The sequence below is a fragment of the Astyanax mexicanus genome, chromosome 10, assembly GCF_023375975.1.
Source record: "Astyanax mexicanus isolate ESR-SI-001 chromosome 10, AstMex3_surface, whole genome shotgun sequence".
NCBI classification, from domain to species: Eukaryota; Metazoa; Chordata; class Actinopteri; order Characiformes; family Acestrorhamphidae; genus Astyanax; species Astyanax mexicanus.
This window is the reverse complement of record NC_064417.1, coordinates 12,123,488-12,411,845: the sequence shown is the minus strand read 5'-3', so window position 1 is coordinate 12,411,845 and position 288,358 is coordinate 12,123,488. Positions and strand designations below refer to the sequence as shown.

The following is a 288,358-nucleotide window of genomic DNA, read 5'->3' as shown; positions in this document are numbered from 1 at the left end:
GAGTTTCAGCAGTAGTAGCTAAAAATGTAGTCCTAACTACAAAAATCAATAGTTTTGTTTATGGTGAAAGAGAACAGGAGTGGGTTTCCTGAAAACGATCAATCTTAGTGAATAAGGAACAAACTAACGTACAACGTGAGTAAAGAACGAGTCAGTTCTGCTAGTGTTTCCCAAAGTGCTTTGCAAAGGGAAAATTAACGAAACAGCGAACCACAATCATCGATTCAATTCTGCCAAATATGCAGTATTTATTTACTATTATGCCAAACAAAACGTAGAAATGTGTTGTATTCAACAACATTATACATATTCTGAAATTTAAATAAAAAAAGGATGTACTTTGGCATGGATAAAATACTACTAAAAATGCATATGACTAAATAAATAAACAAAAATCTAATCCATGTTAAAATATAATATATATATATATATTTTTAAAGAGTGTTTAAAGTTTTAAAATAGATTGTAGCATGAATATAGTTATTTTTGTTTATTAATTTAGTCATATGTGTCTTTAGGCCTAAGTACATCTGTTTGTTATTACTAATATTCCCTCAGACCTGCTCACCCTTGGTATTTTCTCAGCGTCTTGAAGGAGTTTCTGGAGGTGCTAAACAATAGCTGCTGCTTTTCGCTGTGAGGCTCCAGCTCATCCTAAATCACCATCTCAGTTGGGTTTAGGTCAGGGGATTGTAATGTCCATGCATTTTTGGTTTACCAGATAAATACATATGTGCAAATTAATAGTTTTCATGGTTTTAATATTAATCTACATTGTAGAAATAAATTAAACAAAGAAAAATAAAGTAAGACATTAAATGAGACGTGTCCAAATGTTTGACTTTTGACTGGTACAGATGAACGGCAACAATGTTGATTAGAAGCACCTGATTAAATATTACCTGCACATTCACTGTAGAGTACCCTTTACAATACATGTAGGTGTGAATAAAACAACACAAGCGCCCTGTGCACCGGATCTACAGTACCAGGTATTTTCCCAATAGCATGGAAATATATTGTGTTGTGCTTTGATTACCGGTCTGGTGGGAATTGTGTATAGGTGTGTGCATGCCACAGTAACAGGCTAATTACAGAATGCACAGACTTGAAGACAGCAGCTTTTCTTAGACCGTGAGCATCAGGAATTCATTGATTGCATTAATTGCAGCATTAATGTCAAAAGCTCTACCATTGATAATCTGGATTTTAATGATTTAATCATGGGTTTGATTGGTCAATTGCAATATGCCCTGTTGGACTACAAGCTACAGACAAAGTTGGCATTATAATATAATATAATATAATATAACAATTAAACAACATTGAACAATTGAACAAACTAACGAATAACGTGAGTAAAGAACGAGCCAGTTCTATGAGTTCTATGTGATTGCGAAGGCCATGCACCTTTTTGTTTAATAGGTAATTCCATATGCGTCAATTAATAGTTTTGATGGTTTTAATATTAATCTACAATGTAGAAAATAAATTAAATAAAAAATTAAGAAAAAACATTGAATGAGACGTGTCCAAACTTTTGACCAGTACTTATATATTTGCAAGTTGACACAGTTTGCCCAGATGAACGGCAACAATGTTGGTTAGAAAAACCTGATTATTACATTTTATTAAATATTACCTGCACATTCACCAAAGAGTACCCGTTACAATACGTGTAGGTGTGATTAAAGACACCACAGGCGTCCCGTGCACTGGACCTACAATACCAGGAATTTTCCCAATAGCATGCAAAAATATATTGTGTTGTGCTGTGATTACACAGCCACAGTAATGTGATGCCACAGTAACAGCCTGGTTACAGAATGCACAGACTTGGAGACTTTGCAGCTTTGCTAAGAATGAAAGAATCATCTGCAGGAATTCATTGATTGCATACATTGTAGCAGTAATGCCAAGAACTCTTACATTGCTAATCTGGATTTTAATGATTTATTTGTGGGTTTAATTGGTCAATTCCTATAGACGACAAGCCTCAGACAAAGTTGGCATTATAATATAATATAATATAATATAATATAATATAATATAACATAACATAATATAATATAATGTTATATAATATAAGTATATATAATATTGTAATCGATTCAACCATAGATATTTTCCTTCCTCAAAATTGGCGGTCCCTGGTGTTTAAGGTGGTGAACTGCAAGCTGAATGCCCTTCAACTAGTTCTTTAGAATAACAACGGGGTCAGGTTACTTGTTAATCTGCCAGAGAGTTTACGTAGTACTTTTACCTAGTTTCACACGGGTTTGGGAAACACTCTTTAATTAACGATCAATCTTAAGTACAAGTTAACGAAATTCTTAGCATTACGAAGCTTTCGGGAAACCCAACCCTATTTTTTATAGGAAATGCAATAGAAATATATATTATGCATAAGTAGTATAATACTGTCTTTAGAACGTATTTTTGTTTGTGGAAATGCTGTGTGTTTGTAATGTATATATATATATATTTGTTTTTAATCCTGTTTATCCTATACAGAATGTAAAATATGATTTCCTGTATACCTTTTCAATTCGGTGTGGTAGATTGCTCACACTCAAAGGTAATTAGGTTTGAACATGGTTCATTACTATGTTTATATTAACATTAAAATGTTTGTTGTGTTTAACAGTCTCATAGATGCTGAAAGTAAAGAGAGCTTTGTGCAGAGATCTGTGTTCATTGAGGACAGCGTCAGCACTTAAAGCACTGAGTATGTATTATTTGTTTCTCAACAAAAATTAAGTTATGCAACATCCCACAAATGTTCTTGTTTTTCATACTTAGAATTACCAGATAATTTGAAAAATCTGAAGGAGGTTGTTTCAGCAATGAAGGTTCCTTCTGTCTTATCGGCACCCTCATGCTCTACATCATCATCTTCAGCCTGCTGCGTCAGCACCTGTTGAAATACTTAGGGGAGCATGCATTGAAAATATGTTATACTTAAAAAAACATATTTGCAGGATGATATGTGTCAAAGTAACAATTATATGAATTGCTGGACCCAAGTTTTACCAGCAGAGCACAGGCCAATGCATCACACATTTCCATTTATTACTTTTAATGATTTGTGAGAAAGGGTTTAGTGGGCAAAAATAAATACTGATAAATTCAAATAAACAGGTAAATATTAAAGATTTATTTATCTAAATATAAAATCTCATATTAACTTAATTTTAACAAAAAGTGCAGTGCGTAACTATAGTGACTGAAGCACAGCACACAGGCTGACTACATACATGGTGCTGTTAAAAAAGATTATAAAGATGAATATCCAGGCAGGAGTATTAAGAACTGACAAAACACATTCCCTGTTGTTTTGACACTGTTGGCTGTAATGGTGTATTTGCCTGACTAGATTTGCTGTGCTTTATCAGGGTGTGGTTGTGCCCTGATGATGTGATTTTTCCTTTTTCTTCAATACAATAACCCTGGCTGCCATTAGGAACCAGGTTGAGAAACTCAGACCCATGCTGGTGCAGTGAACCATTGATTCATTTATTTGTGTGTTGAATGCAGCAAAGGCAGAAATGCCTGATCCCTGCATGTTCCTACAGTAACTTATCGAAACTTTGTGGTAAATTGAGTGCTGGTGCTGTTGTTTGCCCACTGCTTGCAGTCCGTCAGGTTTGTGGACGGTGGAGTTTGTGGATGCGAGTGCCTCTGTGTTTATGTTACTTTCTGGCTCTCTGCCTTTAGTTAGGCTCTTTTACTCAGATCTGCCGAAGTCATTAGCCACACTCTGATAATGTTTAATATTCTCTGTTTTACATGAATCCATTCAAAACTAATTCAATCTCTCTGCCTTCCTCAGAGTGGATGACCGATGGATATTCGACCAGACTGATGGAAGTTTCTGGAAGTCAGCCTTTCCATCACCCACCACAGTTCCAGTTTATTCACCTGCCTTGGACTAGCTGTTCACGCTTCACTACTGATAGCATCGAAGCTACATGAACTCTAACTGCTTTCATTACTCATAGTTTTCGACGGCAAAGCTTTTTTTCAAGATGAAAACGAGACGATAACTAAATAAAAACCGCATAGAAAAATAAAAACTGACATTTTATCAACAAATTAAAACGAGACAAAAATGTTTTGGCAGGGACAACAACCAATCAGAACTGATTTAGTTTTGTGATAGGTAGGGACCAGTTAGAAAGAGATCCAATCACTACTATTTAGTGTAGATGGAGAGGCAGGACAAGCAGGGTAGTCATCCAATCAGTACCCGTCTCTTCTGCAGCAGTGCGATCAGATACAAAACCCAGTAGGACAGACTCACCTGTGGACTGTCTTTACGCGACTGGAAGTTAATTTGACAGTGTCAGCAGGGAGAAAGAGGAGAGAACATATATTTCTACTTTGACATTGCAAAAACATATAAACCATATGGAGCGAGCGGAAAAACACCACAAATCTTTCAGGCTTCTGCAGACAAGTCACACAGATGCAACTTTGCACTCCATGCAAATTTTTAAATGCTAATGTTATTTCATGAGCTGTTGGTGTGTTTAACTCGGCTGTGTACTAAAAAGACTTCACTGCTGTTCTGTATATTTAATGTTACTGATACAAAACTTTCTCATTAAGATAAGATCATCTGTTTAGTCCCACAGTGGGAAAACATAGCTAGTGTTGACAGCAGGAACAGGTCAGAAAGGAAAAAGATGTAGCGAAACTATAACAATAAAATAAGTGAATCTTTTAACCCAAAAGTAAATTTTCTCATAAGTTTTTCGCTTTAACTCATAAAGTCTCTAAGGTACATCCTGAGAGCATGCTCTACAGGGCATTGGGTGAATGTGTGTTTTTGACCTTATTTATAGAATGTAGCTACAGTAGGTGGGCTGAGTTTGTGCTGGAGATAAAACTAGATTCTTTAAAAGATGTGTTTTTCCGTCTACAGCTCTGTTTAAACTATAATTTAAATTCAAATGTTTTATGACCTGATTTCTAAAACAATATTTTAAATGTAAAATATTTATAGTCACATACCTAGTAAAATGTATTTTACTTTTAAACATTAAAAATATTACACAACTGTTTAATAAATGTTTAGTTAATAATTCAAGAGAACTGATGAAAAAGCAAGACTGTAGTTTTAGTTGACTATGTTCTTATGATATTTAGTCGACTAAAAACTAAAAACATTTCAGATGATTCATTTATGGCTAAAACTAAATGAAAATTTGTTGTCAAAAATGTACACTAGACTAAATATTTATTGAAAAGCTGTTTGACCAGTGGGAGGATGGTCACTCCTAAGGTTTCTTACTCCTCCTAACCCTCCAGGTCTATAGGAGTTTTTCCTTGCCTCTGTGCTCACTGGGGAGTTTTGAGCTCCTTTCTTACTAAAGACTGAGATAAACTTCAAGTGTTGTTTTGAACTGGAAACTTCTGTTTCGGTCAGAAATGAGTTTTTGAGACCAAAAACATATTGTAACTGTGTGAATTGCACTCACATCTTGTTTTCAACATTTCAGAGGTTGTGTTCAGAGGTTGTGTTGAAATGATTTTTTTAAGAAGTATAACATATTATTACTGTGTTAAATGCATTAAAATCTTGTTTTAAACATTTCCTAAGTGTTTTGGTTCTTTTGTCTGTTGAATGTAGTAAAGGCTGTCTTTGGAGGTTTCAGGCGGAGAAAAGCGTTACAGAGAGAAACTGCATTACGTGTTTTTTGAACGGAAAACATCTCTTTTGTTCCGAAATGAGTTTTTAAGAAGTAAAACATATTAACACTGTGTTAAATGCATTAAAATCTTGTTTTCAACATTTTCTAAGTGTTTGGGTTAGATTATGTGTAAAATGTAGTAAAGGCTGTCTTTGGAGGTTTCAGGCGGAGAAAAGTCTTTTGCGTATAGTTTTGAGCTCCTCTCTGACTCCTAACAGCGATAAACTGCTTCAAGTGTTGTTTTGAACTGAAAACATCTTTTTCGATCAGAAATGAGTTTTTACGAAGGAAAACACATTTTAGCTGTGTAAAATGCACTAACATCGTGTAATATACTTTTCTTAGTTGTTTTGGTTCACCTGTGTGTAGAATGTAGTAAAGTGTGTTTTCAGACGGTTTAAGATGAGAAAAGTCTTTTGCGTATAGTTTTGAGCTATTCTCTCACTCCTAACAGCGTTAAACTGCTTCAAGTGTTGTTTTGAACTGAAAACATCTTTTTCGATCAGAAATGAGTTTTTACGAAGGAAAACACATTTTAGCTGTGTAAAATTCACTAACATCGTGTAATAAACTTTTCTTAGTTGTTTCGGTTCACCTGTGTGTAGAATGTAGTAAAGTGTGTTTTCAGACGGTTTAAGATGAGAAAAGTGTTTTGCGTATAGTTTTGAGCTCCTCTCTCAATCCTAAAAGCGATAAACGGCTTCAACTGTTGCTTTGAACTGAAAACATCTTTTTCGATCAGAAATGAGTTTTTACGCAGGAAAACACATTTTAGCTGTGTAAAATTCACTAACATCGTGTAATAAACTTTTCTTAGTTGTTTTGGTTCACCTGTGTGTAGAATGTAGTAAAGTGTGTTTTCAGACGGTTTAAGATGAGAAAAGTCTTTGCGTATAGTTTTGAGCTCCTCTCTCAATCCTAACAGCGATAAACGGCTTCAAGTGTTGTTTTGAACTGAAAACATCTTTTCGATCAGAAATGAGTTTTTACGAAGGAAAACACATTTTAGCTGTGTAAAATGCACTAACATCGTGTAATAAACTTTTCTTAGTTGTTTTGGTTCACCTGTGTGTAGAATGTAGTAAAGTGTGTTTTCAGACGGTTTAAGATAAGAAAAGTCTTTTGCGTATAGTTTTGAGCTCCTCTCTCACTCCTAACAGCGTTAAACTGCTTCAAGTGTTGTTTTGAACTGAAAACCTCTTTTTCGATCAGAAATGAGTTTTTACGAAGGAAAACACATTTTAGCTGTGTAAAATGCACTAACATCGTGTAATAAACTTTTCTTAGTTGTTTTGGTTCACCTGTGTGTAGAATGTAGTAAAGTGTGTTTTCAGACGGTTTAAGATGAGAAAAGTCTTTGCGTATAGTTTTGAGCTCCTCTCTCAATCCTAACAGCGATAAACGGCTTCAAGTGTTGCTTTGAACTGAAAACATCTTTTCGATCAGAAATGAGTTTTTACGAAGGAAAACACATTTTAGCTGTGTAAAATGCACTAACATCGTGTAATAAACTTTTCTTAGTTGTTTTGGTTCACCTGTGTGTAGAATGTAGTAAAGTGTGTTTTCAGACGGTTTAAGATAAGAAAAGTCTTTTGCGTATAGTTTTGAGCTCCTCTCTCACTCCTAACAGCGTTAAACTGCTTCAAGTGTTGTTTTGAACTGAAAACCTCTTTTTCGATCAGAAATGAGTTTTTACGAAGGAAAACACATTTTAGCTGTGTAAAATGCACTAACATCGTGTAATAAACTTTTCTTAGTTGTTTCGGTTCACCTGTGTGTAGAATGTAGTAAAGTGTGTTTTCAGACGGTTTAAGATAAGAAAAGTCTTTTGCGTATAGTTTTGAGCTCCTCTCTCACTCCTAACAGCGTTAAACTGCTTCAAGTGTTGTTTTGAACTGAAAACCTCTTTTTCGATCAGAAATGAGTTTTTACGCAGGAAAACACATTTTAGCTGTGTAAAATTCACTAACATCGTGTAATAAACTTTTCTTAGTTGTTTCGGTTCACCTGTGTGTAGAATGTAGTAAAGTGTGTTTTCAGACGGTTTAAGATGAGAAAAGTCTTTGCGTATAGTTTTGAGCTCCTCTCTCAAACCTAACAGCGATAAACTGCTTCAAGTGTTGTTAGGAACTGAAAGCATCTTTTTTTCTTCTGAGACATTCTTAGGGGGAAAAGTCAATCTAAAAGGGGAGAAAAGTGCATAAACAATGCAAACAATGATATCAAAGAGCTCTTCTCTCAGCTTTAGAACAGCAATTGAAACATTTTGACCCAAAAGAATTTTGAAAAATTTTAGGCCCAAAAATATTTTTACCCAAAAAAACATTGAAAAATTTCGGGACCCAAAAATATCTTCGAAAAATTTTGGGACCCACAAAACTTTGAAATATTTTGAGACCCGAAAAATTTTGACACAAAAAAACATCTAAATATTTCGGAACCCAAAAAAACTTCGAAAAAAAAATTTTGGCCCAAAAAATTTTTTTAAAAATTTTTAGACCCAAAAAATTTTGACACAAAAAAACTCAGAATAGACAACAGAGGTTTTTGCACTAATACCAATAATACCCGAACACTGAACAATTCAATGGGCTGTATGGGTGTTATTTTTGCTATCTCACAGGTGATGAACCCTATCCTTTCAGAAGACCAGAACTTGTTCTCAGGCAAAATCTGAGGCATCTGAGACAAAACAGTATGACCACCAGCTACTCCAGAACAGCCAGTCATGGGTGTAAAAGGTCAATCTGTATTGATGAGATTAAAAACGTTTTAGATGATTGATGGCTTTTTTCCAGAGTACCAATATAGTGTTTGTCTTGATGTGACTCGACAGTTTTTTAGACCCGAAAAAACTTCGAAAAATATTGGGAAAAAAAAACTTTGAAAAATTTTGTGACCCAAAAAAACTTTGAAAAATTTTGTGACCCAAAATTAGTTCGAAAAATTTTTAGATCTGAAAAAATTTTGACACAAAAAAACATCGAAAAATTTCGGATCCCAAAAAAATCGTCGAAACACTTTGGGACCCAAAATAACTTTGAAAAATTTTGGGCCCAAAAAAAGTTTGACCCAAAAATACTTCTAAAAATGTTGACACAAATTTGCTTCGAAAAATTTTTAGACCCGAAAAAATTTTGACACAAAAAAACATTGAAAAATTTCTGATTCCAAATAAATCTTCAAAAAATTTTGGGACCCAAAAAATTTTTGACCTAAAATAATTTTGACCTCATAATATCTTCGAAAAATGTTTGGGACCCAAAATAACTTTGAAAAATTTGGGCCCAAAAAAAGTTTGACCCAAAAAAAATTCAAAAAATTTTGGAGCCAAAAAAACTTTGAAAAATTTTAAGACCAAAAAAATGTTGAGACCTGAAAAATTTAGAAAAATTTTGGGACCCAAAATAACTTCGAAAAATTTTGGGACCCAAAAAAAACTCAGAATAGACAACAGAGGTTTTTGCACTAATATCAATAATACCCGAACAATGAACAATTCAATGGGCTGTATGGGTGTGATTTTTGCTATCACACAGGTGAAGGACCCAATCCTTTCAGAAGACCAGAACTTGTTCTCAGGCAAAATCTGAGGCATCTGAGACAAAACAGTATGACCACCAGCTACTCCAGAACAGCCAGTCATGGGTGTAAAAGGCCAATCTGTATTGATGAGATTAAAAACGTTTTAGATGATTGATGGCTTTTTTCCAGAGTACCAACATAGTGTTTGTCTTGATGTGACTCGAAAGTCGGTGATTATATGGCTGGATTCACCAAATCACAGCAAAAAGTGGTATATAGACAGAATTTTTTTTTTAAGAAAATGTGAAACTATGTAATGTTAATGCAGCGGAAATGGCTTTTAGGAAATTTGTCATCCAGTTTGAGGTGCTGTACGACACTGAAAAAGTGTCTTTTAATGTACACCTGCTGACACACATTGCAGTTAGCCTTAGGTAATGGGGTCCTTTGTGGGCAACTTCCACCTTTTCTTCTGAGTTATTAAATGGCACTCTTGTGAAGTACTTCAATGGAACTACACATGTGACTGTCCAGATTGTAAAGACATTCTTAGGTGGAAAAGTGGAGAAAAGTGCATAAAGGGGAGAAAAGTGCATAAAGAATGCAAACAATGATATCAAAGATCTCTTCTCTCAGCTTAAAAAAAAATTTGACCCAAAAAAACTTGAAAAACTTTGGTACCCAAAAAATGTTGACCCAGAAAAAAAAAGAAATATTTTGGGACCGAAAAAAAATCTTCGAAAAATTTTGGGACCCAAAAAAATATTCGAAAAAGTTTAAGACCAAAAAAATGTTGAGGCCAAAAAAAAATTTGACCCAAAAAAACTTGGAAAATTTTTAGACCCAAAAAATTTTGACACAAAATTGGTTCAAAAAATTTTTAGACCCGAAAAAATTTTGACACAAAAAACATTGAAAAATTTCGGATCCCCAAAAAATCTTCGAAAAATTTTGGGACCCATAAAAATTTTGATCTAAAATAATTTTGACCTCAAAATATCTTCGAAAAATTTTGGGACCCAAAATAACTTTGAAAATTTTTGGGCCCAAAAAAAGTTTGACCCAAAAAAACTTCAAAAAATTTTGGGACCCAAAAAAACTTTGAAAAATTTTGAGACCCAAAAAAACTTAAAAAAAATGTTAAGACCAAAAAAATGTTAAGAACCGAAAAAATGTTGAAAAATTTGGGACCCAAAAAAACTTTGAAAAATTTTGGGACCCAAAATAATTTTGACCTCAAAATATCTTCGAAAAATTTGGGCCCAAAAAATGTTTGACCCAAAAAAACTTCAAAAAATTTTGGGACCCAAGAAAACTTTAAAAATATTAAGAACAAAAAAATGTTGAGACCTGAAAAAATGTAGAAAAATTTTGGGACCCAAAAAAACTTTGAAAAATTTAGGGCCCAAAAAAATTTAGAAAAATTTTTAGACCAAAAAAATTTTGACACAAAAAAATTCAGAATAGACAACAGAGGTTTTTGCACTAATACCAATAAAACGCGAACACTGAACAATTCAATGGGCTGTATGGGTGTGATTTTTGCTATCACACAGGTGAAGGACCCAATCCTTTCAGAAGACCAGAACTTGTTCTCAGGCAAAATCTGAGGTATCTGAGACAAAACAGTATGACAGCCAGTCATGAGTGTAAAAGGCCAATCTGTATTGATTAGATTAAAACGTTTTGGATGATTGATGGCTTTTTTTCCAGAGTACCAACATAGTGTTTGTCTTGATGTGTCTCGACAGTCGGTGATTATATGGCTGGATTCACCAAATCACAGCAAAAAGTGGTATATAGACAGAAAAACAAACATTGTTGGCCAAAAATTGCTCACAGTCCAGCCTCCTGTAGAGTTCACCAGAACACCACGATCATTACATGATCGTAATTTTAGAGTGGAGTTCTTTTCTATTCATTGCGACTTCTAAATGGTTTTCTAATGAAGAAGTTCTGTAATTATCTCTTTCTTTCAGTTTTTGCTATGCACATGCTTCTTAAAGAAAATGTGAAACTATTAACATTACATAGTTTCATATTTTCTTGAAGAAGCATGTGCATAGCAAAAACTAAAAGAAAGAGATGATTCCAGTCCTTCTTAATTGGAACACCATTTAGAAGTGGCAATGAATAGAAAAGAAGAACTGACCTCTACTCTGACGCTTTCCAAAATGTACAATCGTAATAATCGTGGTGTTCTGGTTAACTCTACAGCAGGCTGGATTGCAAGCAATTTTTGGCCAAAAATGTCTTTTTTTCTACCTATATATCACTTTTTGCTGTGATTTGGTGAATCCAGCCATATAATCACTGACTGTCGAGTCACATCAAGACTCGTTCTCTGGAAAAAAGGCACCAATCATCTGAAACGTTTTTAATTTCATCAACACAGATTGGCCTTTTACACTCATGACTGGCTGTTCTGGAGTAGCTGGTGGTCATACTGTTTTGTCTCAGATGCCTCAGATTTTGCCTGAGAACAAGTTCTGGTCGAAGATTTTTTGAGGTCAAATTTTTTTGGGTCCCAAAATTTTCCGAAGATTTTTTAAGGTCCAAATTTTTTATATATTTTTATATTATATTCAGATTTGATAGGGATTCACAGGTTTTTTGGGTCCCAGAATTTTTCAAAGTTTTTTTGGGTCAAAATAATTTTGGGTCCCAACGTTTTTTCGAAGATTGTTTTGGGTCCCAAAATTTTTCAAAGTTTTTTTAGGTCTCAAAATTTTTCGAAGTGTTTTTGGGTCAAAATTTTTTCTTCAAGTTTTTTTGGGTCCCAAAATTTTTCAAAGATTTTATCGGGTCTCAAAATTTTTTGGGTCCAAAAATTTTTCAAAGATTTTTTTGGGTCAAAATTTTTTAGGGTGTCAAAATTTTTCTAAATTTTTTCGGGTCTCAACATTTTTTTGGGCCCAAAATTTTTCAAAGTTTTTTTGGGTCCCAAATTTTTTTGGGTCTCAAAATTTTTCAAAGTTTTTTTGGGTCCCAAAATTTTTGAAGTTTTTTTTGAGTGAAGCTGAGAGAAGAGATCTTTGATATTATTGTTTGCATTGTTTATGCACTTTTCTCCCCTTTTAGATAGACTTTTCCACCTAAGAATGTCTTTACAATCTGAACAGGCACATGTGTAGTTCCATTGAAGTACTTCACAAGAGTGCCATTAAATGACTCAGAAGAAATTGTGGAAGTTGCCCACAAAGGATCCCATTTCCTAAGACTAACTGCAATGTGTGTCAGCAGATGTACATTGAAAGACACTTTAGCAGTGTCATACAGCACCTCAAACTGGATGACAAATTTCCTAAAAACCATTTTCGCTGCATTAACATTACATAGTTTCACATTTTCTTTAAGAAGCATGTGCATAGCAAAAACTGAAAGAAAGAGATGATTACAGAACTTCTTAATTAGAAAACCATTTAGAAGTCGCAATGAATAAAAAAGAAGAAATGACCTCCACTCTAAATTTACGATCATGTGTTTACGATTGTGAATTTAAATTTAAATTTACGATTGTGGTGTTCTGGTGAACTCTACAGGAGGCTGGACTGTGAGCAATTTTTGCCCAACAATGTTTGTGTTTCTGTCTATATACCACTTTTTGCTGTGATTTGGTGAATCCAGCCTTATAATCACCGACTGTCGAGACACATCAAGACAAACACTATGTTGGTACTCTGAAAAATAGCCACCAATCATCTAAAAAGTTTTTAATTTCATCAATACAGATTGGCCTTTTACACCCATGACTGGCTGTTCTGGAGTACTGTTTTGTCTCAGATGCCTCAGATTTGGCCTGAGAACAAGTTCTGGTCTTCTGAAAGGATTGGGTCCTTCATCTGTGTGATAGCAAAAATCACACCCATACAGCCCATTGAATTGTTCTCTGTTCTGGTATTATTGGTATTAGTGCAAAAGCCTCTGTTGTCTATTCTGAGTTTTTTTGTGTCAAAATTTTTAGGGTCTAAAAATTTATCTAAATTTTTTTGGGCCCAAAATTTTTCTACATTTTTCTACATTTTTTCGGGTCTCAACATTTTTTTGGTCTTAAAATTTTTCAAAGTTTTTTTGGGTCCCAAAAATTTTCAAAGTTTTTTTAGGTCCCAAAATTTTTTGAAGTTTTTTTGGGTCAAACTTTTTTTGGCCACAAAATTTTTCGAAGATATTTTGTGTCAAGATTTTTTTGGGTCCTAAAATTTTTTGGGGTCAAAATTTTTGGGGTCTCAAAATTTTTCGAAGATTTTTTGAGGTCAAATTATTTTGGGTCCCAAAATTTTCCGAAGATTTTTTAAGGTAAAAATTTTTTTGGCTCCCAAAATATTTTAAAGATTTTTTTGGGTTCCGAAAATGTTCGATGATTTTTGGGTTAAAATTTTTTCGGGTCTCAAAATTTTTCGAAGTTTTTTTTGGGTCAAAATGTTTTAATTGCTGTTCTAAAGCTGAGAGAAGAGAACTTTGATATCATTGTTTGCATTCTTTATGCACTTTTCTCCACGTTTAGATAGACTTTTCCACCTAAGAATGTCTTAACAATCTGGACAGGCACATATATCTTATATATCTACAATAGACTTTTTTCTCTTTTGCAACCTGTTGTTGCATCCGAGTGGTAATATACAGGAAACAACTGTAATGCTCGCACTTTGTTACTGGACCATCATTAAAGGCTTTCAGTGGCTAGGTTGTACGATACAGGCACTCTGTTTAGAAGCAGTGCCAAAGACCCTTACCCACTCAGATATTCAGATTTGGTAGTGATTCACAGATTTTTTGGGTCCCAAATTTTTTCGAAGATTGTTTTGGGTCCCAAAGTTTTTCGAAGTGTTTTTGGGTCAAAATTTTTTTGGGTCCCAAATTTTTTCGAAGATTGTTTTGGGTCCCAAAATTTATCGAAGTTTTTTTGTATCAAAATTTTTTTGGGCTCAAAATTTTTCAAAGTTTTTTTGGGTTTCAAAATTTTTCTAAATTTTTTCGGGTATCAAAATTTTTTTGGGCCCAAAATTTTTAAAAGTTTTTTTGGGTCCCAAAATTTTTTTGCGCCCAAAATTTTTCAAAGTTTTTTTGGGTCCCAAAATTTTTCGAAGATTGTTTTGGGTCCCAAATTTTTTTGAAGTTTTTTTGGGTCAAAATATTTTCGAGTATCAAATTTTTTTTGCACCCAAAATTTTGTAAAGTTTTTTTGGGTCCCCAAATTTTTTTGGGCCCAAGTTTTTCAAAGTTTTTTTGGGTCCCAAAATTTTTCAAAGTTTTTTTGTGTCAAAATTATTTTGGGTCCCAAATTTTTTCGAAGATTGTTTTGGGTCCCAAAATTTTTCAACGTTTTTTTGGGTCCCAAAATTTTTCAAAGTTTTTTTGTGTCAAAATAATTTTGGGTCCCAAATTTTTTCGAAGATTGTTTTGGGTCCCAAAATTTTTCGAAGTTTTTTTGGGTCCCAAAATGTTTTGGGTCTCAAAATTTTTCGAAGATTTTTTGGGTCTCAAAATTTTTCGTAGATTTTTTGAGGTCACATTTTTTTGGGTCCCAAAATTTTTCGAAGATTGTTTTGGGTCCCAAATTTTTTTGAAGTTTTTTTGGGTCAAAATATTTTCGAGTATCAAATTTTTTTTGCACCCAAAATTTTGTAAAGTTTTTTTGGGTCCCCAAATTTTTTTGGGCCCAAGTTTTTCAAAGTTTTTTTGGGTCCCAAAATTTTTCAAAGTTTTTTTGTGTCAAAATTATTTTGGGTCCCAAATTTTTTCGAAGATTGTTTTGGGTCCCAAAATTTTTCAACGTTTTTTTGGGTCCCAAAATTTTTCAAAGTTTTTTTGGGTCAAAATAATTTTGGGTCCCAAATTTTTTCGAAGATTGTTTTGGGTCCCAAAATTTTTCGAAGTTTTTTTAGGTCCCAAAATGTTTTGGGTCTCAAAATTTTTCGAAGATTTTTTGGGTCTCAAAATTTTTCGTAGATTTTTTGAGGTCACATTTTTTTGGGTCCCAAAATTTTTCGAAGATTTTTTAAAGTCAATTTTTTTTTTTTTTTTTTTTATATTTTAGATTAAAATCAAAAGCAGTTACAATTACTTGACAGTGAAAAACAACACTTTCTATGCTCAACATTTTTTTTTTCCCCATCCCCCATCCACCCCAAACATTTTTGTCCACCCTAGCTATACAAACTCACAATAAAGCAAATTTGAATGAGATAATGAATAAAAATAAAAATACAAGCACAACAAAAATACACACTCACAAAAAAAATAAATAAATAAATAAATAAATAAATAAATAAATAAATAAATAAATAAATAATAATAATAATAATAATAATAATAATAATAATAATAATAATAATAATAATAATAATAATAATAATAAATCAATCCAAATTATTATAGTACTCCAAAGTTCAGGTTCAGTCAGCCGGCAATGTCGAAAGCGAATCAACGTAGGAAAGAAAAGAGTTCCATTTGGTGTAAAATGAGGCGGAGTTGCCTTTCAAGGTACATGACGTCTTTTCCACTTTGAGAAACTGAATTACATCTTGAAGCCACAGAGCAACAGAAGGAGGTTTTGAGGACTTCCATAAAAAAAGGATGCAGCGCCTTGCTAGTAAGGATGTAAAGGCCAAGACCTGTGCCTGCCCTCGGGTAAGTGAGGATAATTGAAGGGAAAGGCCAAATATTGCCACAAGTGGACACATATCTATTTCAACCTCCAAAACCTTGGACATGATATCAAAGTAAAAGGTCCAGAACCTCTGTAAAACTGGGCAAAAGAAAAACATGTGGCTTAGATTACAAGGAGAAAATGAACACCTATCACACCGATCACTGACTAGGTTGGGATAAAATTTTGATAACTGCAATTTAGAACGGTGCATTCTATGCAAAACCTTAAATTGAATCAATTGAATCAATTGAAGCCTGCACAGGGTGAACAAGACTGCACCACCTTAATTACTGTGACCCACCATTGGTCCAAAAGAGAAATGCCCAACTCCCCCTCCCAGGCACATTTAATTTTACACACACCAGCTACATCAAAATTTAGAAGTTGCAAATACAATCTAGATATAAGTGACTTTTTGTGAGGATCTAAAGATAATAAATCATCCCAAGGCTGCACTATAGGGCAGCTAGGGAAGAGAGATAAGGCACAATGTCTGATCTGGAAATATCGAAACAGATGCGAAGAGGGCAGGTTAAACTCAGAGGCCAGTTGTGCAAAGGTGCAAAAATTGCCATCTTTAAAAAAGTCACCAAAAGATTTTATACCCCTCTTTTGCCAAATAAGAAAGGCAGTGTCAGAAAGAGATGGGGAAATAAATGATTATTCAAGATAGGCATTAGAAGGAAGGAGCTAAGAATTTAAAATGGCGTCTAAACTGGCACCAGATGCGAAGAGTGGAGATCAACACTGGGTTTTTGGAATTTTTTTTAATCTTAAAAGGTAAGGGAGAGGTAAGAAGAGCAACTGGAGAGGAAGAGACACAGGTTTGAGTCTCCAGTCTGCACCACAGCGACTCTGGAGAGTGAAGCCAATAAAGTATTTTGTGAACATGTGCTGACCAATAATAGAATGAAAAGTTGGGGAGGGAGAGGCCTCCATCAGATCTGAATCTTTGCTAAACTAATTTACTTACTCGAGGAGGCTTCCCATTCCAAATAAAAGAGATGATAAGCTGATCTAAATCTTTAAAAAACTTTTTAGGTAAATATAAGGGAATGGACTGAAACAAAAAAAGAAATCTAGGCAAAACATTCATCTTTATGGCATTAATTCTGCCTAACAAGGACAAAGGAAGGGATTTCCACCTCTGCAAGTCCAATTTGAGTTTATTTAATAAAGGAGTGAAATTATTGCAAAAAAGAGATGGTAGGGTGCGAGAGACATGTATCCCCAGATATTTAAAACCTGTTGGAGCCAATTTAAATGTTATAGTAGAATGATTAAATGTCAGGGCCAATGTGTTAATTGGATAACACTCACTCTTCTGCAAGTTTACTCTATATCCCGAAATTAAGCCAAATGTATTCAACAGAGATAGAATTGACGGAATGGAAGAGGCGGGATCAGTCACGTATAATAACAGATCATCAGCGTATAAAGATAGTTTTAGCTCGACACCAGCACGTACAATACCCTGAAAAAGTGGAAGGGACTTTAAAGCAATAGACAAGGGCTCGATAGCCAAAGCAAATAACAATGGTGACAACGCTCACCCCTGTCTTGTCCCACGCATCAATGGAAAATATTGAGAGCGAATACCATTTGTATGTACACTAGCTTGAGGAGCAGTGTATAAAAGTCTAATCCAGGAAATAAATATCTCTCCAAATCCAAATTTATGCAGCACTAAAAATAAAAAATTCCATTCAACTCTATCGAACGCTTTTTCCGCATCCAGAGAAATAACTAATTCCGGAAAAGAAGTGGAATGTTCCATAAATATAGCATTCAAAAGTGTACGAACATTGAAAAAAAGCTGACGACCACTGATAAATCCATTTTGATCATGTGAAACAACCCCGGGCAGAACACTCTCCAGTCTCAGCGCTAGGGCCTTGGCCAAAATCTTTACATCCACATTTAAGAGAGAGAGAGGTCTATATGATGCACACTGCTCAGGGTCCTTGTCCTTTTTAAGAAGAAGTGAAATAGAAGCTTGTGTCATCGTGTGTGGCAAAGTTCCTGAAGCTAAAGATTCCTCAAAGACTGCCAGAAGAATAGGAGCCAATTTATCAATAAATTTTTTTAAAAATTCAACAGGGAACCCATCTGGACCAGGAGCCTTATTAGTCTGCATAGCTTTAATAGAAATCTTAATCTCCTCTATGGTCAGAGGTGAATCAAGAGATTCTGCATCTGGCAGATCTACAGTGGGAAACTCTAAGCGGTCTAAGAAGGCAGACACCTCATTGTCAGACGCGGCTTCTGATCGATAAAGTTCAGAATAAAATGATTTAAAAACTGCATTAATGGACAGTGGATCTAAAACCAGCTCACCCTCCGGGTCATTTATTTGGGGAATCAATCGAGAAGCTGCACGTCTTTTTAACTGATGGGCTAGTAATCTAGAGGCTTTGTCACCATATTCATAATAATTGCTGCGTGCATGTAAAAGGAGGCGCTCTGCATCGGAAGTAGTAAGAAGATCGAATTTAGTTTGAAGATCCAATCGACGCTTTTGCAAAGAGGGAGTTGAATTGATTGCATTGATCTAAATCTGCAATTGCAGTTGTGAGATCCTGCACCTCCTGTTTCCGCATCTTGTTGGAATAAGCAGTATAAGAAATAATCTGCCCTCGTAAGTAAGCTTTGAGGGATTCCCACAAAAGAGAAGCTGAAGTAGAATGATTTTTATTGTTAATAATAAAATTGTCTATAGAAAAATTGATAAATACATTAAAGGCAGGATCCGACAACAGCAACAAATTAAATCTCCAAAGTGGTGAGACAAAAGAACGGTTAGATAACTTCACACTAACAGTGAGGGGGGCATGGTCAGACAAGACAATAGGATGATAAGTAGATGAAATTACCCTTGAAGAAAGGAAACTATCCAAAAAAAAATAATCAATGCGAGAATAAGTTTTATGTGGATGAGAATAGAAAGAGAATATTTTAGCACTGGGATTGTGAGCTCTCCAAGGATCGAAAATAGCATTGTCTGTTAAGAAATCGAAAAGTACTTGAGACGTAGCAGAGCGGGTTTTTACGGAAGGGGCTGAATGATCTAAATCTGGATCAATAATGCAATTAAAATCTCCACCAAGAATCAAGAAATGAGTATTTAGAGATGGTATCGAGCTAAGTAATCCTGTCATAAAATTTGGATTATCTAAATTAGGAGCATAAACATTCACAAGCAACACCGGGGTATTAAATAAATGACCTTGCACAATCAAATACCTGCCATTCACATCTGCAACAACACTTCCAGGAACAAACTGAATTCCCTTTTTAATCAAGATTGCAACTCCTCTGGTTTTAGAATTAAATTTGGAGTGAAAAATATCACCAACCCAAGAGAATTGCAATTTAAGATGATCCTCGTTCCTAAGGTGTGTCTCCTGCAGAAATACCACATCAGCAGTCAAATGCTGCAAATGATTAGATATCTTTAACCGTTTAAGTGGATTATTTAAACCTCTAACATTCCAAGTCAGGAAACTTAAAGGGAACTCGCCTGACACTGTCTTAGAATTAGAGTCAGTCATTTAAGTCATCGTACAATAAATGTGAAACATCGTACAGGCCAACTGGATATATATATATATATATATATATATATATATATATATATATATATATATATAAAAAAAAAAAAAAAAAAGGAACTCCCCGCCCCCCCACCCAACTTCCAAACAGACTCCAACGGGAGTCAATCCCAAATGAACAGCACCTCCGAAAGAACAGCTCAGTGCGAGTACAGACCATTAGTAAACTCCACAGAACAAGCAAAACTACAACATACTACAAGTATCTGACGGTGCACCACATCCAAGCAGTTATCATCATCTCAAACATTTCCATTTATTTTCACCCTTTAGCGACCTATTTCCATTGTAATTACCGTTGTAATTATATTAATCACCATTTATGTACCTATTTATGTTTACCCCCCCTCACCCTTCAACTCTCCATGCACATATACATATACATACACACACATACATACATACACACATACATATATATATATATATATACATACATACATGCACATACATACACATACATACACTCACATATTCACTGTCGAACAGCAAAAGAATGAGGAGGACACACGCAATAGGCAAAATGAGAGAAACAGTCACCCAGGCAGTGTAGAAATGAAACGCTCAGCTTCAGTAGCACAGGTAAACTCCCGTGATTCGCCCTTGTGTGTAATACGAAGTCGAGCTGGATAAAACATGCCATATTTTACCCCGTCCATTGAACGAAGTTTCCTTCTGACTGTGTTGAAAGCCGCTCTTGACTTAGCCACTTTGGAGGTGAGATCATTGTAGATGGAGAGATTCATATCAGAGAATGGGATGCGCGGACGATTTCTTGCTTCTCTGAGAATCCGAACACAGTCCTCAAAATAGTGTAACTTCACTATTATTGGGCGAGGGGGTTCATCAGGTTTTGGGCGAGGCGCCAAAGAACGGTGAGCTCTGTCCACAAGTGGGCTTTTTTCCAAAGAAAGGGCTTCCCACAAAAGCTCAGAAACAGTGGAGTTGGATAAAGTGAATCGTGAATCACCCTCAGGTACGCCGATAATCCTGATGTTCTGACGACGCGATCGAGCCTCCAAGTCCTCGCATTTAGCGTCGACTCTAGCAAGCTCACTGGTGAGGGATTCAACTTTCGCCCTGAGTCCCACAACCTCATCCGAGAGTCCCGACAGGGAGGTTTCAACTTCAGAAACGGTGCGCACGACTGACCCGAGCTCCGCTCTCAGCGACGCGTTGTCTCGAAGTAGCTCGGATTTCATCTCCTGGAGCTCCGTCTGAAGTTTGGAATGATAATCCCTGGAGATAGCGTGGAACTCAGCTGTAAGTGCACGCGTGATCTCTGAGGTTACCGCTTGTATAATGTCCGATTTTAGAGCTGTAAGCTCTTTGGCGAGAACGGGGGAAGCAGGCTTCTCTCTTGGAGGACACGCATCACTCGAGGCCGGGGAGGCAGCAGCGAGCGCTGGGCCGATGAGGGGCTGAGAGGAAGCCGAACTTTTACTAGTTTTAGGTGGCATGTCGGCAAAAACAGGAACGGCGAAACGGGTAAGTAGACCAAAACCAAGCCTCAGTCGAGAAAAAAAGGAAATTAACAGTGCACCATAAGTAAGAAACAACCTCGCTCTGCGGAGCTCGCGTTTTACGTGACCTACGCCATACTGCCCTGGACCGGAAGTCCCTATATTTTTTTATATTATATTCAGATTTGATAGTGATTAACAGGTTTTTTGGGTCCCAAAATTTTTCAAAGTTTTTTTGGGTCCCAAAATTTTTCGAAGTTTTTTGGGTCAAAATTATTTTGGGTCCCAAATTTTTTCGAAGATTGTTTTGGGTCCCAAAATTTTTCGAAGTTTTTTTGGGTCCCAAAATTTTTCGAAGTTTTTTTAGGTCCCAAAATTTTTCGAAGTGTTTTTGGGTCGAAATATTTTCGGGTCTCAAACTTTTTTTGGGCCCAAAATTTTGTAAAGTTGTTTTGGGTCCCCAATTTTTTTTGCGCCCAAAATTTTTCAAAGTTTTTTTGGGTCCCAAAATTTTTCAAAGTTTTTTTGGGTCTTAAAATTTTTCTAAATTTTTTCGGGTCTCAAATTTTTTTGGGCCCAAAATTTTGTAAAGTTGTTTTGGGTCCCAAAATTTTTTTGCGCCCAAAATTTTTAAAAGTTTTTTTGGGTCCCAAAATTTTTCGAAGTGTTTTTGGGTCGAAATATTTTCGGGTCTCAAACTTTTTTTGGGCCCAAAATTTTTCGAAGATTGTTTTGGGTCCCAAAATTTTTCGAAGTTTTTTTGGGTCCCAAAATTTTTCGAAGTTTTTTTAGGTCCCAAAATTTTTCGAAGTGTTTTTGGGTCGAAATATTTTCGGGTCTCAAACTTTTTTTGGGCCCAAAATTTTTCAAAGTTTTTTTGGGTCTTAAAATTTTTCTAAATTTTTTCGGGTCTCAAATTTTTTTGGGCCCAAAATTTTGTAAAGTTGTTTTGGGTCCCAAAATTTTTTTGCGCCCAAAATTTTTAAAAGTTTTTTTGGGTCAAAGTAATTTTGGGTCCCAAAGTTTTTTCAAAGATTGTTTTGGGTCCCAAAATTTTTCGAAGTTTTTTTAGGTCTCAAAATTTTTCGAAGTGTTTTTGGGTCAAAATTTTTTCTTCAAGTTTTTTTGGGTCCCAAAATTTTTCAAAGATTTTATCGGGTCTCAAAATTTTTTGGGTCCAAGAATTTTTCAAAGATTTTTTTGGGTCAAAATTTTTTAGGGTCTCAAAATTTTTCTACATTTTTTCGGGTCTCAACATTTTTTTGGGCCCAAAATTTTTCAAAGTTTTTTTGGGTGCCAAAATTTTTCAAAGTTTTTTTGAGTGAAGCTGAGAGAAGAGATCTTTGATATTATTGTTTGCATTGTTTATGCACTTTTCTCCCCTTTTAGATAGATTTTTCCACCTAAGAATGTCTTTACAATCTGAACAGGCACATGTGTAGTTCCATTGAAGTACTTCACAAGAGTGCCATTAAATGACTCAGAAGAAATTGTGGAAGTTGCCCACAAAGGATTCCATTTCCTAAGGCTAACTGCAGTGTGTGTCAGCAGGTGTACATTGAAAGACACTTTAGCAGTCTCATACAGCACCTCAAACTGGATGACAAATTTCCTAAAAACCATTTTCGCTGCATTAACATTACATAGTTTCACATTTTCTTTAAGAAGCATGTGCATAGCAAAAACAGAAAGAAAGAGATGATTTCAGAACTTCTTAATTAGAAAACCATTTAGAAGTCGCAATGAATAAAAAAGAAGAAATGACCTCCACTCTAAATTTACGATCATGTGTTTACGATTGTGAATTTAAATTTAAATTTAAATTTAAATTTACGATTGTGGTGTTCTGGTGAACTCTACAGGAGGCTGGACTGTGAGCAACTTTTGCCCAACAATGTTTGTTTTTCTGTCTATATACCACTTTTTGTTGTGATTTGGTGAATCAAGCCTTATAATCACCGACTGTCGAGTCACATCAAGACAAACACTATGTTGGTACCAATCATCTAAAACGTTTTTAATTTCATCAATACAGATTGGCCTTTTACACCCATGACTGGCTGTTCTGGAGTAGCTGGTGGTCATACTGTTTTGTCTCAGATGCCTCAGATTTGGCCTGAGAACAAGTTCTGGTCTTCTGAAAGGATAGGGTCCTTCATCTGTGTGATAGCAAAAATCACACCCATACAGCCCATTGAATTGTTCACTGTTCTGGTATTATTGGTATTAGTGCAAAAGCCTTTGTTGTCTATTCTGAGTTTTTTTGTGTCAACATTTTTTGGGTCTAAAAATTTTTCTAAATTTTTTTGGGCCCAAAATGTTTCAAAGTTTTTTTGGGTCCCAAAATTTTTCTAAATTTTTTCGGGTCTCAACATTTTTTTAGTCTTAAAAATTTTCAAAGTTTTTTTGGGTCCCAAAATTTTTCAAAGTTTTTTTAGGTCCCAAAATTTTTTGAAGTGTTTTTGGGTCAAACTTTTTTTGGGCACAAAATTTTTCGAAATTTTTTGGGGTCAAAATTTTTTGGGTCTCAATATTTTTCGAAGATTTTTTGAGGTCAAATTATTTTGGGTCCCAAAATTTTCCGAAGATTTTTTTGGGTCAAAATTTTTTAATTGCTGTTCTAAAGCTGAGAGAAGAGAACTTTGATATCATTGTTTGCATTCTTTATGCACTTTTCTCCACGTTTAGATAGACTTTTCCACCTAAGAATGTCTTAACAATCTGGACAGGCACATATATCTTATATATCTACAATAGACTTTTTTCTCTTTTGCAACCTGTTGTTGCATCCGAGTGGTAATATACAGGAAACAACTGTAATGCTCGCACTTTGTTACTGGACCATCATTAAAGGCTTTCAGTGGCTAGGTTGTGCATATCGCACTCTGTTTAGAAGCAGTGCCAAAGACCCTTACCCACTCAGATATTCAGATTTGGTAGTGATTCACAGTTTTTTTTTGGGTCAGAAAGTTTTTCGAAGTGTTTTTGGGTCAAATTTTTTTTGGGTGCGTGTGTGTGCTGGTGGAAGAGGGAAGATGGTTTCCGAATAGGGTGGTACTGGAGTTGGATGCGAGTCTGAGTGAGGAGCCAAGGTCCTGAATTTCTGGAAATGAAAACGAGAAAGAGAGTCAGCTATGGGGTTAGATGTACCGGGAATGAAAACAGCTTTAAGAATGAACTGATGAGTAATTGAGTGCCAGGTAAGACGCCGGAGAAAAGGCATTAGAGGCAGGGAATTAGAGCGTCCCTTATTAACTGCGTGAACTACGGCCAAGTTATCAGAGTGCGTGAATATGACGCGTCGCGTCCATTCGTGGCCCCATAACAGGGCAGCGACTACTATGGGGTAGAGCTCACGGAGAGCGGATGAATCGCTCTGATCCGGAGGAGAAAGAGTAAATTCAGCAGGCCATGGAGAAGCAAACCATCTGCCATCACAGTAACCGCCAAAGCCTGTAGAAGGCGCAGCGTCTGTAAAGAGGTGGACATTCTCAGGTTCGGATTCTGCTTCGTTGAAGAAAAAAGAAATACCGTTCCAGTGCTTTAGGAGTAATAGCCAGAAACGCAATTCTGATAAGCAAGCCTCGTCGAGAGTAACGTACTGGAAATTGGAAGCCACAGATGATGCGAGATGGAGGAGATGCGAGATGAAAGCGCGACCCTGCGGAATAATGCGCATTGCGAAATTTAGATGTCCGAGAATTGACAGGAGCTGCTGCTTGGTTCGACGAGGCTGATCCAGAAATTCGGAAAGGAGTTGAGAAATGCGTGTCTGTTTCTCTTGAGGAAGAGAAGCCTGGAAGGAGGAGGAGTCCAGCATGATCCCCAAAAAAACCAAGGATGTAGTCGGACCCACCGTTTTTTCGGCGGACAGCGGAATACCCAGACGGCGAAAAACTGATTCCAGGGAGGTGATGCAGCGAGCAGGAGGAGAGGAAGGGGTGTCCAGGACCAGAAAATCGTCTAGTAGGTGCACTACGTAAGGAACGCCGCACTCATTGAGTAAAATCCAGGAAAGAGCCTCGGCGAGGCAGTCAAAAATTTTGGGGCTGCTTTTGCAGCCGAAAACGAGCCTGGTGGCGAAATAGAAACGCCCCCTCCAACGAACACAAAACAGGTGCCAAAAGTCAGGGTGTAGGGGTAAAACCTTGAAAGCTGGTCACTCCATCGGCAGAAGCAAGAAGCCTCGGTGTAGTAATGGATGACCAGTTATCGTTCTCGAGCCATATTGCAAATCTGACTCGGTCATGCAGATTTCTCCTGTACAACATCCGAAGAATTCGACCGTTTCTGTCTCAGGATGCCACTCAGGTGCTTGTGCAGTCTCTTGTCATCTCAAGACTTGACTACTGCAACTCTCTACTGGCTGGTCTTCCACTGCGAGCCACCAAACCACTACAGTTAATTCAGAATGCGGCAGCACGACTCGTCTTCAATCTTCCGAAGTTCAGTCATGTGACTCCTTTGCTGCGTTCCCTCCATTGGCTTCCTGTTGCCGCCCGCATCCGATTCAAAACCCTGACGCTGGCCTACAAGGCAAAAAACGGACCAGCACCTTCATACCTGATGGCGATGGTCAATGCCAGATCTGCACCAAGAGCTCTTAGAGCTTCCAGCACGGCTCGGCTCGAACCTCCATCACTCAAAATACACAGAAAACAGACATCCAGACTCTTCTCTGTGCTGGCACCAAGGTGGTGGAATGAACTTCCACTGGATGTCAGAACAGCAGAGTCACTCACGGTCTTCAAACGTCGACTGAAGACACATCTTTTCAAAGAGTTCCTAAACTAATAATAAAAAAAAATAATAAAAAAAGGTTCCTAGGGTTCTTAACATGATTAAGCTCTATGTATCTCTTGATCCTAGTCTACAAACTAGCTTTGGATATCTTAAGTAACTTTGAAGCACTGTTGTAAGTCGCTCTGGATAAGGGCGTCTGCTAAATACCGAAAATGTAAATGTAAATGTAAATCAGGCGTTTCTTCCCTGAATATTTACGAGTAGCAACGCCGATGGGATTGATGCGGAAGTTTGAAAAAGGGGGCGAAGAAAAGGGACCGACCATAAAGCCGTCCGCGACCTCCTTGGCCAGGAGAGAGGTAACCACATCGGGTTCCGATTGGGCAGACAGGAGGTTCGAAGCTGAAAAGGTCGTATCCGGCAAAACAACGAGCCCGGGAGAAAATCCGAACACCAGACCATCCAGGAGGTAGCAGACGAAGGTAGAATCAGGGTGAGAAGACAGACTCTTAGCTAACTCGGGCACGTTAACTGGAGTGGACAGATATCGTAATAGTCAGCTCTGTCCGAACTTGGGTGGACGGATGGGGCAGGAAGGACGAGCGTGAGCCTGAGCGCAGTAAAAGCAAACGTGCAAAAAACGGCATGAAGACAAAAAGCAACCTCTTGAGTTGAAATTATTACATATGGCCCGGGAGCCGAGAAAAAAAAGGCACCTCCCACGAGTATCTAGGGAATTAGAGGCCGATACGCAAGACATGGCGGGGGGCGTGCTGGCGGGGGGCGCGCTGGCGGGGGGGGCTGGAGAGGGGGCCACAAGCGAGCAGGCAGAGACGGGGTGAGAAGGCTGTCCGCACAACTCGCAAGCGAGGGAAGGGCGACCAGCGAAAATCCGGCAGTATAACTCGAGATCAAGGGCGCCCCAGTAGGTGGACATATTCCACTGCTGCAAGCGCGATGCAGCCTGCGCAGAGAACAGACAATGGTAATCGTAGAATCCAGAACCCCCATAGCGCACGGCCAGGTCGAGGATAATGGAAAGGTAGTCGTCGAGTTCCTGACGGCGGGCTGGAAAAGCCGCGCAGAGCACGTCTCGAAAGGTGGAGAAAGCAAGGGCGAATTCGGGGGCAGAGAGAACTCTTGAGCCATGCGAATCTGAAGATCCGATAGTTAGCAGTGAACCCCCGACTTCAAAGAGGCGGGGCGCCGGAGCGGCGGCCGAAGGACGCAGTAGAGAAGAGAGATCTATGTCTGCACCTTGCAAGATGCGCTGACGCAGTGATGGCTGAACCAGAGGCGGGCAGAGAGAGCGAGCACCCGCAGGAGGAGGGGCTGGAGCGGCGGTGGAGAGGGAGAAGGAGCCGTCATGAACCCGTGGAGCTTGGACGGAAGGCTGGGGAGCCTGAGCACCTGAGGAGAGAGCACAAGGAATAGGGAGCAAGGCCGGCTGCTGAACGGCCTGGAGGGGGTTGGAGGGCTTCTACCGGGAGGTAGAAGCCACAGGAGAGTTGTCCTGTCGAAATCCACGCCGGGAGCGCTGAGCAGTAGTAGACGAAGGCTGAGATGAAAGGCGGCTGTGCCCAGAGCCCGAGAGGGCAGTGCGGGTGCGGCTACGCCGAGCCGGGGAGCGATGTTCCTGGGCCGGGGAGATGGAGCGCCGGGCTGCTGGGCGGCCACGCCGGGCCGAGGTGCGATGTTCCTGGGCCGGGGAGATGGAGCGCCGGGCTGCTTGGCGGCCGCGCCGGGCCGGGGGGCGATCTTGCTGGGCCGGGGAGATGGAGCGCTGAGCAGCGGGGCGGCCACGCCGGGCCGAGGGGCGATCTTGCTGGGCCGGGGAGAAGGAGCGCTGAGCAGCGGGGCGGCCGCGCCGGGCCGAGGGGCGATCTTGCTGGGCCGGAGAGTTAGAGCGCCGGGCAGGGGGGTGGCCGCGCCGGGCCGAGGAGCGATCGGGCTGAGCCGGGGAGTTGGAGCGCCGAGCAGCGGAGCGGCCACGCCGGGCCGAGGAGCGATCAGGCTGGTTGCGGGAGCGGCCACGCCTGGCCGGGGAGCTGGAAACCACCGAACCGGCCTGGGCATCGGGCACCGAGATGATGGGTAGAGGCCCAGGGATCGGATGAGACACACCGGCAGATGAGGAGCCCGAGAACAACTCGGGATCCGAGGCATCCAGATCAATATCCATTGTAGCAGTGACTGAGAACTCGACGTCACGTGAGTTTGTTCGTCACGGAGGTGAGTTGTGACTTGGAGGTATATATATATAGGGCGAAGGGGTGGAGCTTGTAATTGAGGCGCACTCCATATCCCAAAATTTGGTTAATCCTTAACAACACTAATACCCGAAAACTGAACAATTCAATGGGCTGTATGGGTGTGATTTTTGCTATCACACAGGTGATGAACCCTATCCTTTCAGAAGACCAGAACTTGTTCTCAGGCAAAATCTGAGGCATCTAAGACAAAACAGTATGACCACCAGCTACTCCAGAACAGCCAGTCATGGGTGTAAAAGGCCAATCTGTATTGATGAGATTAAAAACGTTTTAGATGATTGATGGCTTTTTTCCAGAGTACCAACATAGTGTTTGTCTTGATGTGACTCGAAAGTCGGTGATTATATGTCTGGGTTCACCAAATCACAGCAAAAAGTGGTATATAGACAGAAAAAAAAATTTAAGATAATGTGAATCTATGTAATGTTAATGCAGTGGAAATGGCTTTTAGGAAATTTGTCATCCAGTTTGAGGTGCTGTATGACACTGCAAAAGTGTCTTTTAATGTACACCTGCTGACACACATTGCAGTTAGCCTTAGGAAATGGGGTCCTTTGTGGGCAACTTCCACCTTTTCTTCTGAGTTATTAAATGGCACTCTTGTGAAGTACTTCAATGGAACTACACATGTGCCTGTCCAGATTGTAAAGACATTGAAAAGTCTATATAAAAGGGGAGAAAAGTGCATAAAGAATGCAAACAATGATATCAAAGATCTCTTCTCTCAGCTTCTCTCAGCTTAAAAAAAATTTGACCCAAAAAAAATTAAAAAAAATTTGTACCCAAAACATTTTGACCCAAAAAGACATCGAAATATTTTGGGACCGAAAAAAATCATCGAAAAAATTTTGGGACCCAAAAAAATCTTCGAAAAATTTTAAGACCAATAAAATGTTGCGGCCCAAAAAAAATTTGACCCAAAAAAACTTGGAAAATTTTTAGACCCAAAGAAATTTGACACAAAATTAGTTCGAAAAATTTTTAGACCCGAAAATATTTTGACACAAAAAAATACCTAAAAATTTCGGATCCCAGAAAAATCTTCGAAAAATTTTGGGACCCAAAAAAACTTTGAAAAATGTTGGGACCCAAAAATCTTTGAAAAATTTTTAGACCAAAAAAATGTTAAGACCCGAAAAAATGTAGAAAAATTTTGGGACCCAAAAAACTTTGAAAAATTTTGGGCCCAAAATAATCTTCGAAAAATTTTGAGACCAAAAAAATGTTGAGGCCTAAAACAAATTTGACCCAAAAAAACTTGGAAAATTTTTGGACCAAAAAAAATTTTGACACAAAATTATTTCGAAAAATTTTTAGACCCGAAAAAATTTTAACACAAAAAAACATCTAAAAATTTCGGATCCCAAAAAAATCTTCGAAAAATTTTGGGACCCAAAAAAATTTTGACCTAAAATAATTTTGACCTCAAAATATCTTCGAAAAATGTTGGGACCCAAAATAACTTTGAAAAATTTTGGGCCCAAAAAAAGTTTGACCCAAAAAAACTTCAAAAAATTTTCCATTATTCAGTAAATGAATGAATAAGTTGAGGGTTGCTCAGAAACACTGGATTTAAGGGCCAGTGTCTACCAGAGGGGTCTCTGTAGGTTGAGCAGATAGTAGTACTAATAGGTGAGTGATCCGACAATGATCTACTGCCTATGCGGCAATATTTACTTGTACGCAAAATATTAAGTGATTCAAAAAAAAATAATAATACATGAGGATGTCATATGCCATTGTGAGAAAAAGGTATAATCCCTTTGTCTGACATTTAATGTTCTCCAAACATGAAATAATTCCAAATCTTTGCAAAATTTTAAATCAGTTTAAAGTGTTAATGTAGTTTTATGTGAAATGTTACATCTAGGGAGAAGTTGGTCAATACTTTTTTAATTAAACAAATAAAATGATCACCTAATAATGTAAGAGGGCATGAGATTGTAGAAACATCTGCTAGCAGCTTTGCGAAAAAATACTGTGGAGGCATAAATACAGACAATCAGTATCTCTTCCCCCATATAAACATCCTGAGACCATGACATACCATCCCTCATCATCCTTGATCACTTTGTCTAGAGTAAAAGGAAAATTTCTGTGTAGAAGAATAATATAATTATAATTTTATAAAGAGAAAACGCAGCCTACCCAGCTTCTTCGCAAAGTGGGTTTCTTGTTTCTTGATCATTTTTTAGGAAGCCGTTTAATGGAATGATTAATGCCCTTTGCAATAAGACTGACTACCTTAATGTCACTCACTCATACACTCACTCATCGTCAACCGCTTTATCCGTTAAGGTTCGCGGGGGGCTGGAGCCTATCCCAGCTGGCATCGGGCGGAAGGCAGTATACACCCTGGACAGGCCGCCAATTGATCGCAGACACAGAGAGACACACAGACATATTCACTCACACACTCACACCTAAAAGGGCAATTTTTATCTGACATCCAATTAGCCAGAACTTTGGTCTTTAGACTGTGGGAGGAAACCGGAGTACCCGGAGGAAACCCACGCAGACATGGGGAGAGCGTGCAAACTCCACACAGAAAGGTCGTCCCAGCCGGGAATCGAATCCAGTACCAAAAGTACCACTCACGTAGACATCATTACGTGACCCCGTCTTGTTGCAAATGAAATATTTATTAAACAGTTACAACAGCAAATCCTGGTTAGCCTGGGGAGAGAGTTCAGATTTGATGTCCCACACCTTCTGTCTCTGATTGCCTGCACATTGCCTGTCTTATTTATACAGGGCCAGGCCAGGGGCCACTGCGTGGAAGATACCTTAGGGTAACAGGGTAACAGTTCTCCTAACAGTACTTTCTACTGTATAGTGATATTAATATATGCAAATTTCCTGTCATATTTATACAGGTCCAGGCCAGGGGCCACTGCGTGGAAGATCAACTTTTCTTACCAAATATGAATGTATACTTTGTACCAATACATTATCTAAGAGCACCATAGTGGCCCTGTCACAGCATCCCTTAAGTGGAGACCATCCTCAGCTCAGTTAAGCTGGCAAAGTTGCATTCCTTCATGGAGCAACAAGCTATTTTTACAAACCAGTGTGAAAACATATTTACACGTACACATGGAACCAAGATCAATAACAAACTGACATGAAACTGACATGACTGTCACACACTGCAGCATAGTTTTGAGCTCCTCAGATCTGCTGAAGTCATTGGCCACAATCTGATAATGTTTTATATTTTTTGTTTTACAAAAATCCAGTCAAAACTAATTCCATCTCTCTGCCTTCCTCTGAGTTACTGATTACTATATTAATATAGCAATTTTAATGGAATGTTTGAGAGCAAAAGTCCTCCTACCAGCTATGTTTCTTAAAATATCTTTCAAAACAATTAAGGCAGTAAAAATTGTCTCATGGTCACTCAGCCAACGCAGTACCTTTATACAAAGGAGAAAATGTAAAGCCAAAGCAAACACATATGAAAACTCCTGAAGTTTTCAGGAATACTGCATTAAGATATATCAGAATTTAATTTTTCATCAACATTGTTTCTTATGTAGTGCAGACAGTGTGTGGAGTCTTGGCATATTGTTGCATTGTCCTTGTTTGGATTTCGAGTCTTGGTATATTGTTGCTTTGAAGACTTCTGAGTAAGAAAGTCCTTAAGTTCATTCTTTAATGTCCATGGTTGCATGTCCACAACAGCACTACAACAGATCCTCCTTATAGTGGTATGCTAGGATGAAAGTAAAACAGAGAACCAACCACTGTTGTGTACAAAACCCCTAACATTAGTATTGATTATCTGTTTATCTAATTACTATTATAGATTCCTTTTTCCATGCCCCTTTAGGTCGTCTACTTTATGCTGAAAACTCACAAAAGAACAAAAGCAATAAAGGAGTTGAATACTTATGCTGTCTTGCCAGATTTCTAACATATGCTCGCATTTCATCTTGGACCCTTTCCTCTTGTATGCAAACAAGGCGCTGGCATTTGTCTAAAATAAAAAACCTCAGAAGATGTAGATGAGGCAACTCACTTAAGTGACACACCAAGTGCTGTTATACAACTTAGGCCTTTGTGCTGGCAAATCCATATTTCACTGTGTTTTACACAAACTCTTTTCCATTAATTAAGGATATATGATCTGAAAGTCATCACCTGCTTATGACCTTTTTACAAAAGTTTGCCAAAAGAATGTGCATCCTTTCGCTTGATTGGACAGGCCTCTGGCCACCAGAAAAGTACATCAATTACAACTAATGTAACCTTTTTTCAATGATTTCTGCATCTACTAATGATATGGGGCCTAAAAAACATACTCCTGTGTTTTTTGTCTCCTAACTTTCACCCTTGCAACATAATCTAACTCATGTGCTTCATGAATCAGTAAACCCCAAAAGGTCAAAAGGTGCAACTATCCCCTCATGTTTTTTCTAAAGACCTGTAGCATCTTGGGTGGCCCCTTGATCTAATCATAAGTGTGTATTTATTTTACAGAACATAATAACAGCAACATTGAAATGGACCGTGCCTCTTTGTTTCTGACCTACCCCTGTCAAAATATTTTTTAACACTTTGTTGAAAAAATGCGAATTATGTATCTTTGTGGCATTTATTGCTCATAAATCATGTACCAAGCAGGTGAGGATTCTGTGTTATTTTCAGGACATTTGCTTTTAGAAGACTTTCAATTTGTGGTTTTATTGCTTGAACTGATTCTTTTTTCAGTGGATACTGATTCCTTTATGGAGGCTTCATTCCTGGTTAAAGTTCTACTTTTACTATGTCTGGCAGTCTTTGCAGCATGTCTTATTTTATTAAGGCTGCGTCACTGGGTAGTTGTTCTTGTCCTTGAGCATTGACCAATATTTTGATAAACTGTTGATTGACACTGCTTCAGATGGCATTGTTTTTTCCATTTTGAAAGCAGTGAAAGCAGTTCCACTCTCCACCAAAACCTCCAATGTTCGCGTATTTAATTTTGCCTCTATTGTTGGCCTCTCTTCCGGTCTTGATGCTAACGGTTCTGGGCCCCAATAAGGGTTTACCGATTGTGCTTTAGTTCCGTGTTCTGTATCTGCAACTCTTTTAATTGTTTTTCCAATGCTTTTTTCCTTCCTGGAAAGGAAGCTAGATGCTTCCTCCAGGTATGAAAGGCACTGGTCAATGTTTTTTTCCACTTCTCTTAATGTCTTCAGTCTGTCCTCTTCTATTCTAGTGCGCCTCTCTAGAAGGAAGCCTCTCAAAGATAGACCATTGTTGTTCCAATCTTCGTCTTCACTCTCAGGTGACCGCTTATTTTTTGAATCCGATTTTATCCTTGTTTTATCTCCATTCTTTCAGCTTTGGCTGGGATATAGCTCTGTCTTCAACACTTTAATTTTAAACTCCTAGTTACTCTTTACTGTTTTTTGTTTTAATATCCTAATTATTTGCTTAGTTTTTCTTACTTTTACTATCATTCATGCACTTCTTTCATAGCATGCTTTCCTGTTTTTCCTTAGCATGCTTATGCTCTTTCCTTAGCATGTTTATTTTCTTTGTTCCTTAGCATGCCTAAATTCTCTTTTTCTTAGCATGCTTATATTTTCTTTTCCTTAGCATGCCTAAATTCTCTTTTTCTTAGCATGCTAATGCTTTTGCGTAGGGAAGTAACCGGTGTGTGACTTACGGTCTCATAGACCAGCAGCAACACTGATCAGTTATACAGCTACTCTGTATTAACACTACCTTTTCTTTTTTATACCTAAATTTATTACTCCAATTTAACGTGCAGTGTTTCTTCAACTCAACCCCACAGCACCATAAATACCCCCAATTAATTCTTTAAACATTACAACCAACTAAGCAGACCTTACCAGCTCCAAAAAATAAACCGATGCTCAAGTGTGTGAAACTGCTCACCTTTTCAGCCGGCTTAAACTGGGGTATACTGCTTGGAGCAGGTAAAGAGTGCCCTCAGTCACATCAGATTCCCACCTTTGTTGCCAAACTCTGTCGTGTATGGGGTACAGATGGAGTGAGGGTGCAGAAGAAGGGAGGCTCTGCAGATATGTCTTGTTGCAAATTAAACATTTATTAAACAATTACAACAGCAAGACAATATCAGAAACCCAGGGTTCACAGTTAGCCTGGGGAGAGATTTGACGTCCCAAGCCCTCTCTTTCTCATGGCCTGCACATTGCTTATCATTTTAATACAGGTCCAGGCCAGGGGCCACTGCATGGAAGATCAACTTTTCTTACCAAATATGAATGATATAATGATCACAGTGAAAGCTTTGGTGATCAGATTTCTTAAATTTATGCCCAGTGGACGTGCAAGCCTAGCGAAAAGTACCACTCACGTAGACATCATTACGTGACCCTGTCTTGTTGCAAATGAAACATTTATTAAACAATTACAACAGAAAGTCCCGGTTAGCCTGGGAAGAGAGTTCAGATTTGATGACCCACACCTTCTGTCTCTCATTGCCTGCACATTGCCTGTCATATTTATACAGGCCCAGGCCAGGGGCCACTGCATGGAAGATACCTTAGGGTAACAGGGTAACAGTTCTCCTAACAGTACTTTCTACTGTATAGTGATATTAATATATGCAAATTTCCTGTCATATTTATACAGGTCCAGGCCAGGGGCCACTGCGTGGAAGATCAACTTTTCTTACCAAATATGAATGTATACTTTGTACCAATACATTATCTAAGAGCACCATAGTGGCCCTGTCACAGCATCCCTTAAGTGGAGACCATCCTCAGCTCAGTTAAGCTGGCAAAGTTGCATTCCTTCATGGAGCAACAAGCTATTTTTACAAACCAGTGTGAAAACATATTTACACGTACACATGGAACCAAGATCAATAACAAACTGACATGAAACTGACATGACTGTCACACACTGCAGCACAGTTTTGAGCTCCTCAGATCTGCTGAAGTCATTGGCCACAATCTGATAATGTTTTATATTTTTTGTTTTACAAAAATCCAGTCAAAACTAATTCCATCTCTCTGCCTTCCTCTGAGTTACTATGACAACATTAACTGTAAAAGGCGCTATATAAATACATTTTATTGGATTTGATTTGAAATGACTTTTGACCTAAAACATATTGTAACTGTGGAAAATGCATCTTGTTTTCAACATTTCAACAAGTGTTTGGGCTGATTTGTGTGTTAAATGCAGTAATGGCTGTTTTTTGATGTTTCAGGCTGAGAGAAGCATTTTGCGCATAGTGCTGATCTCCTATCTCACTCCTTAGAAAGATAAACGGCTTCAATTGTTGTTTTTAACTGAAAACTTCTCTTTCACGCAGAAAATATTTTTCAAGACCTAAAACAAAATATAACTGTGGAAGTGTTTGGGTTTGTTTGTGTGTTGAATGCAGTAAACAATGTTCTTGGACATGTTAGGATGAGATCCCTTGTGAAAACAAATTATATTTAAGAGCACTAAAAGTATATTTAAAATAGGTCAAGAATATTAAATGTATATTTTCCATTTCCTATACTTTAAAAAAGTACACATAAAATATTTTTTTTTCTGTATTTGTATAAAATGTATTTTAAAGTAATACATTTTTAATTATACTTTAATGTATTGATAGTGATTACATTTAAATTCAATCATTCTGAAGCATATTTAATCAAAAGTGTACTAAATTGTTATGTCAACTAAAATGTATCAATTAAAAAGTAACGTACTGTACTGTGTACTGTAAAGAAATGTATTTTAACGTGCACTTCAGTGCAACTTAGGAAGTATACGTAAAATAAGGTATTTCGTCATGTTATTAAACCTTCGATAAGAAGAGTATAATTAATTGTTATGTCAACTGAAATGTATTATTTGAAAAACATATTTTGTAGACATGCATTTTGAAGTGTGATTTAGTACAACTGAGAAAGTACACTTTAATTAATGTATTTCTTCATGTACTGAAGCACATTTAACCAAAGGTGTATTTACATATCACACCATTTTAAGTATATTATTTAAAAAGTATATTTTACAACAAAAAAAAACCTTTCACAGTATGCTATGGTAAAATTTGGAAAATACACTTCCTGTGTTGTTTTTCTTCACATATTAAGTATACTTAACTAATGTATATTTAAATGTGAAAGCATTTTTAGATTATTACTTTAAATATAATAATAATTGAAAGATTTGCTTTTTTTATTATGCGTTAATTTAACTTAAACAATAGAATGGACTTCACTCACATTCTGAAGCAAACATGCCTCAAGTTAATTAACTCATAAAATTACATGAGTTAATTACCTGAATCACATGTACATAAAATGTACATTATTGTCATGTAATATGTATGTTGTATATATGTATGTATGTATGTATCTGTGTATTATTAAAAACATTCTTACATTTGTCTTCACATAAAATCTATCTTTAAATTAAGTATTCTTGTATATAAGTTTTAATAGTATAATAAGTTTTGTAGTATTGTATATCGTAGTTTTACAATACATTTGTTTTATAGAACATATGAAAAAAACATATGCACACAAGCAATTAATCATTGTATTAATGCTTTTTCAATGTAACACATAACATGGAAAATGGACAGCTGCTCATTTTTTTGTTTCTACGGAAAAAGTGTGTTAAAATAAGTCTAGCATCCTCTCCATAGAAAGCTTTGATTGCATTCAGCATGAAGAGTATTTGTAAAGTTAAAGTGTTGAATGATCACCACCCCATCTCATCCACAAAGCACCATCTCATCCCAAAGTACTGGATGGAGCTCCATCATTCCAGAGACCACAGGTCCACAGTTTCACAGTTCATTGCTGGGCTTTATACCCCTCCCTAGGCCTCACCTGGCATTAGGCATGGTGCTCATAGGTTTACATTTATTTACTCCAGAGAGTACTATGTATTGACAGCTTTTAACACCATTTAGAAGTGGCAATCATTAGAAAAGAAGAAACAATCTCCACTCTGAAGTTTTCCAAAATTTGCAATCATGTAATGATCTTGGTTTTCTACAGGAGGCAGGATTGCAAGCAATTCTTGGACAAAAATGTCTGTTTTTCTGCCTATATATCATGTTTTGCTTTGATTTGGTTCTGGTCTTCTGAAAGGATAGGGTCCTCCACTTGTGTGATAGCAAAAATCATACCCATATAGGCGTATGAATTGTTCAGTGGTCTGAATTAATGGGCGGGCAACAGAGACTGAGCTACATATAAGTGTAAACACCTTGGACCTCTATTCTCTGTTCTGTAGATCTCTCCATGTGATACCATCCTTTTCTAGAGATAAGAGTTATTTTCTCCAAATGCAACATTTGTTCTTTTCTTTTCACACAAATGTTGCTTTTCCTGTCTTTAGGCTGTAGTTTAATAACCTGACACTGAACTGGCCAAATCTCGTACTTAGAGCTTTAAAAAATTGAAATTCTATCAAAGTTCCACAGTAAACTAATATCATGTTCACATAGTTGGCCAGTTTCTCTTAATTTTCTGTATACTCTGCTACACACTGTATGTCATTCAAAACCCATTCATTTTCTGCTGTCTCGCTAGATAAATGTAAATTGGGATTTTCAAGTATGTCTTTAATCTGGCATGACAAACTCATCATAAAAAAACATAGCAGTTTTTAAGATTTGTATATGCATTAAATACAAACTGGCGTGCTTTACATTGTGTTGGATAGTCTACCTTGTCCCCAAGTACATAGAACATGAGGAGCATTAAAAATAAGGTTAATAATGACTATACTCTCCATAAGCTTTGTTAAACAGGTACACACTTTCTGGCACCAACCCAGGGACATGTTCGTTACAAATCTTGAGGAGATGTTTCAGAGCTATTCCAGTCAGGTTATGCTGCAGGACATAGGACATCAACAGCATGAGACTCTGCCCTTTTGCCCTTTTAGAGGTGCAACAGGATACAGAAGTTCATCATTAGCATGTGGCATGTAAAATGTATAAACATAATTAATTGGCTTGCTTGTAGGGGAAGAAACACTTGGTGTGAGCTAATTTATATTTTGCAAAGATATATTATAACCTTCCATCTTGGAATTAGACATAAATAATCTTAAAATGAATGTTCATGTGTTGTGATATACCTAAAGAACTTAAATAATACACCTTCTATTTATTTTCACAATATTTTAAACACATTTACTTTAAAGTTATTACAGAAATGCAAATGTAATTTTATTACCATTTTAATTTGTTAATAATTACACATAGGTTCTTGGTCTTCAAAAGTGCAAGGTCCAACTGTACCTACAGTTCAGCTTCTAAACTATGGTTTCCCATTTACCTAATTAACTGTTACCTCTCATTTATGCATTCTAAATTTGTAATATAATTAATGTTGCATTAGGCTTATATTTAGACATAGTTTTTATTTTTGGAATCTTTATTATACAGGATTGATAGTTTTGTAGAGCACAATGCAGAGCTTGACATAAATGTCATAAATATTCACATTCAGTAACTACATGTTGTGAGTTTCTGTTGGCTGTTTCCTTTGCATGAATCCTTACAAGCCTATCTGCCCTCACCTGTTTATTTTTTTAATTCATATTAAACAAAGAATCAGCACTATGAGTTAATTTGAGTTTTTGAAGAAATATGTCTCAGATTTCTCCGAACATAATACATGTCATTCATAGTCCCTGTAAACATGCTTTTATTTGTATCTTTTTTACCGATTCACAAAGATGCTGATCATCAATGGCAGTTCCTCTGTTGTGTTATCGCAATCCTCACTATTTGGAAATTGAGCAGCAAATTTGTATTTAAATATGCAGCATTCCATGTAGAGGACGTGTAAAGATTAGCTAAACTGTTTTTCACGTTTAACATGTTTATTAATTATTGCAAAATTACTCATTTCATATATTTGAAATGGCTGGATGCATGGATGGATGGATGGATGGATGAATCATTCATTTAGCATCTCCTCAAACAACTTGTTCGTGGAGTGTCTTGAGTTCTTCTGTGAATTTTTTATACTTCACTTTTTTATTTACTGTCTAAAAAATAAAACAATATTAATATGTTTATTATATGGTCAAATAATGACCATTATTTATATTTACTGTACTGTACTGTACATAGTGGGCTGGAATTGTACATGACCTTTTTTTTGTGTTCGCATATGTGATGATGTCAGGGTCTCCACACTATCACGGCATAATTTTACCAGACCTTGGGACAGAGTTATCATCATTCAGCAGGTATGCCTTGTATTGTCTTTTTTTCAGCATCATTAAAACATATCGCTGTGCCTCTGGCTGTGGATTGAACAGGACAGGAGAAACTGCAGGTTTGGCGCATTCTGGTTGAAGGCTTCGCGCTCGCAGTTTAAAATGTAATCAGCCAATTAGAGCGCAGCCTCGGTCTGGGGGAGGCGGAGCAGCTGAAGGATGCGGGGAGCTGCGCTGGATGAGCAGGGCTCTTATTAGTAGGGCGCAGTGGCTGGGTAAGTGCTGGTGAACGGCTTTTGAAAACGTTATCTGATGGTGGACTAGTAAATAAGTAGCACAGAGTTCAGAAGATGTTATCTTAATGCAAATGGCGATAAAAGACCATAGGTTTAACGTTAAGCTATGAATGTGAATGTTAGTTAACTAGCTAGCTAACCACTGCCAATATCAGTTAGCTAGCTAACCAACCACTGCGAACTTTAGTTAGCTAACTAACTAGCTAATGAGATAACCTAGATAGCAAGCTAGCAGAGGCTGTGCAGTGCAGTGCAAAACTTAATTAGATTAAATTCTCACTTCTTTTTGTTTTAAGTAGTATGTAATGAATATAGCAGTTCCATAGTACAATAAAGTTACATGATTTAAAAGCACTGTTTATGTACAAAAATGGCAAGATATATGATATATATATATTTTATGTGTATAAATTGTATACTCCAAAACAAGATATATATTTATACACAGGGCTGTGCAGAGACCTTTGGAGGGGCAGGTGCACAAAGTCAAAAGGGGGCACATCGAAAAATTTGAAACACTGTACAAAAACATACCTCACAATATAACCGGTTGATTTGTGATCTAACTGTGGTGTTACTGTAAACTACAAATTAACAGAAGTCACCTTAGTGCAGTGTTTCTCAACCCTGCATATTCCCACTGTTATGCATATTCTAGAGCTTTCTCTGCTTTAAAGGCACTTAATGATGTAAGTGGTGGTATGATGTGTCTAATGCACTGCTGATTATACATAATGATTGATTTATGATCCATAGGGGGCTTAGGGATTTTAACAGGTAAACTCAATAAAGGATTGTTAATTAGCTGATCAGGAGGAAAATAAACAATTGTAGGGGAGTGACCAGGGTTAAGAAACTGCTTTAAACTACCAACATTACCCAGTGTCGTAAAAAAATCTAATTATACTCTTCCTCCTAGCTAAATTAATTTTCATTCATTATAGTCCTGCAATCCTAAATTGATGAAAACAATTTGAAAATGAAATAGTTATTGGCTGATCAGGCCAAGTTAAACATTACATTTATATATTTTTTTATATATATATATATATCCCTATCTATCGAATTCCAAGGTTAAGCTACCTGACTAGACACAAGCTGCATTTAATTAAGCACACAGTGGGTTTGAACTGTGTGTTTTGATTCAGACGTGGATTTTTAACCAGCTATCAGAAATAGTGTCGTCACAGTTTACATGGTTAGCCTACCGTTACCCTTCTTTTAGAAAAATCCCCGTATGTCCTAAAGTGTTTTAAAGTGGATATGAAACACTTCAAGTATTTAGTATAATTCACAAGATGTATTTTCACTCTATCAAATTTCACTCTATCAAAACTTAAGTTTAACAGTTGTCAGTGAAACTGAATTAGAATAATTAGCAATCTAAATGTCATTTTTTAAATAATCGCAGCGCCATCTTGTCCCAGCGCTGAAAGTGACGTCACAAGGTTGGTTCCCGAATGCCTAACTAACATAAACTTTGAGCCTACAGTAGTTTCTCAATGGATAATAAAAGCCAAACGAAACCAAAAATCGTTGCAAACTTTTGTATTGCCCCTGGGGGTAGTAATACTGGGTGTAGCAAAATTATAAAGGGTGAAGAATGAGAAAAAGATTCACTTTCACTTTTACATCTCGCTTCTTAAGCGGACAGCTGTTGGGGCTTGTAGCGAGCACTTTCTAGACCAGGACTATGTAGAAGAGAAAGTTTTTGAGTCAGGAGCATTAGTCGTTCACCGGACAAATACGCTGAAGTCCGAGGCTTTTTTAATTTTTCCTCTGAACAGCTGGAATGTACAGACTATCCGACCAGACTGGGGGTACTATGAAAGCAGCAGCTGTGAGCCGCAAGGAACGAGCCAAACGACTCGCCCACCCAGCAGAGCAGCGAGAGGTACCGAAAGCCTAGACAAGCTGACAGTTAAAAGATAACGTAGCTAGCGTTAACTACTTAGCTAGCTAAATTAGTTAGCTAAATAGCTAACGTTTGCCATGTTAAGATAGCTAGCCAATGCTAGCTAACTAGCTAACGCTAACTAACGTTAGATGAAGCTAAGTACCCACTAAGCCGTCTAACTGAACTCATGTACGCTTCATTCAGTCTTAATGAACTCTGGACTTTACATGCTTAATAGATAAATGTATATAAACAAGCTAGTTAATGGGATGGCAATACATGCTCTTGACAGGCGGCAGGGTTTCTGCACGGACCTCACGTAGAGAGAGAATATAGACACCCCCAAAACGTCTCTCTCTCAGAAAAGCATCTGAAAAGTTCTGCTCAGGGTTCAGCAGGGAAAACGCATGGTCCACCTTAGCCTCCTGACAGCAAGCACCAGGTAAAGTGTTAACGACCCTCTCCACCTGTACGGGAACTGCTCTGTACAAATCGGAGTTTGTACCGTTAATCTGTCTTGTCCCCTCACCGGCTCGAGCGCATAAGCCATTGGGTTTCTAGGAATCTGATAAAAACCCCGTTTAGCTTCGTCTTTATCCATAATCTCGACAAACAACAAGCTCTTTACCGCTAGCTATGCACCTGGGCTCTTCAATCAACCAACCAACCTCGTGATGTCACCAGTGCTGCATGGGCAAAATGGCAGCGCACTAGCACAAACGTTTAGAGTAGTAAACACATTATAATTAAGTGTGTAAACATTTTATATAAAAAATTCCCCCTCAATTAAATTCCAAAATATTTAATCCCTTAGAAAACTTACAAACTGAAATGTTTCATGTCCACTTTAACGTCAGCTGCTGCTGTAGCCGCTGTTAAAACTTTTGCACGCTCTGCAAAACCAGCAAGCTGACTGGCTGTTTCTCCTGAAAAGCAGGACTTAAGGGCGTTAAGAGTGTTCTCATTCACACAGCTTAATACTGTTTTTTTTATTTAATATAATACATGAAATGTACGGAAAAATACTTATACGGGAGGATGGCATGAAAGAAGCATACTTCACACATACACTTCCAAAAAAAAAGGGGGCAGGTGCTCCAGAGGCCTCCAACACCCTCCCCCCCCTGCATGTGCCTGTTTATACGTTTCCTGAAAACAGCATACCTTGGTAAAATCATGCACACTTTCCCAATAGTGAAAACTTTGTAATAGTAATATATGTAATAATACAAGTCATAATACATTGTAATAAAATTTCAACAGATATTTTTGAACATTAAAAATAAAAGCAGAACACCCCTCAAAAGATAAGAAAAGGTTAGTCACATGTTCAGTTTTATTTGTAATTACTAGTTAAAAGGTACTGTTGTGTACACATGCACAGTTTTGCTGAAGTAGTGCAAAAATTCTGAAGAATTTTAAAAAGGGGTCACAAGATTGTGTGAATGTGACATAACCTGAGCTTTGATACTCTTTAGCTAGCAGTCTAAATGTGTCTGTTGATTGCCATGAGCAGTAAGTGGATGAGCACTTACAGCCAAGTGTCCCAAAGACTGCAACACAAAAAATATATTTTTGCAACCCTATAATTTACCTCATACATTTGTTAATTAATTGTTGAGAATTAAATGCATGTACATTAACTTGCCATGTTTTTTATACACCTTGGACCTTTCAAGTCTAAGTTTTATGTTTACAGGTTCCTTTTAGAACTCAGATATCACATTCAGAATCAAGCATCACAACTACTGCACGTCGTGTTAACCCAAAGAAAACAGCAAAGGTTAAGTACAATTTTGTCTACAAAGCATTATTCATTTAAATTCATAGAAGCCTATTTTTTTACTACAACTACATTATTAACAAGAAGATTGTATAATTGTTTTTTATTAAAAGTAGTTTGTGTCAGTTTATATAAGGAAATCAGTATTTATTTAGTTTAGGTGTTGAAATTCTAAAATCAAGACCTGAACTGAAGGCCTTACAAAAGCAATCACCTACAAGAAGGGTATTTTTTTACACACTTCGTTCACAGACGTTATTTATTATTATAATATTATGTTTGTAATTATATTATGCTATATTATATTATATACTCCCACCTATAATGCAGGTCTGGACAATTTAAACAAAGTGGTGTGGTTTATTTTTGCAGTATATACCTACATTAACTTAGCTTTAGGTTTTTTTAAAGTGTTTTATAGGAAATGCAAAATAAATATATATTATAAATTAATATTATAATACTGTGTTAACCATCCTTTAAAAACTTGTTATCCTGGCAATTATCAAATGATACTGCAAACATCTGCATTACTCTAGGTTTATTGTATCTTGTTGATTCCTTTGTAGTTCTTTGGGAATTTTCCAAAGTTATGATTATTACCTTCATCAGGTTACTTGTCAATGCTTCCTAATTACATCACCTTTTTGATCAGGCCTACATTGTAGTCCCCCTACATTATAGATCAGCTGTATATTTACATATTGTAAACTATTACTGTCATTCCTTCACAGATTTATCACTAGTAAGTTTCTAACCACAGGAACAATGTTAACTATTTTTTTTTTTGGATGATAGACCATTTTCAGCACAAAAATTAAATTAACTTGCTTGAGATATCAGCAGAACTATTGCCATTTCTGTTATTTTGGGTATCTTTAAGTTTACCATTTATGTTTTTTTATTATTTCTATTTGTGCTCAGGTGCTGTCAAAAAGGCACAAAAGCACAAGGTTGAGGCATGTATGATACAGAGACAGACTGAGACGTAAGAGTTGTTGACCTGGAATCCACATCCATAAATCAGTCACTAGAAATCGTGAGTTTCAGCAGTAGTAGCTAAAAATGTAGTCCTAACTATAAAAATCAATAGTTTTGTTTATGGTGAAAGAGAACAGGAGTGGGTTTCCTGAAAACGATCAATCTTAGTGAATAAGGAACAAACTAACGTACAACGTGAGTAAAGAACGAGTCAGTTCTGCTAGTGTTTCCCAAAGTGCTTTGCAAAGGGAAAATTAACGAAACAGCGAACCACAATCATCGATTCAATTCTGCCAAATATGCAGTATTTATTTACTATTATGCCAAACAAAACGTAGAAATGTGTTGTATTCAACAACATTATACATATTCTGAAATTTAAATAAAAAAAGGATGTACTTTGGCATGGATAAAATACTACTAAAAATGCATATGACTAAATAAATAAACAAAAATCTAATCCATGTTAAAATATAATATATATATATTTTAAAGAGTGTTTAAAGTTTTAAAATAGATTGTAGCATGAATATAGTTATTTTTGTTTATTAATTTAGTCATATGTGTCTTTAGGCCTAAGTACATCTGTTTGTTATTAATAATATTCCCTCAGACCTGCTCACCCTTGGTATTTTCTCAGCGTCTTGAAGGAGTTTCTGGAGGTGCTAAACAATAGCTGCTGCTTTTCGCTGTGAGGCTCCAGCTCATCCTAAATCACCATCTCAGTTGGGTTTAGGTCAGGGGATTGTAATATCCATGCATTTTTGGTTTACCAGATAAATACATATGTGCAAATTAATAGTTTTCATGGTTTTAATATTAATCTACATTGTAGAAATAAATTAAACAAAGAAAAATAAAGTAAGACATTAAATGAGACGTGTCCAAATGTTTGACTTTTGACTGGTACAGATGAACGGCAACAATGTTGATTAGAAGCACCTGATTAAATATTACCTGCACATTCACTGTAGAGTACCCTTTACAATACGTGTAGGTGTGAATAAAACAACACAAGTGCCCTGTGCACCGGATCTACAGTACCAGGTATTTTCCCAATAGCATTGAAATATGTTGTGTTGTGCTGTGATTACCGGTCTGGTGGGAATTGTTTATAGGTGTGTGCATGCCACAGTAACAGGCTGATTACAGAATGCACAGACTTGAAGACAGCAGCTTTTCTTAGACCGTGAGCATCAGGAATTCATTGATTGCATTAATTGCAGCATTAATGTCAAAAGCTCTACCATTGATAATCTGGATTTTAATGATTTAATCATGGGTTTGATTGGTCAATTGCAATATGCCCTGTTGGACTACAAGCTTAAGACAAAGTTGGCATTATAATATAATATAATATAATATAACAATTAAACAACATTGAACAATTGAACAAACTAACGAATAACGTGAGTAAAGAACGAGCCAGTTCTATGAGTGTTTTATATGTTATGTTTTATACTTGTACAGATTTGCACACTCTTGGTATTTTAATCTCAGTGTCTTCATGTGGGAATAGTCACCTGGAATAGTTCTCAGCATCTTGAAGAAGTTTCTGGAGGTGCTAACAATAACTGCTGCTTGTCCTTCACGCTGGAAGCTCCAGCTCATCCTAAAGCTCCAGCTCATCCACCATCTAAGTTAGGTTTAGGTCAAGGGGATTGCGAAGGCCATGCACCTTTTTGTTTAATAGGTAATTCCATATGCGTCAATTAATAGTTTTGATGGTTTTAATATTAATCTACAATGTAGAAAATAAATTAAATAAAAAATTAAGAAAAAACATTGAATGAGACGTGTCCAAACTTTTGACCAGTACTTATATATTTGCAAGTTGACACAGTTTGCCTAGATGAACGGCAACAATGTTGGTTAGAAAAACCTGATTATTACATTTTATTAAATATTACCTGCACATTCACCAAAGAGAACCCGTTACAATACGTGTAGGTGTGATTAAAGACACCACAGGCGTCCCGTGCACTGGACCTACAATACCAGGAATTTTCCAACAATAGCATGCAAAAATATATTGTGTTGTGCTGTGATTACACAGCCACAGTAATGTGATGCCACAGTAACAGCCTGGTTACAGAATGCACAGACTTGGAGACTTTGCAGCTTTGCTAAGAATGAAAGAATCATGTGCAGGAAATCATTGATTGCATACATTTTAGCAGTAATGCCAAGAACTCTTACATTGCTAATCTGGATTTTAATGATTTATTTGTGGGTTTGATTGGTCAATTCCTATAGACGACAAGCCTCAGACAAAGTTGGCATTATAATATAATATAATATAATATAATATAACATAACATAATATAATATAATGTTATATAATATAAGTATATATAATATTGTAATATTCAACCATAGAAATTTTCCTTCCTCAAAATTGGCGGTCCCTGGTGTTTAAGGTGGTGAACTGCAAGCTGAATGCCCTTCAACTAGTTCTTTAGAATAACAACGGGGTCAGGTTACTTGTTAATCTGCCAGAGAGTTTACGTAGTACTTTTTCACACGGGTTTGGGAAACACTCTTTAATTAACGATCAATCTTAAGTACAAGTTAACGAAATTCTTAGCATTACGAAGCTTTCGGGAAACCCAACCCTATTTTTTATAGGAAATGCAATAGAAATATATATTATGCATAAGTAGTATAATACTGTCTTTAGAACGTATTTTTGTTTGTGGAAATGCTGTGTGTTTGTAATGTATATATATATATATATATATATATATTTGTTTTTAATCCTGTTTATCCTATACAGAATGTAAAATATGATTTCCTGTATACCTTTTTAATTCGGTGTGGTAGATTGCTCACACTCAAAGGCAATTAGGTTTGAACATAGTTCATTACTATGTTTATATTAACATTAAAATGTTTGTTGTGTTTAACAGTCTCATAGATGCTGAAAGTAAAGAGAGCTTTGTGCAGAGATCTGTGTTCATTGAGGACAGCGTCAGCATTTAAAGCAATGAGTATGTATTATTTGTTTCTCAACAAAAATTAAGTTATGCAACATCCCACAAATGTTCTTGTTTTTCATACTTAGAATTACCAGATAATTTGAAAAATCTGAAGGAGGTTGTTTCAGCAATGAAGGTTCCTTCTTTCTTATCGGCACCCTCAGGCTCTACATCATCATCTTCAGCCTGCTGCGTCAGCACCTGTTGAAATACTTAGGGGAGCATGCATTGAAAATATGTTATACTTAAAAAAAACATATTTGCAGGATGATATGTGTCAAAGTAACAATTATATGAATTGCTGGACCCAAGTTTTACCAGCAGAGCACAGGCCAATGCATCACACATTTCCATTTATTACTTTAAATGATTTGTGAGAAAGGGTTTAGTGGGCAAAAATAAATACTGATAAATTCAAATAAACAGGTAAATATTAAAGATTTATTTATCTAAATATAAAATCTCATATTAACTTAATTTTAACAAAAAGTGCAGTGCGTAACTATAGTGACTGAAGCACAGCACACAGGCTGACTACATACATGGTGCTGTTAAAAAAGATTATAAAGATGAATATCCAGGCAGGAGTATTAAGAACTGAAAAAACACATTCCCTGTTGTTTTGACACTGTTGGCTGTAATGGTGTATTTGCCTGACTAGATTTGCTGTGCTTTATCAGGGTGTGGTTGTGCCCTGATGATGTGATTTTTCCTTTTTCTTCAATACAATAACCCTGGCTGCCATTAGGAACCAGGTTGAGAAACTCAGACCCATGCTGGTGCAGTGGACCATTGATTCATTTATTTGTGTGTTGAATGCAGCAAAGGCAGAAATGCCTGATCCCTGCAGTAACTTATCGAAACTTTGTGGTAAATTGAGTGCTGGTGCTGTTGTTTGCCCAAAGCTTGCAGTCCGTCAGGTTTGTGGACGGTGGAGTTTGTGGATGCGAGTGCCTCTGTGTTTATGTTACTTTCTGGCTCTCTGCCTTTAGTTAGGCTCTTTTTACTCAGATCTGCCGAAGTCATTAGCCACACTCTGATAATGTTTAATATTCTCTGTTTTACATGAATCCATTCAAAACTAATTCAATCTCTCTGCCTTCCTCAGAGTGGATGACCGATGGATATTCGACCAGACTGATGGAAGTTTCTGGAAGTCAGCCTTTCCATCACCCACCACAGTTCCAGTTTATTCACCTGCCTTGGACTAGCTGTTCACGCTTCACTCCTGATAGCATCGAAGCTACATGAACTCTAAATGCTTTCATTACTCATAGTTTTCGACGGCAAAGCTTTTTTTCAAGATGAAAACGAGACGATAACTAAATAAAAACCGCATAGAAAAATAAAAACTGACATTTTTATCAACAAATTAAAACGAGACAAAAATGTTTTGGCAGGGACAACAACCAATCAGAACTGATTTAGTTTTGTGATAGGTAGGGACCAGTTAGAAAGAGATCCAATCACTACTATTTAGTGTAGATGGAGAGGCAGGACAAGCAGGGTAGTCATCCAATCAGTACCCGTCTCTTCTGCAGCAGTGCGATCAGATAAAAAAGACTAAAAGACTTCACTGCTGTTCTGTATATTTAATGTTACTGATACAAAACTTTCTCATTAAGATAAGATCATCTGTTTAGTCCCACAGTGGGAAAACATAGCTAGTGTTGACAGCAGGAACAGGTCAGAAAGGAAAAAGATGTAGCGAAACTATAACAATAAAATAAGTGAATCTTTTAACCCAAAAGTAAATTTTCTCATAAGTTTTTCACTTTAACTCATAAAGTCTCTAAGTACATCCTGAGAGCATGCTCTACAGGGCATTGGGTGAATGTGTGTTTTTGACCTTATTTATAGAATCTAGCTACAGTAGGTGTGCTGAGTTTGTGCTGGAGATAAAACTAGATTCTTTAAAAGATGTGTTTTTCCGTCTACAGCTCTGTTTAAACTATAATTTAAATTCAAATGTTTTATGACCTGATTTCTAAAACAATATTTTAAATGTAAAATATTTATAGTCACATACCGCAAGACTGTAGTTTTAGTTGACTATATTCTTATGATATTTAGTCGACTAAAAACTAAAAACATTTCAGATGATTCATTTATGACTAAAACTAAATGAAAATTTTTTGTCAAAAATGTACACTAGACTAAATATTTATTGAAAAGCTGTTTGACCAGTGGGAGGATGGTCACTCCTAAGGTTTCTTACTCCTTCAGCTCTATAGGAGTTTTTCCTTGCCTCTGTGCTCACTGGGGAGTTTTGAGCTCCTTTCTTACTAAAGACTGAGATAAACTTCAAGTGTTGTTTTGAACTGGAAACTTCTGTTTCGTTCAGAAATGAGTTTTTGAGACCAAAAACATATTGTAACTGTGTGAATTGCACTCACATCTTGTTTTCAACATTTCAGAGGTTGTGTTCAGAGGTTGTGTTGAAATGATTTTTTTAAGAAGTATAACATATTATTACTCTGTTAAATGCATTAAAGCTCCTCTCTCACTCCTAACAACGATAAACGGCTTCAAGTGTTGTTTTGAACAACAATTTTCGATCAGAAATGAGTTTTTACGAAGGGAATCACGTTTTAGCTGTGTAAAATGCACTAACATCGTTTCTGAAGTGGTTAGGTTCACCCGTTTGTTAAATGTAGTAAAGTGTGTTTTCAGACGGTTTAAGCTGAGCAAAGCCGTTTGCGTATAGTTTTGAGCTCCTCTCTCACTCCTAACAGTGATAAACTGCTTCAAGTGATGTTTTGAACTGAAAACATCTTTTTCGATCAGAAATGAGTTTTTACGAAGGAAAACACATTTTAGGCGTGTAAAATGCACTAACATCGTGTAATAAACTTTTCTTAGTTGTTTTGGTTCACCTGTGTGTAGAATGTAGTAAAGTGTGTTTTCAGACGGTTTAAGATGAGAAAAGTCTTTTGCGTATAGTTTTGAGCTCCTCTCTGACTCCTAACAGCGATAAACGGCTTCAAGTGTTGTTTTGAACTGAAAACATCTTTTTAGATCAGAAATGAGTTTTTACGAAGGAAAACACATTTTAGCTGTGTAAAATTCACTAACATCGTGTAATAAACTTTTCTTAGTTGTTTTGGTTCACCTGTGTGTAGAATGTAGTAAAGTGTGTTTTCAGACGGTTTAAGATGAGAAAAGTCTTTTGCGTATAGTTTTGAGCTCCTCTCTTACTCCTAAGAGCGATAAACTGCTTCAAGTGTTGTTTTGAACTGAAAACATCTTTTTCGATCAGAAATGAGTTTTTACGAAGGAAAACACATTTTAGCTGTGTAAAATGCACTAACATCGTGTAATAAACTTTTCTTGGTTGTTTTGGTTCACTTGTCGTTTGCGTATAGTTTTGAGCTCCTCTCTCACCCATAACAGCGATAAACGGCTTCAAGTGTTGTTTTGAACTGAAAACATCTTTTTCGATCAGAAATGAGTTTTTACGAAGGAAAACACATTTTAGCTGTGTAAAATTCACTAACATCGTGTAATAAACTTTTCTTAGTTGTTTTGGTTCACCTGTGTGTAGAATGTAGTAAAGTGTGTTTTCAGACGGTTTAAGATGAGAAAAGTCTTTTGCGTATAGTTTTGAGCTCCTCTCTTACTCCTAACAGCGATAAACTGCTTCAAGTGTTGTTTTGAACTGAAAACATCTTTTTCGATCAGAAATGAGTTTTTACGAAGGAAAACACATTTTAGCTGTGTAAAATGCACTAACATCGTGTAATAAACTTTTCTTGGTTGTTTTGGTTCACTTGTGTGAAGAATGTAGTAAAGTTTGTTTTCAGACGGTTTAAGCTGAGAAAAGTCGTTTGCGTATAGTTTTGAGCTCCTCTCTGACTCCTAACAGCGATAAACTGCTTCAAGTGTTGTTTTGAACTGAAAACATCTTTTTCGATCAGAAATGAGTTTTTACGAAGGAAAACACATTTTAGCTGTGTAAAATTCACTAACATCGTGTAATAAACTTTTCTTAGTTGTTTTGGTTCACCTGTGTGTAGAATGTAGTAAAGTGTGTTTTCAGACGGTTTAAGATGAGAAAAGTCTTTTGCGTATAGTTTTGAGCTCCTCTCTGACTCCTAACAGCGATAAACTGATTCAAGTGTTGTTTTGAACTGAAAACATCTTTTTCGATCAGAAATGAGTTTTTACGAAGGAAAACACATTTTAGCTGTGTAAAATGCACTAACATCGTGTAATAAACTTTTCTTGGTTGTTTTGGTTCACTTGTGTGAAGAATGTAGTAAAGTGTGTTTTCAGATGGTCTAAGCTGAGAAAAGTCGTTTGCGTATAGTTTTGAGCTCCTCTCTGACTCCTAACAGCGATAAACTGCTTCAAGTGTTGTTTTGAACTGAAAACATCTTTTTCGATCAGAAATGAGTTTTTACGAAGGAAAACACATTTTAGCTGTGTAAAATGCACTAACATCGTGTAATAAACTTTTCTTGGTTGTTTTGGTTCACTTGTCGTTTGCGTATAGTTTTGAGCTCCTCTCTCACCCATAACAGCGATAAACGGCTTCAAGTGTTGTTTTGAACTGAAAACATCTTTTTAGATCAGAAATGAGTTTTTACGAAGGGAAACACGTTTTAGCTGTGTAAAATGCACTAACATCGTTTCTGAAGTGGTTAGGTTCACCCGTTTGTTAAATGTAGTAAAGTGTGTTTTCAGACGGTTTAAGCTGAGCAAAGCCGTTTGCGTACAGTTTTGAGCTCCTCTCTCACCCCTAACAGCGATAAACGGCTTCAGGTGTTGTTTTGAACTGAAAACATCTTTTTAGATCAGAAATGAGTTTTTACGAAGGGAAACACGTTTTAGCTGTGTAAAATGCACTAACCTCGTGTAATAAACTTTTCTTGGTTGTTTTGGTTCACCTGTGTGAAGAATGTAGTAAAGTGTGTTTCCAGACGGTTTAAGATGAGAAAAGTCTTTTGCGTATAGTTTTGAGCTCCTCTCTCACTCCTAACAGCGTTAAACTGCTTCAAGTGTTGTTTTGAACTGAAAACATCTTTTTCGATCAGAAATGAGTTTTTACGAAGGAAAACACATTTTAGCTGTGTAAAATGCACTAACATCGTGTAATAAACTTTTCTTGGTTGTTTTGGTTCACTTGTCGTTTGCGTATAGTTTTGAGCTCCTCTCTCACCCATAACAGCGATAAACGGCTTCAAGTGTTGTTTTGAACTGAAAACATCTTTTTAGATCAGAAATGAGTTTTTACGAAGGGAAACACGTTTTAGCTGTGTAAAATGCACTAACATCGTTTCTGAAGTGGTTAGGTTCACCCGTTTGTTAAATGTAGTAAAGTGTGTTTTCAGACGGTTTAAGCTGAGCAAAGCCGTTTGCGTACAGTTTTGAGCTCCTCTCTCACCCCTAACAGCGATAAACGGCTTCAGGTGTTGTTTTGAACTGAAAACATCTTTTTAGATCAGAAATGAGTTTTTACGAAGGGAAACACGTTTTAGCTGTGTAAAATGCACTAACCTCGTGTAATAAACTTTTCTTGGTTGTTTTGGTTCACCTGTGTGAAGAATGTAGTAAAGTGTGTTTCCAGACGGTTTAAGATGAGAAAAGTCTTTTGCGTATAGTTTTGAGCTCCTCTCTCACTCCTAACAGCGATAAACTGCTTCAAGTGTTGTTTTGAACTGAAAACATCTTTTTCGATCAGAAATGAGTTTTTACGAAGGAAAACACATTTTAGCTTTGTAAAATGCACTAACATCGTGTAATAAACTTTTCTTGGTTGTTTTGGTTCACTTGTGTGAAGTATGTAGTAAAGTGTGTTTTCAGACGGTTTAAGCTGAGAAAAGTCTTTTGCGTATAGTTTTGAGCTCCTCTCTGACTCCTAACAGCGATAAACTGATTCAAGTGTTGTTTTGAACTGAAAACATCTTTTTCGATCAGAAATGAGTTTTTACGAAGGAAAACACATTTTAGCTGTGTAAAATGCACTAACATCGTGTAATAAACTTTTCTTGGTTGTTTTGGTTCACTTGTGTGAAGAATGTAGTAAAGTGTGTTTTCAGACGATTTAAGCTGAGAAAAGTCGTTTGCGTATAGTTTTGAGCTCCTCTCTTACTCCTAACAGCGATAAACTGCTTCAAGTGTTGTTTTGAACTGAAAACATCTTTTTCGATCAGAAATGAGTTTTTACGAAGGAAAACACATTTTAGCTGTGTAAAATGCACTAACATCGTGTAATAAACTTTTCTTGGTTGTTTTGGTTCACTTGTCGTTTGCGTATAGTTTTGAGCTCCTCTCTCACCCCTAACAGCGATAAACGGCTTCAAGTGTTGTTTTGAACTGAAAACATCTTTTTAGATCAGAAATGAGTTTTTACGAAGGGAAACACGTTTTAGCTGTGTAAAATGCACTAACATCGTTTCTGAAGTGGTTAGGTTCACCGGTTTGTTAAATGTAGTAAAGTGTGTTTTCACACGGTTTAAGATGAGAAAAGTCTTTTGCGTATAGTTTTGAGCTCCTCTCTGACTCCTAACAGCGATAAACTGCTTCAAGTGTTGTTTTGAACTGAAAACATCTTTTTCGATCAGAAATGAGTTTTTACGAAGGAAAACACATTTTAGCTGTGTAAAATGCACTAACATCGTGTAATAAACTTTTCTTGGTTGTTTTGGTTCACTTGTCGTTTGCGTATAGTTTTGAGCTCCTCTCTCACTCCTAACAGCGATAAACGGCTTCAAGTGTTGTTTTGAACAACAATTTTCGATCAGAAATGAGTTTTTACGAAGGGAATCACGTTTTAGCTGTGTAAAATGCACTAACATCGTTTCTGAAGTGGTTAGGTTCACCCGTTTGTTAAATGTAGTAAAGTGTGTTTTCAGACGGTTTAAGCTGAGCAAAGCCGTTTGCGTATAGTTTTGAGCTCCTCTCTCACTCCTAACAGTGATAAACTGCTTCAAGTGATGTTTTGAACTGAAAACATCTTTTTCGATCAGAAATGAGTTTTTACGAAGGAAAACACATTTTAGGCGTGTAAAATGCACTAACAATGTGTAATAAACTTTTCTTAGTTGTTTTGGTTCACCTGTGTGTAGAATGTAGTAAAGTGTGTTTTCAGACGGTTTAAGATGAGAAAAGTCTTTTGCGTATAGTTTTGAGCTCCTCTCTCTCTCCTAACAGCGATAAACGGCTTCAAGTGTTGTTTTGAACTGAAAACATCTTTTTAGATCAGAAATGAGTTTTTACGAAGGAAAACACATTTTAGCTGTGTAAAATGCACTAACATCGTGTAATAAACTTTTCTTGGTTGTTTTGGTTCACTTGTCGTTTGCGTATAGTTTTGAGCTCCTCTCTCACCCATAACAGCGATAAACGGCTTCAAGTGTTGTTTTGAACTGAAAACATCTTTTTCGATCAGAAATGAGTTTTTACGAAGGAAAACACATTTTAGCTGTGTAAAATTCACTAACATCGTGTAATAAACTTTTCTTAGTTGTTTTGGTTCACCTGTGTGTAGAATGTAGTAAAGTGTGTTTTCAGACGGTTTAAGATGAGAAAAGTCTTTTGCGTATAGTTTTGAGCTCCTCTCTGACTCCTAACAGCGATAAACTGATTCAAGTGTTGTTTTGAACTGAAAACATCTTTTTCGATCAGAAATGAGTTTTTACGAAGGAAAACACATTTTAGCTGTGTAAAATGCACTAACATCGTGTAATAAACTTTTCTTGGTTGTTTTGGTTCACTTGTGTGAAGAATGTAGTAAAGTGTGTTTTCAGATGGTCTAAGCTGAGAAAAGTCGTTTGCGTATAGTTTTGAGCTCCTCTCTGACTCATAACAGCGATAAACTGCTTCAAGTGTTGTTTTGAACTGAAAACATCTTTTTCGATCAGAAATGAGTTTTTACGAAGGAAAACACATTTTAGCTGTGTAAAATGCACTAACATCGTGTAATAAACTTTTCTTGGTTGTTTTGGTTCACTTGTCGTTTGCGTATAGTTTTGAGCTCCTCTCTCACCCATAACAGCGATAAACGGCTTCAAGTGTTGTTTTGAACTGAAAACATCTTTTTAGATCAGAAATGAGTTTTTACGAAGGGAAACAAGTTTTAGCTGTGTAAAATGCACTAACATCGTTTCTGAAGTGGTTAGGTTCACCCGTTTGTTAAATGTAGTAAAGTGTGTTTTCAGACGGTATAAGCTGAGCAAAGCCGTTTGCGTATAGTTTTGAGCTCCTCTCTCACTCCTAACAGTGATAAACTGCTTCAAGTGATGTTTTGAATTGAAAACATCTTTTTCGATCAGAAATGAGTTTTTACGAAGGAAAACACATTTTAGGCGTGTAAAATGCACTAACATCGTGTAATAAACTTTTCTTAGTTGTTTTGGTTCACCTGTGTGTAGAATGTAGTAAAGTGTGTTTTCAGACGGTTTAAGATGAGAAAAGTCTTTTGCGTATAGTTTTGAGCTCCTCTCTGACTCCTAACAGCGATAAACTGCTTCAAGTGTTGTTTTGAACTGAAAACATCTTTTTCGATCAGAAATGAGTTTTTACGAAGGAAAACACATTTTAGCTGTGTAAAATTTACTAACATCGTGTAATAAACTTTTCTTAGTTGTTTTGGTTCACCTGTGTGTAGAATGTAGTAAAGTGTGTTTTCAGACGGTTTAAGATGAGAAAAGTCTTTTGCCTATAGTTTTGAGCTCCTCTCTGACTCCTAACAGCGATAAACTGCTTCAAGTGTTGTTTTGAACGAAGGTTTTTACGAAGGAAAACACATTTTAGCTGTGTAAAATGCACTAACATCGTATAAAAAACTTTTCTTGGTTGTTTTGGTTCACCTGTGTGTAGAATGTAGTAAAGTGTGTTTTCAGACGGTTTAAGATGAGAAAAGTCTTTTGCGTATAGTTTTGAGCTCCTCTCTGACTCCTAACAGCGATAAACTGCTTCAAGTGTTGTTTTGAACTGAAAACATCTTTTTCGATCAGAAATGAGTTTTTACGAAGGAAAACACATTTTAGCTGTGTAAAAAGCACTAACATCGTGTAATAAACTTTTCTTAGTTGTTTTGGTTCACCTGTGTGTAGAACGTAGTAAAGTGTGTTTTCAGACGGTTTAAGATGAGCAAAGTCGTTTGCGTATAGTTTTGAGCTCCTCTCTGACTCCTAACAGCGATAAACTGCTTCAAGTGTTGTTTTGAACTGAAAACATCTTTTTCGATCAGAAATGAGTTTTTACGAAGGAAAACACATTTTAGCTGTGTAAAATGCACTAACATCGTGTAATAAACTTTTCTTGGTTGTTTTGGTTCACTTGTCGTTTGCGTATAGTTTTGAGCTCCTCTCTCACTCCTAACAGCGATAAACTGCTTCAAGTGTTGTTTTGAACTGAAAAAATCTTTTTAGATCAGAAATGAGTTTTTACGAAGGAAAACACATTTTAGCTGTGTAAAATTCACTAACATCGTGTAATAAACTTTTCTTAGTTGTTTTGGTTCACCTGTGTGTAGAATGTAGTAAAGTGTGTTTTCAGACGGTTTAAGATGAGAAAAGTCTTTTGCCTATAGTTTTGAGCTCCTCTCTGACTCCTAACAGCGATAAACTGCTTCAAGTGTTCTTTTGAACGAAGGTTTTTACGAAGGAAAACACATTTTAACTGTGTAAAATGCACTAACATCGTGTAAAAAACTTTTCTTGGTTGTTTTGGTTCACCTGTGTGTAGAATGTAGTAAAGTGTGTTTTCAGACGGTTTAAGATGAGAAAAGTCTTTTGCGTATAGTTTTGAGCTCCTCTCTGACTCCTAACAGCGATAAACTGCTTCAAGTGTTGTTTTGAACTGAAAACATCTTTTTCGATCAGAAATGAGTTTTTACGAAGGAAAACACATTTTAGCTGTGTAAAAAGCACTAACATCGTGTAATAAACTTTTCTTAGTTGTTTTGGTTCACCTGTGTGTAGAACGTAGTAAAGTGTGTTTTCAGACGGTTTAAGATGAGCAAAGTCGTTTGCGTATAGTTTTGAGCTCCTCTCTGACTCCTAACAGCGATAAACTGCTTCAAGTGTTGTTTTGAACTGAAAACATCTTTTTCGATCAGAAATGAGTTTTTACGAAGGAAAACACATTTTAGCTGTGTAAAATGCACTAACATCGTGTAATAAACTTTTCTTGGTTGTTTTGGTTCACTTGTCGTTTGCGTATAGTTTTGAGCTCCTCTCTCACTCCTAACAGCGATAAACTGCTTCAAGTGTTGTTTTGAACTGAAAAAATCTTTTTAGATCAGAAATGAGTTTTTACGAAGGGAAACACGTGTTAGCTGTGTAAAATGCACTAACATCGTTTCTGAAGTGGTTAGGTTCACCCGTTTGTTAAATGTAGTAAAGTGTGTTTTCAGACGGTTTAAGCTGAGCAAAGCCGTTTGCGTATAGTTTTGAGCTCCTCTCTCACCCCTAACAGCGATAAACGGCTTCAAGTGTTGTTTTGAACTGAAAACATCTTTTTAGATCAGAAATGAGTTTTTACGAAGGGAAACACGTTTTAGCTGTGTAAAATGCACTAACCTCGTGTAATAAACTTTTCTTGGTTGTTTTGGTTCACCTGTGTGAAGAATGTAGTAAAGTGTGTTTTCAGACGGTTTAAGATGAGAAAAGTCTTTTGCGTATAGTTTTGAGCTCCTCTCTCACTCCTAACAGTGATAAACTGCTTCAAGTGATGTTTTGAACTGAAAACATCTTTTTCGATCAGAAATGAGTTTTTACGAAGGAAAACACATTTTAGCTGTGTAAAATGCACTAACATCGTGTAATAAACTTTTCTTAGTTGTTTTGGTTCACCTGTGTGTAGAATGTAGTAAAGTGTGTTTTCAGACGGTTTAAGATGAGAAAAGTATTTTGCGTATAGTTTTGAGCTCCTCTCTGACTCCTAACAGCGATAAACTGCTTCAAGTGTTGTTTTGAACTGAAAACATCTTTTTCGATCAGAAATGAGTTTTTACGAAGGAAAACACATTTTAGCTGTGTAAAATGCACTAACATCGTGTAATAAACTTTTCTTAGTTGTTTTGTTTCACCTGTGTGTAGAATGTAGTAAAGTGTGTTTTCAGACGGTTTAAGATGTGAAAAATCTTTTGCGTATAGTTTTGAGCTCCTCTCTGACTCCTAACAGCGATAAACTGCTTCAAGTGTTGTTTTGAACTGAAAACATCTTTTTCGATCAGAAATGAGTTTTTACGAAAGAAAACACATTTTAGCTGTGTAAAATGCACTAACATCGTGTAATAAACTTTTCTTGGTTGTTTTGGTTCACTTGTCGTTTGCGTATAGTTTTGAGCTCCTCTCTCACTCCTAACAGCGATAAACTGCTTCAAGTGTTGTTTTGAACTGAAAAAATCTTTTTAGATCAGAAATGAGTTTTTACGAAGGGAAACACGTGTTAGCTGTGTAAAATGCACTAACATCGTTTCTGAAGTGGTTAGGTTCACCCGTTTGTTAAATGTAGTAAAGTGTGTTTTCAGACGGTTTAAGCTGAGCAAAGCCGTTTGCGTATAGTTTTGAGCTCCTCTCTCACCCCTAACAGCGATAAACGGCTTCAAGTGTTGTTTTGAACTGAAAACATCTTTTTAGATCAGAAATGAGTTTTTACGAAGGAAAACACATTTTAGCTGTGTAAAATGCACTAACATCGTGTAATAAACTTTTCTTAGTTGTTTTGGTTCACCTGTGTGTAGAATGTAGTAAAGTGTGTTTTCAGAGGGTTTAAGATGAGAAAAGTATTTTGCGTATAGTTTTGAGCTCCTCTCTGACTCCTAACAGCGATAAACTGCTTCAAGTGTTGTTTTGAACTGAAAACATCTTTTTCGATCAGAAATGAGTTTTTACGAAGGAAAACACATTTTAGCTGTGTAAAATGCACTAACATCGTGTAATAAACTTTTCTTGGTTGTTTTGGTTCACTTGTCGTTTGCGTATAGTTTTGAGCTCCTCTCTCACTCCTAACAGCGATAAACGGCTTCAAGTGTTGTTTTGAACTGAAAACATCTTTTTAGATCAGAAATGAGTTTTTACGAAGGGAAACACGTTTTAGCTGTGTAAAATGCACTAACATCGTTTCTGAAGTGGTTAGGTTCACCCGTTTGTTAAATGTAGTAAAGTGTGTTTTCAGACGGTTTAAGCTGAGAAAAGCCGTTTGCGTATAGTTTTGAGCTCCTCTCTCACTCCTAACAGTGATAAACTGATCTTTTTTTCGATCAGAAATGAATTTTTACGAAGGAAAACACATTTTAGCTGTGTAAAATTCACTAACATCGTGTAATAAACTTTTCTTAGTTGTTTTGGTTCACCTGTGTGTTGAATGTAGTAAAGTGTGTTTTCAGACGGATTAAGCTTAGAGGACGTTTGCGTACAGTTTTGAGCTCCCATCTTACTTCTTACTTATGACCTGCTTCAAGTGTTGTTAGAAAGCATCTTTTTTTCTTCTGAGACATTCTTAGGGGGAAAAGTTTAAAAGGGGAGAAAAGTGCATAAACAATGCAAACAATGATATCAAAGAGCTCTTCTCTCAGCTTTAGAACAGCAATTGAAACATTTTGACCCAAAAGAATTTTGAAAAATTTTAGGCCCAAAAATATTTTGACCCAAAAAAACTTGGAAAAATTTGGGACCGAAAAAAATTTGACCGAAAAAAATTGTGAAAAATTTTAGGCCCGAAAATATTTTTACCCAAAAAAACATTGAAAAATTTCGGGACCCAAAAATATCTTCGAAAAATTTTGGGACCCACAAAACTTTGAAATATTTTGAGACCCGAAAAATTTTGACACAAAAAAACATCTAAAAATTTCGGAACCCAAAAAAAGTTCGAAAAAAAATTTTTGGCCCAAAAAAATGTTGAAAAATTTTTAGACCCAAAAAATTTTGACACAAAAAAACTCAGAATAGACAGCAGAGGTTTTTGCACTTATACCAATAATACCCGAACACTGAACAATTCAATGGGCTGTATGGGTGTTATTTTTGCTATCTCACAGGTGATGAACCCTATCCTTTCAGAAGACCAGAACTTGTTCTCAGGCAGAATCTGAGGCATCTGAGACAAAACAGTATGACCACCAGCTACTCCAGAACAGCCAGTCATGGGTGTAAAAGGTCAATCTGTATTGATGAGATTAAAAACGTTTTAGATGATTGATGGCTTTTTTCCAGAGTACCAACATAGTGTTTGTCTTGATGTGACTCGACAGTTTTTTAGACCCGAAAAAACTTCGAAAAACATTGGAAAAAAAAAACTTTGAAAAATTTTGTGACCCAAAATTAGTTCGAAAAATTTTTAGATCCGAAAAAATTTTGACACAAAAAAACATCGAAAAATTTCGGATCCCAAAAAAATCGTCGAAACACTTTGGGACCCAAAATAACTTTGAAAAATTTTGGGCCCAAAAAAAGTTTGACCCAAAAATACTTCTAAAAATGTTGACACAAATTTGCTTCGAAAAATTTTTAGACCCGAAAAAATTTTGACACAAAAAAACATTGAAAAATTTCGGATTCCAAATAAATCTTCAAAAAATTTTGGGACCCAAAAAAAATTTGACCTAAAATAATTTTGACCTCATAATATCTTCGAAAAATGTTGGGACCCAAAATAACTTTGAAAAATTTTGGGCCCAAAAAAAGTTTGACCCAAAAAAACTTCAAAAAATCTTTGGAGCCAAAAAAACTTGGAAAAATTTGGGACCGAAAAAAATTTGACCGAAAAAAATTGTGAAAAATTTTAGGCCCGAAAATATTTTTACCCAAAAAAACATTGAAAAATTTCGGGACCCAAAAATATCTTCGAAAAATTTTGGGACCCACAAAACTTTGAAATATTTTGAGACCCGAAAAATTTTGACACAAAAAAACATCTAAAAATTTCGGAACCCAAAAAAAGTTCGAAAAAAAATTTTTGGCCCAAAAAAATGTTGAAAAATTTTTAGACCCAAAAAATTTTGACACAAAAAAACTCAGAATAGACAGCAGAGGTTTTTGCACTTATACCAATAATACCCGAACACTGAACAATTCAATGGGCTGTATGGGTGTTATTTTTGCTATCTCACAGGTGATGAACCCTATCCTTTCAGAAGACCAGAACTTGTTCTCAGGCAGAATCTGAGGCATCTGAGACAAAACAGTATGACCACCAGCTACTCCAGAACAGCCAGTCATGGGTGTAAAAGGTCAATCTGTATTGATGAGATTAAAAACGTTTTAGATGATTGATGGCTTTTTTCCAGAGTACCAACATAGTGTTTGTCTTGATGTGACTCGACAGTTTTTTAGACCCGAAAAAACTTCGAAAAACATTGGAAAAAAAAAACTTTGAAAAATTTTGTGACCCAAAATTAGTTCGAAAAATTTTTAGATCCGAAAAAATTTTGACACAAAAAAACATCGAAAAATTTCGGATCCCAAAAAAATCGTCGAAACACTTTGGGACCCAAAATAACTTTGAAAAATTTTGGGCCCAAAAAAAGTTTGACCCAAAAATACTTCTAAAAATGTTGACACAAATTTGCTTCGAAAAATTTTTAGACCCGAAAAAATTTTGACACAAAAAAACATTGAAAAATTTCGGATTCCAAATAAATCTTCAAAAAATTTTGGGACCCAAAAAAAATTTGACCTAAAATAATTTTGACCTCATAATATCTTCGAAAAATGTTGGGACCCAAAATAACTTTGAAAAATTTTGGGCCCAAAAAAAGTTTGACCCAAAAAAACTTCAAAAAATCTTTGGAGCCAAAAAAACTTTGAAAAATTTTAAGACCAAAAAAATGTTGAGACCTGAAAAATTTAGAAAAAATTTGGGACCCAAAATAACTTCGAAAAATTTTGGGACCCAAAAAAAACTCAGAATAGACAACAGAGGTTTTTGCACTAATATCAATAATACCCGAACAATGAACAATTCAATGGGCTGTATGGGTGTGATTTTTGCTATTACACAGGTGATGAACCCTATCCTTTCAGAGGACCAGAACTTGTTCTCAGGCAAAATCTGAGGCATCTGAGACAAAACAGTATGACCACCAGCTACTCCAGAACAGCCAGTCATGGGTGTAAAAGGCCAATCTGTATTGATGAGATTAAAAACGTTTTAGATGATTGATGGCTTTTTTCCAGAGTACCAACATAGTGTTTGTCTTGATGTGACTCGAAAGTCGGTGATTATATGGCTGGGTTCACCAAATCACAGCAAAAAGTGGTATATAGACAGAATTTTTTTTTTAAGAAAATGTGAAACTATGTAATGTTAATGCAGCGGAAATGGCTTTTAGGAAATTTGTCATCCAGTTTGAGGTGCTGTACGACACTGAAAAAGTGTCTTTTAATGTACACCTGCTGACACACATTGCAGTTAGCCTTAGGTAATGGGGTCCTTTGTGGGCAACTTCCACCTTTTCTTCTGAGTTATTAAATGGCACTCTTGTGAAGTACTTCAATGGAACTACACATGTGACTGTCCAGATTGTAAAGACATTCTTAGGTGGAAAAGTCTATATAAAAGGGGAGAAAAGTACATAAAGAATGCAAACAATGATATCAAAGATCTCTTCTCTCAGCTTAAAAAAAATTTAACCCAAAAAAACTTGAAAAACTTTGGTACCCAAAAAATGTTGACCCAAAAAAAAAAGAAATATTTTGGGACCGAAAAAAAATCTTCGAAAAATTTTGGGACCCAAAAAAATATTCGAAAAATTTTAAGACCAAAAAAATGTTGAGGCCAAAAAAAAATTTGACCCAAAAAACTTGGAAAATTTTTAGACCCAAAAAATGTTGACACAAAATTGGTTCAAAAAATTTTTAGACCCGAAAAAATGTTGACCCAAAAAAAAAAAGAAATATTTTGGGACCGAAAAAAAATCTTTGAAAAATTTTAGGACCCAAAAAAATCTTCGAAAAATTTTGGGACCCATAAAAATTTTGACCTAAAATAATTTTGACCTTCAAAATTATTCAAAAAATCTTCAAAAAATTTTGGGACCCAAAATAACTTTGAAAAATTTTGGGCCCAAAAAAAGTTTGACCCAAAAAAACTTCAAAAAATTTTGGGACCCAAAAAAACTTTAAAAAATTTTAAGCCAAAAAAAATGTTAAGAACCGAAAAAATGTTGAAAAATTTGGGACCCAAAAAAACTTTGAAAAATTTTGGGACCCAAAATAATTTTGACCTCAAAATATCTTCGAAAAATTTGGGCCCAAAAAAAGTCTGACCCAAAAAAACTTCAAAAAATTTTGGGACCCAAGAAAACTTTAAAAATATTAAGCACAAAAAAATGTTGAGACCTGAAAAAATGTAGAAAAATTTTGGGACCCAAAAAATTTAGAAAAATTTTTAGACCCAAAAAATTTTGACACAAAAAAATTCAGAATAGACAACAGAGGTTTTTGCACTAATACCAATAAAACGCGAACACTGAACAATTCAATGGGCTGTATGGGTGTGATTTTTGCTATCACACAGGTGAAGGACCCTATCCTTTCAGAAGACCAGAACTTGTTCTCAGGCAAAATCTGAGGTATCTGAGACAAAACAGTATGACCACCAGCTACTCCAGAACAGCCAGTCATGGGTGTAAAAGGCCAATCTGTATTGATGAGATTAAAAACGTTTTAGATGATTGATGGCTTTTTTTCCAGAGTACCAACATAGTGTTTGTCTTGATGTGTCTCGACAGTCGGTGATTATATGGCTGGATTCACCAAATCACAGCAAAAAGTGGTATATAGACAGAAAAACAAACATTGTTGGCCAAAAATTGCTCACAGTCCAGCCTCCTGTAGAGTTCACCAGAACACCACGATCATTACATGATCGTAATTTTAGAGTGGAGGTCATTTCTTCTTTTCTATTCATTGCGACTTCTAAATGGTTTTCTAATGAAGAAGTTCTGTAATTATCTCTTTCTTTCAGTTTTTGCTATGCACATGCTTCTTAAAGAAAATGTGAAACTATTAACATTACATAGTTTCATATTTTCTTGAAGAAGCATGTGCATAGCAAAAACTAAAAGAAAGAGATGATTCCAGTACTTCTTAATTGGAACACCATTTAGAAGTGGCAATGAATAGAAAAGAAGAACTGACCTCTACTCTGACGCTTTCCAAAATGTACAATCGTAATAATCGTGGTGTTCTGGTTAACTCTACAGGAGGCTGGATTGCAAGCAATTTTTGGCCAAAAATGTCTTTTTTTCTACCTATATATCACTTTTTGCTGTGATTTGGTGAATCCAGCCATATAATCACCGACTGTCGAGTCACATCAAGACTCGTTCTCTGGAAAAAAGGCACCAATCATCTGAAACGTTTTTAATTTCATCAACACAGATTGGCCTTTTACACTCATGACTGGCTGTTCTGGAGTAGCTGGTGGTCATACTGTTTTGTCTCAGATGCCTCAGATTTTGCCTGAGAACAAGTTCTGGTCGAAGATTTTTTGAGGTCAAATTTTTTTGGGTCCCAATATTTTCCGAAGATTTTTTAAGGTCCAAATTTTTTATATATTTTTATATTATATTCAGATTTGATAGTGATTCACAGGTTTTTTGGGTCCCAGAATTTTTCAAAGTTTTTTGGGTCAAAATTATTTTGGGTCCCAAATTTTTTCGAAGATTGTTTTGGGTCCCAAAATTTTTCGAAGTTTTTTTGGGTCCAAAATGTTTCGAAGTTTTTTTAGGTCCCAAAATTTTTCGAAGTGTTTTTGGGTCAAAATATTTTCGGGTCTCAAAGTTTTTTCGAAGATTTTTTTGGGCCCAAAACTTTGTAAAGTTGTTTTGGGTCCCCAATTTTTTTTGCGCCCAAAATTTTTCAAAGTTTTTTTGGGTCCCAAAATTTTTCAAAGTTTTTTTGGGTCAAAATAATTTTGGGTCCCAAAGTTTTTTCGAAGATTGTTTTGGGTCCCAAAATTTTTCGAAGTTTTTTAGGTCTCAAAATTTTTCGAAGTGTTTTTGGGTCAAAATTTTTTCTTCAAGTTTTTTTGGGTCCCAAAAATTTTCAAAGATTTTATCGGGTCTCAAGATTTTTTGGGTCCAAAAATTTTTCAAAGACTTTTTTGGGTCCCAAATTTTTTTGGGTCTCAAAATTTTTCAAAGTTTTTTTGGGTCCCAAAATTTTTGAAGTTTTTTTTGAGTGAAGCTGAGAGAAGAGATCTTTGATATTATTGTTTGCATTGTTTATGCACTTTTCTCCCCTTTTAGATAGACTTTTCCACCTAAGAATGTCTTTACAATCTGAACAGGCACATGTGTAGTTCCATTGAAGTACTTCACAAGAGTGCCATTAAATGACTCAGAAGAAATTGTGGAAGTTGCCCACAAAGGATCCCATTTCCTAAGGCTAACTGCAATGTGTGTCAGCAGGTGTACATTGAAAGACACTTTAGCAGTGTCATACAGCACCTCAAACTGGATGACAAATTTCCTAAAAACCATTTTCGCTGCATTAACATTACATAGTTTCACATTTTCTTTAAGAAGCATGTGCATAGCAAAAACTGAAAGAAAGAGATGATTACAGAACTTCTTAATTAGAAAACCATTTAGAAGTCGCAATGAATAAAAAAGAAGAAATGACCTCCACTCTAAATTTACGATCATGTGTTTACGATTGTGAATTTAAATTTAAATTTACGATTGTGGTGTTCTGGTGAACTCTACAGGAGGCTGGACTGTGAGCAATTTTTGCCCAACAATGTTTGTGTTTCTGTCTATATACCACTTTTTGCTGTGATTTGGTGAATCCAGCCTTATAATCACCGACTGTCGAGACACATCAAGACAAACACTATGTTGGTACTCTGAAAAATAGCCACCAATCATCTAAAAAGTTTTTAATTTCATCAATACAGATTGGCCTTTTACACCCATGACTGGCTGTTCTGGAGTAGCTGGTGATCATACTGTTTTGTCTCAGATGCCTCAGATTTGGCCTGAGAACAAGTTCTGGTCTTCTGAAAGGATAGGGTCCTTCATCTGTGTGATAGCAAAAATCACACCCATACAGCCCATTGAATTGTTCTCTGTTCTGGTATTATTGGTATTAGTGCAAAAGCCTCTGTTGTCTATTCTGAGTTTTTTTGTGTCAAAATTTTTTGGGTCTAAAAATTTATCTAAATTTTTTTGGGCCTAAAATTGTTCAAAGTTTTTTTGGGCCCAAAATTTTTCTAAATTTTTCTAAATTTTTTCGGGTCTCAACATTTTTTTGGTCTTAAAATTTTTCAAAGTTTTTTTGGGTCCCAAAAATTTTCAAAGTTTTTTTAGGTCCCAAAATTTTTTGAAGTTTTTTTGGGTCAAACTTTTTTTGGCCACAAAATTTTTCGAAGATATTTTGTGTCAAGATTTTTTTGGGTCCTAAAATTTTTTGGGGTCAAAATTTTTGGGGTCTCAAAATTTTTCGAAGATTTTTTGAGGTCAAATTATTTTGGGTCCCAAAATTTTCCGAAGATTTTTTAAGGTCAAAATTTTTTTGGCTCCCAAAATATTTTAAAGATTTTTTTGGGTTCCGAAAATGTTCGATGATTTTTGGGTTAAAATTTTTTCGGGTCTCAAAATTTTTCGAAGTTTTTTTTGGGTCAAAATGTTTTAATTGCTGTTCTAAAGCTGAGAGAAGAGAACTTTGATATCATTGTTTGCATTCTTTATGCACTTTTCTCCACGTTTAGATAGACTTTTCCACCTAAGAATGTCTTAACAATCTGGACAGGCACATATATCTTATATATCTACAATAGACTTTTTTCTCTTTTGCAACCTGTTGTTGCATCCGAGTGGTAATATACAGGAAACAACTGTAATGCTCGCACTTTGTTACTGGACCATCATTAAAGGCTTTCAGTGGCTAGGTTGTGCGATACAGGCACTCTGTTTAGAAGCAGTGCCAAAGACCCTTACCCACTCAGATATTCAGATTTGGTAGTGATTCACAGATTTTTTGGGTCCCAAATTTTTTCGAAGATTGTTTTGGGTCCCAAAGTTTTTCGAAGTGTTTTTGGGTCAAAATTTTTTTGGGTCCCAAATTTTTTCGAAGATTGTTTTGGGTCCCAAAATTTTTCGAAGTTTTTTTGGATCAAAATTATTTTGGGCTCAAAATTTTTCAAAGTTTTTTTGGGTTTCAAAATTTTTCTAAAATTTTTCGGGTATCAAAATTTTTTTGGGCCCAAAATTTTTCAAAGTTTTTTTGGGTCCCAAAATTTTTCGAAGATTGTTTTGGGTCCCAAATTTTTTCGAAGTCTTTTTGGGTCAAAATATTTTCGAGTATCAAAATTTTTTGATTTGAAGTTGTTTTGGGTCCCCAAATTTTTTTGCGCCAAAAGTTTTTCAAAGTTTTTTTGGGTCCCAAATTTTTTCGAAGATTGTTTTGGGTCCCAAAATTTTTCGAAGTTTTTTTGGGTCCCAAAATGTTTTGGGTCTCAAAATTTTTCGAAGATTTTTTGGGTCTCAAACTTTTTCGAAGATTTTTTGAGGTCACATTTTTTTGGGTCCCAAAATTTTTCGAAGATTTTTTAAGGTCCAATTTTTTTTTTTTTTTTTATATTTTAGATTAAAATCAAAAGCAGTTACAATTACTTGACAGTGAAAAACAACACTTTCTATGCTCAACATTTTTTTTTTCCCCCATCCCCCCATCCCCCCCCAAACATTTTTGTCCACCCTAGCCATACAAACTCACAATAAAGCAAATTTGAATGAGATAATGAATAAAAATAAAAATACAAGCACAACAAAAATACACACTCACAAAATAAATAAATAAATAAATAAATAAATAAATAAATAAATAAATAATAATAATAATAATAATAATAATAATATTAGTAATAATAATAATTATAAATCAATCCAAATTATTATAGTACTCCAAAGTTCAGGTTCAGTCAGCCGGCAATGTCGAAAGCGAATCAACGTAGGAAAGAAAAGAGTTCCATTTGGTGTAAAATGAGGCGGAGTTGCCTTTCAAGGTACATGACGTCTTTTCCACTTTGAGAAACTGAATTACATCTTGAAGCCACAGAGCAACAGAAGGAGGTTTTGAGGACTTCCATAAAAAAAGGATGCGGCGCCTTGCTAGTAAGGATGTAAAGGCCAAGACCTGTGCCTGCCCTCGGGTAAGTGAGGATAATTGAAGGGAAAGGCCAAATATTGCCACAAGTGGACACATATCTATTTCAACCTCCAAAACCTTGGACATGATATCAAAGTAACAGGTCCAGAACCTCTGCAAAACTGGGCAAAAGAAAAACATGTGGCTTAGATTACAAGGAGAAAATGAACACCTATCACACCGATCACTGACGAGGTTGGGATAAAATTTTGATAACTGCAATTTAGAACGGTGCATTCTATGCAAAACCTTAAATTGAATCAATTGAAGCCTTGCACAGGGTGAACAAGACTGCACCACCTTAATTACTGTGACCCACCATTGGTCCAAAAGAGAAATGCCCAACTCCCCCTCCCAGGCACATTTAATTTTACACACACCAGCTACATCAAAATTTAGAAGTTGCAAATACAATCTAGATATAAGTGACTTTTTGTGAGGATCTAAAGATAATAAATCATCCCAAGGCTGCACTATAGGGCAGCTAGGGAAGAGAGATAAGGCACAATGTCTGATCTGGAAATATCGAAACAGATGCGAAGAGGGCAGGTTAAACTCAGAGGCCAGTTGTGCAAAGGTGCAAAAATTGCCATCTTTAAAAAAGTCACCAAAAGATTTTATACCCCTCTTTTGCCAAATAAGAAAGGCAGTGTCAGAAAGAGATGGGGAAATAAATTATTATTCAAGACAGGCATTAGAAGGAAGGAGCTAAGAATTTAAAATGCCGTCTAAACTGGCACCAGATGCGAAGAGTGGAGATCAACACTGGGTTTTTGGAAATTTTTTTAATCTTAAAAGGTAAGGGAGAGGTAAGAAGAGCAACTGGAGAGGAAGAGACACAGGTTTGAGTCTCCAGTCTGCACCACAGCGACTCTGGAGAGTGAAGCCAATAAAGTATTTTGTGAACATGTGCTGACCAATAATAGAATGAAAAGTTGGGGAGGGAGAGGCCTCCATCAGATCTGAATCTTTGCTAAACTAATTTACTTACTCGAGGAGGCTTCCCATTCCAAATAAAAGAGATGATAAGCTGATCTAAATCTTTAAAAAACTTTTTAGGTAAATATAAGGGAATGGACTGAAACAAAAAAAGAAATCTAGGCAAAACATTCATCTTTATGGCATTAATTCTGCCTAACAAGGACAAAGGAAGGGATTTCCACCTCTGCAAGTCCAATTTGAGTTTATTTAATAAAGGAGTGAAATTATTGCAAAAAAGAGATGGTGGGGTGCGAGAGACATGTATCCCCAGATATTTAAAACCTGTTGGAGCCAATTTAAATGTTATAGTAGAATGATTAAATGTCAGGGCCAATGTGTTAATTGGATAACACTCACTCTTCTGCAAGTTTACTCTATATCCCGAAATTAAGCCAAATGTATTCAACAGAGATAGAATTGACAGAATGGAAGAGGCGGGATCAGTCACGTATAATAACAGATCATCAGCGTATAAAGATAGTTTTAGCTCGACACCAGCACGTACAATACCCTGAAAAAGTGGAAGGGACTTTAAAGCAATAGACAAGGGCTCGATAGCCAAAGCAAATAACAATGGTGACAACGCTCACCCCTGTCTTGTCCCACGCATCAATGGAAAATATTGAGAGCGAATACCATTTGTATGTACACTAGCTTGAGGAGCAGTGTATAAAAGTGTAATCCAGGAAATAAATATCTCTCCAAATCCAAATTTATGCAGCACTAAAAATAAAAAATTCCATTCAACTCTATCGAACGCTTTTTCTGCATCCAGAGAAATAACTAATTCCGGAAAAGAAGTGGAATGTTCCATAAATATAGCATTCAAAAGTGTACGAACATTGAAAAAAAGCTGACGACCCCTGATAAATCCATTTTGATCATGTGAAACAACCCCGGGCAGAACACTCTCCAGTCTCAGCGCTAGGGCCTTGGCCAAAATCTTTACATCCACGTTTAAGAGAGAGAGAGGTCTATATGATGCACACTGCTCAGGGTCCTTGTCCTTTTTTAAGAAGAAGTGAAATAGAAGCTTGTGTCATCGTGTGTGGCAAAGTTCCTGAAGCTAAAGATTCCTCAAAGACTGCCAGAAGAATAGGAGCCAATTTATCAATAAATTTTTTAAAAAATTCAACAGGGAACCCATCTGGACCAGGAGCCTTATTAGTCTGCATAGCTTTAATAGAAATCTTAATCTCCTCTATGGTCAGAGGTGAATCAAGAGATTCTGCATCTGGCAGATCTACAGTGGGAAACTCTAAGCGGTCTAAGAAGGCAGACACCTCATTGTCAGACGCGGCTTCTGATCGATAAAGTTCAGAATAAAATGATTTAAAAACTGCATTAATGGACAGTGGATCTAAAACCAGCTCACCCTCCGGGTCATTTATTTGGGGAATCAATCGAGAAGCTGCACGTCTTTTTAACTGATGGGCTAGTAACCTAGAGGCTTTGTCACCATATTCATAATAATTGCTGCGTGCATGTAAAAGGAGGCGCTCTGCATCGGAAGTAGTAAGAAGATCGAATTTAGTTTGAAGATCCAATCGACGCTTTTGCAAAGAGGGAGTTGAATTGATTGCATTGAGCCTATCTAAATCTGCAATTGCAGTTGTGAGATCCTGCACCTCCTGTTTCCGCATCCTGTTGGAATAAGCAGTATAAGAAATAATCTGCCCTCGTAAGTAAGCTTTGAGGGATTCCCACAAAAGAGAAGCTGAAGTAGAATGATTTTTATTGTTAATAATAAAATCGTCTATAGAAAAATTGATAAATACATTAAAGGCAGGATCCGACAACAGCAACAAATTAAATCTCCAAAGTGGTGAGACAAAAGAACGGTTAGATAACTTCACACTAACAGTGAGGGGGGCATGGTCAGACAAGACAATAGGATGATAAGTAGATGAAATTACCCTTGAAGAAAGGAAACTATCCAAAAAAAAATAATCAATGCGAGAATAAGTTTTATGTGGATGAGAATAGAAAGAGAATATTTTAGCACTGGGATTGTGAGCTCTCCAAGGATCGAAAATAGCATTGTCTGTTAAGAAATTGAAAAGTACTTGAGACGTAGCAGAGCGGGTTTTTACGGAAGGGGCTGAATGATCTAAATCTGGATCAATAATGCAATTAAAATCTCCACCAAGAATCAAGTATTTAGAGATGGTATCGAGCTAAGTAATCCTGTCATAAAATTTGGATTATCTAAATTAGGAGCATAAACATTCACAAGCAACACCGGGGTATTAAATAAATGACCTTGCACAATCAAATACCTGCCATTCACATCTGCAACAACACTTCCAGGAACAAACTGAATTCCCTTTTTAATCAAGATTGCAACTCCTCTGGTTTTAGAATTAAATTTGGAGTGAAAAATATCACCAACCCAAGAGAATTGCAATTTAAGATGATCCTCGTTCCTAAGGTGTGTCTCCTGCAGAAATACCACATCAGCAGTCAAATGCTGCAAATGATTAGATATCTTTAACCGTTTAAGTGGATTATTTAAACCTCTAACATTCCAAGTCAGGAAACTTAAAGGGAACTCGCCTGACACTGTCTTAGAATTAGAGTCAGTCATTTAAGTCATCGTACAATAAATGTGAAACATCGTACAGGCCAACTGGATATATATATATATATAAAAAAAAAAAAAAAAAAAAAAAGGAACTCCCCGCCCCCCCACCCAACTTCCAAACAGACTCCAACGGGAGTCAATCCCAAATGAACAGCACCTCCGAAAGAACAGCTCAGTGCGAGTACAGACCATTAGTAAACTCCACAGAACAAGCAAAACTACAACATACTACAAGTATCTGACGGTGCACCACATCCAAGCAGTTATCATCATCTCAAACATTTCCATTTATTTTCACCCTTTAGCGACCTATTTCCATTGTAATTACCGTTGTAATTATATTAATCACCATTTATGTACCTATTTATGTTTACCCCCCCTCACCCTTCAACTCTCCATGCACATATACATATACATACACACACATACATACATACACACATACATATATATATATATATATATATATATATATATATATATATATATATATATACATACATACATCAAATCAAATCAAATCAAATCAAATTTATTTGTATAGCGCTTTTTACAACAGGTGTTGGCACAAAGCAGCTTTACAGAAACATGATTACAGGACAAAGGATCAGGCAAAACATTAAACATAGAAAATACAGAATACAGAACCCCCAGTGAGCGCGGAGGCAAGGAAAAACTCCCTCAGAGCTGCAGGAGGAGGAAGAAACCTTGGGAGGACCAAGACTCACATTTGAGGGGGGACCATCCTACCACTGGTCAAACGGCTTTTAAATTAAAATTTAAAAAGTCTTTTATACATCCATATAGGTTTTATGTACTCAGGAGTGTAATAGCGCCACTAATGGCTTGGATGTAATCTGTAGTGGAGAGTAAGATGGTCGATGAGCAGCTGATCTGTGGTGGTGGTGGAGAAGAGCTGACTTCAGAAACTTCCATCAGTCTGGCCGGACAGGAGACGCGAGAGCCTGAGGGTCCAACATCGGTATCGGGTCAGACAGGTGGGCAGTCAGTAACTCGGAGGAAGGCAGAGAGATGGAATTAGTTTTGACTGGATTTATGCAAAACTGAGAATATTAAAACATTATCAGAGTGTGGCAAATGACTCTGGCAGAACTGAATAAAACAGCCTAACTAAAGGCAGAGAGCCAGAAGGTAACATAGACATGGAGGCACCCTGAAACACCAGCATCCACCCACTCCACCGTCCACAAACCTGAGTGACCGTGTGCAGTGGGAGAACAACAGCACCAGCATCTCAGTTTACCACAATTTCCTCTGTCCATGAACCCCTGAATCTGCAGCCTTATCTAAAGGGAAAAACATTAATTACCAAAAGCTAAACTAAACAAGTAAGTTTTCAGTCTAGACTTAAAGATTGAGACTGTGTCTGAGTCCCGAACATATTCGGGGAGATTATTCCAGAGTTGAGGCGCTTTATAAGAGAAAGCTCTTCCTCCTGCAGAGCTCCTCTGAATTTTAGGAACTACTAATAAACCAGCACCCTGAGATCTGAGTAATCGCGGTGGTTCATAACAGGAGATGAGGTCTTGTAAATACTCAGGAGCGAGTCCGTGTAGGGCTTTATACGTTAACAGCACATACATACACATACATACACTCACATATTCACTGTCGAACAGCAAAAGAATGAGGAGGACACACGCAATAGGCAGAATGAGAGAAACAGTCACCCAGGCAGTGTAGAAATGAAACGCTCAGCTTCAGTAGCACAGGTAAACTCCCGTGATTCGCCCTTGTGTGTAATACGAAGTCGAGCTGGATAAAACATGCCATATTTTACCCCGTCCATTGAACGAAGTTTCCTTCTGACTGTGTTGAAAGCCGCTCTTGACTTAGTCACTTTGGAGGTGAGATCATTGTAGATGGAGAGATTCATATCAGAGAATGTGATGCGCGGACGATTTCTTGCTTCTCTGAGAATCCGAACACAGTCCTCAAAATAGTGTAACTTCACTATTATTGGGCGAGGGGGTTCATCAGGTTTTGGGCGAGGCGCCAAAGAACGGTGAGCTCTGTCCACAAGTGGGCTTTTTTCCAAAGAAAGGGCTTCCCGCAAAAGCTCCGAAACAGTGGAGTTGGATAAAGTGAATCGTGAATCACCCTCAGGTACGCCGATAATCCTGATGTTCTGACGAAGCGATCGAGCCTCCAAGTCCTCGCATTTAGCGTCGACTCTAGCAAGCTCACTGGTGAGGGATTCAACTTTCGCCCTGAGTCCCACAACCTCATCCGAGAGTCCCGACAGGGAGGTTTCAACTTCAGAAACGGTGCGCACGACTGACCCGAGCTCCGCTCTCAGCGACGCGTTGTCTCGAAGTAGCTCGGATTTCATCTCCTGGAGCTCCGTCTGAAGTTTGGAATGATAATCCCTGGAGATAGCGTGGAACTCAGCTGTAAGTGCACGCGTGATCTCTGAGGTTACCGCTTGTATAATGTCCGATTTTAGAGCTGTAAGCTCTTTGGCGAGAACGGGGGAAGCAGGCTTCTCTCTTGGAGGACACGCATCACTCGAGGCCGGGGAGGCAGCAGCGAGCGCTGGGCCGATGAGGGGCTGAGAGGAAGCCGAACTTTTACTAGTTTTAGGTGGCATGTCGGCAAAAACAGGAACGGCGAAACGGGTAAGTAGACCAAAACCAAGCCTCAGTCGAGAAAAAAAGGAAATTAACAGTGCACCATAAGTAAGAATCAACCTCGCTCTGCGGAGCTTGCGTTACGTGACCTACGCCATACTGCCCTGGACCGGAAGTCCCTATATTTTTTTATATTATATTCAGATTTGATAGTGATTAACAGGTTTTTTGGGTCCCAAAATTTTTCTAAGTTTTTTTGGGTCCCAAAATTTTTCGAAGTTTTTTGGGTCAAAATTATTTTGGGTCCCAAATTTTTTCGAAGATTGTTTTGGGTCCCAAAATTTTTCGAAGTTTTTTTGGGTCCCAAAATTTTTCGAAGTGTTTTTGGGTCGAAATATTTTCGGGTCTCAAACTTTTTTTGGGCCCAAAATTTTGTAAAGTTGTTTTGGGTCCCCAATTTTTTTTGCGCCCAAAATTTTTCAAAGTTTTTTTTGGGTCCCAAAATTTTTCAAAGTTTTTTTGGGTCTTAAAATTTTTCTAAATTTTTTCGGGTCTCAAATTTTTTTGGGCCCAAAATTTTGTAAAGTTGTTTTGGGTCCCAAAATTTTTTTGCGCCCAAAATTTTTAAAAGTTTTTTTGGGTCCCAAAATTTTTAAAAGTTTTTTTGGGTCCCAAAATTTTTAAAAGTTTTTTTGGGTCAAAGTAATTTTGGGTCCCAAAGTTTTTTCGAAGATTGTTTTGGGTCCCAAAATTTTTCGAAGTTTTTTTTAGGTCTCAAAATTTTTCGAAGTGTTTTTGGGTCAAAATTTTTTCTTCAAGTTTTTTTGGGTCCCAAAATTTTTCAAAGATTTTATCGGGTCTCAAAATTTTTTGGGTCCAAGAATTTTTCAAAGATTTTTTTGGGTCAAAATTTTTTAGGGTCTCAAAATTTTTCTACATTTTTTCGGGTCTCAACATTTTTTTGGGCCCAAAATTTTTCAAAGTTTTTTTGGGTGCCAAAATTTTTCAAAGTTTTTTTGAGTGAAGCTGAGAGAAGAGATCTTTGATATTATTGTTTGCATTGTTTATGCACTTTTCTCCCCTTTTAGATAGATTTTTCCACCTAAGAATGTCTTTACAATCTGAACAGGCACATGTGTAGTTCCATTGAAGTACTTCACAAGAGTGCCATTAAATGACTCAGAAGAAATTGTGGAAGTTGCCCACAAAGGATTCCATTTCCTAAGGCTAACTGCAGTGTGTGTCAGCAGGTGTACATTGAAAGACACTTTAGCAGTCTCATACAGCACCTCAAACTGGATGACAAATTTCCTAAAAACCATTTTCGCTGCATTAACATTACATAGTTTCACATTTTCTTTAAGAAGCATGTGCATAGCAAAAACAGAAAGAAAGAGATGATTTCAGAACTTCTTAATTAGAAAACCATTTAGAAGTCGCAATGAATAAAAAAGAAGAAATGACCTCCACTCTAAATTTACGATCATGTGTTTACGATTGTGAATTTAAATTTAAATTTAAATTTACGATTGTGGTGTTCTGGTGAACTCTACAGGAGGCTGGACTGTGAGCAACTTTTGCCCAACAATGTTTGTTTTTCTGTCTATATACCACTTTTTGCTGTGATTTGGTGAATCAAGCCTTATAATCACCGACTGTCGAGTCACATCAAGACAAACACTATGTTGGTACCAATCATCTAAAACGTTTTTAATTTCATCAATACAGATTGGCCTTTTACACCCATGACTGGCTGTTCTGGAGTAGCTGGTGATCATACTGTTTTGTCTCAGATGCCTCAGATTTGGCCTGAGAACAAGTTCTGGTCTTCTGAAAGGATAGGGTCCTTCATCTGTGTGATAGCAAAAATCACACCCATACAGCCCATTGAATTGTTCACTGTTCTGGTATTATTGGTATTAGTGCAAAAGCCTCTGTTGTCTATTCTGAGTTTTTTTGTGTCAACATTTTTTGGGTCTAAAAATTTTTCTAAATTTTTTTGGGCCCAAAATGTTTCAAAGTTTTTTTGGGTCCCAAAATTTTTCTAAATTTTTTCGGGTCTCAACATTTTTTTAGTCTTAAAAATTTTCAAAGTTTTTTTGGGTCCCAAAATTTTTCAAAGTTTTTTTAGGTCCCAAAATTTTTTGAAGTGTTTTTGGGTCAAACTTTTTTTGGGCACAAAATTTTTCGAAGATTTTTTTGGGTCCTAAAATTTTTTGAAATTTTTTGGGGTCAAAATTTTTTGGGTCTCAATATTTTTCGAAGATTTTTTGAGGTCAAATTATTTTGGGGTCAAAATTTTCCGAAGATTTTTTTGGGTCAAAATTTTTTAATTGCTGTTCTAAAGCTGAGAGTAGAGAACTTTGATATCATTGTTTGCATTCTTTATGCACTTTTCTCCACGTTTAGATAGACTTTTCCACCTAAGAATGTCTTAACAATCTGGACAGGCACATATATCTTATATATCTACAATAGACTTTTTTCTCTTTTGCAACCTGTTGTTGCATCCGAGTGGTAATATACAGGAAACAACTGTAATGCTCGCACTTTGTTACTGGACCATCATTAAAGGCTTTCAGTGGCTAGGTTGTGCATATCGCACTCTGTTTAGAAGCAGTGCCAAAGACCCTTACCCACTCAGATATTCAGATTTGGTAGTGATTCACAGTTTTTTTTTGGGTCAGAAATTTTTTCGAAGATTGTTTTGGGTCACAAAGTTTTTCGAAGTGTTTTTGGGTCAAAATTTTTTTGGGCCAAAATTTTTTAAAAGTTTTTTTGGCTCCCAAAATTAGGTTCACCCGTGTGTAAAATGTAGTAAAGTGTGTTTTCAGACGGTTTAAGCTGAGAAAAGCCGTTTGCGTATAGTTTTGAGCTTCTCTGTCACTCCTAACAGCGATAAACGGTAACACTTTATAATACTGTTCCATAGTTAATAGGTAACTAAGCAGTAACTAAGCAGTAACTAATTAATAGTGCTGCATTAACACCTAAATATTTTCTATTAACTACCAGGGAGTACTAAATAATTACTCAGTATATAGTACTGAACTAATGATTATAGTAGTTTGCTATTAACTCCGCATTAATTACTGAGACTTACATATCTCCTGGAGAACTACTTACTAATAATGTCTCCTTTATAATAACTATTCATTAATTACTGCTCAAATCAACATTAATTACTGAAAACCCTTACATCCCACCTGGGGAACTATAGATCTAAATCAGTCTACACAATTATTCTATCAGTGGTGATATTAAAGGCATATTTGAGTGACACCATTTGTAGTAGTAGTAGTAACCTTAATTACCTTATTATCATCATTATCTTCCAAATATTAGCAAGTAAAATATAGAATATAGTAAAATACTACAGTGTGTCGTAATCTGCTTAAACCCCATTTTTGAAAGAAAACAAAAACTTTATAACGTAATATTATTACATAGTAGACATTATTTATGTTCTCCAGAAGACTCTAAGACTGACTGTACTCAATTTTGTTTTAATGGTCACTGCTTTAATTTTCAGCACCAACCTTATAAACGTTCATCTTTAGCCTTGCAGTCTCACAGACTTTACGTGCGCATTATTAGGGTAATTACGGTAATTCCACAGCGCCGGACCGCTAGCCTCTATCAGTGTGTTTATCTGCTGCTGCTGCAGGTTCTTCTATCAGTGGTGATATTAAAGTCAGTGACACCACTTATCATATATTAACCTTACTTACCTTAGTATCCTCAATATCTTCCAAATGTTAGACACACTAAAATGTGCAGTAGTCTGCTTAACCCCCATTTTTGTAATGTTCTGTCAGTGTGTTACAGGTGTTTATTCTAAACCTGTGCTCTTCTTCAGTCCTCCTGGAGATGTGTTCAGTAGAAGTGATGGCTCACATACAGCTTTACTCTAGGCTGTGTCCTAGATCCTTATTCTGGGGGAAATCATGTTTTAATAAATAAATATTTGTGTTAGATAACGGACTAGGCATCCCTGTGTTCTTCACAGATAATTAATAAGGGGTCCCTGTCTTCTTTTTTCGGGAGTTAACAGCAGCACATGGTAACCCATTACTAATGACTGAGGAGTTACTGTGTTCTTCTTTAGGAGTTACTGCAAATCGTCCGGTTACTTGCGTAACCTCGGTTCTCTGATAACATGAGTGAGGTATCTCACTATGGGAAACGCCCTCTGGCGTGACGGACCACGGAAGAACCAATGACACCACGTCTGTTGGCAGACAGACCAATCACAATTGTGATAGGGGAGCGCCACCTCTTACAATACCCATCCCCTCGCTCCCCGGCCTCATTCTCGGCATGCTTTCCCCCATGCCGTGCAAGAAGGGATTAATGGTGAGATACCTCACTCATGTTATCAGAGAACCGAGGTTACGCAAGTAACCGGACGTTCTCTTTCAACATTCGCTCGGTATCTCACTATGGGAGTGATATAGACAACTCCCGTATTGCATGCCTCCCGAAGCCGTGCTGCCTGCCTAGAAATGGTTAAATAATGACGTTCTGACCTATACAGAATGCATGACCAGCTCCGCCAATCCCGTAACTATCTTGTTACACTGAGCACAGAGTGTGCCACTGGTGCTGCAGTGACGTCAAGCCGATAGAATCTGGCAAAGGTGTGCGGCGAAGCCCAGCTGGCAGCTGCACAAATGTCCTGTATTAAAACACCCTTAAAAAGGGCCCAAGAAGCAGCCATGCCCCTGGTGGAGTGGGCCCTTAGGCCTGATGGGGCCTGTTGGCCTCTGGCTTCATACGCTAAGCTGATGGCTTGCACCATCCAATGGGACAAGCGCTGAGAAGAAACAGGCTTACCCTGGCGGGGGACAGTCCATGAGACAAATAATTGGTCAGAGTCCCTGAACTCTTTAGACCTGTCTATATGTGTACGTAAAGCCCTGACAGGACACAGACAATGAAGCCGCCGCTCCTCCTCAGATGAGAAGGGCGGAGGATGGAAGGCTTTAAGCTCCAGAGTGGTACATGTATAAGCAGCATCCCATACCTTCGGTACAAAGGCTGGGTTGGGTCGCAACACCACCTTAGAGCCATCCGCGCTGAAATGTATGCAGGCCGGATGGATTGACAGAGCCTGGAGCTCACTTACTCGTTCAGCTGAAACTAAAGCGAGTAATAAAATAGTCTTAAATGAGAGGAGTTTCATATCTATCCTCTCTAGAGGTTCAAAGGGTGAAAGTGACAGAGCCTCTAGAACCAAGGACAGATCCCAAGGTGGAACCAAGGGTTTAGAGGTTGGACGCAAGCGACGTGCACCCTTCATAAAACGGCTTATTAAAGGGTGACGACCAACAGATAATTTATCAATTCCCATATGACAAGCTGAAATAGCGGCCAAATAAACTTTCATAGTAGAAAAGGCCTTGCCCTTATCCAACATGTACTGTAAAAAACACAGTATATCAGGGACAGAGCACTGAAAGGAAATAACCCCCCTCCTTTCGCACCAGCTCTCAAACACACGCCATTTCCTGTCATACAGTGAACGTGTGGATGGGGCTCTGGCGTTTTGGATTGTAGCAATGACGCTAGAGGGGAGATTCATAGCGCTCAGGTTCATCCTTTCACAGGCCAGACCCAGAGAGCTAGCCGACCTGGGTTGGGGTGAAAAATCTGACCCTGAGCCTGAGACAGCAAATCCCTGCGCGGGGGGAGTGGCCACGGTTCCCCTGACAGGAGCTGAATCAGTTCTGCTACCCACAGCTTCCCCGGCCAGTGTGGTGCTATCATCAGTAAAGATAATCCTTTTTCTCGCACTCTGGCGAGAGTGGGAAGTATTAGGCTTAGAGGTGGAAACGCATACAGAAGCACGTTTGGCCACTCGTGGGCTAGTGCATCCACACCCAGCGGTGCATCTTCGTCCGTTAGGGAGAAGAACAGTGGGCACTGCGCGTTTGAGCGCGAGGCGAAGAGATCTACGGTAGCTTTGCCGTGTCTCTCCCAAATTTGATGGACCAACTGGGGGTGGAGCCTCCACTCCCCGTATAGGGGATTCCCCCTGGAGAGGAGATCCGCCCCCACATTCATATGGCCCGGCACGTGTGTCGCGCGCACTGATCCCAGATGCTCGCTGCTCCATAATATTAGCTCGCGAGCTAATTTGAGCAGGCGAAAGGAGCGCGTCCCGCCCTGACGGTTTATATAAGCTACCACAGTGGTATTGTCCGACCTGATCAGGACATGCTGACCGTGTAGCAAAGGGAGAAAATGTTTCAGAGCGAGAAACACCGCCATTAGCTCCAGAACGTTTATGTGCAAGCCGCGCATGTGCTGTGGCCAGGAGCCGCTGGCTATCCTGCCCTCCAGCACTGCCCCCCATCCTGTGAGGGACGCGTCCGTAGTTACTACTTTTCTGGCCGACACCACCCCCAAAGGAGCCCCTGTTCGAAACACATCTGGATCTCTCCAGCTGTGGAGAGTCTTCATGCATTCCGCTGTTACCCTCACAGTACGGTGGAGATGGCGCTGCGCACTCAGGTTTAGATTGGCCACCCAGCGCTGAAAATCTCTCATTTTCAGCAGTCCTAGGGGCACGACTGTTAAAGTTGATGCCATTAGTCCCAGCAGACGCAAACAAGTTCTGAATGACACCGTTCTGCCTCTGTGAAACAGCCTCAGGCATTGCCGAAAAGACTGAATTCGGTCCTCTGCGAGAGTGACGCGAAATGAGAGGGAGTCGATTCGCAGTCCCAGATAATTTATACTTTGACTGGGAATCATACAACTTTTGGACTCGTTGATTTTGAACCCCAACCGTGTGAGGTGTAAAATCAAAATCCGTGTTTCACTCTCTGCCTGCTCCTTTGAAGAAGAGCAAAGAAGGTAATCGTCTAGGTAAGCATAGACTCTGAGACCCAAATGTCTTAATGGGGCGAGAGCCGCTTCCATGCACCTGCTGAAGACCCGCGGAGCGAGGCTGAGCCCGAAAGGAACCGTGAGGAATTCGTATGCTATGCCTCGAAATGCGAATCTCAGATATTTCCTGTGAGCAGGGTATATGGCTATGTGAAAATACGCGTCCTGTAAATCGACTGTGGTGAACCAGTCTCCAGGACGAAGCGATCGGCACAAAGTTTTGGGAGTCAACATTTTGAATGAATACTTTCTCAAGTGTTTGTTGAGTCCCCTTAGGTCCAGAATAGGACGAAGTCCACCCCCTTTTTTGTGTATTACAAAATACCGGGAATAGAACCCCGTTTCTTTCTCTCCCTCCGGGACTTTCTGAATCGCTCTTTTTGTCAGAAGAGCGGAGATTTCCGTCTCCAGGGCGTGAGCCGACTCTCCGAACGCTTGAGAAGATTCGATTCCTCTGAAGGGCGGGGGTTTCACCGCGAATTGGAGTCTGTAACCCTTGGTGACGGTTGTAAACACCCATGGGTGTACTGCGCATGCGCGCCAGGCCTCCGCGCAAACAGCGAGAGGTGACTGGCAGCACTTGCTCATTTGTGGGCCTCTGGCGCCCCCCTGTGGGTTGCGCGGAGAACGATGTATGATTTTTGTGGAGAAAAGAATCTGCGCCCTTGGCAAACAGCCTGGATGCGACAGATGTGTTTTTATTTCGCTTGCATGAAAAAACATTTGAACATTTTGGTGTGTCTGGAGAACTGAACGGGCCAAAGCACACTCGGGGTAAACTGGCGCACATAACTTCCTCCTCTTTAACGGAGGGGGTGCGCTGGACTCGCTGAGGAGCATGCCAGAGAACTCTAAGTGCTGGCTGCTCCTTTTTTCTGGCGGGGGTGTCCCCTAGGAGTTGCGTGACTTCTTGCCACCGTGGGGCTCGGTTTAGCGGCCGCTGCGGCGAATGACATTTTCCCACGTGGTCTGCCACCGGCCGGCTTGATCTGAGGGTTGGTCACATGCTCAGGACCACGGCTCGGTGCCATTCTATATCCCTGCCGAAAACCCCTCGCGGGCGGCGGTGGGGGGGGCCGCATAGCGGGGGTCGGTCGGGGGGCGGGTTTGCGGGGAAGACAGACATCAAATGCTTCTCCTTCTTTCTTGTGGAGATCGCATTTCTGACGCATAGCCGCTATGGCTGGACCGAAAAGTTCTTTAGGGTCCACTGGAGCGTCGAGGAGGTCCGCTTTCTCTCTGTCACTGAGACTGGATAAGTTCAGCCAGAGAGATCTCTCTCCCGCTACTGCCAAGCCCATGGTCCGGCCACTGCTCTGGACGGCACCACGTGACATGCGCAGGTTAAGGTCTGTAATGACACAGATCTCTTCCCATAACGCTGGGTTCGGGCTGCCCGCGTCCAGTTGTTTCCCCATCTCCTCTAATAGTTCCGCCTGATAAGCTGTTAAGAGCGAGGTCGTGTTGAGCGCCCTAACTGCCAGTGCGGAGGACTTGTAAATTTTCTGGTACATGGAGGCTGTGAAGCGTTCCAATTTCCCAGGGAGAGAGATGTTAGGGGACAGGGAAGTTTTCCTGCTCGGGTATAGGTGGTGAGCCACTGACTGCTCCACCACAGGAGGATTGGAGAGCCCGAGCTCTTCCATATCCTTAATATCCAGCTGAGAATAGCCCTTGACAGGTGCGCGGTGTGAGAAGGGTTTATCCCAAAAGCGTTTCATCTCCGCCACGCAAGCTGGTACAGACGGGAGAAGTTGCTTACTCGGTGGTGAGCGAGGAGGCAGTCTCTTTCCGTCGTAAAGGTCCCGCTCAGAGCCCAGGTTGCCCTGGGATGCTGGCCATTCAATATTAAGTTTAGCAGCTGCCCTTTTACAGACTTCCAGCAAGTCCCAGTCGGGAAGGGGGGTTGGCTCGCCGCCCTGAGAGCTAGCTGGTCTGGATGATTTGGCGGAGGGGAGGATGGCGTCCTCCTCCTCATCCTCCGGGTCATCCTGAAGAAGGCGCGTGAGCGTCTCTTCATCCTCCTCTTCCTCCTCCAAGCCCTCTGTGAGGGTAGTGTCAAAAAGTGGAGGTAGGGGGGATTCCTCCTCCATAATTTCAGCCCAGCTGGGTGAGGCTAGCGCCTCGCTAGCGTAGGTCTTCTTCGCGCTAGCGGGATTCGGGTCAGCGAGGCTCGGGTCGTCTTTCGACGCAGCCGCAACGCGAAGCCGTCTCTCTAAATTTTTAACCGGCATAGCCATGCAGTGAGCGCAGCTATCAGGATCTGCCAGTGCAGCTTGAGCATGCTTCACGCCCATGCACGCGATGCACATGGGGTGGGGGTCCTTAGCAGCGATGCTAGACCCACAAGTGGCCGGGCAAGGACGGGAAGAGAGACCCTCTCGGCTAGAGTCGGCTCTCTTGGCTGGAGAGGTCATATTGGGCTCGGACTAACTCGCCTTAACGCGGTAGGTTGTCCGTTATCGTAAACTTCGGATCGACCCGCGAGGGTTTATCCGTCAGCTTTAGCTCGCCGTGACGCGTTAGCTTGAGTTAGCTCGCCGTTACGCGTTAGCTTGAGTTAGCTCGCCGTTACGCGTTAGCTTGAGTTAGCTCGCCGTTACGCGTTAGCTTGTGTGCTTGGACTAGTTTGCGTGAGCTAGCTAGTAAGCAGAAGGCAGCAGGAGTGACTCTGCTGTGTGATTTTACACTCAGCGTTAGAAGACTGATAACCGTATCCCACGTTCAACGACGAATCCTTGACGGTTCGTCTGCGAACTGTTAGTAGAAAACAGCTATCCAGCCGCGCTGAGGGAGGTATGTGGTCTTCACGGGGAAGAAAGCGAGAATGAGGCCGGGGAGCGAGGGGATGGGTATTGTAAGAGGTGGCGCTCCCCTATCACAATTGTGATTGGTCTGTCTGCCAACAGACGTGGTGTCATTGGTTCTTCCGTGGTCCGTCACGCCAGAGGGCGTTTCCCATAGTGAGATACCGAGCGAATGTTGAAAGAGAACATACCACAGTATTATAAAGTGAGAAACATGGTAACTAATTACTAATTACTGAGGAGTTACTGTGTTCTTCTTTAGGAGTTACTGCAAATCATACCACAGTATTATAAAGTGAGAAACATGTTAACTAATTACTAATGACTGAGGAGTTACTGTGTTCTTCTTTAGGAGTTACTGCAAATCATACCACAGTATTATAAAGTGAGAAACATGTAACTAATTACTAATGACTGAGGAGTTACTGTGTTCTTCTTTAGGAGTTACTGCAGATCATGTCACAGTATTATAAAAGGAAATATACATTAATAATGATAATAATAATAATAATAATAATAACACACATTTAACCTAGCTAACTAACACACACATTTAAACTAGCTAACACAATTAACCTAGCTAACACACACACATTTCCCCTAGCTAACTTAGCTTGCTAACTAACACACATTTAACCTAGCTAACTAACACACACGCATTTAACTTGCTAACACACATATAACCTAGCTAACTAACCCACACATAAAAGTTAACTTAGCTAGCAAACGAACACACATAACCTAGCTAACTAACACACATTTAAACTAGCTAACTAACACACATTTAAACTAGCTAACTAACACACATTTAAACTAGCTAACTAACACACACAACCTAGTTAACTTAGCCAGTTAACTAACACACACACATAACCTAGCTAACTTAGCTGGCTAACGCTAACTACACACACAACTTAGCTAGCTAACACACATCCTAAAGCTGTTTAACAACCCACAAAGAGTCCTCATCTGATCCGGGGGTAAAATAAGCTGGAAAAGATCTCAATATCTTGATTACTAGTTTATTTTCAATCAAATACAGAAATATGAAAGCAGCAGAGTTTCTCTTAATCCTCCTCCAGCAACAGCAGCACAGCAGAGAATTTACACTAAGGACCTGGAGAGCTGCGTCCGCTGTGAAATTACCGTAATTACCCTAATAATGCGCAGAAAAATTAATATCTGTGAGACTGCAAAGGCTGAAGATGCACTTTTATAAGGCTGATACCTAGTATTAAAGCAATGATTGTTACATTATTACAGTCTTACAGTCATTCTTAGAGTCTTAGATGCCTTCTGGAGAACTTTCATCAATGTCTTCTGTGCAATAATATTACGTTATAATGTTGTTTTTTTTTCTTCCAAAAATGATGGTTAAGCAGAGTAATACACACTGAAGTATTTTACTATATGTTGCTAATATTTGGAAGGAACTGAGGATAATAAGGTAATTAAGGTTACCACTACTACAAATGGTGTCACTTGCTTAATTCAAATATGCCTTCAATTAATATGCATTTAACTCAAATATGCCTGATTTAGAGTTCCCCAGGTGGGATGTAAGGGTTTTCAGTAATTAATGTTGATTTGAGCAGTAATTAATGAATAGTTATTATAAAGGAGACATAATTAGTAAGTACTTCTCTGGGAGATATGTAAGTCTCAGTAATTATTGTGGAGTTAATAGTGAACTACTATAATCATTAGTTCAGTACTATCTACTGAGTAATTATTCAGTACTCCCTGGTAGTTAATAGAAAATATTTAGGTTTTAATGCAGCACTAATAATTAGTTACTGCTTAGTTACTGCTTAGTTACCTATTAACTATGGAACAGTATTATAAAGTGTTACCGCGATAAACTGCTTCAAGTGTTGTTTTGAACTGAAAACATCCTTTTCGATCAGAAATGAGTTTTTACGAAGGGAAACACGTTTTAGCTGTGTAAAATGCACTATCATCGTTTCTGAAGTGGTTAGGTTCACCCTTGTGTTGAATGTAGTAAAGTGTGTTTTAAGACGGTTTAAGCAGAGAGAAGCCGTTTGCGTACAGTTTTGAGCTCCCATTTTACTTCTTACAGCGATAAACTGCTTCAAGTGTTGTTAGGAACTAAAAGCATCTTTTTTTTCTTCTGAGTCATTAAATGGCACTCTTGTGAAGTACTTCAATGGAACTACACATGTGCCTGTCCAGATTGTAAAGACATTCTTAGGTGGAAAAGTCTATCTAAAAGGGGAGAAAAGTGCATAAACAATGCAAACAATGATATCAAAGAGCTCTTCTCTCAGCTTTAGAACAGCAATTGAAACATTTTGACCCAAAAAAACTTTGAAAAATTTTAGGCCCAAAAATATTTTGACCCAAAAAAACTTGGAAAATTTTGGGACCCAAAAAAGTTTGACACAATAAAATTTCGAAAAATTTTGAGACCCAAAAATTTTTTTACCCAACACAACATTGAAAAATTTCGGGACCCAAAAATATCTTCGAAAAATTTTGGGACCCAAAAAAACTTAAAAAAATTTTGGGACCCAAAAAAATCTTCGAAAAATTTTAAGACCAAAAAAATGTTGAGGCCCAAAACAAATTTTACCCAAAAAAAATTTTGACACAAAATTAGTTCGAAAAATTTTTAGACCCTAAAAAATTTTGACACAAAAAAAACATCAAAAAATTTCAGATCCCAAAAAAATCTTTGAAAAATTTTGGGACCCAAAAAAATTTTGACCTAAAATAATTTTGACCTCAAAATATCTTCGAAAAATGTTGGGACCCAAAATAACTTTGAAAATTTTTGGGCCCAAAAAAAGTTTGACCCAAAAAAACTTCAAAAAATTTTCCATTATTCAGTAAATGAATGAATAAGTTGAGGGTTGCTCAGAAACACTGGATTTAAGGGCCAGTGTCTACCAGAGGGGTCTCTGTAGGTTGAGCAGATAGTAGTACTAATAGGTGAGTGATCCGACAATGATCTACTGCCTATGCGGCAATATTTACTTGTACGCAAAATATTAAGTGATTCAAAAAAAAAAAAAAATCAATAAATGAGGATGTCATATGCCATTGTGAGAAAAAGGTATAATCCCTTTGTTTGACATTTAATGTTCTCCAAACATGAAATAATTCCAAATCTTTGCAAAATTTTAAATCAGTTTAAAGTGTTAATGTAGTTTTATGTGAAATGTTACATCTAGGGGGAAGTTGGTCAATACTTTTTTTAATTAAACAAATAAAATGATCACCTAATAATGTAAGAGGGCATGAGATTGTAGAAACATCTGCTAGCAGCTTTGCGAAAAAATACTGTGGAGGCATAAATACAGACAATCAGTGTCTCTTCCCCCGTATAAACATCCTGAGACCATGACATACCATCCCTCATCATCCTTGATCACTTTGTCTAGAGTAAAAGGAAAATTTCTGTGTAGAAGAATAATATAATTATAATTTTATAAAGAGAAAACCCAGCCTACCCAGCTTCTTCGCAAAGTGGGTTTCTTGTTTCTTGATCATTTTTTAGGAAGCCGTTTAATGGAATGATTAATGCCCTTTGCAATAAGACTGACTACCTTAATGTCACTCACTCATACACTCACTCATCGTCAACCGCTTTATTCGTTAAGGTTCGCGGGGGGCTGGAGCCTATCCCAGCTGGCATCGGGCGGAAGGCAGTATACACCCTGGACAGGCCGCCAATCGATCGCAGACACAGAGAGACACACAGACATATTCACTCACACACTCACACCTAAAAGGGCAATTTTTATCTGACATCCAATTAGCCAGAACTTTGGTCTTTAGACTGTGGGAGGAAACCGGAGTACCCGGAGGAAACCCACGCAGACATGGGGAGAGCGTGCAAACTCCACACAGAAAGGTCGTCCCAGCCGGGAATCGAATCCAGTACCAAAAGTACCACTCACGTAGACATCATTATGTGACCCCGTCTTGTTGCAAATGAAATATTTATTAAACAGTTACAACAGCAAATCCTGGTTAGCCTGGGGAGAGAGTTCAGATTTGATGTCCCACACCTTTTGTCTCTCATTGCCTGCACATTGCCTGTCTTATTTATACAGGCCCAGGCCAGGGGCCACTGCGTGGAAGATACCTTAGGGTAACAGGGTAACAGTTCTCCTAACAGTACTTTCTACTGTATAGTGATATTAATATATGCAAATTTCCTGTCATATTTATACAGGTCCAGGCCAGGGGCCACTGCGTGGAAGATCAACTTTTCTTACCAAATATGAATGTATACTTTGTACCAATACATTATCTAAGAGCACCATAGTGGCCCTGTCACAGCATCCCTTAAGTGGAGACCATCCTCAGCTCAGTTAAGCTGGCAAAGTTGCATTCCTTCATGGAGCAACAAGCTATTTTTACAAACCAGTGTGAAAACATATTTACACGTACACATGGAACCAAGATCAATAACAAACTGACATGAAACTGACATGACTGTCACACACTGCAGCATAGTTTTGAGCTCCTCAGATCTGCTGAAGTCATTGGCCACACTCTGATAATGTTTTATATTTTTTGTTTTACAAAAATCCAGTCAAAACTAATTCCATCTCTCTGCCTTCCTCTGAGTTACTGATTACTATATTAATATAGCAATTTTAATGGAATGTTTGAGAGCAAAAGTCCTCCTACCAGCTATGTTTCTTAAAATATCTTTCAAAACAATTAAGGCAGTAAAAATTGTCTCATGGTCACTCAGCCAACGCAGTACCTTTATACAAAGGAGAAAATGTAAAGCCAAAGCAAACACATATGAAAACTCCTGAAGTTTTCAGGAATACTGCATTAAGATATATCAGAATTTAATTTTTCATCAACATTGTTTCTTATGTAGTGCAGACAGTGTGTGGAGTCTTGGCATATTGTTGCATTGTCCTTGTTTGGATTTCGAGTCTTGGTATATTGTTGCTTTGAAGACTTCTGAGTAAGAAGTCCTTAAGTTCATTCTTTAATGTCCATGGTTGCATGTCCACAACAGCACTACAACAGATCCTCCTTATAGTGGTATGCTAGGATGAAAGTAAAACAGAGAACCAACCACTGTTGTGTACAAAACCCCTAACATTAGTATTGATTATCTGTTTATCTAATTACTATTATAGATTCCTTTTTCCATGCCCCTTTAGGTTGTCTACTTTATGCTGAAAACTCACAAAAGAACAAAAGCAATAAAGGAGTTGAATACTTATGCTGTCTTGCCAGATTTCTAACATATGCTCGCATTTCATCTTGGACCCTTTCCTCTTGTATGCAAACAAGGCGCTGGCATTTGTCTAAAATAAAAAACCTCAGAAGATGTAGATGAGGCAACTCACTTAAGCGACACACCAAGTGCTGTTATACAACTTAGGCCTTTGTGCTGGCAAATCCATATTTCACTGTGTTTTACACAAACTCTTTTCCATTAATTAAGGATATATGATCTGAAAGTCATCACCTGCTTATGACCTTTTTACAAAAATTTGCCAAAAGAATGTGCATCCTTTCGCTTGATTGGACAGGCCTCTGGCCACCAGAAAAGTACATCAATTACAACTAATGTAACCTTTTTTCAATGATTTCTGCATCTACTAATGATATGGGGCCTAAAAAACATACTCCTGTGTTTTTTGTCTCCTAACTTTCACCCTTGCAACATAATCTAACTCATGTGCTTCATGAATCAGTAAACCCCAAAAGGTCAAAAGGTGCAACTATCCCCTCATGTTTTTTCTAAAGACCTGTAGCATCTTGGGTGGCCCCTTGATCTAATCATAAGTGTGTATTTATTTTACAGAACATAATAACAGCAACATTGAAATGGACCGTGCCTCTTTGTTTCTGACCTACCCCTGTCAAAATATTTTTTAACACTTTGTTGAAAAAATGCGAATTATGTATCTTTGTGGCATTTATTGCTCATAAATCATGTACCAAGCAGGTGAGGATTCTGTGTTATTTTCAGGACATTTGCTTTTAGAAGACTTTCAATTTGTGGTTTTATTGCTTGAACTGATTCTTTTTTCAGTGGATACTGATTCCTTTATGGAGGCTTCATTCCTGGTTAAAGTTCTACTTTTACTATGTCGAGACCAGTGACAGTCTGGCAGTCTTTGCAGCATGTCTTATTTTATTAAGGCTGCGTCACTGGGTAGTTGTTCTTGTCCTTGAGCATTGACCAATATTTTGATAAACTGTTGATTGACACTGCTTCAGATGGCATTGCTTTTTTCCATTTTGTGTAAGCAGTGAAAGCAGTTCCACTCTCCACCAAAACCTCCAATGTTCGCGTATTTAATTTTGCCTCTATTGTTGGCCTCTCTTCCGGTCTTGATGCTAACGGTTCTGGGACCCAATAAGGGTTTACCGATTGTACTTTAGTTCCGTGTTCTGTATCTGCAACTCTTTTAATTGTTTTTCCAATGCTTTTTTCCTTCCTGGAAAGGAAGCTAGATGCTTCCTCCAGGTATGAAAGGCACTGGTCAATGTTTTTTTCCACTTCTCTTAATGTCTTCAGTCTGTCCTCTTCTATTCTAGTGCGCCTCTCTAGAAGGAAGCCTCTCAAAGATAGACCATTGTTGTTCCAATCTTCGTCTTCACTCTCAGGTGACCGCTTATTTTTTGAATCCGATTTTATCCTTGTTTTATCTCCATTCTTTCAGCTTTGGCTGGGATATAGCTCTGTCTTCAACACTTTAATTTTAAACTCCTAGTTACTCTTTACTGTTTTTTGTTTTAATATCCTAATTATTTGCTTAGTTTTTCTTACTTTTACTATCATTCATGCACTTCTTTCATAGCATGCTTTCCTGTTTTTCCTTAGCATGCTTATGCTCTTTCCTTAGCATGTTTATTTTCTTTGTTCCTTAGCATGCCTAAATTCTCTTTTTCTTAGCATGCTTATATTTTCTTTTCCTTAGCATGCCTAAATTCTCTTTTTCTTAGCATGCTAATGCTTTTGCGTAGGAAAGTAACCGTTGTGTGACTTACGGTCTCATACACCAGCAGCAACACTGATCAGTTATACAGCTACTCTGTATTAACACTACCTTTTCTTTTTTATACCTAAATTTATTACTCCAATTTAACGTCCAGTGTTTCTTCAACTCAACCCCACAGCACCATAAATACCCCCAATTAATTCTTTAAACATTACAACCAACTAAGCAGACCTTACCAGCTCCAAAAAATAAACCAATGCTCAAGTGTGTGAAACTGCTCACCTTTTCAGCCGGCTTAAACTGGGGTATACTGCTTGGAGCAGGTAAAGAGTGCCCTCAGTCACATCAGATTCCCACCTTTGTTGCCAAACTCTGTCGTGTATGGGGTACAGATGGAGTGAGGGTGCAGAAGAAGGGAGGCTCTGCAGATATGTCTTGTTGCAAATTAAACATTTATTAAACAATTACAACAGCAAGACAATATCAGAAACCCAGGGTTCACAGTTAGCCTGGGGAGAGATTTGACGTCCCAAGCCCTCTCTTTCTCATGGCCTGCACATTGCTTATCATTTTAATACAGGTCCAGGCCAGGGGCCACTGCATGGAAGATCAACTTTTCTTACCAAATATGAATGATATAATGATCACAGTGAAAGCTTTGGTGATCAGATTTCTTAAATTTATGCCCAGTGGACGTGCAAGCCTAGCGAAAAGTACCACTCACGTAGACATCATTACGTGACCCTGTCTTGTTGCAAATGAAACATTTATTAAACAATTACAACAGAAAGTCCCGGTTAGCCTGGGAAGAGAGTTCAGATTTGATGACCCACACCTTCTGTCTCTCATTGCCTGCACATTGCCTGTCATATTTATACAGGCCCAGGCCAGGGGCCACTGCATGGAAGATACCTTAGGGTAACAGGGTAACAGTTCTCCTAACAGTACTTTCTACTGTATAGTGATATTAATATATGCAAATTTCCTGTCATATTTATACAGGTCCAGGCCAGGGGCCACTGCGTGGAAGATCAACTTTTCTTACCAAATATGAATGTATACTTTGTACCAATACATTATCTAAGAGCACCATAGTGGCCCTGTCACAGCATCCCTTAAGTGGAGACCATCCTCAGCTCAGTTAAGCTGGCAAAGTTGCATTCCTTCATGGAGCAACAAGCTATTTTTACAAACCAGTGTGAAAACATATTTACACGTACACATGGAACCAAGATCAATAACAAACTGACATGAAACTGACATGACTGTCACACACTGCAGCACAGTTTTGAGCTCCTCAGATCTGCTGAAGTCATTGGCCACAATCTGATAATGTTTTATATTTTTTGTTTTACAAAAATCCAGTCAAAACTAATTCCATCTCTCTGCCTTCCTCTGAGTTACTATGACAACATTAACTGTAAAAGGCGCTATATAAATACATTTTATTGGATTTGATTTGAAATGACGTTTGACCTAAAACATATTGTAACTGTGGAAAATGCATCTTGTTTTCAACATTTCAACAAGTGTTTGGGTTGATTTGTGTGTTAAATGCAGTAATGGCTTTTTTTTGATGTTTCAGGCTGAGAGAAGCATTTTGCGCATAGTGCTGATCTCCTATCTCACTCCTTAGAAAGATAAACGGCTTCAATTGTTGTTTTTAACTGAAAACTTCTCTTTCACGCAGAAAATATTTTTCAAGACCTAAAACAAAATATAACTGTGGAAGTGTTTGGGTTTGTTTGTGTGTTGAATGCAGTAAACAATGTTCTTGGACATGTTAGGATGAGATCCCTTGTGAAAACAAATTATATTTAAGAGCACTAAAAGTATATTTAAAATAGGTCAAGAATATTAAATGTATATTTTCCATTTCCTATACTTTAAAAAAGTACACATAAAATATTTTTTTTCTGTATTTGTATAAAATGTATTTTAAAGTAATACATTTTTAATTATACTTTAATGTATTGATAGGGATCACATTTAAATTCAATCATTCTGAAGCATATTTAATCAAAAGTGTACTAAATTGTTATGTCAACTAAAATGTATCAATTAAAAAGTAACGTACTGTACTGTGTACTGTAAAGAAATGTATTTTAACGTGCACTTCAGTGCAACTTAGGAAGTATACGTAAAATAAGGTATTTCGTCATGTTATTAAACCTTCGATAAGAAGAGTATAATTAATTGTTATGTCAACTGAAATGTATTATTTGAAAAACATATTTTGTAGACATGCATTTTGAAGTGTGATTTAGTACAACTGAGAAAGTACACTTTAATTAATGTATTTCTTCATGTACTGAAGCACATTTAACCAAAGGTGTATTTACATATCACACCATTTTAAGTATATTATTTAAAAAGTATATTTTACAACAAAAAAAACCTTTCACAGTATGCTATGGTAAAACTTGGAAAATACACTTCCTGTGTTGTTTTTCTTCACATATTAAGTATACTTAACTAATGTATATTTAAATGTGAAAGCATTTTTAGATTATTACTTTAAATATAATAATAATTGAAAGATTTGCTTTTTTTATTATGCGTTAATTTAACTTAAACAATAGAATGGACTTCACTCACATTCTGAAGCAAACATGCCTCAAGTTAATTAACTCATAAAATTACATGAGTTAATTACCTGAATCACATGTACATAAAATGTACATTATTGTCATGTAATATGTATGTTGTATATATGTATGTATGTATGTATCTGTGTATTATTAAAAAACATTCTTACATTTGTCTTCACATAAAATCTATCTTTAAATTAAGTATTCTTGTATATAAGTTTTAATAGTATAATAAGTTTTGTAGTATTGTATATCGTAGTTTTACAATACATATGTTTTATAGAACATATGAAAAAAACCTATGCACACAAGCAATTAATCATTGTCTTAATGCTTTTTCAATGTAACACATAACATGGAAAATGGACAGCTGCTCATTTTTTTGTTTCTACGGAAAAAGTGTGTTAAAATAAGTCTAGCATCCTCTCCATAGAAAGCTTTGATTGCATTCAGCATGAAGAGTATTTGTAAAGTTAAAGTGTTGAATGATCACCACCCCATCTCATCCACAAAGCACCAACTCATCCCAAAGTACTGGATGGAGCTCCATCATTCCAGAGACCACAGGTCCACAGTATCACAGCTCATTGCTGGGCTTTATACCCCTCCCTAGGCCTCACCTGGCATTAGGCATGGTGCTCATAGGTTTATATTTATTTACTCCAGAGAGTACTATGTATTGACAGCTTTTAACACCATTTAGAAGTGGCAATCATTAGAAAAGAAGAAACAATCTCCACTCTGAAGTTTTCCAAAATTTGCAATCATGTAATGATCTTGGTTTTCTACAGGAGGCAGGATTGCAAGCAATTCTTGGACAAAAATGTTTGTTTTTCTGCCTATATATCATGTTTTGCTTTGATTTGGTTCTGGTCTTCTGAAAGGATAGGGTCCTCCACTTGTGTGATAGCAAAAATCATACCCATATAGGCGTATGAATTGTTCAGTGGTCTGAATTAATGGGCGGGCAACAGAGACTGAGCTACATATAAGTGTAAACACCTTGGACCTCTATTCTCTGTTCTGTAGATCTCTCCATGTGATACCATCCTTTTCTAGAGATAAGAGTTATTTTCTCCAAATGCAACATTTGTTCTTTTCTTTTCACACAAATGTTGCTTTTCCTGTCTTTAGGCTGTAGTTTAATAACCTGACACTGAACTGGCCAAATCTCGTACTTAGAGCTTTAAAAAATTGAAATTCTATCAAAGTTCCACAGTAAACTAATATCATGTTCACATAGTTGGCCAGTTTCTCTTAATTTTCTGTATACTCTGCTACACACTGTATGTCATTCAAAACCCATTCATTTTCTGCTGTCTCGCTAGATAAATGTAAATTGGGATTTTCAAGTATGTCTTTAATCTGGCATGACAAACTCATCATAAAAAAACATAGCAGTTTTTAAGATTTGTATATGCATTAAATACAAACTGGCGTGCTTTACATTGTGTTGGATAGTCTACCTTGTCCCCAAGTACATAGAACATGAGGAGCATTAAAAATAAGGTTAATAATGACTATACTCTCCATAAGCTTTGTTAAACAGGTACACACTTTCTGGCACCAACCCAGGGACATGTTCGTTACAAATCTTGAGGAGATGTTTCAGAGCTATTCCAGTCAGGTTATGCTGCAGGACATAGGACATCAACAGCATGAGACTCTGCCCTTTTGCCCTTTTAGAGGTGCAACAGGATACAGAAGTTCATCATTAGCATGTGGCATGTAAAATGTATAAACATAATTAATTGGCTTGCTTGTAGGGGAAGAAACACTTGGTGTGAGCTAATTTATATTTTGCAAAGATATATTATAACCTTCCATCTTGGAATTAGACATAAATAATCTTAAAATGAATGTTCATGTGTTGTGATATACCTAAAGAACTTAAATAATACACCTTCTATTTATTTTCACAATATTATACTATTTACTTTAAAGTTATTACAGAAATGCAAATGTAATTTTATTACCATTTTAATTTGTTAATAATTACACATAGGTTCTTGGTCTTCAAAAGTGCAAGGTCCAACTGTACCTACAGTTCAGCTTCTAAACTATGGTTTCCCATTTACCTAATTAACTGTTACCTCTCATTTATGCATTCTAAATTTGTAATATAATTAATGTTGCATTAGGCTTATATTTAGACATAGTTTTTATTTTTGGAATCTTTATTATACAGGATTGATAGTTTTGTAGAGCACAATGCAGAGCTTGACATAAATGTCATAAATATTCACATTCAGTAACTACATGTTGTGAGTTTCTGTTGGCTGTTTCCTTTGCATGAATCCTTACAAGCCTATCTGCCCTCACCTGTTTATTTTTTTAATTCATATTAAACAAAGAATCAGCACTATGAGTTAATTTGAGTTTTTGAAGAAATATGTCTCAGATTTCTCCGAACATCATACATGTCATTCATAGTCCCTGTAAACATGCTTTTATTTGTATCTTTTTTACCGATTCACAAAGATGCTGATCATCAATGGCAGTTCCTCTGTTGTGTTATCGCAATCCTCACTATTTGGAAATTGAACAGCAAATTTGTATTTAAAAATGCAGCATTCCATGTAGAGGACGTGTAAAGATTAGCTAAACTGTTTTTCACGTTTAACATGTTTATTAATTATTGCAAAATTACTCATTTCATATATTTGAAATGGCTGGATGCATGGATGGATGGATGGATGGATGGATGGATGAATCATTCATTTAGCATCTCCTCAAACAACTTGTTCGTGGAACTTGAGTGTCTTGAGTTCTTCTGTGAATTTTTTATACTTCACTTTTTTATTTACTGTCTAAAAAATAAAACAATATTAATATGTTTATTATATGGTCAAATAATGACCATTATTTATATTTACTGTACATAGTGGGCTGGAATTGTACATGACCTTTTTTTTTGTGTTCGCATATGTGATGATGTCAGGGTCTCCACACTATCACGGCATAATTTTACCAGACCTTGGGACAGAGTTATCATCATTCAGCAGGTATGCCTTGTATTGTCTTTTTTTCAGCATCATTAAAACATATCGCTGTGCCTCTGGCTGTGGATTGAACAGGACAGGAGAAACTGCAGGTTTGGCGCATTCTGGTTGAAGGCTTCGCGCTCGCAGTTTAAAATGTAATCAGCCAATTAGAGCGCAGCCTCGGTCTGGGGGAGGCGGAGCAGCTGAAGGATGCGGGGAGCTGCGCTGGATGAGCAGGGCTCTTATTAGTAGGGCGCAGTGGCTGGGTAAGTGCTGGTGAACGGCTTTTGAAAACGTTATCTGATGGTGGACTAGTAAATAAGTAGCACAGAGTTCAGAAGATGTTATCTTAATGCAAATGGCGATAAAATACCATAGGTTTAACGTTAAGCTATGAATGTGAATGTTAGTTAACTAGCTAGCTAACCACTGCCAATATCAGTTAGCTAGCTAACCAACCACTGCGAACTTTAGTTAGCTAACTAACTAGCTAATGAGATAACCTAGATAGCAAGCTAGCAGAGGCTGTGCCGTGCAGTGCAAAACTTAATTAGATTAAATTCTCACTTCTTTTTGTTTTAAGTAGTATGTAATGAATATAGCAGTTCCATAGTACAATAAAGTTACATGATTTAAAATCACTGTTTATGTACAACAAGGGCAAGATATATGATATATATATATATATATATTTTATGTGTATAAATTGTATACTCCAAAACAAGATATATATTTATACACAGGGCCGTGCAGAGACCTTTGGAGGGGCAGGTGCACAAAGTCAAAAGGGGGCACATCGAAAAATTTGAAACACATTCACCAAAGACTACCCGTTACAATACGTGTAGGTGTGATTAAAGACACCACAGGCATCCCGTGCACTGGACCTACAATACCAGGAATTTTCCCAATAGCATGCAAAAATATATTGTGTTGTGCTGTGATTACACAGCCACAGTAATGTGATGCCACAGTAACAGCCTGGTTACAGAATGCACAGACTTGGAGACTTTGCAGCTTTGCTAAGAATGAAAGAATCATCTGCAGGAATTCATTGATTGCATACATTGTAGCAGTAATGCCAAGAACTCTTACATTGCTAATCTGGATTTTAATGATTTATTTGTGGGTTTGATTGGTCAATTCCTATAGACGACAAGCCTCAGACAAAGTTGGCATTATAATATAATATAATATAATATAATATAATATAACATAACATAATATAATATAATGTTATATAATATAAGTATATATAATATTGTAATCGATTCAACCATAGATATTTTCCTTCCTCAAAATTGGCGGTCCCTGGTGTTTAAGGTGGTGAACTGCAAGCTGAATGCCCTTCAACTAGTTCTTTAGAATAACAACGGGGTCAGGTTACTTGTTAATCTGCCAGAGAGTTTACGTAGTACTTTTACCTAGTTTCACACGGGTTTGGGAAACACTCTTTAATTAACGATCAATCTTAAGTACAAGTTAACGAAATTCTTAGCATTACGAAGCTTTCGGGAAACCCAACCCTATTTTTTATAGGAAATGCAATAGAAATATATATTATGCATAAGTAGTATAATACTGTCTTTAGAACGTATTTTTGTTTGTGGAAATGCTGTGTGTTTGTAATGTATATATATATATATTTGTTTTTAATCCTGTTTATCCTATACAGAATGTAAAATATGATTTCCTGTATACCTTTTTAATTCGGTGTGGTAGATTGCTCACACTCAAAGGCAATTAGGTTTGAACATAGTTCATTACTATGTTTATATTAACATTAAAATGTTTGTTGTGTTTAACAGTCTCATAGATGCTGAAAGTAAAGAGAGCTTTGTGCAGAGATCTGTGTTCATTGAGGACAGCGTCAGCACTTAAAGCACTGAGTATGTATTATTTGTTTCTCAACAAAAATTAAGTTATGCAACATCCCACAAATGTTCTTGTTTTTCATACTTAGAATTACCAGATAATTTGAAAAATCTGAAGGAGGTTGTTTCAGCAATGAAGGTTCCTTCTGTCTTATCGGCACCCTCATGCTCTACATCATCATCTTCAGCCTGCTGCGTCAGCACCTGTTGAAATACTTAGGGGAGCATGCATTGAAAATATGTTATACTTAAAAAAACATATTTGCAGGATGATATGTGTCAAAGTAACAATTATATGAATTGCTGGACCCAAGTTTTACCAGCAGAGCACAGGCCAATGCATCACACATTTCCATTTATTACTTTTAATGATTTGTGAGAAAGGGTTTAGTGGGCAAAAATAAATACTGATAAATTCAAATAAACAGGTAAATATTAAAGATTTATTTATCTAAATATAAAATCTCATATTAACTTAATTTTAACAAAAAGTGCAGTGCGTAACTATAGTGACTGAAGCACAGCACACAGGCTGACTACATACATGGTGCTGTTAAAAAAGATTATAAAGATGAATATCCAGGCAGGAGTATTAAGAACTGAAAAAACACATTCCCTGTTGTTTTGACACTGTTGGCTGTAATGGTGTATTTGCCTGACTAGATTTGCTCTGCTTTATCAGGGTGTGGTTGTGCCCTGATGATGTGATTTTTCCTTTTTCTTCAATACAATAACCCTGGCTGCCATTAGGAACCAGGTTGAGAAACTCAGACCCATGCTGGTGCAGTGGACCATTGATTCATTTATTTGTGTGTTGAATGCAGCAAAGGCAGAAATGCCTGATCCCTGCATGTTCCTACAGTAACTTATCGAAACTTTGTGGTAAATTGAGTGCTGGTGCTGTTGTTTGCCCACTGCTTGCAGTCCGTCAGGTTTGTGGACGGTGGAGTTTGTGGATGCGAGTGCCTCTGTGTTTATGTTACTTTCTGGCTATCTGCCTTTAGTTAGGCTCTTTTACTCAGATCTGCCGAAGTCATTAGCCACACTCTGATAATGTTTAATATTCTCTGTTTTACATGAATCCATTCAAAACTAATTCAATCTCTCTGCCTTCCTCAGAGTGGATGACCGATGGATATTCGACCAGACTGATGGAAGTTTCTGGAAGTCAGCCTTTCCATCACCCACCACAGTTCCAGTTTATTCACCTGCCTTGGACTAGCTGTTCACGCTTCACTACTGATAGCATCGAAGCTACATGAACTCTAACTGCTTTCATTACTCATAGTTTTCGACGGCAAAGCTTTTTTTCAAGATGAAAACGAGACGATAACTAAATAAAAACCGCATAGAAAAATAAAAACTGACATTTTTATCAACAAATTAAAACGAGACAAAAATGTTTTGGCAGGGACAACAACCAATCAGAACTGATTTAGTTTTGTGATAGGTAGGGACCAGTTAGAAAGAGATCCAATCACTACTATTTAGTGTAGATGGAGAGGCAGGACAAGCAGGGTAGTCATCCAATCAGTACCCGTCTCTTCTGCAGCAGTGCGATCAGATACAAAACCCAGTAGGACAGACTCACCTGTGGACTGTCTTTACGTGACTGGAAGTTAATTTGACAGTGTCAGCAGGGAGAAAGAGGAGAGAACATATATTTCTACTTTGACATTGCGAAAACATATAAACCATATGGAGCGAGCGGAAAAACACCACAAATCTTTCAGGCTTCTGCAGACAAGTCACACAGATGCAACTTTGCACTCCATGCAAATTTTTAAATGCTAATGTTATTTCATGAGCTTTTGGTGTGTTTAACTCGGCTGTGTACTAAAAGACTTCACTGCTGTTCTGTATATTTAATGTTACTGATACAAAACTTTCTCATTAAGATAAGATCATCTGTTTAGTCCCACAGTGGGAAAACATAGCTAGTGTTGACAGCAGGAACAGGTCAGAAAGGAAAAAGATGTAGCGAAACTATAACAATAAAATAAGTGAATCTTTTAACCCAAAAGTAAATTTTCTCATAAGTTTTTCGCTTTAACTCATAAAGTCTCTAAGTACATCCTGAGAGCATGCTCTACAGGGCATTGGGTGAATGTGTGTTTTTGACCTTATTTATAGAATGTAGCTACAGTAGGTGTGCTGGGTTTGTGCTGGAGATAAAACTAGATTCTTTAAAAGATGTGTTTTTCCGTCTACAGCTCTGTTTAAACTATAATTTAAATTCAAATGTTTTATGACCTGATTTCTAAAACAATATTTTAAATGTAAAATATTTATAGTCACATACCTAGTAAAATGTATTTTACTTTAAAACATTAAAAATATTACACAACTGTTTAATAAATGTTTAGTTAATAATTCAAGAGAACTGATGAAAAAGCAAGACTGTAGTTTTAGTTGACTATGTTCTTATGATATTTAGTCGACTAAAAACTAAAAACATTTCAGATGATTCATTTATGGCTAAAACTAAATGAAAATTTGTTGTCAAAAATGTACACTAGACTAAATATTTATTGAAAAGCTGTTTGACCAGTGGGAGGATGGTCACTCCTAAGGTTTCTTACTCCTCCTAACCCTCCAGGTCTATAGGAGTTTTTCCTTGCCTCTGTGCTCACTGGGGAGTTTTGAGCTCCTTTCTTACTAAAGACTGAGATAAACTTCAAGTGTTGTTTTGAACTGGAAACTTCTGTTTCGTTCAGAAATGAGTTTTTGAGACCAAAAACATATTGTAACTGTGTGAATTGCACTCACATCTTGTTTTCAACATTTCAGAGGTTGTGTTCAGAGGTTGTGTTGAAATGATTTTTTTAAGAAGTATAACATATTATTACTCTGTTAAATGCATTAAAATCTTGTTATAAACATTTCCTAAGTGTTTTGGTTCTTTTGTCTGTTGAATGTAGTAAAGGCTGACTTTGGAGGTTTCATGCGGAGAAAAGCGTTTGGCGGATAGTTATGAGCTCTCCTTACAGAGAGAAACTGCATTACGTCTTTTTTGAACGGAAAACATCTCTTTTGTTCCGAAATGAGTTTTTAAAAAGTAAAACATATTATCGCTGTGTTAAATGCATTAAAATCTTGTTTTCAACATTTTCTAAGTGTTTGGGTTAGATTATGTGTAAAATGTAGTAAAGGCTGTCTTTGGAGGTTTCAAGCGGAGAAAAGTGTTTTACGGATAGCTTTGAGCTCCTAACAGCGATAGTGTTGTTTTGAACTGAAAACATCATTTTTGATCAGAAAAGTTTTTACGAAGGAAAACACATTTTAGCTGTGTAAAATGCACTAACATCGTGTAATAAACTTTTCTTGGTTGTTTTGGTTCACTTGTCGTTTGCGTATAGTTTTGAGCTCCTCTCTCACTCCTAACAGCGATAAACGGCTTCAAGTGTTGTTTTGAACTGAAAACATCTTTTTAGATCAGAAATGAGTTTTTACGAAGGGAAACACGTTTTAGCTGTGTAAAATGCACTATCATCGTTTCTGAAGTGGTTAGGTTCACCCGTTTGTTAAATGTAGTAAAGTGTGTTTTCAGACGGTTTAAGCTGGACAAAGCCGTTTGCGTATAGTTTTGAGCTCCTCTCTCACTCCTAACAGCGATAAACTGCTTCAAGTGTTGTTTTAAACTGAAAACATCTTTTTCGATCAGAAATGAGTTTTTACGAAGGAAAACACATTTTAGCTGTGTAAAATTCACTAACATCGTGTAATAAACTTTCCTTAGTTGTTTTGGTTCACCTGTGTGTTGAATGTAGTAAAGTGTGTTGTCAGACAGATTAAGCTGAGAGAAGCCGTTTGCGTACAGTTTTGAGCTCCCATTTTACTTCTTACAGCGATAAACTGCTTCAAGTGTTGTTAGGAACTGAAAGCATCTTTTTTTCTTCTGAGACATTCTTAGGGGGAAAAGTCAATCTAAAAGGGGAGAAAAGTGCATAAACAATGCAAACAATGATATCAAAGAGCTCTTCTCTCAGCTTTAGAACAGCAATTGAAACATTTTGACCCAAAAAAACTTGGAAAATTTTAGGCCCAAAAAAATTTTGAAAAATTTTAGGCCCAAAAATATTTTTACCCAAAAAAACATTGAAAAATTTCGGGACCCAAAAATATCTTCGAAAAATTTTGGGACCCACAAAACTTTGAAATATTTTGAGACCCGAAAAATTTTGACACAAAAAAACATCTAAAATTTCGGAACCCAAAAAAACTTCGAAAAAATTTTTTTGGCCCAAAACAGAGGTTTTTGCACTAATACCAATAATACCCGAACACTGAACAATTCAATGGGCTGTATGGGTGTTATTTTTGCTATCACACAGGTGATGAACCCTATCCTTTCAGAAGACCAGAACTTGTTCTCAGGCAAAATCTGAGGCATCTGAGACAAAACAGTATGACCACCAGCTACTCCAGAACAGCCAGTCATGGGTGTAAAAGGTCAATCTGTATAGATGAGATTAAAAACGTTTTAGATGATTGATGGCTTTTTTCCAGAGTACCAACATAGTGTTTGTCTTGATGTGACTCGACAGTTTTTTAGACCCGAAAAAACTTCGAAAAATATTGGGAAAAAAAAAACTTTGAAAAATTTTGTGACCCAAAATTAGTTCGAAAAATTTTTAGATCCAAAAAAATTTTGACACAAAAAAACATTGAAAAATTTCGGATCCCAAAAAAATCGTCGAAAAATGTTGGGACCCAAAATAACTTTGAAAAATTTTGGGCCCAAAAAAAGTTTGACCCAAAAAAACTTCAAAAAATCTTTGGAGCCAAAAAAACTTTGAAAAATTTTAAGACCAAAAAAATGTTGAGACCCGAAAAATTTAGAAAAATTTTGGGACCCAAAATAACTTCGAAAAATTTTGGGACCCAAAAAAAAACTCAGAATAGACAACAGAGGTTTTTGCACTAATATCAATAATACCCGAACAATGAACAATTCAATGGGCTGTATGGGTGTGATTTTTGCTATCACACAGGTGATGAACCCTATCCTTTCAGAGGACCAGAACTTGTTCTCAGGCAAAATCTGACGCATCTGAGACAAAACAGTATGACCACCAGCTACTCCAGAACAGCCAGTCATGGGTGTAAAAGGCCAATCTGTATTGATGAGATTAAAAACGTTTTAGATGATTGATGGCTTTTTTCCAGAGTACCAACATAGTGTTTGTCTTGATGTGACTCGAAAGTCGGTGATTATATGGCTGGATTCACCAAATCACAGCAAAAAGTGGTATATAGACAGAATTTTTTTTTTAAGAAAATGTGAAACTATGTAATGTTAATGCAGCGGAAATGGCTTTTAGGAAATTTGTCATCCAGTTTGAGGTGCTGTATGACACTGCAAAAGTGTCTTTTAATGTACACCTGCTGACACACACTGCAGTTAGCCTTAGGTAATGGGGTCCTTTGTGGGCAACTTCCACCTTTTCTTCTGAGTTATTAAATGGCACTTCAATGGAACTACACATGTGACTGTCCAGATTGTAAAGACATTCTTAGGTGGAAAAGTCTATATAAAAGGGGAGAAAAGTGCATAAAGAATGCAAACAATGATATCAAAGATCTCTTCTCTCAGCTTCTCTCAGTTTAAAAAAAATTTGACCCAAAAAACCTTGAAAAACTTTGGTACCCAAAAAATGTTGACCCAAAAAAACATCGAAATATTTTGGGACCGAAAAAAAATCTTCGAAAAATTTTGGGACCCAAAAAAATGTTGAGGCCCAAAAAAAATTTGACCAAAAAAAACTTGGAAAATTTTTAGACCCAAAAAATTTTGACACAAAATTGGTTCAAAAAATTTTTAGACCCGAAAAAATTTTGACACAAAAAAACATTGAAAAATTTCGGATCCCCAAAAAATCTTCGAAAAATTTTGGGACCCATAAAAATTTTGACCTAAAATAATTTTGACCTCAAAATATCTTCGAAAAATTTTGACCCAAAAAACTTTGAAAAATTTTGGGACCCAAAAAAACTTTGAAAAATTTTGGGACCCAAAAAAATTTTGACCTCAAAATATCTTCGAAAAATTTGGGCGCAAAAAAAGTTTGACCCAAAAAAACTTCGGGACCCAAGAAAACTTTAAAAAAATTTAGAACAAAAAAATGTTGAGACCCGAAAAAATTTAGAAAAATTTTGGGACCCAAAAAAACTTTGAAAAATTTTGGGCCCAAAAAAATTTAGAAAAAATTTTAGACCCAAAAAATTTTGACACAAAAAAACTCAGAATAGACAACAGAGGTTTTTGCACTAATACCAATAAAACGCGAACACTGAACAATTCAATGGGCTGTATGGGTGTGATTTTTGCTATCACACAGGTGAAGGACCCTATCCTTTCAGAAGACCCGAACTTGTTCTCAGGCAAAATCTGAGGTATCTGAGACAAAACAGTATGACAGCCAGTCATGAGTGTAAAAGGCCAATCTGTATTGATTAGATTAAAACGTTTTGGATGATTGATGGCTTTTTTTCCAGAGTACCAACATAGTGTTTGTCTTGATGTGTCTCGACAGTCGGTGATTAAATCACAGCAAAAAGTGGTATATAGACAGAAAAACAAACATTGTTGGCCAAAAATTGCTCACAGTCCAGCCTCCTGTAGAGTTCACCAGAACACCACGATCATTACATGATCGTAATTTTAGAGTGGAGGTCATTTCTTCTTTTCTATTCATTGCGACTTCTAAATGGTTTTCTAATGAAGAAGTTCTGTAATTATCTCTTTCTTTCAGTTTTTGCTATGCACATGCTTCTTAAAGAAAATGTGAAACTATTAACATTACATAGTTTCATATTTTCTTGAAGAAGCATGTGCATAGCAAAAACTAAAAGAAAGAGATGATTCCAGTACTTCTTAATTGGAACACCATTTAGAAGTGGCAATGAATAGAAAAGAAGAACTGACCTCTACTCTGACGCTTTCCAAAATGTACAATCGTAATAATCGTGGTGTTCTGGTTAACTCTACAGGAGGCTGGATTGCAAGCAATTTTTGGCCAAAAATGTCTTTTTTTCTACCTATATATCACTTTTTGCTGTGATTTGGTGAATCCAGCCATATAATCACCGACTGTCGAGTCACATCAAGACTCGTTCTCTGAAAAAAAGGCACCAATCATCTGAAACGTTTTTAATTTCATCAACACAGATTGGCCTTTTACACTCATGACTGGCTGTTCTGGAGTAGCTGGTGGTCATACTGTTTTGTCTCAGATGCCTCAGATTTTGCCTGAGAACAAGTTCTGGTCGAAGATTGTTTGAGGTCAAATTTTTTTGGGTCCCAAAATTTTCCGAAGATTTTTTGAGGTCCAAATTTTTTATATATTTTTATATTATATTCAGATTTGATAGTGATTCACAGGTTTTTTGGGTCCCAGAATTTTTCGAAGTTTTTTGGGTCAAAATTATTTTGGGTCCCAAATTTTTTCGAAGATTGATTTGGGTCCCAAAATTTTTCGAAGTGTTTTTGGGTCAAAATTTTTTCTTCAAGTTTTTTTGGGTCCCAAAATTTTTCAAAGATTTTATCGGGTCTCAAAATTTTTTGGGTCCAAAAATTTCTCAACGATTTTTTTGGGTCAAAATTTTTTAGGGTCCCAAAATTTTTTTGCGCCCAAAACTTTTTCAAAGTTTTTTTGGGTCCCAAAATTTTTCAAAGTTTTTTTGGGTCAAAATAATTTTGGGTCCCAAAGTTTTTTCGAAGATTGTTTTGGGTCCCAAAATTTTTCGAAGTTTTTTTAGGTCTCAAAATTTTTCGAAGTGTTTTTAGGTCAAAATTTTTTCTTCAAGTTTTTTTGGGTCCCAAAATTTTTCAAAGATTTTATCGGGTCTCAAAATTTTTTGGGTCCAAAAATTTTTCAACGATTTTTTTGGGTCAAAATTTTTTAGGGTCTCAAAATTTTTTTGGACCCAAAATTTTTGAAGTTTTTTTGAGTGAAGCTGAGAGAAGAGATCTTTGATATTATTGTTTGCATTGTTTATGCACTTTTCTCCCCTTTTAGATAGACTTTTCCACCTAAGAATGTCTTTACAATCTGAACAGGCACATGTGTAGTTCCATTGAAGTACTTCACAAGAGTGCCATTAAATGACTCAGAAGAAATTGTGGAAGTTGCCCACAAAGGATCCCATTTCCTAAGGCTAACTGCAGTGTGTGTCAGCAGGTGTACATTGAAAGACACTTTAGCAGTGTCATACAGCACCTCAAACTGGATGACAAATTTCCTAAAAATCATTTTCGCTGCATTAACATTACATAGTTTCACATTTTCTTTAAGAAGCATGTGCATAGCAAAAACTGAAAGAAAGAGATGATTACAGAACTTCTTAATTAGAAAACCATTTAGAAGTCGCAATGAATAAAAAAGAAGAAATGACCTCCACTCTAAATTTACGATCATGTGTTTACGATTGTGAATTTAAATTTAAATTTAAATTTACAATTGTGGTGTTCTGGTGAACTCTACAGGAGGCTGGACTGTGAGCAACTTTTGCCCAACAATGTTTGTGTTTCTGTCTATATACCACTTTTTGCTGTGATTTGGTTAATCCAGCCTTATAATCACAGACTGTCGAGTCACATCAAGACAAACACTATGTTGGTACCAATCATCTAAAACGTTTTTAATTTCATCAATACAGATTGGCCTTTTACACCCATGACTGGCTGTTCTGGAGTAGCTGGTGGTCATACTGTTTTGTCTCAGATGCCTCAGATTTGGCCTGAGAACAAGTTCTGGTCTTCTGAAAGGATAGGGTCCTTCATCTGTGTGATAGCAAAAATCACACCCATACAGCCCATTGAATTGTTCACTGTTCTGGTATTATTGGTATTAGTGCAAAAGCCTCTGTTGTCTATTCTGAGTTTTTTTGTGTCAAAATTTTTTGGGTCTAAAAATTTTTCTAAATTTTTTCGGGTCTCAACATTTTTTTGGTCTTAAAAATTTTCAAAGTTTTTTTGGGTCCCAAAATTTTTCAAAGTTTTTTTAGGTCCCAAAAGTTTTTGAAGTTTTTTTGGGTCAAACTTTTTTTGGGCACAAAATTTTTCGAAGATATTTTGTGTCAACATTTTTTAGGTCTAAATATTTTTTTAAATTTTTTCGGGTCTCAAAATTTTCCAAAGTTTTTTGGGTCCAAAAATTTTTCTAAGATTTTTTTGGGTCCTAAAATTTTTTGGGGTCAAAATTTTTTGGGTCTCAAAATTTTTCGAAGATTTTTTGAGGTCAAATTATTTTGGGTCCCAAAATATTTTAAAGATTTTTTTGGGTCCCGAAATTTTTCGATGATTTTTGGGTTAAAATTTTTTCGGGTCTCAACATTTTTCGAATTTTTTTTTGGGTCAAAATGTTTTAATTGCTGTTCTAAAGCTGAGAGAAGAGAACTTTGATATCATTGTTTGCATTCTTTATGCACTTTTCTCCACGTTTAGATAGACTTGTCCACCTAAGAATGTCTTAACAATCTGGACAGGCACATATATCTTATATATCTACAATAGACTTTTTTCTCTTTTGCAACCTGTTGTTGCATCCGAGTGGTAATATACAGGAAACAACTGTAATGCTCGCACTTTGTTCCTGGACCATCATTAAAGGCTTTCAGTGGCTAGGTTGTGCATATCGCACTCTGTTTAGAAGCAGTGCCAAAGACCCTTACCCACTCAGATATTCAGATTTGGTAGTGATTCACAGTTTTTTTTGGGTCAGAATTTTTTTCAAAGATTGTTTTGGGTCACAAAGTTTTTCGAAGTGTTTTTGGGTCAAAATTTTTTTGGGCCAAAATTTTTTCAAAGGTTTTTTTGGGTCCCAAAATTAGGTTCACCCGTGTGTAAAATATAGTAAAGTGTGTTTTCAGACGGTTTAAGCTGAGAAAAGCCGTTTGCGTATAGTTTTGAGCTTCTCTCTCACTCCTTACAGCGATAAGTGTTGTTAAGAATTAACAAAGTTTTGGGATATGAACCACGCCTCAAGTTCCCTAGCTCCTCCCCCTGGTCCTATATATATACCTCCCAGGTGCTCCTCACCTACGTGACTTTCGACCTCGCACGTGACTTTCGACCTCGCACGACAGCACCTGCTGATCTTGCCGCCCTGGGCCTTGATCTGGTTGCCTCGGATTTCGAGCTGTTCTCTGACCGCTCATCCTCTGCCGCTCTCTTCTCACTCCAGGCTGCGCTCCGTGGTCTCCTCGACTCGGCTCACCTGATACCCTGCCCAGCACGTTACCTGCCCGACTCGTCACGCTGATTCCACGCCTCAGCACTGGCGCAAGCTAAAGCTACGAGTCAGTTCCCGGTTCGGAGCATCGGATCTTTTGATTCAGCGCAAGCTAAAGCTACTCGATCCAGCTCGTCAGACGCCCGGCCCAGCACGTTACCTGCCCAACTCGACACGCTGATTCCACGCCTCAGCACCGGCGCTAACTAAAGCTACGAGTCAGTTCCCGGTTCGGAGCATCGGATCTTTCGATTCAGCGCAAGCTAAAGCTACTCGACGCAGCGAGTCGGTTCCCGGTTCGGAGAATCGGATCTTTCGATTCAGCGCAAGCTAAAGCTACTCGACCCAGCGAGTCGGTTCCCGGTTCGGAGCATCGGATCTTTCGATTCAGTGCAAGCTAAAGCTACTCGACCCAGCGAGTCGGTTCCCGGTTCGGGGCATCGGATCTTTTGATTCAGCGCAAGCTAAAGCTACTCGACCCAGCGAGTCGGTTCCCGGCTCGGAGCACCGGATCTTTTGATTCAGCGCAAGCTAAACTACTCGATCCAGCTCGTCTGATGCCCGGCCCAGAACGTAACCTGCCTGACTCGCTGATTCTACGCCTCAGCACCAGCGCCAGCTATTCTGCTCGACACAGCGAATCAGTTCCCAGACAGCGCGACCACCCTCCCTCCCTCCCTGCCGGTGAGGCCGATCTATTATCTCGAATTAATACATGGTTCCCTCAGTTTGATCTATTGTTCTTGATTTACTCGATTGTTCCCTCTATTTATATCGGTTTCCTCTATTTTATTATTTACTCTATTCATTGTTCCCTTAATTCATTCAATGTTCCCTATAATTAATTCACTGTTCCTTCGTTCAATCAATTTATTGTTCCCTCTATTTAATTATTGTTCTCTCTAGCATTCCGTCAAACTGTTTGCCTGTTCAGCATTATGTATTATTCCCTCTATGTAATTTACTGTTCCCTCTATTTATTTAATTGTTCCCTCAATCCATTTCACCATTCCCTAGATCTATTTCACTGTTAGATTTAAGTTATTGTTCCCTCTTTTTATTCATCACTCCCTCGATTTATTGACCTTTTCCTCGATCTGTTTCACCGCTAGATTTAAGTTATTGTTCCCTCTATTTATTCATCGTTCCCTCGATTTATTGACCTTTTCCCTCGATCTGTTTCACCGCTAGATTTAAGTTATTGTTCCCTCTATTCATCGTTCCCTCGATTTATTAATCATTCCCTCGATCTGCTTCTCAGCTAGATTTAAGTTGTTGTTCCCTCTATTTACTCATCGTTCCCTCAATTTATTAATCGTTTCCTCGATTTATTTATCATTCCCTCAATCTATTTCATCACTGGATTTTATTTATTGTTCCCTCTTCATTGTCCCCTCGATTTATTAATCATTCCCTCAATCCATTTCCCTGCTAGTTTAATTGTGTTCCCTCTATTTATTCACCGTTCCCTCAATTTATTAATCATTCCCTCGATCTATTTTACAGTTCGATTCAATTTGTTTCCTCTATTTAATTAATCATTTCACTCTATTCATTGTTCCCTCGATCCATTTCACCATTTCCCTTGGTCTATTTCACTGTTCCTTCGTTCCGTTTCCCCGTTCTAGTTCCCTCGTTCCCTGGTTCCCCTTGTCCCCTGGTTCCCCTGTTCCCTCATTCCCCTGTTCCTTCGTTCCCCTGTTCCCTGGTTCCCTCGTTCCCCTTGTTCCTTGGTTCCCTAGTTCCCTTATTCCCCTGTTCCCTTGTTCCCCTCTTCCCTAGTTCCCTCGTTACGTTCCCTAGTTCCCTCGTTACGTTCCCTAGTTCCCTCGTTACGTTCCCCTGTTCCCTCGTTCCCCTGTTCCCTCGTTCCCCTGTTCCCTCGTTCCCCTGTTCCCCTGTTCCCTCGTTCCCCTGTTCCCTCGTTCCCCTGTTCCCTCGTTCCCCTGTTCCCTAGTTCCCCTGTTCCCTAGTTCCCCTGTTCCCTCGTTACGTTCCCCTGTTCCCTCGTTACGTTCCCTCATTCCCTCGTTACGTTCCCCTGTTCCCTCGTTACGTTCCCCTGTTTGTTACGTTCCCCTGTTTGTTACGTTCCCCTGTTTGTTGCGTTCCCCTGTTTGTTACGTTCCCCTGTTCCCTCGTTCCCCTGTTCCCTCGTTCCCTCGTTACGTTCCCCAGTTTCCGAGTTCCCCAGTTTCCGAGTTCCCCAGTTTCCGAGTTCCCCAGTTTCCGTTCCCGAGTTCCCCAGTTCCCCTGTTCCCTCGATCTGTTCCCCTGTTCCCTTGATCCATTCCGCGACGGCTCCTTTCTAATTCCTCGATTCTGTTGTTTCCTCAGTTCTTTTTCAGTTCCCTCAATCCCTGCAAGCGAGGCGGACCCCTGCGCCCGGCCATACTAACGCGCTGAATTCTTCAGTCGTCACTTCTCTCCGCCTGCTGGTTGAAGTCCCTCTAGTGTCCGCGTTCTTCGTCCAGGCGCCCCTGTCTGCTGTGATGACCTTCGGTCCTGCCTGTTGCTCTTTTGGGGACTAAGCTGGACTCTCTCTACTTCAGGCTTCTCTTCTTTGATTTCAGAACAATCCTGTCTTCCAAGCTGCACGCGACATCATGCAGGACCCATCATCAGTTGCAGGCCCATTATTGGTTCCCACGTAATGAACTGTGGAAGTGTGGAAATCCAGGGAACTAACTCTTCAAACAAGATCAGACTGTTTAACTCTGTCAAATCAGTACTGCTGTAAGGAGCAGAAATTTGAAGGACAACAGTGCCAACAATGAAGAGAGTGCAGACATTCATTAATTCATGTCTGCACAATATTCTCCAGATCCACTGGCCCCCCGTGGGGACCCGGGGTAGAATAGGTTCCCAGCACCCCCTTGCTGTTCGTAAGAGGCGAACATATGGGGCGCCTTGTTTGCCGTGAGGTGCGACCTGTGTCTGCGGAAGAAGAGGTCCTGGTACTTGAGGGGAATGGTATGCTGCGGCTGCCATCGACCCAACACAGTGCTTTGGCTCCTATTTCGCATAGACAGGAGGTTGGAGAGGCCCGCTCCAATCAACCGGCTGGTCGGGACGTGCCCTAGGTTGTATCTCTTCTGAGATCCCTAGGAGGCGCCGGCTCAGGGTCAATCGAGCACTAATTCTATCATGTTGTTCGAGTATATCACTCTTATAGCCCTGGTGCACATCCGCTGGAGTGCCGCGGCTCTGTGCACCCCCTTGTTGGACTCCGAGGTGGGTGGGGAGTAAGAGTGAAGAATCCCTAATTCTGCAAATATGGCTGAACCTACCCCTAAAAGAAGACTGACTGAGGATGACCCCGACCCAAATACTGGGTCTACGAACGTAAATTGGCCAAAGTTTATATTGTTGGAATCCACATCAACTGAAACACCTTTAAGTAAGCTCTCCCCTTTTGCAATACACAAGGGTATATTGGGTATCGCAGGGACGGTAAAAGATGTTAAGAAACTCAGATCTGGTCAGATACTGGTGGAGTGTACCAGAAAAATACAAGCAGACAACCTTCTAGGTATTAAAACATTTGTAGGTGTCAGCATTAAGACCTTCCCCCACCCAGTGCTAAACAGCTGCAAAGGCGTTATCAGATGTAGAGAGCTGGATGATATATCTGAAGAAGAAATTGTCACAGAACTAGCTCCTCAAGGTGTAACCCATGCCAAACGTATAACAATTAGAAAACAAGATAAGACCATAAAAACAAATACATATATTCTTACGTTTGATAAACCAACCCTCCCAGATAAGATCTCAGTGGGATACCTTAAAGTAAATGTAGAGTTGTATATTCCCAACCCTATACGATGTTACAAATGTCAGAAATATGGACATGGATCAGTCGTCTGCAAGAGCCCCGCAATCTGTCACAATTGTGGAGAAGAGGATCATGCTGTGCCGTGCCTAAACCCACCCAAATGCAGAAACTGTGGGGGCCCACACCCTGCCTCAGACAAAACATGCCCAAACTGGATCAAGGAAAAAGAAATTCAAAAGATTAGATGCTCCAAGAAAGTCAGCCACGAGGAAGCAAGGAAACTGGTTAACGACTCCCCTAACTTCAAATTCGTAAAACCATTTTCAGCAGTGGTTAAAGCAACGCGGACAAACAGCTGTCAAACCGAAATCACATGGCTGACCAGTGACAAACCACAACTGGTCACCAATCCAAAAGAACCCACTCCTCCTAAAGTAAAAAGTTCATATTCCCAAAGTCCGCCCATGACTGCCCAGACACTACCACATCATAAACAAAACCAAAATATTGCAAGTCATAGTGGGGGCATAACCAGGAAAAAGTTGGAACACTCACGACAACAACCAAAAGCAAGTACAGACCTCAACACTGGACAATCTGAACAATTAAAAGATATCGAAATGGAAGAAGGTGCGTCGTCCCGAAGCCGGAGCGCATCACCTAAAGGAAGAAGCAGATCGCACATACGGTCGTCACGAACAAAATGACATCAAATCCTATTATACAATGGAACTGTCGAGGATTTAGAGCCAACCATGCTGAACTCCAACATCTAACTGCATCCCTCAACCCTGTTGTTACATGCCTTCAAGAAACCCATTTAGCACCAGGTACTAAGACATCACTGAAGGGCTTTGTTACCTACAGCAACTATGGACCGAATGTACACAGGCCATCTGGAGGGACCTCCATTCTGGTGAGACACAACATCCCACACAGCCAAGTCATCATTAATACACGACTACAAGTGACAGCAGTACAAGTATCTAATATCATCTCAAGAACCATCACAATATGTGCAATATATGTACCACCAGAGTTCAACTTGACACTCCAAGACCTGGACAGTCTGGCAGAACAACTCCCAACCCCTTATATGCTCCTTGGAGATTTTAATAGCCATAACCCAATATGGGGGAGCCAGTACACAAACACCAAAGGAAAGATCCTAGAAAACTTTATCAACTCTAATGACCTCTGCCTGCTAAACACCCCAGCATACACTCATCTTCACTCAGGACATGGCACCTATACAACTATAGATTTGACGCTGTGTGAACCAGAGTTACTTCTAGAGTTCTCATGGAAAGTCTGGGATGACCTATGTGGTAGTGACCACTTCCCAATCATCATCACACCAGAGAGACCACATTGGTCTGAAAAGACTCAATACTGGAAACTATCCAAAGCCGACTGGCCCTCTTTTCAATTGCATTGCAGAGAAAGGCTAAGTACAGCACCAACGCAAAGCACAGACCTTAACGAATGGTTCACAAACACCCTTCGAGTAATAGCAGAGGAGACTATCCCAAAATCAAATAAAACCAAGAAAGCATCGCAACCCATGGTATAATGAAGAATGCAAACAGGCTATCAATGCTCGAAAACGGACAGAAAGAATTTTTTACAAACATCCAACGTGGGAAAACCTGATCAATTTGAAGCTCAACCGTGCCAGAGCACGAAGAGTAATTAACACTGCAAAAAAGCAAAGTTGGAGAAACTACACAAGCAAAATAACAAAGAATACCCCAATCACAAAAGTCTGGGACCTTTTGCGGAAAATGAAAGGCAGAGGAGACCAACCAAATATTCACTACATCAAACATGAAGATAGAATGGCCACCAAGGAAAAGGACATTGCTGAACAGCTGGCAAAAGCCTTTGAGAGAAACTCCACAGGAAGCAACTCCACACCAGCTTTCCAAATTATTCGGAGTCGAGAAGAACGTAAGGAGATCAACTTTCATCTACATAACACAGAACCATATAATCAAGACTTCAATCTAGAAGAACTAATAACTTCACTAAAACAATCACATGACACAGCAACTGGACCAGATGACATTCACTACCAAATGCTGAAACACCTTCCCACGAGCTCACTGATACTGTTACTGGAAGTTTTCAACCAGATTTGGACATCAGGAAAAATACCGTCAACATGGAAGGAGGCGACAATTATCCCCTTACCTAAACCAGGGAAAGACCATAGTGACCCAAATAACTACAGGCCCATAGCGCTAACAAGCTGTATTTGTAAAACCATGGAAAGGATGGTCAACAACCGTCTTGTATGGCAGCTAGAAAAGAACCATATTATAAGTGAAATGCAAAGTGGCTTCCGCAAAGGCAGAAGTACTACAGACAACCTGGTCAGACTGGACACCTTTATTAGAGACGCATTCATAAGAAAGGAACACGCCGTGGTTGTCTTCTTTGACCTTGAAAAAGCGTACGACACCACCTGGAGATTTGGCATCCTAAAAGATTTGCACCAGGCAGGCCTTAGAGGAAGGCTCCCAATATTTATAGCGGACTTTTTAACAAACAGACATTTCAAGGTAAAAGTTAATAACACTTTTTCAGAAAGGCACATCCAAGAAATGGGAGTACCACAGGGAAGTATTCTTTCAGTCACCCTATTCAACCTGAAAATTAACAGCGTAACTAAAGTAATACCACCAGGTATATTCTGTAGTTTATATGTAGATGACCTTAGCATTGGTTACAGAGGAAGACACATGCACACAGTAGAACGGCAACTTCAGCTGGGCATAAACAAAGTTCACCAGTGGTCAGTTGCTAATGGCTTCAAGTTCTCCAAGAGCAAAACAACATGTGTACACTTCTGCAAGTTACGGTCAGCCCACCCCAAGCCAGAACTCCACCTTCAAGGGGATCCCATCAAGGTTGAGAAGGAAACAAAATTCTTAGGATTAACCCTGGATAGTAAACTAACCTTCATCCCGCACATAAGAAATATTAAAAAGGAATGCATGAAGAGATTAACCATAATAAAAGTTCTGACCAGAACCAAATGGGGAGCAGAATTCCACCCCCTTATACAAATGTACAGGACCATTGTCAGAACAAAACTCGACTATGGAAGTATTATCTATGGGGCTGCCAGAAAGTCCTATCTTAACAGCCTAAACACAGTACATCACCAAGGCATCAGGCTAGCCCTGGGCGCATATCGAACCTCCCCCATTCAAAGCCTGTACGTAGAAGCCCGTGAACCATGTTTGGAACACAGAAGATTGAGATTAGTCCTCCAATATGTTTTCAAGCTAAAAGCCAACCAACGAAACTCGGCATATGCATCTACATTCAGCCCATCATACACTGCACTATATGATGCCAAACCAACCCATATACAACCGCTTGGACTACGTATTCGACAGCAACTAAGGGAACTTGCAGTAGACCTCAAGGATATAGCACAGATGCCTTACAACTCCATTCCACCATGGACCCTCAAAAAACCCAGTGTACTTCTAGACCTCGCCAGTGGAAAGAAATCAGACACCCATCCAAACTTCTATCTTCAACAGTTCATGGACATTAAAGGAAAATTCCCATCCCACCTTTTCATTTACACAGATGGTTCAAAGACTGAAAACAAGGTATCAGCAGCAGTGGTAGCTGGAGAACAGGAACTACGAGTAGACTTACTGCAACACTGCTCAATCTTCACAGCCGAAGCCTACGCTCTCTTAATGGCAGTTGACCACGTCACCACCACAAGACAGCAGAAATCCATGATCTGCTCCGACTCCAAATCCTGTTTACAAGCACTGGACAACCTCAACACAGGTCACCCCCTAATCAACACCATTCTGAATAGATTACACAACCTTTCAAATGAAAATATTAATATAAAATTCTGCTGGATACCAGGACATAGTGGCTTCACTGGAAATGAAAAAGCAGACCAGGTAGCAAGAAGAACATCAAAGGCCGAAACAGCGAACTGCAAACTCCCACCAACAGATATTATGCCCCTAATTCACAAATACATCAAAGAGAAGTGGCAAGACGAATGGAACACCCAAACAAACAGCAAACTGTACGAGCTCAACCCCAAAATAGATCATTTTACCAACGCGTATATAGACAATAGATGGGATCAAGTCATTTACTCAAGATGCCGCATTGGCCACACCAGACTGACGCACTCCTTTTTACTGAAGGGCGAAAGACCCCCACATTGTGATGTGTGCCAACGAACTATTACTGTAAAACATATATTAACCGAATGCCCAAAATACTTACCTACAAAACAAAAAATCTGCCTGTCAGATACACTAATGGACATTTTCAACAAAGACAATGCAAACAAAGTACTGAACTTTTTAACTATTACCAAACTGAGAGTCCACATCTAAGGACGAGATCATAGAACCTTGTGAATAAACAATACCTATCCTGCCACGAAATAGCTGATGAGCTGATGTGGCGTTAAACTCAACCAACCAACCAACCAACCAACCAGATCCACTGGCCAAACATCATCAGCAATCAGGATCTGTGGTAGAAACAAACCAACTTCCTACAAGAAGAAGAGTTCCAGAAAGGTATTGGAGATGGATCGGACTCAGTCTTCGGAAGCCTGCCTCCAACATCACTAAGCAAGCACTGACCTGGAACCCAGGGAGAAAGAAGTAGAGGAAGGCCCAGAAACATGTCGCGTAGGGATCTGGATGCGGACTTAAGCGGATGTGGTACACCTGGAGTCAAGTAGGACAAAGGCCCAGGATCGGGATGCCTGGCGAAATCTTGTTGAGGGCGTATGCCCCAGAAGGGGCGAACGGACCTGACAAAGTAAAGAACAGACTTCAGGCCAAAAAGGGACAATCAGTCCACCTTAAACTTCATGAGTTCAACCCCTATTCTCAGCCGATTGGCCTTCAACCCAGTTGGGAGCAAGTGTCATACCCTAGACGTTGATTTAGATTTTCATGGTTGTCACATTCCCTTGTCAAGAGAAGATAACTCACCCGGCCACAAACCTGTCAAACTCCCCATTCAGTCAAACATTATACTGGTTTTCAAATCGTATCACGAGGACGATGCTAACTCTGCATGCCATCTACTATTATGACTTTTCACTCAAACCACCCGAAACGCCGTTCAAGATCTTATGAAGTTCTGCTGAAGACCCCAGACTCTCACTTTCGCTTACCTCACTTTCAGTTCAGATTCGGCTGCCGGTCCTCACACTTCGTCTTTTTTGGGGGGATTTGGCTTGAGAACCGTCCCAAGCTGTTCTGAACTGTACCCCAAGTATCATCATCACAGTTCCCCTCCCCGCATGGTGTAGGCGGGGTTCATTATAGCAAAGTGTTGTTAAGAATTAACAAAGTTTTGGGATATGAACCACGCCTCAAGTTCCCTAGCTCCTCCCCCTGGTCCTATATATATACCTCCCAGGTGCTCCTCACCTACGTGACTTTCGACCTCGCACCCGCCTCCACCCCATCACCACCCTCATCTTAATCTCTTACCTAGCTGCGGGGGGGGATTTGGCTTGAGAACCGTCCCAAGCTGTTCTGAACTGTACCCCAAGTATCATCATCACAGTTCCCCTCCCCGCATGGTGTAGGCGGGGTTCATTATAGCAAAACTGCTTCAAGTGTTGTTTTGAACTGAAAACATCTTTTTCGATCAGAAATGAGATTTTATGAAGGCAAACACGTTTTAGCTGTGTAAAATGCACTAACATCGTGTAAAAAACGTTTGTGAAGTGTTTTGGTTCACCCTTGTGTTGAATGTAGTAAAGTGTGTTTTCAGACGGTTTAAGCAGAGAGAAGCCGTTTGCGTACAGTTTTGAGCTCCCATTTTACTTCTTACACCGATAAACTGCTTCAAGTGTTGTTTTGAACTAAAAGCATCTTTTTTGATCAGAAATGAGTTTTTACGAAGGAAAACCCATTTTAGCTGTGTAAAATGCACTAACATCGTGTAATAATCTTTTCTTAGTCGTTTTGGTTCACCTGTGTGCTGAATGTAGTAAAGTGTGTTTTCAGACGGTTTAAGTTGAGAAAAGTCGTTTGCGTATAGTTTTGAGCTCCTCTCTCACTCCTAACAGTGATAAACTGCTTCAAGTGTTGTTTTGAACTGAAAACATCTTTTTCGATCAGAAATGAGATTTTATGAAGGCAAACACGTTTTAGCTGTGTAAAATTCACTAACATCGTGTAAAAAACGTTTGTGAAGTGTTTTGGTTCACCCTTGTGTTGAATGTAGTAAAGTGTGTTTTAAGACTGTTTAAGCAGAGAGAAGCCGTTTGCGTACAGTTTTGAGCTCCCATTTTACTTCTTACAGCGATAAACTGCTTCAAGTGTTGTTAGGAACTAAAAGCATCTTTTTTTTCTTCTGAGTCATTAAATGGCACTCTTGTGAAGTACTTCAATGGAACTACACATGTGCCTGTCCAGATTGTAAAGACATTCTTAGGTGGAAAAGTCAATCTAAAAGGGGAGAAAAGTGCATAAACAATGCAAACAATGATATCAAAGAGCTCTTCTCTCAGCTTTAGAACAGCAATTGAAACATTTTGACACAAAAAAACTTTGAAAAATTTTAGGCCCAAAAATTTTTTTTACCCAAAACAACATTGAAAAATTTCGGGACCCAAAAATATCTTCGAAAAATTTTGGGACCCAAAAAAATTTTGACCTAAAATAATTTTGACCTCAAAATATCTTCGAAAAATTTTGGGACCCAAAATAACTTTGAAAAATTTTGGGCCCAAAAAAAGTTTGACCCAAAAAAACTTCAAAAAATTTTGGGACCCAAAAAAATCTTCGAAAAATTTTAAGACCAAAAAAATGTTGAGGCCCAAAACAAATTTTACCCAAAAAAAATGTTGACACAAAATTAGTTCGAAAAATTTTTAGACCCGAAAAAAATTTTGACACAAAAAAAACATCGAAAAATTTCAGATCCCCAAAAAATCTTCGAAAAATTTTGGGACCCAAAATAACTTTGAAAAATTTTGGGCCCAAAAAAAGTTTGACCCAAAAAAACTTCAAAAAATTTTGGGACCCAAAAAAACTTTGAAAAATGTTAAGACCAAAAAAATGTTGAGACCCGAAAAATTTAGAAAAATTTTGGGACCCAAAATAACTTTGAAAAAGTTTGGGCCCAAAAAAAGTTTGACCCAAAATAACTTCAAAAAATTTTGGGCCCAAAAAAATTTAGAAAAATTTTTAGACCAAAAAATTTTGACAAAAAAACTCAGAATAGACAACAGAGGTGTTTGCACTAATATCAATAATACCCGAAAACTGAACATTTCAATGGGCTGTATGGGTGTGATTTTTGCTATCACACAGGTGATGAACCCTATCCTTTCAGAAGACCAGAACTTGTTCTCAGGCAAAATCTGAGGCATCTAAGACAAAACAGTATGACCACCAGCTACTCCAGAACAGCCAGTCATGGGTGTAAAAGGCCAATCTGTATTGATGAGATTAAAAACGTTTTAGATGATTGATGGCTTTTTTCCAGAGTACCAACATAGTGTTTGTCTTGATGTGACTCGAAAGTCGGTGATTATATGGCTGGGTTCACCAAATCACAGCAAAAAGTGGTATATAGACAGAAAAAAAAAATTTAAGAAAATGTGAATCTATGTAATGTTAATGCAGCGGAAATGGCTTTTAGGAAATTTGTCATCCAGTTTGAGGTGCTGTATGACACTGCAAAAGTGTCTTTTAATGTACACCTGCTGACACACATTGCAGTTAGCCTTAGGAAATGGGGTCCTTTGTGGGCAACTTCCACCTTTTCTTCTGAGTTATTAAATGGCACTCTTGTGAAGTACTTCAATGGAACTACACATGTGCCTGTTCAGATTGTAAAGACATTGAAAAGTCTATATAAAAGGGGAGAAAAGTGCATAAAGAATGCAAACAATGATATCAAAGATCTCTTCTCTCAGCTTCTCTCAGCTTAAAAAAATTTTGACCCAAAAAAACTTAAAAAAAATTTGTACCCAAAACATTTTGACCCAAAAAGACATCGAAATATTTTGGGACCGAAAAAAATCATCGAAAAAAATTTGGGACCCAAAAAAATCTTCGAAAAATTTTAAGACCAATAAAATGTTGATGCCCAAAAAAAATTTGACTCAAAAAAACTTGGAAAATTTTTAGACCCAAAAAATGTTGACACAAAATTAGTTCGAAAAATTTTTAGACCCGAAAATATTTTGACACAAAAAAATATCTAAAAATTTCGGATCCCAGAAAAATCTTCAAAAAATTTTGGGACCCAAAAAAACTTTGAAAAATTTTGGTACCCAAAAAAACTTTTAAAAATTTTAAGACCAAAAAAATGTTAAGACCCAAAAAAAATTAGAAAAATTTTGGGACCCAAAAAAACTTTGAAAAATGTTGGGCCCAAAATAATCTTGGAAAAATTTTAAGACCAAAAAAATGTTGAGGCCCAAAAAAAATTTGACCCAAAAAAACTTGGAAAATTTTTGGACCCAAAAAAATTTTGACACAAAATTAGTTCGAAAAAATTTTGACCTAAAATAATTTTGACCTCAAAATATCTTCGAAAAATTTTGGAACCCAAAATAACTTTGAAAAATTTTGGGCCCAAAACAAATTTGACTCAAAAAAACTTGGAAAATTTTTGGACCCAAAACAATTTTGACACAAAATTAGTTCGAAAAATTTTTAGACCAGAAAAAATTTTGACACAAAAAAACATCGAAAAATTTCGGATCCCAAAAAAATCTTCGAAAAATTTTGGGACCCAAAAAAATTTTGACCTAAAATAATTTTGACCTCAAAATATCTTCGAAAAATGTTGGGACCCAAAATAACTTTGAAAAATTTTGGGCCCAAAAAAAGTTTGACCCAAAAAAACTTCAAAAAATTTTCCATTATTCAGTAAATGAATGAATAAGTTGAGGGTTGCTCAGAAACACTGGATTTAAGGGCCAGTGTCTACCAGAGGGGTCTCTGTAGGTTGAGCAGATAGTAGTACTAATAGGTGAGTGATCCGACAATGATCTACTGCCTATGCGGCAATATTTACTTGTACGCAAAATATTAAGTGATTCAAAAAAAAAAAAATCAATACATGAGGATGTCATATGCCATTGTGAGAAAAAGGTATAATCCCTTTGTCTGACATTTAATGTTCTCCAAACATGAAATAATTCCAAATCTTTGCAAAATTTTAAATCAGTTTAAAGTGTTAATGTAGTTTTATGTGAAATGTTACATCTAGGGGGAAGTTGGTCAATACTTTTTTTTAATTAAACAAATAAAATGATCACCTAATAATGTAAGAGGGCATGAGATTGTAGAAACATCTGCTAGCAGCTTTGCGAAAAAATACTGTGGAGGCATAAATACAGACAATCAGTATCTCTTCCCCCGTATAAACATCCTGAGACCATGACATACCATCCCTCATCATCCTTGATCACTTTGTCTAGAGTAAAAGGAAAATTTCTGTGTAGAAGAATAATATAATTATAATTTTATAAAGAGAAAACACAGCCTACCCAGCTTCTTCGCAAAGTGGGTTTCTTGTTTCTTGATCATTTTTTAGGAAGCCGTTTAATGGAATGATTAATGCCCTTTGCAATAAGACTGACTACCTTAATGTCACTCACTCATACACTCACTCATCGTCAACCGCTTTATCCGTTAAGGTTCGCGGGGGGCTGGAGCCTATCCCAGCTGGCATCGGGCGGAAGGCAGTATACACCCTGGACAGGCCGCCAATCGATCGCAGACACAGAGAGACACACAGACATATTCACTCACACCTAAAAGGGCAATGTCCATGAAATATTTATTAAACAGTTACAACAGCAAATCCTGGTTAGCCTGGGGAGAGAGTTCAGATTTGATGTCCCACACCTTCTGTCTCTCATTGCCTGCACATTGCCTGTCTTATTTATACAGGCCCAGGCCAGGGGCCACTGCATGGAAGATACCTTAGGGTAACAGGGTAACAGTTCTCCTAACAGTACTTTCTACTGTATAGTGATATTAATATAGCAATTTTAATGGAATGTTTGAGAGCAAAAGTCCTCCTACCAGCTATGTTTCTTAAAATATCTTTCAAAACAATTAAGGCAGTAAAAATTGTCTCATGGTCACTCAGCCAACGCAGTACCTTTATACAAAGGAGAAAATGTAAAGCCAAAGCAAACACATATGAAAACTCCTGAAGTTTTCAGGAATACTGCATTAAGATATATCAGAATTTAATTTTTCATCAACATTGTTTCTTATGTAGTGCAGACAGTGTGTGGAGTCTTGGCATATTGTTGCATTGTCCTTGTTTGGATTTCGAGTCTTGGTATATTGTTGCTTTGAAGACTTCTGAGTAAGAAGTCCTTAAGTTCATTCTTTAATGTCCATGGTTGCATGTCCACAACAGCACTACAACAGATCCTCCTTATAGTGGTAAGCTAGGATGAAAGTAAAACAGAGAACCAACCACTGTTGTGTACAAAACCCCTAACATTAGTATTGATTATCTGTTTATCTAATTACTATTATAGATTCCTTTTTCCATGCCCCTTTAGGTCGTCTACTTTATGCTGAAAACTCACAAAAGAACAAAAGCAATAAAGGAGTTGAATACTTATGCTGTCTTGCCAGATTTCTAACATATGCTCGCATTTCATCTTGGAACCTTTCCTCTTGTATGCAAACAAGGCGCTGGCATTTGTCTAAAATAAAAAACCTCAGAAGATGTAGATGAGGCAACTCACTTAAGCGACACACCAAGTGCTGTTATACAACTTAGGCCTTTGTGCTGGCAAATCCATATTTCACTGTGTTTTACACAAACTCTTTTCCATTAATTAAGGATATATGATCTGAAAGTCATCACCTGCTTATGACCTTTTTACAAAAATTTGCCAAAAGAATGTGCATCCTTTCGCTTGATTGGACAGGCCTCTGGCCACCAGAAAAGTACATCAATTACAACTAATGTAACCTTTTTTCAATGATTTCTGCATCTACTAATGATATGGGGCCTAAAAAACATACTCCTGTGTTTTTTGTCTCCTAACTTTCACCCTTGCAACATAATCTAACTCATGTGCTTCATGAATCAGTAAACCCCAAAAGGTCAAAAGGTGCAACTATCCCCTCATGTTTTTTCTAAAGACCTGTAGCATCTTGGGTGGCCCCTTGATCTAATCATAAGTGTGTATTTATTTTACAGAACATAATAACAGCAACATTGAAATGGACCGTGCCTCTTTGTTTCTGACCTACCCCTGTCAAAATATTTTTTAACACTTTGTTGAAAAAATGCGAATTATGTATCTTTGTGGCATTTATTGCTCATAAATCATGTACCAAGCAGGTGAGGATTCTGTGTTATTTTCAGGACATTTGCTTTTAGAAGACTTTCAATTTGTGGTTTTATTGCTTGAACTGATTCTTTTTTCAGTGAATACTGATTCCTTTATGGAGGCTTCATTCCTGGTTAAAGTTCTACTTTTACTATGTCGAGACCAGTGACAGTCTGGCAGTCTTTGCAGCATGTCTTATTTTATTAAGGCTGCGTCACTGGGTAGTTGTTCTTGTCCTTGAGCATTGACCAATATTTTGATAAACTGTTGATTGACACTGCTTCAGATGGCATTGCTTTTTTCCATTTTGTGTAAGCAGTGAAAGCAGTTCCACTCTCCACCAAAACCTCCAATGTTCGCGTATTTAATTTTGCCTCTATTGTTGGCCTCTCTTCCGGTCTTGATGCTAACGGTTCTGGGCCCCAATAAGGGTTTACCAATTGTTCTTTAGTTCCGTGTTCTGTATCTGCAACTCTTTTAATTGTTTTTCCAATGCTTTTTTCCTTCCTGGAAAGGAAGCTAGATGCTTCCTCCAGGTATGAAAGGCACTGGTCAATGTTTTTTTCCACTTCTCTTAATGTCTTCAGTCTGTCCTCTTCTATTCTAGTGCGCCTCTCTAGAAGGAAGCCTCTCAAAGATAGACCATTGTTGTTCCAATCTTCGTCTTCACTCTCAGGTGACCGCTTATTTTTTTAATCCGATTTTATCCTTGTTTTATCTCCATTCTTTCAGCTTTGGCTGGGATATAGCTCTGTCTTCAACACTTTAATTTTAAACTCCTAGTTACTCTTTACTGTTTTTGTTTTAATATCCTAATTATTTGCTTAGTTTTTTTTTTTTTACTTTTACTATCATTCATGCACTTCTTTCATAGCATGCTTTCCTGTTTTTCCTTAGCATGCTTATGCTCTTTCCTTAGCATGTTTATTTTCTTTGTTCCTTAGCATGCCTAAATTCTCTTTTTCTTAGCATGCTAATGCTTTTGCGTAGGGAAGTAACCGGTGTGTGACTTACGGTCTCATAGACCAGCAGCAACACTGATCAGTTATACAGCTACTCTGTATTAACACTACCTTTTCTTTTTTTATACCTAAATTTATACTCCAATTTAACGTGCAGTGTTTCTTCAACTCAACCCCACAGCACCATAAATACCCCCAATTAATTCTTTAAACATTACAACCAACTAAGCAGACCTTACCAGCTCCAAAAAATAAACCGATGCTCAAGTGTGTGAAACTGCTCACCTTTTCAGCCGGCTTAAACTGGGGTATACTGCTTGGAGCAGGTAAAGAGTGCCCTCAGTCACATCAGATTGGTACAGATGGAGTGAGGGTGCAGAAGAAGGGAGGCTCTGCAGATATGTCTTGTTGCAAATTAAACATTTATTAAACAATTACAACAGCAAGACAATATCAGAAACCCAGGGTTCACAGTTAGCCTGGGGAGAGATTTGACGTCCCAAGCCCTCTCTTTCTCATGGCCTGCACATTGCTTATTATTTTAATACAGGTCCAGGCCAGGGGCCACTGCATGGAAGATCAACTTTTCTTACCAAATATGAATGATATAATGATCACAGTGAAAGCTTTGGTGATCAGATTTCTTAAATTTATGCCCAGTGGACGTGCAAGCCTAGCGAAAAGTACCACTCACGTAGACATCATTACGTGACCCTGTCTTGTTGCAAATGAAACATTTATTAAACAATTACAACAGAAAGTCCCGGTTAGCCTGGGAAGAGAGTTCAGATTTGATGACCCACATCTTCTGTCTCTCATTGCCTGCACATTGCCTGTCATATTTATACAGGCCCAGGCCAGGGGCCACTGCATGGAAGATACCTTAGGGTAACAGGGTAACAGTTCTCCTAACAGTACTTTCTACTGTATAGTGATATTAATATATGCAAATTTCCTGTCATATTTATACAGGTCCAGGCCAGGGGCCACTTCATGGAAGATCAACTTTTCTTACCAAATATGAATGTATACTTTGTACCAATACATTATCTAAGAGCACCATAGTGGCCCTGTCACAGCATCCCTTAAGTGGAGACCATCCTCAGCTCAGTTAAGCTGGCAAAGTTGCATTCCTTCATGGAGCAACAAGCTATTTTTACGAACCAGTGTGAAAACATATTTACACGTACACATGGAACCAAGATCAATAACAAACTGACATGAAACTGACATGACTGTCACACACTGCAGCATAGTTTTGAGCTCCTCAGATCTGCTGAAGTCATTGGCCACACTCTGATAATGTTTTATATTTTTTGTTTTACAAAAATCCAGTCAAAACTAATTCCATCTCTCTGCCTTCCTCTGAGTTACTATGACAACATTAACTGTAAAAGGCGCTATATAAATACATTTTATTGGATTTGATTTGAAATGACTTTTGACCTAAAACATATTGTAACTGTGGAAAATGCATCTTGTTTTCAATATTTCAGCAAGTGTTTGGGTTGATTTGTGTGTTAAATGCAGTAATGGCTGTTTTTTGATGTTTCAGGCTGAGAGAAGCATTTTGCGCATAGTGCTGATCTCCTATCTCACTCCTTAGAAAGATGAACGGCTTCAATTGTTGTTTTTAACTGAAAACTTCTCTTTCACGCAGAAAATATTTTTCAAGACCTAAAACAAAATATAACTGTGGAAAATGCACTGACATCTTGTTTACAATGTTTCTTAAGTGTTTGGGTTTGTTTGTGTGTTGAATGCAGTAAACACTGTTCTTGGACATGTTAGGATGAGATTTTTTTTTGGATAGTTTTTTGTGGATAGTGCACTTACTCCTTAGAGAGATCCCTTGTGAAAACAAATTATATTTAAGAGCACTAAAAGTATATTTAAAATAGGTCAAGAATATTAAATGTATATTTTCCATTTCCTTTTTCCATTTCCGATTTTTGTAAAAAAAAAAGTACACATAAAATATTCTTTTTTCTGTATTTGTATAAAATGTATTTTAAAGTAATACATTTTTAATTATACTTTAATGTATTGATAGGGATTACATTTAAATTCAATCATTCTGAAGCATATTTAATCAAAAGTGTACTAAATGGTTATGTCAACTAAAATGTATTAATTAAAAAGTAACGTACTGTACTGTGTACTGTAAAGAAATGTATTTTAACGTGCACTTCAGTGCAACTTAGGAAGTATATGTAAAATAAGGTATTTCGTCATGTTATTAAACCTTCGATAAGAAGAGTATACTTAATTGGGTAACACTTTATTTTAAGGAACACAAATTAGGCACTTATTAATGTCTTATTATTTGCTTAATAAAGCCTTAATTAGACATTTATAAATGATTTATTCACTACTTATTGGTCTTTATTCTGTGTAAGGGATATTGGTGCTTAATTAGTGGTCTGTTATGTGGAAATGATTAATAATGGCTGTATTAGTTCTTATAGTGCACTATAAACAGTTATGTTAGCACCCAGTTAAGCAGGTTATTAAGCATTAACTATTAGCCAAATCATACACGTTATTCGTGTATAATTGGTCGCAATCTGATCTATGTGAGTTTGGTACGGTTATAGCTGTGCTGGAGTTTACTGAGTTAATCAGGGTTTAATAAGTCACTAATAGACCAAGAAGTGTACCATATTCTAAAGTGAGGTTCTGTTCATCACTAATTACACCCTAAAAAGAACTGACTAAATATTTCATCAACCAATCCCCCTCACGATGTACTTAATAAGGGTTTAATTAGTCACTAATAGACCAAGAAGTGTACCATATTCTAAAGTGAGGTTCTGTTCATCACTAATTAGACACTAAAAAGAACTGAATAAATATTTTATCAATCAATCCCCCTCACGATGTACTTAATAAGGGTTTAATAAGTCACTAATAGACCATATTCTAAAGTAAGGTTCTGTTCATCAGACACTAATTACAATTACACACTAAAAAGCGCAAAATAAACATTTAATAAGTCAATCTCCATCACAATTTAGCTAATAAGTGCTTAATAGAATATGGTACACCCAGAAGTGTACCATATTCTAAAGTGAGGTTCTGTTCATCACTAATTAGACACTAAAAAGAACTGTGTGTTTGACTTCCCATTTACATAAGTTGAATGTCAAAAATGCAGTTGTCCTAATGAAACAACAGAAAACACATTTTAGCACATTTATTCTCTTTTGAATTCAAGCAGTTTTATTTTCTATTGGTTTAAGACTCTCAACTGTTAAATTTAAATGTAGATTGAATGACTGGTCGAATGTGCAGATACCAATATAGCTAAAATGGTAACTGTAACAGCAATGGCAACATATGAACATGACTTATCAATTATTATGTACCATTTATTACCACATATTTTGCAGTGTACTATATATTGTACTTTATATTTTGAACAATACACTTCACTATGTATTCAAGAATATATTTTAATATATTACTATCAATAATACACATACCATCTATTACCACACATCACAATTTATATTATTATATATTTAACAATACACTTCACTATAAATTCAAGAATATATACTACCATATACTACTATATGTATAATACAAAAACAGATAAAGGTATGCTTAAAGTTCAGAAAAACATCAACATTAAAGAGTTCCATCAGTAGCACTCGTGCCGTCCCACTGGCTGTAGCTTGTGCTTTTGCATTCTTCCAACAATGGGCTGAGACAGTGATGGTGCCTTCCTTCCCCAGTTTCACCTTATAACAAAGGAAGAAAATGAGAAATAAACAAACAATGACCACCAGCAACACAATGCTACTTAGTTACAAGTGGGTCCAAATACTCTTAGATTAAAAACAAGTTTCAGTATTTGGAACCCACCGCTAACAAGCCTAATTTAAAGGTAAACTGTGATAGTTTAATAATGTACAGCTAAATCCTTAATACAAAATAAATTAGCATAGCTATTTCATGGGATAAAGTGAGATAGCTAGGTTAGCTAATTAAAACATATCTCAAAGCTAATTTAGCTAGCTAACTAGTTAACTTAAAGCTAAGTTAGCTAGTTATAACTTATAAATTAAACCTAGGTTAGCTAGTAATAAATCCAAAATTAAAGATAGGTGAACTAGTTATAACATAAATTAAAGATAGGTTAGCTAATTATAACTTAGAAATGAATGCTAGGTTAGCTAGCTATAAATTATAACTTAAAGCTAGGTTATCTAGTTCAATTAAAGCAAAGGTAGCTAGTTAGGTTAGGTTAGTTAGTTAAATTAAAGCTAGACTAGATAGTTAAATTAAAGCTAGGTTAGCTAGTTAAATTAAAGTTAGGTTAGCTAGTTAAATTAAAGCTATGTTAGTTAGTTAAATTAAAGCTTGGTTAGCTAGTTAAATTAAAGTTAGGTTAGCTAGTTAAATTAAAGCTAGGTTAGCTAGTTTAATTAAAGCTTGCTTAGCTAGTTAAATTAAAGCTAGGTTAGCTAGTTAAATTAAAGTTAGTTTAGCTAGTTAAAATAAAGCTAAGTTAGCTAGTTATAACTTATAAATTAAAGCTAGGTTAGCTAGTAATAAATCCAAAATTAAAGATAGGTTAACTAGTTATAACATAAATTAAAGATAGGTTAGCTAATTATAACTTATAAATGAATGCTAGGTTAGCTAGTGTTGTAGAAAAGAAAATGAAAGGTGGGCTACCCCCACCTCTCGTCCGGGGTACAACTCCCCTGCGTGTTCGTTTGATAGAGAGAGTCAGACAGGTGGAGTGAAGTTGAAAGCAAACCAAGTATTTATTACAAAGTACTGAATATTCAGGAGAACCCACACATGAAAAGACCGTCTAACAGCCGTCCCAGCATAAGTTCTGACCCCCCTCTGATCTGACTCCATGTTTTATACCCCAAATGACGTGAAACCTGTTGATGAGGCGTTGCTAAAATCATCTCATGTTAGCATGCGTAATTTCACGGGTTAGTCCGCCATATAATAAATCCTATGTGTTAGTAAATGTATCATGTGGGTTAATTTGTCATATAATGTTTATCTATATGTGTAAATAATATATATTGTGAGTATTGGTTAATCTTCTATATAAATGCGTGTAAAATACACTGTGAGTAATACAAATGATCAAAGATCAAGGAGGAAGTGACATCATTACCTTAAAGTCATCCCCAAGACTGGTTGGTTTACAGCATTTCCTCCAGCTCTTCCTCACACTCCAGTATAGGTCGGTTTATCGTCCTTGCCCTCCATCATTCGTGTTATTGTTCTTTCTATCAGGGATCTAATACACGGCCCACAGCAGCATCCGCATGTAATTAAAATGGCAGCGAATACAGCGATTGCCGAAGCCATAGATACAAATACCCCCTTCCATTTACCGAAGGTTCTCTCCAGCCATTGAGTAATTGGATTATCTACCCCCGTGTTTTCTGCTATTTCTCTGGACAGGTATGGAGTCAAATTGGGGTCTTTAATGCTGACGAGAAAATAAAACGGTCACAAAAAAAATCTCCACGAATTGCAAAAAAAATCTAATTTTGCAAACAAAGAAGAGAACATAAGTTACCTTTTTTCAATTGTAATATATTTTTTAGAATTAATCTTTTGCAAAAACACTTTTTCTTTGCGTTTTGCGTTCCTTTTTTCTCTTTGCAATACTTTCCCTCCTTTGCGTTCCTCCGTTTTGTTTGCGAGTCTATTTTGACCCCTTTTTGACGTGGGGGCGTGGGGAGAGGAGAGGGGCGTGGCTATGGAGGAACGCATCATCAGCTGGAGCCTCTACTCAGCCTAGACGCTAACCAGGCTGAACAACAGCTATTTAACAGTTATAATTCATAAGTTAATTCTAATCATTTATTTTACATATACCTAACTACTGAATTATATAATACTGTATTGTTGTTTTCAGTTAAATTAAGCAAAACGCTGAATTTTAGCTTCTTTTTTATCCAGCGTTCTTGCTGCAGTTACACGCGGCCGCCTGTAGATGGTGGGTTTTAACAGTGAAAAACGCCATTAAAACACAACGCTGCAAAAACGATCTAAATAAAAAGGAAAAACACAGAACGTTTAATTTGTACCACGGCTGGGAAACTTACTATTTTCTTGATGGAACCATATACTCTGTAAACACTCAGAATAAAAAGGTAAAACACAGAAAGACCTCCAAGTTTATTTAAACTTCAATGTAATATAGATAAAATAAAATAATAAAACAGAACATAACAAAAAAGAATATTAATGTTCAATTTCCAGTGTGATTATACAAAATATCAAAAGTAATATTTGCTCTTTAGTGTGAGGTACTGTATCTTACATCTGACATTTAAATGTTTTCCTGTTTTCTATTATTATTTTAATAATTAATATATTTTTGCTTTTAGGATAACTTCATATGGGCACACTGCACATGTGTGTCTAACCTTATCTCACAGTCTCCTCTTTTTTATTTTTCTGTCATGTGTTTGTGTGTATCTGTATAAAAGTTCCTGGAACAGACTAATTTCCACAGGGAGATTAATACATTATTTTTTATTCTATGTTCGGTTTTATTATCTTATTTTATCTATATTAATTTGAAGTCCAAATTAAACGTTCTGTGTTTTCCTTTTTATTTAGATCGTTTTTGCAGCGTTGTGTTTTAATGGCGTTTTTCACTGTTAAAATCCACCATCTACAGGCGGCCGCGTGTAACTGCAGCAAGAACGCTGGATAAAAAAGAAGCTAAAATTCAGCGTTTTGCTTAATTTAACTGAAAACAACAATATTATATAATTCAGTAGTTAGGTATATGTAAAATAAATGATTAGAATTAACTTATGAATTATAACTGTTAAATAGCTGTTGTTCAGCCTGGTTAGCGTCTAGGCTGAGCAGAGGCTCCAGCTGATGACGCGTTCCTCCATAGCCACGCCCCTCTCCTCTCCCCACGCCCCCACGTCAAAAAGGGGTCAAAATAGACTCGCAAACAAAACGGAGGAACGCAAAGGAGCGAAAGTATTGCAAAGAGAAAAAAGGAACGCAAAGTGCAAAACGCAAAGAAAAAGTGTTTTTGCAAAAGATTAATTCTAAAAAAAATATTACAATTGAAAAAGGTAACTTATGTTCTCTTCTTTGTTTGCAAAATTAGATTTTTTTTTTGCAATTCGTGGACATTTTTTTCGTGACAGTTTTATTTTCTCGTCAGCATTAAAGACCCCAATTTGACTCCATAGACAGGGCTTGTAGGGCAATTAATGCTTTAGTTACCTTCCCATCTGGGGCCGTGTTATTAGGGATTACGGTACAACATACATCTCCAAACATATGACAGACGCCACCCTGATTAGCGAGTACCATATCCAAGGCAATACGGTTTTGTATGGTCATTAGTGAGGTTGCTAATAGCTGTTCTGATAAGCCTGTTATTGCTGCCCCGGTAATGTTAGCCAGTCTCATTACTTGGTAATTTACGTAATTAATTCGATCGACATTCTTATTTGGTGTGATCCAAATTAAGATACTTTCCCATCCGGCGGCTATCTGATCCACTAATTTATGCTCGTCTGGCACGCCCCGAGGTACGCCTATTGCGTCGATGTACGTAGGTGTATTTTTGGTTAAGTCAAAATCATAGTCATCCGATCTCCTAGGCCTATTCAAATTAGAAATAGTTTTGTGTGCGCCGTACATAGTGATTGGGGAAATTAGTCTTACCATAGCGCAGAGGCCTTGACTACGCGTGGGCAGTCTTAACAGTAAGTTTGATCCTCCACAATAATAATACAGTCCCGCCCTAGCCCATGGGCCTATAGAGTTACCGGAATCGCCATTAAATATAGTGCGGCACCAATTAGGGTTTATGTTGCCTAAGTGTTTTGGGTTCTTCGTCTCGTCCCCTGCTGTATGGTTAAAACAAGTAAAGTTACCTGAATCGGGAATCTGAAATGGTCCTGAGCCGGTGGTATTTGCTATGACTGGAAAAATATTTGACAGGACAGTACAATTGGCAGGGTTAGCCATACGTGTTAAATTAATCATACACTGGAACCCTATCGGGTCTTCTATTGGAAACAATGGTGCTGGGCCTAAAAATAATGCCGGCCTAGCAGCGGCACATGCTACACACCCGTCCATGTTAGCTTCTCTGGCTTGTGCATTTATCCATTTTATCCATAAGTTGCTCCCTTCGAACCCTGTGCTTAGCTTTACGATCTGTTCAGTTGTCCATGTAGAATAATCTGCTCCCAGTATAGACCGATCCCCCCCATTGTTGTCTATTGCGTTTTTTGTGGCCTTGTCGGTGTCAATGGTCGGTTTATCTGTAGCTCTAACTTTGATCCATCCCACAGGGTCATTACCACTTACATCCACCCCGACCCCTATGAAAAATGCCGAAGATTTTTCCCCATTAGGATCGGATTGCCACTCTAATGCAATGGTTATTAGATTGTTTATCGGATCGTTATCTCTTTGTATGTTAAGTTTGTGCCATTTTTCCCGCTCACGAGTCGCCCAACGTTCGCTCGGATCCCAATTGACATGCGTTGACCTAATTACGTGTTCCCACTTGTTACAAGGTCTGGCCTTATAAGCTGCTTGGTCGGTGTTATGGTTACACTTAAGATTATCATCACGAGACCAACACAAGTACACCGCTTCCCCCTTGGACCCCAGCTTACCACAAGTCACTACGTCGCATAAGTTCACTGTCCATGCGGTCGTTTCCGCCCCAATAATAGTCTAGTTCTATACCTCCCCAGCGCCTAATGCATTTTGAGTTGGACTGGGCGATGGTTGATCATTTGGTTCTATTAAGTTGTGTGGGCTGGTCTTTAGCTGTTGCATTTGTCGGGTGCATGGTCGCCGAAGTGTTCATAATTGTTCCCTCTACCGTTGTTAGTTGTTCTTGCTTTGAGACAATGGCCAGTGTTATTATCATTATACCCATGAGGGCAATGGTTATTAATACCTGGAGCCATATTGGAATAACTGGAGGAAGTGCTGGTTCGTTATGGTGTCCGTGCTTTGACCTGTCCCACCGCCTTTTTCCGTACCAAGCCATTATTAAACCATAAATGTGTTTTCCCTCTAAGTTTGCCACTATTTAGTAAACTTGTTACCTATAGCCCTATATGTGTAAGTGTTAAGGTTACAGAGTGTAAATTTTTTTTTTTTTTTTTTTTACAATTTCGTTTTTTCAAGAGTCCAAGGCAACCTGCAAGGGAAAGCAATGTTCAGGACAACCGGTAAGGGAAAAATAATGTGTTCCCCCCCCTAATTTAGCAAATCACAGTTTATACCACTATATGTGTAAATGTTAAAGTTGCAATGCGTGTAGTTCTCTTCTTCTTTCTTCTTGCTTCAGGATTCTGAAGGTAGACTACCTCAGCCCCACGTACGAAGAGCTTTATTCTGGCTCTTGATGTCTGCAGTATCAGTGAATGAAAAGTATGAGTTGGTGTGTGATAAGACTATGTGTGTTCTTTAATGAGATGTGTTTAAGAGTCTCTGTATGTAGTGTACTTTGACGCAATCGAAACGTTGCTGAATGAGTCACTCCCTCACTTCCGCTCCTCAGTCACAGTCAGGCTGTGTGCTGCTGCTGCTGCGCTCTGAGAAACTCTTTTCTCTGCTGTGGCCAGGCCAGGCCCGTGCTGCGGGGGTTCTGCTGCCCCTCCTTCCTGCTGCGGGCCTGCATCTGGGTCAGACGATTCAGCTGCTGTTCTCACCTCTCCTTCTGGCTCTGGGAGCGATCTCTGGGCTTGCACAGCTGTAGAACCCTCGCCTATCAGTTGATCTGCGTACGTTGTTCTCTCAGTCACCTGGAAAGGCCCAATCCAGCCAGACTCGTTCCCCTTTCGTGCCTAATGGCGGAGTAACCCTCACTCTGTGTCTGGACTGGTCCACCTTTGCACCACGTTCTCCTTCTCCCCGTGTAAACAGATCTGAAACGAGACTTTTGTATTCGTTATAATCATGTTTAAGGTTCTCAATTCATTTTGGAAGCCTTTTTAAGGGGTCCTCCGTGTCTCCTTCCTGCAAGTTAAAATACATGGTTAAAATACATTTATCACACTTAACTTGAGCTCTAATTTCCCCTTGGAAGTTAATTATTTCATATTTAAATTTTGTCTGTGCACAGATTTTAGCCCAATTTTTGTTATCGTACCTTCTTCAGTTGTCCTGATTTTCAGTTATACTCAATCATGATCTTTACTGTCAAATGTGCGTTCAATCCGTAACATTTAGTAATTTCTTTAAATCCCTAACTTTTAGGAATTTTCAATTTTAAATTGCAACATTTAATTATCATCACCATTAATTACTTGCTTTTACCTTACTTTTGTTCACATCCCTTTCCCTTTTAGTGTAACTGCTTCCCTGTCGCTCTAACTAATCTCTTATATCCAAATTAGATCTTACAAACACTTCCAATTTGCACGACCAAGTTTACCACCACACACACACTATGTCTCATGCATGCACACACACTAACCAAGCTAAAGATCACACACCTCAACTCTGCAGCATCATTGTACAGATCATATTTTACTGCTTCACAGCACAAAACTGCTGCTTTAAACGCACCTGCTGTTAAACCTCCCACTGAATGCTTCATATCTTCTTATGATTAGTCGACTAGTCACGATTATGTCGACTATTAAAATAGTCGACGACTAATTTAATAGTCGATTAGTCGTTTTTTTTTTTCTTTGTTTTTCTCTCCAAACTGCTGCGACTGCCTTTCTGTCCTGGACGCACATGCGCAGTAGTGGAAACCGGGGTAGGTAGTGGACGACATCTCAGGACATTATACAGACAGGGTCTGGTTTCATGGCTACCCCGCTACAGAACTCAAAAGTGTGGGATCACCAAGAAAATAAAAGTGAAACGCGTGCAATGCAATATCTGCAATGAAGAACTTGCCTTCCTCGGCAGCACAACCGCGATGCACGAGCACCTGAAAAGGAGGCATGTTGTGGCTGATTAAATGACGAAGAAGCTAAATTGCTATTTAGCTGCTAAAATTAGCGTAAACAGAGCGTTAACTTAGTACTTAACTTACTCTTCTTGATAGCTTTAAAACAGAGGTCACTAATAGGCGGACCGCGATCCGGATCCGGACCCAGACGTTGTCACAAATGCCGTCCCAAACCGATAAACTACAGAGAAGGATTTCATTCTGACAGTGGCTTCTGTTTTCAGTGCTTTTCGGTGCAGTAAACTCACAGATCAGTCATGTGTGGTGTAAAATCACCAAACGCTCTCCTCTGCCAATCAGATCTGTGCAGACCGCTGCCCTGTGTACGGTAATGTACACAATATCTGGACAGAGAGGCATTTTTTATTAATATACTTTTTTTTCATAATAGTTCAAACAACCTCACGGTTGAGATGTTTCATAAATGCCAGTGCCTTATCCTTATTTTACACAGTTGTTTACACTTTATGCTAAACAGTAAAATAATTGTCTGTTACAACAAGCTGCATATTTCATTAAAGGTTTAATGAACTACGATTTTAATTGTTTTTATTTTTAGTTAGCATATAGCTGAAATCTAATGTTGGTTGTATAATAGCAGCTGCATTCTATTGTGATAAACTGTGTTTTATATTCAATTAACGTATGATCCGATTAGTCGACTAATCATAAAAAATAATCGGTGATTAGTCGACTATAAAAATAATCGTTTGTGGCAGCCCTAATTGATAATACTACATAGATAATAAATAAGGAACCAACATTTGGAAATACATCTAAATCATGTTTTTTATATAGATCGTAATGATCAGCTGCTCTATTTTCCCCTCCATATCCACACTGATTGATAGAATATCAGGGCCCAAAGTTTTAAATTCTGCACAAACTACACATAATGTGGCTTCTGTCTCAGGAATGGTTCCATATTGATGTACTGGGCTTTCTTGGGTTACTTTTGCTTGGACTTTAGAATCACCGCTTGTGGCTACATTGTTTTCCGCGGTGTGCTATTTATTAAGTAATTATATTTCTGACTTTATTCAGTTCCCAAGATTTTTATAAAGCCTTGATTTCTAGATTTAGTTGATTTTATTTAGTGCTTTAAGAATTGGGATAAGTGGAACGTGATTATTTTTCTCTGTATCAATCGTTACATTACAACCAATAATATTATCAATATTAATAAACACAGATGTTATGCTTTGCTTTGTCCACGTTATTATAGCAAGTAAATCCGAACAATGCTTTACATTTACTGATCAATATGTTCAATATGTATTTATGCATATGCAATGCACAGCAGATTGCTTTTCACAGTTATCAACAATACATCTATTTCCTTAAACAATTTATCAAATCTCACTTACTGTTTCCCTTGCTGAAAAAGTGGCTCACATGTTGAATAGTGAAAGTTCAATTTTGTGATTTCTAAGTTTCTTATTTCTTCTTTTTAAATTAGGATTGAGTGTGTCTTAAAGTTAAGACTGTTACTATATTGCTGAAAGTAATTGCTCATCCGCATAGTGTTTGTTTTAAAACCATACTTTAAAAAGATAAACAAGCTATAAGTTTAAAAATGCTCTATATCTATAAAATAATGATTGGTCAAAAAATTTTAGTAATAGTGGTGAGGGATGAAAAAGGTAATAGGTTTAAAAAAAAAAGATAAAAGTATAAAATAATTCTTGGGCAAATAATGGTGGTAATAATGATCATCTATTTACATCTCCCCCTTTTTCTGAAACAGAATTTCTGTTTCAGAGAACTTAATGCAAAATTGCTTCACCCTCTTACTGTCCATTGGGCTGGTCTACCCTGCCCAGGCCTCCACTGACACACACCCCATCACTTCATTCATCCACTCACTCTCCCCCTGGGCTGCGCTTCCCTTCCACGATGTTTTCTCCGTTTTCTGTTAAAATGCATGTGGTGGTCAGATCGAGACTGTGCCTGCCTTAGGTTGTCCCTGTGTAATACGTTGGGATCTTACCCGTCTTTGGCTAACCAGCCTAGCCCACTGAACCACACACAGCGTAGCAGCACTGTTTTATCAACATTCAGTGCTGTAGTGTTCCTGCAGGGTACAGTTAGGGAGCGCAAACCCAGGTATGTCATACTGTCAGAAATTCACACTCTGATGTGTACCATGAAAGCCCGTGCAAGGCACCAAGTACTCATGGTTTATTATTTGTTATTATTGTATACAGGTTTTCTTTATTACCATCAGTATCACCTCTTCTCTCCCACTGAATTTAGCTTAAAGTATTTGCTTTGATGCCACTGCTCTGGAACAGACCCAAAAGAGTGCATGTCAATGAATAATTATTCAGATTTGGCATCTGTATCTCACAGATGTACCACAAGGTTACATTTTGGTCCAGTGTTATTTAATATATACTAAATTATATTGCTGGCTCTGCTTCTCAGATTGCAAACTTTACCATTATGCAAACTTTACCATTATGCAGATGAAACAATTTTATATTGCTTAGCTGATTTTGTTCATGCTACAGCCAGAAAATTATGCATTTGTTGTATAGGTGGCATTGTATAAGCATGAAAACTAAATTTATGCTGTTTTCCAGATCTCTTTCTAGTCTAATTTAATACTATACAGAAAGAAAGTAAAGCAAGTTCTTCATTGCAGAAAGTAAAGCATATTGAAAGCAAAATAGAAAGCTCAATTTTTTTTGTTTAATACATTTGATTATGTCCCCTTATCAGAAAGATACCCAATTCCCTGTAGCTTGAAATAGATGCAACACTGCGTTTCCTTTAAAAAAATAATAATAAAAATAAAAATAAGGTCTTTCCTCACTGGTTTCTGAAATCTACTCTTGCTCTTAAGAGGATCAAAATATCAGCATAGACGGAGATGCATAAAACTTAGAGAAATTAGATATTACATCTATCTTATATAGATCTCATTCAGCCAGGACTGAACTGAGATCAGTCTGAATAAGAAACGAATAGTAAGATAATTAACTAAATCACCTGATAGAAAAAGCTGTGTTTGGAATGGCTCACTCATTAACTCATTCACTATTCACTATGTAGCATTTTCCTATTTATTGAACTGATTATTTAACAATCAAACAAGAAACCATGTTTATTTGTCCTGCTCTGAGGACATCTGACACAACAGTACTGCATGGTATAGTATATTTTGGAATTTCTAGCATACATCTTCTGTACAATATTATTATAATATAATGTAATTAATAGTGAACTATATGGGGAAAAATGTACTGCTCCGTTTTTACAAAGCACTGCAAAAATGGCCAATCCAAATTGCTTAGTATTTCTGCAATAGGAAACGATTCTGAAACAGCCACACACAGTCATTTTATTATTATTATTATTATTAGATGTGCTTATAGAATATAAAGTTAGACATATGTCCCTGTTAGGTTAGGGCCCCCAAGATATAGTCCAATACCCAAAATTAAGCTAATTATTTTCCTCAATTCTGTCTCCATAATCCCTGTATTAAACTCTCTAAATTCTCTAATTATCTATCCAGTCACACACCTTCTCTGACATTATTCAACAACTTAATTATTTATATTAACACTTCCCCAACCTTGCTTACATTAAAGTATACTTTACTCATGATTGGGTATTCACATTTTCACATTTATTTTTAGAACTGTCTTCTAACGTATGCATATATTATATTATATTATAGTTATATGTCACATCAGTCACTTTCGTAATCGATGTCATCGCACTTTACACTTTTATTTATTTAATTATTTATGACCTTTAGTAATATCTACACTGCTCCGTTTACAGATAGATCTTTACCTTGTATAGTTAGGTCTTTTATATCCTTATATTGTCTTATATATATATCTATCTATCTACCCATACAAAAGCCTTTTCCCCCTGTTCACCTCTGTCCCCCATTTTAACTGTGTATTACTCTATTTCCCTACTGAACTTATGTTCTATTTTCTATGATGTCTCACAAGCGTTAACAACCTCTCAGTCTAAAACCAATAGGCTGGACCAACTCCACCTACTTCACCTTGGACTCCTCCCCTGCAGTGGGACTCATCCATTCCTATTTCGTTGTCACACAAGATTTCGTACACTCAACCAATCACACTGCTCACAGGAGCCCCGCTCACACACAGTTTCACAAACACTCCAACACATACGCACACACTTCTGTTTCACGCACTCTGTCTTACACACACTCTCTAATTCGCTGTCATACACTTTCTCACTCACTGCCACACACACATTCTTTCTCTCCGCCACACAAGATACACATTTTCTGTTTCTCTCACAGGAAAACTGGACACGCACACTTTCACACTCACAGGTACACTTTTAATCCCTGTAACAGACACTCGTAGACCCTTTTCTTTTTCTCTCTGTCAGTCGCACATACACAATCACAAAGTCAGACACACTCAGTCCCTGGAAGAAGCACACATACACACGCATACTCTCTCACACTTATTGGCCACAGACTCACTTCCCTCAAACTTATAATTTATACTGCCATGTATACCCCTTTTTATTTGTTTTCTTTTACCCCAGATAAGACACGAATAAGCCATGCACACAAGCAGTGGGTCGCCGCCCACCCGCGAGATACCGCTCCCGGTCCGCCTTCGATTATACCTAAGGACCCCCGTTCACACTTTTAAGCTACTCATTTATTTTAAACTAACACTCGCGCGCTAATGAAGGCTTTCCATATGGTCCCAGTCACGCTTCTTAAAGCCCGCAACTTTCAACATGAAACGCTCAATATATTAACCCGATCTTTTGTCAATTATTTCTATCTGTATTAATACGTAGTAGGTACAGCGTCTACTAATTTTTCACCAAATTTCTTGAGCAGGAACAGCATCTGCTTCCTTTTTAACAAAATTATAAAAGACTTTGAGTAGGAACAGCATCTACCCTTTTTAACAAAATTATATAACACTTGAGTAGGAACAGCATCTACTCTTTTTTAACAAAATTATATAACACTTGAGTAGGAACAGCATCTACTCTTTTTTAACAAAATTATAAAAGACTTTGAGTAGGAACAGCATCTACCCTTTTTAACAAAATTATATAACACTTGAGTAGGAACAGCATCTACTCTTTTTTAACAAAATTATATAACACTTGAGCAGGAACAGCATCTACTCTTTTTTAACAAAATTATAAAAGACTTTGAGTAGGAACAGCATCTACTCTTTTTAACAAAATTATATAACACTTGAGTAGGAACAGCATCTACTCTTTTTAACAAAATTATAAAAGACCTGAGTAGGAACAGCGTCTACTCTTCCGAATTAAAATAGAGAAGTAGGGACAGCGTCTACCCGAGCAGGCACAACTTCTGCTCTTTTTAACCGAATTAAAATAGAGGTGAGTAGGTACAGCGTCTACTCTTCTGAATTAAAATAGAGAGGTAGGGACAACGTCTACCCGAGCAGGCACAACTTCTGCTCTTTTAACCGAATTAAAATAGAGGTGAGTAGGTACAGCGTCTACTCTGGCTTTTTACGAGCGGATCAATGTCGAGGTGAGCCTTACACCTGGCCTTTATCCGAACTTCTCGTCAGAAGCCGGGGGGACACGCCAGCGTCCAATCCTTAAAATCAGTAGGTACAGCGTCTACCGTTTAACACCCTGGAATAGGAACAGCTTCTATTCTCATTTACAACTCTGGAGTAGGGACAACTTCTACTCTCAATTAAATAGCTTGGTATGCTGCCAGCTCCCCTCCGGACAGCAGCCCGACAGCCGCTCCACTCAAATTTGAAACAGCCAATATGCAGACTTTGATTAAACCGGCTCTGCTTACCTGATTTTTTAAGTTCGGCCGTGAGTGGATCAGTGCCGGATGCTGTCCTTCGTCAGACTCGTTCAGAGGTCGGGGTCACCAAATTGTTGTAGAAAAGAAAATGAAAGGTGGGCTACCCCCACCTCTCGTCCGGGGTACAACTCCCCTGCGTGTTCGTTTGATAGAGAGAGTCAGACAGGTGGAGTGAAGTTGAAAGCAAACCAAGTATTTATTACAAAGTGCTGAATATTCAGGAGAACCCACACATGAAAAGACCGTCTAACAGCCGTCCCAGCATAAGTTCTGACCCTCCTCTGATCTGACTCCATGTTTTATACCCCAAATGACGTGAAACCTGTTGATGAGGCGTTGCTAAAATCATCTCATGTTAGCATGCATAATTTCACGTGTTAGTACTCAAGTTTCACGTGTCTGACTGGACCACTAGTGTTTGGCCTTGACTGTGTTCTTCCAGAATGGAACATCGTGGCACTATCTGTGTGTGTGCGTCACCCCCCGCTTTGAAGCCGCTGCAGGTTCCCCCACACACAGAAGGCCGCTTTGATCTAAAAGCCTTCTCTGTCGAGTTGATGACCGTTAGTTAGGGTCATGCAGTAAACAAAATACTTCAAGCCTGAGCTACATCTCATATGTTATATGTTAATGTGTTAGTAACGCTTGGTTAGTCCGCCATATAATAAATCCTATGTGTTAGTAAATGTATCATGTGGGTTAATTTGTCATATAATGTTTATCTATATGTGTAAATAATATATATTGTGAGTATTGGTTAATCTTCTATATAAATGCGTGTAAAATACACTGTGAGTAATACAAATGATCAAATACAATGTGAGTATTGGTTATGCATATAGAATACAAGGTTTCACACAATGATTATGTAAATATAGATACTAAGATAAGTAATCATAATTGAAAGATATTTGTCAATACACTCAAGGTAAAATATACAGTTACTCTTCACTAGCTATAAATTATAACTTAAAACTAGGTTAGCTAGTTCAATTAAAGCAAAGGTAGCTAGTTAAATTAAAGTTAGGTTAGCTAGTTCAATTAAAGTTAGGTTAGCTAGTTAAATTAAAGCTAGGTTAGCTAGTTAAATTAAAGCTTGGTTAGTTAGTTAAAATAAAGCTTGGTTAGTTAGTTAGGCTGGCTAGTTAAAATAAAGCCAAGCTAGCTAGTTACATTAAAGCTAGGCTGGCTGGTTCAAATAAAGCTAAGTTAGCTAGTTAAATTAAAGCTAGGCTGGTTAGTTAAAATAATGCTAAGCTAGCTAGTTAAATTAAAGCTAGGCTGGTTACTTAAAATAAAGCTAAGCTAGCTAGTTAAATTAAAGCTAGGCTGGCTAGTTAAAATAAAGCTAAGCTAGCTAGTTAAAGTAAAGCTAGGCTGGTTAGTTAAAATAAAGCTAAGCTAGCTAGTTACATTAAAGCTAGGCTGGCTAGTTAAAATAAAGCTAAGCTAGCTAGTTACATTAAAGCTAGGCTGGCTAGTTAAATTAAAGCAAAGGTAGCTAGTTAACTTAAAGCTAAGCTAGCCAGTTACTTTAAAGCTAGGCTGGCTAGTTAAATTAAAGCAAAGGTAGCTAGTTAACTTAAAGCTAAGCTAGCCAGTTACATTAAAGCTAGGCTGGCTAGTTAAATTAAAGCAAAGGTAGCTAGTTAACTTAAAGCTAAGCTAGCCAGTTACATTAAAGCTAGGCTGGCTAGTTAAATTAAAGCAAAGGTAGCTAGTTAACTTAAAGCTAGGTTAGCTGGTAGCTAGGTTGGCTAGTTAAACTAAAGATAAAGTAGCTAGTTAAAATAAAGCTAAGTTAGCTAGTTATAACTTATAAATTAAAGCTATGTTAGCTAGTAATAAATCCAAAATTAAAGATAGGTTAACTAGTTATAACATAAATTAAAGATAGGTTAGCTAATTATAACTTAGAAATGAATGCTAGTTTAGCTAGTAATAAATCCAAAATTAAACATAGGTTAACTAGTTATAACATAAATTAAAGATAGGTTAGCTAATTATAACTTATAAATGAATGCTAGGTTAGCTAGCTATAAATTATAACTTAAATCTAGGTTAGCTAGTTCAATTAAAGCAAAGGTAGCTAGTTAAATTAAAGTTAGGTTAGCTAGTTAAATTAAAGATTGGTAAGCTTGTTTAATTAAAGCTTGCTTAGCTAGTTAAATTAAAGCTAGGTTAGCTAGTTAAGTTAAAGTTAGTTTAGCTAGTTAAAATAAAGCTAAGCTAGCTAGTTACATTAAAGCTAGGCTGACTAGTTAAATTAAAGCAAAGGTAACTAGTTAACTTAAAGCTAGGTTAGCTGGTAGCTAGGTTGGCCAGTTAAACTAAAGATAAAGTAGCTAGTTAACTTAAAGCTAGGTTAGCTAGTTAAACTATAGCTAAGGTAGCTATTTATAACTCATAATTTAAATTGTGTTGACTAAGCAGTTTAGCAAGAATGTACACCTCACTATAATTTTTAAACTGCTTTAAAAACTGTGTTATGATGAGCTACTGTTTAAATTAAGATCTCACCTTGCCAGATAACTTTAGAAGGACTGCGGGGAGGTTTCTGTTGGGTCAGAGTCAGTTATCCAGCTGGTTGACACAGTGCTCACTGCATTGGTCCCTCCGTCCAAGAAACTGTATATTCATTCAGTTCATTCAATCTGAGAGCCAATTTTAGCGTCTTTTCTCCGAACATCATCCAAAGCATAGTCCCGCCCTATCGCGCTGTAACTGCTGATAGAACGCTTTTCCCCAGAGTTGCCAGGTTCGCGGTTATCCTGCCAAATTTGGCTTGTCTGAAAACCACCGGTACATTTTTGCTCAATCTTCAAACTGAAAATGTAACAATTATGATTTAAGGAGAGGGAGGGAATTTTCAGCAGGTTACAACTGAGACACAGCACATTTACAGGAACTGTTGTATGTGGTGATTCACTCACACTGACCATAGCTAATGCTTTTTTTCTTGCAATTATTTAAAATGATTTTAAAAATGTAATACATTATTAGCAATATAATAAAAATATAATATAATAATATTTGTATGCCCTTATACACAAAATTAATGATAAATCACAAAGTAAAATTAATAGACTGTATAAGTGTAATACACCTAAATATAAGATTTTGGGCTAGGTCTTATGGAGGGTTATTTGTGACAATATTATATAAATAAATGAACAGACAAATAATTGATTAAAACGTTAAATAAATATTTTAAATGCAATTTAATTTATTAAATTGTTAATTTATTTATTAAAATATGAAAACGAAGCATAAATGATTTAATGTAATTAATTTTTCGTTAGTTGATTGTGATATTTATATTTCATTAAATGTTTAAATTAAATAATTTAATTATTTATTTATGTATTTATTAAATTATTTCATGCAGGCGCCGGTGCACAATGAAATAATTAAATCTGTCAACATTAGCCATCAAACTCAGTGGGCGGGCCTAACTCCGGTCGATGCAGACCGATTGGTTAGATTGCACAGTAAGTCATGATGGAGCGATAGCAGATGCTGGCGAACCGCTCTAACTCGGCTTCAACCTTTTCTGATCCCGGAGTTTGTGATGTGTTCGCTGATTCAGAGATAAAAATGGCAAAAAGCTGCCCAGAGCTGTTAAGAGAAGCTGCAGGTTTAATTGAAGAAGCGTTAAGAAACACTCCTGAAGCTCTTAACACCCAGGAGCAGCCTTCAACCTCCACTTCCACCTCATCACACAGACAACCTGTTTCAGGTCTGTAGCTGGGTAGGACAGACAAACATGTCGCTATAGTTATTAGTATACCAGTTACTATACTGGTTAGAGCTATTTTAGATACTGGACCTGTGTGTCTTGTAATGGGATGTTAAGGTGGACACTTTTTTTTTTAACACCTTATTTTCTGATAATTTTCAGAAGCAGTAGCATGAAAATAAGAAACTGCGGCTTTGTTGCCTTGCTACAAGACAACATTTTCAGTTTTTTCTTTGTGTTCAGACATTTTTGTTTCTCTCTATTACAGCCGAGGTGGCGAGGCTCTTTGCTCCATACAGCAATAACACTACACCTAGAAGATATGTTAGACGTCAATTGCAGAGCGCTGCAATTCGATGCAGTTACTACACGCACACCTTCTGTTGCTTAGATGGTTACAAGGCTGATACAGTTCCAAGTTGCAGCCTCAGGACTTGGAGAGAAAAAAATATCATTCTCAGGTTAGTTTAATCACATCAGTTGTAATTTGCTTTTGTTCACTTGTGTTTCAGCAACTGTTCTCGAAATAACTTGCCAACCTGTAAATTTATCAACGTTTCTGTGCCAGTCTCTCAATATTAATGTATTTGCATAACCCAACTCTCAAATGAATGTATATATATATATATATATATATATATATATATATATATATATATATATATATATATATATATATATATATTATGGCAAGCCAAACAGGAAATATATAATAAAAGCTGATATATATATATAATGAAAGTCGATATATATATAATAAACTCTGATATATATATATAATGAAAGCGATATATATATAATGAAAGCCGATATATATATATAATGAAAGCCGATATATATACAATGAAAGCCGATATATATATATATATATAATGAAAGCGATATGTATATAATGAAAGCCGATATATATATAATGAAAGCGATATATATATAAGGAAAGCCGATATATATATAATAAAAGCCGATATATATATATAATGAAAGCGATATATATATAATGAAAGCCGATATATATATAATGAACTCTGATATATATATAATGAAAGCTGATATATATATAATGAAAGCCGATATATATATAGTGAACTCTGATATATATATAATGAACTCTGATATATATATAATGAAAGGTGATATATATATAATGAAAGCGATATATATATAATGAAAGTGATATATATATAATGAAAGCGATATATATATAATGAAAGCGATGTATATATATATATATAATGAACTCTGATATATATATAATAAAAGCGATATATATAATGAAAGCCGATATATATATAATGAACTCTGATATATATATAATGAAAGCTGATATATATATATAATAAAAGCTGATATATATATAATGAAAGCTGATATATATATATATATATATATATATATAATGAAAGCTGATATATATATAATGAAAGCTGATATATATATATATATATATATATATATATATATATATATATATATATATATATATAATAAAAGCTGATATATATATAATGAAAGCTGTTAAGACCCTTTAAGAGGTAAACGGGTGGTCCGCACAGTCAGCCTGAGAGACTGAAGGTGGCGTTGTGGTTCAGCCGGCCGCAGCTCCTCGCGTAGGGGAGGCCGACCACCGGCAGGCAGCGCGGCTCATTCTTTCCACGGAGGTGCAGCGCGACCGGCCTCGGACTGGCTTTAAAGTGTCAGGAGGCGAAGGTGGCAAAAAAGCTCCGGCCCGCGAGCTGCTTTCCCCGAGCCGGGGACAGTCTACCAGCATTCATTATATATATATCAGCTTTCATTATATATATATCAGAGTTCATTATATATATATATCGCTTTCATTATATCACTTTCATTATATATATATATATATATATATATATATATATATATATATATATATATATATATATCACTTTCATTATATATATATATCAGAGTTTATTATATATATATCAGAGTTTATTATATATATATCAGCGTTCATTATATATATATCAGCTTTCATTATATATATATATATCAGAGTTTATTATATATATATATCAGAGTTCATTATATATATATCAGTGTTATCCTTACTTCCTTTTCCTGATGATTTAATTTCCTGTTCCTATTTTTCCCCCCAAGCTAGCTGTTGTTAAAAAAACTTATGGAGTGTTATTTGTTACAATATCATATAAATAAATGAATAAAGAAATAATTGCTTAAAATGTTAAATAAATATTTAAAATGAGATTTAATTAATTAAAAAATAATTAATAATTAGTTTCCCAAATCCCTATATTTTCCCTATATATATACGGAAAAAATAATTAATAATTAGTTTCCCAAATCCCTATATTTCCCTATATATATATATATATATATATATATATATATATATATATATATATATATATATATATACGGAAAAAATAATTAATAATTAGTTTCCCAAATCCCTATATTTCCCTATATATATATACGGAAAAAATAATTAATAATTAGTTTCCCAAATCCCTATATTTCCCTATTTCCCTATTACCTTCTCATTTTACATATTTATTTAACATTTTAAGCAATTATTTCTTTATTCATTTATTTATATGATAATGTTACAAATAACACTCCATACGTTTTTTTAACAGCAGCAGCTTGCTTGGGGGGAAAAATAGGAACAGGAAATTAAATCATCAGGAAAAGGAAGTAAGGATAACACTGATATATATATATATATATATATATATATATATATATATAATGAACTCTGATATATATATAATGAAAGCTGATATATATATAATGAACTCTGATATATATATATATATATATATATATTTATATATATATTTATATATATATATATATTGAAAGCTGATATATATGTAATGAACGCTGATATATAATAAACTCTGATATATATATATATATATATATATAATAAACTCTGATATATATATATAATGAAAGTGATATATATATAATGAAAGCGATATATATATAATGAACTCTGATATATATATAATGAACTCTGATATATATATATATATATATATATATTTATATATATATTTATATATATATATTGAAAGCTGATATATATGTAATGAACGCTGATATATAATAAACTCTGATATATATATATATATATATATATATAATAAACTCTGATATATATATATAATGAAAGTGATATATATATAATGAAAGCGATATATATATAATGAACTCTGATATATATATATATATAATGAAAGTGATTTATATATAATGAAAGTGATATATATATATATATAATGAAAGTGATATATATATAATGAACTCTGATATATATATATAATGAAAGCTGATATATATATGATGAAAGCTGATATATATATAATGAACGCTGGTAAAGCAGCTCGCGGGCCGGAGCTTTTTTGCCACCTTCGCCCCCTGACACTTTAAAGCCAGTCCGAGGCCGGTCGCGCTGCACCTCCGTGGAAAGAATGAGCCGCGCTGCCTGCCGGTGGTCGGCCTCCCCTGCGCGAGGAGCTGCGGCCGGCTGAACCACAACGCCACCTTCAGTCTCTCAGGCTGACTGTGCGGACCACCCGTTTACCTCTTAAAGGGTCTTAACAGCTTTCATTATATATATATCAGCTTTTATTATATATATATCAGCTTTCATTATATATATATATATATCACTTTCATTATATATATATCACTTTCATTATATATATATCAGAGTTCATTATATATATATCGCTTTTATTATATATATATCAGCGTTCATTATATATATATCAGAGTTCATTATATATATATATCACTTTCATTATATATATATCACTTTCATTATATATATATCGCTTTCATTACATATATATTGCTTTCATTATATATATATCGGCTTTCATTATATATATCGCTTTCATTATATATATATCGGCTTTCATTATATATATATCAGAGTTCATTATATATATATCGACTTTCATTATATATATATCAGCTTTTATTATATATTTCCTGTTTGGCTTGCCATAATATATATATATATATATATATATATATATATATATATATATATATATATATATATATATATATATATATATTGTAGATTCTCAATGAAGGCATCAAAACTATGAATGAACACGTGGAGTTTTGTGCTTAACAAAAAAAGGTGAAATAACTGAAAATAGTTTCTTCAAAATAGCCACCCTTTGCTCTGATTACTGCTTTGCACACTCTTGGCATTCTCTCAATGAGCTTCAAGAGGTAGTCACCTGAAATTGTTTTCAGTTGTGCCTTATCTGGGTTAATTAGTGGAATTTCTTGCTTTATCAATGGGGTTGGGACCATCAGTTGTGTTGTGCAGAAGTCAGGTTACTACACAGCTGACAGTCCTATTGGACAACTGTTAAAATTCACATTATGGCAAGAACCAAACAGCTAACTAAAGAAAAACAAGTGGCCATCATTACTTTAAGAAATGAAGGTCAGTCAGACCAGAAAATTGCAAAAACTTTAAAAGTGTCCCCAAGTGGAGTCACAAAAACCATCAAGTGCTAAATCAAAACTGGCACACATGAGAACCGACCCAGGAAAGGAAGCCCAAGAGTCACCTCTGCTTCTCAGGACAAGTTAATCTGAGCAGCTTAGATCAAAATTGAAGGTACACTGAACCAGCTGTGTAAGGGCTATTTGACCAAGAAGGAGAGTGATGGAGTGCTTCGGCAGATGACCTGACCTCCACAGTCACTGGACCTGAACCCAATTGAGATGGTTTGGGCATAGAGTGAAGGCAAAGGAGCAACAAGTGCTAAACACTTCTGGGAACTCCTTCAAGACCATTTCAGGTGAGCACCTCTTGAAGCTCATTGAGAGAATGATGCCAAGAGTGTGCAAAGCAGTAATCAGAGCAAAGGGTGGCTATTTTGAAAAAACTAGAAAATATATATATATATATATATATATATATATATATATATATATATATATATATATATATATATATTTATTTTTTTTTTAGTTATTTCACCTTTTTTGTTAAGTACAAAACTCCACATGTGTTCATTCATAGTTTTGATGCTTCAGTAAGAATCTACAATATATATATATATATATATATATATATATATATATATATATATATATATATATATATATATATATATATTAAAGAGTAACTGTTTAGTATACGTTGGGTTTTTTGACAAATATCTTTCAATTATGATTACTTAACTTAGTATCTATAATTACATAATCATTGTGTGAAACCTTGTATTCTATATGCATAACCAATACTCACATTGTATTTGATCATTTTTATTACTCACAGTGTATTTTACACGCATTTATATAAAAGATTAACCAATAAACACAATATATCCCTTACACATATAGTAAAACATTGTTTGATCAGGCATGTGACTAACACAGACTTTATTGTAACAAATTAACCCACACGATACATAAAGCGTTTACAAACACATAGGGTCTATTGTATGGCGGTCTAACCACGCGCCACTAACATATTAACATATAACATATGAGAACTATTGTGAAACTTATATAGCTCATGTTTGAAGCATTTTGTTTATCTGCATGTCTCTGACTAACCATCAATCATCAGCTAGTGCACTCTGTATGAACTAAAATTGATACAAAGGAGGCTTCAGGACGAACAGTGTGGCCTTTCTCTCTGTGCGTGCAAAGTCCTTCACCTACCAAAGCGGGAGGACGCGCGCACATAGGGAGGGCGGCACTGTCTAATTTACTGAAACAATATCACACTGTCTGAATGGACCCAGTCAATTCTTGAAACAATACCACACTGTCCGGCTGGATACAGTCAAGGCCAAACACTGATGGTCCGGTCAGACATGTGAAATGGATTACTAACACGTGAAATTACGCATGCTAACATGAGATGATTTTAGCAACGCCTCATCAGCAGGTTTCACGTCATTTGGGGTATAAACATGGAGTCAGATCAGAGGGGGGTCAGAACTTATACTGAGACAGCTAACAATTGGTTTTGTATGTTCTCCTGGATCCAGTACTTTGTAATAAATACTTGGTTTGCTTTCAACTTCACTCCACCTGTCTGACTCTCTCTATCAAACGAACACGCAGGGGAGTTGTACCCCGGACGAGAGGTGGGGTAGCCCACCTTTCATTTTCTTTTCTACAACAATTTGGTGACCCCGACCTCTGAACGAGTCTGACGAAGGACAGCATCGGGCACTGATCCACTCACGGCCGAACTTAAAAAATCAGGTAAGCAGAGCCGGTTTAATCAAAGTCTGCATATTGGCTATTTCAAATTTGAGTGGAGTGGCGGTCTGGCTGCTGTCCGGAGGGGAGCAGGGAGCATACCAAGCTATTTAAATGAGAGTAGAAGCTATACCTACTCCAGGGTTTTAAATGAGAATAGAAGCTATTCCTATTCCAGGGTGTTAAACGGTAGACGCTGTACCTACTGGTTTTAAGGATTGGAAGCTGGCGTGTCCCCCCGGCTTCTGACGAGAAGTTCGGATAAAGGCCAGGTGTAAGGCTCACCTCGAGATTGATCCGCTCGTAAACAAAAGCGCAGATGCTGTACCTGCAAGAGTAGACGCTGTACCTACTCACCTCTATTTTAATTCGGTTAAAAAGAGCAGATGCTGTACCTGCTCGGGTAGTCGCTGTCCCTACTTCTCTATTTTTAATTCGAAAGAGTAGATGCTGTTCCTACTCAAGTCTTTTATAATTTTGTTAAAAAAGAGTAGATGCTGTTCCTACTCAAAGTCTTTTATAATTTTGTTAAAAAAGAGTAGATGCTGTTCCTACTCAAGTGTTATATAATTTTGTTAAAAAAGAGTAGATGCTGTTCCTACCCAAAGTCTTTTATAATTTTGTTAAAAAAGAGTAGATGCTGTTCCTACTCAAAGTCTTTTATAATTTGGTTAAAAAGGAGTAGATGCTGTTCCTACTCAACTGTTTCTAGTTTGTTAAAAAGGAAGCAGATGCTGTTCCTGCTCAAGAAATGTGGTAAAAAAATAGTAGACGCTGTACCTACTACGTATTAATACAGATAGAAATAATTGACAAAAGATCGGGTTAATATATTGGGCGTTTCATGTTGAAAGTTGCGGGCTTTAAGAAGCGTGACTGGGACCATATGGAAAGCCTTCATTAGCGTGTGAGTGTTAGTTTAAAATAAATGAGTAGCTTAAAAGTAAAAGAAAACAAATGAAAAGGGGTATACATAGCAGTATAAACTATAAGTTTGAGGGAAGTGAGTCTGTGGCCAATAAGTGTGAGAGAGTATGCGTGTGTATGTGTGCTTATTCCAGGGACTGAGTGTGTCTGACTTTGTGATTGTGTATGTGCGACTGACAGAGAGAAAAAGAAAAGGGTCTACGAGTGTCTGTTACAGGGATTAAAAGTGTGCCTGTGAGTGTGAAAGTGTGCATGTCCAGTTTTCCTGTGAGAGAAACAGAAAATTTGTTTCTTGTGTGGCGGAGAGAAAGAATGTGTGTGTGGCAGTGAGTGAGAAAGTGTATGACAGCGAATTAGACAGTGTGCGTGAAACAGAAGTGTGTGCGTATGTGTTGGAGTGTGTGTGAAACTGTGTGTGAGCGGGGCTCCTGTGAGCGGTGTGATTGGTTGAGTGTACGAAGTCGTGAGTGACAACAAAATAGGAATGGATGAGTCCCACTGCAGGGGAGGAGTCCAAGGTGAAGTAGGTGGAGTTGGTCCAGCCTATTGGTTTTAGACTGAATTAACGCTTGTGAGACATCATAGAAAATAGAACATAAGTTCAGTAGGGAAATAGAGTAATACACAGTGAAAATGGGGGACAGAGGTGAACAGGGGGAAAAGGCTTTTATATGGGTAGATATATATATATATATATATATATATATATATATATATATATATATAAGAAAATATAAGGATATAAAAAACCTAACTATACTAGGTAAGGATCTATCTGTGAATGGAGCAGTGCAGTAGATGTTACTAATGGTCATAAATAATTAAATAATTAACAGAGTAAAGTGCAATGACATCTATTATGACAGTGACTAATGTGAAATAGAAATATAATATGATATACATATGCTTACGTTATAAGACAGTTCTAAAATGAAAATATGACAATGTGAATACCCAATCATGAGTACAGTGTACTTTAATGTAAGCAAGGTTGGGGAAGTGTTAATATAAATAATTAAGATGTTGAATAATGTCAGAGAGGTGTGTGGCTGGATAGATAATTAGAGAATTTACAGAATTTAATAAAGGGATTATGGGGTTGGTTAGCAAAACGAATAAAAAAGAAAAAAAAAAAAGAAAAGGGGGAGTCAGAATTGAGGAAAATAATTAGCTTAATTTTGGGTATTGGACTTTATCTTGGGGGCCCCAATCAAATAGTGACATATGTCTAACTCTATATTCTATAAGCAAATCTAATAATGAAAATAATGAAGGTGTGTGGCTGTGTCGGAATCGTTTCCTATTGCAGAAATACTAAGCAATTTGGATTGGCCATTTTTACAATGCTTTGTCGAAACTCAGCAGTACACTTTTTCCCCCATATAGTTTCACTATTAATTACATTATATGTATATAATATGTATATATATAATAATATTCACTGTTGGGAAGTAACGAATTACATGTAACGGCGTTACGTAATCAGATTACAGTTACTCTGCTAAAATAAAAGGGTTACATTGCGGTACTTTCCTATTTTTGCTCTTCCAATCCAACACCGACAAAACGCAAATAACATTTTGGGGTGAAATCGCTCTGATATGACAGGGAACTGTCTGCCCCTCCTCCCGTCTCGCTGCACACACACACACAGAGAGGAGGGGCAGACAGCGGCTACGCACACACAACGAGACGAAATTAACTGACATTTTGGTCAACGAATAAAAACGAGACGAAAATGTTTGGCAGGGACGAAATCCAATCAGACTGATTTAGTTCTGTGAAAGGTAGGGACCAGTTAGGAAGAGATCCAATCACTGCTACTTTAGCGGAGGCGCCGCGCGCTCAGTTACAAACCCGGGAATTAACCTGTCGTTACGGAGCTCGACTGGAAGTTAACTCGACAGTGTTCAGCAGGAAGAGAGAGAGGGGAGAGTCGATATATTTCTCCTTTGACGTCGCGAAAAACAAGATAATGTGTAAACAGAGACTCCATCTCCGGTAAAAACACCACTAATCTTTCAGCTTCTGCAGACCAGTCACACAGATCTCCATGCAGAGATCCGCATTTTAATGCTGATGTTATTTCATGAGCTGATGGGGTGTTTAACTCGGCAGTGCACTAAAACACAGAACTGATACAGAACTCACTCATTAAGATCAGGGGTGGGTTTCCCGAAAGCTTCGTAACGCTAAGAACTTCGTTAACTCGTACTTAAGATTGATCGTTAATTAAAGAGTGTTTCCCAAACCCATGCGTAACTAAAGTACTACGTAAACTCGCTCGCAGATTAACGAGTGCTCTGACCCAGTCGTTATTCTTAAAGAGCTTCTTTAGGGGATCTCGACTTGCAGTTCAGCACCTTAAACACCAGGGACCGCCAATTTTGAAGAAGAAAAAATATTATTTCCGTGGTTGAACAATTATATTATATTACTATTAATTATAATCAATTATATTATTATATAATTATCAATATTATTATATTATGTTATATTATGTTATGTTATATTATATTATAATGCCAACTGTCTGTGGCTTGTAGTATAACTGGGCATATTGGAATTGACCAATCAAACCCACGAATAAATCATTAAAATCCAGATTAGCGATGCTAGAGTTCTTGACATTAATGCAGAAATGCAATCAGTGAATTCCTGCAGATGATGCTCACAGTTTAAGCAAAGCTGCAAAGTAGGTCCGGTGCAGGGGACGCCTGCGGTGTCTTTAATCCCACCTATACGTATTGTAAAGGGTATCGGTGAATGTGCAGGTAATATTTAATAATATTCCTTATTCAGGTGATTCTAACCAACATTGTGGCCGTTCATCTGGGCAAACTCTGGGGTGTGTCAACTCGCAAATATATAAGTACCAGTCAAAAGTTGGACACGTCTCATTTAATTATTTTATTTTTTATTTTTTTACATTGGCGATTAATATTAAAACCATGAAAACGATTAATTGACGCATATGGAATTGTCTAGTAAACAAAAAGGTGCATGGCCTTCACAATCCCCTGACCTAAACTCAACTGAGTGATTTAGGATGAGCAGGAGCCTCATAGAGTGTATATAAAACATATTTTGGCTGGTTTAAAAAAAACAGGTACATACGTATAAGTATTATTATATTATTTTTATATAATTTATTTTTTATATATTTTATATTATTTTTATATAATTATTCATAATAATAATAATAATAATAATAATAATACATTAATATTACTATCAATATTACTATTAATAATATTAGTATAATATCTATTAATATAATATATATTAACTATAATAATTTTAAAAAAGTAAGAAAAGTTTAATGTTTTAAAATAGATTAGATTTTTTATTATTTATTTAGTCATATGTATCTTTAGGAGTATTTTATTAATGCCAAAGTACATCCTTTTGTAATTTAAATTTCAGAATATGTATAATGTTGATGATTACAACACAGTTCTACGTTTTTATGGTCTAATAGTGAATAAATACTGCATATTGGCAGTGTTGAATCGATATTTGTGGATCGATTGAGCGCTCTGTGTCGGGGGAGGAGTCAACAAAGACGTTCTTTAACCTTGTTCGTTAATTTTCACGTTGCGAAGCTCTTTGGGAAACACTCGCAGAACTGTCTCGTTCTTTACTCACGTCATTCGTTAGTTCGTTCGTTATTCGCTAAGGTTGATCGTTTTCGGGAAACCCACCCCTGATCATCTGTTTAGTCTCACAGTGGGAAAGATATAGCTAGTGTTAAAGCAGCAGCAGGTCAGAAAGGAACTCAATAATACAACGAAAATAAAACAATAAAATAAGTGAATCTATGAACCCAAAAGTCTGTGTAAAGTTCCTTACAGCACTTTCTCATCAGTTTCTCACTTTAACTCATGACGTCTCCCAGTACATCCTGAGAGCATCTCTACAGGACAGTGTGTGAATGTTTGTTTTGATCTCATTTATAGACTGTAGCTCCAGTAGATGTGCTGGAGATAAAACTAGATCCTTTAAAAGTTGTTTTTGCATCTACAGCTCTGTTTAAACTTTAATTTAACTATTCAGATGTTTTATGACCTGATTTCTAGAGCAAAATTTTAAATGTAACATATGTGTAGTCACACACCTACAATAATAATAATAATAATATACATTAAATCATATATAAATATATTTCACTTTCAAACATTAACAATATTACTCAAGTGGTTATTAAACGTTTCATTTCGTATACGTGTAGAGTTAGAATTCAAGGAAACTTCATTTACATTTACACCCTTTACATTTTAGTCGACTAAATTTACTGTAATTTTAGTAGACTATATTCTTATGACATTAAGTCGACTAAAACTAAAAACATTTCAGATGACTAAATTGTGACTAAAACTAAATGCTATTTTCGTCACAAGACTATAACTAAGAGTAAATCAAAATTTGTTGTCAAAATTAACACTGGTGGCAAACCTGCAAATAGACAGCTTACAGTTGTTGTTACATTGTTTGGTTTTAAATGGTTTTATCATCAATTTATAGAAGTGTTTCATAAAATTGTTTAATGAAATGGTTTCATAAGTATTTTTATAGAGTGATTGAAAAGGCTGTTTTATTTGTTTATCTATTTGTTAACTGGAAAGAAAAATAAAATAATAATATGCAATATGTGGTTGCTACATTCATTCAGGCTTAAAAAATGACAATATTTAAAGTAATCCAAAGTAATCAGATTACGTTACTCACTTGAAGTAATGTAACTGATTACGTTACAAATTACATTTTGAGTGATGTAATCAGTAATCTGTAAGGGATTACATTTTAAAAGTAACCTTCCCAACACTGATAATATTATACAGAAGATGTATGCTTGACATCCCAAAATATACTATGCCATGCAGTACTGTTGTGTCAGATGTCCACAGAGCAGGACAAATAAACATGGTTTCTTGTTTGATTGTTAAATAATCAGTTCAATAAATAGAAGAATGCTACATCGTGAATAGTGAATGAGTTAATAAGTGAGCCATTCCAAACACAGCTTTTTCTATCAGGTGATTTAGTCAATTATCTTACTATTCGTTTCTTATTCAGACTGATCTCAGTTCAGTCCTGGCTGAATGGGACTTATATAAGACAGATGTAATATCTAATTTCTCTATGATCTCATGTATATCCGTCTATGCTGATATTTTGATTATCTTAAGAGCGATAGTAGATTTCAGAAACCAGTGAGGAAAGACCTTATTTTTATTTTTATTATTTTTTTTTTTAGGAAACGCAGTGTTGCATCTATTTCAAGCTACAGGGAATTTGGTATCTTTCTGATAAGGAGACATAATCAAATGTATTGAAAAAAATGAGCTTTCTATTTTGCTTTCAATATGCTTTACTTTCTGCAATGAAGAACTTGCTTTACTTTCTTTCTGTATAGTATTAAATTAGACTAGAAAGAGATCTGGAAAACAGCATAAATTTAGTTTTCATGCTTATACAATGCCACCTATACAACAAATGCATAATTTTCTGGCTGTAGCATGAACAAAATCAGCTAAGCAATATAAAATTGTTTCATCTGCATAATGGTAAAGTTTGCAATCTGAGAAGCAGAGCCAGCACTATAATTTATGTATATATTAAATAAAACTGGACCAAAATGTAACCTTGTGGTACATCTGTGAGATACAGATGCCAAATCTGAATAATTATTCATTGGCATGCACTCTTTTGGGTCTATTCCAGAGCAGTGTCATCACAGCAAATAATTTAAGCTAAATTCAGTGGAAGAGAAAAGGTGATACTGATGGTAATAAAGAAAATCTGTATACAATAATAACAAATAATAAACCATGGGTACTTGGTGCCTTGCACGGGCTTTCACGGTACACATCAGAGTGTGAATTTATGAAAGTACGACATACCTGGGGTTGCGTTCCCTGACTGTGCCCTGCAGGAACACTACAGCACTGAATGTTGATAAAGCAGTGCTGCTACGCTGTGTGTGGTTCAGTGGGCTAGGCTGGTTAGCCAAAGACGGGTAAGATCCCAACGTATTACACAGGGACAACCTAAGGCAGGCACAGTCTCGATCTGACCACCACATGCATTTTAACAGAAAACGGAGAAAACATCGTGGAAGGGAAGCGCAGCCCAGGGGGAGAGTGAGTGGATGAATGAAGTGATGGGGTGTGTGTCAGTGGAGGCCTGGGCAGGGTAGACCAGCTCAATGGACAGTAAGAGGGTGTAGCAATTTTGCGTTAAGTTCTCTGAAACAGAAATTCTGTTTCAGAAAAAGGGGGAGATGTAAATAGATGATCATTATTACCACCATTAATTAGCCCAATAATTATTTTATACTTTTTATCTTTTTTAAACCTATTACCTTTTTCATCCCTGACCACTATTACTAAAATTTTTGACCAATCATTATTTTATAGATATAGAGCATTTTTTAAACTTTTAGCTTGTTTATCTTTTTAAAGTATGGTTTTAAAACAACCACTATGCAGATGAGCAATTACTTTCAGCAATATAGTAACAGTCTTAACTTTAAGACACACTCAATCCTAATTTAAAAAGAAGAAATAAGAAACTTAGAAATCACAAAATTGAACTTTCACTATTCAACATGTGAGCCATTTTTTGAACAAGAAAAACAATGTGTGAGGCTTGATAAATTGTTTAAGGGTTGATAACTGTGAAAAGCAATCTGCTGTGCATTGTATATGCATAAATACATATTGAAAATATTGAAAAGTAAATGTAAAGCATTGTTCGGATTTACTTGCTATAATAACGTGGACAAAGCAAAGCATAACATCTGTGTTTATTAATATTGATAATATTATTGTTTGTAATGGAACGATTGATACAGAGAAAATAATCACTTTCCACTATCCCAATTCTTAAAGCACTTAATAAAATCAACTAAATATAGAAATCAAGTCTTTATAAAATCTTGGGAATTGAAAAAGTCAGAAATATAATTACTTAATAAATAGCACACTGCAGAAAATTAAAGTGGCAGGTTAAATAATACAGCCACAAGCGGTGATTCTAAAGTCCAAGCAAGAATAACCCAAGAAAGCCCAGTACATCAATATGGAACCTTCTTGAGACAGAAGCCACATTATGTGTAGTTTGTTTGAGTTTAAAACTTTGGGCCCTGATATTGTATAAATCAGTGTGGAAATGAATGGGAGAATAGAGCAGCTGATCATTAAAACTTTGCATGGAGCAATAATAATAAACATGATTCAGATATATTTCCAAATGTTGGTTCCTTATTTATTATCTATGTAGTATTATCAATACAATATAAGAAGATATGAAGCATTCAGTGGTAGGTTTAACAGCAGGTGCGTTTAAAGCAGCAGTTTTGTGCTGTGAAGCAGTAAAATATGGTCTGTACAATGAGGCTGCAGAGTTGAGGTGTGTTTTGGGAGTGTGTGTGAGAGTGGAAGTGTTTGAGTTTGTGTGTGTGCTTGCATGAGACATAGTGTGTGTCTGGTGGTAAACTTGGTCGTGCAAATTGGAAGTGTTTGTAAGATCTAATTTGGATATAAGAGATTAGTTAGTGCGACAGGGAAGCAGTTACACTAAAAGGGTAAGGGATGTGAACAAAAGGAAGGTAAAAGCAAGTAATTAATGGTGATGATAATTAAATGTTGCAATTTACAATTGAAAATTACTAAATGTTAGGGATTAAACGCACATTTGACAGTAAAGATCATGATTGAGTATAACTGAAAATCAGGACAACTGAAGGAGGTAAAACAACAAAAATTGGGCTGAAATCTGTGCACAGACTAAATTTAAATATGAAATAATTAACTTCCAAGGGGAAATTAGAGCTCAAGTTAAGTGTGATAAATGTATTTTAACCATGTATTTTAACTTGCAGGAAGGAGACACGGCGGACCCATTAAAAGACTTCCAAAATGAATAGAGAACCTTAAACATGATTATAACGAATACAAAAGTCTCGTTTCAGATCTGTTTACACAGGGGGAGAAGGAGAACGTGGTGCAAAGGTGGACCAGTCCAGACACAAAGTCAGGGCTCCTCCGCCATTACGCACGAAAGGGGAACGAGCATGGCTGGATTGAGCCTTTCCAGGTGACTGAGAAAACAACGTACGCAGATCAACTGAAAGGCGAGGGTTCGACATGGTGCAACTGGAGCCAGTGTGCAGCCACCAAGCCCAGAGCCAGAAGGAGAGGTGAGAGCAGCAGCTGAATCGTCTGACTCAGACGAAGGCACGCAGCAGGAAGGAGGGGCAGCAGAGCCCCCGCAGCACGGGCCTGGCCTGGCCACAGCGGAGAAAAGAGTTTCTCAGAGCGCAGCAGCAGCAGCACACAGCCTGGCTGTGACTGAGGAAAGGAAGTGAGGGAGTAACTCATTCAGCAACGTTTCGATTGCGTCAAAGTACACTACATACAGAGACTCTTAAACACATCTCATTACAGAACACACATAGTCTTATCACACACCAACTCATACTTTTCATTCACTGATACTGCAGACATCAAGAGCCAGAATAAAGCTCTTCGTACGTGGGGCTGAGGTAGTCTACCTTCAGAACCCCGAAGCAAGAAGAAAGAAGAAAAGAACAACACGCATTGCAACTTTAACATTTACACATATAGGGTTATGAACTGTGATTTGCTAAATTAGGGGGGGGAACACATTATTTTTTCTTTACAGGTTGCCTTGGACTCTTCAGAAAACGGAATTGTAACCTTAACACTTACACATATAGGGCTATAGATAACAAGTTTACTAAATAGTGGGAACCTTAGAGGGAAAACACATTTATTGTGTAATAATGGCTTGGTACGGTAACGGGGTGGAACAGGTAAAAGTACGGACACTATAACGAACCAGCACTCCCTCCAGTTATTCCAATATGGCTCCAGGTAATAATAACCATTACTCTAATGGGTATAATGATAATAAAGACTGTAAACCACCATGTATTTTACCTATACTGGAGTGTGAGGAAGAGCAGGAGGAAATGCTGTAAACCAACCAGTCTTGGGGATGACTTTAAGGCAATGATGTCACTTCCTCCTTTGATAGAGTTCGAATTATTAGCCGCCTGGCGGCAGAGGGGCTGTGGGAGAATTTTTCCTGTCATAAATTGGTTGGAAGGCTGCCGGAACAGGTTTTCGCTCCCACCGTTAGCAAAATGTTCACTCACATGTTGATCAAGTGTTGAACATATGTAAATATACATATTTGGAGGAATTACGATGTGTTGACGTATCTGGTTGATACGTCAAAAGCGGGAATTAAAGAGTAACTGTTTATTATACGTTGGGTTTATTGACAAATATCTTTCAATTATGATTACTTAACTTAGTATCTATAATTACATAATCATTGTGTGAAACCTTGTATTCAATATGCATAACCAATACTCACATTGTATTTGATCATTTTTATTACTCACAGTGTATTTTACACGCATTTATATAAAAGATTAACCAATAATCACAATATATCCCTTACTCATATAGTAAAACATTGTTTGATCAGGCATGTGATTAACACAGACTTTATTGTAACAAATTAACCCACACGATACATAAAGCGTTTACTAACACATAGGGTCTATTGTATGGCGGTCTAACCACGCGCCACTAACATATTAACATATAACATATGAGAACTATTGTGAAACTTATATAGCTCATGTTTGAAGCATTTTGTTTATCTGCATGTCTCTGACTAACCATCAATCATCAGCTAGTGCACTCTGTATGAACTAAAATTGATACAAAGGAGGCTTCAGGACGAACAGTGTGGCCTTTCTCTCTGTGCGTGCAAAGTCCTTCACCTACCAAAGCGGGAGGACGCGCGCACATAGGGAGGGCGGCACTGTCTAATTTACTGAAACAATATCACACTGTCTGAATGGACCCAGTCAATTCTTGAAACAATACCACACTGTCCGGCTGGATACAGTCAAGGCCAAACACTGATGGTCCGGTCAGACATGTGAAATGGATTACTAACACGTGAAATTACGCATGCTAACATGAGATGATTTTAGCAACGCCTCATCAGCAGGTTTCACGTCATTTGGGGTATAAACATGGAGTCAGATCAGAGGGGGGTCAGAACTTATACTGAGACAGCTAACAATTGGTTTTGTATGTTCTCCTGGATCCAGTACTTTGTAATAAATACTTGGTTTGCTTTCAACTTCACTCCACCTGTCTGACTCTCTCTATCAAACGAACACGCAGGGGAGTTGTACCCCGGACGAGAGGTGGGGGTAGCCCACCTTTCATTTTCTTTTCTATATATATATATATATATATATATATATATATACACACACACAGTACACACCAAAAGTTTGTGTGTGTGTGTGTTTTTATATAATCAGGAAATGACACAGATCCTATGGTAGTAACAAACAGACTGATGGAAGTATATCCAAAACTTCGAGAAGGTGGTGGTTTTGAGCTTCTCAAAATTGCTGGATCTACTCGCAGTCGAAGTCTGACATTGCTCCCGTGTCCCAACCCTGGATACACACTTGCCAATCTGAAAGATCCAGCTACAATGATTGGGCAGGCTACAATCTACATACGCCCACTTCAACAAGACCTGCCTTTGGACTCCGTATGCTATAATTTTACACATATGTAAAAATAATGTTTATACTTCTTACACATGAATGCTGTTCTTTATTGTTATATTCTATGAATAGTAATAAATTAAAATGCTATTTTATTTATCTTCCCACTACATTATTAGGAAGGTGCTCATCGTGCCTCTGGTCCAGTCATCTCCTGCCTCACTTGTCAGAGGGGAGTTCTTTTCTCAGAAATGAAAGTGCACAGGGACATCTGTATAGGGTATGTAGCTACACAACCAATTTCTGTGCTTGGATTTGTGTTTTGGCTTGTTCTACCTTCTAGTATGATAAGTAAATCTTGTTTTGCTACTTTAAGGACATCCGTTCAGGAATCAGATAGGGATGGAGAGGAAAGTCATGGGGAGGCTTATGTTAGGGAACCGGATGTGGTCAGTGAGAGTTTCCCAGTAAGGCCGGAGTCAGAAGGGACATCTGTTGCAAGTGCAGAAGTTGTGACTGATAGTGAAGAGTTTGAGCACAGAGCATCAGACTGTGGTTTGTATTGATACAGTAGCCATTAAGCTGTAACAAACTAGTTTTGATTTTGTTTATGATTTTCAACATGGTATAATGTTTATGGATATTATAGTATGTCTTGTGTTGTGCACATGTTTTTTGTGTGTCTAGAATGGGGGCTGATTGAAAATCCAGCTCAAGCTTCCAAAGTTTTCAAGGAGTGCTTACTTATGGAACATGCATCTGGAAAGCCACTTAAACTAAAGATGGATATGAGGGACACTGAGGAAGACCGAGAGCGTGCACTTCTGTCATTCTATAAACAGCAACGTGAATGGGCATGTCCTCTTCAATGTGCCCTTGATGGTTAGTAATATAGTGAGTTAAAATTAAATGACAGCTACAGACAAAAATCTGTTAGGCACAAGTTTTATTTCTATTCCTTAATGAATATTTTGTTTTATGGCAGGGGATGCTGCTGTTGGACAGGGAGTGGTGCAATATTTTCTGACAACAATAATATCCAAACTTCAGTTTGGATTCAGTCTAAATCTCGGTTTGTACATTAACCACATGTTAAATAGCATAACGTGTATATAAATGTCAGTGAGTTAATCATACCACTGTAATGCCTGTTTTGTATTACTAACAGGTGGCACAGGTCGAACGCTGTTATTTGAGGGTCAGCCTGACCACCTCGTTCCAGCCACATCAGAGGCCCTTATTGAAAGCAATCTCTTCCAGGTTGCTGGAAGGATGTTGGCTCATTCCTTCTTGCATGATGGCCCATGTGTGACAGGATTAAGTCCGGCTATAATCCATGTGTTGTTCAATGGGGACCCAGAAATTGCAACAATTGTCACAGAAGACTGTCCCGATCTACACATCAGGAGCATAATAGAAATGGTACATGAAATTGCATATTTTAACCCTTGTGTGGTGTTGATATTTTTATTACTACGTTAGTGTTTGTGGGTTTGTTGATTGAAAATGTGTTCTGATATGTATATGTTCTTCATAGAAAATTAGCCAAGGCCAATGAATTTGAGATTTTAAAAATAATTAAATGTATATATTTTTTCATTTGATACAAAATGAACACCATACAAGGGTTAAGTATAAAGGTTTTTGGTTTTGGTTTCTGTACTTGGTTATGGCTGGTACATGATGCAAGTTTATGTAGTTAAAATATGACCTGCAAATTGGGTTCTATTTACACTTAATCAGTCAGTATTTTCTTGGGTCAGTGGTATGCCTATGGTGCACAACTTCAGAATGAAGAAGGGTTCATGAAAGAGCTTTCTGCTTATTAGTAATCATTTTGTTTTACTTTATTAATATCCTTAGTAATCATTGATGCAGTTATTTTGTTTTTAACAAAACATTTATAGGGTAGCTTGCTGGGCTTGTTTACAAGACAGATGTGAAAACATATGCCTAAATGTAATGTTATTTAAAACCTGTGTTCAAAGAGTGTGTGTGATGTTATATAAATACAGTACTCTTGGACAGTCCTTGGAAATACACAATGTGTGGTTTGGTTGAATCCGGCCCACAGCACTTAAGCATATCATATATTTCTCAAATTGAATGTACTTTTTATTGTGTCTATAGTGTAATAACTTTTATATAATAATCTTTTTAGCTTGAAACTGAAGAACTTACTCAGGAGCAGGAGGACACTGTCTCAAATCTATCCATGTCGTGGGATCTTCCAGCAGTCACAAAAACAAATAGGAGATGGCTACAGAACAAACTGTTGTTTGAGTTTTTACGTGCAGTGTTGAGGGGTGGAAATTGGCAAGCTATTACATATGAACACCAAATTGTTACCACATCATTTGTAAGGCCTTTAAATAAGTGAGCAGTTAAATGTGACCATTTCTATCCATGCCTCTCCTGATGAAAAGTTCTATTTTGTGTTGGCTATGTCATATAGGTCATTGGAAGGGCCAAGCGCCAAATAAAGCAGCTAAGATAGGGTCTGGAAGACGTGATGGTATGGCCCTTCCTGATATCTAGACCTGACGTTGTTCCACTGCTTTTCCCCAGAACAGGTGAAATGCTCTACACTCCCCAGGTGATTTATTTTTCCTCAGTTTTGTATTATGATTATCATGAGTATTTTTCGTCATTTGTAAAACTTTTGTAATGTTTTGTTTTGTAACCAACTGGGAGAATTTCCTGTGTAAAATTATGCAAATCTATGTATGTCCTGTGATCTGCATTTATGCAACCAATTAACTTTGTTGAATGTTTTCCTCCTCAGCTGCTCCTTGAGAAAATAATTTGGCCTGTTGGGGACAGTGATGATGATGATGATGATGATGATGAATTTGATTGAGTTGAGACCACATGTCGCATTACTGGTTTTCTGCACCTGTTCATCGAAACAGGTATGATTGTGTTAATCCTTAACTAGTCTGTTGTGCTTATCACAGGTGCATTATGCAGTTTTATAGAAAATGCATGCATATGTAGAGCAAATGGAATGTTTGGACTACAGTTGTTTCTGATGAATCTGTGAATTTTGTTTGTTGACTTTTAGCTTCACCAAGGAAACTGGCTGAGCTGCTAAAGTTCTGGGTGGGGTGGGAGTTGCTGCCATGTGAACTCAAAGTGGAGCTGTCCAGAGGATCCTTTCCTACATCCGCCACATGCTTTGAAACTTTGAAGCTGCCAGTTCATTTTAAGACCTACACAGATTTTGAGGCTGCTATTGTGGCTTCCATAAATAGCACAAACACTGGATTTGGACTAGTTTAACACAACTTCCCCTTAGAATCATGACTGCAAAGCACCAATGTGACTGCAGATTTTCATTCCAACCAATCCCAAGCTCAGGTGATCAGTTGTTTGAAGTGTGACTTATTGATTATTTATAAAACCCAGTCTGCTGCTGGCTGTTTAAAATAAAAGCCTGAAGCCACACCAGTCTTTTCAAATAAGATTGGACACACCTGCCTTAGGCATTTTTTTATATACCCGTACGTCTGAAGTTCAAACCGCAGTTATTTGTTTGTGTACTGTATTTAGTCCGGTTACTTTTTGTTTCACACTGCAGTTAGTGACTGAGCGCACTAAACAACTTTACTGCACACTATCATCATCACCAAGGTGAACAGAGTCCTCCTATACCCTATACTCAACACTGATTGATGTGTAGAATGTTATCAGTTAAGCAGTGTTACCGTTCCAGGTGTTGTACTAAATCCAACTGCAGGCCCATCCTGCAGCAGAATGAGGGTAGCAGAATCCCCTCTAATTACTTTTATTTCTGTTCCTAAAAAGGGAGGGGTGATTACAGAACAGCAGTTCTTTTTCTACTGCTGTTATTGAATGCATTATATCATGTCTCAACTTCTTCTTATTAGTCCAAAAGCACAAAACATCTGTTTTTTTCACACTGCAGATTCAACCATGGTCCAGTTGTTCTGGCCCTAGACCACCTCTTTAGGTTGGACCAAACTTTGGTCATTTGGGCCAGACCTTGGTTAATGGATCAAATTGATAAGTCCTTAGTCTGGACCAACAAGATTAGGCTTGCAAAAGGAAGATATTAACCCATGTTTAGAATCAATCAGGCTGTTTAACAAAGTAGTTTATTTTAGTTCCAGAAAACAAAGAATTATGTCAAAGTTCATGCTGTTAAAACACGTTTATCGTTTTGCTTTTTATTAACTGTTGTTGAAAATGCAATGCATGTTGTTCTAGAGGTGCTACAAGAATAAATTATAGCAAATTATTTCAGTCTCCTATGATTCTTGACAAAATCTGAACAGTCTCTAAGTACATGCCAATTGTGCAAGCCAAAGGCCCCCCTGGAACTGGCAAAGAAGCAAGTTCATCGTCAGTGAGCTCACGGAGCATCTGGATCTCTGGAACAGATACAGTGTTGTCAAGAAGGGTGTGAGGCCCATTCCAGTCAATCCCATAGTCTTCATTAACCTGTGAAATACATTAGACTAATGAACTAGTAATTTTCCAGCAACAAATATAAGCAAATGTTTGACATGCAAACACAATGTTTCATTACATTAAAATATTGGCTTTTCCATTAATAGATACCTCGGTTGAGTCTTCTGTGGGGATTTGCTCTCTGTATCTTCTCCAGATTTGTTGTGGTGACTGACCCCTTTCAGTTCTAAGGCCATGGAAGTTCCAAGCATCTCTGAAAGACTTGAGATGCCTCTGTATGGTAGGAAGATCCAATGCAAGGCAAATAGATGGAGTATTTTGTCAGGGTGAAGTGCTGAATGGTCTTCCAGAGAGACAAAGATCTGGTAGAAGAGGTCTAGAGCATGCTCATAAACATCCCTCCACAACCTCTCAATTCTGTATGAAAGACATAACATAGATTATATATCTTCTCTTGTACAATCAATTAACACTGACATAAGACAAGTGAAATTAATATTTACCGTTGATTATGAACACTTCTGCCGGTGATGTGGGAGTTTCTGTTGGTACCTCTACTCCTGATCATAAATTCTGCAACGTCTACATTCTCCCCACCTTTATCCGATCTACCCTTGATGGCAATCCATACTCATCCACAGCTGTGAGAAAGCTCTGCAGGACTGTGCTTGCTCTGTTATTGCCAGCCACAGTAAGGTAAACCACCAAGCGACTGAATCCATCCACCCCTCCATGAACCACAAACCTCCATCTGTATGAAAGAGACAATTTTGAACAGGCCATTTAACTCACAAATTTGTGTCCCTATCTGCACATAGATTATTCTTTCTGCCATTAATACTTTATACCTTATGAGCTTATGGTGGCCGTCAATGTGCCATAAGTAATTTGGGCCAGGCACAGAATACTGCCGCCGTCTTAGTGTATGCAACCGTAGACGTCTCATGCACACACCCTCTGCATCAATTCTGCGAAAAGAGTCTCTCAACCTTGAGACTGAAAAGAAATATAGATGAAAAACACACACACACAACACAGGAAAAAATTAAGAGACCATTACAAGTTATGCATGTGAGTACAATGAACATTACTGTCTCATTCTATACACTATTGACAACATTTCTCCAAAATAAAAAAATGGAATTTAGAGCATTTTCTCTAAATTACATATGAAACATAAAAATGAGGAAAAAGATGCAATGCTTTCAGAGCTCAAATAATGTAAAGAAAACAAGTTCATTTTAACTTTGTAAAGGTTCACTAAGCAATATTTGGTGTATTAAGTAACCCTGATTTTAAATCGCAGCTTTTATGCATCTTGTGACATGATCTCACCCCTCTTAAAAAATCCAGCTATATGACCAGCTGGACATACAATGAAAACATACTATATGCTGGTTGGCTAGCTTGCTAACTAGCTCTTTACTAGCATGGGTTATGTTTTTCTGGATGACCAGCTGGTCGTGAGCTGGATTTTTTAGTAGGACAGTATTTTACACTGCTTTTGGGTGACCTTTGGGCCAGCACATAAAAACACTGCAGTGCTCTCTTCTTTACACAGCTGTCCTTTTTTTTAGCCTTGGCTATCTTTCTCTACACACTTACTTGGAACACGTACACCTCTGGCTTTCAGAAGACCATGCGCTAGCTTGTAGCCCGTGTTTGGGTGGCTTCTGGTGACATCAGTTACAATGTGGTCCAGCTCTTCATTAGTGAGCGGTGAATAGAGGTCTGTCTTTCTGCAGCCAAGAAAATCATTGAGCAATGTCATATATGGTAGGAATGGGAGATCTAATCTTAAATGCTTAATGTAAAATATATTGCTTTTCAATTGTACAGGTTAATTTTTACAGCAGTAGATAGTACAAATAAAGAGTAATAAAATAATCAGGTTTGGTGTTCTTAGTTCATTGTTTTAGTACATTAAAGTTGACAGAGGTAGTTACATCAGGGTAACTTTAATCAGTACAGTTTTTTTAATCTTGTAAAAGAGTAGGTTGGATTATACCACCAGATGTTTATTACAAAATGCAGAAATTGAAAAAAACTGAATAAAAATATATTTTTTCATGTATATCTGCTCGTGAGGAGCAGAAAGATAATTTGAAACTCCAAATTTAATATATCAAATGGAAAACATTAAATAATTAAGTTTTACACCCAATTTTCTATTTTTAAATAGAAAAATTCAAACTGAACAAATGATTGGTTACCCACCTTATTCCATTCCGTTCCATGTGTCTCCTGATGGTCCTCTCAGACACTCCATACATCTCTGCGATTTCAGGAGCTGTTATTCCACAGAGAACATGGTGCTCCAGCATTCCGCTGGGGATGTGAAAGGCTGGGCGACCTGGGCCTGCTATAGTTTGCTGTGATTGGATGGAGAAGCGCTGGAGCACTTCTTCAAAGTTTGCAGTTACCCTGTAGTCTATATTTTGATTAGAGAGAGCAGAAAGTAGCCCTACCACCTCTATAAAGTCGTGTATTTGATCAGTGACCAAGTCTGTTGCTGTAGCCCCTGATTCAATTTCCTCAGCTAGCCGTAAAATATTTCTAACCAACTCCCGAGAAATGTCCTGCAGATCCATGATGAGGGCCGCCATACTGAGGAAAACAATCACTGCAGGCCGGAGCAATCGGTCTGCATCGATCGGAGTTAGGCCCGCCCACTGAGTTTGATGGCTAATGTTGACAGATTTAATTATTTCATTGTGCAACGGCGCCTGCATGAAATAATTAAATAAATACATAAATAAATAATTAAATTATTTAATTTAAACATTTAATGAAATATAAATATCACAATCAACTAACGAAAAATTAATTACATTAAATGATTTATGCTTCGTTTTCATATTTTAATAAATAAATTAACAATTTAATAAATAAAATTGCATTTAAAATATTTATTTAACGTTTTAATAAATTATTTGTCTGTTCATTTATTTATATAATATTGTCACAAATAACCCTCCATATTATTGTGGTATGTTTTTATATTTACCAATATATAGACATAAATGGTCCATGCATAAATTGTCATATATTAAACAATAGATGTCCTTTTTTCCATATATGAAAACTTATTATTTAATATATTGCACTATATTTTCCAATATATTGCCATTTATTATGTTTCATAAGGGATATTAGTTACATAGCACCAGAAAGTAAACAAATATACCAAATAATTCCTAAATATACTAAATTGTTCCAAATATATCAAATTATTCCCAAATATTCTAAATTATTCCTAAATATATAGAATTATTAAGATATATCAAATTATTCCCAAGAGTACAAGCCGTTTATTCTGAACTAATTAAGAACTAATACAGCCATTATTAATCATTTCTACATAACAGACCACTAATTAAGCACCAATAACACTTACACAGAATGAAGCCAAATAAGTAGTGAATAAATCATTTATAAATGTCTAATTGTGGCTTTGTTAAGCAAATAATAAGACATTAATAAGCGCCTGATTTGTGTTCCTTAAAATAAAGTGTTACCATTAATTGTTATGTCAACTGAAATGTATTATTTGAAAAATATATTTTGTAGACATGCATTTTGAAGTGTGATTTAGTACAACACACATGAAGCACATTTAACCAAAAGTGTATTTACATATCACACCATTTTAAGTATATTATTTAAAAAGTATATTTTACAAAAAAAAAAAAACTTTCACAGTATGCTATGGTACAACTTGGAAAATACACTTCCTGTGTTGTTTTTCTCCACATATTAAGTATACTTAACTAATGTATATTTAAATGTGAAAGCATTTTTAGGTTATTACTTTAAATATAATAATAATTGAAAGATTTGCTTTTTTATTATGCGTTAATTTAACTTAAACAATAGAATGGACTTCACTCACATTCTGAAGCAAACATGCCTCAAGTTAATTAACTCATAAAATTACATGAGTTAATTACCTGAATCACATGTACATAAAATGTACATTATTGTCATGTAATATGTATGTTGTATATATGTATGTATGTATGTATCTGTGTATTATTAAAAAAACATTCTTACATTTGTCTTCACATAAAATCTATCTTTAAATGAAGTATTCTTGTATATAAGTTTTAATAGTATAATAAGTTTTGTAGTATTGTATATCGTAGTTTTACAATTTCAATTTTAAAAATATACAGAAAGAAAACAGAACTAAAGGGAATTTTCTAAAGTATTTAATTTTTCATAATTATAGAACATAGGAAAAAAACATATGCACACATGTTTAACAAGCAATTAATCATTGTCTTAATGCTTTTTCAATGTAACACATAACATGGAAAATGGACACCTGCTCATTTTTTTGTTTCTACGGAAAAAGTGTGTTAAAATAAGTCTAGCATCCTCTCCATAGAAAGCTTTGATTGCATTCAGCATGAAGAGTATTTGTAAAGTTAAAGTGTTGAATGATCACCACCCCATCTCATCCACAAAGCACCAACTCATCCCAAAGTACTGGATGGAGCTCCATCATTCCAGAGACCACAGGTCCACAGTTTCACAGCTCATTGCTGGGTTTTATACCCCTCCCTAGGCCTCACCTAGCATTAGGCATGGTGCTCATAGGTTTATATTTATTTACTCCAGAGAGTACTATGTATTGGCAGCTTCTAACACCATTTAGAAGTGGCAATCATTAGAAAAGAAGAAACAATCTCCACTCTGAAGTTTTCCAAAATTTGCAATCATGAATATTTTGCATTTCCTATAAAACACTTAAAAAAACCTAAAGCTAAGTTAATGTAGGTATATACTGCAAAAATAAACCACACCACTTTGTTTAAATTGTCCAGACCTGCATTATAGGTGGGAGTATATAATATAATATAGCATAATATAATTACAAACATAATATTATAATAATAAATAACGTCTGTGAACGAAGTGTGTAAAAAAATACCCTTCTTGTAGGTGATTGCTTTTGTAAGGCCTTCAGTTCAGGTCTTGATTTTAGAATTTCAAGCACCTAAACTAAATAAATACTGATTTCCTTATATAAACTGACACAAACTACTTTTAATAAAAAACAATTATACAATCTTCTTGTTAATAATGTAGTTGTAGTAAAAAATAGGCTTCTATGAATTTAAATGAATAATGCTTTGTTGAAAAACTTGTACTTAACCTTTGCTTTTTTCTTTGGGTTAACACGTGTGGGACCCTAAATTAGGATATTAGGGATCAATATATGTTATATTACTCATATATTAGTACAATTTGGCCATATATGAACGAGTTTATTGAGTTCAGTTAAAACTCTGTCTGCTCTTCCTCAGTAAGGCCCAGTCTGTACCAGGCTGCTGTGAACTGAGGGGGAGACAGATAAGAAATATGCTGAGTCATACCAGGTGTCTAAAGGTGGTGCTTAAAGCCCCCACCTTTGTTCACCCAAATACTGTATAAAAGTGTGTGTATTCCTCTGTGTTTTCAGAAGATCGGAGCTTCCTGACTGAAAGAACAATAAAAAGATCAACTTAGAACTTCAGAATGACCCGACTTCTCCTTTCTTTAAAACTCGAGGCACTCGTCTGTTTTTATCTTCTTTCTTTTGAATTTAGAACTTTACATCGATGCATGACTAGATAATTTTTAAGAGTCTATTTTAAGCTAGCCCAAGGCTTCCCTTTAAGGGAGGCCAAGAGTCGTCAGATTACGAACGACACACGACGTGCAGTAGTTGTGATGCTTGATTCTGAATGTGATATCTGAGTTCTAAAAGGAACCTTTAAACATAAAACTTAGACTTAAAAGGTCCAAGGTGTATAAAAAACATGGCAAGTTAATGTACATGCATTTAATTCTCAACAATTAATTAACAAATGTATGAGGTAAATTATAGGGTTGCAAAAATATATTTTTTGTGTTGCAGTCTTTGGGACACTTGGCTGTAAGTGCTCATCCACTTACTGCTCATGGCAATCAACAGACACATTTAGACTGCTAGCTGAAGAGTATCAAAGCTCAGGTTATGTCACATTCACACAATCTTGTGACCCCTTTTTAAAATTCTTCAGAATTTTTGCACTACTTCAGCAAAACTGTGCATGTGTACACAACAGTACCTTTTAACTAGTAATTACTGTTTATTATACCTTGGGAGTATTGACAAATATCTTTCAGTTATGATTACTTAACTTAGTATCTATAAGTACATAATCATTGTGTGAAACCTTGTATTTTATATGCATTAATGAATACTCACATTGTACTTTATATACATTTATATAGAAGATTAACCAATAACCACAATATATATTCTTTACACATATAGTAAAACATTGTTTGATCAGGCATGTGACTAACACATCTATTATATGACAAATTAACCCACATGATACATAAGGCATTTACTAACACATAGGATCTATTGTATGGCGGACTAACCACGCGTTACTAACACATTAACATATAACATATGAAATCTATTGTGTGACTTGCGTAGCTCATGCTTGAAGCATTTCGTTCACTGCATGACCCTAACTAACGGTCATCAACTCGACTGGTACACTCGGTACGAGACTACATTTCTACAGAGGAGGCTTTTAGATCAAAGCGGCCTTCTGTGTGTGGGGGAACCTGCAGCGGCTTCAAAGAGGGGGGTGACGCACACTCACATAGATAGTGCCACGATGTTCCATTCTGGAAGAACACAGTCAAGGCCAAACACTAGTGGTTGCAAAATCAGACACGTGAAACTTGAGTACTAACACGTGAAATTATGCATATTAACATGAGCTAATCGTTAGCAACGCCTCATCAGCAGGTTTCACGTCATTTGGGGTATAAAACATGGAGTCAGATCAGACGGGGTCAGAACTTTTACTGGGACGGCTGTTAACTGTCTTGTATGTATTGGTTCTCCTGAATTCAGTAATAAATACTTGGTTTGCTTTCAACTTCACTCCACCTGTCTGCGACTCTATCAAAACGAACACGTAGGGGAGTTGTACCCCGGATGAGGGGTGGGTGTGGACCCATCTTTCATTTCTTTTCTACATTACAAATAAAACTGAACATGTGACTAACCTTTTCTTACCTTTTGAGGGGTTTTCTGCTTTTATTTTTAATGTTCAAAAATATCTGTTGAAAGACAGACATACATTTTATTACAATGTATTATGACTTGTATTATTACATATATTACTAATACAATATTACAAAGTTTTCACTATTGGGAAAGTGTGCATGATTTTACCAAGGTATGCTGTTTTTTAGGAAACGTATACACAGGCACATGCAGGGGGGGGTGTTGGAGGCCTCTGGAGCACCTGCCCCCCTTTTTTTTGGAAGTGTATGTGTGAAGTATGCTTCTTTCATGCCATCCTCCCGTATAAGTATTTTTCCGTACATTTCATGTATTATATTAAATAAAAAAAACAGTATTAAGCTGTGTGAATGAGAACACTCTTAACGCCCTTAAGTCCCGCTTTTCAGGAGAAATCAGCTTGCTGGTTTTGCAGAGCGTGCAAAAGTTTTACAGCAGCAGCAGCAGCAGCAGCAGCTGACGTTAAAGTGGACATGAAACATTTCAGTTTGTACAAGTTTTCTAAGGGATTAAATATTTTGGAATTTAATTGAGGGGGAATTTTTTATATAAAATGTTTACACACTAAATTATAATGTATTTACTACTCTAAACGTTTGCGCTAGTGCGCTGCCATTTTGCCCATGCAGCACTGGTGACGTCACGAGGTTGGTTGGTTGATTGAAGAGCCCAGGTGCATAGCTAGCGGTAAAGAGCTTGTTGTTTGTCGAGATTATGGATAAAGACGAAGCTAAACGGGGTTTTGGGATTCCTAGAAACCCAATGGCTTATGCGCTCGAGCCGGTGAGGGGACGAGACAGATTAACGGTACAAACTCCGATTTGTACAGAGGCAAAGCCAGCAGTTCCCGTACAGGTGGAGAGGGTTGTTAACACTTTACCTGGTGCTTGCTGTCAGGAGGCTAACGTGGACCATGCGTTTTCCCTGCTGAACCCTGAGCAGAACTTTTCAGATGCTTTTCTGAGAGAGAGACGTTTTGGGGGTGTCTATATTCTCTCTCTACGTGAGGTCCGTGCAGAAACCCTGCCGCCTGTCAAGAGCATGTATTGCCATCCCATTAACTAGCTTGTTTATATACATTTATCTATTAAGCATGTAAAGTCCAGAGTTCATTAAGACTGAATGAAGCGTACATGAGTTCAGTTAGACGGCTTAGTGGGTACTTAGCTTCATCTAACGTTAGTTAGCGTTAGCTAGTTAGCTAGCATTGGCTAGCTATCTTAACATGGCAAACGTTAGCTATTTAGCTAACTAATTAGTTAAGTAGCTAACTAGCTAAATAGTTAACGCTAGCTACGTTATCTTTTAACTGTCAGCTTGTCTAGGCTTTCGATACCTCTCGCTGCTCTGCTGGGTGGGCGAGTCGTTTGGCTCGTTCCTTGCGGCTCACAGCTGCTGCTTTCATAGTACCCCCAGTCTGGTCGGATAGTCTGTACATTCCAGCTGTTCAGAGGAAAAATTAAAAAAGCCTCGGACTTCAGCGTATTTGTCCGGCGAACGACTAATGCTCCTGACTCAAAAACTTTCTCTTCTACATAGTCCTGGTCTAGAAAGTGCTCGCTACAAGCCCCAACAGCTGTCCGCTTAAGAGGCGAGATGTAAAAGTGAAAGTGAATCTTTTTCTCATTCTTCACCCTTTATAATTTTGCTACACCCAGTATTACTACCCCCAGGGGCAATACAAAAGTTTGCAACGATTTTTGGTTTCATTTGGCGTTTATTATCCATTGAGAAACTACTGTAGGCTCAAAGTTTATTTTATCAAAGTTTAGCAAAGTTTATCAAAGTTAGTTAGGCGTTCGGGAACCAACCTTGTGACGTCACTTTCAGCGCTGGGACAAGATGGCGCTGCGATTATTTAAAAAATGACATTTAGATTGCTAATTATTCTAATTCAGTTTCACTGACAACTGTTAAACTTAAGTTTTGATAGAGTGAAATTTGATAGAGTGAAAATACATCTTGTGAATTATACTAAATACTTGAAGTGTTTCATATCCACTTTAAAACACATTAGGACATACGGGGATTTTTCTAAAAGAAAGGTAACGGTAGGCTAACCATGTAAACTGTGACGACACTATTTCTGATAGCTGGTTAAAAATACACGTCTGAATCAAAACACACAGTTCAAACCCACTGTGTGCTTAATTAAATGCAGCTTGTGTCTAGTCAGGTAGCTTAACCTTGGAATTCGATATATATATATATAAAAAATACATAAATGTAATGTTTAACTTGGCCTGATCAGCCAATAACTATTTCATTTTCAAATTGTTTTCATCAATTTAGGATTGCAGGACTATAATGAATGAAAATTAATTTAGCTAGGAGGAAGAGTATAATTAGATTTTTTTACGACACTGGGTAGTTGTTGGTAGTTTAAAGCAGTTTCTTAACCCTGGTCACTGCCCTAAAATTGTTTATTTTCCTCCTGATCAGCTAATTAACAATCCTTTATTGAGTTTACCTGTTAAAATCCCTAAGCCCCCTATGGATCATAAATCAATCATTATGTATAATCAGCAGTGCATTAGACACATCATACCACCACTTACATCATTAAGTGCCTTTAAAGCAGAGAAAGCTCTAGAATATGCATAACAGTGGGAATATGCAGGGTTGAGAAACACTGCACTAAGGTGACTTCTGTTAATTTGTAGTTTACAGTAACACCACAGTTAGATCACAAATCAACCGGTTATATTGTGAGGTATGTTTTTGTACAGTGTTTCAAATTTTTCGATGTGCTCCCTTTTGACTTTGTGCACCTGCCCCTCCAAAGGTCTCTGCACGGCCCTGTGTATAAATATATATCTTGTTTTGGAGTATACAATTTATACACATAAAATATATATATTGTGGCGTGAGGAGGCGGGGGAACCGTGGGTCCGCCCCACGCCGGAACTCACAGCCATGTCTGTCCCAGCCGGTGTGCATTCAGGACTGATTAAGCAGCCGGCTGGGACAGGTATAAAACTCAGCCTCAGCTCACTGAAGGGGGACTATTGACTGGGGAGCTGAGGGCTGAGGCTGCACGGACCTTAAAAACTACTACAAAAAGAGACTACTGAACTCTAGAGCCCCTTTGGGCTGAGTATGTTTATTTATGTTATTTTGGGTGTGGTGGAGGGCGTTTAAAAGCCGAATAAAGGTACTTTTTGAGTTCATTTACTCCCCGTGTCTGTGTTCTCTGTGCGCTTCCTCCTTCCGGGTCACAGTGGGCACGCCCCCCTACCCCAGGGGCCTACCACAATATATATATATATATCTTGCCATTTTTGTACATAAACAGTGCTTTTAAATCATGTAACTTTATTGTACTATGGAACTGCTATATTCATTACATACTACTTAAAACAAAACGAAGTGAGAATTTAATCTAATTAAGCTTTGCACTGCACTGCACAGCCTCTGCTAGCTTGCTATCTAGGTTATCTCATTAGCTAGTTAGTTAGCTAACTAAAGTTCGCAGTGGTTGGTTAGCTAGCTAACTGATATTGGCAGTGCTTAGCTAGCTAGTTAACTAACATTCACATTCATAGCTTAACCTATGGTATTTTATCGCCATTTGCATTAAGATAACATCTTCTGAACTCTGTGCTACTTATTTACTAGTCCACCATCAGATAACGTTTTCAAAAGCCGTTCACCAGCACTTACCCAGCCACTGCGCCCTACTAATAAGAGCCCTGCTCATCCAGCGCAGCTCCCCGCATCCTTCAGCTGCTCCGCCTCCCCCAGACCGAGGCTGCGCTCTAATTGGCTGATTACATTTTAAACTGCGAGCACGAAGCCTTCAACCGGAATGCGCCAAACCTGCAGTTTCTCCTGTCCTGTTCAATCCACAGCCAGAGGCACAGCGATATGTTTTAATGATGCTGAAAAAAAGACAATACAAGGCATACCTGCTGAATGATGATAACTCTGTCCCAAGGTCTGGTAAAATTATGCCGTGATAGTGTGGAGACCCTGACATCATCACATATGCGAACACAAAAAAAAGGTCATGTAAAATTCCAGCCCACTATGTACAGTGAATATAAATAATGGTCATTATTTGACCATATAATAAACATATTAATATTGTTTTATTTTTTTAGACAGTAAATAAAAAAGTGAAGTATAAAAAATTCACAGAAGAACTCAAGACACTCAAGTTCCACGAACAAGTTGTTTGAGGAGATGCTAAATGAATGATTCATCCATCCATCCATCCATCCATCCATGCATCCAGCCATTTCAAATATATGAAATGAGTAATTTTGCAATAATTAATAAACATGTTAAACGTGAAAAACAGTTTAGCTAATCTTTACACGTCCTCTACATGGAATGCTGCATATTTAAATACAAATTTGCTGCTCAATTTCCAAATAGTGAGGATTGCGATAACACAACAGAGGAACTGCCATTGATGATCAGCATCTTTGTGAATCGGTAAAAAAGATAAAAAATAAAATAAAAAAATAAAAGCATGTTTACAGGGACTATAAATGACATGTATGATGTTCGGAGAAATCTGAGACATATTTCTTCAAAAACTCAAATTAACTCATAGTGCTGATTCTTTGTTTAATATGAATTAAAAAAATAAACAGGTGAGGGCAGATAGGCTTGTAAGGATTCATGCAAAGGAAACAGCCAACAGAAACTCACAACATGTACAAGTTACTGAATGTGAATATTTATGACATTTATGTCAAGCTCTGCATTGTGCTCTACAAAACTATCAATCCTGTATAATAAAGATTCCAAAAATAAAAACTATGTCTAAATATAAGCCTAATGTAACATTAATTATATTACAAATTTAAAATGCATAAATGAGAGGTAACAGTTAATTAGGTAAATGGGAAACCATAGTTTAGAAGCTGAACTGTAGGTACAGTTGGACCTTGCACTTTTAAAGTAAATGTGTTTATAATATTGTGAAAATAAATAGAAGGTGTATTATTTAAGTTCTTTAGGTATATCACAACACATGAACATTCATTTTAAGATTATTTATGTCTAATTCCAAGATGGAAGGTTATAATATATCTTTGCAAAATATAAATTAGCTCACACCAAGTGTTTCTTCCCCTACAAGCAAGCCAATTAATTATGTTTATACATTTTACATGCCACATGCTAATGATGAACTTCTGTATCCTGTTGCACCTCTAAAAGGGCAAAAGGGCAGAGTCTCATGCTGTTGATGTTCTATGTCCTGCAGCATAACCTGACTGGAATAGCTCTGAAACATCTCCTCAAGATTTGTAACGAACATGTCCCTGGGTTGGTGCCAGAAAGTGTGTACCTGTTTAACAAAGCTTATGGAGAGTATAGTCATTATGAACCTTATTTTTAATGCTCCTCATGTTCTATGTACTTGGGGACAAGGTAGACTATCCAACACAATGTAAAGCACGCCAGTTTGTATTTGATGCAGATACAAATCTTAAAAACTGCTATGTTTTTTTATGATGAGTTTGTCATGCCAGATTAAAGACATACTTGAAAATCCCAATTTACATTTATCTAGCGAGACAGCAGATAATGAATGGGTTTTGAATGACATACAGTGTGTAGCAGAGTATACAGAAAATTAAGAGAAACTGGCCAACTATGTTCCACAGTTTACTGTGGAACTTTGATTGAATTTCAATTTTTAAAAGCTCTAAGTACGAGATTTGGCCAGTTCAGTGTCAGGTTATTAAACTACAGCCTAAAGACAGGAAAAGCAACATTTGTGTGAAAAGAAAAGAACAAATGTTGCATTTGGAGAAAATAACTCTTATCTCTAGAAAAGGATGGTATCACATGGAGAGATCTACAGAACAGAGAATAGAGGTCCAAGGTGTTTACACTTATATGTAGCTCAGACTCTGTTGCCCGCCCATTAATTCAGACCACTGAACAATTCATACGCCTATATGGGTATGATTTTTGCTATCACACAAGTGGAGGACCCTATCCTTTCAGAAGACCAGAACCAAGTCAAAGCAAAACATGGTATATAGGCAGAAAAAACAGACATTTTTGTCCAAGAATTGCTTGCAATCCTGCCTCCTGTAGAAAACCAAGATCTTGGTTATATATTATAAATTAATATTATAATACTGTGTTAACCATCCTATAAAAACTTGTTATCCTGGCAATTATCAAATGATACTGCAAACATCTGCATTACTCTAGGTTTATTGTATGTTGTTGATTCCTTTGTAGTTCTTTGGGAATTTTCCAAAGTTATGATTATTACCTTCATCAGGTTACTTGTCAATGCTTCCTAATTACATCACCTTTTTGATCAGGCCTACATTGTAGTCCCCCTACATTATAGATCAGCTGTATATTTACATATTGTAAACTATTACTGTCATTCCTTCACAGATTTATCACTAGTAAGTTTCTAACCACAGGAACAATGTTAACTAATTTTTTTTTGGATGATAGACCATTTTCAGCACAAAAATTACACTAACTTGGTTGTGATATCAGCAGAACTATTGCAATTTCTGTTATTTTGGGTATCTTTAAGTTTACCATTTATGTTTTTTATTATTTCTATTTGTGCTCAGGTGCTGTCAAAAAGGCACAACAGCACATGGTTGAGGCATGTATGATACAGAGACAGACTGAGACGTAAGAGTTGTTGACCTGGAATCCACATCCATAAATCGGTCACTAGAAATCGTGAGTTTCAGCAGTAGTAGCTAAAAATGTAGTCCTAACTACAAAAATCAATAGTTTAGTTTATGGTGAAAGAGAACAGGAGTGGGTTTCCTGAAAATGATCAATCTTAGTGAATAAGGAACAAACTAACGTACGACGTGAGTAAAGAACTAGTCAGTTCTGCTAGTGTTTCCCAAATGAACCGATGCATGGGGAAGGCAGTGTGAAGTCAAAGGAAAGAAAGGTAGGGAATAATTAAGTAAGGTGTTTGAAGGTGCTGCCAGCCTATTCGAGTATAGGAATGTACTGGAATGACAGCATGGAGGGTGAGGTCCTTGAAGGCAGAAATCGGTTGAAGTGGAAAGGTTAGTGGAATGATGCACATGTTGTACATGTATTTTAAAGGCCCCAAAAGCAGCCACCGACCCACATGCGTAAGGTAGAAGGGGTGCTCCTGATGGTCCAACAGAAACGCGATGGAGTGGGAAGAAGGAGTGGGAAGATTGCAACAACGGGAGATGGAAAAAGAGTAGGGAGGACAGACAGACTGAGGAATGGGAGAGAGAAAATGAGTGGCCACGGCCGAGCAACGCCCTACTAGACTGCAAGGAGGCGGAGCCACAGCCCGCCATCGGGGGTGGGGGGGGGCGAGATGGAGTGGGAAGAAGGAGTGGGAAGATGGCAGCAACGGGAGATGGAAAAGAGTAGGGAGGACAGACAGACTGAGGAATGGGAGAGAGAAAATGAGTGGCCACGCCCGAGCAATGCCCTAACGAGACTGCAAGGAGGCGGAGCCACAGCCCGCCAGCGGACTGGGTGGAAACACAGGTTGCACGGGAAAAAGGGGGAGGGTGGGCCTCAGGACCAATGTTAGGAGGATTGGCAGGGAGGACAGACGGACTGGCGTTGGGAGGATGGGGGATGGGCAGGGAGGACAGACAGACTGGTGTAGCGAAGATGGGTAAGGAGGCGAAGACGATGGTGGCGGTGACAACGATGGTGACGAAGGTTAGTATGGTGAGGGTGATTGTTATGATGGCAATGAAAGATTGGAATGAAAAGGGCGAGATTATGTCCCAGATGGTGGCGATTATGCGGGCGGTGAAAGTGAAAGCTATGAAGTTGCGGCGATGATGGCGATGACATAGGCAGAGATGGTGGCAATGATGCCGATGGTGGTGAAGATGGCCAAAGAGAGGGCAAGATGATGCCAAAGACGATGGTGACTAAGGGGAAGAAGATGAAGATGAAGACGTAGGCGAGAAGATCGCAGCGATGATTATGGCGATGACATAGACAGAGACAGCGACAATGAGGATGGCCATGACAACTGTGGCAGGGATGATGAAGGTGATGCAGGCAGAGATGGTGGCGATGATGACTATGGTGGCGAAGATGGCCATAGCGAGGGCGATGAAGACGAAGAAGATGAAGACGTAGACGAGAAGATTGCGGCGATGATGGTGATGTAGGCAGAGATTGCGGCAGTGATGAGGACGAGATGAAGCTCAGCATGGTGTTGATGAGAGCGAAGAAGGTGAAAGCAACGAATATGCAGGCGAGAAGATGGCGGTGATGGAGATGAAGGCGGTGATGTAGGCAGAGACAATGGCAATGGTGATGAAGACTACGGCGGTGATGAAGGTGATGGCGGTGATGAAGACGATGGCGATAAAGAGGGCCATGACGAGAGCGAGATTACGCTCAAGACAATGGTGATGACGAAGGCGATGATGCAGGCGAAGCAGGTGAAAGGGGGTGAAGAGGAGTCCGGCGAAGACGCGAGGAGGGCCCGCAAGGGTAGCAGAACGGTTTAAGCGGCAGCGGAAGCGCTGAGAGTGAGTGAGAGACCGCCGCTGACAACAAGGTCGCATGGAGGCCTCGCGATGAAAGCAAGAGAGGATTAGCAGCAGCAGCAGCGGCGCTGGGAAGGTGGCAGAGAGAGAGAGAGAACGCAGAGAGACCGCTTAAGGCCCGAGGAGACCGCACGGGAGTTGCCAGACCAGATCGAGGAGACCGCACGGGAGTTGCCAGACCAGGTCGAGGAGACGACAGCCACAGCAGTCGAGACAAGAAAAAAAAACACTACCAGGGCAGTGGCAGTGGAGGAGTCAGGGTGGACGGGAGCAGCTGGTCGCACAGCAGGTGCAGAACCATAGTGGACCAGGTAAGGAGCAGGAGCTAACACCACATGCGAGGTTTGTTCAATGAGCAGGTAGAGAGGAAGTGACGGTTTAAATAGGGAAGGAAGAGGGAGGAGTGAGGGCGTGGATCACTCCCAAAATTTAGTTATGATACATAACTCCACTTAAGTGACACAACAGCTTTATCCACGGTTAGACCTTGTACTTTGTGAATAGTGCAAGCCCAAGATAATTTCAGGGGAAACTGTCGTCGTATGCCACCACTTCTTGTGACTCTTTCTTCTTCTGGTTCAATTGGAGTAGCCTTTTCCAGTCCTGATTTTAAGGATGGCTGTTTTGCTTATAAGGCTCTACCAGCTCTTTCATTGTCAAATGTCACATATACTTTTGTTGGGAAATCATCTCCAGGATTAAAATGTATATCACTAACTGTACCAAAAGCACCCTTCACAAGTCCAACTGAAACATCAATGTTTTTAAGAAGCATGACTCTTGCATTAACTGCAATATGAAGTGATCGTGAAAGATATGTCTTGCAAACATTACTGTCGTGGCCCTTTACTTTTTGAAAGTGTCCAGTCTTGGGGTCTCTCTCATAATCTTGTGCTAGAATAACTATAGTATCTTTTAATGTCTTGTGAAGCATTTCTCTATTGTGGTCATCAACTTCATTATTTGTTGCATAAAAATGCAAATTGTCAAAGTCATGTGTTCTTCACCAGTTTCACACTGTTTCAGCATACTTATATCTTTTTCCAACAATGGATGAGACTTCTGTTGTTTCCTTAATCAATTAAGCAACCGTGCAAATTCAACATCTTTCTGTCTCATTATCTGATTTAACAGATTCATTCCCACATGATCAGCATATAAAGCTTTACCCTTACCTGGATTGAGCTGATAAAAGTCTCCAACTGCGATGATAGAAACCTTTCCAAAAGGTGAATAATCTCCGGTTTGTTTGATCTGCCTCAGTCTGCCATGAACATATGCAAGGAGTTTGTGATCAACCATTGAAATTTCATCAATAATTGATATACCCAGGTTTCCCAACTTTGTTCTCAGAGAATTTATTTTCTCATCTCCCAGTGGTTGATATGGTAGCTTTACATCTGTACCAATAGCCAATAGTATTGTTGCAGCATTAATGTTATGAGCACTTACACCAGTTGGAGCTGTCAGTAACACACGTGTGTCATCAGGATTATTTGATAAGCGAGATAGGATACGGTGTGCTTCATAATGTGTTGCTTTAATCAGCATAGATTTGCCTACACCTCCGGGGCCTGATATAAACACATGAAAGGGTTCTGGAGTGCCTTTTGTAAACACCAGTGTCAGATTTTATAAATTATCTGGGACTGTGTCTCATTCATTGAACGTAGTAAAGCCATAGCTTCTTCCCTTGGCATGTTATGAGAATTATCCTGTAATTAATAGATTTCCTTGGGAAAAAGGTCAGGTATTATATCACTGTTTTCAGTTATTTCTAGAATTTCCATATCTTTCTGCTCAATGCATTCTAAACGTTCACGTTCAGTCTCTGGACAAAGTTGTGCCCATGCATCTTCCATTGGACCATGTGTATCTAGGTCTTCTTGAGCTATGGAGTCACTCTCTTTTTCAAACATGGCCATATTTGTGTCCACAGTTACTTTCACTGAGACAAGTTCATTGTCAGAATATTTCACAAACCCAGTTTTATAAAACTCCTGATATGTCTGGAAAATGGATGGTTTTAGTTGTGATTTGAGGTAGTGAGGCCAAAACAACTCTAAAATGCTTTCATAATATTTCTCTGGATTTTTGTTGGTGAGCAACGGGGATAAAGATTCACAGCAGCTTCGGTTTGTGACATTTTCTTTGCAAATCCTGATCCTTTCAAAAGTTTGATGAATGCTCCGATTTTGACAATATTCTATATTCTGATGCAAACTTTGCCAAACACATTTCTTCAAATTCCTTGCTTTTAGGTCTGTTTTTATATCTGTCAGAAATGCTATACATCCAAATATTGTCACTTTCTTCCTCGCCGCATTAAGCTTTTCTCTGTATGACATTTAGTGGAAGACTCATTCTGATTGTGTCACCAGTTGGAACAAATTGTACTGTGCGAGATGCCTGTTTCAATTTCATATTGTAAGACGATACACACTTTCTTGAGCTGAAATTTCACGATTATGCACACTGCCAAGTTTACGCATAGCTTGTTTAGCATCAAGATTGCCTTGCTCTGACGCTTCTTTTTGTGCATGTGACAACAACAGCCCCATTTCTCTCTCTGCTTTTGACATGTATGAGATGATATAAACAATACAGGAATATGTGTAAGGGTTGGCACCCAGTCAAGGCCCCCTCCGGCCACCAGAGGGGGGCCTCAAACAACACCGGCACCTAATCAAGCTCAACATAAGGCACCTGTGTAAGGGCTTTTTAAGCTCTGGGATTCAGTCACACAGTGCTGGATCTTTGAAACTTTTAGAGTGAATCTATGCCTGTTTCCTGAGCTGTTTTTTCAACTTTCCTGTCTGCTAAAGAGTTAGAGTGGCCAAGCCTTCTGACTCTCTTTCTTAGGTTCATTCTCGAGCTTCCTCTTTTCCTTTTCTTTGTCTGAGAGTTTGAGTGGCGTTCCCTCTCTCTCTCACATAACTCTTAGAAGCTTCCCCACTTCCATGTTAGGAAGGGGATCACTCCCTAAGTTTCTAAAAGCACCTATACACTTCAAAGATTAGTTTGGGAACGTTTTATTTACGCTTACCCCAGTTTATAAGGGGCAGCCAGTCCTCCCCTGGCATTCTTTTGTTTATTATCCAATGTGCTTTTCCCACGCTCTCCGTGTTTTTTTTGTTTGTCAACCCATTCTTAAAATCAACTCCACATGTGTTCAATTGTGTTTTCTCTTGGGTCTGTCTACTATCTGGTTCAGAGGGCTCACTTACTAGAGCGAGCCCAACCCCCACAATATGCATTAACTACAAACTGTATGTCCATATTTGCATTCCATGCTTTTAGAAGATCTGTTATACTGATTCACCCACACATTACATGGTTTCCTCTTCAATACAACACTGGTTTTCTTGGTCATTGTTTGATATGCTGCTTCAAAGATTTCTTGCTAATTCTTTTTCCATCGTCTTTGTGGATTTGCTAGCTTTTTCATTTTCATTATTATTGTCATTTCTATGTTCCTCAGTCTTACATCGTGTAATAAATGTTCTGTTACTTGGAGGATGTGGAAAGTTAAATCGGCATGTAGTTCCCTTTCTTTTGCATGTTTTTGAGTGTCTCTTGCTGTGCATCTGAACTTGTGACACTATGTCATGCATTTCTTTGTCCTCATCTAAAGGCATTTCACATGTGACATACTGATCAATAAACTGACAAACACGGAGGTCATCATCTCTGTCTATCTGTGGAGCATCTTTTACCCAGAACAGACAATGAGTGTAAGGTGAATCACGATTCTGGAACTCAACTCTAATGAAAAAATCTGTTAACTGTTATATTGGTTTGGCTTCAGACATGATGACATCTTTTAGGAAACAGTGAAATCGATGGTCAAACATTCTAGCAGCAATCACAGGGTTTCAGCAGGTGACATCTCTCTGACCAATCAAGCTCCTCAGTTGATACATGTTTTCCTTCTTTTTTCAGGATTGTTTGCATGAGTTCTGGCCACCGGAGGTCAGCGGAGGAAAATGAAGCAAACCAAGTTGGAATTCCTAGTTGTCTTACCATTGCTAACAAATCTTTCTGCACGCTTTGCCAGAACACTGGAGTACCTCTGATGGGTTTAAACCTTCATCAAAATGTAAAATCTGTTGTAGGGATTCTTTGTTTGTCAACATTTCTGAAGTTACTTCTGTTTTCTCTGTGGAATGTCCTTTTCTCAATGCTATTGATACATTTGATACAACCTGATTTAGTTCTGATAAATACTGACCATAAAAGATAAAGTCCAAGTTTTTTACCTGTACCTGTGCCTTTAGGAAACTGAACTGGGAAGCATTTGGGCTCATTTGAGTCATCAGTTAATAGCCTGACTGGATTATTTCCTTCTGCAGGTGCTACAGACATGATTCCATCAAAATGCTGATCCAGACTGGCTGTAAACAAGTATCCATAAACATGCCATGCTGTTGTCGGTCAAGAAGAGTTTCATCAATGTTCTCATCCTCATTGGTATTGTCAGTGTCTTCCTCATTACCAGCTTGTTCACTTTGGTCATCACAGTCACCTGCTCCTGCAGTGTTACTTAGTGGATTAATCCAATCGTTTGTTATGGTTTTTGAGATAGATCAGTGCATTTTAAATTTCCTCTGGGTGGACAAATTAATACTTATAATGTCCCTTGTATGTCAACTTCCTTTTCAATTTCACACAGATCATGAGATCAGCATTTTCTGATCTTGGTAAAAGCTCAGCTGCATTAGCTACATTTGATGACACACTGGTTATTGGGACTACGACAGAGCTCTGTGATCCTTTTGGAAGTGGCACAATCTTCATGAATGATATATGCATAGAAATCAAATGAGTTTCCAATGAATTTAATATTTGCAATTCATGAGGAACTGGATCCAGTGAAAGATTATTCACAACACTCTGTTCTGGCATTTTTGCATTACAAATCTTTCTGTGACAAGTATAACAAACCCAAAGAGAACCAGCTGGACCAGTTTTAATGTCACAATGTACATCACAGCTCTCATTGCAAATATGCAAATAATCTTCAGTGATACACTTTTCTGCTATACATGCAACTGCTGGATCTTTTTTGAAATATTCATGTTTTCGATATTGTACGACTTGGTGTTTGAACAGAGCTCTGTGACAAACCGAACACACATATTCTGGACCTGTGCTTATATTGTTTTTGAACTGTGTAATTACAGTCAATTTCTTTTCTTTTGTTTTTGTTTATTTGTCTTCTTTCTATGTTTCTGTTTTTACACCCTGGGCAAATGAGCTGTCTGCTTTGTATTTTGAAATTGAAATCTGCTTTCTATGTTCTCTGCTTGATGCAGTTTCAGAATGTAGGTTCCTGCAATAGGCTGAGCACAGTCCAGAAAACACACCGTCTCTTACTTTCATGCAAATTATCACTTCATAATGTGACTCATTACAGTGTTTCAGATAAATTCCAGACTGTTGATCACCAGAATCATAGTGTGTACTGTACTTCAACCATTTACTGTTAGTGTATGTGAAAATATCTACTTCAAGTAGATCTGCAGCAGCTTGAATTTCAACCTCTGTGGCCCATGTTCCCGTATAGGTAACACTTTATTTTGAGTGGTCCTTTGTAGATTATTAATAAACTGTCAACAGACTATCAATAACAAAATCAACAACATATCTGTACACCTGCATTAGTGACATACCTAAACATTTAAGTGCCTATCTGTTTAAATGTTGTAAATGGACAGCAATCCTTTCTATCAAATGAACTGTCATCATAACCTTCCTGATGGGTTGTTGAAGCACTACTTTAAATGAGTAGATGTTTTTTGACATTACTGACAATTTATATTTTTATTGATTTCATCATTATGTTTAGTAGATGTCCTGTTGATACATTACTTATGTTTAGTAGATGTCCTGTTGATACATAACTTATGTTTAGTAGATGTCCTGTTGATACATAACTTATGTTTAGTAGATGTTCTGTTAATACATTACTTATGATGTAACTTATGATGTAAATGTTCTATTGATACATTACTTATGTTTAGTAGATGTTCTGTTGATACATAACTTATGTTTAGTAGATGTTCTGTTAATACATTACTTATGATGTAACTTATGATGTAAATGTTCTATTGATACATAACTTATGTTTAGTAGATGTCCTGTTGATACATAACTTATGTTTAGTAGATGTTCTGTTAATACATTACTTATGATGTATTAACAGAACATGTTTAGTAGATGTTCTGTTGATACATTCCTTATGTTTAGTAGATGTCCTGTTGATACATAACTTATGTTTAGTAGATGTCCTGTTGATACATAACTTATGTTTAGTAGATGTTCTGTTAATACATTTCTTACGTTTAGTAGATGTCCTGTTGATACATAACTTATGTTTAGTAGATGTCCTGTTGATACATAACTTATGTTTAGTAGATGTCCTGTTGATACATAACTTATGTTTAGTAGATGTTCTGTTAATACATTACTTATGATGTATTAACAGAACATGTTTAGTAGATGTTCTGTTGATACATTCCTTATGTTTAGTAGATGTCCTGTTGATACATAACTTATGTTTAGTAGATGTCCTGTTGATACATAACTTATGTTTAGTAGATGTTCTGTTAATACATTTCTTACGTTTAGTAGATGTCCTGTTGATACATAACTTATGTTTAGTAGATGTCCTGTTGATACATAACTTATGTTTAGTAGATGTCCTGTTGATACATAACTTATGTTTAGTAGATGTCCTGTTGATACATAACTTATGTTTAGTAGATGTTCTGTTAATACATTACTTATGATGTATTAACAGAACATGTTTAGTAGATGTTCTGTTGATACATTCCTTATGTTTAGTAGATGTCCTGTTGATACATTACTTATGTTTAGTAGATGTCCTGTTGATACATAACTTATGTTTAGTAGATGTTCTGTTAATACATTTCTTACGTTTAGTAGATGTCCTGTTGATACATAACTTATGTTTAGTAGATGTCCTGTTGATACATTACTTATGTTTAGTAGATGTTATATTGATTAACTTATGTTTAGTAGATGTTCTATTGATACATTACTTATGTTTAGTATATGTTCTATTGATACATTACTTATGTTTAGTAGATGTTCTATTGATACATTCCTTATGTTTAGTAGATGTATAGGTAACACTTTATTTTGAGTGGTCCTTTGTAGATTATTAATAAACTGTCAACAGACTATCAATAACAAAATCAACAACATATCTGTACACCTGCATTAGTGACATACCTAAACATTTAAGTGCCTATCTGTTTAAATGTTGTAAATGGACAGCAATCCTTTCTATCAAATGAACTGTCATCATAACCTTCCTGATGGGTTGTTGAAGCACTACTTTAAATGAGTAGATGTTTTTTTGACATTACTGACAATTTATATTTTTATTGATTTCATCATTATGTTTAGTAGATGTCCTGTTGATACATTACTTATGTTTAGTAGATGTTCTGTTGATACATTACTTATGTTTAGTAGATGTTCTGTTGATACATTACTTATGTTTAGTAGATGTCCTGTTGATACATAACTTATGTTTAGTAGATGTTCTGTTAATACATTACTTATGATGTAACTTATGATGTAAATGTTCTATTGATACATAACTTATGTTTAGTAGATGTCCTGTTGATACATAACTTATGTTTAGTAGATGTTCTGTTAATACATTACTTATGATGTAACTTATGATGTAAATGTTCTATTGATACATTACTTATGTTTAGTAGATGTTCTGTTGATACATTCCTTATGTTTAGTAGATGTCCTGTTGATACATAACTTATGTTTAGTAGATGTCCTGTTGATACATAACTTATGTTTAGTAGATGTTCTATTGATACATTACTTATATTTAGTATATGTTCTTTTGATACATTACTTATGTTTAGTAGATGTTCTATTGATACATTACTTATGTTTAGTATATGTTCTTTTGATACATTACTTATGTTTAGTAGATGTTCTTTTGATACATTACTTATGTTTAGTAGATGTCCTGTTGATACATAACTTATGTTTAGTAGATGTTCTGTTAATACATTTCTTACGTTTAGTAGATGTCCTGTTGATACATAACTTATGTTTAGTAGATGTCCTGTTGATACATTACTTATGTTTAGTAGATGTTATATTGATTAACTTATGTTTAGTAGATGTTCTATTGATACATTACTTATGTTTAGTATATGTTCTATTGATACATTACTTATGTTTAGTAGATGTTCTATTGATACATTCCTTATGTTTAGTAGATGTATAGGTAACACTTTATTTTGAGTGGTCCTTTGTAGATTATTAATAAACTGTCAACAGACTATCAATAACAAAATCAACAACATATCTGTACACCTGCATTAGTGACATACCTAAACATTTAAGTGCCTATCTGTTTAAATGTTGTAAATGGACAGCAATCCTTTCTATCAAATGAACTGTCATCATAACCTTCCTGATGGGTTGTTGAAGCACTACTTTAAATGAGTAGATGTTTTTTTGACATTACTGACAATTTATATTTTTATTGATTTCATCATTATGTTTAGTAGATGTCCTGTTGATACATTACTTATGTTTAGTAGATGTTCTGTTGATACATTACTTATGTTTAGTAGATGTTCTGTTGATACATTACTTATGTTTAGTAGATGTCCTGTTGATACATAACTTATGTTTAGTAGATGTTCTGTTAATACATTACTTATGATGTAACTTATGATGTAAATGTTCTATTGATACATAACTTATGTTTAGTAGATGTCCTGTTGATACATAACTTATGTTTAGTAGATGTTCTGTTAATACATTACTTATGATGTAACTTATGATGTAAATGTTCTATTGATACATTACTTATGTTTAGTAGATGTTCTGTTGATACATTCCTTATGTTTAGTAGATGTCCTGTTGATACATAACTTATGTTTAGTAGATGTCCTGTTGATACATAACTTATGTTTAGTAGATGTTCTATTGATACATTACTTATATTTAGTATATGTTCTTTTGATACATTACTTATGTTTAGTAGATGTTCTATTGATACATTACTTATGTTTAGTATATGTTCTTTTGATACATTACTTATGTTTAGTATATGTTCTTTTGATACATTACTTATGTTTAGTAGATGTCCTGTTGATACATTACTTATGTTTAGTAGATGTCCTGTTGATACATTACTTATGTTTAGTAGATGTTCTGTTAATACATTACTTATGATGTAACTTATGATGTAAATGTTCTATTGATACATTACTTATGTTTAGTAGATGTTCTGTTGATACATTACTTATGTTTAGTAGATGTCCTGTTGATACATAACTTATGTTTAGTAGATGTCCTGTTGATACATAACTTATGTTTAGTAGATGTTCTGTTGATACATAACGTATGTTTAGTAGATGTTCTGTTAATACATTACTTATGTTTAGTAGATGTTCTATTGATACATAACTTATGTTTAGTAGATGTTCTATTGATACATTACTTATGTTTAGTAGATGTTCTATTGATACATTACTTATGTTTAGTAGATGTTGTGTCGATACTCTATTTAAATGAAACAGATATACTATAATGTTGCTGTAACATGTTCAGTATTTTCTCAGATAAGCATACAGATGTTAGCTTGACCACTCCAAATAAAATGAAAAACAAATGAATTAAGTAAATTATCAACAGACTTTATTTAAACACAAGTTAAGGTTCACATGTTTTTTATAAACAGTACATAAAACATTCAGAGCTTTAAAATTAGAACAGAAAGCCTTCAGCTGAACAATGTTACATTTTTGTTATATAAACAACATCAAACTCACGTATTATAATCCATTTATCTTTCACATTTCACTATGCAAAATTTAAACAAAATAATTAAGTAAGCACGTTCATTGGGATTTTGAGTAAAACTCAAACACAAATACACAAACATATGCCTTAACACAGAGAAAATACATGCGAGAACATTTATGCTACACGAATATCCTTCAAAAGCAGACAAATGACTCCTTTTCTGTGTTTCCTTCCCAGCCAATAGGTCCATTCAATGAAATTTAGATGATTTTTCAGGCATTTTTTTATTTTAGTTACCTCGAAGTCCTCCATGCCCTTTCAATATGTTGGGTCTGGTTACCTGTGGCTGGGTCAACAAAGTTAACACTGTGATTTACCGCATGATGGACGTATCCCGCCTGACTGAGAGTGGAGTATGCACGATAATATTTGGTTTTACATGCCGTTTAATGATGGGAAGAAGGGTCTGCTTTTTTCTTCTTTTTACAAGTCGCAAAACCGGTCTTCTGGAATCATCACGGATCTCCAAGATTCCAAAAACCCATGTTTTCTGCCTCCATGTGTTTACAATACGACCTCTGGCATACTAGATTAAAAAAAGGAAAATAATTGTAAATTTATTAAAGACACTTCATGTCTTGTATTGCAGTGTGGGGATGGGGGCGCTGTCTTGCAGAGCGGCGGTGTCCTGGGGCCGTAGCCGCTCTACACCCTGGACTTGCCTTCCCTGTACTGCGGTTGGGTGTATGGAACTGGGTGCCTAGTGAGCCAGCAGTAGTTGGCTCTCTTCCTCCGGGGGGTAGTCCTCTGCCCCTCGGTCCTTTCCTGGCCCTTCCCCGACTCCTACTCAGTCTAACATCGCATTACACATACAAACTCATCATACAGCTTACACACATCATATTACACATAGGGTTTTGGGGGGCAGGTGCTCCCTGCTCCTCAATTTTATTTTTGCATTTTAGACATTGAGGGCCTTTGGGGGGGCAGTGTGGTTGGGTGCTGTTATTCAGTTCTCATATTACAGCTATCCCTCCAATTTTAATAGCACTGTAGCTTTCATTCATTCTTCTCATTATACACATTCATATCACTGCAACATGCTGGGTGGGGGAAGGAGGGGGGTCAGGTCTTCTCACACCCTGGTTTCGTGCACCCTGCCTGGGGTGTGGGTCGGGTGGTTGTTCGGGGCCGGGCTGGCTGCTTCCCTAGGTTGCCGCTGGCTCGGTACTGGTGCCCGCATGCCCGCATTAGGTGTCTATGTATGTTCTGTGTGTGTGACTGGTGTGTGTGACTGGTGTGTGTGACTGGTGAGTGTGACTGGTGTGCGTGACTGGTGTGCGTGACTGGTGTGCGTGACTGGTGTGTGTGACTGGTCTGTGAGTGAATGTGCACATGTGCGACGGGTGTATGTGTGACGGATGTATGTGTGACGGGTGTGTGAATGTGCATGTGTGCGTGAACAGTTGGTCCTGGGTTTGGGGCTGACTGAGCATGGACACCTGTGGGACATGGTTGCGTAGGGCGGGTTTTTGCCCTCCCTACCGCTCCACGCTGCTCTCCGCCGATCGTCACTGCCGTTCCTGGGGGGGGTGGGCGTCCGTGGGTCCATGGGTGCGTGGCCGGATGCCCTAATGTGGTCTCTGGCCCGCCCCCTTGGTGGCCGTGGCCTGGGGGTGGCTTGGGCCCCCTTGGCGTCGGAGGGGGGGGCCTGCCGGGTGTCGGGCTGTTCCCGGGTGCTTGGGATCTCGGGGGCCGCATGCTCGGCTCGTGCAGGGGGTGCTGGCCTGCCGGGGGGTGGGCTGCTCGCTTCCTTTGGCTCTCTGGACTCTTGCTCTTTGCCATGGGGGCTTCGTCTGGAGTCTCCCCCGTCCTCATCTGGGGTGTACACATGGTTACCATCGGGATGTGTGGCCGCGGGTCTTCTGGGCTCCTAATGGGCTGTGGATGGTCTGGGTCCACTGGGCTCTTCCCTATCTGCCTCTGGATCGCAGGGGCATGGTGGCGGTTTCTTGCCTCCATTGTGGTAGGCATTTCATGACATAATCCGTAACACATGACATATTTTTGCAAAAAACAATAGAATAGAAGTAACTGTGCGTGTGTGTGTATGTATTTATGTGTATGTATTAATATGTATGTATATTTATGTATGTGTGTATATGTATAAGCATATGTATAGTTAGATATGTGAGTATGTGTATATATGTATGTTTGTTTATTTTATGTTTGTTTTATTTTATTATTATTATTTTTTTGTTTGTTTGTTTGTTTTTTGTTTAGTTTTTTTTTTTTTTTTCTTCTTCTTTTCTTTTTCTTCTTCTTGTACCCCCCTCCTGTACCTCACACTCCGATCCTTCCAACCCTGAACTCCCACAACTATATCCACACAAAATATATATATATAAAAAAAAAAAAAAAAAAAAATTACTAATAATAAAAAATAAAATAAATAAATAAAAATAAAGTATTAATTGTCCTCCGAAGAGGGGTGGTGGTGGTTGGGCCAAAAAAAAAAAAAAAAAAAAAAAGACACTTCATGTCATATCAGTACACTGTAAACAATTAGTTAAACTGTAAAAGAATATACTATAGTCCTTAAATACCACTTAAATACTACTTTACGGGAGAAACAAGTTTAATCTCTTTGTCAAATGAGTTAAAATATTTGATTTTATTGTAATTATCAAAAGTTCATCCTGTAATGTTATAATTAATAAATATGTTTGTTTACTGGGATGTTTGTAATGTTGATGACCGCTTTAAGTACAGTAACTACTGCAATGTGATGTTCAGTTAATGTTTCTGTCACATCCTGGTCTTGTCTCATGTCTCTGTGTTATTCCCACATGACCTGTGCCCCTCTGTGTCTCCTGTCAGTACTTTTCCACCTGTGTCTATTGTAGCTCCGCTCCCTAGCCCCAGGTGTTTCCACTTCCCTTGTGTGCTATAAAGCCTTCCTTTGTCTCTCGTCCTTCGTCCCTCTGTTGTTTTGTCTCTCTGTGTTTCTCCGCGTTTCATAGCCCTAGTTCTGCTCCGTGTTTATTTCTTGTTTAGTTTTCTAGTTTCTTGTTTCTTCCTCGTTTCCCCAGTTCCCTGCTTAGTGTTTAGTTCCTTGTTATATCCCTGTTATTTTCCTTTGTTTTCTCCTTGACCTAGTTTATTCATTCTTGTCTAGTTTAGTTATTCCCTGTCTAGTTTAAATTCTTGTTGGTTTCCTTGTGTATATATATATCCCTGCCCAGTTTAGTTTTGTATTTATTCAGTCCCTCGTTTGTTCTTTGTTTATTTACTCCTGGTTTGTTTGTTTGTTATTATTTATTTCACCCTACCTGCACTTGCGTCCGTCTCCTCGTCTCCCTGCCTGGGTCAATACCTGACAGTTCCTCTATAATGACTGCTACCTAACCCTGCGTTAGTGTGGGACACAAGGTATAGACTTTTTTTTTGCCTGTCTTTGCTAATGCTTTTCTGTTTTGCTTGTGCAATTGATGTGACTACAAAGGCATCCCATTTTTTTTTTTTAATGCACATCTGCAAATTTTCTATGTTCAGTATAAAAGCAGCTTTACGCAAATATGCAGCATTCTAAACTGCTCCCTATAGTGCACTAGGCTACTATTGGCTGACACAGAATACAGTATCCTATGGTAGGGAGCGCAGCACATGCTATGTTTTTTTTCCTGCTCTCACATCAGGCAGCTTTGACCAATCAGAGGAGATGTGTGCTTTCATGGTTTGTTAGGGTGAATTTTGGTGCGTTGTGACTTTTCAGCTATTGCTTTACTGAAAACAAAGTTTAGATCTCAGCTGATCTCAGATATTTAGTGTAAAACAGGCTCATTGTAATCAGTGATGCTCATAAGGCATAGTCATTTGCTCACCAGCCTTTTGCTAATCAGATTGAAAAGTGAGAAACTGAAGCACAATTTAATTAGTAGGTTAATTTTCTTTTTTTTAATTGATAGTATTTTTAAAATTGATGCTATAATGTAAAGCCACTTATTTAGAAAAAGATGGTGATGTTACTTCAATAAATATGCAAATTGTAAACTTGCAGGTATATTTTAGTAACATTTTGTTGTGGAGATATGGGACATGTGGGCACGGAAATCCCTGAGATGGGGAATGATAGAAAAAGTTTGAGAACCACTGCCTTAACCATATACAAACTATACTAAAATGATTTGCGGTCAAAACTGTAAAGATTTGTGTTGTTTGCTCTTACCTCTACACATTATGCTAAACAGTGCTGTAAAACTAAGGATTTAGACAGCTGTGGGTTTACATTAGAGTGCATACAAGATCTAAGCCTGAGTCTCACATGATGCCCAAACTGAGATTTCCCACTTGACCTGCATCGCTCAGAATGCTCAAACAACTGGCTTCCAACAAGCTTACAATGCTAGAGATAGGGGCAAAGCATTACCCATGCCCCCTTCGCTAGCATTGTAAGCGTACTGTGACCCTCAACCAAAAAGCGCTGTATTTCAGAATGTTGGGGGCAAATGTAGGTAGGCTTCTCAACAGCACATTGTTTTAGGAGCTCACCTGATAGTATCTGGTGCTCACCTGATAGTATCTCATAAGAATCCAGAAAAGTCTCTCTATTTTCTTTTTTTTTTTTTTTTTTAATTCTGTTGAAGACAGCCTATAGACTTACCTTTCTTTTGTGGCAGAACTTGCTCTCATCAATGTGGATGACAACATTTACACCACCAACCCTTTGTCCCTTTCTGGAGATTTTTTAAATGCTTTTAATCCATTACCTTAGCAGTCTCCTGGACATTTTTGGGAGTGTGGTAGTGCTGCCTGCAATCATGTCCACCTGTCTCATTCTCAAACCTTGAGCAAACCTAACTGCACATAAAAACCAAATCAGATTCATCTCACCAAACTTTTTTTATTTCTCTTTGCTATTTGGGCTAAAAACTAATTGGGCAGTTGAATAATTTAAAAACAAATAATTATCTTTTCACATTTTGTAGTGTCTGAGAAAAAATATTTAGTTTTATATTTCAATACAACACATTGAAATCGCAATTAGTAATGATGTGCAAAACATTTATTTTGTGCCTGAACACAGCAACATTTTTTGCTTGAGTGCAAAAAAAAGGAGAAGCAACAATTGTTCCCCTGTGAGCAATATGTCTCTTTTAAAGTGCACATTTACTGTATTTACTGGTTATTAAAATTTTTGAACAAAATCGAAACTGTAACATGTTAAACTCTTCTGCCAACACTAGGTGACAGTATAAGGACCTCACAAGAGGACACCAGGCCCTTGTAGAGCAAAATTTAGTGTTCTGGTCTAGGCAACCCAAAATGTGACCCACATGTGGACGTCAGGTTCTATAAGGATACTATAATCAGAATGTGTTTTGTAGTTTTGTAATAGACTGTTTTAGTTAATCATAATATAAACATTCATACGGAAGAGTGAACATGGCCTGGTTGTACCTGTGTATGTATTTCATCCATGTGAACAGGGTGGCATGTGATTTAGAAAAAGGCTGCCAGTTCTGATGCTCCCAGCTTTTCTGCATGGCTTATGACATTTCCTATTTAAAAAAAATAATTTAAAAAAATAATTTAAAAAAAATTAAGGCAGAAAAAAACATATGAATAATAGGTAAATATAATACATTTTTTCTTTTTGTATTTTATGTATCCTTGACAAGGTTATTGTTGTAACAGAAAATTACTCCTGATACCTCCTTGCCATGTTGGCTGTAACTCTTACATCTTAACTGCCAAATATACCATTATTATAATCAGATTAACCAGACTACTAATGTAATAACCGTTGCCCCTTACACACAAAACAAGTGAATCAAAGGAGCTATAATAATAAATAAAATTGTATTACCATACCAACATTCCAGGTGTGTCTAATAAAGTATATAATAATACAAAAAATACTGATTTAAACTAAAAGAAATATGTAATTAATGTAGAACATACTTACTCAGTGAAAGTTAACTTACCACATCCATCCATCTGTATCCATCTGTGCAGTTATGCGAAACCATCTTCATTTTTTCTTGCATTTACTGCATTTCTTTTTCTTTTTCAAAAGACGTTCCCCCTGCATTCATTGTATAAGCTTTAGGGACGTCTTCTTTGTTTCCTTAACGTACATCTTCTGAATCAGTTTATTTTAAAAATTAGTCATATCTGTTCACACTGACGACTCGAGCTGCTGGGATTTGATTTTGGCGCAGACTGGAATGACGAACTGTGGGTGTGGGCAAACACTTCAGATTGTCCAATCAGAAACAGCAGCCACTGTGATTGATAGGGTGCAAGCCAAGCAGAAGCGTGCGTGTAAGCACACACAGCCACGGGCATATGGAGACTGTTAACGTTTTAAACACAGCCTGGAGTCTAATAAAAGAAGAATTAACCATTGCAAGTGCTATTAATGTGAAGACAGACAACACTAAAGGTAAGTGTGCATATTTGGCTTGGCAGTGTAAATTAAAGCAATATCTTTTTTAATAGTAATGTTGTCAGGTGTCAGGAGTAGGTTAACTAGCTGATCAGGTCATAGTTGTGACTGAAAAACACAAAATGTGTAGGCTAACTACAATTTTCCTGAGCAGCAGTTACAGCCTTCATTGTACTGTACCGTGACGTTTTATGTGACAGTGCCGCGAGACAGTGTCACGTGGACCCCCTAGTGGTGCAGGCCAGTTACTGCAGTGGCATGCTGTGTCACAGGACAGTGTACTGTGCTGTGACGTTTTACGTGACAGTGCCGCGAGACAGTGTCACGTGCACCCCCTAGTGGTGCAGGCCAGTTACTGCAGTGGCATGCTCTGTTACAGGACAGTGTACTGTGCTGTGACGTTTTACGTGACAGTGCCGCGAGACAGTGTCACGTGCACCCCCTAGTGGTGCAGGCCAGTAACTGCAGTGGCATACTTTACATAGCAGTTAGACAGTGACAGTGGGACCTGACAGCGTTATTTACACTTGCAGCGCGTAAAAAAGTGTTGTGAAGGGGAAACGGCTCTTTACCTAGCTGAGCCAGGCTGTTACTTCTGATTTCAAATCAAGGACGGCTGCTGTGCTTTTGACTGTTAATATTGCGAGTTAAATCAGCTGCTTAAATCGCATGACAATATGTGAAGTTCATAGGATATTCATTCAGACAGTCATACTATAATAGCAGCTGTACTTGACCATTTGCTCTTAAGAGTTCTAAAAGTTCAAATGTATCTTATTCATTTATAGTATACTATTACATTATTGTGCTATTTAAACTACTAATCACTACTCATTATTTATTAACTACTTGTATTTACTGTACTGTTTTATTCAGTTTAAACTGCATATACTACAGTATTCTTAATTGATTTTTAAATTACTCAAATATACATTTACTAGACTACTTATTGCTCTATTTAGAGTTAAATCTATTAATAATGTTATACTAATTAATATTATCGTAAAACACATCTTACTTTATACAATACTACACTTGGTCATACTTTTTACTATAAGTCTATGGTTACGTGTACCCCCAAGTAGTGACCAGCAGCATCTGGAGACAGTGCCACGCGCAACCATGAAAGAGTTGCGTAACAGCAGTGGCATGCTGTTTGTGACAGTGGTCCGTGACTCTAAATAGAGAAGACATAGGAAAGCCTAACAGTTATTAAAATATCATATCACAGCACTGGTGGGTTTCAATAACAATCTTCTTATTCTTCTTTTGTCTATTCCCTTTTCAGGGGTTGCCACAGTGAGTCAGGTTTTCAATAACAATTTATATACATATTAATAAGACTAAAGATTTTTTGTTTGCAGCCCTTCACCTACACTTTAAGATTTAAATAACAAATGCTTTATATTATTTTTCCTCCCATCATAGTTCTTGTATTGCTGCAGATTTTAAATATAATTAAAAGTTGTTCTTTATGGTCATTTCATTCAGTCACATGCTCCAATTCATACATTCATCTCTTCAACATAAATATTTTTTTTAATCTTTTGCACACATTTTTTAAATGCAGTTCAAATGCAAGGGTGCTTTAAATAAAGACAGTACAGACATTCTATAACACCAAAACCAATACCATATTCATATCTATAGTTCAATTGTATTTATTTATTACAAAACACATACACAATTGTACATCAAACTTAAACCTTTTTTTTTCTTTTTAAATGCATTTACAAAAGGAATTAGTTATTCCAAGGCATTCTGGTGAGAAGTTGGATGGACCAGGTTTGGGGGGGGGGGGGGGGGTGTTAGTAAATAGTATCTCCAGATGAAAGAAATGTTTCTGCTGCATATCGGCAGAGTCCTTCATGCGCTGATATTATTCTGATAGTCACCTTAAAAGACAAACATGACATTAGTAACAAATTCATAAGTTGAGCATCAAATATTTGTGCATGAATTGATCCACTTATCCACAGGACATCAAACAACAAGTCGAGATCTTCCGAATCATTTCCCAGCTGCAAAACACTCCTTAATTTCCCAATCAGCGCAGAAGTCTATTTCATAGAAACACATAGTTTGCATTTAAATAACTGATAAAACTTCTCAGTGATAGCATGTTGTGCTGCTGTGCTAAAAATGTTTCAGACAGGACAGGAAATATATAGTCAGTCATCTTACATTACTATGGCATTTGATAAATTCAACACCATCATATGAGCCACAGTCACTAAACCTACAAAGCACACCTACCACAGTTTTATGTAAACAATTAAAACAGCCCTGTTTCAATTACAACTTTGTGAAGTCAGCCCATTACATTCTGTTAACTTATCTGAAGTGCTTGATTAAAAGACACCTTGATTACTTTTGTTACATTAAGCTATTGAAATATGAACAGCATTTGGCGCACACACACACACACACACACACACACACACACACACACACACACACACACACACACACACACACACACACACACACACACACTAACGTTTTCATCAGTGAAAGGAGTCATCTTTGTTTTCAAGAGGTTTTTGAGTCTTGGAGAGGTCTCAGGATGCTGCCAGAGAAACATTCTGCTTGACCTCTGCTGTCCACACCTTAGAGAGTCATGCAACACCTATAAGAAAATAAGGTTGCATTATACAACAAGTACGCACATTGTATTAATTAAAAATTGCAGCAATGCCTGACCTTAATCTCCTCATCTTGAATAAGTCCACATACACCATGCTGTTGAATGATTGCTCTAATTCTAGACAAAAAATAATTGATTGTAATTAGCTATTAATGTTATTCTTTGATTATATACTTTTCCAGTTGTGCAAGATAGGTAATATGCGATCATACCTGTCAAAGGTGAGGGGGCGAGGATTTCTGCACCCACATGTAAATTTCAGTCCTCTGACATCTTGAACTCCTGCGCAATCAGTGTGAAGCCAGCCTTTGCAATTATCACACTGTACCCAGTGAAATTTGGTGACCGCCGGATAAAGTGAGCTGTTTAAACAAGTACATTTTGTGTTACACTGCAGTAAACTTTGGCTTAAATTACATTAATCATATACAGTAGTGTTCAAAATAATAGCAGTCCAATATGACTAATCAGATAATCACTGTTTTTGATAATCACTGTTCTTGGTATAAATTACCACGACAAAATGTACCAGTTGGTGCAGTAGGTTCTTAGAAAACCAAAAGACACATATTCATGATATGCATGCTCCTGAGTATGTGTACTTAAATAATTAATTGACAGGTGTGTGTTTAAAATAATAGCAGCGTGGAGTTCAATTAGTGAGATCAATCATTCTGTGAGGAAACAGGTGTGAATCAGGTGGCCCTTGTTTAGGGGGGCAAGCCAGCACATGCTGTACATGCATATCTCCTTGAAAGCCTGAGAAATATGGTTTGTTCAAGATACAGTTTAGAAGAACAGCAAACTTTGATTAAAAAGTTGATTAAAGAGGGTAAAACTTATAAAGAAGTGCAGACAATAAAAGGCTGTTCAGCCAAAAAAATCTCAGATGCTTTAAAATAGAGAGCAAAATCAGAGAGACATGGAAGAAAATGCTAGACTACCATTTGAATGCATTGAAGAATGGCAAGGCTCAGTCAATAATCAGCTCCAGGATGATCAAAGACAGTCTTAAGTTACTGTGACAGTTTGTAGACACCTGTATAAAGCTAATCTATTAGAAAGAAGTCCCACAGAACCACACAACATACTGAAACGGATACAGTTTGTCAAAGAACACATCAGCTGGCCTGAAGAGAAACTGAGAAACATTGTGGACTAATGAAAGTAACATTTTATTTTTTGGGTCCAAGGGCCACAGACAGTTTGTCAGACGACCATCAAACTCTGAATTCAAGCCACAGTACACTCTGAAGCATTGAATCATGTTGGTACAAGCTTCATGATATGGGAATGTTTTCTTACTATGGTGCTGGGCATATTTACCACATAAAAGTGATCAAGGCCCAGTTTGCATAGATCAGAATACTTGAATATGTCAAGTTGCCTTATGCTGAAGAGGAAATGCCCTTAAAATGGGTTTTCAACAAAACAACCAAAACCACACAAGTGAACAAGCAAAACCTTGGTTTTAGTTCAACAAAATTGAAGTTATGGAGTGGCCAGCCCAAACCCTGGATCTAAACCCAATAGAACACTTGTGGGGTGACATTAACGATGCCATTTCTAGGGCAAAACCAAGAAATGCAAACAAATTGTGGGATGTAGTCAAAGCATCCTGGGCTGGAATACTAGTTGACAGGTACCAGACATTGGGAGACTCTTTGCCACACAGATGTGAAGCAGTTATTAAAAATTGTGGTTATTCAACTAAATATTAGGTTAGTGATTCACAGGAATGCTAAATTCTAAAAGAAAGAGTACATTTTTTGAGTTTGTAAAGACAAATGCAGACACTGCTATTTTTTGAACAGACAAATGTTAATTTTTTTTGTAAAATAGTTATAAATTATATACATTTCTCTTAATGTTTTGATTTGGAAAACAGTATGCAATGTTCCCAATGCATGGAAATAGATTTAGTGCTTATGTTTTTAAACACACTGCTATTATTTTGAACACAATTGTATACATAGTACATACCCTTGCGCTGCTAGTCTCTGAAAAGTGCAGACATTAAATTTTTCTGCCATGCATTCTTCTTTTGAACTTTTTGAGATGTCCTGTGTGGAAAAGAATACATATAATAAAATCAAATAGAAACATTCTTAATTTAAATATTTACAAGGTTTACATTTTAAAAATATTCAAGTTATCCAAGACATTTTCACCTGGGTTACGTCCTTGATTAAAGACGTTGCATGGTAAAAACGCAGATGCTCAAGTTGGGCTCCCCTCAGTGTCTCTGTCACAATCTTTATATTGTTGACCTCCATTTCTGCCATCTTTAAAAAAAGTGTAGAGTTATTTTACATTATTTGAAGAATATAACGAGAAATCAATTTAACATTGCAAAAATGCTTGCTTAAACTCAATGCTTTGTACAACTTCTACAAATAATTCCACAAAAAATGAGACTTTAATCTCTGATCTTATTTTACAATGCACTTCATCAATGTGATATTTAGGTTGTGTGGATGTAGATGGGTAATAATGGTAAGTCATGAAAGAAAACTCTTACTGTGCACACAAAGATACCACAGTTCTGCTGGTCACACTGATGCCATTGACTTGGGTATCTGATGGTCCATTCAGTCATCTTCCATGTGTTTTGAAAGGCATAGCTAGACAGGAAATAATTTAAATTAAGCACCCTTTGTGCATACAGTCTCAAACAAAAGTCTGTGCTGACACACTATGAACACAAATTGCACAGATGTTATAGAACACAATTCTCCACAATTTAGAAAACATTTATATTGCAACTGTAAAAATAAACATGTGCAAAAAATGAACAAAATTAGTTTAAATTAAGTTAAGTTAAGCTTATATACTGAAAATTTGCAGATGCAAGCTCAAGACAATACAACCTTATTAACCATACTTATGGTGGGCACAGATGGAATTCTGCCTCCTCCTTTAGGCCATCCATGCAGTGTACACACACATACACTCTAATGAGTACACTTAAGACACTCAGTGAGAACACATGCCTGGAGCAGTGTGCAGCCATCGATATGGCACCTGGGGAGAAGTGAGATTTAAGGCCTTTTCTCAAAGGCAAATCCCGGCGATACCCACCAGACCCAGGTATCGAACTCACAACCTTGTCCGTCGCTGAACCACCACTGCCATTTACTGTGCAGCATAAATTGTAGTACTATCCATGCAGTAACATCAGTGTATATTTGATAAATACATAACTAGAAATTAAAAGAGAGCTATTTGTTGTATTCTAAAGAATAAAAAGCAGCAAGGAGGAGTAGAAGAGAGCACGCTTAAGAGAATGGGGTAGACAGTAGAATGCCAAGGGGTGATAATAGAAAGAAAATTAACAGCCTGAAAATGTACTGTTCCTGTTTCCCAAGATAACATTGAGAACAAAATGTATGAATTGTTTATTGATGGGCAGCAAATATTCAGTCAAAAATGCAAAAACTAAGCTCTTACCTCAAAATCTCCATCTCACTTTTTCCAATAGTAGTATACTGGTGCATAGAATCATAAATCCTGATTTCTTGCTTGGACCCATCAAATACCTGTGATGGCAGAAAATCAGACACAGAACATAGAAAAGCGTGCATAGTAGAACTATACAAAAAGCTCAAACATGCATAATTTATTTTAATGAGAAAATAAATAAAATCACCCAAAGGATAAAGTGATTCCCCGTCTCTGGTGTTTTCCCACCAACAACTCTTGGGAATAAGATGGTGTCTTGCGGTTGGAGGTCCTGTAAGAAAATCGGTAATGAATTGAAATTATACCTTGTGACTTAAACAAAAGCATTAGGTTCTTTTTTACCTGCAAAGATGTCATGTTTCTGTTGGAGACTTTCTTCAGTGTTATCCAGACTCGCCACCAGCAAATGAATTGGAATGTTGGTAAGACTTTCATCTAATGGAAAGTATAATTTTTACATGCTGAATAATTGTTTGTTGTAACTATGATTTGCTTATCTTGGACTTTAACTTACGTTCATGTGTCCCTTTGCAACCTGTGCAACTCGACAGTTTACTGCCTGTAGGTAAAATTGATCAATTGGTTTCTATGTTAATAAAGGCAAAGATAATCATAAAAAAAAATAATTAAAATAAAACATACATCATCCGTAAGCCATGGTAGAGAAGGTAAGGATTCTTCAGGATCCTCGTTCAGGTACTGTGCAGGAAGAATGGAGCGCAAATCCATAGATCTAGCCAAAGAGTTTCCTATTTTAACACAGAAGTGTTGATTCTGTGACACGTACAGCTGATGCAGTTTAACCTGTGAAAAGAGTATTATAAAATTATCAACATAATTGAATCTTAATTGCAAGTTAAAGTTCTTAAATTTTACAATATACCATATTGTAGCTTCTATTAAGTAATTATTTTAAAATTAAAATTGTAATTGTAAAATTGTATTCTGGCATAATGAATGGATTACCTTAATCTGCTGCTCCACAGGAAACAGGGTCACAGAGAATCGCTGTCCCTCACAAGCCCCCGGAACAGTCTCTACACGCATCTTTGTAGGTAGTGGCATCTCCATCTGCTTTTTGTTTTCTTTAGAAAGGACAATGAGGTTCATACACGTATAATTTATATTTGATTTCAAGTTTGTCATTTCCTCCTTTTAACAAATAAACTACTTTTTGGGCCTACTTACGTGCACCAATACCCTTCCATCTTCACCAATGTCTGCATTCCCTTGGGCCAGCCTTTGCATTTTGGACAAGAATGCCAAGTTAATTCGCTGGTTATGGAGATGAAAAACAAGTCGCAGCATGAACATGTAATGGACATCTTTAAGCTGGCAAAGAAAATATCTCGAATTAGCAAGTTCCTTGTTCAGTTGTTCAGCTAACGATGAATTCAGTATGTCAGCTACTTCAGGCACTAGGTCCAAGCTCCTGAGCTTCTCTTCTGGTCTTCTCTGATTTTTCTGATGAAATTTGTCATACAACGAAAACTTGTCTGCTGTTCTTGTGATAGGATGTGGGCCATGCACTCTAGTTTCCAGTGAAGGACCAGCTTTTGTTGTTAAGCATGTGGTCCATGGAAAAGTTACACTCAGTTGCTTTTGGGATGCTTTTGAAATGTTTTTTGGAGTTGCTTCACAAAGCCTTCCATCAAATGGCTGAAAAAATTGTTGTCTTGTTCTATTATTGGCATGTCTTGCCACTCTTCCAGCAATATCTGAGATGTATATTGTAGGTGGTATTTTAAAACTTAATAGGGCATCAGTATGGTCTCTTGCCGATTCTTGCCACCACAATGGAGAGCAGTAGTAGACAACAGAGTGCATGCAGCTGCTGTGTAAGACTCCACCTAAGAGAAAATGGGTTTATTAAATAAGAAGTTTCAATTTCTTCCAATAAATAATAAATATGAAATGATCTCCAACCTCCCGTTCTCTGCAGCTTCATAAACATCTTGGGATAGATGTCCTTGTACAGGAGAAGTTCTTCTAAACGATTAAGGATGTCAGACACAGACCCCTCAGAAGACACTCCCAGCTCCACACAAAGACTGATTAGCTCAGACTTTTGTGACTGATAGATAAATTAATAAAAAAAGATTGAGATTAGTGTGCACAACCTTTCAAAACACAGTCATTTAACCCATCCCATGCCAAAATACCACACAGCTGTGTTTCTAAAATCTGGCCCTGGTGTCCCTTCATTTCCCACTTTAACACACCCCTCTACAAGTCTGAAGGGCTTGTTAATGAACCAGTTTAATCAGGTGTGTTGGGAGCAGGAAAAACACTAAAACGTGCAATGCAGGGGAGGAGGGGTGCCCCAGGACTTGGATTGAGAAACACTTGCATAGAGGATATTTTTATTGAAAAACTAATTGTTTCAGTGGCTCTCTGATCCTGTCGTGGGGCCTACAATTATCTAGAAATCATGAAGGTATGGAAAATTAAATGATCAGGTGGACCAGGAATAAACTGTTGAAAAGTGTATAGAACTGTGCTTACAGCTGACTTTATTGTCAAGATGACTATGATCTTCAAGTGATTCCACACAGAATCAGGTAGTAAACATTAAGCAGATGTGTAAAAAAAATATTAAAAGTATTAGCACAATATTTATGTAAATTATCAGTATGTTTCATAAAAATGTACCTTTTTTGATTCAAGTACTTCAAACAGGCGGTCTTCTGCTGATGCAGTTTTGACTGCAGAAGTAGTTTTGCCTGCAGAATCTTCCAGGCGTTTGGAAAACCCTTTCAAAGCTTCCGTTTTAGGGACAACCGATCCAATTCTGCTCTCTTTTCCTATCCAGGGAGCAAATGCTGAGTAGGTCAGCTCACTTGAGTAAGGGTTCTTTAAATTTGACCCTAATATATGAAGAGGAAACAATAATGTTAGGAACATGCATAACAGCTGCAGATTCTCAAGTAGAAAAAATAATCTATCTTTATATTTTTTAAACTACCGTCACAGAATCCAACAGCAACTAATTCTTTTTCTAGTTGTGTCCATCTGTTGTCAATGTTGACAGACAAATCTTTCTGCTGGACATCTTCAATGCATGGTCTTCTCAGGAGATTCACTAGAAAATATATTTACACACACACAAAAAACAAATATTATTCATGTTTTTCTCTTTGATAAATTTTGCTATTTATAATGAACTGCTTGGAAATTTTGACATAGTTTTATACAAATCAGACCTGGCAAGTCAAAAGCTACTTTCCAGTTTGCATCAGAAATTAGTACTGGTGGGTGGTGGCCACAGCGGTTGCAGGAGAAGTCATAACTGTAATCAGTTATTGCAGAAAAATGAAAAAAGGCCTTTCTGAGTGTGTTGTGAGGAAGGGTAATGCCAAGGTGGTCTTCCATCATGGAAAGGAATCTGCCAATTGCGGTGTTGTTCTATGCAAAGAGAAAAAAAAAAAAAAAGACTCACCGTCAATCTTACAACAACTTTAATGTGTTGTACTTCTAATAGGACATTGATACATACCTTTTATTGCTGTTGAGAGCATTGAGCATAATGGGATGCTAAGAAATACTTTATTATTAAAATTGTGGAACCCTGAAGTGTATTCCTGGAAACGCACTTGAGTGTGGCACCTTAAACGAGTTTTCACCATCACCTTGACACCTGTTTTAAAAGCATAATCATAAATTATAATTTTTTTTACACATATTTTACAGCACATTTTAAAACTATAGAAGCCTTCAAACAACCCACAAACCTTTAGTGACAGAATAGAGGCCATAAACTGTTGCATTCCTGGTAACAATTTTTGCTTCTGATAGGTCAGGGTAGGTTGGTCCTGGACAGTAGGGGCAGACTGTTTCTGCAGGCTCAAAGCTGTCTGGCACAGTCCTATCAGTCGTTCTCAGATTGGGTGGCAAAACCTCTGGAATCTTTTTATGCTCACAGAGATAGGTAGTCATCTTTTCAATCTGCTCCACACTGAGGTCGACTTGGTCATCTAAACATTCCACACCATCTTCTAGACTGGATTCATCACTGCCACTTTGTCCTTCCTCTTTTAATAGCCCTTCATGCTCTTGATACAACCACCACATTGATAAATAGATGTGGGTGCAACGATGCATGTTTTTTGTGCCTTTGCAAAGACAATGCCACTTGCCATTGCTTACTCTGGTTCGGCCAAAACTGCACCAAACTTCTTTTCTTCCAGTGTACACAGAAAAATGTACATATCGTTGGGAATATCCATATTTTTCAAATAACAGTGGATATACAACACATACACCTTCACTTGCAGAGACAGAATGCATTTCCAAACATTCTTTTTTTCTTTGACTAGAAATTAGTCCCTTGTCTTGCATGGACTGAATTGCATCCTCATTTAATTCAGCTGGTGCAGTGTAAGGAGGTGCAAACGAAACTCTGTGCAGGTGTTCACACTCTACACCAGGTTTTCCACTCAGTTTTGCCAGTGCCATGAACTCTTTGCAGTCATCAACTTCACAGCCAATAATTTGCAAAATGGATGACTTGCATACATGAATGGGTATCCTGAGACCTTTAGTTTGCTTGGCAGTGAAAAAAATGCCATGTTCTACATCAACACAAAATATTGGCTCAGGGTCTTTGTGGTGAAACTGTCTTTCATGTCTTCTCATACTAGAAGACATGGCAAAAGTTGACATGCAATTTTTGCAAGTATATTCCCCCAAGGACTCGACTGGATCATCCTCAGACTTCCTTTTTAATTCACCTAAAAGAGTATTAGACAAAATAAATGTAGTATTTAATTTGAATAAACACTCATTCAAATGTTGCATGCATAAAAAATAGCACATCACTATTTTTAATTACAATCAACTTATCCAGTGTTCATGTTATTATTAATTTCATGAAAATGTACAGCATATTTACCATTGTCTTCTTTTTTTACAGCCACACATCCTGCAATTAATTATTTGTAACATTAGATAAAGGCAGTAAAAAGTTAAACTAAGGCTATAAATGAATGGTACAAATGGGCAACCAGAAACAAGATTGCAAGACGGAAGGAAACTGCAATACTGACAAACACGAAGGCGAGACAATGGGTGTTAGTACACAGGTTAATTATATCAAAAACACCTTGGAATCATTGGTTACCATGGGGACACAAATGTGGGTGGAGCCACAAAGCAGCATGGAATCAGGTAACAAGAAAGAAGGACCATATAAGGAAGAATAAAAGGAACTATACATAAATAAGAATTACACGGTACCCAACACATACAGGTCTGGGGAAAAAATGAGAGACTACTGCAAAATGATCAGTTTCTGTGATTTTACTATTCATAGGTATATGTTTGAGTAAAAATAACATTTCTCCAAAATTCCACATAGACATATTGTTCTTTAGAGCATTTATTTGAAAAATATGCAGTGCTTTTAGATCTCAGAAAATGAGAAACAACAAACAATACTAAGGTTATTATGCTGGTTGAACAATACTGATTTTATTCATACTTTCATGGTCTTAGCATTCTCTGCACCAGTCTTTCACACTACATTTGGATTACCTTATGCCACTCCACACTCATGATTTAGTTTTTTTTTATAAATAATATGAAACAATTAAATGGACAGATGTATGTGATTTACTGTGTACTTACCAGGGCCATCGGTTTTCACAGATAGAACACATCCTGCAATTAATAATTCATAATATAACATAGATAATGGACTTTGTTTATGGATGTTTTATGGTATCTGAGAATTTGCAAAAAAAAAATGTTTACTGTTACCATACCATGATTTTCCAGATGAGCCTTAAAATTGATTTGCCGCAACACTAACTTTCTGCACTTTGGGCAGTGCCAGTGGCTCCTTTTCTGTTCCTTTGCTTCTTTACAGAAACATGGAATGGTGAATTTTTCTGTTGGAATATAATAAAAATAACTTTACGATAAAGTAATACATTGTTTAAATGAATACATGAAAACAGTATATATATTATAGTTAATGTATAACCATCTGCAAATATATTGGGTGGTCAGGTGTTTTTTTTTCTATAAGACATCTTAGATTAGAATGGATAGATCAGAAAATTACCATTTATTTGCTGGTAACATCTAGATGTGTTACACAACTTATTTCTTTTTTATATTTGTGTGGTGTGAAGGTGTAAGCCCAACACCCACATGAGCATTTTTCTTTGGGAAAGTATGAAATGTAAAGCTGTTAATAGAGAGAAATGAATATTTATTCATACAGTATGTTCACAAAGGTATTGGGAAACTTACTCATTCATTGTTACTTCTAAAATAAAGTGTATTTAACACTGTTTAACCTGCTTCTGTTGGAGTAACTACATATCTCAACTGCCTGAGAAAGGTTTTCTATTACATTCTGAAGAATTACTGTAAATGTTTGCATTTAGTGACGAGAATGTCAGTGAGGTCAGCATGTCGTATTATCACCACCCCATCTGATTCATCACCAACTCATCCTAAAAGTACTGGACAGAGCTCCATCATTCCAGAGAACACAGTTCCACTGCCCCACAGATTAATACTGGGGGGTTGTATAAACCTCTAGCTCACCCCTGCTCCATTCCAGTCTTATTCTATTGGCAACACTTTTCAGCAAGGACTAGACAAGTTGTGTGTTTGTGTGTGTGCAATTGGTACAATATTTCTGAAAGCAATAAAAAATGCTGACCACTTAAATGGGGTAGCAGGATTGGAGACCAATGACCTATGTTGTTTAACACATTTAGATGTAAACATGAAAAAATAAAAGCTAAAAACATCTCATTTATTTTTTTTACAGATCAAGAAATGTGTTTAGTGTGGGCAAAATCAAAATACACGTTTTTGCTATTTCAGGTCTATAAATGTGAACTGTATTTGACTGCAGGCTCTTTATTTTTGAAAAGAAGATTCTTCTACAGAGACCGAGAGGGGCTGTGGATAAAAAATAAAATATCAAATCGAGTGAACGATATAGCAGTTTGTGCTCACATTTTCTTTAATTCGAGTGAACGATTTGCAATTTGTGCTCACGATTTCTTTAATTCGTACTCACGATTTCCGCAATTCGACTGAACGATTTCTGTAATTCAGTAAAACGTATAATTATAAACCTTTTGAAGCTATATTTTCTGAATTATGTGCTTATGTTTTTGCTTGTTTTGGTTTTAAATGGTTGTTTCCTTTATTTATGACTGGAATTGACTGTATTTGTCTATACTGTTGGTAAATAAGCTCTGTGAAGAACTGCGCGCGCTCTACCCACACGGCAGGCGTCTCGTGGTGGGGGAACCGACGTCACGGTCTGCTCTCCCACACGCTGTGAAGATTCCACCACCACGGCAAAATCTGCACCCTGTATTATCTAACTGTAACACTAGTGCATTATTATCAGCAGGTTATAAATGTAGATAAATGATTATCACGACAGCACCCCTGAAACAGATCAAGAGAGAAAAATGCTCCTTTCCCTCCGAGCTTCTTAGTGCGAAATCGTTCATTCGAATTACAGAAATCGTGAACAGGAATTGCAAATCGTTCAATCGAATTAAAGAACACGTAAGCACGAACTGCTCCGTACTCTTCTTAAAAACTTACCAGTACTTTGGTCAGTGTAATAGATGGCATATTTTAAGTGCTTTTGCTCAATGTGTTGCCGTGTTGCTTCTGCTGGTGCTTTGCAAAAGCGGCAATCTTCTTCGGATATAATTTCATCAGAGCACGTAAACTCAAAGCTTTGAGACCCTGCCATCCTGCAGACATTGCCTGCTGTGGCGTTCCAGTCACAACGGACATGCGCCACTAGAGGACTTTTAAGATAAAAGCATGTCTGCCGTTTCTGGCACATGACAGCATTAATTAATCAGAGAGCATGTAATAATAGTATATTTTTTTTTTATGAACTGACACACTTATATATGTATCATGTATATTTACATGTAAACTCACATGTGCTACATCATTATGTCATTGTCATAAGTTTATAAGATATTATTAAGTTATTATTTTAGAAAAAAAAAACCAGAGCATGTAATACATCCGAATGAAATGTACAGGACAATTATTATTACATTATTAAAATTGTATAACACCCATTGCAGAATAAAAATGGTTAATATAAAGTATTTGTTATCATTCTACTGCAAAATTAATGCTCTCTATTTCTTTATTTACACGTAGCACCGTCACATCCATGTAAAGTATGCCACTGCAGTAACTGGCGTGCACCACTAGGGGGTGCACTGTCTCGCGGCACTGTCATGTAAAACGTCACAGCACAGTACACTGTCCTGTGACACAGCATGCCACTGCAGTAACTGGCCTGCACCACTAGGGGGTGCACGTGACACTGTCTCGCGGCACTGTCACGTAAAACGTCACGGTACAGTACAATGAAGGCTGTAACCCCCTCTCATTTCCCTTCTGTGTGTTGCAGAAATTGTTCACTTTAATGACCTGTATGCAGACTCTGCTAGTTGTAAATTAGCTAGCTGAAGGTTAGTAAATTAATTTGTATGAATTGGCTAACTAGGCTAATTATGGTTAGATAAACTGGCTAACCTGGTTATGTTGAACTGTTTGTTTTGTGACATTGACCTAGTTAGCTAAGAATGGGGAACCCAGTTAACTTGTTAAGGTCGTTTAATGTGCCTATTTTACTGTTAGCAAAATTAAAATAATGTTATTCATTATTTTCTATTAATAATATATTTATTGCTTGAAAAAATGACATTTAGTTAGATGTAAGCATACATTTGGTTATCTATGCCTGCTAAGTTACCTTATTTAACCTAGTTAGCTAGCTAGCTAGATAGATAGATAGATAGATAGATAGATAGATAGATAGATAGATAGATAGATAGATAGATAGATAGATAGATAGATAAAGCCAGGCGGACACTGTGCGATTTTAGCCCGATTTTAAGCCCGATCTGGTCGGATGCGACTGAATTTCATGATCGGGCCGAATTTTAGCTTGATCGTGCGTCGTTTGTCGTGCAGTGTGAGAGGGGAAGCGATCCGATTAATTGCCCATATGAGCTGCGAATGAGCAGTCGGACGCGACCAGGGATTTCTGACATGCCAGAAATTTTGGTCGCTTTTCTCACAGTGTGAGCTATTTTGCGAGCCGATTTCTTAACGTCACGACCTGTTTTCCCAAAAATCTGCACAGTAACTATAAATTATTATTAGTCATATTTATTTCTGTCAGTTATAAGGATTTATATTTATGTTTGGTACACAGACTTATAGCTTAATATAGCAGACACAGGCATTCTGCTGTTTAAGAATTTCAACAGATGCTTATTCTCAGTCAATAGCTGGAGTTTTTGAAAAGATAAATTAAAAGAGAAAATAACTTTGACAAACATAAATTTATTTTATTTCACTTTGCTATTATATCTGAAAAATAAAGCACATTGTCAGCGTCTGGTGCTGCCCATCAATTATATAAAACTTAAAACATGCACAGAAATATAAAGCTATATTTTATAATTCGTTTCTTTTCGCCAGGGCAAATTTATTAAAATTATAAATATATTAATTTATTAATTAAAATCTCGTCCAGTGCTCCAGAATATTAGCCACTCAAAGCCAGTTTAGCGCAGGGCGTGGCATTGCGCGCAGAATAACCTCTGTCTTCTAAAATAAACGTTTTAATAAATAAGGTCGGAGAAGTGTAGTAAAATTAATGCTATTAAACTTACTAAAGCTAATAAATGTACTGATAATTAATCAAGATAAATCGAACAAAATGCGCTGCGCCTCTCTCTCGCTCTCTTTCGCAGCGCGGAGCTGAATTCAGCGCGAGGCTACAGATAATATAAAACTCAGTTCAGTTGAATAAAAATAAGTAAGGGCCTGTACGTACAAGCAAAGGACCTGTAAGTAAATATTGTCAAATATAAAGAATAGTTTGAGGTTTTGGTGAGCTGTTTTCATGATTTGAAACTGAAACTAACTGAAACTTTGAATATTCTGCAGAAAGCCTGGGTTATTTTAAACAAATTTTTAATGAGTTTATATTTTATATTTTTTATTTATTCATTTTAATTATTTTTCTTCTTTTATTAATCAAATCATTAAATATATATCTTCATAAGATATAATTTTTTTACCTCATGTCAATTTTTATGATCTTTTTAAAAGGTCCTATTTTTCCTTTTTTACGTATATATTTTATTCGTCTATAATAAATGTCAGTTTTTATTTCTATTTTTTATATATTTTTTTAATCCCTTTTAAACTGTTAATGCTCAGCGGCACTGTAAATGAGGGTCCCTATCCAGTGTGAATAATCGATTGCTTGTTTAATATTCAGTGTTGCAAAACCAGTTTTTACATAAACAATAAACAGAATAAAACATAAAATTATGTTATTTTATTTAAGCTGCTGGTGTTTCTTTCGCAGCCTGACGCACAGTCATTTTTCTATGCGCTCTCCTTCTGTAAAACGGACAACCCGTAGAGTCCACGTCGCCTCAGCCACCTGCGAGTCCATGTACGTCTCTTCCGTGGACTTTCAGCGCACAACAGGGCACAAATAAGCAAAGCTAAGCGCTTTCTTTTGCAAGGCGACATGTTGTGTTGAAGCGAGAGTTTGTACGCAAAGAAAGCTCCGCCTACGGGCTGCGTTTAGACGTGCAGTGTAAGCTCCCCCGTCGCAGCAGGTCAGTCTGACCGTACAGTGTGTGCAGATGAATCGCAGGCGTTGGTCATACACGACAAAGGATTCAAACGTGCAGTGTGAGCTTTCCAGAACGCATCCGATTACAAAAATCGCACAGTGTCCGCCTGGCTTAACGGTAACCATGCTTTGTTTTAATGCTTTCATAGTTGGATGCAGTAAAATCCAGCCAATGAAGCAAGACATGCTCGTTTGGAAGAACAAAGCTGAACTATTAGAAGACAAGGTAAAGGAGCTGGAGGAACGCAATGATGAGCTTCGGCAGCAAATGGAGCTTCTCAGTGCACAAAAAGGTAGTGTTCTCAAATCATTTACAAAATACTATGTTTTTCCAACCTCCCAAAATCACCAAAACACTGATAAAATTGCTGCCTGATTTCCATGCCACTGGCATGCATCCATAGAGACACTGACTTGTACCAGACTTACTGGTACTCAATCATTTGCACACTTATTTTGTAGTATAAAAATTTACTTCAGCAGGTTTGCTTTGTTTAAAAAAACTTTTCTAGCCAGCTACTGTAACAGAAGTATGAACAGATCTAGGCAAAATATAGGCTTAGGGTGTGTTCACACTAAACGATATGAAAGATATGTTCCACCAAAGCCTGGTTCCTTTGACTAGTGTGAGTGCTCTGTAGTGTGCCTGAGCATGTTTCTTTGCCAAACCGTAGTTCATTTGAATAGTGTGAGTGCTTCGTACTGTGCACGAGCACATTTCTTTTTCAAAGCCTGATTTATTTTGACTATAATGAGTGCTCTGTAAATGTTTATTTGCCAAAGCCTGGTTCGTTTTACTAGTGTAAGTGCTCTTTACAGAGCCTGAGCATGTTTCCCAGCCAAAGCAGTCATTCTACACTGCACTACCTCTCACAATGAAATCCAATTGCCCTGCTGCCACCAATGGGCATATATATCATGCCATAACTATACCAGGCAAGCCAACAAATTTGTGCCTTTTTTTCCATTCAACTGCAAAAAAATCACATTAAGCCAGGGGTGCCACCTCTGGTCCTGGTCATGTGCTTTGGAGAGTTTTTGCACATACTGTTAAGATGCTTGAGATGCTTATAAGTCTTCTTTAGCTGTATTAAATATTTTTAGAATATAGTTGGAACCAAAATCTCCAGGGCAGTAGATGGCCAGAACTGGGCTTAAGTACTTCTGCAATAAACTATATTTAATGTTTTTATCAGAGCAATATTGGATTACAGAACTTTTATTTAACCATTAAAAGTAACAATTATTTATATGAATCTCATGTTATCCACTCCTTAACAAAATGCACTGCTTTATGGTCAAATTTGTCTAATGAGATAATTTGTATTATATTTTTGTGGCCTGTTTTGTTGTGCCTGTCAGAGAATAAAAGTAGCTGTGAGACCCCAGAGGACTCAAGTGAGAGTCTGGAGGACTCAAGTGATGATTCTTCCACTTCTGATTCCTCTGACTCCTCTTCAAGTGAAAAAGATTCTCACAAGAAAATGAAAAGCAACTAAATGAAGGAAAAAAGAAGGAGAAGCATAGGAAAAAGGAGGACAGAAAAAAACGAGGTATGTATACCATACTTTATTTTAATCCATCCTGCCAACATGTTTAAACACTTCACTGTAGGCCAGTATTAATAAGGTTATATAAAACCAACATTAATGCTTCATGATGTAGAAAAGGCTATGGACTTTTATTCTAGTTTTCCCTGTTTATTTATTGCACTTCCGTAGTTCAGCTCTATGCTATTAAGCTCTTATTTTGACATGTTACTTTTAGGATATGACATCACGTATGTCTCCATCTTTGTTAGTTCAGATGCCCTGATTCACTGTTACCTGACTGCAGAAAGTTTACTCCTTCATCCAACTTAATCCTGCTGTTTGTGTGCATAAATGAATAACGTAAATTACAAAATATTGTTATTTAGATCAAGTTAAGTTAGTATTGAGGCATATTTTGGTGTATTTTCATTTAATCCTGTAGTTATTTGGTAGATTGTGTTGAACCTGTCTAGATCACATGCTTCCAATGTAACTGATGTAAGTCTAGTTTATCTACTGTGGTGTGAATATTATAGTAACGCCACAGACAGCAACTGATTTGTTCTATTTTATTTTTGTTGTGTTTAGGATAGGGCTGTGACGATAATTTTATTACCGCAATACCGCGGTTATGGGACGTCACCGCGGTGATGAGCTCATTACCGTCATTACCGCATTTTTTTATGGCTGTCAAATCTGATTGACTGCGTTTTGAGCGGTAGTAAAATGCTCCATATAAGCACAACTGTGGTGAATTCAGTATTAATATGTCAAGTGTAAGTCCTACACTATAGGGCTGTGCAATATATCAAATATATTTTGATCGCGATAGATATTGGTGTCAAACGATCTCAAAATTCATAATATCGAATATAAAATTTTTTGTCATTTATCTGTGCTGCCGCTGCACTGGCGCGGCAGCGAATGGGTTAAGCAAAACGCGGTGCGTGGTACTCATTGAGGTCCTGCTCACTTCGTCTCCATTGAGGCTGCTGAAGAGAGTGAAGATTAGCAGCACTAATATTGGCTCGGAAATGGAAGCTACAGGGCAGGCTCAGTAAGTTGAGAAAAAAGGAAGAAAAAGACTCAGAACAGAAGAGAATCATCTGCAAGATTTGCCGGAAAGTGGTGTCTGCACCTCTCGCCAACACATCAAACTAATTCACCCACCTCAAGGTAAACCATAGAGCCATGTAAGGTGTTCCGTGGTCACATTTTGAGAAAGTAAAATATATTAATTCATTGTCTGGCTGCTGGCTGTTCTGCGTGAGCACCGCGGAGAACGCGCGGCATTGCGCCTCAGTCTTGGGAAAAATAGTAAGGTTGGTTGAAGTGTAGTTCAAACAGCAAAGCAATGATATAAAACTATAACCACCATCTTTACTGAAATGTTGTTATCTGACCAAGTCTGAGGTAAAATGCGCTGCGCCTTGTCTCTTTCACAGCACGCGGAACTGAGTTCAGAACCGCTACAAATATAACCATATGAAACTCGCACGATCTGATTTCCTCGGGTTGCTGTTGTTCCTGGAACAACGTGAATAAAGTGGATCCAGGACCGACAACACTCACATCCAATCAGATTTAGCGTCTCTCACTGACGTCATTACAAGCGCGACTGTCCAAAAAGACCGCGGGGAGATTCAAACACCAGTAACTGCTGTGCCCCCTTGTGCGTTCAAGCTGTGCGGTGTGGAGGAAGGTAAGAAAGCTCCTTTATCTCCCATAATCAGTGTAAATACTGTTTTAATTGAACTAAAGTCTGGCTCTTAGGCTCTACACTTTTGCATGGATGCATATTTGAAAGTTTCCTTTCTGGGAAAATGTTTTAAGCATTAGCTAGTTAGATTAACTAGGTTAGCTTACATGCTAACGTACTTAGCTAACTAGTTTACATTTTAAAGACTGGTGAATTTAATTGAGCTTAGTATCAAACACTTGCTTTAATTACATGAAGATCTACAACTCAGCTTGCTTAAGTAAGCTAGCTGGATAATAATAAGTTAGTTAATTACTTACTGTATTAGTTAGTTAGCTAGCTAGCTATCTAGTTAGTAAGGTTAAGTAGTTAGCTATCTACTTAGTTAATTACTTACTAAATTAGTTAGCTAGCTACTTTTAGTTAGTTAGGTTAGGTAGTTGGCTATCTACTTAGTTGATTGCTTACTGTTGTAGTTAGCTAGCTACTTAGTTAAATTGGGTTAAGTAACTTATTTAGCTATATATTTATTTAATTACTTACTGTATTAGTTAGCTATCTATTTAGTTAATTACTTACTGTTTTAGTTAGCTAGCTACATAGTTAGTTAGGTAGTTAGCTATCTGTTTAGTAACTTACTGTATTAGTTTGCTAGCTATTTTGTTAGTTAGGTAGGTTAGGTAGTTATATATGTACTTAAATAATTACTTACTTTATTAGTTAGCTAGTTAGTTACATACTTAGTTAGCTATGTTAATTAGCTGCCTACTTTGTTAATTAGATTATTAAGGTTAGTTAGTTAGCTATATACTTTTAGTATTATCTAATTTATTAGTAAGCTAGATATTTTGTTAGTTAGGTTACTTAGTTAGCTATCTGCTTATTTAGTTAGCTACATCCAATAACATACCTACTTTCTTAGTTTACTACTTACCTTGTTAGTTATTTAGTTAGTCAGCTAGCATGCTTTACAATTTTATTTGGACAACTTAGATCTATTGCCCTATTTTGAAAAGGCTTTAATGCTGTCTGACTTGCTAATGTTAGTTTGTCACTTTAGATTACATTTTCAAAGAAAAAGTTAATTATTGAAGGTTAGAATGAAAAATTAAGCCAGGGCCATCGTGCGCGTTGTTGATCCAGGGCCATCGTGCGCGTTGTTGATCCAGGGCCATCGTGCGCGTTGTTGATCCAGGGCCATCGTGCGCGTTGTTGATCCAGGGCCATCGTGCGCGTTGTTGATCCAGGGCCATCGTGCGCGTTGTTGATCCAGGGCCATCGTGCGCGTTGTTGATCCAGTTAATTGATGCCTTGATTTATATAAAAAAAAAAACTCTAGCATGTGTGTGTTTGTTTTTACTAGTACTTTTTTAAAAGCTGGAAAATTTAATTCAAATTTAAATATAAACAAAATAAAATTGTATCTGGGCCTCCCTGGAATAATGCATAGATTGGTCACAGGCTGTCCTGTAATATCTAGGACCAAGAAGTTTGTAGAAGTTCTGTAAGTTTATGAGGCTGACCTCACCATCCTTAATTTCGGTAACTTTGGGCATCCATGATCCTGTTTTTAGGTCTATGGTTGTCTTTCCAGGGAGCACGTTTGTTAGGTTCTGACCACTGCAAATTAGGAAAATGCAACAAGACCTGCCTTGTGATTTGGAGATGTTTTGACCCAGCAGGCTGTTTTAATATCTCAATTCCATTTGTCCTGCTTTTAACTCCTCAGCCTTAAGTTAACTATTCACTCACTCCCTATGTAAATATATTTACCCATTTGGCATTATGACCAGATAATAAATCTTTGTTTATTAATATCCTGAAGTTTTTCCACTGGTGAGCCAAATAACCACAAAAATCTTATCAGGATCAAGATGCCAAAGCACATACTTTTTACAGGTATATAAACACAGCAAATATTGCTTTTAAATACATATGGGAGGATAATTGGAGTTGTCTGGACAATGGGAACCACTGGATACTTTTTGTGAGTTACATTTATAGATACTTTATTGACCCTGAAGGAAATGCATATCCTAGCTTGTAGAACAAAAAGATAAATACACTCCAACATAGTATAGTAACTCTGTCACAGATAGAACTGTAATCTACCTCTCTGCTTAGAGCTTCTTAAAAGCTTGATTTTAAGGTTTGTGTGGATGTGATTTTGATTATTTTTTGTTCCAAACCGCAACCCAATTATAATTGTATAGACTTTTGCCAGAAGCAGACATATATCCAATAAAATGTAATGGAATCGTTGTTGTCTGGAAGAAATGTACAGCAGAGGCATTTCTTTGTCTTAAAGGTAAAACAATGTAAAGGCAAAATGTACAACACGGTCCTTCAAGTCCATATTAAGGTATATTACCTGTACCACAAATGTTTATACTACTTCCACTTTCTTTGAGAAAAGGAGCATATTCATCCATCTTATTTTATTCTGTATTCAGTGCACTATTTACTCTAGTATAAAGTCTATATGAACTGTGGTTTAAACAGCAGATTAAATGTAGGAAATGTTTTAAAACAAAAGCTTCCTTCCACATTGAATATTAAAACATTATCTATCTTTCTTTTTAGTTTTATGACATTACACAGAGAAGAATCATTTACATGAATTCTATGGGAGAGGATAGAAAGACAGTTTTGAAAAACTGGAGGTGACGAATACAATTATATGCATTATATTGCCAAAAGTATCCATTATCCTGCATTGCATTTGGTGATTAGGCTTGAATGGAGCTGCTTGGTCAGGGAAACGCATTCCATGAATTTCTCTGCTCTGTACTGTTCTTAATCTAATCTGAATAAAGCTTTGCTTTCTTCACCTGTGGTCTGTGTGAAGTGATATAATGATTCTAGTTTCTTATGTCTAGCTGTTTAGTTAACACAGTGTAATTTTTTAGCTTATTTGCATCAGCCAGAGGTTGCAAAGACAACTGGACAATCTTCAGTGTCAAACATCCACAACAGCAAGATGGACACTCGTATGGAGTACACGTGGTACAATCAATAATTCTACTTTATTCATTTGTATTTGATGTATTTCCTGTGTTCTAACAATTGCAACTTTAACAGAATTTTGTTTTCTTGCCTGAGAGCCTTCACGTTTTAAATCTTTTTCTTTAGTCGTACGTTAACATGACTGTTCTATGTTTCTCTAATACATTGGTGCTGATTTCTTCACAACGGAATAAAATATTAAAAATTGTTTGGGGGAAACCACACAACCAAAAGTAAATACAGAAAAATCTGTCCAACAATATTAAAGACACTGTATCTGCAATGTTTACTCACTTTATTAAGAATTTCTCATTAATCATGCTTGTTTTTTATTGATACAGTTTGCAGAAAACATTCTTGAAGGAAAAAGCTGTGTAGAACAATATGGAGTTTTAGGTATGTGTGTGAGAGTGAGTGTGATACAGATTAAAATCTAGACATATTCTATATTTTTGTACAGATCGCACTCAGAAGAGCTCCAGTTCCTGGGACCCATTGACTGCAAAAGATAAGGTAGAACATTATCAGTACGTCTACCTTTTTTAATTACATGTGTTTGTGCAACAAATTTAGTTATTACTTGTTTAGTAAAACAATTTCTTGTTTAGGTGCAGTGCCAGAAGTGTAAGGCTTGCTACTACACAGATGTTCGAATACGGCATGTGGCATCTGTGCTGTATGTGAAAGTAGGTAATATGTAGTGAGTACATTACCTGTCAAAGGTAGCTTAACAAGTACATTGGTAGGCCATTTAGCTACAGAGTATTTTTGTGATAATGATATTCTTGGTGACAATAACCGAAATGTTTAGTTTAATTTAATTTAAATAATAACTTCTTAAAAAAAATAAAATGTTTTTTTATAGTATAAGACACACACACACAGTTCTGGAAAAAAAAAATCAAGATTGATCACAAGCAATCAAACCAAACTGAACTGCTTGAATTTTTGCACCAGGAGTGGCCTAAAGTTATCCAAAAGCAGTGTGTAAGACCGGTGGAGGAGAGCATGATGCCAAGATGCATGAAAACTGATTAAAAACCAGGGTTATTCCACCAAATAGATTTTTTTAGGTCTATAAGCTCTGCATCTTTTTATTTCAGCCATTTCTTTTCTGCAGATAAATGCTCTAAATGACTTTTTTTTTTGTAATTTGGGAGAAATATTCCCGTAGTTTCTAGAATAAAACATATCTATAAAAAGCAAAATCAGAGAAACGGATTCAGAAACTGAAGTGGTGTATTAATCATTTCCAGAGCTCGCTCTGTGTGTGTCTCTTTCTCTCTACATAATTTGGAATATTAGACCATGTTAGCCCTTATAAATCAGACCATCCCTGTATTAATGGGTAAGAGTGAGATGTTAGCCTAGTGCTTTGTTTTTTTAGTTGCAGTATTCTTTTACCAATGTCTAACTTTTTTACCCATGGTCATTTAAATGTGTGTAATAAAAAAAAGGTGTCATTCCAGTTTGTTCTTTTAATAAAACGTTGCTTAAAGAATTTGTATTTATTGATTTTATTTATGCATGTTCAGATCAGAGAACATTCATGCACTGGCATTAGTTAAATACAGTATAATACACAAAACTAGTTAAAAGTACAAAAACATGAATATGAAGATTAAAAATAATTTAACAGGAAGCATCTTATTTGTAACATTTCCAGTCACAATAAATTTTAATTATTAAACATCAAACCCTTTAGGACATTGTACATTTAAAATAAAAAATCATGACATTTAATCTTAGCTATACTTAAAAATTAAGAGTTTACAGTAGATTCAAGTGATGCCATAGAAGAACTATTTGCTTTCTTTAAGAACAATATTTGTTATTTACACACTCAGCTCTTACATGTGCATGGCGTAGAAATGAAAGCTGCTATAAAGTTTTTAAAAAAAATGCACATGTAGAGAGAAATCTTTTTACAACTGCATTTTTCATAATGTCATAAGAGATTAAGATATTAAAGGATAGTCACATACTCCAATGGAACAACATTAATGTTTTCTTTTCTTCTTTTCTGTGGAAAATCAAGAAGTTCTTCTGTTTCTGACTTTTCTTTATCTGTGGATACATTTTTGGATATATTTTCAAGTAAACACTGTGGATATATTTTCAAGTAAAGTGTTTATGTTTACAGAGCTAGGGAACTAGTTTTATATTTACATTTGACACTGTGGTTAAAATCTTTGACTTTCATCTGTGTTGTTAGCTTTAGCTGAGTAATCCCACACTTGTTTCCAGTTCTGCTTTTAAAATGCAGTCATGTGTGTTTAAAATCATTTCAGCTATGAAAAGTGACTATTTCAGTAATTCAGTTAAAATGTGAAACTCTTATATTATATAGATGTATTACACACAGTAATCTATTTTAGGCGTTTATTTTTTTTGTTGATTATGGCTTACGGCCAATGAAAACCCAGAATTCTGTGTCTCAGAAAATTACATTATATAAGACCAGTTGGTAATTTTGGCAGTGTGGGCAGTGTGCCAAGTCCTGCTGGAAAATGAAATCCACATCTCCATGAAAGCAGTCAGCAGATTGAAGCATGAAGTGCTGTAAGATTTTGTGGGAAAACAAAACTGCACTAACTTTAGACTTGATAATAAAACACAGTGGATCAACACCAGCAGATGACATGTCTCTCCAAACCATCACTGATCATCAGTAAATAAACGCTTAAAATAGATCAGTCTATGTGTAACACATCTACATAATGAGTTTCACATTTTTAACTGAATTATTGAAATAAATTAACTTTTTTTTTCCAAAGATATTCTAATTTTTTTAGATGGCCCCGATCTCTCTTTACAATTATTTTGTCTCTCCAACCACTTTCCATCATCTGGGAAACTGAATGTAAAAGATTCTGAGAACCAAACCTATTGGATTCTTGACACGATCAGCATCCTGCAGGGCTTTTATCACAGTGAAGTAATCATCAGCTTTACTAAGGACAACGTTAAGTAGGTCATCCAGTCACCTATTCCTAGAACCAGCCAAAAACCTGAAAGGTAAGGAAGAATAATATTTAATTATGGTTCATCACTGCAAATGTGTAAATGCACAATTAGTAGCCTATTAGCTTTTTAAATGTCTAAAATGACAAGATTGTGACTAAATATAACTGGTCATAATTAACTGATTAATTATTGCCAGCCTTGTCAAGGTTGCATTAAAACCGGGCAGGGTTTGGAGCTTATTGCGTGCAAAGGATTACCAACACAGTGAATTCCAGTCATGAAGGAAGTAAATATGATATATAAACCATATAAAATCAAAGTTATAAAGCAATGTAAAAGTCTTTATTTATTTCTTATTTTTAACAAAAACCTAAAGAAGTACAATTTTATAAATATACAGCTATAAGACTTGGTCCAACTGTACACTGTACAAATTAGAAAATAAAGGTAATATAAAAATCGATATAAAAATATACAATATCATGGAGAAATAAATAGATATATGTTTACAAATCAATTTACATTTGTTTACCTCATCGCCAATTTCTTATTTAATTGCAATAATTTTAAACATTTATTTTTAATCTGCTACTACTGACATTACTGCCACAAATTACTTTAAAAAGAACTGCAAAACTACTAATAAAATTTGCCCAGATCAGCAATAATAATACATATCAAATCAGTTTAAAAAAAAAAAGAAAAAAAGATACAATATTTACTCACTGTACTGCAAGCTTTCACCAGATTCAGTCACCAATTTACTATTTTTCCATGCTGAAACTGCAGACATGGTGTGTTAAACACTAAGTCTGTATGTGCAGCTTAATGAAATACTGGATTTTAGTCTAAATGTTGAATAATGTGTTCCTGGTAACGTTTATCTTCCTTCCGAATATTATTGCTATCACACACTTCCTTCTGGGTGCAATTCAGAAAAAAATGGCTATACTATTACTATACTATTAGTTTAAAATGAAACTAAAACATAAAGCCAGAAGTGTGACCTTACAATACAGAGCAGACAAAAATCAGCATATTAAAATGTTAGTTTAAAAAAAAAAAAAACGCGCACGATGGCCCTGGATCAACAACGCGCACGATGGCCCTGGATCAACAACGCGCACGATGGCCCTGGATCAACAACGCGCACGATGGCCCTGGCTTAGTTTTTCATTCTATCCTTCAATAATTAACTTTTTTTTTTGAAAATGTAATCTAAAGTGACAACCTAACATTAGCAAGTCAGACAGCATTAAAGCCTTTTCAAAATAGGGCAATAGATCTAAGTTGTCCAAATAAAATTGTAAAGCATGCTAGCTGACTAACTAAATAACTAACAAGGTAAGTAGTAAACTAAGAAAGTAGGTATGTTATTGGATGTAGCTAACTAAATAAGCAGATAGCTAACTAAGTAACCTAACTAACAAAATATCTAGCTTACTAATAAATTAGATAATACTAATAAAGTAGATAGCTAACTAACTAACCTTAATAATCTAATTAACAAAGTAGCTAGTTAACTAAGTAAGTAGGCAGCTAATTAACATAGCTAACTAAGTAAGTAACTAACTAACAAATAAAGTAAGTAATTATTTAAGTACATATCTAACTACCTAACCTACCTACCTAACTAACAAAATAGCTATAGCTAGCAAACTAATACAGTAAGTAATTAAATAAATAGATAGCTAACTACCTAACTAACAATGTAGCTAGCTAACTAAAACAGTAAGTAATTAACTAAATAGATAGCTAACTAACTAACTTCCTAACTAACAAAATAGCTAGCTAACTAATACATTAAGTAATTAAATAAATAGATAGCTAACTATGTTACTTAACCTAACAAAGTAGCTAGCTAACTAAAACAGTAAGACATTAACTATGTAGATAGCTAACTATCTAACTAACAAAGTAGCTAGCTAACTAATTTAGTAAGTAATTAACCAAATAGATAGCTAACTACTTAACCTTACTAACTAGCTAGCTAACTAACTAATACAGTAAGTAACTAAGTAGATAGCTAACTACCTAACCTAACTAACTAACTAAAAGTAGCTAGCTAACTAATTTAGTAAGTAATTAACCAAATAGATAGCTAACTACTTAACCTTACTAACTAGATAGCTAGCTAACTAATACTGTAAGTAATTAAGTAGATAGCTAACTACTTAACCTTATTAACTAGCTAACTAACTAATACAGTAAGTAATTAACTAACTAACTTATTATTATCCAGCTAGCTTACTTAAGCAAGCTGAGTTGTAGATCTTCATGTAATTAAAGCAAGTGTTTGATACTAAGCTCAATTAAATTCACCAGTCTTTAAAATGTAAACTAGTTAGCTAAGTACGTTAGCATGTAAGCTAACCTAGTTAATCTAACTAGCTAATGCTTAAAACATTTTCCCAGAAAGGAAACTTTCAAATATGCATCCATGCAAAAGTGTAGAGCCTAAGAGCCAGACTTTAGTTCAATTAAAACAGTATTTACACTGATTATGGGAGATAAAGGAGCTTTCTTACCTTCCTCCACACCGCACAGCTTGAACGCACAAGGGGGCACAGCAGTTACTGGTGTTTGAATCTCCCCGCGGTCTTTTTGGACAGTCGCGCTTGTAATGACGTCAGTGAGAGACGCTAAATCTGATTGGATGTGAGTGTTGTCGGTCCTGGATCCACTTTATTCACGTTGTTCCAGGAACAACAGCAACCCGAGGAAATCAGATCGTGCATGAAACTCAGTTCAGATAAATAAACTTCAGATGAGTAAGGACACGTAAAGTGAAACAAAAATTGTCAAACATAAAGGACAGGTTTCTATTATTTTAAAATGGAACTAATGTCTTTTTTTTGGTCGGTTGTCTCTTGCGAGCCGATTTCTTAACGTCACGACATTTTAATCAACATATTATATGACGCGGGTCCCGTCAGGATATCTTGCGGCACAGACAGAACTGAATTGTTATTGGCGGGAACAGGAGTTTAATCAATCCAGAGGATGTGGGAGCACATTAATAAATAGTTAAGAAAATTGTAATAATCACGCAGTGATTCTCATGCACGCAACAAAAAAAACCCTAAGCACAAAAAAGGAGCGGAGAATGGACCGACACGCGCACACACACACCGATTTTTTTTTTTGTAATGTGGTAAGAAACGTGACCGCGCGCGGTTTTAATAAATATTTTTTTTAATTTTAAGCACTAAATGTAATTTATTAAATTTATTTAGGACCGCGGGGCAGGTGCGGCAAAACTGTGTATGTGGCGGGCTGATGCGGGATTAAAAGAAGGATTTTTTTTGCGGAACGGTAACGGGACAAAAAAGAAATGATGTCTGAATTAATTTCCTCCAATCGAATATAATTTAACATGGTTTAAGAATATAAAATAATTTATAAACAAACGAAATATTTAATATTGAGCTAATAGCCCAAGTGCAAAAATACAAAATCTGTAATACTCTGCACTGCACAATTCAAACGAAATAGCCGTAACGCAGCTGCGCTCCTGCCCTGCGATGCAGCCGAAGCCTGGGCAGCAGCAGAAATTCTGGGGTGAAAACTACATAACTACACAACATAAGGATACATAATGCACTCCAAATATTCAGGAGGGAAGTGAAATAAATGATACTGTACAGATATAATCTGTATCTAGTAGATATTTAATGAGAAATAAGAAGAGTGTGAATAAAAAAAAAACAGACGCCTATCACAGACTTCTTGAGCCTTGAGCCCGAACGGCCCGAGGAAAGGGGTGAGAAATATATTTTTTTCGGGGCCGGGGGTCAGTGGAAAATTTTGCTGTGGATTAATTCGTCTTTTTTTTTTAAACGAATATTAGAATATTCGCTACCAATTACTGCCGAATATCCTGAGCTCAAAACCGCTATTCGGGCCAGCCCTAAAATAGATCTATGGATGGAGAAGGGGGAGGCGGACAAGCTCCTCCTTCAAAAAGTCTGCACGGAAAAAGACAGGTTAGCTGTACAATGACGAATTATACAGGCAGCATATGTTCACTTGTTATGCTGTATTTATGGTTTATGTAGAAGTTGTATGTAGGCTGTATGGTTTGAAGAATAAAGATTTGTTACCAATAAATTTGCGGTGTTTTTTTTTTTTTTTGGGGGGGGGGGGGGGGGGGTTGGGGTCTCGCGGTTAACCGCAATATCGCGGTGATGCGTTAGTTTTTTACCGCGGTTATAAAAAATCAATACCGCCCCAGCCCTAGTTTAGGATCACGCAAACAGTGACAAACCTGTACATATGTACCTACGTGAAGTTTAATATAAGAAACTGAGTTTATTCAGTCCGTCTGGTGTCATCATTTCTGTCAACACTCCCCCATTCAACATCTTAAGGCCTTAAGTAGAGCTCTGGCCGGCTCTCCTTGATTGTGTTAGATGGGAAACTGAACGGCGCAACCTATTAGATTTGTATACAGTCCAAGCCCTTGTTATCTTCCCAACATTAATGGTCCTTCGAGCCGGAGGTACATCTCACTCAATCAAGATGGATACTGAAGATGTTGAATTCCTTGGTGCACGCCCTCAACGCCAAACGCGTCCTCCTCTCCGTTATGAAGATTATGCAGTAGACTACAGAGGGCTTGGTGCTCATTGGCATGAAGAGGAAAACGCACACAGTCACAGTACCCCTCATCATCTCCCAAGTCACTCACCTGCCAAGAGCACGGCCTATGAGACAGAGTTAGAAGACATCCAGTATGAGAGGCGTGCGTTAGAGCACATGCTGGAGCAATCGCGGCAGTCCCAGCAGCGCATATCAGCAGGCCTGGCAGAAATGAAAGCAGTCCGTGCAAACATCCAACAGCTAGTAAATACTGCCTGCAACCTGCAACAACCGCACGAGGCACATAGTTATCACTCAGCCACAGTGGATGATGATGAAGGATGGCCACCACCACCACCGTGGTTTAGCAACACCGAAGATGTGCCACCCTCAAGTGAGCAGCCCATGGGCGACCGCCTTGATCGATTGATGAGTGAACTGCAGTTATTAAGAAACGAGACACTAGCAACCAAGCAGAATGTGGCGCCAGTATCCCAGCCACTGTCATCACCACCAGTTAGCCAACCTTTTGGGATCACCTGCCCCAGTAATAGCTCACCTCTACCCCATATGGTGCGCCTCAGGACCCCACTGTACTTCGCCCTCCGCCGAGGCAACGTCCACCACCTCCTCAGGGTCAGCCACATACTCCAGGCCATCATATCACACCTCCATCGTAGAATCAGCATATCGTGGGCCCCGTGCTACCATACCCAACTTCTCTCATCGAGACTCTGGTGAGTTTACTCATCACAAGATTGCCCTAGAGAACCTGCTACCTGTTGATAGCACCGAAATATTTAAGTATCAAGTCTTAGTTGATCATCTGAAGCTAGAGGAGGCCAAACTGATAGCTGATGCCTACATCTACTCCCAGACACCGTTTACGGACACCATGATGGCCCTTAATGAGAAGTTCGGACAGCCTCATCAGCTGACCATTAAGCGGATTGCTGAGGTGATGGACACACCTGACATTAGATGGGGCGATGTAATGGCCTTTGACCAGTTCTCACTTCAGATACAATCACTGGTGGGAATGTTGAAGACACTTGGCCCTGAGGGTGAGGTGGAGCTCTTATGCGGTACTCACGTTGCACGCCTGCTCGGCAAGCTGCCACCAGAACAGCGAGCTGATTTCCGCAGGTGCATGTTCAGCCAGGCTAACAGGAGTTACACCCTCTACGACCTAGCTCAGTGGCTGAAGCATGAAGCCTGGTGTCAAGACTTCGATTGGCCAGCTGTCTTCCAGAGGAGTGAAAGCCAAGTCCAATGCTAAGCCTGGCACCCACCCCAAGAAGCCCTCCGTCAATGTGCTGCACGGAACAGACAGTACACCTAGAGAGGTCAAACCTACCAGTGACAGCCAAGCCAAGATCAGGCCAGCACCCTACTGTGCATTCTGCGACAACCGAGAGCACCACCTGAGTCAGTGCACGGCCATCAGTAGGCTTAGCAAAGAACAGCTGACTGAGTGGATTAAAACTAATAAGAGATGTTGGCGCTGTGCTCGCTCACACCAGGCGGCACAGTGCACCTTAAAGAAGACCTGCAACCTGTGTCAAGGTCGCCACCTACAGGCCCTACATGACGTTAATACAGCAGCCCAGAGAGGCCCCACCCAAGCAACAGTGTCACCGCAAGTCAGTGGCACAACCTCCACCGAGGTGTTATACCTCGATCGGCCAGCTGAAGGCAGCAGGGTGCTGCTGAAAGTGGTTCCAGTGTCCCTTTACCATGGAGGCCGCTCTCTGGACACCTATGCTGTATTAGATGATGGGTCAGAGAGAACAATGCTGCTGCCAGCGGCCACTGAGGCATTGGGTCTCCAGGGAACTCCTGAATCCTTACCTTTACGCACAATCAGACAGGATGCCCAGACCCTCCAAGGTGCCAGCGTGTCCTTCACCATCGCCTCCAAGGCACGACCCAAGACCAAGTACCAGATCACTAATGCCTTCACCTCTGTACGCATCGATCTCGCCGACTGCTGCTGCGGCATAAGGACATGCCACACCTTCAAGCCACCCCTGATGCAGTCCTGCCAAGCCTCAGAGGAGTCGAGAGACGACTACAGAGAGATCCTGAGAAGGCCAAAGTGTATTGTGCCGAGATCGACAAGTTGATCCAGGCAGGGTCTGTCGTCAAGCTTGACCCATCGGAAGTAACCAGGGGAGAAGAGGCATGGTACATTCCCCATCATCTAGTTAGCCACAATGGCAAACATCGCCTTGTATTCAACTGTTCGTTCCGGTATCGAGGTCAAAACCTCAACGAATACCTCCTACCTGGGCCTACACTCGGAGCATCTCTGCTGGGAGTCCTCCTCCGGTTCCGGGAGCATGAAGTGGCTGTGAGTGGAGACATTAAGAGCATGTTCCACCAAGTGCTCCTGCTACCCGAAGACAGGCCCCTCCTGCGCTTTGTGTGGCGCAACCTACAGCAACACGAACCCCCTTCAGTGTACAAGTGGCAAGTGCTGCCGTTTGGCACCACCTGCAGCCCATGTTGTGCTGTGTTCCCCCTGCAGCATCACACAAGAGAGAACACCCAGCCTGGCGATGAGGTAAGGATTTCTGTAGAGCGATGCTTCTATGTGGACAACTGTCTGCAGTCCCTCCCTACTACCGCCGCTGCCAGAGACCTCGTGGACAAGTTGAGAGCGCTCCTGTCCTCAGCTGGCTTTGTACTTCGGCAGTGGGCTAGCAACGTACCGGAAGTAATCAGTTCCTTACCTGAGTACTTCAGATCCAGCGCGGACCTCTGGTTGGCTCATGAGAAGACAGACAGTCCCGAATCGACATTAGGTCTCAGCTGGCAGTTCTCCACTGATGTCCTGGGATACAAATGTCGCCCGATCCAGTATGATGAGCCCACAATGCGCAACATCTACAAGGTGCTCGCCAGTCAGTATGACCCCTTGGGCTTCATCCTGCCCTATACCACCAGAGCTGCTTTCCACTCTACAGGCATATTCGGACCGTTGGAAGTCAAGGTGGGAAGGCGTCTGGAGAAGAGGTGGGGGATCATATTTAAATGTCTAACTGTCAGAGCGGTTCACCTTGACCTACTTACCTCCATCGAGGGGACCAACTTCAAAGCAGGTGACAAAGAGCTACGGGAGGCGTTCGCAGCCATGTCATCTGACCTCAAGTCCCTCTTGGCACCGTACAGGATCAACTTCCACTTCAACCCTCCCGCTGCTCCACACTTCGGAGGTGTGTGGGAGCGAGAGATTCGCTCAGTGAAGAGTGCCTTGTACACCACTGTAGGTGCTCAACCCCTTCAGGAGGAGGTCCTCCGCACCGTCCTCATCAAAGTGGAGGCAATCCTGAACTCCAAACCGCTGGGGTATGTTCCTTCGATGTCAGTGACCCGGACCCGGTCACTCCCAAACTGCCTGCTGATGGGGCGGCCCAACAGGTCCCTCCCACAAGTCGTCTACCCCAGAGACGAACTCCTCAGCCAGCGGAGGTGGAGGCACGCTCAGGTGCTGACAGACCACTTCTGGGCTCGCTTCATCAGACTGTACTTACCTGGGCTGCAGCTCAGGCAGAAGTGGCAGTCCTCCTCGGCCGACGTCACAGAAGGCTCTGTGCCAATGATCGTAGACCCCCAGCTCCCTAGGGCCATGTGGCCCATTGGGTGCATCGTCAAGGTCCACCCCAGCCCTGATGGTCACATCCGTTCCGCGGATGTGAAGGTCAGAGCCCTTCCAGTCGGGGAAGAGAGTCGTCCCCCTTAAGGAGCCTTTTCTTTGATGCAAATGTACCACGTACATTCGGGGCGGCTGTAGAAAAGGCTATGGACTTTTATTCTGACAAGTAGTTTTCCCTGTTTATTTATTGCACTTCCGTAGTTCAGCTCTATGCTATTAAGCTCTTATTTTGACATGTTACTTTTAGGATATGACATCACGTATGTCTCCATCTTTGTTAGTGCAGATGCCCTGATTCACTGTTACCTGACTGCAGAAAGTTTACTCCTTCATCCAACTTAATCCTGCTGTTTGTGTGCATAAATGAACAACGTTACAAAATATTGTTATTTAGATCAAGTTAAGTTAGTATTGAGGCATATTTTGGTGTATTTTCATTTAATCCTGTAGTTATTTGGTAGTTATTTTGTTGTGTTTAGGATCACGCAAACAGTGACAAACCTGTACATATGTACCTACGTGAAGTTTAATATAAGAAAGAGTTTATTCAGTCCGTCTGGTGTCATTTCTGTCAACACTCACCCATTCAACATCTTAAGGCCTTAAGTAGAGCTCTGGCCGGCTCTCCTTGATTGTGTTAGATGGAAACTGAACGGCGCAACCTATTAGATTTGTATACAGTCCAACCCCTTGTTATCTTCCCAACACATGACAACTGACACAAACATTAATAAATGCTTTTTGCAAAAGGTGTCAGCTGTAATAAAGGCTGCTTATGTCAACTTTGATGTCTAGCTGACATAAGTACTATATCAAGTGAAAAAATTTAAAACTTAACTCATCCCTTATAAAGGAACAGAAAGATGCAGGATGTAAGGTTCTGCACTAATAACACACTAATGTCTGTGTGTAATGTCTGAGTTATTTTCAGAGGATAGTAAATCTGTACTGCTATATAACTGTATACGGACTACTCTACATCCCATTACAAATAAAGTTTCAAGTGGGCTAAGTGCTGGGCTGATAGCATTCAAGCATAAGAAAAAACAAAATCCATAATTTAAGAGGCTATTTGTTTTTTATCCCAGGGTAGCATACCCATGGACCCCGTTTGACAAAAATCAATCAGCCGATCAGGGTTATCCACAGGCTGTTTATGTATTTGGGACCAGTTATGTGTTAAGTGTGTCATATACATAGCACACCCACCCATGCACCCAGGCATGATAAAAAGTTTAAAAACTTGTAGAAACTACACTTGACATAGTACTTCAACTAGACATTAAATTAGAAATAATGATTTACAATAAAGTGTTTCCAGACTTAACCAGGATTTCCCTTTTTAAAAAAGTAAATAGTTGAATAATTATTCCTGAACTGTTACTGTTTTTTATTCAAAGATTACAGAGCATAATATACCAATATTATAGTATGATAAAAAAGTTCTAATCTGCCAGTGTTACAACCCAAGTTGGCTCGTTTTTAAAAATGGTTGCAACAAAGGGAACAGAGGGGAAGTGAGGAGACCAGACCAGTATTAGACGTTTCACAATCAGTGATTTATTTTAAAACTGCCAAACATCAACTTTAAACCATACCAAGGCCTAAGAGTCTTAAGGCCTAAGAGGAGCCAACGGTGACGGTGCCAAAGGAAAGAAAGAAACAAAACATAAACTTAATCTAAACTATTTATCCTAAACAAAAGAACAAAAATGAAAACTACTACTTAAACTAACAACATAAGTACAAAAGAAGCACCCGCCTGCTAACCTAATGTATCTATACACAAAGACAGCTACATGATGGAAATGTATAAGGCGCCTTAACCTTACCTGTTGGACTCCTCAAATTGGTATAAGTTTGTATGGCACAAACAGGACTGAGAGATATTCCCTAAGGAATGACTACAAGAGCAAACACTCAGAATAAAGCACATGGCAGTGATGGTGGTAGTGAAGGTAGCAGGGGAACTAGAAGCACACACAGTAGGCCCCACTTCCTGTGTGAGCTCTAGCCGCCATCTTGGTGGTGACTGCAGGTTTTATAGCCCATGGCTCCTCCCATGAAGGTCAGGTGGACTGCAACCTGCAGAGAAACATGCAAAAACACACACACACAGAGGGAGAGCACACAGAACATATCCAGCACCCTAGGGCTAGACTTGCACGTAACAGCCAGTCACCAAACTAATTCATTAAAACAATACAAAAAAGCAATTTTTAAGCTATTGACACCACTAATTCGAACATAGTCTTATTCTGACAGTCTACGAATAAGATGCTTTCGAAAGCCTTCATTCAAATGTGCTAAGCAATTCCTATTTATATGATAGCCCACAGTTGGGTGTTTCTAATGAATTTATTAGGGCTGCAGCTATTGAATATTTTAGTAATTGTGTAATCTAGTAAAAATTCATTCCATTATTCAAGTAATCTGATGAATTTTCAGTAGATTACTCAATTACTAAAATATTTGATGGCTGCAGCCCTAATAAATATATAGCAAACTGTATTTTCTTGTCTAGAAACATTTCCAATAGCAAACAAATACAAATAAAAAAATATATATATAAATAAGTAAAATACAAATATAAATGAATAAAAATAAATAACAAATATTTTTAAAATATTAAACATATAAGGAATTACAAAAAAATGGACATGCACATTGCCTTTATGTTGTGCATTTTAACTTTCATGATAAAGTGAACAAGTTTTCTTGCACCATCATTGCTCATTGGCAACATGTGCGTTACAAATAATATGATGTTTAGCAGTGTATGTGTATTTTTATGGGGTTTTGGATCAAAATAAACTGTGTGGCATCTTAAATAGTCTTAGATTTGTCATTTGATGTGTTTCCTTTCAAAAGAACAGACAGTATAAGCCAGAAATGTGGCTTTACATCAATAAACATTTAAGACATTTTTTAACATTGTATGCACAGTAGGTTATTCAGAAAATGCAGTTCTAATTAATTAATATACCTGTCTGTTTTCTTCTTTTTTTATAGTAAGCACGATTGATGATATGGGGAGACGGTATCAGAGCCTACTAAAACACACCAAGAAGGGACTAACTATGACAAGAGCCTTCCAAAAAGAAAGGGTATCTCGAAATGCAGTGGCCCAGCTGGCTCCAATAGCTGAGTTGTATATTGCTGACCGAATCCAATTTCAGTCAGTCCCCTTCAAACCTGGAAGACTGATAGAAAGAAGAAGATAGAAAGCATGAAAAAGAATGGTTTGCTTCTTTCATTTAACCTCACGAAATTAAGTGGATGATGAAGTTAAAAAGCTCTTTCTCTCTGCCCCTTCTCCCCTTTCTCTCACTCTCACTCTCTCTCTGCCCCTCTCTCCCCACCTTGTTCTTGTTTGTTTTTGATAGGTAGAGTTTCCTGTTTAGTTGTAGTCTTCTAGTTTGTAATCTTGGGATAATAAATGAAATGGAAGTTCCTTCTAGATTGTCACTTTAATCAAAGGAATTTGATACGTGAGTTTGATGATGTTTATATGACAAAAATGTAACATTGTTCAGCTGAAGGCTTTCTGTTTTAATTTTAAAGCTCTGAATGTTTTATGTTTATAAAAAATGTTAACCTTAACTTGTGTTTAAATAAAGTCTGTTGATAATTTACTTAATTAATTTGGAGTGGTCAAGCTAACATCTGTATATGTTTATCTGAGAAAATACTGAATATGTAACAGGAACATTATAGTATATCTGTCATGTCTGGTGCTGAAAGCTCTCCTGTGCCTCCCACATTCAGCCCAGTCTGTGATTCTCAAGTCTTCAACTACAATACCCAGAACACACCACACCATGACATCACGCACACACCTGTCCACCTGACACACCACATGACTCCTCCAAGAAGTCCGAAATATTAATCTCCGGCAGTTTTTAAGGACCACGCTCACTCCTCGCCAAGTAATTGTTTGGTTTACCTGCATTACAAAGCGTTTCCTTGCCATTGTTTGATTATTCCGTGTATGATCCTTTTTCGACCTCGATTTTTGCCTTCGCCCTCTGATTGCATTTACCTTGTGTATGACCTGGGGTCTGTTCCACAAAGCAAGCTAACTCAGTAAGCCAGGCTTATTAAGACAAGCCTGGCTCATTTTGCTCAAATTTCGGTTCCACGAAGAGGCTAGACTTAAGCCTCGTCCAGTTACTATAGCAACATATACGTCTGTACAAACCTGCTCTGTCCCAGGCTAGAGTAGACGCTTAGCTTAGCTGCAGCGCTTCTTTTGAATGAGCCGTGTAATGTCATAGCCTTGCGGGTGGGAAACAAAATCCAGGAACAAGGTTCCACCACGGTTTAACCCAATAACTTGCAGTGGATTTAGCAGATCATATAATATTTGTATACATTTAATCTAGTATTGCACCGTATTGGTGTCTGCACATTGCAATTTTTTTTTGTTTAACCTTAACAAATTCGGGACAGTGTAAAATGAAACAGTATTTAATTGCAGTCATTTTTCACAAAGATATATTTGCATAAACTCTATATCACAAAAACACTTTTATTAGTATTAATGATGCCCAGGTACTTTAGATGAAGTTACTTTTAAGTACATTTGTAATCCCATAATTCATGTTCCGATTCAGTCAAGTGTTTATACAAATTATATCAATAAACATAAATCATTTGCGGCCGTTTCCTTTTTTGGAGTTGCCTGTGAGGTTTGAACGCTAGGTGTCGCTATCACATAAACCCAATGCAAAACGCTCCTCATATGCCAACATTAATGTTCCTGAGCTACAATACTTCAATTACAATAGTTCATGCAGTTAATTTATATCATAAAAAAATACTCAAAGACGTTTACCGTTTTCCTGCACAGTAGACTAACCAATTGGAATTGCACTTACCATTCTGGTATATTTTTATATTTAATCTTGACCTGCTGCCATGTTCATTTTACTCCCCCCATGTTGCTTCTAAATCAGGATATAATTTATTCATACAAGACGTGTTCACTTTCCTTATAATTATGTCTTTATATTCATCAAATAGACGTATAAGCAACTCCCGTTCAGCAGGAGAGAAAAAAGCAGCGTGTTTCTCCACCTTTTACAAAAAATTTTAGGGCTCGATTAATGAGGCTGTTTAAATGCCCCAGGGACAAAATACAAGAGTGTGTGTGTTAAGGTCCTAAACCTACAATAACCCAGATTGAGTGGTGAAATAATCAGGAAGAACCTCTTGTTAGAGGGATCCACAAGGGGACTTAATTATCCCACACACAACCCAATCATTAAATTTAAAAATGGACACCAATATTACACACTCTGGAACTAACCTAGTTATTACAAACCTTAATTATTAAAAATATGATTCAGTTTGGGAGGGAATATAGTCTATACCAGTAAAATTACCCGAAGGAGACAACAAAAATAAGAAACAAAGCCTTTTATTATTATTATTAATTATTAATACCTCTAGCCAATAAACCAGCTAAAAATCATGCATGAGTCAGACTAAAAATATTTGCATAACTTTTAAGGTTAAAAACCTCAGACCAGAATGGATAATCAATAACAAAAAAGGAGCAAAATTAATATAAAACAAACAAAGCACAAAATAAACAAAGTCTCTAAGATGATCAGCTTCCAGGGCAGGCAGATGCAGCTCTTCTCAGTCCACAGGGTCCAATCACGTCCCTAACAGGGCACAGGAAAGGCTGAACAGTAACTAGTTCCTTTAGACTAATCAGCCTCTAATATTTAATGCAGAGGTGAACAATAAAACAAACGCTTAACTTATGCAGTTTACTGAATAAAACTCCTCATAACAGCAAGCCAACTATCACTCTACAGCCACATACACTGTAAATAAAAAGGCTGTTTGTACTCACACCGCTCTGAGCACAGTCAAAACTGTACTCAGAACCAGCAGCCGCTTGCCCACAGTGTATGGCTCGACCCTCGGTCACCAGTCCAACGCGTTTCCGACGGCCGCCGTCGTCACCGCGTGCTCCTGCTTCAGTAACCTCCCAGGTCAACAATATGGAATCTTACAGCACCTCTACCTTAACCAAGTGTTCCATTGCTTGGAAACAGTTTGTGAAAATATCAATCAATCAATCAATCAACCTTTATTTTAACTCGGATGTACATTGAGGGCAGCCCTCATTTTCAATGTAGCCGAGCATTTACAGAAACAGAGAAAATAAAAGGTAAATTTAATTATTGTAAAATATCAGTAAATAAAATATAAAAATAGATAAAAAAAAAACAAAAAAATAATAATAAAAAAACAAAAATAAATAAAAATAAAATTAATGATTATAATTAAGTATGGTTTAATTGACAAAAATTAAAATCTAAAGAAAGGAAGAGTAATACAACAAAAATGGGTTAAAATGAGCTAAAACTAACTTGTAAATAAATGAACTAACAAAAATAAAATCAATAATAATAAAAATAGTAATAACAATAAAAGTAAATTAAAATAAGATAAAAAGCAAACATACAAAACTATTAGAAACATAAAATAGCGGAAAATAGGTACTAAATATATTTTAAAATCTTATGTTCATTAATATTAACTGTATAATGTGTTATTCTAATAAATGTATTTATATTTTTAAGGAGTGTTGTCAGCTCTATTCCCAGGAGTTGGCATTTAATAATAACACCTTCTCAATGCTGAGACGAGAGCACCACAGCACCGCATTCCTCCAGTGACAAGCTTGGGACATTATTGGTATTTTCATATTTAATAATTGTCAAAACTTTCATTTTTTTTTAACATGAATTCAATGTAAAAAAAAAAAAAGCAACGTAAAAAAACAGTTTTAAAAAACATTTGTGAATCATTAAATAAAAAAAGTCACCGTTATGATTTTTTTGTGAAAAAACAAATTGCCTAATATACATCTGCATGAGACGTTCAGATGTTTAAGAAATGTAAATCTACATTCAAAGGTTTTTCTTTGTCTTTTGTATTGAACATAATATATACAAATCTTTGTGTAAAGTTTAAAGCATTCACGTTGTGTTCACGTTTCACCACACACAATCGTTCAAATGCCAGTCATATACTGGCATAATATTTCTTCTAAACATATTTAAAAAAAACAGCATTATATTCATTGTGATTTTTAATAATGACAACAACCAATTATTTATTGCATCACTTTAATAATAAAAGAGCAGCAGATCACAACAGATAGTGAGTGAGCAGTAAATCTCACAGTGTTCATTTGCTTCGTGGTAAAGTGCAGGCTGTAAGAATTTATTTCAGCCACCAGATGTCACTCTTTCTGAGGCTTCAATGCCTCGAATCTTTTTCGTCACAATCAGGAAGAAGCTTCAAAAGCTTCAGTGAGGCTTCATTCGCCCATCGTTACTGTTTGGCCAGCCAGTCTCGGGGTCCGTACTCCGGCTCGCTCTTGGCGTTCTCACCACGCCGCACGCCGAGTCCACCGCTGCCGCTGCCGCTGCCGCTGCCGCTCCTGAGTCTGCGCACTTCCGACTAGCCCGCGCTTCCCTTTTGCGAGCCCCGCTTTCTGCTTCCCGCCCTGTTGCTGCTCTCTGCACATGATAAGAGTCCACTTTTTAAAATAAGAGTCCCGACATGCCCACGGTCTCCTGCTGCTCTGATTGGCGCAAGAAAAGGACTTGCAAGAAGCAGTTTCAGCTGTTCAGGTAATTAGACAGTCTTAAAGAAATGATCAGTGACGAACCACCCAAAACACAGCACACATCACAGCAAATAAACAAAAATCTAAAATACACTCCACAATAATCACAGCAAATAAACAGAAGTAAATAAATCTCACAATAATGCCACACAAAATCATTATAATATAAATAAAATAAATCAAATAACCACTTTTTGACCTGTCCAACCTAAATACTGTGTGCACGCGTGTGAACCTTAATTACAAAAGCCTGGCTTGCATTTGTGGGAAAAGGTTGAGTCTAGATTGCGTTAGTGGAACGCAACTAGCTGGAAGTGAATTGTTTGGCTAACTCAAGCGAGGATTACTCAAATAAGCGCCGCTTTTTTAAGCTTGCTTCGTGGAACAGCCCCCTGGACTGTGCTTATAACTCTGCCTTTTGCCTTTGCCCTGTGTGTTGGATTTACTCTTGTGTATTACCTGGACTGTATTATCAACTCTGATCTTTGCCTGCTCCCTTTCACCGCCTGCCTGTGTATGAACTCTGGACTGTTCCCCGTTGATGGTATGGCTTCTCCCTGTTATCCTGTGGTTTTGTACCTGCTTGTGCTCATCACCCCTGTTACTTCTAAGCCTTTTAATAAAAGCTGTAAACTGTGTCCGCACCTGTCTGATTCCTGTCTGGCCCTGACAATATCTTTTTCATTTAAAAAGAGAGTATCAACAAAACATCTCTTAAACATAAGTAATGATAAAACCACATATTAATCATATAATATATCAATAGAACATCTACTAAACATAAGTAATGTATCAATAGAACATCTACTAAACATAAGTAATGTATACAACCACATATTAATCATGTAATGTATCAATAGAACATCTAAACTCAGTAATGTATCAATAGAACATCTCCTAAACATAAGTAATGTAACAGGAACATTTACAACATTTAAACAGATAGGCACTTGAATGTTTAGGTATGTCACTACTGCAGGTGTACAGATATGTTGTTGATTTTGTTATTGATAGTCTGTTGACAGTTTATTAATCATCTACAAAGGACCACTCAAAATAGTGTTACCAGTATATTTTATTCTGCTGCTACTGACATAATCAGTAGGAGGGCTGTACCCTTTCCTGAGATGAAAGTAGAAGCGTTTGATTTGATGTTCAGTGTTGCTTACTCACAACGCTATCTTAGCCAGCTTGAAACTCACACGCAGCTAAAGGTGGGTAATCCAGGTCCAGAAATAAAAAATCCATCGCAGGGATGAGGTTGAACTAGCTCCAGAGCCAGCCAGGCAATAGGTGCGAAATTCTGGGATGGATTTTTACTTTTTGAACCTAGATTACCCACCTCTACACCTAAACTTATAAAATTAAAAGCTCACACACGCTCTCCAAACGAACTTACAACCCTGAATCATAGCCTAGACCTCGCAAACAAACCTCGGCATGTCTTGGCGTGTACAAGCCATGACAAACATTACAGATTCACCATTAGTGCATCATTAGGTTACTACAATATCTTATCAACATATAACTGTAGGAAACATTCAGTTTACCTCAATATGCTTTTTAAAATTAGATGGTGAATTTCTGAAATCTCGTGCTGCTGAGCTGCATCGCATCCGAAAAGAGTAGTTTTTGCTTCCAACCATTCCGAAGCCCCTCGCTGCAGCTGGAGACGCATAATTCTTTCTACCAATTTTCTCACTTGCGCACTTCTGGAGTTTGACGTGATGTCACGCATCAAATACAAACCAATAGAGGGTCTGAATGGTATATGTTTATACTTGTTATCCAACCACAAGCTTTCCGGATGGCGCGATTTATCTGTTTGTTTGTTTTATGTTGCCGGAATGAAATATGAGTAACGAGGCTATTTTATCCGAGCGCCGTTTTTTTTTTTTTTAGTTCAGACAGTTTTTTTCAGTTTTTTTTTTTACTCAGCAACGGGGAGTTTTCCAATGTAGCGAAGTAGATTACTTCAAGTTCAGAATGATAGAGTTTAGTCACTTAGGGCCCTATCGTTCACCCAGCGCAAGGCGAGTAGCGTGGCGCGTTGCCATTGTACACTAAAAATAGTCACCAGTCTATTTTTAGCCTTGAGCACGCATCCTTAAAATAGCAATGGACTTTTGGAATATATTAACGCCGATGGGCGTGGTGGTCTGGAAATGAGGTGTGTTCAGGTACATTTCTGGCATGTTTCTATCTTAGCGGCGGAAAAACGGATTGAGCGATTGATACCAAGAAAGTACATCTAAATTCAACAGTCACTGGCGTGCACCCAGAGCCGAATCAGATCACCCTGCGCCCTGCGCTCCAAAATACCCCATACCATCACTTCCTTACCACAGAAAAATAAACCTCACCCACAGCCTTCAGCAATCAACTATAAAAATAATATATACTTAAAAATCAGCACAGTAACTATAAATTTGTATTAGTTTTATTTTCTATATTATTCATTTTTTTATTCATTTTAATTATTTTAATTGTTTTATTAATCAAATTATATATATATATATATATATATATATATATATATATATATATATATATATATATATATATATATTTATTATTATTATTTTTTTTTCTATGTTCTATGACATTTAAAAGGTAATTAGCTGAAGCATTACATTTTTGTAATAATTTCCACTACATAACACAAGATGAAACACTATATTTCAAAATGTGAGCTCTATGTTGATTGTTTTTTTTTTTCAGTAAGTTTCCTTGGGCAGTGATCTTGCCACTGAAAGAGCTTTGTCAGGTCTTTGAACACCTTTGTGCTGGGCCAGGGTGACATTTGCCTCAGTGTTTAGCTGTTGCAGGGCAGCACGAATGGACACAAGACTTGCACCTGTTGATCACCCCACACACAATGTCTTTTCTGAAGGTTCAGTCCTTGTCCACCTTTCTATTTGTGACCACAAACTGTTGTGCACTTTTGGAGTATTGCTGTTTGTGTTGTATCTCACCCTCCTTTGTTTTTTCTCTCTCTCTGACATTAAAGTTATTGTCCAGTGCAGCTACGCATAGGCGGCCCTCAAAGCTCTCCCTCAGGTACTTCTTTCTTTTGGTAGCATATATAGTCAGAGTGTGAAGACTCAAGTTGCCCTGTATGAATGCCTTTTGTAGTTTTTTCTAGTTTATGTACTAGTGACTTGTCAAGGACTGTATTTTGCAGGTGTTCAAAGGCAGCAGAGTTTGGCTGAAGCCAGGGCCTCATGCTCATGCCTCATCACTCTTCAGGGGTGTATGAAGGATGCTCACACCTTGTCATCGTCTCACCACATGTCCAGTGGTGCGCGTTGGTGATGTGGTGAAGAATGGAGGTCCACTTCTCCTTAAGCCTTATCGCACTTCATTTACAGGTGCTAACACAGTACCAGAGATGGTTTGTATCATTCTCATCCAGTCATATAGTTTCTAATTAAGGGTCCTTAGTAACCTCTTCTTTACAGACTTTACAATGTGCCACAAGTTATTTATGCTGTATGTTTGTGTTTTTGTCGCAGGACCTTCTGCACAGATGGGTGACAGTCAGTGGCAATCACAGATAGTGACACACCATACTCTGCAATCTTCGACAGACATTTCTCCATACCTTCAACCTTCAGCCAGTAGCTGTTCACTTCTGTGACTTTGATATTCTCCTGTGCCACCACCAAGTCTGGCCTGATATCCAGAAGAGAGTACGTACCATATGTTGCATTGTGGCCAGGGTTGTCATATCTGCAGTCTCAAGACACAACCAGTGGTTCATCATTCATTGCAGCTAGCACTTTGTGTTGTCCACACCTCATTTACTTCAGGAATTGCATAAGCCTTCTTATGCCAGTGGCAAAACTAGCTGCAGGGATAGAAATGTTGCACTCAATTAAGCCTCTGACCAAAGGCTGAGAGTTCCAGGTATAGTCATGGCCATCAATGCGTTCTGTTTTAATCTGTAGTACAAATCCAATTTTTCTCAGTGTTGGTGGCTGGACTAGACTTTTGCAACAGCCCTCCCAGTGGCACAAACTGAAGAGCTATAAAAGTTCCTGGATGGACACAATGTCCTTTCTCTCATGACAAATATGATAGCGCAGCGAAAGTTCTACTAAAGACTCCAATGCTACGTCACCTAATCACCTATCCAATCAGCTGTTCCCTCTGCCTTTAAATAAGATCACTCATTCAGTACCTTTGCTGCCTTTCAGACGCTGATGGTCGTTCTTCTCCTTCCCAACCGCCTCCATGTTGGTCCCGTGGGTTGGCTCCGCCCCTGACTCCAATTTACGACAGGATCTGCAGAGCCCAGATGAATCAAGCCCTGGGCCGATGACGGGGCCTACGCCAAAGACTCTACTAGAGGACTGTTTCAATATAACCTCTTTATATATGTATCTTTGTTTTGCTAAATATGTTAAAACATTAAATTGTCCAACTGACAACATTTCTTCCGGAGTCGTAATAGTAGAAATTTAGTTCTTCATTTGCCACCTCACTTACATTGACTTTGACACTATAAGTGATGAGAATGACACTCATTTCAAAATCTTTATCATAGTTAGCATTTGAGTCCTGTTCTATTGAGCTGCCCCCTGCTGACCCCTTACGTTCATCATCACAGAAATATTCAGCAGGTTTCGGTGATGAAGGTCTGAGTTCCTTATTTGTTTTGTTATAGGAGTGATCACAACTAAGGGTTTGGAAGAATTGTATATCCTCTGTCTTAGTGCCTGTATTGCTGTACTGCTTTGTAGACACTGTCCCTTCCTGTTGATATGTCTGAGTACTGACCCTTTCTTTTTCAACAGTTTCCTGCTGTGCCTCTACACTGCTGCCCCTCCCTGCCACACTGCTGCTGAAGCTGTCCAACAATTTCATGCATGTTGGCCTAACCTATGAAAATATAGAAAATGACGGTCAGGATTATTTTTTTAAATCCTTTATAATAAACCTTTATAAAATAAAAGGTGTGGTTGTTTTTGTGAAAGCATTTGCACTTCACATGTATTCTTCTGTTTTGAATCACTCAAAGTTACCAGTTTAACCTGTATGAACCAAGCATAGTTCAGTGTCATTTGAACTAAAGATAATTTGTTTGCTTGTATGATTGATGCAGAATGTTTAAAATAATAAAATATGCACTGTTTAGACAAAGTATTGGGATGCCTGCTATGATTTGTGGTTTCTTGCGCAGTGAAAATTATTAAAAGGTTGACCGTGCTTTTGCTGAAGTAACTATACGTTTCAGTGAAAAGGTTTTTTTCTTTGCTGTGTTGTAGAAATGTAAAATGAAAGGTGGGTCCGCTCCCACCTCTCGCCTTGGGCTACAACTCCCTTACGCGTTCGTTGAATAGAGGAGTCTAGACAGATGGAGTGAAGTTAGAAGCAAAACAAGTATTTATTACTGAATTCAGGAGAACATACAAACACGGTTACGACCGTTCAGCATACGTTCTGAACCTCTAATGATCTGACTCCATGTATATACCAAAAATGACGCGAGATCTGCCGATGAGGCGTTGCTAAAAATCATCTTATGTCAGCATGCATGGTGTTATGTGTTAGCGCTGAAGATTTCGCTGATGGCTCAAGATTTGCTGGTGTTTTTGGCCTTGGAGAAACAGCACGGCTTTGTTCAGTAATTAGACAGTGTTGCACTTCCCCGTGCGCATGTCCTCCCTCACTTGACAGGTGAAGGCCTTTAGAGAAAGACCGTATTGTTTGCCCAGAAGCCTCCTTTGTATTAAGTTAGGTCATGCAGAATGCACTATCTGCTGATTTTGTAGCTGTTAGTGAGAAAAACATGCAATCACACAATGTGTTTCAGTGGGGTGTCAGTGGCGCGTGATTAGTCAGCCATATAATTAGGTCTATACGTTTATGTATCATGTGAGTTAGTTTGTCAGCCTAAGGCCTGTGTTTAGTCACATGCTTGTTAGAAACAATGTTTTACTATATGTGTGGTTAGAGGTTAGTTTTCTATATGAATGTGTAAAAAATATACTGTGAGTGATAAGATGATTAAATATAGTGTTAGTATAAATGTGTGAATAATATGTGAATAATAAAATGATCAAATGTGGTGTAAGTATTGGTTAATGCATATAAAATACAGGGTTTCACAGATGATTATGTAATTTTAGATACCAAGATAAGTAATCATGATTGTGAGATACTTGTCAATATACTCAAGGTAAAACAAGGTTTCTTCGTAAGATTTCCCACAATCCCCCTTTCGACGTATCAAACAGATACGTCGACAAACCGTAATTCCTCCAAATCATGTATTTACATATGTTCAACACTTGAAGACATGTGTATGAACATTTTACTAAAATGTGAGAGCGAAAACCTGTCGAGACAGCCTTCCAACCAATTTTTGACAGGAAAAATTCTCTCACGGCCCCTCTGCCTCCCAGGCGGCGAATGAGACGAACTCTATCAAAGGAGGAAGTGACATCATAACCTTAAAGTCATCCCCAGACTAGGTGATCTACAGCAGTTCCTCTTGCTCTTCCTCACATTCCAGTATAGGCCGATCCCAATTGACATGTGTCGACCTAATTACGTGTTCCCACTTGTTACAAGGTCTGGCTTTATAAGCTGCTTAATCGGTGTTATGGGTGATTCTCATGAAGCTGCATGCAACATGTCCATGACAATTTTTAAAATCAGTACTTAATTCACAAAAACTCTGATATTGTGTGTAAAGCAAATAGGTAGTACTGTATGGATCAATTGTTTTCATTATCATAGAAAATTATTTTTATATAAATTAATTAAAAAAAAATATATATGGAAATTCTCATCACCGTTATGTGTCCGTACCCCTTCCTTCTAATTTTAAGTTAAACCATATTAAAAGTACTAAGCATATCGAATCAATAAAATAGATTAAAGTCATTTAAAATATCAACATTTATACATAATATAAATAATTTTGAACAAAAAATGTACTTGATTTTAAACAAAATAACTGTTTCCGAAGAATTTTTTCTCATTACCGTTATGGTTTAATACTCATTACTTTAAAAATATAAAAATAAATTATTTCATGAATATTATCACAATATAAGGCTTTTTACAGCTGGCAAAGTTATAGGTTGTTATCATATTAGCATTTTAAGTTATTTGTGAAATTAGCTAAGAGCATCTCAACTTGAAAAAATGCTGCAATGAGGTGAAAAACTTTTTTATGTTAATGTGAAAGTCTTCGTGAGAATCCCCCTTATGGTTACACTTAAGATTATCATCACGGGACCAACACAAGTACACCGCTTCCCCCTTGGACCCCTGCTTACCACAAGTAACCACGTCGCATAAGTCCACTGTCCATATTGTCATCTCACCCCAATATTAGTCTAATTCTATACCTCCCCAGCGCCTGATGCATTTTAAGTTAGGCTGATTGATGGTTGATCGTTAGGTTCTATTAAGCTGTGTTGTCTGGTCTGTAGTTGTTGCGTTTGTCGGGTGTACGGTTGCTGATGTGTTTACAATTGTTCCCTCTACCGTTGTTAGTCGTTCTTGCTTTGATACGATGGCCAATGTTATTATCATGATACCCATGAGGGCAACGGTTATTATTATCTGGAGCCATATTGGAATAGCCAGAGGAAATGCTTGTCCGTTATAGTTTCCGTACTTTGACCTGTCCCACCCCCTTTTTCCGTACCAAGCAAGCCATTATTAAACCATAAATGTGTTTTCCCTCTAAGTTTCCCAGTATTTAGTAAACTTGTTATCTATAGCTCTATATGTGTAAGTGTTAAGGTTACAGAGTGTATATATTTTTTTTTACAATTTCGTTTTTTCAAGAGTCTTTCGGCCACCTGTAAAGGAAAGCAATGTTCAGTACAACCTGTAAAGAAAAAATAATGTGTTCCCCCCCCTACTTTAGCAAATCACAGTTTATAACCCTATATGTGTAAATGTTAAAGTTGCAATTCGTGTTGTTCGTTTCTTCTTTCTTCTTGTTTCAGGGTTCTTGAAGGTATACTACCTTGATGTCTGCAATATCAGTGAATGAAAAGTATGAGTTGGTGTGTGATAAGACTATGTGTGTTTTTTAATGAGATGTGTTTTAGAGTTTCTGTATGTAGTGTACTTTGACGCAATCGAAACGTTGCTGAATGAGTCACTCCCTCACTTCTGCTCCTCAGTCACAGCCATGCTGTGTGCTGTCTGCTGCTGTGCTCTGAGAAATCTTTTCTCTGCTGTGGCCAGGCCAGGCCCGTGCTGCGGGGGCTCTGCTGCCCCTCCTTCCTGCTGCTGCTGCTGCGGGGTGAGTGTGCTACCCCTCCTTCCTGCTGCGGGCCTCCATCTGGGTCAGACGATTCAGCTGCTGTGCTCACCGCTCCCTCTGGCTCTCTAAGCGATCTCTGTTGTTGCACAGCTGTAGAACCCTCGCCTGTCAGTTGATCTGCGTACGTTGTTCTCTCAGTCACCTGGAAAGGCTCAATCCAGCCATGCTCGTTCCCCTTTCGTGCGTAGTGGTGGAGGAGCCCTGACTCCGTTTCTGTATTGGTCCACCTTTGCACCACGTTCTCCTTCTCCACCTGTGTAAACAGATCTGAAACGAAACTTTTGTATTTGTTATAATCATGTTTAAGGTTCACTATTCATTTTGGAAGTTTTTAAGGCGTCCTCCGTGTCTCCTTTCTGCAAGTTAAAATACATGGTTAAAATACATTTATCACACTTAACTTGAGCTCTAATTTCCCCTTGGAAGTTAATTATTTCATATTTAAATTTTGTCTGTGCACAGATTTAAGCCCAATTTTTGTTTTCTTACCTTCCTCAGTTGTCCTGATTTTCAGTTATACTCAATCATGATCTTTAATGTCAAAAGTGCGTTCAATCCCTAATATTTAGGAATTTTCAATTTTAAATTGCAACCTTTAATTATCATCACCATTAGTTACTTGCTTTTACCTTCCTTTTGTTCACATCCCTTTCCCTTTTAGTGTAACTGCTTCCCTGTCACACCAACCAATCTCTTATATCCAAATTAGATCTTACAAACACTTCTAATGTTCACCACCCAGTTTACCACTAGACACACACTATGTCTCATGCATGCACACACACAAACTCAAACACGTCCACTCTCACAAACACTAACCAAGCTAAAGATCACACACCTCAACTCTGCAGTATCATTGTACAGACCATATTTTACTACTTCACAGCACAAAACTGCTGCTTTAAACGCACCTGCTGTTAAGCCTCCCACTTAAAGCTTCCTGTAGATCTTCTCATATTGTATTGGTAATACCTTATAGATAATAAATAAGAAACAAACATTTGGAAATACATCTGAATCATGGTTTTTATATAGATCGTAATGATCAGCTGCTCTAGTTTCCCCTCCATATCCACACTGATTAATAGAATATCAGGGCCCAAAGTTTTAAATTCTGCACAAACTACACATAATGTGGCTTCTGTCTCAGGCATGGTTCCATATTAATGTACTGGGCTTTCTTGGGTTACTTTTGCTTGGACTTTAGAATCACCGCTTGTGGCTGTATTATTTTACCTGCCACTTTAATTTTCTGCGGTGTGCTATTTTACTAAGAAATTATGTTTCTGACTTTTTCAATTCCCAAGATTTTATAAAGACTTGATTTCTATATTTAGTTGATTTTATTTAGTGCTTTAAGAATTGGGATAAGTGGAACGTGATTATTTTTCTCTGTATCAATCGTTCCATTACAGACAATAATATTATCAATATTAATAAACACAGATGTTATGCTTTGCTTTGTCCACGTTATTTTAGCAAATAAAATCCAAACAATGCTTTTACATTTCCTGATAAATATTTTCAATATGTATTTATGCATATACAATGCACAGCAGATTGCTTTTCACAATTATCAACAATACCTCTATTTCCTTAAACAATTTATCAAGCCTCACACATTGTTTTTCTTGTTCAAAAAATGGCTTACATGTTGAATAGTGAAAGTTTAATTTTGTGTCTACATTTCATATTTTAAAGTTATGATTGAGTGTGTCTTAAAAGCTAAAACTTTTACAATATTGGTGAAAGTAATTGCTCATCTGCATAGAGGTTGTTTTAAAACCATACTTTAAAAAGATAAACAAGCTAAAAGTTTTTAAAAAAAAATGCTCTATATCTATAAAATAATGATTGGTCAAAAATTTTTAGTAATAGTGGTGAGGGATGAAAAAGGTAATAGGTTTAAAAAGTCAAGAAAAAAGGTAAAAAATAATGGCTGGGCGAATAATGGTGGTAATAATGGTGATCTATTTACATCTCCCCCTTTTTCTGAAACAGAATTTCTGTTTCAGAAAACTTAACACAAAATTGCTCTACCCTCTGTTGTCTTTCCCCTGTCCACTGGGCTGGTCTACCCTGCACAAGCCTCCACTGACACACACCCCATCACTCCATTCATCCACTCATTCTCCCCCTGGGCTGCGCTTCCCTTCCACGATGTTTTCTCCGTTTTCTGTTAAAATGCATGTGGTGGTCAGATCGAAACTGTGCCTGCCTTAGGTTGTCCCGTTGTAGTACGTTGGGATCTTACCCGTCTTTGGCTAACCAGCCTAGCCCACTGAACCACACACAGCGTAGCAGCACTGTTTAATCAACATTCAGTGCCGTAGTGCCCCCGCAGGGTACAGTTAGGGAACGCAAACCCAGGTATGTCACACTGTCATAAACACACACTCTGGTGTTTACTGTGAAAGCCTGTGCAAGGCACCAAGTACCCATGGTTTATTATTTGTTATTATTGTATACATATTTTATTTATTACCATCATTATCACCACTTCTCTTCCACTTAATTTAGCTTAAAGTATTTGCTTTGATGCCACTGCTCTGGAATAGACCCAAAAGAGTGCATGTCAATGAATAATTATTTAGATTTGGCATCTGTACCTTAAAGGTGTACCACAAGGTTAAATTTTGGTCCAGGTTTATTTAATATATATATACATAAATTATAGTGCTGGCTCTGCTTCTCAGATTGCAAACTTTACCATTATGCAGATGAAACAATTTTATAGTGCTTAGCCGATATTGTTCATGCTACAGCCAGAAAATTATGCATTTGTTTTATAGGTGGCATTGTATAAGCATGAAAACTAAATTTATGCTGTTTTCCAGATCTCGTTTTAGTCTAATTTAATACTATACAGAAAGAAAGTAAAGCATATTGAAAGCAAAATAGAAAGCTCATTTTTTCAATACATGTGATTATGTCTCCTTATCAGAAAAATACCAAATTCCCTGTAGCTTGAAATAGATGCAACACTGCGTTTCCTTAAAAAATAATAATAATAATAATAATAAAAATAAGGTCTTTCCTCACTGGTTTCTGAAATCTACTATCGCTCTTAAGATAATCAAAATATTAGCATAGACGGATATACATGAGATCATAGAGAAATTAGATATTACATCTGTCCGATAGGTGATGCTAGGACTGAACTGAGATCAGTCTGAATAAGAAACGAATATTAAGATAATTAACTAAATCACCTGATAGAAAAAGCTGTGTTTGGAATGGCTCGCTCATTAATTCATTCACTATTAACTATGTAGCATTTTCTATTCATTGAACTGGTTATTTAAGAATCAAACAAGAAACCATATTTATTCGTCCTGCTCTGAGTACAGCTTATACAACAGTGCTGCATGGCATAGTATATTTTGGAATTTCTAGCATACATCTTCTGTACAATATTATTATAATATAAATTAATTAATAGTGAACTATATAGGGGAAAAATGTACTGCTAAGTTTCGACAGAGTATTTCTGCAATAGGAAACGATTCCGAAACAGCCACACACCTTCATTATGTTCATTATTAGATTTGCGTCCCTGTTAGGTTAGGGCCCCCAAGATATAGTCTAATACCCAAAATTAAGGTAATTATGGTCCTCAATTCTGACTCCCCTTTTTCTTTTTTTTTTTTATTTTGTATTTGTGATGCTAACCAACCCCATAATCCTTTTATTAAATTCTCTAAATTATCTAATTATCTATCCAGTCACACACCTCTCTGACATTATTCAACAACTTAATTATTTATATTAACACTTCCCCAACCTTGCTTACATTAAAGTACACTGTACTCATGATTGGGTATTCACATTTTCACATTTATTTTTGGAACTGTCTTATAACCTATGCATATATTATATTATATTATAGTTATATGTAGCATCAGTTACTTTCGTAATCGATGTCATCACACTTTACTCTTTTATTTATTGAATTATTTATGACCATTAGTAATATCTACTGCACTGCTCCGTTTACAGATAGATCTTTACCTTGTATAGTTAGGTTTTGTATATCCTTATATTTATATATATATATATCTATTTCTATCCATACAAAAACCTTTTCCCCCTGTTCACCTCTGTCCCCCATCTCACAATGTATTACTCTATTTCCCTACTGAACTGATGTTCTATTTTCTATGATATCTCACAAGTGTTAATTCACAAATAACCAACTTCACAGTCGAAAACCAATAGGCTTAACCAACTCCACCTACTTCACCTTGGACTCCTCCCCTGCAGTGGGACTCATCCATTCCTATTTCGTTTACACACAAGAGTTCGTACACTCAACCAATCACACATGAGCACCCACACACTCCAACACATACGCACACACTTATGTTGCATTCAGTCTGTCTCGCACACACTGTAACGCATACGCACACACTTTTTTCAGTCTCACAGTTCCACACACAAGTCTAACACATACGCACACACATTTCAGCAGCGCTCACTCTCTCGCACACACTCTTTGATTCGCTGCCGCACACACATTTTATCTCTCCGCCACACAAGGCTGTGTTTCTCTCCGGAAAACTGGACACGCACACTTTTAATCCCTGTAACAGACACTCGTAGACCCTTTTCTTTTTCTCTCTGTCAGTCGCACATACACAATCACAAAGTCAGACACACTCAGTCCCTGGAATAAGCACACATACACACGCATACTCTCTCACACTTATTGGCCACAGACTCACTTCACTTATACTTATAGTTTATACTGCTAAGTATACCCCGTTTTATTTGTTTTGTTATTTCTTCCAGCCGAATAAAAATAGAGAAGTAGGTACACGTCTACCCGAACAGGGACAACATCTGTTCTTTTTAACCGAATTAAAATAGAGAAGTAGTGTACAGCGTCTACCCGAGCAGGGACAGCATCTGCTCTTTTTAATCGAATTAAAATAGAGAAGTAGTGTACAGCGTCTACCCGAACAGGCACAGCATCTGCTCTTTTCAACCGAATCAAAATAGAGAAGTAGTGTACAGTGTCTACCCGAGCAGGGACAGCATCTGCTCTTCTTAACCGAATTAAAATAGAGAAGTAGTGTACTTCGTCTACCCGAGCAGGGACAACTTCTGCTCTTTTAAACCGAATAAAAATAGAGGTCAGTAGGAACAGCGTCTACTCTGGCTTTTTGCGAGCGGATCAATATCGAGGTGAGCCTTACACCTGGCCGTTATCCGAACTTCTCGTCAGAAGCCGGGGGGAGACGCCAGCATCCAATCCTTAACCCTTGATTAGGAACAGCATCTAATCTTTTTATAAACCTTTAAGTAGGAACAGCTTCTACTCTTTAATATCCTGGAATAGGCACAACTTCTATTCTCATTTAAATAGCTTGTTATGCTGTCTGCTTCCCTCCGGACAGCAGCCAGGCCGCCGCTCCACTCAAATTTAGAAATAACCAATGTGCAGAATTTGATAAAACCGGCTCTGCTTACCTTTTTAGTAGAAGTTCGGCCGTGAGTGGGTTGGCGTCGGATGCTGCCCTTCTGTTAGACTCTTTGGGGTCCAAAATGTCGGGGGTCACCAACTGTTGTAGAAATGTAAAATGAAAGGTGGGTCCGCTCCCACCTCTCGCCTTGGGCTACAACTCCCTTACGCGTTCGTTGAATAGAGGAGTCTAGACAGATGGAGTGAAGTTAGAAGCAAAACAAGTATTTATTACTGAATTCAGGAGAACATACAAACACGGTTACGACCGTTCAGCATACGTTCTGAACCTCTAATGATCTGACTCCATGTATATACCAAAAATGACGCGAGATCTGCCGATGAGGCGTTGCTAAAAATCATCTTATGTCAGCATGCATGGTGTTATGTGTTAGCGCTGAAGATTTCGCTGATGGCTCAAGATTTGCTGGTGTTTTTGGCCTTGGAGAAACAGCACGGCTTTGTTCAGTAATTAGACAGTGTTGCACTTCCCCGTGCGCATGTCCTCCCTCACTTGACAGGTGAAGGCCTTTAGAGAAAGACCGTATTGTTTGCCCAGAAGCCTCCTTTGTATTAAGTTAGGTCATGCAGAATGCACTATCTGCTGATTTTGTAGCTGTTAGTGAGAAAAACATGCAATCACACAATGTGTTTCAGTGGGGTGTCAGTGGCGCGTGATTAGTCAGCCATATAATTAGGTCTATACGTTTATGTATCATGTGAGTTAGTTTGTCAGCCTAAGGCCTGTGTTTAGTCACATGCTTGTTAGAAACAATGTTTTACTATATGTGTGGTTAGAGGTTAGTTTTCTATATGAATGTGTAAAAAATATACTGTGAGTGATAAGATGATTAAATATAGTGTTAGTATAAATGTGTGAATAATATGTGAATAATAAAATGATCAAATGTGGTGTAAGTATTGGTTAATGCATATAAAATACAGGGTTTCACAGATGATTATGTAATTTTAGATACCAAGATAAGTAATCATGATTGTGAGATACTTGTCAATATACTCAAGGTAAAACAAGGTTTCTTCGTAAGATTTCCCACAGCTGTAAGGATTTAATAGGAACTGTGTCAGCAAAGTGTAACTTAAAGGAGCTGAATGCTTTCATTTAAAAGGGTGTCCACAAACATTTGGACATACAGTGTGTATGTAGTAGGGTGTAGTTCACCATTTAAGCTAATGGGTGTAGACCAATCAGAGAGCTTGTCAATACCAGTTGTTTCTCTAATTGGGCAGAAGTTAAGTGAAAGTGGAGGTGTGCTTCAGGAAATTTGATTATGTAATATATGATTCCTGCTCTCCTCTGCCACGGTAAAAAAGCAGAGTTTTATTGGTTTTAGTGTGATGCTTAGTTTACAATATATAGCTGTTCTTTACAGAGAAAACGGGGTGAAATAACACTGAGGTCACTGTTAAACCTGTTAACTGTCAGCTTATCTAGACTTTGGTAGTTGTACCTCTCACTGCTCTGCTGGGTGGGCGCGCCGTTTGGCTTGTTCCTTACTGCTTTTCTAGTACCCCCCAGTCGGACGGTCTGTACATCCCAGCTGGAAAAAGGAAAAGTTATATCCGAGGGTACAGCCTTGGATTTCAGCTTGTTTGTTCGGCGAACGACTAATGCTCCAGACTCAAAAACCCTTTCCTCTAACATAGTCCTCATCTAAAAAGTGCTCGCTACAAACCCTAGCATTACAGCTAACCGGAGGATTCTCGCGTTTTAGTGCAGCTAGCCATCGCAGAAGAACCACTGTCTGCTTAAGAGGCGAGGTATGAAAATGAGCATTTTTTTTCTCATTCTTCACCCTATAAAACTCATCACTACACCCAGGGGCAAGACAAAATGCCTCCCTTTGTGTTGATTTTTCGTTTGGCTTTTATTGTCTATTGAGGAACTAGTGTAGGCTAATGGTTGATCTTAGCTAGGTGTTCCAGAAACAACCTTGTGACGTCACTTTCAGCGCTGGGACAAGATGGCGCTACACTTGCTTGAAAAATGACATTTAAATGGCTTATTATTTTAATTCAGGTTCACTGACAACTGTTAAACTTAGAGTAAAATACATCTTGTGAATTATACTAAATGTTGTGTTTTATGTCCACTTTTAAACTTTTTGTTTAAAAAAAGACTGTTGATAATTCATTTGTTTTTCACTTTATTTGGAGTGGCCAAGTTAACATGTGTATATGAAAATACTGAACATGTAACAACAACATTATAATATATCTGTTTCATTTAAATAGAGTATCAACAAAACATCTACTAAACATAAATAAAATATTCATAATGTGTATCTAATGTAAGTCTTGTATGAACAATACATCTACTGAACATAAGTAATGTATAAAACCACATATTAAGCATGTAATGTATCAATAGAACATCTACTAAACATAAGTAATGTATAAAATCACTTATTAAGCATGTAATGTATAAATAGAACATCTACTAAACATAAGTAATGTATAATCAGAACATCTACTAAAAATAATGTATCAATAAAAATATAATTGTCAGTAATGTCAAAAAAACATCTACTCATTTAAAGTAAGAAAGGATTGCTGTCCATTTACAACATTTAAACAGATCACTTGAATGTTTATGTATGTCACTACTGCAGGTGTACAGATATGTTGTTGATTTAGTTATTGATAGTCTGTTGACAGTTTATTAATCATCTACAAAGGACCACACAAAATAAAGAATTATTATTATTATTATTATTATTATTATTATTATTATTATTATTATTATTATTATTCATTTGACCACATCTGTTGTATGTTTCAATTACAGGAATCAATCTCTACCACTTTACCTGAAAAGCTACTTTTACCATCAGAAAGTAAAAAGGGTAACACTTTATAATACTGTTCCATAGTTAATAAGTAACTGAGTAGGAACTAAGCAGTAACTAATTAATACTGCTGCATTAACACCTAAATATTTTCTATTAACTACCAGGGAGTACTGAATAATTACTCAGTAGATAGTACTGAACTAATATTTATAGTAGTTCACTATTAACTCCACAATAATTACTGAGACTTACATATCTCCCGGAGAACTATTTACTAATGAAGTCTCCTTTATAATAACTATTCATTAATTACTGCTCAAATCAACATTAATTACTGAAAACCCTTACATCCCACCTGGGGAACTATAGATCTAAATCAGTCTAAAGGCATATTTGAGTTAAATGCATAATAATTGAAGGCATATTTGAATTAAGCAAGTGACACCATTTGCAGTAGTGGTAACCTTAATTACCTTATTATCCTCAGTTCCTTCCAAATATTAGCAACATATAGTAAAATACTACAGTGTGTATTACTCTGCTTAACCATCATTTTTGAAAAACAAAAAAACAAAAAAAAACCAACAACAACATTATAACGTAATATTATTGCATAGGAGACATAAATTAAATTTCTCCAGAAGGCTTCTAAGACTCTAAGAATGACTGTAAGACTGTAATAATGTAATAATCATTTCTTTAATATTAGGTATCAGCCTTGTAAAAGTGCATCTTCAGCCTTTGCAGCCTCACAGAGCCTTTTTTTTTATTATTTATTCACTGCGCATTATTAGGGTAATTACGGTAATTACAGCAGCGGCAGCTCTCCTGGTCCTTCGTGTAAATCTCTGCTGTGCTGCTGCTGCTGCTGCTGGAAGAGGATTAAGAGAGACTCTGCTGCTTTCATATTTCTGTATTTGATTGAAAATAAACAAGTAATCAAGATATTGAGATCTTTTCCAGCTTATTTTACCCCCGGATCAGAGGAGGACTCTTTGTGGGTTGTTAAACAGCTTTAGGATGTGTGTTAGCTAGCTAAATTAGCTAGGTTAATTGTGTGTTAGTTAGCTAGGTTAGATGTGTGTTAGCTAGGTTAAATGTGAGTTAGTTAGCTAGCTAGCTAAGTTAGCTAGGTTAATTGTGTGTTAGTTAGCTAGGTTAAATGTGTGTTAGTTAGCTTGGGGACATGTGTGTTAGTTAGCTAGGTTAATTGTTTTAGTTAGTAAGTTTAAATGTGTGTGTGTGTGTGTGTTAGTTAGCTAGGTTAAATGTGTGTGTTAGCTAGGTTAAATGTGTGTGTTAGCTAGGTTAAATGTGTGTGTTAGTTAGCTAGGTTAAATGTGTGTGTTAGCTAGGTTAAATGTGTGTTATTAGTATTATTAATGTATATTTCCCTTTGTAATAATGTGTTCTGATCTGCAGTAACTCCTCAGTAATTAGTAATTAGTTACCATGTTTCTCACTTTATAATACTGTGACATGATCTACAGTAACTCCTCTGTAATTAGTAATTAGTTACCATGTTTCTCACTTTATAATACTGTGACATGATCTACAGTAACTCCTCTGTAATTAGTAATTAGTTACCATGTTTCTCACTTTATAATACTGTGACATGATCTACAGTAACTCCTCTGTAATTAGTAATTAGTTACCATGTTTCTCACTTTATAATACTGTGACATGATTTGCCTTAACTCCTCAGTAATTAATAATTAGTTACCATGTTTCTCACTTTATAATACTGTGACATGATTTGTCGTAACTCCTCAGTAATTAGTAATTAGTTACCATATTTCTTACTTTATAATACTGTGACATGATCTACAGTAACTCCTCAGTAATTAGTAATTAGTTACCATATTTCTTACTTTATAATACTGTGACATGATCTACAGTAACTCCTCAGTAATTAGTAATTAGCTACCATGTTTCTCACTTTATAATACTGTGACATGATCTACAGTAACTCCTAAAGAAGAACACAGTAACTAGTTATCAGTAATGGGTTATCATGTGCTGCTGTTAACTCCCGAAAAAAGAAGACAGGGACACCTAATTAATTATCTATGAAGAACACAGGGACACCTAGTCCGTTATCTAACACAAATATTTATTCATTTTAACATGATTCCCCCCAGAATAAGGATGTGGGACACAACCTACAGTAAAGCTGTATGTGAGCCATCACTTCTACTGAGCACATCTCCAGGAGGACTGAAGTGGAGCACTTACATCTTCTACTAACATTCTAAAATTTGGAAGATATTGAGCATACTAAGGTAAGTAAGGTTAATATATGATAGGTGGTGTCACTGACTTTAATATCACCACTGATCAAATAACCTGCAGCAGCAGATAAACACACTGATAGAGGCTACCCTAATAGTGCGCACTGACAAAAAGGCTATGTGAGACTGCAAGGCTGAAGATGAACGTTTATAAGGTTTGTGCTTAATATTAAAGCAGTGATCATAAAAACAAAACTGAGTACAGTCAGTCTATGAGTCCTAGATGCCTTCTGGAGAACATAATTAATGTCTCCTATGCAATAATATTACGTTATAAAGTTTTTTTTTTTCTTTAAAAAATGTGGGTTAAGCAGACTACTATACACTTGTATTTTACTATATGTTGCTAATATTTGAAAGATAATGAGGATAATAAGGTAATTAATGTCACTACTACTACAAATGGTGTCACTGGCTTCAAATATTTCTTTAATATCACCACTGATCAAATAATTGTTTGTGTAGACTGATTTAGATCTATAGTTCCCCAGGTGGCATGTAAGGGCTAATGTTGATTTGAGCAGTAAATAATGAATAGTTATTATAAAGGAGACTTCATTAGTAAGTAGTTCTCCGGGAGATATGTAAGTCTCAGTAATTATTGTGGAGTTAATAGTGAACTACTATAAATATTAGTTCAGTACTATCTACTGAGTAATTATTCAGTACTCCCTGGTAGTTAATAGAAAATATTTAGGTATTAATGCAGCACTATTAATTAGTTACTGCTTAGTTCCTGCTTAGTTACCTATTAACTATGGAACAGTATTATAAAGTGTTACCGTAAAAAGCACACAAATAGAATTACAACCAATCAGGGGTGCATTTCCCGTACACTGTAAAAAATGTGAACAGTGTTTACTTAAAAAAATTATGGCAACAAAGTGACACGTAATATAATTGAGTAGATTTTAATTAGTCAAACTTTGATTAAAATTTATTGAATAAATGAACTAAATTTAAGCAAAAAAAATAAGCAAAGGCTAATAAAAGCAGCAGAATAAAATGTGTTGGATTTAGTAATAGCATGGCAATTTTTGAGTTAATGTAACTCAAAAATATTTATTAAACCAAACTAATTAATTATGGAAAGTATATTAATATTTATTAAGTAGCTGAAGAAAATTAATTTATATTTACTCAGTATCTGTAGAAAATTGATTAACATTTACTAATGATGTGTGTGAAATTGATATAAGCTTACTAAATGCCTGAGTATAAATGATTTGGATTTACTAAATAAAATAAAATAATTTATACTTTTACTTACTATACTTTTTATAATTATTTATTTAGACACATATACACTGCAAATCATATTCCTCTGTACAACGTTTTACATTTAAATTTTTATTCTAGATCTACTCAGATTTACCAAAAATCATGTCTTGTTGGTGCCATGGCTTAATTAATTATATTAACAGGTTATCATGGAATAAAACTGTAGATATACAACAGAACTGTAACATAGACTGACAATCTGTGTCCTTCATGTTCATAAGGGTTCACTTGGAATGTTACAAATAAGGCCCAATAAAAATTTAACAACTGCTCTCTCCACATCACTTGTGGTTAAAACTTCCCCATAAGATTTTTTATAGTTTTTTTTCTATGTTTGCAAGTTCTGATCCTGTTGGGGCAAAAAAAAACAATATTTTGAAATTTCAAAGCATTTTTATTTCTTACAAAACTCGTATTACAATCACTGACTGAAAACTGCAGAGCCATGCCAGTAAAAGACAACTAAAAATCAGACCATTTATCTTTCTTCTTTTTTACCTTGCTAAAATTGGATTATTCACAAATGTACAGCTGTGCGTACCAAAATTAAATAAAAAACAAAGACTCTTCCCGCAAATGTGTATGATTATTTGGACTGCAAGAAACATCTGAGATTAACTAAGCAAGCTGGTAAATTGAACAATGAAGCTTGAATTTAACAAAAACGTGTGCATTTAACAAAGCTTTAGTTTTAAGTTTTGAGAGACACAAAAATTCTTCCACTCGGTAAGTATCCCTTTTCTTAAGCTATTAGATTTTTCTTGAGGCTAATCACTTTTTGAGAGTCTTGTTTACACAATGCTATCACAACGCTTATGAACATTTGTCTGTGCCAATATAAAATCAAAAACATGAAGCCTCATTAGTATGGTTATTTGGACTACAAGGAACATGTGATTAACTAAGGAATTAATTAAACATAACAGTCAAACATGTAACAATGTAAAGAAAAGTAGTGACTCTCAAAACTTTTACACCCTACACATCCCTTTTCTTAAGCTAGTAGCTGGTAGCTCTTCAAGTCCATTTTCTTAAGCTAGTAGCTTATTCTTGAGGCTATTCACGTTTGGAGAGAGCTTTAAACAGTCCAGTTCAAGGAGGAGTTTTTGAAAGACTTCGAATGTGTACCTGAGCTCCTTGGGATAAGCAAGATCCACTGCATATGCAAATCCAACAAGCATGGAGCAAGCCCTTGCAAAGTTACCCAGAGCAGTCAGAACTTTCATACCATCTACCACAAAACCAAAGTCTGCAGTACCCTCTGTTTCCGTCTTGATTTTGTAGATTTTCATCTTTTGTACTGCAAGGTCCTGTGACACACTGTCTCCATCAGCATCCTGAAACAGCCAAAGCAGAAGGTCCCAACTGAACATTTCTGAACATCCCTGGGCCTAAAGTTGCTAATTTCTGAGTTTGGACATTTTTATAATTCTTAATAATGGTACGTATATCAATTACAAATTTAGAACTGAATAGTTCAATAGTAAAAAAATTAAACTTTTATGGGTTAGCTTAAGTCTGCCAGGTGGTCAATTCATTTAAAAACACAGGAAAGTGATTACACACAGAAAGAAAACACATTAGCTTGGAAATGGAATTACTAGAAATAAGGAGGTGTTATGTGGGTGGTGGATCATTATCAGCGCTGCAACGACACTGGCGTGATGGTGGTGGTGTGTGCTGCATCCTGTGGGCACTGAAGACCAGACAAAAACATACTGCGTAGCGGCAGATGAGCTATCGTCTCTAACTTTACACCTACATGGTGGAGAAGCAACATAAGTAGGAGTGTCTAACAGTGTGGACAGTCTTTAACAACTCGAGCAGCATGGCTGTCTGATCCACACTGATTGGCTGATTATTGTTGACCTTCCAAAGACATACAAGGTGAGATAAGAAAAGAGAGATATGACAATTTTCCCTTTTTACATGTATATCAACTTACCTCATACTCTTTTAAGAGCTGATCTGTCGATTCCCCGAGGTACACCATCAAGCACCGAATGACAACTTCTCTGGTCATGTTAATGCAAGGATGGCTGGGAGCCTGAAATGATAACAATCCTTATTCTTCATTATCATATGCTGTTGTTATTTAACAGTAAAAATGAAAGAACACACAATAACACAATTGTAAAAAAAAAAAAAAAAATCAGCATATGGACTATATTAATGTTAAACAAATGTCTATCAAGGATCCTTTATGTGGTTTATGATCACTTTCTATCACTGTAGCAGGCTCAACCTCAAAGGACCTACATGCATACCCATTTGGCTGGTGTCCCTGACACGGAAGGCATATGCATACATAGATTACCCAAACACAGCTTTAATATACTCCAAAAAAAAAATTACCAGATGCCCCACATTAACCATTCGGCAACTAAGTTTTGTATAAACTATTTAATTTCATGCCGAAGAGTTAACCAATTTGCAAATTATATTTCTCCAGTTTAAGTTAGTTATTAACAAACTGAGAAGTAATTGAAGGATACCTTGTGTAGGATAGCTTTTAACAGGCCAGTAAAATAGTCAAACTACTGTTGTTAACTGACGCTCAAAAAACCGACAGTTCAGATATGAACAAAATATTAAATAGAATAAAAACACTATTGTGTTGCATGCTGTTTGCGCTTCTGCAGCTCAAATAACACAGGCTTTGTCGGAAACGGTAACTTTAATATGTAGTTTAAACTTGATAGGCTTTATACCTCGGTACTATTTAGCTTGCTAAGCTACGTCGAAGCCATTGCTGAAAGTTTTCCTGTTATCAAATTATATAGCCACTATACTGTACTTTGGTATTTAGAAAACCAGTCAATGCTACATAGAAAAATATATATTTCTAATATATAATATAATAAAAAGTAATACATACATCATCTTAGTATAAACAGATAATAATGATAGCTGCACACTTATATGGCTCTCCTAGCCTGCTAGTGCTACAAGACAGCTTATACAACCCCTGGCAAAAAGTATGGAATCACCAGTCTTGGATGAGCACTCCTTCAGACATTTCATTCTGTAAAACAAACTCTGATCAAAAACATGATACAATAATAAGGTCATTCCAAAGTGCAACTTGTTGGCTTTCAGGAACACTCAAAGAAATGAAGAAAAAACATTGTGGAAGTCAGTGAATGTTACTTTTATTGACCAACCACAGGGAAAAAAATATGGAATCACTCAATTCTGAGGAAAAAAGTATGGAATCATGAAAAACAGATAAACAAAAGATGATTCAAAATACATCACTAGTATTTAGTTGCACCACCTTTGGCTTTTATAACGGCTTTCAGTCTCTGAGGCATGGACTTGATGAGTGACAAACAGTATTCTGCATCAATTTGGTGCCAACTCTCTTTGATAGCAGTTGCCAGATCAGCTTTGCAGGTCGGAGCCTTCTTGTGGACCATTTTTTTCAATTTCCACCACAGGTTTTCAATTGGGTTGAGATCTGGACTATTTGCAGGCCATGACATCGACTGAATGTGTCTTTCTCCAAGGAATGCCTTCACTGTTTTTGCCCTATGGCACGATGCATTGTCATCTTGGAAAATTATTTCATTATCTCAAAACATCTGATCAATTGAAGGGATGAGAAAACTGTCCAAAATGTCAATGTAAACTTGTGCATTGATAGAAGAATTAACCACAGTCATCTCCCCAGTGCCTTTGCCTGACATGCAGCCCCATATCATCAAGGACTGTGGAAATTTGGTTGTTTTCTTCAGGCAGGCCTCTTCATAAATCTCACTGGAACGGCACCAAACAAAAGTTCCAGCATCATCACCTTGTCCAATGCAGATTCTTGACTAATCACTGAAGATAACTTTCATCCAGTCATCCACAGTCCATGATTGCCTCTCCTTAGCCCACTGCAGTCTTATTCTTTTATGTTTAGGTGTCAATGATGGTTTTCTTTAAGCTTTCCTGTATTGAAATCCCATTTCCTTTAGGCGATTTCTTACGGTTCGGTCACATACATTGGCTCCAGCTTCTTCCCATTTATGCTTTATCTGTTTAGTTGTACTTTTTCGGCCTTAAGTTGCTTGTCTTGACGCTTTGATGTCTTTCTCGGTCTACCATTACGCTTGGCTTTAACAACCATTCCATGCTGTTGGTCCATATCTTGGATACAGCTGACTGTGAACAGCCCACATCTTTAGCAACCATGCGTGAAGAGTTACCTTCTTCAAGAAGTTTCACAATCCTCTCTTTTGTTTCAAGAGACATTTCTCTTGTTGGAGCCATGGTTCTTGCCACTCTAATTCGTCCAGCAGCCCTCCAAGGTGTCATGACTGCAGGTGTTTTTAACTGCAGACTAACGAGCAGATCTAATCTGAGGCAGGTGTCCATTTAGGGAAAGGAAATTGACTGGGTGTGTCCTTATTTTCTACCTTCAATTTGAGTGATTCCATACTTTTTTCCTCAGAATTGAGTGATTCCATATTTTTTCCCTGTGGTTGGTCAATAAAAGTAACATTCACTGACTTCCACAATGTTTTTTCTTCATTTCTTTGAGTGTTCCTGAAAGCCAACAAGTTGCACTTTGGAATGACCTTATTATTGTATCATGTTTTTGATCAGAGTTTGTTTTACAGAATGAAATGTCTGAAGGAGTGCTCATCCAAGACTGGTGATTCCATACTTTTTGCCAGGGGTTGTATGAAGTCTATCAAACAGACTCTTATATAAAATGCTTGCTTTCCTTTTTATAATTTTTAAAGATAACAGGTATACTGTAAATGTGTCACAGAGGCTGCTCAACTTTAGCCAGCTGGTGTTAGCAGCTAAAGAAAACTAGATAGTTTGTTTTGGAGCTAGCAATAGCTTCCACCTTGTATCTATCAGAGGCTAGCTGGGCTGAAAGTGTGAGTGAAAATTTGAGCTGACCACCATTTTAGTCCATGCCATGCTTCTAAGCATGAAATATAATATAAAAACTACAAAGCAATCACTATGAAGCTAAATTCTTTGACTTACAGCAGAGCTATAACATTAATTAATATTTTAAAAAGGTCTTACCATTTTCAGTTGGAGGACAAAAAGTTGGAGGACAGCAGCTCAAAACATGGTGTCTGGAGTCCATGAGGTGAAAAGTGGGCGGAAGTGTAAGCTAATTGAAAACAACAACCTCCTAATGAGTAAAATCTATCAATTTTCTGTATCCTTGAAGTAACCGATAAAATTTAAGTAAATTCTACTCAATGTGTCACAGTTAATTTTATTAAAGCAAAATTGTGTAAAATACAATTAATAAACACATTACATTTGTTGAATTAGACTCAATTTGATTTTTAACTACATATATCCTTTTTTATTATGTATTGGTAACTTTTAATTATTTAGTAAATATTAATTAACCCTAGTCCCACTTTTTACAGTGTACAACGACGGAGCCTAGCATTGAACTATTGTGGTACGATGCATCGTTAATCTAACTAACATCAGAAGTACGACCGTTTCCCGAAACCATCATACTTTTTTGGTACCACAGAAGTCTGAACTATGTTGGTTTGAACCACCGTGGTCTTAACTAAGGTGTTTCCAGATGTGTTCCGCCAGACTTTCCCAGCAGAAAACGTGCAAAACTCACAATCTTTAAAATATTATGCCAAAAATATGTTACTAATGTATCATTTAGGCTATTTATATTGTAATTATCACCAGAACATAACGGACAACAATAATATTACTAAAATAACAATGAACAGCAAGTGGAATTTACACAATAATTGCTATATATTAATTATTAATTGTAACAGACAGTGTTACTTAAAAAAAATACACATATTTGCTATTGCAATATTTTTTATTATAAAATAATCACCATTCTGAATGAGTCTTATTAAAATGAGACCTGAGAAATGTGTTTTACTCAGTGGTTCAGCAGAGCGCCTACGGTGCAGCGCGGTGTTCTGTCGAATTGTGCAACCCATCGAGATGTGCTTCTTAACCAGTGTTGGGAGTAACGGCGTTAAAACTAACGGCATTACTAACGCCGTTACTTTTTTCAGTAACGAGTAATCTAACTAATTACTATGACTGTAACTATAACGCCGTTACCATTTCCGACACCCCGTTACTGCACGTTACTTTAGCCGCTCTATTAACTTTTTTTTTTTACTTCGCTTTGCCCTGGTTAACCCCTCCTCTTTCCGGTGAACTTGAGCTTCTGGCCGCTGTGCCTGTGGTTTGGCGTGGTGAAGTGAGGCACAGTTGTGACGATTTGCGTGCTCTAATCAATTCAGTGATCGCCGTGCAGCCCAAGTTCCGAATTAAGGACGTTAAGCTCTTTTTAGCTGCTCCGGTTTTTGTGGTGCTGCTGCTTTCTATTTTAGAGCTTAGATTCTCTGCCCGAACCCGACCTGACCCGAGGACCGACCCGAAATCAGGCTCCTATTTTTATTTTATGTAAAGCTCTGGTGTGATAATCACAATGTTGCTAAGTAACCAATTATTATTGTTAAAAACGAACGAAATAACGAAAACTGAAAGTGAAAAAACATTTGTGTTAACTGAATCTAATAAAAACGGTAATTAAAAGGAAAAAAACATAACTATCTCGAACTGTATTTTGTGTTTATTAAACTAACTAAAACGAACTGAAATTACTGAGAGAATACCCTCATTTCGTGTTTAATTTATTTATAAGCGCTGTTGTACAGCGGGCGGTGTTGTGACTCCATGTTTTATACCCCAAATGACGTGAAACCTGTTGATGAGGCGTTGCTAAAATCATCTCATGTTAGCATGCGTAATTTCACGTGTTAGTACTCAAGTTTCACGTGTCTGACTGGACCACTAGTGTTTGGCCTTGACTGTGTTCTTCCAGAATGGAACATCGTGGCACTATCTGTGTGTGTGCGTCACCCCCCGCTTTGAAGCCGCTGCAGGTTCCCCCACACACAGAAGGCCGCTTTGATCTAAAAGCCTTCTCTGTCGAGTTGATGACCGTTAGTTAGGGTCATGCAGTAAACAAAATACTTCAAGCCTGAGCTACATCTCATATGTTATATGTTAATGTGTTAGTGGCGCGTGGTTAGTCCGCCATATAATAAATCCTATGTGTTAGTAAATGTATCATGTGGGTTAATTTGTCATATAATAGAGTCTGTGTTAGTCACATGCCTGATCAAACAATGTTTTACTATATATGTAAAGAGTATATTGTGATTATTGGTTAACCTTCTATATAATTGTGTGTAAAATACACTGTGAGTAAAAATGATCAAATATAATGTGAGTATTGGTTAATGCATATACAATACAAGGTTTCACACAATAATTATGTAATTATAGATACTAAGATAAGTAATCATTATTGAAAGATATTTGTCAATACACTCAAGGTAAAATAAACAGTTACTCTTCAGGTTGGGTATTGGATTATGGTTAAGCTGTTTTCATGGTGGATTGATTGATTATATGGGGTGATTACTGTTGGAGGAAGGTAATGATTTATTTATTTCTACATATCTGTATCCAGAAATCAAAATCGGGGGTGATGGATAAATCTTCTTCCCATTGTTTAGTTGAGAGTGTTATTTTTGGGTCTGGTTTTGGTATTGATTTATACATTTTAGATAAGCGTTTTTTGGAGAGGATATGTTAATAATGTTGATCATTGCAGATGGTAATTTTAATTTGTTTTCAGTCTTTTTGATTTTGGAGCTCAGCAGTGATGTTAACTGGTGAAATTCGAGGAAATAATTGCTTCCAGTGCCAAAATTCTGGGTAAGATATGGGAGAGATACCATGGTGTTGTTGTGGAATATATGTTTAAGATGGGTGATGCCTTTTTCACTCCAGGTAGTGAAGCGGAATGTTTCTTTAATCATAAGATCAGGGTTATTCCATATGCGTGAGTTTTTTTTTGTGATTTTGTGAAATTTCCACCAAGCTGTCAGAATTGTTAAAATTTTGAAGCAGGCATGCTTTTTAAGTGTATGAGTGATTAATAGTAAGTCTGCTTGTCATGTCTGGTGCTGAAAGCACGTCTGTGTCTCCCACATCCAGCTCTATCTGCGATTCTCACAGTAACAACTACAATACCCAGAACGCACCACTCCATGACACAACACACACTCCCGATCACATGACACGTCACATGACGCCACCAGGAAGTCCCGAGTACTGATTACTCAGTGTATTTAAGGACCATGCTCACGCTCACACCTCGCCGAGTATCTGTTTGGTAAATCCTACAATACAAAGCGTTTCTCTTGCCCTTGCTATTCTCCGTGTATGATCTTGTTTTTTTTGTTTTCTACCGACTTTGATTTTTGCCTGCTCCCTTGTGTTGGATTACCGTGTATGACCTGGACTGTTTATTGTACTCTGGATTTTTGCCTACCCTGTGATACTGCCTACCCGTGTATGAACTCTGGACTGTCCTCCGGTTATGGTATGGTTTCTCTACACTGTGCATTTTTGGTACTGACCCTGTTTCTGTTGACTACCCCTGTCTACTCTATAACTTTAATAAAAGTTATTTTATTGTATCTGCACCAGTCTCATTCCTGTCTGGCCCTGACAAGATACTCGGCCGTAATGACAGAGACTGCGGATACAGAGTCTATTAAGTCTGGTTTGGCTAACCAGGGTCGGCTTTTAGGTCAGCACCAGCAAACGCTCGCTGGTGTGACCCAAGCTGTTGACGAGCTAGCACGCCACCAGGTTAACCAACAGCAGCAGCTAGCCGAGATTATAAGTCATCTCCGGGGTTTATCCACCCAGAACCCTAGCCCAGTGGTTAGTCCTGTAGTCAGCCCTAACGAAACCACTACTCCCTTTTTCGCTGTGTGTAAACCCGAAGTCTATGACGGTAACACTGAGAAGTGTAATGGGTTTCTGCTCCAGTGCTCCGTGTTTTTTAGCAACTCACCTCCTGCTTCTGATAAAGCTAAAATCGGGTTTATAATTTCTCGGTTGTCTGGCAAGGCTTTGGACTGGGCTACAGCTATTTGGGAGAACATTTCTGAATCCAGCTACGACACTTTTTTGTCTATTTTTCGCAGCGTTTTTGATCATACACGCTATGGGCAATCTAGTGGAGAGCTTCTGATTACCTTGAAGCAAGGTAAACTATCTGTGGCAGCCTTTGCTCTGGAGTTCCGTACGTTAGCCGCTAGCAGCGGTTGGAACGATCCTGCTCTCATCTCCATGTTTCGACACGGACTTAACCCCGAGATTCAAAGAGAACTTGCATGCAAGGACGATTCCCTCACCCTGGATCAGCTGATCACTCTGTCTATCCGTCTGGATCAGCTCCTTTCCCGTAGACCCAAAGCTGTTAGCCACACGCCTGTGGTTCGCCCTGCACTACTCCAGTCCGGGAATCCAGTTCCGGAATTTGCACCTGCATCCATCTCTGAACCTAGGGAGATCACACGATCCAGACTATCCGTCACTGAGAGGCAGCGTCGCATTCGCCTTCACCTGTGCCTCTATTGTGGTGGTCCAGGTCATCTGAGGGCTAACTGTGAACTCCGGCCCAATTCTGCTCAAGCGTCTGCTCTGGGACAGCGCGTGGATTGTACTCCACGCGCTAACGTGGTATGTACCCCTGTTTCTGAACTTAAAGAAAAATGTTTTGTGTTGCCTGTTATTATCACCACTCCAACGGATGTGTTTTGTGTCTCAGCGCTTGTAGATTCTGGGTCGGAGGGGAACTTTATCAGCCTGGATCTGGTGGAGGAGTACGCCATACCCACGAAGGATCTCCCTAGGCCTATCCCCATCCATGCCATTGATGGAAAGACTGTACGCTCCAAACCTGTGACCCAGCAGACTCTTCCTCTCACCCTTCAGGCCAGCTTTCTTCATGTGGAACAGCTCTCTCTCTATGTGCTCCCACGCACGGAACATCCACTGGTTTTGGGAGCGCCATGGCTAAAGACACACGACCCCGTCATTTCATGGAGCCTGGGAGACATCACTGCCTGGTCTCCTTTCTGTCGTGAGAACTGTTTATCTTTAAATTCACTCTCTTTGCAATCTACCTCTGTTGAAAGCCCTAATTCTGTAGATACCCCTGCTATTCCCTCCGAGTACTATGATTTTTCTGATGTGTTTAGTAAATCTAAAGCTACCGAGTTACCTCCGCATCGCCCCTATGATTGCTCTATTGATTTAATAGAGGGTTCTGTACTGCCCAAAGCTCGTGTGTACCCATTGTCTCGTGATGAGGAGAAGGCTATGGAAGAGTATGTTAGTGAAGCTCTGGCGCAAGGTTTCATCCGCCCATCCAAATCCCCTGTTGGTTCCGGTTTCTTCTTCGTGAAGAAGAAGGATGGGGGTTTGAGACCCTGCATAGATTACAGAGGCTTAAACGACATTACCAAAAAGTTCGCTTACCCGCTCCCGTTAATCCCAGCAGCATTAGAACAGTTACGTAATGCCGTGTACTTCACCAAACTCGATCTCCGTAGTGCTTATAACCTCATTCGCATCAGGGAGGGTGACGAATGGAAAACAGCGTTTTCCACCACCAACGGCCACTATGAATACCTGGTCATGAGTTACGGTCTTGCTAACGCCCCAGCCATATTCCAGTCCTTTATGAACGACATATTTCGTGACCTAATTAATCACTCTGTTGTCCTTTTTATAGACGACATCCTTATCTATTCCCCAGATCTCCCCACACACATACAGCATGTCCGCCAAGTTCTCCAACGCCTGAGAGAACATAGCCTGTTTGCCAAAGCCGAGAAATGTGAGTTCCACACGCAAAGGGTCACATTTCTCGGCTATGTTATCAGTTCCTCCGGTGTCCTGATGGACGATGAGAAAGTGACTGCCGTTACTAATTGGCCTGTGCCCCAGACCATTAAAGAACTCCAGCGATTCCTTGGCTTCGCTAATTTTTATAGGCGGTTCATCCGTAACTTTAGCTCCATTGCTGCGCCCCTTACTGCCCTCACTAAAGGGGCTGCTAAAATCCTGAAGTGGTCAACCGAAGCGGATCGCGCTTTCTGTGAGCTGAAAGCTGCGTTCATTTCAGCCCCTGTACTTAGGCACCCTAATCCCGAGTTGCCCTTCGTAGTGGAAGTGGACGCTTCCGAATCGGGTGTTGGCGCGGTTCTCTCTCAGCGTAGTGGGTCGCCACCCAAATTGTTTCCTGTAGCCTTCTTCTCACGCAAGCTTTCCCCTGCGGAGCGTAACTATGGGATAGGGGATAGGGAACTTCTTGCTGTGAAATTAGCTCTAGAAGAATGGCGTCACTGGCTGGAGGGGTCCGTTCACCCGTTTACTGTGTATACTGATCACAAGAATTTGGAATACCTCCGCACGGCTAAACGACTTAATCCGAGACAAGCACGTTGGTCTCTTTTCTTCTCTCGATTTAACTTCTCGATCTCGTTCCGTCCGGGAAACCGTAACACTAAAGCTGATGCGCTGTCCAGGGTTTACAGCACTGTGGACAGCGCATCCCAGCCCCAGGAGGCTGAACGCATTCTTCCTCCCTCTGTTCAGATCGCAGCCATTCAATGGGAGTTAGACGATCAGATTCGCCAAAGTAACGCTAATCAGCCCGATTCTGAGGACTGTCCTCAGGGTAAAACGTTCGTACCCGTCCAGTTTCGAGACAGGCTCATCACCTGGGCTCATTCCGCTTTAACCTCTGGTCATCCTGGTGTCACACGCACGTTACAATTACTCTCTGCCCGTTACTGGTGGAATTCTATGCGTGCTGATGTTCACTCATTCGTTACCTCCTGCTCTGTTTGTGCGCAATGTAAAACGCCTAAAACCCTTCCAGCCGGTAAGCTACTACCTCTACCTGTACCTGAGAGACCTTGGTCGCATATTGCTGTTGATTTTGTCACTGATCTGCCTGTATCTGAGGGTTATACTACAGTTCTCACTGTTGTTGATCGTTTCTCTAGAGGGGTTAAATTTATTCCATTCCCAGCTCTGCCTACTGCCTTCCAAACTGCTCAAGCTATTTATATGCATGTATTTAGACACTTTGGTATCCCCGAAGATATTTTGTCTGACCGTGGTCCTCAATTTACCTCTCGTGTGTGGAAGGCATTTTTTGAACATCTCGGTGTACATGTCAGTCTCACTTCTGGTTTCCACCCTACATGTAATGGTCAATGTGAGAGGGTTAATCAGGAACTCGGGAAATTCCTCCGCACATATTGCTTCAAACATCCCACTGATTGGTCACAATACCTCGTTTGGGCTGAAATTGCACAAAACTCCCTAGTTAATACTACCTCTGGCCTCACCCCCTTTCAGTGTGTTCTGGGTTTTCAGCCTCCTCTAGCTCCCTGGACAGCGGTGTCCACTGATGTGCCGGCTGTGGATGAATGGATGAAGCGCAGTGAGCAGGTGTGGGAAGACACGCATCGTAAAGTCTCTGAGGTACTGCGTGTGTACAAGGAGCGTGCTGACAAGCACCGTGGTGACAGCCCAGACTACCAACCAGGAGATCGGGTGTGGCTTTCTACCCGGGACTTTAGGTTTGAGGGTAGTTGTAGAAAACTCCTGCCTAAGTTTATTGGTCCTCTTAAGATTTTGTCACGTATTAATGAAGTTACTTACAAAGTGGAGTTACCCCCTCAGTATCGTATTAATAATTCTTTTCATGTATCTCTCCTCAAGCCTATGGTCCCGGGTCCGCTCGCTGACGCTGCACCGGCTGATGTTCCACCCGCGGCTGTGGAGGGGGAGGGGTCGTCCACGTATGCTGTCCGGGAGGTGCTGGATTCACGCAGACGTGGGGGTGTGCTCCAATACCTTATCGATTGGGAGGGGTATGGTCCGGAGGAGCGTTGTTGGGTGGCTGCCAAAGACGTGCTGGACCCTGCCTTGCTCGTGGAGTTTCATGCTCGTTTTCCTGGTAAGCCTGCTCCTAGGCCCCGTGGACGTCCCAAGCGTCCTCCGACCTCCTCTGCTCCAACTCGTCGGGTTTCTCGCTCTGGTGAGCCCCGTCTGTCTGGCACCTCCGCTCCGACACCTGCACCTCCCGCTGGTACTCCCTGTCCGCCGGGTGGTCGTCGCCGGGGTCGGCCCCGATCTGCCTCCGCTCCGGTCCCTCAGGGGGAGGGTACTGTCATGTCTGGTGCTGAAAGCACGTCTGTGTCTCCCACATCCAGCTCTATCTGCGATTCTCACAGTAACAACTACAATACCCAGAACGCACCACTCCATGACACAACACACACTCCCGATCACATGACACGTCACATGACGCCACCAGGAAGTCCCGAGTACTGATTACTCAGTGTATTTAAGGACCATGCTCACGCTCACACCTCGCCGAGTATCTGTTTGGTAAATCCTACAATACAAAGCGTTTCTCTTGCCCTTGCTATTCTCCGTGTATGATCTTGTTTTTTTTGTTTTCTACCGACTTTGATTTTTGCCTGCTCCCTTGTGTTGGATTACCGTGTATGACCTGGACTGTTTATTGTACTCTGGATTTTTGCCTACCCTGTGATACTGCCTACCCGTGTATGAACTCTGGACTGTCCTCCGGTTATGGTATGGTTTCTCTACACTGTGCATTTTTGGTACTGACCCTGTTTCTGTTGACTACCCCTGTCTACTCTATAACTTTAATAAAAGTTATTTTATTGTATCTGCACCAGTCTCATTCCTGTCTGGCCCTGACACTGCTATGTTGATATTTTTGCTTACGGTTTGTTCTACGTCTATCCATGTACTTTTAGTCTGGGAAGGGCTTATCCATTTTAATATATATTGTAATTGCGTTGCGAAGAAATAGAAATTTGGAGCTTCTAAGCCTCCAATGGGAAATGGGAAGGTTTGTCCAGCGTTGGAGATCGTCACATACTGTTTTGAGAAGGGGGGGGGGGTGTAATTAAGGTTGGGTAGCTCTGACAGCTGGGGGGGAACTTTTATGCCCAGATATGTGATAAAGTCGGTGTTCAATGGGATAGGGTGTGTCTGAATTGGGGTGTTATATATGTTTGTATTTAATGGTAGGATAGTGGATTTAGACCAATTAATGGAGTAATCTGAGATTTTGGAATATTGTTCGATGGTTTTAATAGTTTTTTTTATTGAGGATGAAGGGTTTCGCAGGAAAAGTAGAATGTCATCTGCATATAAGCTTATTTTACGTTGGGTATGTGATGTCTGAATTCCTTTTATTATCACTTTTTGACGTATTGCTGCAGCTAATGGTTCAATGAATATGGTAAAGAAATGGGGAGAGAGGGGGCATCCTTGTCTTCTGCCCCTGTGGAGAGTGAAATTATCCCATTAGTGGTTATAGTGGCCATAGGTGATGTGTATAAGGTCTTGGTCCATTTTATAAATTAATCCCCGAAACCTAATCTTTGTAATGTGGTAAATAAGAATTTCCAGTTTACTTTATCAAAAGCCTTTTCCGCATCTAGGGTTATTATTGCTGTTTGTGACTTTTGTTCAGTTGCATATTGTATTATGTTAATTAGTCTACGCATATTGGTGGAGGAGTGTCTGCCTTTAATAAAACCTGTTTGATCGGGGTGGATTAGATATGGAATAACTGTTACTAGTCTATTTGCTAATGTCTTGCTTATAATTTTAATGTCTCTTACTTATCAACACAAACATTAAAATTATAAGCAAGACATTAGCAACTGGATGGAATGGTGGGGTCTTTGTTAGGTTTGAGGTGAAGGAAAATTGAAGCCGTATTCATACCAGTGGGCAGTTTCATTCTATGTTTGGTCTCTTTTAACACTCTTCCAAAGAGTGGAGATAGTATTGGCCAAAAATGTTTGTAAAATTCAGCTGGGAAACCGTCCGGACCTGGGGCTTTATTGTTAGGTATTTGGTTTAGTGCTTTATGGGTTTCTTCTAATGAGATTGGTTCATCTAGAGTATATTTTTGTTCTTCTGTTAGTTTGGGTAGTTTTATATTTTCCAAAAAGGTGTTGATATCTTCTAATTTTGGGTCATGGTCTGATGAATATAGATTTGTGAAGTAATTTCGGAATGTGCTGTTGATTTCTTCAGGGTTCTGAATGATCAATCCTGTTGGGTCTTTGATTGCTGGAATGGTATTTTTTTCTTTGTTTCTTTTAATAAGATTTGCTAAGAATTTGTTTGATTTATTACTGTACTCAAAGTTTTCATGTCTTAGTCTTTGTAGTAAAAATTTGGTTCCTTCATTTGACAGTTTGTTAAGCTGGAGTTTATGCTTTCTTAATTCTTTGTATGCTTCTTCTGTGGGGTTGATTATAATAGTATTTTCTATGTTTTGATTATTTGATCTAAATTTAATTCTTTTTCTGTATTCTTTTTTTTTCTTATATGTAGAATAGGATATTATTTTACCTCTTAAAACTGCCTTAGCAGTTTCCCATAGGATTGTTGACTGGATTTCTGGGGAATCATTTATATCAAGGAAGGATGCCCACTCCCTCTCAATCAAAAAAGTGGAAAATTCTGGGTCGTTTAGTAGGGATGTATTGAAGCGCCACCTAAAAGTTGGTTTATGTTGTTCTTCTTTCAGTATGATTGATCTGGGGGCATGGTCACTTATTGCAATCGGGTGGATCTGTGTATAAGTGATGTTATGATTAATTGAATTACTAATTAGAAAGAAGTCTATGCAGGAAAAGGAATGATGAACCAGTGAATGGAATGTAAATTATTTTGTGTTTGGGTGTGTTAATCGCCAACCATCGGCAAGACCAAATTCACTCATAAGCTGTTTTATTGTTTCTGTTGATTTCCAATTGCGTATGTTTTTTGAGTTTGTTATTCTGTCTAAATCTGGATCCATGACTGTGTTGAAATCACCAATTATAATTGGGGAATCTGAGAGGTTGGAAAGTTGATCTGAGAAGTTTTGGAAGAATGTAGGATTATCAATATTTGGATACTTGCAATAGTTAATGTATTATTGGAAATAAAAATATTTATAATAATAAATCATCCTTCAGGGTCTGCAATAGTGGGTAAATGAAATGTTTTTGCTTATAAGTATTGCTACGCCTCTTTGTTTGGAGTTATAATTAGCTGTAAATATGTGGTTAAAACAGGATGACTTCAGTTTGTGTTGGTCAGTATCTGTTAGGTGAGTTTCTTGTAAAAGGCATTTATCTGCCTTAAGGTTTTCGAGGTGATTTTGTATCTTATGTTTTTTTTCCTGAGATCCAATACCACGTATATTCCATGTAACAAATTTCAGTTGCAGCATGTTGGGTTATACAATGTTAAATGGTGTGTGTTTAAGTAATACTGTCTGTCTGTCTGTCTGTCTGTCTGTGTGTGTGTATGCATAACAGGTTGCAGGATTTCTGTTTGTATGTTGATCTGATTTGTGGATGTTGGTCGAAACAAAGTATATTATAAACAGGATAATACACTGTGTAAAAATTAAAGGGAAAGAGAAAAACATAGAGAAAGGCAGAGGGGTTAAGAAAAGGAGAGAATGGAAGATCAAAGAAAGAAGAGGAAAAGAATGGAAACACATTGGCTCCATGCTCCGCGCCTGTAGGTTCAGGATTGTTTCTTTCATTTGTTTGTTTATTTTGTTATGGTTGTTATTTGGGCTGTAAGTTTGTTGACGGAGTGGTGTAGCGTTTTGTTGTTTCCGGAGGGAGGGGATCATGCTCTGCTTCAGTATTTCACAGTACATATTGGAGTTCATGTGTCCCTCAATAAAATGTAACTCCACAACACTCCTCACCTGACCATATGACCACAGAGCCATCAGAGGCTGGTACCCCAGAATGCACTGAAAAGGTGTGAGACCAGATGTGGAGTTGATGAGAGAGTTCTGAGCTATCTCAGCCCAAATGAGGTACTGAGACCAATCAGTGGGATATTTAAAACAATACAGCCTCAGAAATTTGCCTAGTTCCTGATTAACCCTTTCACATTGCCCATTACTGGTGGGATGAAACCCAGAAGTGAGACTGACGTGGACACCTAAATGTTCAAAGAAGGATTTCCAAACTCTGGAAGTAAACTGTGGGTCTCTATCAGAAAGAATGTCTTCTGGGACACCAAAATGTCTGAAAATGTGTGTATAAATGGCTTGAGCTGTCTGAAGAGCATTGGGTAGTGCAGGAAAGGGGATAAATTTAACTCCCCTAGAAAATCTGTCAACGACTGTGAGAATGGTAGTGTAACCATCTGATTCAGGTAAATCTGTAACAAAATCTACAGCAATGTGTGACCATGGCTTTTCAGGAACAGGCAGAGGACATAGTTTACCAGCTGAAAGGGTTTTGGGCGTTTTGCATTGTGCACAGACGAAACATGAAACTACGAAAGCTTGTATGTCAGCTCGCATGGTTTCCCACCAATAACGAGCTGAGATCAGTTGTAGTGTACGTGTAACACCGGGGTGACCAGAAGTAAGGGCAGCATGTGCCCAGCCAATGAGTTGATCGCGAAATTGTTCGGGTACATAAATCTTGTGAGGAGACAGCCCTCCGGAGGTGGTGTGTTAGCTAGACTCTGATGAATGAGATCATCAAGTTCCCATCTAATGGCAGCTACTCTAACTGTGGGTGGCAGAATGTATTCAGGCTCAGAAACGCGGCATGTGTCGTCTGGGGAACTGAAAACTCGGGATAAAGCATCAGCCTTAGTATTACCTGGTCGAAATGAGATTTGAAGCGTGAGAAAAACAATGACCAACGAGCTTGACGGGGGTTTAGGCGTTTAGCTGTACTGAGATATTCCAAGTTTTTGTGATCGGTTAGTACAGTGAATGGATGTGCAGCCCCTTCCAGCCAGTGACGCCACTCCTCTAGATCAAGTTTAACAGCCAACAGCTCTCTATCCCCTATCCCATAATTACGCTCTGCAGGTGACATTTTGCGTGAGAAGAAGGCTATGGGATGTAGTTTAGGAGGTGAACCGCTGCGTTGAGAGAGAACGGCTCCTACGCCAGTATCAGAAGCGTCGACCTCAACTACGAACGGTAGTTCAGGTTTGGGGTGCATGAGAACGGGGGCCGAGACGAAAGCGGCTTTTAATTTGAGAAACGCTTGGTCAGCTTCAGGAGACCACTTAAGAACCTTGGTGGCATTCTTAGTGAGCGCGGTGAGCGGGGCACCTATACTGCTGAAGTTACGTATAAAACGTCTATAAAAATTCGCAAATCCTAAGAAACGTTGAAGGTCTTTGATGGATTGGGGAACGGTCCAGCTAGTTACGGCATCTACTTTAGAGTCATCCATGAGAACTCCCTGGGAGCTGATGACATAGCCGGGAAATGCGACTCTCTGAAGATGGAACTCGCATTTCTCTGCTTTAGCATAGAGATTGTTCTCCAAAAGTCATTGGAGAACCGAACGAACGTGCTGCACGTGGGAATCTAGGTCAGATGAATAGATCAATATGTCGTCTATAAAAAGAGTGACATGCTTGCCAATCATATCCCTGAAAATGTCATTCATAAAGGATTGAAAAACTGCGGGGGCGTTAGCGAGACCATAGCTCATAACTAAGTACTCGTAGTGGCCATTAGTAGTAGTGAACGCGGTTTTCCACTCATCCCCCTCCCTAATACGGATAAGATTGTACGCACTACGTAAATCAAGCTTGGTGAAATAAGTGGCTTTGCGCAACTGCTCAAGAGAGCATGGAATGAGAGGCAAAGTGAGACGCAAACTTCTTAGTAATAGCGTTTAAACCTCTGTAATCTATACAGGGTCTCAGTCCCCCGTCCTTTTTCTTCACGAAGAAGAAGCCTGAACCGACAGGGGACTTCGACGGGCGAATGAAACCCTGAGCTAAAGCTTCAGTGACGTAATCATTCATAGCCTTCTCCTCATCGAGAGTGAGGGGGTAGACTCTAGCTTTGGGTAAGGTGGCACCCTCCACTAGGTCAATAGCACAGTCACAGGGGCGATGAGGAGGCAACTTAGTAGTGTTATCTTTACTAAACACTTCTAGAAAATCTGAATACACAGTGGGAATAACAGGGGGGTCAGAAACTTCGGGACTCTCCACAGAAGTGGACTGAATGATTAGATTATCCAAAGCTAAACAGTTCTTATGACAGTGAGAAGACCAAACCGTGATATCCCTATCGCGCCAGGAGACAGTGGGATCGTGGGTCTTGAGCCATGGCATGCCCAGGATAACAGGATGCTCGGTGTGGGGAAGCACGAAAAGTGGCAGTTCCTCAAAATGAAGAGCGCTGGCTTGTAGGGTGATGGGTAGCGTCTGCAGAGTAACTGGCTTGGAGCGAACCGTCTTCCCGTCCACAGCATGGATGGATAAGGGACGCAGAAGTTTTCGGGTGGGTACGCCATGCTCCTTAACCAGGTCCAGACTGATGAAGTTTCCTTCCGACCCGGAATCCACAAGCGCTGGGACAGAGAGCATACCATCAGGCAACATAATATTTACTTGCAACGAGAAACATTTGGAACGAAGAATTGTGTTTTGGAGAGCACTCCACGCGCTGTCCCAGGTCTGGAGCCTTCACAGGTCGGGTCAGGAGACCACACTCAGACTTGAAATGGCCAGCCTCCCCGCAACAAAGACACAGCTGAAGCCGGATCCGACGCTGCCGCTCCTCTGGAGTTAGCCGGGTCTTTTGGATGTCCATGGGTTCTGGGGCAGACAGCACAGCTTTCTCTGGTGTGGCCGTGCGGGGCAGAGTCACAGGAGCTTGTTGTATGCGTGAGCTGGTCTTGGGGCGGCGTGAGAGAAGTTGGTCCAATCGAATGGAGAGAGAAATGAGCTGATCCAAGGTAAGCGAATCGTCTCTGCAAGCTAACTCCCTCTGTATGTCAGGGTCCGCATCTGAACACGTTAAGCAGAGCTGCGTTATTCCATCCACTACCAGCTGCAAGAGTGCGGAACTCCAAAGCGTAGGAAGCCACCGGCTTCTGACCTTGCTTGAGAGCCAGCAACAGTTCTCCATTAGACTGTCCATAGCGAGAATGATCGAAAACTGAGCGAAAAAAGGTCAAAAAATCAGTGTAACTAGCCCCAGAAATTTCATCCCAAATAGCTGTAGCCCACTTGAGTGCCTTACCAGAAAGTTGGGAGATAATAAAACCGATCTTAGCATTATCGGTTGTGGGTGGTGAATTACTAAAAAACACAGAGCATTGCAAAAGGAAAATTTTCCGCATCCCCATCAATCTCCGGTTTAGACACAGAAAAACCAGGCACAGAGGATTTTTCGTTGGGCATACTGGGGGCAGCTAACGGGCTAGGGCTAGGCTCAGTTAAGCCTTTGAAGTGAGCTAGCAGCTCAGAAAGCTGTTGCTGCTGTGTAGCTTGTTGGCGGGCTAGCTCAGAAACAGCTTGGGTCACACCAGCGAGCGTTTGCTGGTGATGACCGAGTAGCCTCCCCTGGTTGGCTAAACCAGATCTCCTCAGACATCGCCTCAGTATCTGTTATCTGATCTTGAACGGCCGCGTATTCTGTCATGGCTAGTACAGAATGCAGACACGTACAGATACTGATAAAAGATTGTTTATTATAAAATAAACAGATGTAAAACGTAGTCGGTACAGAAAAATAGGTAATCACCAATAACAGGAGCAACGTAGACAAAACCATACCATAAACGAAAGACAGTCCAGAGTTCATACACGAGATATCCAGTATCAGAGATAATCCAAGAGGCAGTAGTGAATACACAGTCCAGGTAATACACAGGAAATCCAATATCAGAGGCAAAGGCAATAATCGGCGTCGAGAAAACAAAGGCAAGGTCATACACGAGATAAACAGTAATGAGGAGAACCTACAATACGCGGCGTGGGTGTTTGTGTGGTGTGCTCTTTTATAGTGCAGGTAATCAGTATTCGGGAATTCCTGGAGGAAGCAGGTGAGGTGTCACGTGATCAGGTGTGTGCGTGATGTCAGCGGGTGGTGCATTCTGGGTAGTGTAGTTGTTGACCTGAGAACCTCCGATAGAGCTGGGTGTGGAAGGGACAGAGGAGGTAACAGCACCAGACGTGACACATTTGATGAAGGGGCTTTGTTGCTGCTGGTGGAAACAGATGAGGCGCCTTCTGAATCTTTCAGGCCTTTAAGAGCCTCTCGCAACAAATCTGCCACTTATGTTTTCTTAGACATTTCTCTAACTATTTTTATGAAAAAAAAAAAAAATGCAAATATTAAACAGCTCATGGCAGAAAACTTGCAGCAGCCATTTGGAGGAGCCTCTCACGGCAGCCTGTAGGAAGGCAGAGATGGATATCTTGCACTTGAGCGTTTCAGTAATTGGTGATCGATTATGTTTTTTTCAGTCCAGTAGGTCCCGCCAAAAATTCGGGAAAGCGTTATGATTTGACTGTGATTGCTTTTTATTTTGGCACGATTACAGCACTGCTCCAAGACGGATTTGATTTGCACATTTGCAGCACCACACAAAATACACACACAATGTTCTAGTGGAAAAGCAATGCATTTTGTGGATTGCATTTTTCCACGGTAGTGTTTGCTTTTTTAATTTAGCACTAATTCCTCCCCATATCCATTATCCAGACTTTCCGAAATTAGTATATCAATACAGTATAACCAAGTGCAGTAGTACAGTATTGCCTGTGTTCTGTATGTCTGTAAAAATAATGTTTCAATTATTTGGGAAATATATTCATACTTTGTGTTTATACACAGTATTTACGATACAGTAATTTATTATTTGTACAATTAATTCTTTTCATGGGTGGATTCACCATGCTAGGGCATAACAGTGCTTGTGTTGTGGATAAAATGCTGTGGCCAGACCAAAACAGATGCAGCCTTTTTTTAAACCACTTTTCAGTGTCATTTGTCAGTGTTGTCCCATAAAAAGATATACTTAAATATCTGCAGAAATGTGAGGGGTGAAATCAGGTATTTGTAATGTGTGACAGTGTCCTGTTTCATTACTACATCACAACATGGGGGTGAAAGACATGCCCTGTATGCAAACAGCGCAAGCTGCGCAATTGACAAGTGCAAAAATGGGGCCAGGGAAAGGAAAGATTGGAGCTCCCTGCTAGAGCTGCTGCCTCCACAATGTGATTTGAAATAAGCGATTGACGGATTGATGGATGAATGTATTTTCAGAAATATTGTTCACTATACACACTGTAGCTTAAGTAGTCCCTTTAGCTGCAGTGGAATACGCTTTTAGAAATAGCTTATCCTACGCTATACCTGTCTTTCCCAGAAACATCCTGGTCTCAGTGTAAGGTTGTGCACACCATCCCACTCATCTCTCATGCTGGCCCATGCTTGATTTTATAATAGTGTTTAAAGGGCAATTGTGCTACACTTTGCCACTCTGTCTTTCCCTCGGTTTCTGTCACAAGCCTGCTCTCCCTGTCTGCTGCTGCTAAGGACACGCTTTCTGCCGCTTCTGTTTCTTCTTACTGCCTCTTCTTTAACAACACGCTCAAAACTGAACGCAGTGGGAGTTCAGTGGTTCATGCAGAGAGAGGGTGGGGCTGCTTTTGTCCTATATCCTGATTGGTTCAGTCCACTGTCTATATTGAAGATGGGCCATTGGGCTGCCCCCTCTATATTGTGGGCCGGGGTTGAAGAGTTTCTTCTTGTGCAGAGAAGAGACGAGTCAGGAGAGCAGAGTAAAGAGGAAGCTTCTTTAATTGTTGCGATCGCGTTGAGACCCAGAACTCTGTCTCAAATTCAGATCTCAACCCACAGTTTATATACAACTTTTCCACACCCCTTCAGAAGCAGATGGCAATCAGGAACAAAAGAGTGGTTTGTGCATCCTGTAATTACCTTATCAGTACCACCTGTCACCTCTTGACCTGAGGTCCGTGGGACTGTTGTAAGATTTTGTCACTAGAGACTTACTCCCATGACCTTTGACCTAAGACCCGTGGAAAAAGGTATGTGGAAGGATCTGTGTTGAGAGTTGTGAGTTGAGAATTATAAAATGTATAAAAATTTAAATTTACCTCACCGGTCTCTTGAGAAAAAAAGGAAAAAAAAAACAGTGTGTGGTACCAGGTTGGTTCTATGCAGTTTCTTGATGGATACAGATTTTATACCCCTTGAACTTTTTCCCATTTTGTCACGTTACAGCCAAAAACCTAAATGTATTTTATTGAGATTTGAATTGATAGACCTCCAGCTGGCCACCAACGTCAATAGACATTTAATATCAGGTTGAATGTTGGCCAAGACGTCAGATGACAAGAATTTTACGTCAGGATAATGTCTTAATACTGTTACATGCCTGCAGGGAACACAAACTCTGGTATGTCTATACAGCTTTGTGCATCTTTTTTACTATTTTATTTTAGGTTGAATGGAGAGCATCTGTGAACAGCAAATTTCATGTGTTGCTCAAAGGGATTCAGGTCAGGACTTTGACTGAGCCATTCTAATGCATAAATATTCTCTGATCTAAACCATTCCACTGTAGCTATGGCTGTTGGTTTTGCAAATAAATGTATATCATATATACAATGTGATTTTCTCTTTTTTTATAGTTTATCTCTCACTGTTAATATTAAACTACCCTTAAAATTATAGACTGTTCATGTATTTGTCAGTGGGCAAACTTACAAAATGAGCAATTGATCAAATAATTATTTCCCTCACTGTATGTAAATTGTTAATGTCAAATAATGTAAAAAAAATGATGTAAAAAAGTATTTTTCATTCATTAATTTGTGTTATGACCCTATGTTTTTTCTGTTTGAGTGTGCCTTGTTACTGCAGGTTGCTGCTTGATGCCATTTAACCAAACTGATTGGTCACCACCAGGGGGAACCAACCATAAAAGACTTCCAACATGGCTCCTGTGTGTTCCTGGTTCCCTGCCGCATGGTCCATACAAAGTGTGTGTGAACACTGTTGTTTCTGGTCTCTCAGTGGGGAGAAAAATAAGTTTATTCTTACAAGTTCCCTCAGTGGGAGAAAGAGTTTACTTTTCTATGTTTTCTCTTGGTTTGTTTAATTAGGAAGTTAGGTTAGAGATTTGTATTTCATTTTCATTTCTTTGTTAGGTAAGTTAGTGTTCTTAATCTTTAAGGTAGCTTTGTTTTGTTTATTATTTTCTGTTTCATCCCAAACTGTTGTCTCCCCTTTGATTTAAGCCTTGTGTTCTTTACAATTTGTTAAATAAACTGAACCTTTTGACTAACAGGAGTATGTGTGGTTGGGGAACCAGGAGGGCATGGAGGCCTCTTTTTTCTATATTACGGGCTGACCTAGACCAGGTCGTAACATTTGCCACACATCACATTGCATCTATCCCTCCATTCTTTTAATTGTGAGGTTTCAAAACTCTTCTAAAAGTTTTAAGTCTGTGTATTCATAAACATTTGGTTCAATAACTTTATTTGAGGTTCACATTTACCACCACTGTGAACAATTCTGAGTTGATTTATATAGAATGGAGTATTGTACCCTTAATGACTCCCATCTGTCATGCTGGACAAAAGAACCTGCTGTAGCACTTATTTTAAATATCAGCTGATGCAGTGTGGAGTAAAAATATTTAAACTTAACCCTTAGAAACCTAAGGACAGATTTTGCGTCCAAAATCGCACCTTGTGTTCTTAGCTTAATTACTCAGGAATGCCTTCACAGCATAAACCATATATGGTTAGAAAGAGCAGAACTCTTTCTAAAAGTAGTGGTTACATCCCAGTGGGGTAAAGCAAGGAACCCATTGAGAAAACACATAAATAAGATCTCTTTCAAAGTTCTGTGTTTTATTCTTCCATTATACTATTTATTTGCTCAAAACACAATCAGTGGTATTTACTTTCAGATCTCTGAATAAATTGCATGATGTCATCATTTCCACTGATTCCTCAAAGTGTTGAAAAAAATGTATTTTATTGCTCCTGTTTACTAGGTACTTATTTTGCACTAAACAGTTAGTTTTCATTGTGTGTCCTAAATAAAAGTGGTTTTTTTTTCATAATTTGGTGGAATAACTCTTTATTATAATAGTTGTTATTTCAAGCAGCTAAGAGTAAATATATAGTATCAAAATATTGAAAGGCATAGGCTGCTCTGACAGTAATCTACATTTATCCTAATGGTGTGATTATCAAGAAAAATAAGTCCGTCTGATGCTCTCCATCAAAGTAATAAGCCATGTAATGAACGGGAGTTTCATGCCCAAATCCGACCCACTTATTCAATGGAGGAGGAATTTGAATAAATAAAACAGCAGCTAGCTGGTTTGTTGGATCTGCGGGTTTGTGGAGCGGAGTTTAAGACCGGAGTCTGAGGGGAGCGTGGGATAGGCGCTGGGCGTGTGTGCTGCAGTCACCACAGCTGATCAAAGAGCTGCGGTAAAAAGTATAAGCACTCTTTCGGCTCTAATTCAGGAACGTAATCCGGAAGTTTAGGCGGTTTGAATGATGTATGACATGTCTGGATTGGATCACATATAATACGTACAAAAAAACGCAAATATGGAAATTATGAATGATAATAAACAAGGCATATTTCACTCTAAATATTTATTTTCTGAAAGGATATACAGATAAAGGTTAGATAACTGCAAATCAGAGATTCTAAGCTTTAAAATGCCATATTGGGTGTCTATAATTATTCATAAACACAGTCAGATATTAATTATGACATAGCCAGTGTGTGTTAAGAGGTTAATGATGTGTGTTGGACTCTACAAAATAAACTACGCTAAGTAGACATTGCAAACGTTGCGCAATAGCTGACAATTCAATATTATTTCCATATCTCTGTTTACCGACTGCAGCTGGAGTCTGTCCTCTGGAAAACAAGCTTCTTCTTCCATATACTTTTTTTTTAATCTGGGCTTTTCGGCTCCACCTGGCCTCTTTTTACCCTCCATCACAGTCGACTGATGCTTTGTGCTATTCTGTTGCTGTATTTAATTTTATCGCTCCAGAAAAGACCACTCATGGGCAAACATTTGGGAGGGGAGAATTCCCTCAGATAGTTAAACCCATCTAATCTACTGTGAAGTAGGGGCTGTGCTGTCAGATGAATAGAGAATGAATATATAGTTGAATAAAAATGAATGCAAGAATAAGATTAGATAAGTGACAGATAAGTGTCAAAATTATTTTTTCTGTCCAACCGGCCCAAACTCGAGATTCCTCCTGAACCTCCCGATTAGCCACTCCGGGCCTGTCAGTAACCATTTTGGAAAAGATATCTAAGGTGTAAATATACTGAAGTATATACATTCAAATAAGTCAAAACAAAAACAAAATTTTGACCAAAACATGGCCAGTTCCAGAAAAATATAACAATTCTAATTTCTTTTACATTTTAAATGATTAACATTTTGAGCAGCCATATGGCTTCTGGAGTAAAAAAAATCTCATAGCATGTGTCTGTCTGATATAATTACTGTGTTATAAGAACTGAAAGAGAAACTGACAAAAACAGAGAAAAAACACCCAAACTGCCTAGAGTTCTAAGGGTTAAATATTTTTTAGTTTGAACTTCTTTGTTGTTGTCTGTATTCTTGTCTGGAATTTAAAGAGAAACCATTTCTGAACAAGCCACAACATCCACAAATATGTATTTGTATTTTATTTTATTTGTACGATTCATACAGTTACAAGACAGTCTGAGTAATTACAATATGTGTTTGTGAAACAGCAGGTATACAGAAACCTGCTTTTTAAAAAGAACAATCAAAAACAACTCAGATATGAATTAATGTCCTAGCAGATAAAAAGAGAAAGATTAGATTTTTTTTTACATATTGAGTGAGTGATAGTGGTGGCCACTGTTTTTTTTTTTTAATTTGCACAAAATTTGGCATCTTCAATTTCACATGCCGTATGCCAGTCTTACATTTTGATAGGACCAAAAACTTCTATCCATTTAGGTTTGTAAAACATATGTAAAATAGTCTTTTGAGCTTGGTAGGGGTTCTTAAAGGGCCACTAAACCCCCTGATTTCAGCTGACTCCACCTTTGGCTCAGTTTTAAAAAATGCAAAAAATGGGAGTGGTACTTTGGTTAGTTTAGAACATGGATAGTGATACCGAGTCCACTAGCACTTTTGCGACTGAGAAGTCATTTGAAGTGGGAGATTTTCTCCACCACCATCTGTATCTATTT

The 288,358-nt window shown here is 37.6% G+C and overlaps 2 protein-coding genes and 2 long non-coding RNA genes across 7 annotated transcripts; 1 reads left to right on the top strand and 3 right to left on the bottom strand.

Moving 5' to 3' along the window:
• Positions 1–128,202: 128,202 nt before the first annotated feature.
• On the bottom strand, positions 128,203–144,275 carry LOC125804699 (uncharacterized). The gene is made up of 2 exons (XR_007440855.1): positions 144,069–144,275; positions 128,203–128,507 (listed from the first exon to the last, which is right to left on the bottom strand). It is a non-coding gene; the product is annotated as an uncharacterized LOC125804699 (long non-coding RNA).
• LOC125804695 (endogenous retrovirus group FC1 Env polyprotein-like) lies at positions 131,893–256,016 on the bottom strand. Of its 2 annotated transcripts, none has more exons than XM_049483865.1 (2): positions 250,135–256,016; positions 131,893–135,072 (listed from the first exon to the last, which is right to left on the bottom strand). In XM_049483865.1, the coding sequence occupies exon 2, from the start codon at positions 132,868–132,870 to the stop codon at positions 131,944–131,946; it is 927 nt and encodes a 308-aa protein (XP_049339822.1). In that variant the 5' UTR covers positions 132,871–135,072; positions 250,135–256,016; the 3' UTR covers positions 131,893–131,943. The 2 variants fall into 2 exon arrangements, with proteins under 2 accessions (XP_049339822.1, XP_049339823.1); XM_049483866.1 differs by lacking the exon at positions 250,135–256,016 and adding an exon at positions 249,203–250,087 and having other exon boundaries at positions 131,893–134,154.
• Positions 164,047–165,290, top strand: LOC125804700 (uncharacterized). The gene is made up of 3 exons (XR_007440856.1): positions 164,047–164,102; positions 164,199–164,452; positions 165,192–165,290. It is a non-coding gene; the product is annotated as an uncharacterized LOC125804700 (long non-coding RNA).
• LOC111189207 (uncharacterized) lies at positions 200,966–209,569 on the bottom strand. 3 transcript variants are annotated; one of them, XM_049483863.1, is made up of 17 exons: positions 209,169–209,569; positions 208,403–209,074; positions 208,108–208,304; positions 207,364–207,511; positions 206,404–207,287; positions 206,080–206,241; positions 205,952–205,996; positions 205,780–205,872; positions 205,625–205,708; positions 205,426–205,514; positions 204,497–204,599; positions 204,147–204,260; positions 203,959–204,038; positions 202,188–202,337; positions 202,032–202,092; positions 201,829–201,957; positions 200,966–201,388 (listed from the first exon to the last, which is right to left on the bottom strand). In XM_049483863.1, the coding sequence occupies exons 5-17, from the start codon at positions 206,581–206,583 to the stop codon at positions 201,137–201,139; spliced, it is 1,542 nt and encodes a 513-aa protein (XP_049339820.1). In that variant the 5' UTR covers positions 206,584–207,287; positions 207,364–207,511; positions 208,108–208,304; positions 208,403–209,074; positions 209,169–209,569; the 3' UTR covers positions 200,966–201,136. The 3 variants fall into 3 exon arrangements, 2 of the variants coding, with proteins under 2 accessions (XP_049339820.1, XP_049339821.1); XM_049483864.1 differs by having other exon boundaries at positions 208,108–208,519; positions 208,641–209,074; XR_007440848.1 differs by lacking the exons at positions 200,966–201,388; positions 201,829–201,957; positions 202,032–202,092; ... (6 more) ...; positions 205,780–205,872; positions 205,952–205,996 and having other exon boundaries at positions 206,163–206,241; positions 208,403–208,519; positions 208,641–209,074.
• Positions 256,017–288,358: the final 32,342 nt, after the last annotated feature.

Bases quoted from the DNA above. Each gene is read 5' to 3' on its own strand.
- LOC125804695 (XM_049483865.1), bottom strand. From the start codon at position 132,870: ATGGACGGGTGTGTAGCATGTGCCGCTGCTAGGCCGGCATTATTTTTA.
- LOC111189207 (XM_049483863.1), bottom strand. From the start codon at position 206,583: ATGACAAACTTGAAATCAAATATAAATTATACGTGTATGAACCTCATT. The intron at 205,515-205,624 runs GTGATTTTATTT...CTGCCATCACAG, and splicing joins GGAATCACTTTATCCTTTGG to GTATTTGATGGGTCCAAGCA. The intron at 201,389-201,828 runs GTTAGTGTGTGT...TCTATGAAATAG, and splicing joins CTCCTTTCACTGATGAAAAC to ACTTCTGCGCTGATTGGGAA.